The sequence below is a fragment of the Nomascus leucogenys genome, chromosome 13 (genome assembly GCF_006542625.1).
Source record: "Nomascus leucogenys isolate Asia chromosome 13, Asia_NLE_v1, whole genome shotgun sequence".
NCBI classification, from domain to species: Eukaryota; Metazoa; Chordata; class Mammalia; order Primates; family Hylobatidae; genus Nomascus; species Nomascus leucogenys.
The window spans coordinates 18,071,411-18,350,014 of NC_044393.1; the positions used below are offsets into that span (position 1 = coordinate 18,071,411).

A 278,604-nucleotide genomic window follows, 5' to 3' on the forward strand; every position below is an offset into this window, starting at 1 on the left:
AATTAAAAATTAAAGGCCAGGCACGGTGGCTAGCACCTATACTCGCGCCATTGCACTCCATCCTGGGTGACAATAGCAAGACTCTATCTCAAAAAAAAAAAAAAAAAAAAAAAGAAAGAAGGAAAGATCCCTGTTTGATATATATCCTCTTACCTATGCAATGTTCAGGCATGTGACTAGGCACCACACATAATGATACTAGGCACATTTATTAAGCACTTGCACTGTTTTCCACCCACAGATTTTTCTTGCACTTGGCACATTTATTAAGCACTTGCACTGTTTTCCACCCACAGATTTTTAATTTAATCCTCACAGATACCATATGAAATATTAATATCATCCCTAGTTTATAAGAGAGAAACAGAGGAGTAGAGAGTTAAGTAACTCCAAGTGGAGCTGGGGGTTGACTGCAGATGGTCTGATTCCAGAGCCTATGAGCTTAACTGCACTGCCACGCATTCTCTCTTTTACTCCTCAAAGTCCCCGTTTTACAGATAAGGAAACTGAGACTTGTGGGCCCTCAATTTGGTCTGACTCTAGAGTTCCTTGCCCCATGTTATCCTTCCAACAGCTGACTCATTCAACAATCATTTTCTGCTCAGCAGAGAAACAAATCAGACTCAGGACTGGCTTTGGGAGGCTCCGTCCATCAAGGAGCCTGGCAGATAACTAGCAGCATCTCACGGTGGTGTGTGTTCTGTGACAGAGGTAGGCAGAGCCTGCTAGGGGAACGCACTGAAGGGAAATACCAGCTCTGCTGGGAAGAAGGCTTCCTGGAAGAGGTGATGCTTAAGCCAGACATGGAAAGATAAAGAGACTAAAAAGGTCACATGGACTTGGGGGAGGAGCACTGCCTGACAATGCATACACAATGCAATCTTTCCTAGGTATGGGATAATTTGGGCCAGGTAATTTTTCGTTTGTCTCAAATCCATTCTCTGCCCTTTTGCTCTGCTCCGTGCAGCAGAGGCTAATCCCTGCAAACCATGCTTCCTGGACTCCCTTGCCAACTGGCTTTTGGCTAGGATCAGCCAATGGGAAGTCCTGGCGAGAGACTGGAGAGAAAGAAGGCAGAAGCCAGGGTCTTTCTCCTCCATTTCTCTCGTCTTCGGGAAGGATGGCGTGGGGGGATCTTTAGCAGTTGCAATGACTTCTTCATGGTTCAGCTCCTGCTAGACAGACCTGCTGTGATTCCAGCTTCTCTCAGGGTGGCCCCAGTTGCTGGTCTCCAGTAATGCCACCTCCTCACTTGATATGAATACTTCCAGCCCTGGGCGAGGTAGCAGCTTCATGAAGTTGCTAATCTTAGGTTTGCCTCAACTTCCCCTGGTTGCTATTTCTACCCATAAAACAACTTTGTAGCTAATTCTCCACATTAAATTCCCTCTGTGTGTTGTGTTGTGTTTTGTGTGTATGTGTTTAGAGGCAGAGACAGAGTCTTGCTCTGTTGCTCAGGCTGGAGTGCAACAGCATAGTCATAGCTCACTGCAGACTCAAACTCCTGGGCTCAAGCTATCCTCCCACCACAACCTCCCCAATAGCTAGGACTACAGGCACATGCCACCATGCCCAGCTAATTAAAAAAAAAATGTTTTTGTACAGACAAGGGTCTCACTATGTTGCCTAGGCTGGTCTCAAACCCCTGACCTCAAGTGATCCTCTCACCCTGGTCTCCCAAAGCGCTGAGAGTACAGGTGTGAACCACTTCACCTGGCCTAAATTCCCTCTTTGGAATCATCTGGTAGTGGTAGAAGTCTTGCTTTCCTGGCCAGACCCCAGATATTCTGGGTCTTTGTTTCCTTGTCTATAAAATGAGGGTTCATTGGTTCATTCATAGAACAAATAGCTATCTAGTGTCTACCTGTATCTCCAAAATGTGCTCAATGGTGAGGATACCACAGGAAACAAGACAGATTAAAGGAGACGAAAATTCAGGCCCTGCCTACCCTTTATGTCTTTGTAATGATCAGATGAGATGTTTCCATACATGTCGCCTGCTGTCTGGTGTCAGGAATTACCATCACATACGAAGAGTCAAACACTATTTGGACTTCAGCCTATTTTCTTTTTCTTTTCTTTTATTTACTTATTTTCTTTGAGATGGAGTCTTGCTCTGCGGGCCAGGCTGGAGTGCAGTGGCACAATCTTGGCTCGCTGCAACCTCTGTCTCCCCAGTTCAAGCAATTCTCCTGCCTCAGCCTCCCGAGTAGCTGGGATTACAGGCGCCCGCCATTATGCCCAGCTAATTTTTGTATTTTTAGTAGAGACGAGGTTTCACCATGTTGGCCAGGCTGGTCTCAAACTCCTGACCTCAGGTGATCCACCCACCTTGGCTTCCCAAATTGCTGGGGTTACAGGCGTGAGCCACCGCACCCAGCCCCTTCAGCCTATTTTCTAAATCCAAGTGTTCTGGTCCTAGGGCCTTTCCCCACTACCCCATCCCCCTCTAATTCTGAAAGAGAAAGATTTAGGACAAATAGAAGGAAATCTTAATTTACACCATGGGAAGTCAACTTAAGGGACTCATTATCCCAAGTGGTGGTACAGTCTTAAGCTATAAATAGGTTTTTAAAAACAGGTTTAGCTAAGCCCATAGACAGCAGTGACATGAAGAGAGCAGGTAGAGATAAACCCTCGGACCCACCTGCTGGCTGCCTACTCTCAACCCCGCTGCCCTTCTGGGGCATCTGGTGCAACATGAGGAGCACTGGACTGGGAGTCGGTAAGCCAGGGTTTGAATCCTACCTCTGCTGACGATCAAGCACATGACCTCAGACAGTCACTGCTCTTGGGCCTCAGGGTCCTCATCCATAACATGGGAATGCAGAGAGTATCTAATATCTCTGGTTGTTGTGACTGTAGTTTAAAAATGCACATAGGGCCGGGCAAGGTAGCTTACATCTGTAATCCCAGCACTTTGGGAGGCTGAGGTGGGCGGATCACCTGAGATCAGGAGACTAGCATGGCCAACACGGCGAAGTCCCGTCTCTACTAAAAATACAAATTAGCCGGGCATGGTGGTGCGTGCCTGTAATCCCAGCTACTTGAAGGCTGAGGTGGGAGAATCGCCTGAGCCTGAGAGGCGGAGGCTGCAGTGAGCCGAGACTGCACCACTGCACTCCAGCCAAGGCGACAGAATGAGACTTCATCTCAAAAAAGAAAAAGACCAGCCTGGGCAACATGGTGAAACCCCACCTCTACCAAAAAAATATACAAAAATTAGCCAGGTGTGGTGGTGTGTACCTGTAGTCCCAGCTGCTCGGGAGGCTGAAGTAGGAGGATCACTTGAGCTTGGGAGGACTGGTTGCAGTGAGCCAAGATCTGCCACTGCACCCCAGCCTGGGCAACAGAGCCAGATCCTGTTTCAAAATAAAAATAAAAATGCATACAAAACACTGATTGCAGCCCCTGATACTTGTTAAGTGCTCAGTAAACATTCACCCACGGCTGGGCACGGTGGCTCACGCCTGTAATCCCAGCACTTTGGGAGGCCAAGGCGGTGGATCACGAGGTCAGGAGATTGACGCCATCCTGGTTAACACGGTGAAACCCCGTCTGTACTAAAAATACAAAAAATTAGCTGGGCGCGGTGGCGGGCGCCTGTAGTCCCAGCTACTCAGGAGGCTGAGGCAGGAGAATGGCGTGAACCCAGGAGCCGAGATTGCGCCACTGCACTCCAGCCTGGGCGAAAGAGCGAGACTCCTTCTCAAAAAAAAAAAAAAAAAAAAAAAAAAAAACATTCACCCAGCCTGGGTAATATGGGGAAAACCCATCTCTACAAAAAATACAAAACAATTTAGCTGGGTGTAATGGCGCATACCTGTAGTCCCAGCTGCCTGGGAGGCTGAGGTGGGAGGATTGTTTAAACCTGGTAGGCAGTGGTTGCAGCGAACCATGTTTGCACCACTGCATTCCAGCCTGGGTGACAGAGTGAGACCCTGTCTCAAAGAAAAAACAAAAAAGCCAAAAACAAACAAACAATCTGCTAGTGGCCAGGTGCAGTGGCTCACTCCTATAATCCTAGCACTTTGGGAGGCCGAGGTGGGCGGATCACGAGGTCAGGCGTTCGAGACCAGCCTGACCAACATGGTGAAATCCCATCTCTACTAAAAATACAAAAAAATCAGCCAGGCATGGTGGCACGTGCCTGTAATCCCAGCTACTTGGGAGGCTGAGGCAGGAGAATCGCTTGAACCCGGGAGGCAGAGGTTGCAGTGAGCCGAGTTCACACCATTGCACACCAACCTGGGCGACAGAGCGATGCTCCGTCTCAAAAAAAAAAAATAAATAAATAAATAACTGCTAGTGTGATTATTATCTACTGCAGGAGATCTGGCCTGGGCTCACAGCCCATTCCATTACACCAGAAAATTTCTGTGATCTTGAGCAAGTCAATTCCCCTCTCTGGGCTTCAATTTCCTCATCTGTAAAATGGGAAAATAGTAACCACCCGGCCTGACTCAGGAGAAGACAAAGTATCACCTAAGAGTCAGGCATTATGATGAGAAATGGTACAGCAATCTAAAAGTATGGAGTCTAGAGCCAGATATCTTAGTTTTCTTTTTTTTTAAATAAATGAAAAAATTTTTATTGAGTATTACTTTATACATGCAAATTAAAAGTGAATCTATATTAAGTTGACTATTCTACAATAAAAACCTATGCAATGCGAATAATCAAAGCTGTCTACACAATACTAATGTGTTCAATAAATTACCCAGATGTTTTTCCACAAATATTTGAATTACCTGAATTAGCTGATTCTTCCACAAAAGTTAAATTTTAGCTTTAATATGGTAGCAGCAGGATGCTACTTAAGTTTAGAAGAAAAACATAAGAATAAAAACCCTGAATAGCATAGCCAAATTTTCCAAGAAATAAGTCCACCAAAAAAGTAGCATACACACCTATTGGGTATCCAGAAGAGGAAACAAAACAAAATACAGGCACTTAATCAACATCCACCAAGTGATCATCACTAACATTCTATTATTACCAGAGCAACTGTCTATACGTGAACTGTAGATTAGAACAGACTTACATAGCTAAAAACAAACCAGTAATCAATAATATATACAGAAATACTAACTTGAAGTCACATTTAAATACCATCAACAGTTTGATGTATCTGATATAGACTGAATTCATTTCATCACTGCTATAAATTCCTTAAAAGTGTTCTTTTCCTAATGTAACATTATCTTTAAAAAATGGTAAGATATTTCCCAATATGCATCAGTTCTTTCACTCACCCATTCAATAAATGTTGCAGCAAATTAAATAGAACCTATTAACTAGATCTAAAAACGATGGCTGAATAATTAACACAAAGAAGTACTTTTGAGTAAACTATTCAGATTAGACAGGCTAATGCTAACTAAGACTGCATTTTGTGCTACTGACATGTACTATATAGATCGTACACTACTAGATGGAAAGTTGGTCCATGTCCATTTATTTAAAGATTCTGTAACACCTATAATAGTATTTAATACAGCTCCCACATACAATATTCCTCTCACATAGACATAGTTCTTTTTAGTGGGGATAAGGATATGACTGTAACATGCTATGAGATTCTAGCTAAGTAAAATAAAAACAATATGGGCTCAGGTTTTCTTAGGTAATATTAGTTCAAGTTTTTAAACGGGGAAACAACCAACTTCCATATATCCAGGAGAAACTTAGCATGGGGGGAGGTGCCTTAGTTGATGTGCCTGATAAGCAAACTGTTAGTTGTCTATTAGTATTATGTTTTCAGCTTAATGTAACAACAAAAGAAAGGCGTCACACTACTTCTCAGATAATATGGGAATTACAATTACAGATAATATAGGATTACAACTGCAATCCCATGGGATATCCTTTATTTATGAAAGCACAGTTCTGATGCAAAAGTCAAGCTTTAGGGTTACATATTAGGGTAGGTTCAGACCCAATATGACCATGTTTAGCACTAACTTTAACATGTTAAAGTTCTGATTCCTGAATGTTTTTCTCGCTTAATATAGTCTCTCCAATGACAAGCTGGTGTGTTTGGCTTCTTATGCTGAAAATATATGCCTGAATCCTATAACAAGTTATTAATAAAATGATGAATAGTTATTAAATAAGTGCCAGCACTACATGGAACTTACTGGTCACCAACTCAGAACCACGAAACTACACTACACACATATGCATACAAAAAACCCCAAAGAAAGATACCTATCACTGTACCTATGAATACTGTCCAGGATATCAGATCAATTATCAAATCCAAGGTCTCTGCTGTTTTGTCTTACTGTGTTGAATATATGAATGCTTCTCTATTACACTGACTTGTATTATTTTCAAGAAATTATTAAGTGGATTCAAAATCTTACATTTTTATTTATAATTATAAAATCCAGATTAATCCAGAAAACACAAACCACATGTAACTGAGGTAGGTTTTTCACCTTAAGAATACATTGCTTCTACCACAATTTAAAATTTTAAAAACTGAAGAAAAAAAAAACTACATTGCTCCATATACCTGCCTCTGATACTTAATTTTCTACGTTTGAAACTACTTGAACAAGTGTGACAGTGCTAATCTACTATATTTAGTAAATCCCTTAGTACCTGCAAATACACACCCAAAAGCCCTTCCCCCCTTCTCTAATGGTCACTGTTGTATAATAAAATTGCCAACAACTCTAGAAAGATGAAATAAAGATTACTATAGCAATCTTCAATTAATTCATTTCAGAAATCAAGGAAGCAAGTTATGTTCATTTTAAAGATGACAAACTTACTATTTTGAAAATGAGCTCATAAACACATTAGAACTTTGAATGTGCCTTATTATGCCACAAATTCCCAGGAGATTTAAGAAGTAGTATTTCTGAACAGAAATAATAATTTCACAAATACTATCACTTTATTGACAATAGGCAAGTCTTTTAGGGTAGCGCACCTGTACTTACAACTACCCTCTAACAATCTCAACACTTTTTATAAATTTTCAGGGGAAACTGTAGCAGATCCTACTTTATTTTTCAATAGTGTAAAAGTCTGTATGTAAAATAAATACATATTTTAAGGAGATAGAAGAAGGACTGCACATGAAATGCTTTGCCTAAGTTGTAAGGCTCCTGTCTTTACACTATCATTATGTTAAAAAGGCCAAAAAAAAATCACTGCTAGAAACATTCCCCCAAAAATTCTTAAACAGCTCAGTTTTTAAAAGTATTAATAATTTTTTTTTTTTTTTTGAGACAGAGTTTCATTCTTGTTGCCCAGGCTGGGGTGCAATGGTGCGATCTCAGCTTACTGCAACCTCCGCCTCCTGGGTTTTCAAGCAATTCTCCTGCCTCAGCCTCCCGAGTAGCCAGGATTGTAGGCATGAGCCACCATGCCTGGCTAATTTTGTATTTTTAGCAGAGACGGGGTTTCTCTATGTTGGTCAAGCTGGTCTCCAACTCCCGAATTCTGGTGATCCGCCTGCCTCGGCCTCCCAAAGTGCTGGGATTACAGGCGTGAGCCACCGCACCCAGCCTAACAGATTGCTTAGTTTTCAATCCTAGCTCCATCCTTTACTTAGGTAGATTCTTTTATTGTTCTGTGCCTCAAGTTCCTCATATGTAAAATGGAGATAATAATGACAACCACTTCGTAGGTTCATAGGGTGGTTGTAAGGATAAATAAATGAATGTAAATAAACCACTTAGAATGATGACCGGCACAGAGTAATTTAAGGTATTCCTTTTTTTGCTTTTGTTTTTGTTTTTTTGAGATGGAGTCTCCCTCTATCGCCCAGGCGGGAGTGCAGTGGCACTGTCTCAACTCCCTGCAACCTCCACCTCCCAGGTTAAAGCGATTCTCCTGCCTCAGCCTCCCAAGTAGTTGGGATTACAGGCAATGTGCCACCATGCCTGGCTAATTTTTGTATTTTGTGGTAGACACCATGTTGGTCAGACTGGTCTTGAACTCCTGACCTCAAGTGATTCTCCCGCCTTGGCCTCCCAAAGTGTTGGGATTACAGACATGAGCTACCGCACCTGGCCTAAGTGTATGATTACTATGGAATGAGGCAGACCTGGTTCCATATACCAGCTCCATCCTCCTGGCTGCATGACCTTGGAAAAGTCTCTTCCCCTCTCTGAGCCTCAGCTGCCTCCTCTCTACAGTGGAAGATGATTTAACAACTCCTGTTTCCTTAAGATACCATGACTCCTCGGCGGAATCGCGTTTGGCAGTCCCACGGATTTGTGTCTTGCTTCAACAGTGTTTGGACGGAAGAGATCCTGGGACTTCCTCTCTTCCAGCCTGTCACCATCAATCTCCTCTCCACTTGCAACGTCAGTGACCATCTTCTTAGCCACCTTCTGCTTCTGGGTCCAGCCAACACCATTGTTTGTGGTTAGCTCCTTCTTACTAGCCTATGAGCTCCCAGATTCATCAGAATTATTCCACCGAGGTGGAGGCAGCCGTGAACCACCTGGTCAATTTGCACCTGCAGGCCTCCTCATCTGCCTCTCTGGGCTTCTACTTACACTGCGACGATGTGGCTCTGGAGGGCGTGGGTCACTTCTTCCACAAATTGGCTGAGGAGAAGCGCAAGGGTGCCTTAAAGATGCAAAACCAGTATGGCGGCTCCACTCTCTTCCAGGACATCCAGAAACTGGCCCAAATTGAATTAGGTAAGACCCTAGACACGGCTGGACGTGGTGGCTCATGCCTGTAATCCCAGCACTTTGGGAAGCCAAGGCTGGTGGATCAATTGAGGTCAGGAGTTCAAGACCAGTCTGGCCAATGTGGTGAAATCGTATCTCTACTAATAATACAAAAAAAATTAGCCAGGTGTGGTGGTGCACGCCTGTAGTCCCAGCTACTCAGGAGGCTGAGGTGGATTGCTTGAACCTGGGAGGCAGATGTTGCAGTGAGCTGAGATCACACCACTGCACTCCAGCCTGGGTGACAAAAATAAAAATAAATAAATAAATAAATAAACCCTGAATGCCACGGAAGCCGCTATGGCCCTGGAGAAAAATCTGAACCAGCCCCCTTTTGGATCTTCAAGCCCTGGGTTCTGCCCGCGCAGACCTCCATCTCTGTGACTTCCTGGAGAGTCACTTCTTAGATGAGGAAGTGAAACTCATGAAGATGGGCGACCACTTGACCAACCTTCCCAGGGTGGCCGGCCCCCAGGCTGGCCTGGATGAGGTTCTCTTGGAAAGGCTCACCCACCCTCAAGCACGACTGGGAACCTTAAGGGCCCCTCCCAACGTATCAGGGCTTCTGCCTAAGCCTCTCCCTCCAGCCACTAGGCAGCTTTTTAATTACCCTGGAGCCTTCTTCCAAGCCTTGGACCAAATGGAAATAAAGCTCTGTGGAAGCAAAAAAAAAAAAAAAAAAAAAAAAAAAACATGACTCAGAAAGCACACACACTGCTTGGCATCTTCCCTCCTCTTTCCCTCTTGGCTCTTCTACATTTTTCTCAATGGTCCACTTTAATGTCCTCTGACCCAGAGCCCCTTCACTGCCTCCGTAAGTCTCTCTAAGCTGGGGCCATGGAGTTCGAGACCAGCCTGGGCAAAATAGCTAGTCCCCATCTCTATAAACAATTTTTTAAAAGATAAAACAAATTTTAAAGAGAAAACAAAAAAATAAAGCTGAGACCAGAACTAGACTGCGCTCTCTGGAGGAACAAACCCTGGATTCACAGGCAGAATACAAGGATTTGCCTGCTTGTCTTTGTGATGGAAGGGTTCTGATATGTTGTTTCCAAGGAGCCGAGAACTTGGGCTGTTAGCTTTCCCCCTCTGGGCCTTGGGCTCCTCTTCGGTTTCATGATGAGGCTGTTTCATCTGTACCATGACATTCTGCAATCTTGTGACGCTGTGGCAAAGGCTAAGATTAGGATTGAGTCTTTTTTTTTATTTTTAATAGACAGGGTCTCACTCTCTCACCCAAGCCAGAGTGCAGTGGCGCACTCATAGTTCACTGCAGACTCTACCTCCTAGGAGGCTTCAGTCTCAGTGGGGAAGGGAATGAGGGTACTGTGGGGCTACTTCGGAGTACCCCAACCTTGGGAGAGGTGACTTGGTCAGATTAGGATGCACCCTACTACCCTACTGGCATGGGGGGCAGATGCCTCTGTACGGCTGAGGAATGGGGTCCACATGGGAAAACTGCCTGGACATAGTAAAACCAACATGTCATCATGCCAGTGCTGACCTAGCTCTTCAGAGCTGCTCTGGGGCCTGGTCCTACTGGTTGCAAGGGACAGGGGATGAGGGTCCTAACCTATCCAGAGGCCTCCTGTTCCATTCCCTCAACCCAAAAGGGAAACCTAGGAAAGAAAACTTTACCTAAGAAAAGGACCAGATAAATCCCCTCATACACAAGTGCACACAAGTAACAGCTCAAAGCACCCTTTGTCCTTTTTATTTTTATTTATTTATTTATTTTTTGAAACGGAGTTTCTCTCTTGTCGCAATGTCACAATCTCGGCAACCTCCGCCTCTTGGGTTCAAGCGATTCTCCTGCAGCCTCTCGAGTAGCTGGGACTACAGGCACGCGCCACCACGCCCAGTGAAATTTTGTATTTTTAGTAGAGACAGAGTTTCACCATGTTGGCCAGGCTGGTCTCAAACTCCTGACCTCAAGTGATCCACGGCCTCAGCCTCCCAAAGTGCTGGCATTACAGGTGTGACCCGCCGAGCCCGGCCCCTTTCTCCTTTTTAATAGGTCTTCTCCTTAGGAGTTTTTGTTTGTTTGTTTGTTTGTTTGAGACAGAGTTTCTGCTGTTGTTCCCCAGGCTGGAAGGCAATGGCGTGATCTCAGCTCACCGAAACCTCCACCTCCCGGGTTCAAGCGATTGTACTGGCTCAGTCTCCTGAATAGCTGGGATTATGGCATGCGCCACCACGCCCAGCTAATTTTGTATTTTTCGTACAGTTGGGGTTTCTCCATGTTGATCAGGCTGGTCTCAAACTCCCAACCCCAGGTGATCTGCCCGCCTCAGCCTCCCAAAGTGCTGAGATTACAGGTGTGAGCCACCGCGCCCAGCCTGCTTAGGAGTTTTTTTGAGATTTTTTCCCCCAAAATTTGTATCTTTCAATTAAGGAAAATAGCCTATGGAACTACAGAGACTTAGGGACAAAAACCAGAGCGCCTTATTCCCTCTTCCACTGCAAACTGCTAAAAAAGTCTTAAAACAGAAGGTGACATTTCAGGCATTCCGGAGGAAGGACATACCTTAAGGGCAGCTGACTTTTAATTAAAATTTTTTTCTTTCTCCACTTTTAAAGGATAGGTAGTTGACTTGTATTTATTTATTTTTTGAAACAGGGTCTCGCTCTGTCGCCCAGGAAGAAGTGCAGTGGTGTGATCACGGCTCGCTGCAGCCTCAACCTCCCAGATTGAAGTGATCCTCCCACCTCAGCCTCCCGAGCAACTGCGACTATAGGTACGCGCCACCATGCCTGGCTAATTTTTTTTTTTTTTTTGTAGAGATGGGGTCTCGCTTTTTTGCCCAGGCTGGTTTGGAACTCCTGGGATCAAGCGATTCTCCCGCCTTGGCGTCCCAAAGTGTTGGAATTACAGGCGTGAGCCACAGCGCCCGGCCTCAGCTCTATTAATGTTAACAAATATGTATACAAACCTAAGGGACAAGCATTAACTTACTTCCATTTCCCCGACCCCTGCCATCCGTACTTGGCTCCTGAGTCCCCTTATTGGATGTGATTTTGGACCAGCCCTTCCCATACCCAGACCTCAGTTTCCCTATCTGTACAATAATTATACATTCCCTTCCCAACAAAACATATCAAACCTAACGGGCAGAGCTCGATTGGGTTCCAGCAGCGCGCTAAGTAATAAGTAATGAGTCAGGTAAAATGACTGACAACATAAATCCCTCTTTGGCCAAGCCAAAGTCGCCCGCGGCCACACGCTCTTCCGGGCTGTTGTAGGAGGGGCGCGGCCAACGCACCGGGAGCCACGCCCCCCACTGGGAGCCACGCCCCAAGAGAGCGGGGCGGCATTCGCCGCGCCCAACCCTGCGGCCCAGGGAAGGGACCCAGAATGACGTCACAACCACTACCTACGTAACACTCCGCCAAGAGATAAAGTAGTCCCAAACCCATAGAGGGCCCAGTGCCAAATACTGGGCGACGTATAAAATCCCAGAGTCTGCTCAGACCCGATTATGGTTTTGAGGCCTCGGAGCCGCCTTCCGGAACACTGAAAATGTGTCTTTCCCGCGGCCAGCGGGGGAAGTAGTTCCGGCCTACAATAGGCCGATGGGTTCCTCCGCAGCGGAGGAAAGAGGATGGCGACCTCGTCGATGCCGGAGTCAGAGAGGAACGTGGCTACGAAAGCCTCGGGTGAGCTTCGGGTAGAGTCAGGCGGCCCCACCGTACCTTAACGTGGAGTGAGGTCACACTGCGGGGATACCCGGAGGCGAGGTCCCGGGCCGGCGGGGCTGTCCGAACAGGGCCCCGGGGTCCCAGGCCCTTTAGTCGCTCTCGCACTTGCCTGAGCGGAAACCTGGCGCCACCACAAGATGGCGTCGGGCCTGGAGCACAGGCAGCGCCGGGGACAGCCCCAAGTCGCCAGGCCCCGAGACCGTTGCTGTCAGCCCCCTCCGCAGGGGAACCGCGGGGGAGCGAACCACTGACCCAGGGGGCCAGCGGGCTGTACCACCGACCCTGCAACCCGGGGGGACGCGGGGGCCGACGGGCTGAACCACTGAGCCCGGATGGGGCTCACAGAGCGGAACGCTCCACGAGAATCGTGGGGGCGAGGGAAAGGGTCAAGATTACCAGCCATTGACCACCCTCCCGAGAAGGGCCTTAGCCTGGGAAGCACAGCTTCTCCGTCAAGTTTTTCCCGAGCTCCCCTCGCAATACACCAGGAAGCCCCGCCCTGTCGGAGACTCAGTCTTCGCATCAGCAAAATGGGCGCAGGGGTGCAGATGGGTGGGCCGTGGTTGCCGGGGCTGGGGAGATGGCCCACTTGTTCCAGCCACGGTCACCTCTCTTCGCAGAGTAAAGTCCCCAGACCCTACGCGCCGCTGTCAGACAGTCCGCCGATCCGATGGAGGAGAACGAGGTGGAGAGCAGCAGCGACGCGGCCCCTGGGCCTGGCCGGCCCGAGGAGCCCTCTGAGAGCGGCCTGGGTGTGGGCACCTCGGAAGCCGTGTCCGCCGACAGCAGCGACGCTGCGGCCGCCCCGGGGCAGGCAGAGGCCGATGACTCTGGTGTGGGGCAAAGCTCGGATCGCGGCAGCCGCTCTCAGGTATGGACCGGGCTGGACGGCGTGGGTGGAGGCAAGGACCGCGAGCAGCAGTGCCTGACAGCCAAGAGGAAACAGTCAGCAAGGCTTGTTTGTAGCTAATACTTGGTGTTTCTGGTTTACTGTGAACCAGGCACCAAACCAAGCCCCTAAAATGGATTTCCTCATTTAAGCTTCATACCTTCTAAGACACATACCATTTTTTCCCACATCTTATAGAAAAGGATGCCGAGGTACAGAGTGCAGACAGAGCCAGGATTCAAATCTAGGCTGTGGTCTTAGCTACTATACCACCCACAGTCCTCACACTTTGAGAGGCAGATGTCTAGGCCAGGAGTGGTAGCTCATCGCCTGTAATCCCAGCACTTTGGAAGGCTGAGGTGGGAGGATCACTTGAGCCCAGGAGTTGGAGCCCAGCTTGGGCAACATAGCGAGACCTCATCTCTTAAAAAAAAAAAAAAAAAGGCAGGTGTCCTGGGTTAAGACTGGGTCCTGCCTCCAGTTTACTGGGAGGCCTCTTTGAGCCTCAGTATCCCGGCTAAAGTAAAGCAGAAATACTTGCTTTCAAGGGTGCTTGATTGTGAGCTCCCACCAGACATCCTGTTGCAAACATTTTGTAAACCATCTCCTCCTGGCTGTGCCGCTTCCTAGCCGTGTGATCTTGAGCAAGCTCCCCAATATCTAGCTCTGTTTCCTCGTCTGTAAAGTGGGAATGGTAAATATACCTGCCTCATAGAGTTTTTGTGAGGATGAAATGAATTAACATATGCAAAGCTAATAATTAAAATAGTGCTCAGCACATTGCAAGCACTCAATAAGTATTAGCCATTCTTATATGCAAGATAATGATCATATTCAGTATATCATGTGATAGAAGTACACAGCAGTGGTCATCGCTTTGGGGTCCTGGGGTTTCATTAGTTCAGCAGAGATGAGGGCCTACCATGTGCTCAGCATGTGCTGGGCCCTGGAGATATAGCAGGGGAAAAGACAAGTTTGATCCAGGCCCTTGTGGAGGGCACAGTCTGGCATGGAGGCTGTTAAAAGGCACAATGAACCCCACAGTGGTGTGGTGCTGGAAACACAGGCAGCTGCAGCACTGAGGATGAAGAAGTCCTGACCTGGCCTCAAAGTCAGCATTGACTTCCTAGAAGAGGTACCAGCTAAATGGTGGTGAGAAGGCTGGGTAAGATTTAGCCATAGGGTGATGCTGGGAAGAGTTTCAGGCAGAGGGAATGGTTTATGCAAAAGCCCAGTGAAAATAGCTCCCCCTGGCTGTGGCTTAGGAGTCCCTTCCCTTATTTTGGGGTATCCCCTGATGAGATCCAGGGACCCTGTGACTTTTTCCTGGGGGACTCTGTGACTGGAGGGCCTCTCTCACTGGAGGGCTTCTCTCACTGGTCCTCCGTGGGGCTGAGGGCATGAGTGACCTCAGTCACTGACCATGTCCTTGGGCCTGAGAGCTCTGTCTAGCAAGTGGGAGCTGGCAGGCTTCCCTGCCCCATACCCAGCTGCTAAACTTCTTCCCTCCCTGTTTCATGCCCCTCAGGAGGAGGTATCCGAGAGCAGCTCGAGCGCAGACCCCCTGCCTAATGGCTACCTCCCTGATTCATCGTCTGTGTCCCATGGGCCAGTGGCAGGGGTAACAGGCGGTCCTCCAGCACTTGTGCACTCTAGTGCACTCCCAGACCCCAACATGCTGGTGTCCGACTGCACAGCTTCCTCCTCGGACCTGGGCTCAGCCATCGACAAGATCATCGAGTCCACCATCGGGCCCGACCTCATCCAGAGTGAGTCAGGCAGAGGAGCCCCACAGGGGTTTCCCTGCAGTGTCCTGCAGCCAGCTGTGCCCACCCTAGCTGCGTGAACTCAGGCAGATTACTTTCCCATGCGGAATGTGCAGAGTGGGAACAGTCACCCCTGTCTCATGGCGGTAAATGAGGATTTAATGAGACAACACGGTAAAGTTCTCAGCATAGCGCCTGGCATATGACAGACTCTCAATAAATAATATAAACTGTTATTGCTTACCTTGTGCCCGGGACTGTTCTAAACTTTACATACAGTAGCTCATTTAATCCTCCCAATAACCCCAAAAGGTAGAGGATGTTATGTTCACAGTCCAGATGAAAAATATGAGGCACCAAGGACATACATAACTTACCCACTGTCACCAGCAAGCAGTGTGCGGTGTCGGGCCATGAGCTCAGACAGTCTGACTCCGGAGCTGTGTCACCCAGGCTGGAGTGTAGTGGTGCAATCACAGTGCACTGTAACCCCAGATTCTTGGGCTCAAGGGATTCTCTGCCTCAGCCTCCAGGGTAGCTGGGATTACAGGTGCACACCACCTTTTTGCTGGGTTGGCCAGGCTATTCTTGAACTCATGGGTTCAAGCAGTTCTCCTGCCTCATCCTCCCAAAGTATTGGGATTACAGGCATGAGCCGTGACACATGGTGCTGTACCCACTTTTTGTTAATGATATTTATAGAGTCTATAGCACCTCAAAAAGTCCTGGGATAGTCTGGGAAGCCAACCCTAAGAAAGTGGTACAGGAGCTGGTCCTTTACTTTGAGAAGTTTGGAGAGGAAGGAGGACTTTCCAGGTTTGGTGGTCAAAGCCTGGGCAGCTGATGTAGCTGTGGCATCTTGTGTGAGTGTAGGCCAGCTGCTGAGTCAGCATGTCACACTAGACCTCCAGACAGCCCTGCCAAGGGAGTCAACTGAGGCTCAGGGGCGACACAGCTGGTTTGCAGTCACACATGGGAGCCAGAATTAGTGTGGACCAGCCCTGCTCACAGGCCAAAGTGGGGCCCATGGGGGTGGGTCTGTTGCTGGGAACCCCTCCCCAGGAGGTGTGACCCTTCCCCATCTCTGCCCAGGCTGCATCACTGTGACCAGTGCCGAGGATGGTGGGGCCGAGACCACACGGTACCTGATCCTGCAGGGCCCAGATGATGGTAAGACCCCAGGCGCCAGAATCAGGGAGGCCTGCAGTGGGCAGGGGGATAGGTGAGGACAGGCTCTGCCGTGGATTCCCTCTGTGGCCCTGGCAGGGTATCCACTGCTCTGGGTCTCAGTTTTCCTACTGACAAGGTGGCCTCTGGTGGGGAATTTGGTTCTGCACTCCCTGGGCCTGCCTGGGAGAGGTAGGTACAGCTCATGGCCAGTGCTGCCCTCCATTTAACCGCCGTCCAATTGCCTCACCCACCCCTAGGAGCCCCCATGACATCACCAATGTCCAGTTCCACCTTGGCCCACAGCCTAGCAGCCATTGAGGCCCTGGCAGATGGCCCCACATCCACATCCACATGCCTGGAGCCACCTGAGGAGGAGGCACAGGGTGGGCCCAGCTCCCCGGTGCAGCTGCCCCCAGCCTCCGGTGCCGAAGAACCGGACCTGCAGAGCCTGGAGGCCATGATGGAGGTGGTGGTGGTGCAGCAGTTCAAATGCAAGATGTGCCAGTACCGGAGCAGCACCAAGGCCACACTGCTGCGCCACATGCGGGAGCGCCACTTCCGTCCAGGTGCGTCAGTAGCAGCCTACCTGCTTGGACTGCATGGGTAGGAGTTGGGTGCTGGGAGCCAGACATGGCAAACTTGTCTTACCCTCCCCCCACCTCCAGTAGCAGCAGCCGCAGCAGCAGCTGGTAAAAAAGGACGTCTACGGAAGTGGAGCACCTCCACCAAGACCCAAGAGGAAGAGGGACCAGAGGAGGAGGACGATGACGACATTGTAGACGCTGGAGCCATTGATGACCTGGAGGGTAGGCCACCATGGTTTCTAGGCCTGCCATCCCTACGCCCATCTAGACATACTCACTGAGCTTTCACTTGGAGGGCCAGTAAAGAGGAATTGGCACAGACACATCCACAGGTCCCTCCAGTATAAGACACAGGAGGTCGTGCTCTGGGACCAGGACCTTTGTGTGCAGTTGTGCAGGCTGCACACTGGAAAAGAGCACAGGGGGCCCTGTTCACACTTGCCCCACAGAAATAGAATACAAGTAAAGGTGCGAGAGAAGGTCCTCGCCCTGTTGCTCAGACTGGAGTGTAGCTTCATGATCATTGCCCACTGTTACCTTGAATTCCTGAGTTCAAGCTATCTTCCCATCTCAGCCTCCCGAGTAGCTAGGGCTACAGGTGCCTGCCAGCATGCCTGGCTAATTTTTTAATTTTTGTAGAAACGGGGTCTCCCAGCCTCGACAACATGGCGAAACCCCATCTCTATGAAAAATACAAAAATTAGCCTGTTGTGGTATGTGTCTGTAGTCTCAGCTACTTGGGAGGATCGCTTGAGCCCAGAAGGTCAAGGCTGCGGTGAACTGTAATTGTGCCACTGCACTCCAGCCTGGGCGACAGAGTGAGACCCTGTCTCAAAAAAAAAAAAGAAATGCCGAGGGTGGTGGCTCACACCTGTAATCCCAGCACTTTGGGAGGCTGAGGCAGGCGGATCACTTGAGGTCAGGAGTTCAAGACCAGCCTAGCCAACATGGTGAAACCCCGTCTCTACTAAAAATACAAAAAATTAGCTGGGCATGGTAGTGGGCACCTGTAATCCCAGCTACTTGGGAAGCCGAGGCAGGAGAATCGCTTGAACCTGGGAGGTAGAGGTTGCAGTGAGTTGAGAGTGCGCCACTGTACTCCAGCCTGGGTAACAGAGCAAGACTCTGTCTCGGGAAAAAAAAAAAAAAAAAAACAGAAAGAAAGAAAAAGAAACAGAGTCTTGCTGAGTTGCCCAGGCTGGTCTCAAACTCCTGTCCTCAAACAATCCTCCCACCTCAGCCTTCCAAAGCACTGGGATTACAGGTGTCAGCTGCCGTGCCTGGCCCTAAAATATTTCAGTATGCAGTGATTATAACAATTAGTGGTGAGTTTTTTCTGGGCACAGTGGCTCATGCAGGTAATCTCAGCACTTTGGGAGGCCAAGGCGGACGGATCACGAGGTCAGGAGATCGAGAACATCCTGGCTAACATGGTGAAACCCTGTCTCTACTAAAAATACAAAAAAAAAAAAAAAAAAAATTATTGGTGAGTTTTTTGATACCAATTTTTTGAAATTCATTATTTTATACTTAATCATATCTCAGTTTGGACTAGGCATATTTCAAGGGCTCAATAGCTACATATGGCTGGTGGCAGCTGTTTTGGATAGGGCAGCCGTAGAGTTTGTGGACTTCAGTGTTTATTTAAACTTTTTTCTAACTGGCTGTACAGTGTCTGGAGGAAGGGGTGCCTTTTCCCTATTCACATGAAGATGCTTTATGAGCTAGTGGTAGGTGCCAGGAAGGGTAGAGAAAGAACTTCAGGGCTCAGGGCAGGAACGCCAACCAAGTCAGCCAGAGGAGACCAGGAGGGCTTTCTGGAGGAGGCATCGCTGTGGGCTTGGAGGAGGAGTGTGCAGGGATGGGGAAGTGAGCTGGGCAAGGGGTCAGGGCTGAAAGGGCAGGTCCTGCCACTCACTGTTCACCAACTTTACTGTCCCCCACAGAGGATAGCGACTATAATCCAGCTGAGGATGAGCCCCGAGGCCGGCAGCTTCGGCTCCAGCGCCCCACCCCCAGTACCCCAAGGCCTCGAAGGAGACCTGGCCGGCCCCGGAAGCTGCCCCGCCTGGAGATCTCAGACCTCCCAGATGGTGAGGCTCGGTCTTGGGAGGGGCTCGTGTGGGTGGGTCAGGAGTGGCCTCACTCCCTGCTTGTCTCTGTGGAGTTCTGGGGACCGAGTGTGCGCCCTGCAGGGCAGCTGTCTCAAACTGGGTCACCTGCAGGCCTCCTGGGAAAGGGGAAAGCCCTCAAAGACTCAAGCTCAAGAAACCCTGACTCAGGAAACTCTCAGCTTTATGGAAATGCCTTTCACCACAGTTTGTCATAGCAAAAGAGAAATTTGGGTCTTTATCACTGAATGCGTGAGATAAGTTTTAAATATTACTGAAATGAGAAGAGAGGAATAAGTCTGAGGCCTGGGACTATCAGAGGAGCCCTGGTTCAGAGCATTACTGGCTGGGGACAGGAAGGACCCAGCCGTGGTCTGAGCACCAGCTCTACCGCCTGCAGTCTGTGTGACTTGGAGCTTAAATCTCCAGTCCCTTTATTTATGCATGGAGGTTATAGCAGCATGCCTTTTAGGATTGCTTAAGGGTAAAATACACATGAAGAGTACAGTGACAGCTGTTTATGGTTGGAGAATTGTTGTATTATTATTATTATTATTTTGAGACGGAGTTTCACTCTTGCCCAGGCTGGAGTGCAGTGTCATGATCTTGGCTCACTGCAACCCCCGCCTCCCAGGTTCAAGCAATTCTCGTGCCTCAGCCTCCTGACTAGCTGGGATTACAGGCACCCACCACCACACCAGCAAATTTTTTAGTAGAGACCGGTTTCACCATGTTGGCCAGGCTGGTCTCAAACTCATGACCTCAGGTGATCCGCCCACCTCAGCCTCCCAAAGGGCTGGGATTACAGTGTGAACCGCTGCACCTGGCCTATTGTATTCTTTAGCCTCTATTTCATAAAGGCCTTTTTACCGAGGCATATAGTATGGAAAGTTACACATATTCTGCCCAGGTCAATGAGTTTTCACAAGGTGCACACACCTGTGTAAGCAAGCACATGTATAACCCAATCAAGAAACAGAACATTACCTGCGTTGTCTGTATTGTTAATTTTTCTAGTACATATTTAATATTTAAATACTGTCGATGTTTTTGAAGAGGTAACAGATTTAGATCGTCCAAACTTCAAATGGTTTGCAAGCATGGAAGTCACATCTGCCTCCTTCCCTCCCATCAGCTCTCCAGCTGCCTGACCTCCCTAGGGAATGCCAGTGTTAAAGCACTGCTATTGCTTCCCAAGCCTTAGAATGTTCTGTGAAGTCACCAAAGCTGCCATTCTGGCCTCCCTTGGATAAATGGGGCAAATGAGACTCCGGGAGAGGAATGACTTTGTCTGTGGGTGCACAGCATGTCAGTGACAGAGCCGTGCCTGGAACCCAGGTCTCCTGACTGGGAGGTCCCAGCTCTTGCCATTGCTCTAATCTAGGCCAGATCCTACTGTGCTGACAGAATGTCGGCTGTTGGGCTGTAGTATCCACGCTGCCCTCTAACCACAGGCTGTCTGTGTCACGCGACTCGATGCACCCATCAGTGGTCTGTGATGAGTGGGTGGGAGGATATTTTGGCTGGCCTCTGGCCCACTTGTCTACGTCTGTCCTGGTGTGCTTGTGACCTGGCATGTCCATGGCAGGTGTTGAAGGAGAGCCTCTAGTGAGTTCCCAGAGTGGACAGAGCCCTCCAGAGCCACAGGATCCCGAGGCTCCCAGCTCCTCAGGCCCAGGACACCTGGTGGCCATGGGCAAGGTGAGCAGGACCCCTGTGGAAGCTGGTGTGAGCCAGTCAGATGCAGAGAACGCAGCCCCCTCCTGCCCGGATGAGCATGACACTCCGCCCCGGCGCCGAGGTCGACCTTCCAGGCGCTTCCTAGGCAAGAAATACCGCAAGTATGTGGAGCAGAGGTGAGGGCGGGGCAGGCATGTGGTTAAACCACCAACCCCACCAGACCTTTCCCCCACACTCTCATCCTGCAGGTACTATTACAAGTCGCCCAAACCGCTTTTGAGGCCCTTCCTGTGCCGCATCTGTGGTTCTCGCTTTCTGTCCCACGAGGACCTGCGCTTCCACGTCAACTCCCATGAGGCTGGCGATCCCCAGCTCTTCAAGTGCCTGCAGTGCAGCTATCGTTCCCGCCGCTGGTCCTCGCTCAAGGTGTGCGAGCCAAAGAGGCTTGGGGCTCATGGGAGGGTGAAGAAGGCAAGCAGAGGCCAGCTGGTGCCACTGAGGGAGAATGGAGTCACAGAGCATTCTGGGTCACGCTCTCCTGCTGCTCTTCAGGGCACGTGTCTGGCTCACTGGCGGATCGAAGAACGCTCAGCTCCTCAGAGCCTGTGGGAATGTAGGGAGGGGCTGGGAAGGGCTGCCACAGGCGGTTTTGCAGGCGGCACAGTGCACGGCGGCAGCATATCTTCGCCACCACAGATGCCGTAAAACTGTTTTCATCTGATTCCATGTGTTAGAAAGATTTCCAGCAGATGGCAGTCATGTGTCTTAAGAAAAGGGTTCCTTTTAGGCCAGGTGCAGTGGCTCACTCCTGTAATCCCAGCACTTTGGGAGGCTGAGGCAGGTGGATCACCTGAGGTCAGGAGTTTGAGACCAGCCTGGCCAACATGGAGAAACCCCGTCTCTACTAAAAATACAAAATTAGCTGGGCATGGTGGTGCATGCCTGTAATCCCAACTACTCGGGATGCTGAGGCAGGAGAATCGCTTGAACCTGGAAGGCGGAGGTTGCAGTGAGCCGAGATCGCACCACTGCACTCCAGCCTGGGCAACAAGAGCGAAACTCCATCTCAAAAAAAAAAAAAAACGGTTCCTTTTTCTCCTTAACCCAAGCTACCATGTGGCCTGCAGCAGCCCTGAGCCTTTTATGCAGTAACTGGATAATTAAATCCTTATTGCAGCCCAGTGAGGTCGTAGGTGTCCATAGTTCCATTTTACTGACCCCCAGGAAACTGGCTCAGCCTGGCCAATGTGCAAGTTGGCAGCTGTGGGAGAGGGTACTTTCAGGCATGGTGGTCAGAGCAAGCCCCTGTGCTCTGTGCACGCTGTGCTGTGGGCTGTTCTCTGGGTTCTGCAGAGAGGATGTCCTGCGACGCAGTAGGAGAGGTGGAGGCTATGGCGCCATGCTGCCTGGCTTCAGCTCCAAGCTTTGCCATCACAAGGTCCCTCCACCCTGAGACTCAGGTTCCTCCTCTGTCAAGTTGTGAGCCAGCACAGAGCCTGGCACAGAGTGGGTGCTCTTGCTGGGGACAGTCCCCAGGCCTTCCTAGGCTTTGACCCTTGCATCGTGGTGTGTTGTCTACACGCCTGTGTTCTGTGAGCTGCTCCTGCAGCAACGCTAAGGCTGTGGCCACAGGCGTGGTGGGGATGGGGATGGGAGAGGAGGCCAAGCCCCAGCCCACCATCCTTTTGTCTGTCGCCCAGGAGCACATGTTCAACCACGTGGGCAGCAAGCCCTACAAGTGTGACGAGTGCAGCTACACCAGTGTCTACCGGAAGGATGTCATTCGGCACGCTGCTGTGCACAGCCGGGACCGGTCAGTGTGGGAGTGGGAGGGACCCGGGCAAGAGAGGCCAGGTTGGGCAGGGAAGTGGAGGCCTGGGATAAGTGGTTCCCACTTACCGTGCTCCTGCTCTCAGCCAGCCCCATCTGCTGCACACTACAGGCGTGAGCAGAAAGGCAGTTCACCCTAGTTCATTTGGCTTAGAACAGGACAGTACCAGGACCTTGAGGTCCCCAGCTCAGCCTCTTAACCTCTTGTGAGCTTTAGTTTCTCATCAAATGGGGACAATTGTTGAGGGGGGGATTGAAGGAAATTGTGTACCTGAAGGAATTCAGTAAATGTTCCAAGATCTTCCGGACTCCAGATCCTACTCATCTCTCACAGGGCTGAGAGTGCACCTGAGACACAGAAACACAAGTTGTTAGGCGCCTAGTGATTGCTCACAGGATTGTAATTCGATCCTGAGCTTCAGGAAGGAGTTCGCTTCATGAGAGGTGGTGTGTGAGCAGAGGTTGGAGACAGATCCCCTGGGGCAGTAGCTCCAGCTGTGTGTGTGGAAAAGCCAGCCCAAGATGCGTTAAGATTTCTTTTTTTTAAATGAAAAAAAAAAAAAAAAAAAAAAAAAAAGGTTCTGTGGCCAAGTAAGATTAGTGTAGGTTCACCAGCTTGCAGAGCTGTTCAACACCTCTTTCCTGCAGGATTTCTTAGAGCTTTTATTGACTGATTGACAGAGTCTCACTCTGTCACCCAGTCTGGAGTGGAATGGCACAATTACAGCTCACTGCAGCCTCAACCTCCCAGGCTTAAGCGATCTTCCTGCTTCAGCCTTCCGAGTAGCTGGGACTACAGGTGCTAACCACCACACCCGGCTAACTTTTTATTATTTACTAATATTTTTTTGTAGAGACAATGTCTTGCTATGTTGCCCAGGCTGGTCTCAAACTCCTGGCCTCAGCTGATCCTTAGAGCTTTTAACATGCAAATAACATTTTGTGATTGATAGAAAGAATGTACCATTTCACAAATATATTTGAGTGCAGAATATGTTATTTACAGCGTGCCCCTTAGCATTTTCCCCAGCGAACTCCAGCTGGGGAAGTACTGTTCTAAGAGAAAGGGGCCTTGGCAGGGAGTAGGCTCAGAGCTGAGGCTGGGTCTGTTCAGCGTGAGAGGGTCTAGAGTGGGCTTGGGGAAGCTCTGGTCTAACTCCTCGGCCTTTTCCCCCTGTTCCCCCCAGGAAGAAGAGGCCAGATCCGGTGAGTCTGGGGTGCTGGCCTGGGAAGGGAGCCTGCCCGGGGGTTGTTTATGGGGGGGTGGGGACAAGAGGGGAGGTTTTATCCTCTCTCTTCCACTTCTTTCTCCATCTGGCCCCTTCTTATGCCTTCCTAGACTCCAAAGCTGAGCTCTTTCCCCTGCCCTGTGTGTGGCCGTGTGTACCCCATGCAGAAAAGACTCACGCAGCACATGAAGACGCACAGCACTGAGAAGCCCCACATGTGTGACAAGGTGGGTGAGAGCCAGGGCTGGGGCTGAGAGGAGGGCCATCCCTGGGTAATGGAGGGTGATCACCATCTCACTGCTCTCCACCCCTCACAGTGTGGAAAGTCCTTTAAGAAGCGCTACACTTTCAAAATGCACCTGCTCACGCACATCCAGGCTGTTGCCAACCGCAGGTACATCCCCTTGGAGGCCCCTGGGGACGAGAGCAGTCCCCAGCTCATCACTGAGCTTCCCTCCCTCAAACCGCCTCCAGGTTCAAGTGTGAGTTCTGCGAGTTCGTTTGTGAAGACAAGAAGGTACTGCTGAACCACCAATTGTCCCACGTCAGTGACAAGCCCTTCAAATGCAGCTTTTGTCCCTACCGCACCTTCCGAGAGGACTTCCTGCTGTCCCATGTGGCTGTCAAGCACACAGGTCAGGCTGGACACACCCCAGCCCCACTCACCAGCCCTCAGTTCCCTGTACCCCTGATCAGAGGCTTAGCTCCCATCCTCTTCCTTCGCCCTCGGTAGCCCCAGCCACAGAACAGCCCAAGTCCTTCAAGTGTAAAGAGAATTTCCCATGGGCGTATTCACCCTAACCTGAGCCCGGGTTCCTGCTTGACCGGTTGTTCTCTGTGTGGCTCTGGGCCGGTCGCTTGCCCTCTCCGAGCCTTTCATATTTATGAAATGGGGGGATCAGAAGTGCCTGCCATATGGCTATGATGAAAGTAAGTTCCATTTGTTCCTTGAGCCCTGTGTGTGCTGGCCCTGGGGCTGGAGAGGAGGCTCTTCCAGGCCCTGCCTTGGCAGATGAAGCTGCAGAAGCAATGCCATTGGCTTGGCCCACAGAAGCTGCACTGCAAACATTGTTTCTTTGGTGCCTAGCTCCCTGGTCAGCACACTAGGGGCGATTAGAGAAAAGGAGCCAGGGGTTCCCTTAGCCAGAGTCCTGTGATGACCCACAGGAGCTTGTAGTCACATGACTTTGCAAATAGGCACACACAGGAAGGCTCTTGAGTGCAGAGGGCGGCCCTGATTCATTTCTGTCCTGGGCCACCAGAATGGACAGCGGCATGTGTTTGCCTACATATGGGAATGAATCGCTGGAAGTGAGTCAGTTGGAGAGATCCTTAGGGTCAAGAAAGGATTCCTGGAGGGGGTAGGTTAGGGATGGGCAGACTTAAGCATGCCCCAACATGTGCCTCCAGGGGCCAAGCCCTTCGCCTGTGAGTACTGCCACTTCAGCACACGGCACAAGAAGAACCTACGCCTGCACGTACGGTGCCGACACGCAAGCAGCTTCGAGGAATGGGGGAGGCGCCACCCTGAGGAGCCCCCCTCTCGCCGTCGCCCCTTCTTCTCTCTGCAGCAGATTGAGGAGCTGAAGCAGCAGCACAGTGCGGCCCCTGGACCACCTCCCAGCTCCCCAGGACCTCCTGAGGTAAGGTCAGGGCATGGGTCAAGATGACAGAGTGAGGCCGCTTCTCCCAACCCCAGCATCATTTGCACATTGAGGTGCAACAAAATAATCCCTGCCTCTTGAGACTGTGGTAAAGACTCACTGAGTCACACATATGCCAGCTCTAAGCTTAGAGTAAGGGTGGCTTTCTAGTGCTGGTAATAGAGAATGGAAATACCAGTAACTTAACTGTGATCATAGTTTTTATTCTCTCTTACACAAGAATTCCACAGGTCAGCAGTCTAGGGCTGGTGTGGTGATTATACAGTCATAAGGGAATAAGCTCTCAGTATCTTTGCCCAGTCATCTTAGGCATATGACTTTCATCTTTGTAGTTGCCTCATGGTCCAGTATAGCTGCAGGAGCACCAGCCTTCCCAGCCACATCCCAGGCAGGAAGCAGGAGGAAGGGATCGGGGAGAGGCAAAAAGGATACCTACCATCTATCCGTCATTCCTCATGAACTTCACCTGAAGATCATTGCTTAGTCATGTGGCCACACTTTACCTAGCTTCAAGGGAGGCTGAGAAATGTCTTGGAGCTGGGTACATTGCCACCCTGGTGAAAATCAGAGTTCTGTTAGCAAGAAAGAAGAGGAGGATGGACTCAGGATAGGTAGCTAGCAGTCTCTGCCATGTGAGCTGACACAGTATCCCCAGAAAGATGGACCACATGACATGCTGGTAGATCACAGGCCCTGGAATCACACAGTCATGGGTTCAAGCCCTCACCCTACTATGTATTAGGAGTGGGATTCTTGGCCAGCCACTTCACCTCTCTGAGCCTTAGTGGGTTCATCTGTAGCACTGAACTGGTATATTTTGAAAACTGGTTATGGGCTGGGCGTGGTGGCCCATGCCTGTAATCCCAGCACTTTGGGAGACCGAGGTGGGTGGATCACTTGAAGTCAGGAGTTTGAAACCAGCCGACCAACATGGAGAAACCCCGTCTCTACTAAAAATATAAAAATTAGCTGGGTGTGGTGGCGGGCACTTGTAATCCCAGCTATTCAGGCGGCTGAAACACAAGAATCACTTGAACCCAGGGGCAGAGGTTGTAGTGAGCCTAGATTGAGCCATTGTACTCCAGCCTGCATGACAGAGAGACTCCATCTCAAAAAAAAAAAAAAGAAAAGTGGTTATGAAGATGAAACAAGCCAACAGATGTAAAATGTCTGGCAGATCAGAGGCGCTTGGCAAATGGCACTTGAATCTGGGCCGGCCCCTCTCAGGCGTGGCCATATCTCCACCCCATAGATACCCCCAGAGGCGACACCTTTCCATTCATCTGAGGCTCCCTCACTGCTCTGTCCTGACACCCTGGGCGGTGCCACCATCATCTACCAGCAAGGTGAGCTCTGTGGGAGGATAGGAGCTCATGGAGGGTAGGAGCTCTGAGTGGGGCAGGGGCAGGTCGTGCTGGTGGGGGCTGGAAGATGGGGAGGGGGTGGTATTGGGTGCCAGTTTTCTAGCACTTTGTCAGGCTTAGGTCCCACCCCACTCAGGAGCTGAGGAGTCGACAGCGATGGCCACGCAGACAGCCTTGGATCTTCTGCTGAACATGAGTGCTCAGCGGGAACTGGGGGGCACAGCCCTGCAGGTGAGCTGCCTGGGAACCTGCTCCCCTTCCCAGCTATCGCAGGGACCCAGCCCTGCACTGGACAGTGGGACTAGAGGACAACAGTGTATCAGAGCTTTTGCCCTCGGGAGCTCCCAGGTAGTGGAGGAGACACCACTCAGAAGTCTGGTGAGCAAACACAGAGAGGAACAGGCTTTGCCACGGAGGCCGCAGGGTATCCTGTCCATTCTCCAGAATCACTGGTGACCTCTGCCAGGTGGAGCAGTACACACTGCCCCTGTGGCATCTGGGGCCCTGTTCTTGTTTTGTCTTCCTCCCACCTCTGCAGCCACCATGTGCCTGTGTGTGCCCCCACAGGGGTCTGAACTAGCTTTTCCATCCACAAGAGCGCCCTCATTCCGGGATACCTACAACCTGCAGACCGCAGGGCTTCCTCTAGATCAGACCACTCTCTCGAGTTCCAGGGGTCTTGGTTCATGTACCTCCCCGAAGTTCGACACGTTTGCCCCTCCCTGCCCTCCCCCTTCACATCTGGCCTGGTCTCCAAGGCAGAGGGAAGTTTATTAGGCCTTCCTGTTTCCCAGCCTCACGAGAAGATGGAGAGTGTGTTTTTAAGATGATGAATTCCAGAAATCATAATAGTTTAGTTCATGGCAGTTAGGGGTGTATAGAAGTTTTACATTTTTAGATAGGAAAACTTATCAGTCTTTTATAGTTTTCCCTTTGGTATCATCCCTAGAAAGACTTCTCCCAACTTGTATCCCAAGGTTATATAAACATTCATTTATATTTTTTTCTTAGGGTTTTATTTTTTACACTTAAATCTTACTCCACCTGGAATTTATTTCTGGTGTATACAGAAAGGGATCGATTTTTTTTTCCAGAAGTCATCCGATGTGGTATCTTCCCCTGTGGTTTAAAGTGTCCTCCTTCTCATATACTAGATTCCCAAATATGTAGGAGTCTGTTTCTAGACTTGAGTTCTGTTCTATTGATTTGTCTCCTGTTCCCATGCCAGTCTTATGTGGCAGAGTTTCACCTATTTAGGGATAGGGTTTCACCATATTGGCCAGGCTAGTTTAGAACTCCTGACCTCAAGTGATCCACCTGCCTGGGCCTCCCAAAGTGCCAGGATTACAGGCGTGAGCCACCGTGCCTAGCCAACATTTTTGTAGTATTATTAAAAAGCCTCCTACAAGAATAATTAGTGGGTCAGAAGGTATGGTGTGAAGCCTTGTAAAAAGATATGCCAGGATACATGGCCACCAGTAGGGTATATTTTCCTGCATTCATGCCAATACACTTGAGTATTATCAGTCTTTATCAATCTTTTTTTTTGAGACAGAGTCTCGCTGTGTTGCCCAAGCTGGAGTGCAGTGGCGCGATCTTGGCTAACTGCAACCTCCACCTCCCAGGTTCATGCCATTCTCCTGCCTCAGCCTCCCAAGTAGCTGGGACTACAGACACCCACGACCACAACTGGCTTCTTTATTTCTTTATTTATTTTTAGTAGGGATGGGGTTTCACCGTGTTAGGCAGGATGGTCTCGATTTCCTGACCTCATGATCTGCGCGCCTCGGCCTTCCACAGTGCTGGAATTACAGGCGTGAGCCACCACGCCCGGCCTCAGTCGTTACAAATCTTTACCAATCTCACACTTGTAATCCCAGCACTTTGGGAGGCTGAGGCAGGAGAATTGCTTGAGTCCTAGGAATTTGAGACCAGCCTGGACAACATGGTGAAACCCTATCTCTTAAAAAAAAAAAAAATTAGCCGGGTGTGGCAGTGCATGCCTGTAGTACCACCTACTTGAGAGGCTGAGGTGGGAGGATCGCTTGAGCCCAGGAGGTTGAGGCTGCAGTGAGCTGTAATCATACCACTGCACTCCAGCCTGAGAATACCCAGTCTCAAAAAAAAAAAAAAAAGTAATTGTGTGACCGTAAATGAGGTTGAACTTCTCTCTGTATGTTCAGAGACCATTTTATTCCTTTTCTAAAGTACCTGTTTGTGTCCTGTATCTGTTTTTCTATTGTTAGCTTTTAGTTGTTGCTTTGCAGGAGCTCCATATATGAGGGAAGTCCACTTTTTATGACTTGTTAAATATCCCCCAACCCCAATTTCTTTGTTCTTTGGCTTCATTTTATGGTTTTGTTCTAGGTTTTATCTTTCTCTGTCATGATTAGAAAAATCTCCCCGCCCCAATTCTAAAATACTTACCTACATTTTATTTTAGTATATTTAGAGTTTTATTTATTACATTTTAATCTTTAAACCATTTGAAGCCAACTCTGGAATAAGATGTACGCTGGAGCTTGTTTTCTAAGTGATTTGTCAGTTGTCCCCAGTATTTCTTGACTGCAGCACTGTTGGCATGTTGAGGCAGATACTATTGTGTGGTGGGGCGGTCCTGTGCATTATCGGGTGTTCAGCAGCATCCCTGGCCTCTCCCCACTACATGCCAGTACCATCCCCCTCCTGCTGTGGTAAGAAATGTCTCCAGACATGGCCAAATGTTTGTGGGGGGCACAACTGCTCTGCCCTATTCCTGTTGGCCTATTTCCAGTTGCTGAGTGGGATTTGGAAAGCCAAGAGTATATTTTAGAAAGAACTTGGGTTATTCAAATGAGTGGGCAGCACTGGTCTGACTAGAGTGTGTGGGTGCATCTGGGACACTGAGATGGGAGAGGCGTCTTGCATACCCGCTCCTCTGCCACAGATGCCTCCCATCCTGTGCCCTGGTGCCGTTGCAGGTGGCCGTGGTGAAGTCGGAGGACATGGAAGCAGGGTTAGCATCCTCTGGTGGGCAGCCCTCCCCTGAAGGTGCCACTCCACAGGTGGTCACCCTCCACGTGGCAGAGCCGGGGGGCACTGCAGCAGCCGAGAGCCAGCTAGGCCCTCCTGACCTACCACAGATCACCCTGGCACCTGGCCCATTTGGTGGGACTGGCTACAGTGTCATCACAGCACCCCCTATGGAGGAGGGGACATCAGCTCCTGGCACACCTTACAGGTGAGACCTGCTGCCTTCAAGGCCCCTTTCAGCTTTTTGTAGGTGTGGTCGGTCAGTCCGATTTGGGCCCCACCCAAGCCTAGTTGGCAGGAGGCAAAAATTCCAATACACATGAAGTAATTGGTGGTGGAGTCTACCCTTCTCAGGAGGTCAAGAGCTACCATTTTTTAGCCACTTAGATATTCCAAGCACTTGGCACTCATGATGGGACCTAAGCCATTCCCACGAGACCCAGATTTCCCTTGTTTTACAAATGAGGAAATGGGCCAGGGAGGTTAAGTGACCAGCCTGAAACCACACACGCAGTAGGTGAGATTTGAACCCTGGTCTCTTTGGTTCCCATGCCCAAGTGCTCTTCTTGGGTGATCCCAGTGTTCTCCAGTTCTGACATTCCGAGCAAGCTCAGGCCTCTTTACCAACCATTGAAGCCTGGCATCTGCACTTGGCTTCCCTACAATGAATGAGCTTGGGCAGGCATGTTTATGTTTACCAAACTCTTAGGCCATCTGAGGAAGCCCTGAATCCAAGTGCCAAATTGTTCAGCTGGGCTGGGAGTCAGGATCCCTGGGCCCATGCCCTTGGCCAGCACCTGGGCGGCCAGTCTCAGCATTTGCTCTCTGCTCTTAGGCAGCAGGTCCTTGTTAGCCCTGCCTCCTCCACTAGCTCCTGGTGGTGGATTCACTGTTTGCTACTGGCTGGGTTGGACCCCTCTGCCTCCCTGCGTGCCCCCCACCTTGCCATGTTTACCAAGGACAGGGATTACCAGTTTTTGAGAAGGACCTATGCTTGAGTTGTAATCATTTATAAGAGAGATAGTAGAGGGTCATTTGGTAACAGGGCAGAGCCACAGTTGAACCCTGGGCCCTTCTGACTTGAGTCTATGTGGTGACAGTCACTCCTCAGTTGATGCCTGTTGCTTGGGGAAGGGGGCTCCTGTGGCCCTCCATCTTCTCCTAGAACCTTCTCCGTGCCCACAGCGAGGAGCCCCCAGGAGAGGCAGCCCAGGCTGTGGTTGTGAGTGACACCCTAAAAGAAGCTGGCACCCACTACATCATGGCTACTGATGGTACCCAGTTGCACCACATTGAGGTGAGGCTTGGGGATGCCAACCACTCCCCCACCTCCCTCCCCTTCTCAGCACCTCATGCTCCCCGTCTCTCCACAGCTCACTGCAGATGGCTCCATCTCCTTCCCAAGTCCAGATGCTCTGGCCTCTGGTGCCAAATGGCCCCTGCTGCAGTGTGGGGGGCTGCCCAGAGACGGCCCTGAGCCCCCATCTCCAGCCAAGACCCACCGCGTAGGGGACTCCCAGAGCTCTGCCTCTCCACCTCCTGCAACCAGCAAAGCCCTGGGCCTGGCAGTGCCCCCGTCACCACCATCTGCAGCCACTGCTGCCTCAAAGAAGTTTTCCTGCAAGATCTGTGCCGAGGCCTTCCCTGGCCGAGCTGAGATGGAGAGTCACAAGCGGGCCCACGCTGGGCCTGGTGCCTTCAAGTGCCCCGACTGCCCCTTCAGTGCCCGCCAGTGGCCCGAGGTCCGGGTAGGTACTGGCCGCTCCTGTGTCTCTGCTGTCATTCACTGGACCACTCGTTTGTATAACAAACCTTTAATGAGTGCCCTTTCAAGCCAGATCCTCTGCTCCCCTCTGAGTGGATGAGATGGGTCAGAGATGACTCCGCAAGGTCCCAGCTCTCAGGAAGTTGGTCTGGTGGGGAGGCAAACCAGACATAATGTGACTAATGCCAGACAGTGTCCCGAGTGTGAACCAAGGGTGCAGGGCAGAGAGCATGTCATTTGAACTTGAGTGTGCTGGGGAAAATGCCACAGAAGGGATGGCCAAGCTGGCAAGCTGGACCTCCAGGAGCAAAGGCACAGAGGTGTGTGACAGAGGCATGGCTAGGGAGACTCGAACGTCTAGAACAGGGATGCCCAATCCCTGAGCCATAGACCGGTAGCCATCCATGGCTTGTTAGGAACCAGGCCACACAGCAGGTGAGTGGCAGGTGGGCAAGCATTACTGCCTGAGCTCCACTTCCTGTCACAGCAGCTGCATTAGTCTCATAGGAGCACAGCCCCATTGTGAACTGTGCATATGAGTGATCTAGGTCACACACTCCTTATAAGAATCTAACTAGTATCTGATGGTCTGAGGTGCAACAACCTCATCCCAAAACTATCACCCTGCACATGCCGTGAAAAAGTTACCTCCCATAAAACCAGTCCCTGGTGCCAAAAAGGTTGGGGACCACTGGTCTAGAATACTGAGGGCACAGAGGTTCGAGGCGGGTGGGGAGCCACCATGGAGAAGGTGAGTGGGCCAGTTCTGGGGCAGGTTCACAGCCCAACCTGGGGCCTCCCTGTTTGCCTGAGGATTTTGTTTTCAGATCCAGTCATGCACTGCATCCTCTCCAGAAGCTGGAGAGGGAAGCAGGGCCTAGAGCCCCACCCTACAGATGCAGAGGCAAAGGCCCTATCAGGCCTCAGCCCTAGAAAATCAGGGCCCGGGCTGGGTGCGGTGTCTCACACCTGTAATCCCAGCACTTTGGGAGGCCGAGGCGGGCGGATCACCTCAGGTTGGGAGCTTGAGACCAGCCTGACCAACGTGGAGAAAACCCATCTCAACTAAAAATACAAAATTAGCCAGGTGTGGTGGCACGTGCCAGTAATCCCTGCGACTTGGGAGGCTGAGGTAGGAGAATCGCTTGAACCCGGGAGACAGAGGTTGCAGTGAGCCGAGATCATGCCATTGCACTCCAGCCTCTGGGCAACAAGAGCAGAACTCTGTCTCAAAAAGAAAAAAAAAAAAAAATCAGGGCCTGATGGGACCTGCACAGGTCCCCTCATCCAACACCTGTGTTACACATGGGTAAAGTGAGATTTTCCAATTGACCTAATGATGGAATCTATGGCCTTTCACTCTTAGGACACAGCAGCACCAGATGTGGATCCGGCTTGGCCTTTCTACCCAGCTTCTTGTTAGTGCACAGGATTTTGGTTTTCCCAGGTCCACTTTGCCTGGTTCCCTGACCAGCTGTCGGCAGGGACCTGGGGATTTGTTGCCATCTGTCCTGACCCAGCCAATGCCCCCAACTCTGCCCTCTCTGCAGGCGCACATGGCACAGCACTCAAGCCTGCGGCCCCACCAGTGTAGCCAGTGCAGCTTTGCCTCCAAGAACAAGAAGGACCTGCGTCGGCACATGCTGACTCACACCAAGGAGAAGCCTTTTGCATGCCACCTCTGTGGGCAGCGGTAAGGCCAGATACTGGTGGGTGGGGACTGCTGGGCATGTATGGTGGAGCTAACCTGAGCCACCTTTCATCCCCCTCAGTTTCAACCGTAACGGGCACCTCAAGTTCCACATCCAGCGGCTGCACAGTCCTGATGGGAGGAAGTCAGGAACCCCTACAGCCCGGGCTCCTACCCAGACCCCAACCCAGACCATCATCCTGAACAGTGATGACGAAACACTGGCCACCCTGCACAGTGAGCTGCCCCTGGGGCCACAGGGTGGGCACCAGGCTAGATCCAGAGACTTGGGCCACTGCCCCAAAAGGCACCTCTGGGCACAGTAGAGGCTGGGGCATTGCAGGTTTTCCTGGACCCCAGGTGAACATCCTCTCCTCTCTGCCCAGCTGCACTCCAGTCCAGTCACGGGGTCCTGGGCCCAGAGCGGCTACAGCAGGCACTGGGCCAGGAACACATCATTGTTGCCCAGGAACAGACAGTGACCAATCAGGTAAGAGTCAGGACTGGGGGCCCTCTGGCCAGTGACAGGCAGGGGTTGGGGTAGAGAAATGAGGCTAGAGCTGGCTTGGTCCTGGCAGGAGGAAGCCACCTACATCCAAGAGATCACCACGGCAGATGGCCAGACCGTACAGCACCTGGTGACCTCCGACAACCAGGTGAGCTGCTAGCTACTGTTGATCCCCTCAGCTGTGACCTCCTACCCTCCCAACCAAAGACCCACCTCGGGGAGGAATGATACTTTCCAAACCACCCCTCCTGGGGTCCATGCTTGCCAACAACTGCATTGTTGCCGATGGCTGTCCCTAGTTTTTCACTCTGCCTTCTTAGCTAAGTTCCTGGTGAGTGGGGCCTCAGCACCTACCTCCTCATCATGCCCGCCCCCCAACAGGTGCAGTATATCATCTCCCAGGATGGTGTCCAGCACCTGCTCCCCCAGGAGTATGTTGTGGTCCCTGAGGGCCATCACATCCAGGTAGGCCAGACCTGGGATGAGGGTGGGGTGTGGTGAAGGGCTGCATGACCTCTTCCTAGGATCACAGCTTGGCTTCCTCTCTGCAGGTACAGGAGGGCCAGATCACACACATCCAGTATGAACAAGGAGCCCCATTCCTTCAGGAGTCCCAGGTAAGGGCCCTGGGGGGACACGGAGACCTGGGGCACAGGCAGCGTTTCTCCAGGCCAGCATCTCATCAGCTTCTCCCCTCCAGATCCAGTATGTGCCTGTGTCCCCAGGCCAGCAGCTTGTCACACAGGCTCAACTTGAGGCTGCAGCACACTCAGCTGTCACAGGTATGGAGCTGGATCCTGAGGAGCACGGGGCTGGGTTTGGACCCAGCTCCTGAGCCTCCAGCTCACCATACTTTCCCCTCCCCTGGCAGCAGTGGCTGATGCTGCCATGGCCCAAGCCCAGGGCTTGTTTGGCACAGAGGAGGCAGTGCCTGAACACATTCAACAGCTGCAGCACCAGGGCATCGAGTACGACGTCATCACCCTGGCCGATGACTGAGCTCCAAGGGCCCAACACAGATCATGGATTCGAGGCCAGCCCTCCTGGGGGTATGGGGGCCACCAGGACTCACCTCCCTCTTCATTTAGGATCTCCAGATACTGGATAGCCAGCATCCTCTCATTCCTAGGGAGCCAGACCTGTGCTGTTGGGGTTAGGGGCAGCCATGGGCCCCAGCCAGGACGTGCTGGGTGCCCTAGCCTGCAGGCAGGCTTTGGGAGAGAAATTTATTTTTGTTTGGGTGGACCCACTGGCCTGTCAGTCTCAATAAAGGGACTGGAGTCCAGTCCTGAACAGCTTACTTTGTCTGCTTGCTGCTGCAGCCTGAACCAGGCCAGGTCTTGTGAGGTGGAGGCTGTCTGGCTCCACAGCGTGACCTGCCCTGCCCTGCCCTGCCCTGCCCTGCCTCTGTTAAGTCTGGTGATCCACTAGCAGGGCAGACCCTTGCTGCAGAAGCCTGGCAATGAGAGAGGTGGCTGGTTCAGAGATGGCTGAACCAGCAAGAGCCCCAGCAAGCACCTTCAGACCTGCTTCCTCCGTGGGCCCCAGGGAGCATGCGCTCTGTGCCTACAGATCCCCTGAGGCTGCTCTCCTGAGCCTTGACTGTGAGGCACACCCAGCTCTTCGCTCACTGTGGGGATCCAAGGCCAGCAAGAGTCTGGCCTTTGGGTTGAGGACAGGCACAGCTCCCAGTCCCCTGATCCCCAGGGGTATCCATGCAGGCCCTGCTGGGGGAGTTTGGAGCTAGGGGATGCAGGGCCTTGGACTCTTCGGACCTCCTAAGCCCAGGCAGAGGCCACCAGGGACCCAGCTGTGTGGGACCCCAGATGGGGGAGTGAAGGCCCAGGGGCCATGAGAAGGAGCTGCTGGAGGGAGGGGAGTGTGGTCCCAGAAGTAGCTCCAGCTGCCTCAGCCTTCTCTGCCCTCAAGACCCTCACACATTCTTGGGGGGGTTTCTGTATTTCCTTTTACAAATGAAACAAGGTGGCAATAGGGTGAGGGGTGGGGTTGGGAAGGCATCAGGACCTATATACATGGGACTTGGAGGGAGTTTGAGGTGAGGAGTTAGGGACAGGCAGGGAGGGGAGCCCTGGCAGAACCATAATCTTCCTATGTCAGTGGCAGCCGGGGTCCCTCTCAGGCCCCAGGGGCCCGAGTCCCAGCAGTCCAGACCAGCACCCCTGGGGCTCCTCCTCCCCGCAGGATATGTTAAGTGGGGTGAGGCTCGCGGCTAGGACCCTGCTCACGGCCCGAGTCCCGGTCCTTGGCCTCCGAGGAGGACGATGAGGAAGAACCAGAGCTGTGGCTGCGGCCTGACTGCCGGTAGGCAGCACTCAGCTCCTGCAGCCGTTCAGGTGTCGGCGCCCACTTGGCAAAGCCAGGGTCGTTCTGTAGGAAGAGCACGGCCGTGTTGTGGACGGCCTTGTAGTGCATTTCCTCCCTGCGAGCAAAGACAATGGCTCAGGGTGGGGCTGGGCCTGGCCTGGCCCGCCCAGCCTCCTTCCCCTGCCCTCCCTGGCACCCACTTCTTGCAGATGTGCTGGGAGCCACTGCGGTACTCATGCTCAAAGGCAGGCAGGATCAACTGGTGGCGTTTGAAGCGGCTCTGCTCCATGCGGGTGAGCGCTGGTGTTGGGGGTTCCCGCCACTCAGGGATGAACACGATGAAGGACAGGGGCTCCGGTGAGCTCTCAAGCAGTCTCTGTGGAAGGGGACACAGGGTGGACGTCAGGGACTACCTCCCAGGTGGCTGGCAATCCTGCCTGTTGCCCACCCCTCGCCCTGGCAGTGCACCCACCTCAAAGTGAGAGACCATGGCATCCATGAGCTCCTCGCAGAAGGGAGGGTTGGCCTCAAATGAACCACTCAGTGGAGCAAAGTCTAGGCAGGGCCTGGGGACAGGAGTGAGCATTCTAAGTCCCATCAGGACCCAGTCCCTCAACCAGAAACAGGTGCCACCCCCAACCTGAGGCAGCCACACTGAAGAGATGGCCTGTCCAGAAGCCAGCATTCGCCCTAATTCATTGCGGCACAAAGCATGACTGTCTCCACTGAATGAATGAGGACAGTGAGTGAGACTCAGGCTGGGATGCCCATGTTCACCAAACGAATTCAAATCCAGTTCTGAGCCCACCACCACCACAGCAGAAGCTACACCCAGGACCCCAGCTGCTGAGCTCTGGACCTCTGGAGGTCCTGACCATTCTTCCTTCTGGAGACAGCATTACCTTCTCTAATCTGCGCTCACCTCCACCCCTAGTTTGTAAGACCTCTGAGATCTGTGGCCCCATTTCTCACTACTCTCAGGGCCTGGGACCACGTGTTCCTATTCCACCCTGAACTGACTCACTGAGAAACCCACAGGCCAGCTTAGGGGTGTCACATGCCTGTCCACAGAGCCAGAAAAGCTCAGGCTCCCAAAAGTTAAGCAACATGTCCAAGGTCACATAGCTGGTAAGAGGTGGAGGCAGGGACTCCACCCAAGCCTGCCTGACACTACAGCCAGCAGAGGCGGGCCCTGTGCTCTGGAGGACCACTTCCCTGGCCTGGGTAGAGGGCAGCCCTTGGCCCTCACCCGCGGGAGCCAAAGTAGCCGTCTGTGTCGGGGAAGGCAGAACAGTACTGGCGGAAGTAGCAGTTGAGGGGTGAGGCGAAGCACTCGAAGCTGACGCCAAAGAGTCGGTGGAGGGCCTCAAAGACGTGCACAGGCAGCGATCCCTGCAGGCCAGTCCCCTCGTAGAGGCCCACGCCAAACATCATCTGTGGAGTGGCCACAGTCAGCACCTGGGGCTCACCCTCCCTGTTCCCTCCTGGGGAGCCCTCCCTGCTGCCCCAGGCCTGTACCTGGTACCGTCGGAGAAGACACCAGACCCGGGGCAGGAACCTCTCAAAGGCAGAGTCATCAATGCAGCTGTAGCGGTAAAGGAGCCACTGTGGAGCAGGACAGAGAGGAGTGGCCTTCAGCAGTGCTCCCTCATGTCCTCATCACTGGCCTCCTACTGGGGACTCTGCCCAGGAAAGATCCTAGGCCCTGACTCACGCCATCAGCTAGGGCCTTCCTCCCCATAGCTCTTACCAGCTTGCTGAAGTAGTTGCGGCTGACCTTGACCATCTCTCCCTTATACCGGATGCAGACCACGTTGTTCTCCATGTGCATCTCCACGCTGGGCATGGGGGGTGCAGACACAGCCAGCCGGACTGGGTAGCAGTACACTAGGCGGGGCTCCACCTCAGGGGCCTCCACCTCCTCTGTGGGCAGGGAGAGCAGTGAGGGACCACACTCCTCATTCTCACGCTGCAGCCACTGTGGGCCACATGCTTTGTACCAAGAGAGGGAAGTCCCATTCCACAGATCAGTATACCGTGGCCCAGTTCAGTAGAAAGGGAATGAAAAGCCATAAAAAGAAACCAGCCAGGCAACTGGCTGGGGCAGAAACTGGTGGCCTGTGTCAACACACTCAGTACCGAAGCAGGCCCCCATATGCCGTGCCTTGGGCTGGTAGGCAAGAAGGCTCAGGCCTATGGGTCGTGCTGCCAGGCAGAAGAACAAGTACTGCATCACCATCATCGTAATAGCGACGATCCCTTATTTGGGGATCTTTTGGGGCCACATGGTTTACCTGAGTTACCCGTGAGTACTCACAAAATCCTACCACCAGGTGCTACACTTCAGTCTGGGGAAAGTGAGGCTTGCAGAGAATGGATGTAAATTCAGGTACACCTAACTATGACTCCCAGCCTATCTTTCACCGCCACCATCTGGCTCTCCCTTTATCACTTCTCCCTGTTTCCCAGAGAAGTACAGCCAAAGGACACAGCAGGTTCTGCCCCAAACCAGTCCCTGGTCTTGAGGCTCAGTCTCACTTGTCCCTTCCATCAGGGTACAGAGCTGATGGCATCACAGCTGGCTCCTCCTCCACCTTTCCCCTACCTGAGATGTTGTTTTCCTTGAGGATGGCAAGGTGCTTCTCTCGGATCCGTTTGACGTACTCCAGGGAGATGTGGTAGATCTTACTGCAGATGCCTTCCACGGAGTCCTTGGCTGCGGCCGAGACGTGGGGGCCACACTGCCTCCGCAGGTGCTCCAGGCGATCCTAGAGGAGACATTCTGGATCAGGGCGCTAGTGGAGGCCAGAGGGGCTCAGCTGGGCTGGCAGGTAACCGCAGGGCTGTTGGAGTCCAGCAGTCCTTGTTTTGAAACCAGCTCTGCTGCTGACTAGCTGTGTCACTTGGACAAATCCCCTGGCTTCTCTCAATCTTATTCCTCAAGTGTCAAGGGGACACGAGATACCTAACAGGGCAGTTTGAATATTAAATGTGATCATTTCCCTTAAGGGCTTACCAAATGCCTGGCATACAGTAAGTGTACAGTAAATGCCAGTAGCTTTTGTTGGGGTTACACTGCTAGATCCCGTGATAATTACTGGAAACACAGACAAACCAGCATGGTCCCAGCTTACGGTGTTTGCAGCCTATTGGGGAAAGACACAATTACAAAACAGGGTGCTTGGTTGCTGCAGACTTGAGATTTGAGCTTTTAGCTACTTGCAAAGATGACTGTCGGGATTTGTAATTTTGCTGAATCACACGTGTAAAACTGAAGAGTGAGAATGAGTCACTCTGGCTAGTGAGTACACCTACCTTTGTCACTCTCTACGTGTCAAGTACACAGTTACTATCGTGAAGTGCGAAACCTTGTCTCTTGTGAAATATGGTCCTGAAAAGAAAGCCCATTGCTAGTGCTGGTGGAGAGGTTTAAGAAGTGATAGGTTTTGGCCAGAAAACAGAATTGTTTTGGACACATTAAGAGTAGGGAATTGAATCTGATGGTAGCTCTTAACTATGATATGAACACACACACCCAAAAAAGCAGGCTGTCAATCTGTTTCCAAAAATCTACTCGAGGGAGATGCTGAACATTCATTAGGCTGAAAGGCAGCTATCTGTGGTGTGTGGCCAAGCATAAGACTCCATTAAGACTGTTAACGGAAATGTTCTGTGGGAGAAAGCCAGGAGCCTAGAGAAACATCTCCACAGTCATGAGTTTGGGGACTGACGAATGTCGAACGTCTGCCGTATTGCACAAGAATAGGCCACTGGGGGAGGCCTTGCCCAGCCTGGAGAGGCAGAGTAGGCTTCCTGGAGGAAGTGGCCACAGAGCCCTAAAACTGGCCTTCTCACCCGGGGACCCACTCACCATGTAGTCCTCCTTGGAGGCTGAGTGGTCCTTCCGAAGCCAGCTAAAGGTGTCTTCCACATTCCATTTGACCACCTTCCTACTGTCAGGGGATGCACTCCTGCCAGTCAAGGGGAGGGCAGAAGAAAGGAATGGCTCGGCTCCACCCTCCTCGTCCTAATTCCATGGGCTCGCTGGGCATCAACCCCTGGCTTCCATCACAGCCCTTGTTCTGCCTTTGGGAGCTGGCCCCACTTCTGCCACCGAATGCAATGGCAGCCCTGCATGAGACTGGGCAAGATGGCCTATGAACTCCCACTTTAATCACAGACCCATCTTGCCTGGGGCAGGAGACAGGCAAACCTGGACTCGATGAGCCGCCTGGCAGCCTCCGCATATTTAAAGAGCAGGCGCTTGGCTTCCTCCCGGAACTTGATTCGGGATAATCTGCGTTAGAGAGTGGGCAGAGTTAGAGCCCTTCTGTACATGACTGGGCACAGAAACCAAATGGCCCAGGGTCATCCCCAGCTGTGGGGCTGTACCTGATGGGAATGTCGTTCATGATTTCACGAAACATGGAAGGTGACACGACTGGTTCACAGTTGCTGGGCAACAGGGGGTCAGATCCTTTGTCTACCACCTTGCGCTCCAGCATCCAGCGGTTGAAAGACTCCCGTGGAGGCTCGATGCCTGCAGGACAGGAGAGCTGCTGAAGGCCTGGATTTAATCAAGCAGTCCCACTTGGAGCTTGGCACGTACAGGAAGCATCGCATTCAGCAGTAAGCAAGACACAGTCCTACTTCAGAAGCTTCTAGGCTGCATTTCCCAAAATACATTCTAAGAATCACTAGTTTTATAGTGTTAGTAAGTATCTAGCCAGGTGTAGTGGCTCACACCTGTAATCTCAGCACTTTGGAAGGCTAAGGTGGAAGGACAGCTTGAGCCCAGGAGTTCAAGACCAGCCTGGGCAACACAGTAAGAGCCTGTCTCTATAACAAAAAAAAAAAACAACAAAAAAAAGAAATTAGCTGGGTGTCCCAGCTCCTCGGGAGGCTGAGGCAGGAGGATCGCTTGAACCCGGGTGGCTGAAGCTGCAGTGAGCTGTGGTCGCGCCACTGCACTCCAACCTGGGTGACAGAGCGAGACCTTGTTTCAAAAGAATAAAAAGGCCAGGCGCAGTGGCTCACGCCTGTAATCCCAGCACTTCAGGAGGCCGAGATGGGTGGATCACCTGAGGTCAGGAGTTCGAGACCAGCCTTGCCAACATGGAAAAAACCCATCTTTACTAAAAATACAAAAATTAGCCAGGCGTGGTGGCATGTGCCTGTATTCCCAGCTACTTAGGAGGCTGAGGCAGGAGAATCGCTTGAACCTGGGAGGCAGAGGTTGCAGTGAGCCGAGACCGTGCCATTGCACTCCAGCCAGGGCAACAAGAGCAAAACTCCATCTTAGAAAAAGAAAAAAAAAAAAAAAAGTATTACATAATGTAAAAAAAAAAAAAGGGTGAAAGGCCAGAGAATTCTATATTTGAGCAAGGTTAAATAGGTTTCTTACTAATCATAAAAATTAAAAACTAGGCCAGGCATGGTGGCTCACATCTGCAATCCCAGCACTGTGGGAGGCCAAGGCAAGCAGAAAGCTTGAGCCCAGGAGTACAAGACCAGCCTGGGCAACATAGCCAGATCCTGTCTCTTAAAAAAAACTGGCCAGGTGTGGTGGCTCATGCCTGTAATTACAGCACTTTGGGAGGCTGAGGCGGGTGGATCACGAGGTCAGGAGTTCAAGACCAGCCTGGCCAACATCGTGACACCCCCGTCTCTATTAAAAGTACAAAAATGAGCTGGGCATGGTGGTGTGCACCTGTAATCCCACTACTCGGGAGGCTGAGGCAGGAGAATTGCTTGAACCGGGACCCAGGAGGAGGATGATGCAGTGAGCAGAGATGGTGCCACTGCACTCCAGCATGGGCTACAGAGCAAGACTCCATCTCAAAAAAGAGAAAAATTAGAAACTACAGTTTATTTAATACTTATCCATTTTACTTAATGCTTATCATAGAATCCTAAGGTATAGATACTCTTGTTTTTTTGTTTTTTTTGAAATAGGGTCTTGCTCTGTCACTCAGGCTAGAGTGCACTGGTGTGATCATGGCTCACCACTGGGCCCCACTCTGTCATCCCCAAACTGGCCTGGCCAAACATGGCTCTTGCTAAAGGTGGGTGGAAATAAAGGAGGCCGCAGCCCAGAGGCAGGTACCCTCTCGCTGCTGGCACAGCTCCCGGTAGTGCTGCCGAAGCTTCAGGATGAGCTGAGAGCGGAGCAGCTCCACTTCGGGGTGTGGGGGCAGCACCTCTGAAGGCCCCCGGTGCTTGATGACAGCATTGGTCTGGATGTCCAGGTCCCAGTAGACCCTTGGGGCACAGAGAGGAGTGATGAGGATGTCCTGCCCACCCACACCACCCCACAGTCCCAGACAGGCTGACGTTAGCAATGGGTGCCCTCAAGCCAATCAGCAGGGACTCACTCAGTGGGTCGTAGGAGAGCTGCCTGCTGTTTATCTTCAGGGGACGTACCCCACATCTTCAGCACTGGGGTTCCTGGGATACTGGGGGAGCTGGGCACCGACTGGCCTGTGGGTGTCACTGGGATTTCAATCTGTAGTGAAAGTCACAAAGGTGTCAAGTCAGGAGATTCACCAGAGAGGATCCATCCAATACAGTGTACACCTGGTGAACTGTGTCCCGGGCCCCCCTCCTGAGCTGGCTGCTCGGCAGCCGGTTCCTGGCCGCAGACACTCACCTTGGGCTTCTTCACACCATTGCCGCTTGGCTGCTCTTCCGAGAGCTGCCGCTTTCTGGGCTTGTTCTCAGCCGGGGGGGTTTCCACCAAGCTTGAGTCTTGGGGCAGTGGGGTCGCATTCAGCCCCAAAGGGTCCGACTGGTGGAGGGAGACCAGCAGAGTTGCAACCAGGGCCAGCGGCTTAGGAGCCACAGGACTTTGAATCCTCACGCCCTCCCACCCCTGCTCCTACTCCTTAGAGAAGAGCAGAGGGGCTGGGATACAGACAAAGAACACTGGGCTCCAATCCTTCCTGCAACTTGCAACTGTGCGACAGGGTGTGTTACTTCCCTTCCAGTTCTCTCACCTTCAGAATGGCCATGCTAAGCTCTACATCACCACTGAGATTATTAAATGAGTCAGTGAATATGACTTGCTTAACATGGGATCTGGCATGAGATCAGTACTCATCACACATTATTTTCCTCAAGAACAGAATGAATGTGAGGAATAAACGAAAAGCTCAAAAACTGCTTATTGTTGTACAAAGCAAGGCCCTGCAGATGGGAGTCTTGGTAACACCAAGAGAATGCATGGTGGTGAGTAGTGTGGCCCTGAACTCACATCAGGTGTGCATCCTGCCCTGCGTATTACTGTGAGGTCTCACGCCAGTCATTCCCCATCTTTGAACCTCAGTGTCTTCACACGCAAAATGGAGATGCCAACTGTCTCAACTGTGCCCAGTAAAGAAATGCTGCCCCAGCTGAGAAAGACCCAAAAGTCCATGTTCCCGCCAGACAGCCCATGCCTGTACTTCCCGTCGTACTGACATGTCAGATCCTAGAATGTTCTTTTCCTCCCCACACTCACTCGCTCTCTCACCTTAAACACTCATTCTCAGAGCTTTTCCCATCTCCTTGCCTTCCCCAGAGTAGGTCAGGATCTAGATGTATCCTAACACTATTCCTCATACGCAGACCACAACCGTAATCCTACTGTCTCCTGGCAGCCCATGGGTGCTCTGCGACCGTAGGGAGCAAGTCTGCCTTGTTCATTCCTGCCTTGCAGCATAGCACCCACTGTGCAGCAGCTGTGCAATCATCTGTTTGTCAGTCTACCCCATTTGAGTGTAGGTTCCATGAGGGCAGGGGCTGTGTCTGTCTTGCTTGTCATTGTATCTGCAGGTGCCAGCACAGGGCTGGGCACTGAACAGCTGCTCAGGGTACATTTGGGGAAAGCCCAGGTGCCAGAGGCCACTCCGAGACCCCCCACCCTAGGCTGGCACTCACAATCACGTCATGCTGCCCCAGCACGGGCATCTCCCACAGGGACTGGTTGGTGAATCGGTTGAAGTAGTAGGGACGATTCTCCCTCCGGCTCCAGCACTTCTCCCAGCCTGCATGCACCAGCTCCTCTGCAAACAGGCACGGAGCCCAGCCAGGGTCAGGACTGCTCCCGGGGTGCCCTTCCTACCCCACCACCCCACTACTGCTCCCCCTCAGTACCTGGGAGGTCCTGAACCAGGCGGATTGGCTTTGGAGAACAGGGCTGGCTCTGATTGGAGGTACCCGGGGAGTGACTCAGCAGGGACGCTTCCTCCCGGGGGCTGCCGTGATTCTCATTGGCCATCTCCGCACCCACACAGGACCTGCCACACAGAGGACCGAAGAATGTCAAGCTCCACCCCCTCACCCGCCAATTACAATCCACCCAGGGCCCCAGTGACCACCCACAGATGTGGAGAAATCCAATCAGGTCCTATCCTGGAGGGTCAGCATGGTGCCACACAGCAGCCCTGGGACCTAAGCTGCAATTCCAGCTGTTCAATGGGTGCACTCCTGCTGCTTCCTCTGCCTGAAATGCCCCTCCCCCTCTTCTCTGCCTGGCTTGCTACTGGGTTCACATCCTCCAGGAAGCCTTCCTTGACTCTCCCCTCCCCAGGCCAGGTGGTCAGAGCTCCTCCTCAGGGCCGTGAACACCTCTGTCGCAGCATTCAGATGGTATCATCTATCAGCTGGGTTTGTCTCCCCACTAAACTGTCAGAACTTCCAGGAATAGGAACTGCGTCCAATTCAGCTCTCTGCTGGGCTCAGGCGTAGGACCTGGACCCAACAGGAGCACTATTGATTCTGCAAATATTTACAAAGCACCAAGAGCAGCAAACAAGACAGAACAGGGTCTGCCCTTGAGAAGCGATTCCTACAAGAAGGAATAGTAACAACTCTCAGGAGATGGGATTTTACTGCTCCCATCCAGTAAAATCTAAAAGGAACAAAGTACACTAGGGAAGAGCATGGAATCTAATTGGTCACCTTATTTTACACTACATGGCAGGAAGCAGCTATTGCTAAAATAACCAATGCAACCGAGAAGGACTATCTAAGTGACTCCTTCATAATCCCCAGGTGAATATTTACTGTAAGTACCAGCAAGGAGGCCAGTTCCTTCAGATATGATTCCCTACTCCCCCACTCAAAGCACACCCAGCAAGAGCCTCAGGAGCTAAAGTGCTTCTGGCCTGGGGCCGTCAGACAACTGGGAGCTAACTGAGATAGAACTGGTGATGCTAAAGTTGTTTTCAGTAGGTCACACTACCCAAAAGAAATCAAACTTTTACCCACAACAAGACCACAAAGGCAGGCTTAAACATCAGTTATCTTTTCATGCTGAAATTTTATCAACTCATTGTGGTCACACTGATTATCTCATGCTGATCAGAGGCTCTGATTGGTTGTTGACGACATCATAGGAATCATTGGGACACTGATTTTATTGTACACTCCATCACAGACGTCTTCATTAATTTAGGAAGGGAAAAGTGAATGGTTACTCCATTGGTACAGTTTGGCAGATAAAAATGCAGGGGGCAACAGGACATACGTACAACAAAAAGGGCCTTGGTAACAAAAAGGTTGAGAACCACTGACCAAGGTACGAAAAAAACGAAGCTGCCTTGATTCTCTGGGCAGGAAGAATTCCTGGTGCCTTGGGGGCTGAGCCCACAGGTTTCAAGACTCAATGAAGTCCCCCTTTCTCTCACCCTCTGGGGTCTGCAACGCTAGCATGAGAGGCTTTTCTTCTCCAGCCGGATGGACCCCCACAGGGTCCCACAGAGGCAAGGAAAGGCCTGCAGGAAGACTCAGCACAGGCGGATGGGCTGATCAGCAGTGGAGTGGACGGGGGCCCAGGGGATTCCTTGCATCAGCAGCTGGAAAGCAAATAGGAAAATAGTCACAGGGCTGTGGGATGCTGCAGGGCAGAGACAAGAGGTGCAAAAACAAAGATCAAGTTGGGGGCCTCCAGGGCAGGACACACCGCGAGAAGGGATGATGGAATACAGGGGATGAAAATGATACCTCTTAAGCTTTCTCACCAATAGGTTTGCTTTCATGGGCATGTGACCTGCGCGGCTGCACAGGGATCCACATTCAGGAAAGCCCTGAGCTTGGTTTAAGGCTCTGCTGTCACTGTCTTAAAATTTTTAATAACTTTTTAACAAGGAGCTCACCTTTTTATTTTGCACACTGGGCCCCACAAACTCTGTAGCCAGTCCTGCCAACTGAAGTACCCTTAGGCTGGGCACGGCGGCCTTGGCAACTTGGGAGCTGGGGATTTCTTGAGGCCAGGAGTTCAAAACCAGCCTCAGCAACATAGTGAGCCCCCAGCTCTACAACAAATAAAGCTTTTTGTTTGGTTTTGGTTTTCTTTGAGACAGTGTCACTCTGTCACCCAGGCTGGAGTGCATTGCACGATCTCAACTTACTGCAACCTCCAACTCCTGGGTTCCAGCGATTCTCATGTGTCAGCCTCTCAGTAGCTGGGATTACAGGCATGAGCCACAGCTGGCTAATTTTCTGTACTTTTAGTAGAGATGGGGTTTCACCATGTTGGCCAGGCTGGTCTCGAACTCCTGACCTCAAGAGATCCACCCACGTGGGCCTCCGAAAGTGCTGGGATTACAGGTGTGAGCCACTGCGCCCAGCCCAAATAAAAAAATTGCACCTGCAGTCCCAACTACTCAGGAGGCTGAGGTGGAAAGGTCACTTGAGCCCAGAGTTCAAGGCTGCAGTGAAGTATGTTCATGCCACTGTGCTCCAGCCTGGGTGACAGGGCAAGACTTCATCTCTTAAAAAATAAAATAGGCCGGGCACGGTGGCTCACGCCTGTAATCCCAGCACTTTGGGAGGCCCAGGTGGGCGGATCACCAGGTCAGGAGATCGAGACCATCCTGGCTAACACGGTGAAACCCCGTCTCTACTAAAAATACAAAAAAAAAAAAAAAATTAACCCGGCGTGGTGGCGGGAGCCTGTAGTCCCAGCTACCCGGGAGGCTGAGGCAGGAGAATGGCGTGAACCCGGGAGGCAGAGCTTGCAGTGAGCTGAGATCGCGCCACTGCACTCCAGCCCAGGCGACAGAGCAAGACTCCGTCTCAAAATAAATAAATGAAAAGAAAAAATAAAGTACCCTTAGAACAGAGAAAAATCAACAAACATACCTATCACTGATCTGGGGGGGCACAATCCCAAGCCTCCCACAGCAAGTCAAAGACACGCTCTGAATAATGTCTTGCAAAAACAAAAACATGCAAACACATTATGTGACACATCTTGTTCGCCTTTATTGAAAAATACTTTCCCCAAGAAACATTCTGTGATATTGATGCACCGGGTAGATGAACTTTGCAGAATACGCACAAGCGGCACAGCTTAGTGTGAGGCTAAATGGGGACACTGCAGTATTTCCAAAGCCAGCTGTGCATCAGAATCATCTTGGAGTTTGTAAAAAAAAAAAAAAAAAAAATCAGACTCCTGTGCCTCACTGCGCATCTCAGAAGCCAGAAATACGGAGGAGAGGCACACAAGAATTTGTATTTTTAAAACACACCCTAAGAGTGACTGGGAGACAGGATGACTCATTTTTTCACACTGTTTGAAAAAAAATTTACCCATTTTTTGCAATTAAAACCATTTTTAATTTCCTATGTGACTTGAGTGCAGCAGGTCTGTGACCGAAGCACGAGCCCCTGGGTTGGACAGACCCGGATTCCGGGCCCTTCTGCTTTCCGGCTTATAAACCGGAATCACTCGACCGTTATATGTAGAGTCCAGCATTGTACGCTCCCAGTAAGACATAACTGCTCTTAAGATAACGTTTTTATTTATCCTGTGGCTTCCCGACCCCCACGCATACCGCAGTTTGAGAATTACCGCTGCTCAAGAATAAACAACTGTATCTGCGCAACCAGAGGAACCCACCAGAAGCCAGAGTCCGAGTCCGGGATTGGAGGCAGGTGGGGCGGGACCATCTCCGCAATGTACCAATCAGAATTCTCCGACCCAGTAGGGAGGAGTCAAAGAGCGAACAAAGTACGCAGGCGCGACGGCGCGCGAACGCGAGAAGCCCAGCGCGCCCGCGCGCGCGCGCACCTTCCCCTCCCCCTACCCCAGCGAGGGTGGGCTGTTTGGCGCGCGCGCGCGCCGGCCCATCTCCCGGGCTCCGCCCCCCGCCCCGCCGCGCGCTCCCGCCCCCGGGCTGAGGCGACTCAGAGTCGGAGCCCGACACAAAGGCGGTGGCGGCGGCAGCAGCGGAGGGGCCCTAGAGGCCGCTCCGCTCGGGCTCTCCGGGCCCACCTCCCTCACTTCGGCCACCGGCGCGGCTGCCCACCCGCGGGTCTAAGATGGCGGCGGCAATAGAGACGGGGCAAGCGGCAGCCCCGAGCAGAAAGCGCCGGAGAGGCCGCCGCCCCCCAGCTTCGGATCCCCAGACCCTGGCGCGGCTCGCTGCGGGACCATGGCTTCCTGGGACTCTTACCTGCCCGGAGCGGACTCGAGGGGACGCGGCTACACGTTCTGCTCGACCGCCCGTTTTGCCGCCTCCGCCTCGCCCTCCCCAGCGCCGCTGCCGCCATCTTGTGTCCCGGGCCGGGACTCGGCGCTGCGCATGCGCTGGTACCGCCTCTGAGGGACCTCGCCACGGCCGCGCCGCCATCTTGAGTGTGGCAGGGTCGGTTGGCTCCTCGCACCCAGCTTGCTTTAGGCCCCCTCCCCTTCTTTCCATCCGTCCCTGCTGTTCCTTGTGGCGCTGAGGAGGGGTAGACAGCTTTGTAGGCCTGCAGGTGGACTGAGGAAGGAATGAATTCACTGGCACGCCCCCGCCTCAGTTTCTCCCTCGAGCACACACGCAGGAGCCGGATGTTCGCGGTGGGCGGTGGGCGGTGCGCGGCAGGGTTGGACTGAGCGTGCGCACTAGGGGGCGTGGGGCTGTCTTAGAACCTGCTGGGGTCTCGGGCTCTGCCGCCGGCCCAGGGGAGGTGTTCTGGTGACGTATGCTCCGGACGTAGCAGGGACCTGGGTACTGGCACCCGCGCGGCTCTGCCGCTTCCGGCCAGTCTTTTTCCATGTCTGGGCCTGTATGCTGCGTGGTGTTGAAATGTTACGAAGTCCTGCCCCATGCCCGGGCTACATACACATCGAACCCAAGCTGTAAAGGCTCTTGAGTAGAAGCAGCTTAAACTAGCCTTGGGGGGCAAGTAATAGAGATGGCTTTTGGCAAAGTTGGGAAATCAACTAAATGCATTGTAGGGACTTTCCAACATTGACATCTGTGGCCATTAGTTGCAGTTCAAAGCCTCACTGAGCCCTCAAACCAGCTACAGCGGGTAGCCTAGCAGGGAACTGGCAGCTGTGAGGTGCTCCTCATCCGGCTCCCTGCAGGATTCTTTTCGGTAGGGCCCTGCAGGCGTCCGAGTGGTAGCTCCACCCATCTCCGGCCTCCCCAGCAAGCAGCTCTTCCAGTGCTAGCTTGGGAAGAGGACAAGCTTGCCACCTGCTGTCAGACCGGCGCTTGTGTGGAGCCAGGGGCTGTAGGTACCCCGGCTGAGTAGCCTCTCAGATGTCCATGGTCCCGGCTGCACGCCAGCGTGGGGGCAGGCAGGCGGACGCTCGAGAAAAACGGAGGCACTGGTATGAGTAGTAATTGAGAACGAGGGTTCAGATCCTCATCTGATTTCAATCCCTGCTCCTCCACCCAAAATGTGTGGCCTTGAAGGAGTTAACCAATTTAAATTTTAGTTTCCTCAGTGGAAGATAATACATCGCCTACCTCATAAAGGTTTGTTGAGAATTAACTCAGGTGATGCATGTGAAGTCCTCAGCACAATACCTGGCGCTTCCTAAGTGCTGAATCAGTTAGCCGTGATCATCTCACAGTGTTGTTGTGAGCATTGCTCCAAGTAGATTTGAGCCCTCCAGAAAGAAGCCAGCTCTATATAGGCACAGCAGTTCTGCCCTCGCAGAGCTTCCCGTTCAGATAAGAGGCCTGATGGGAAACCAGACTCCTGGGCCGTCTCAGTTCTGGAAGGGTGGAGGGCCAGCTTTGATTTATGTCTGCTGCCCTGGCATAATTACTAATATTGCCTCGTTTTTCAGAAGTGCCCTGCTTTGGGCCGGGCGTGGTGGCTCACCCTGGTAATCCCAGCACTTTGGGAGGCCGAGGCAGGTGGACCACCTGAGGTCAGGAATTCAAGACCAGCCTGGCCAACAGGGCGAAACCCCGTCTCTACTAAAAATACAAAACATGAGCCAGGCCTGGTGGCGCGCGCCTGTAATCCCAGCTACTCGGGAGGCTGAGGCAGGAGAATCACATGAACCCGGGAGGCAGAGGTTGCAGTGAGTCGAGATCGCGCCACTGCACTCCAGCCTGGCAAAGTCCTGCTTTGGACAATAAACTACGTGGTTGCTCTTGACCTACGGAATAACCAGTTTTCCATGCTCATGCCCCCCAGCTAGCCCGTGCTTTCGCTAAAGTTTAAAAGCCATGTAGTGATTGTTGTCCTTTTTTTTTTGAGACGGAGTCTCGCACTGTCGCCCGGGCTGGATTGCAGTGACGCGATCTCGGCCCACTACAACCTCTGCCTCCCGGGTTCAAGCAATTCTCCTGCCTCAGCCTCCCAAGTAGCTGGGATTATAGGCACCCGCCACCACGCCCAGCTAATTTTTTTTTTGTATTTTTAGTAGAGACGGTGTTTCACGATGTTGGCCAGGCTGGTCTCAAACTCCTGACCTCGTGATCCACCCGCCTCGGACCCCCAAAGTGCTGGGATTACAGGCATGAGCCACCGCGCCCGGCCTTTTATCTATTCTTTTATGTTTTCAAAGTATTTTATCATTCATTGTTCAGATTCTCTTAGTTGATAACCAAGGTACCAAACATCCCAAGTGCCTAGTCTTCTGTTTTATCATGGAATCCTGTGAATTATTACCTAAATCTGCACATGAGCAAACAGGTTGGAGCGAGGGGCAGGGGTGAAGTCATTGTCCAGGTTCACACAGCCATCAACAAGTAACAAAACTGGGATTTTAAGCCCAGAGTTCTCAATACCAAAATGCAGGGCTGGTTCCAATAAACCACACTGGCCTCCCTGTTTTGTGAAGAAGGGATCTAGATTCAGGGGTTGTGACTGGTCTGAGTTGACACAGTGGCCCTGGATAGTTGAGTCTTTTTTTTTTTTTTGAGACCGAGTTTCGCTCTTGTTGCCCAGGCTGGAGTGCAATGGTGCAATCTCGGCTCACTGCAACCTCCACCTCTAGGGTTCAGGCGTTCTCCTGCCTCAGCCTCCTGAGTAGCTGGGATTACAGGCATGCGCCACCACGCCCAGCTAATTTTGTATTTTTAGTAGAGACGGGGTATCTCCATGTTGGTCAGGCTGGTCTCGAACTCCAGACTTCAGGTGATCCGCCCACCTTGGCTTACCAAAGTGCTGGGATTACAGACGTGAGCCACCGCGCCCGGCCTGGATAGTATCTTAAAGGTTTCTCTACCTCACAGTGTTCAGCACTGCTTTTCACCTGATACATGCCTCATCTTCTCCCTTTGCTCACTTTCCACATGTCAAAACCAGCCTCTTCTCAGCTGAGTGCGGTGGCTCATGCCTGTAATCCCAGCACTTTGGGAGGCCAAGGCGGGTGGATCACCTGAGGTCAGCAGTTTGAGACCAGCCTGGCCAACAGGGTGAAACCCCATCTGTACTAAAAATACAAAAATTAGCTGGGCATGGTGGCAAGCGCCTGTAATTCCAGCTACTCAGGAGGCTGAGGCAGGAGAATCGCTTAAACCGGTGAGGAAGAGCTTGCAATGAGCCGAAATCACACCACTGCACTCTAGCCTAGGTGACAGGAGCAAAACTCCGTCTCAAAACCAAACCCAACCTCTTCTCACCATTTTGTAATGACTACCTTAGAGCTGACGTTTCCCACCGCTACCCCCCTTTTTTTAGAAGCAGGGTCTTAATCTGTCTCCCAGACTGATGTGCACTCATAGCTCATTGTAACCTTGAACTCCTTGCCTTAAGCAATCCTCCTGCCTCAGCCTTCCAAAGTGCTGGGATTACAGGCATGAGCCACCACACAGCCCAATTTTTGTTTTGTTTTGTTTTGTTTTTTGAAAAGGAGTCTCGCTCTGTCGCCCAGGCTGGAGTGCAGTGGCGCGATCTCAGCTCACTGCAATCTCTGCCTCCCAGGTTCAAGTGATTCTTCTGCTGCAGCCTCCCGAATAGCTGAGATTACAGGTGCCTGCCACCACGCCCAACTAGTTTTTTTTTTTTTTTTTTTTTGTATTTTTAGTAGAGACGGGATTTCACCACATTGACTAGGCTGGTCTCGAACTCCTGACCTCAGGTGATCCACCCACCTCAGCCTCCCAAAGACAAACTTTTAAAACCTTTTTATTAAGAATAGCATATGGACTCGGGAGACTGAGGCAGGAGAGTGGCGTGAACCTAGGAGGCGGGGCTTGCAGTGAGCCAAGATTATGCTACTGCTCTCCAGCCTGGGCAACAGAGTGAGACTCCATCTCAAAAAAAAAAAAAAAAAAAAAAAAAAAAGAATAGCATATGGGGCTGGGTGCGGTGGCTCACACCTGTAATCCCAGCACTTTGGGAGGCCTAAGCGGGGGGGTCACGAGGTCAGGAGATCGAGTCCATCCTGACCAACATGGTGAAACCCCATCTCTACTAAAATACAAAAAATTAGCCGGGCATGGTGGCACGCTCCTGTAGTTCCAGCTACTCTGGAGGCTGAGGCAGGAACACCACTTGAACCTGGGAGGCAGAAGCTGCAGTGAGCCAAGATGGCACCACTGCACTCCAGCCTGGTGACAGAGCAAGACTCCGTCTCAAAAAAAAAAAAAAAAATAGCGTATGATAGATTGGCACAGTGGCTCGTGCCTGTAATCACCAACACTTTGGGAGGCCACAGTGGGAGGATACCTTGAAGTCAGGAGTTAGAGACCAGCCTGGGCAATGTAGCAAGACCCTGTCTCTGAAAAATGTTTTAAATAAAATTAGCTGGGCATGGTGGCATGGGCCTGTAATTCCAGCCACTTGGGAGTCTGAGGTGGAAGGATCGCTTGAGCCCTGGATGTCGAAGCTGCAATGAGCTGCACTCCAAGCCTGGGCGACAGAGACCATGTCTTAAAAATAGCTGGGCGCGGTGGCTCATGTCTGTAATTCTAGCACTTTGGGAGGTGGAGGTGGGTGGATTGCTTGAGTCCAGGAGTTTGAGACCAGCCTGGGCAACATGGTGAAACCTGCATCTCTACAAAAAATACAAAAATTAGCCAGGTGTGGAAGCACACACCTGTAGTCCCAGCTACTTAGGGGGCTGAGGTGGGAGGATCACTTGAGCCCAGGTAGTCAAAACTGCAGAGAGCCATGATCATGCCACTGCACGCCAGCCTGGGCAACAGAGAAAGACCCTGTCTCAAAAAAATATATACAAAATAGGCTGGGCGTGATGGCTCACGCCTGTAATCCCAGCACTTTGGGAGGCCGAGGCGGGTGGATCACGAGGTCAGGAGTTTGAGACCAGCCTGGCCAACATAGTGAAACACTGTCTCTACTAAAAATACAAAAAATTAGCCGAGTGTGGTGGTGCATGCCTATAGTCCCAGCGACTCAGAAGGCTGAGGCAGGAGAATCACTTAAACCTGGGAGGCGGAGGTTCGATGAGCCAAGATCAGACCACTGCACTCCAGCCTGGGCAACAGAGCGAGACTCCGTCACAAGAAAAAAAAAAAAGAATAGCACACATAGAAAAGTGCACAAAACATAAATATAAAACCTAATGATTTATCAAAAAGTGAGCCTGGGTTAGCATCACCCATGCCATGGTACTGAACAGTCAAGCAGAAGGCCCCTGCAGGGTAATTGCTGTTCCAACTACTTTTGTGATAATCGTTTCCTTGCTTTTGGAGTTGTACCACCTGAGAATGTGTCCCTAAACACTATAGTTTAGTTTTGTCTGTTCCTTGAACTGTGTGTAAATTGAATTATACAGTAATTATACAGGCAGTATTATTTTTGTGTCTGCCTTCTTTTGCATAAGAATACACTTGCAAAACTCATTTATGTTGTTTCGTATAGCTATGATGAGTTCATTTTCATTGCTGTTTTTTTGTTTTCCACTGTATATTTATCTACTCTATTGTTAAGGGATATAAGTGAAGCCTCCCACCTGCCATACGTCTCAATTTCTTTTTAAAAAATTTTTTTTATTTTTATTTGTTTTTTTAGACAGAGTCTCGCTCTGTCGCCCAGGCTGGAGTGTAGTAGCGCAATCTCAGCTTGCTGCAACCTCTGCCTCGCGGGTTCAAGTGATTCTTCTGCCTCAGCCTCCCAAGTAGCTGGGATTACAGGCACCCACCACAACATCTGGCTAATTTTTATATTTTCGGTGGAGACTGTTTCTCCATGTTGGCCAGGCTGGTCTCAAACTCCTGACCTCAAGTGATCTTCCCGCCTCGGCCTCCCAAAGTGCTGAGATTACAGGCATGAGCCACCGTGCCTGGATTGATTTATTTGTTTATTGAGTCTGGCTCTGTCACACAGGCTGGAGTGCAGTGGCACAGTATCAGCTCACTGCAGCCTCCGCCTCCCAAGTTCCAGCGATTCTCCTGCCTCAGCCTCCCGGGTAGCTGGGATTACAGGCACATGCCACCACACCTGGCTAATTTTTGTATTTTTAATAGAGACGGGGTTTCACCATATTGGCCAGGCTGATCTTGAACTCGTGACCTCAGGTGATCCATCTGCCTCTGCCTCCCAAAGTGCTAAGATTGTAGGCGTGAGCCACCATGCCCAGTCTCTCTCTCTCTCTCTCTTTTTTTTTAAATAGAGATGGGGTCACAATGTTGCCCAGACTGTCTCTAACTTCTGGGCTCAAGCAATTCTCCCACCTCAGTTTCCTAAAGTGCTAAGATTACAGGCGTGAGCCACTGTGCTTGGCTATACTTGTTAATTTTCAAACTGGCCTTCTGATCCTCCAGCCTTGGTTCTCTTCTAGTTCATAATCCACCAAGAAGCCACAGGGATCTGGCTATATGGCAAATCTCATCAAGTCACTCTGGGCTTAAAGCTCTTGAATGTCTCCCCATTGACTACAGGACAAAATCCCAAACCCTTAATTTGGCCTACAAAACCAAAATTATAATGAGCTACCATGGCAGAATATTTACTATGCACAGCGTCAAGCACTTTACACACATTCATTTTATTCATGATCTGGACCTTCAAACCATCTCTTCTTGATCCAGTCCCAGCTACCATGAACTGCTTCATAATTTCCCTCAATGTGCCAGGTTCTCTCATGACCCTGATCCTTTCTGTTTTTGTTTTTTTTTGTTTGTTTGTTTGTTTGTTTGTTTTGTTCGTTTTTGAGCCAGAGTCTCCCTTTGTATCCAGGCTCACTACAGCCTTGACCTCCTAGGCTCAAGTGATCCTCTTACCTCAGCCCCCTAAGTAGCTGGGACTGCAGGAGCACACCACCACACCTGGCTCATTAATTTTTTTTTTTTTTTTTTTTTGTAGAGACAAGATCTCACTATGTTGCCCAGGCTGGTCTCAAACTCCTGGCCTCAAGGAATATTCCTGCTTCAGCCTCCCAAAGTGTTGGGATTTCAGGCATGAGCCACCGTATCCAGCTCTGAGTCTTTGCATATGCTGTTTGCCATTACTCTTCTTCCCCTCTTGACCTAATTCAGCCTTCAAGTCTTAGCCTAGATGTCGCCTCCACCAGGCAGCCTTCCCTGAACTTCTACCCAGGCTAGGACAGGTTTCCTCTCCTGTACTACCACAATGGTCTAAGCTCACAATGTTTGTCAATTTTCCTCATCCACTAGGCTGTGGGCTGCTTAAGGGTGGGGGCTGGGGCTTATTCACCCTTATAACCCCGTGCCCAGTGCTGTGCCTGACCCTCTGTAAATATTTGATGACCGTGAACAGACCACTCTGGGTTGAAGTCTAGGTGGCTTTTTCAGGTAGCCCATTTATTTATTTATTTATTTGAGACAGGCTCTCACTCTGTCGCACAGGCTGGAATGCAGTGGTGTGATCTTGGCTCACTGTAACCTCCGCCTACCGGGTTCAAGCGATTCTCCTGCCTCAGCCTCCGGAGTGGCTGTGACTAAAGGCACACATCACCACACCCAGCTAATTTTTGTGTTTTTAGTAGAGATGGGGGTTTCACCATGTTGACCAGGCTGGCCTTGAACTCCTGACCACAAGCGATCCACCTGCCTCGGCCTCCCAAAGTGGTGGGATTACAGGCGCGAGGCACTGTGCCTGGCCAGGTATCCCCATTTCTATTCCAGGCTCTGGTTTCTGTGGTGGGAACACCAAGGCAGCACCCTGTGGGATGCCGAGAAAAGCATGGGCTGCCTGCTGCGGCTGAGTCTCTGTCAGTAGCCTGGAGCCTTTTATTCCCAATATAGAGATGAGCAGTTGAGCAAAGATCCTGAGGCTTTCCATTTCTCCGGCTACTTTTCTGAACTAAGAAGCCTGGGTAGACAATAGGTCCGGGCTGAGAGAGGTGGTTGGAATAAGCTGGGCTCCTCTGCCTGGCACCAGGGCTGGCTGCATAGATTTAGAAAGGCCCATGCTTACTGGGTGTGGAGGCTCATGCCTATAATCCCAGCACTTTGGGATGCCAAAGTGGGAGGATTGCTTGTGGCCAAAAGTTCAAGACCAGCATGGGCAACATAGAACCCCATCTCTACATAAAATAATAATAATTAGCTGGGCATAGTAGGTGCTGCTGCAGTCCTAGCTACTTGGGAGGCTGAGGCAGGGGGTGATTGCTTGAGTCCAGGAGTTCAAGGCTGTAGTGAGCCATGATTGCACCACTGCATTCTAGACCCTGTCTCAAAAAATAAAAACAAGATGAAAATAAAAATAATAATAAAAAAGAAAGGTCTGTGTTTGGTTTAATGTTCTACTGTCACCATCTTAAAAATCTTAATAATTTTGGAACAAAAGTCCCACGTTTTCATTTTGCCCTGAGCCCTGAATATTGTTGTTTGAGATAGCGTCTTGCTCTGTTGCCCAGGCTGGAGTGCAGTGGTGCAATTTCAGCTCGCTGCAACCTCCCCCTCCCAGATTCAAGCAATTCTCTTGCCTCAGCCTCCCCAGTAGCTGGGACTACAGGCACGTGCCACTGGGTCCAGGTAATTTTTAGATTTTTAGTAGAGATGGGGTTTCACCATGTTGGCAAGGCTGGTCTCACACTGCCAACCTCAGGTGATCCACCCACCTTGGCACCCCAATGTGGTGGGATTACAGGCGTGAACCATCACGTCCAGCCCTAGCCCTGAAAATTATGTCACCACTTCTGGCTGGTCACTAGCTGCCAGGGCTTCTGAGGACCGCTGCCTCAACTCAGGACCAAGCCAAGCCTCCACACTAAAGCAGAAACATAAACAACCAGCTCAGGTTGCCACATAGCTTAACCCACTTGTTCTCTGCCACTACAGCAAGAAGCTGCTAAGAGGGAACTTTCATCCCCTGAGGTCCTGGCAGTTGGGGAAGGGAGACTCTAGCTGGATCCCACTCCAGGTTGCCCCCGCCTAGGCTGGGCTTGAGCTGGCCATGGACCCTACACTGTGGTTTAAATTATGCGAAGGGAGTTTCCAAGGCAAGTGGATCTGGCCCCCGGAAAGCTGTGGAAAGGAGGCTTCCACCCCAAACTGTGGTTCCCACAGGGAGTGGCTCTTGGGCCATTCTGGGACCAGATGAGAGAAGCAATTCAGGCCAAGAATAGATGAGAGGAATGGGGGTGTCTCCCTTGGTCCTCCTGGCCTTGGAAGTGTCTGATGTGGTGTACTGTTCCCTCCATTTCTTCCCTTGGCCTGTCCTAGAGTCTTGAGAATAAGCGATAAGTAAGAGGGACAGACGGTTTGTCTCAGGGAGCCCATAGAGCAGTGTGAGAGGCAGACATATACATGAACCCCCTGCCACAGGGAGATAAGGGCTCTAGAGGGATGGCAGGGGCCGGGGGGTGGTGGGCACACAAAGGAGAAAGCTTCAGAGCAGATGACAATGAACAGACTCTTGTTGGAAAAATAGATTTTCCAGGTAGGCAAGGAAAAGGGGAGGGCACAGCCTGTGCCAGGGCCTGGAGATATAGAAAGGGAGGGTGTGTTTGGAGAGCTGGTCAACCTGAGCACAGCCAGGGAGCAAGGGAGGTGTAGATCCTACCAGGACCTTGGAGTCCAAATTCAGTCCTTGCTCTGGGTTAGTGCTCAGCATCCCAGGTGGCGTTTAGTCATATCAAGATAGGGGTGGGGCCGCCTGTGGTGGTCCCCTCCACTCTCCCACCCATTCCCTGTGATGTGCTTTTTTTTTTTAAGACAGTCTTGCTCTATCACCAGGCTGGAGTTCAGTGACGTGATCTCGGCTCACTACAACCTCCAACTCCCTGGTTCAAGCGATTCTCCTACCTCAGCCTCCTGAGTAGCTGGAATTACAGGCAAATGCCACCATGCCCAGCTAATTTTTGTATTTTTAGTAGAGATGGGGTTTCATTATGTTGGCAAGGACGGTCTCAATGTCCTGACCTCGTGGTCCGCCTGCCTCGGCCTCCCAAAGTGCTGGGATTACAGGCGTGAGCCACCGCGCCCGGCCGTGATGCTCATTTTTGCACTTCAGTCAGGGTGGCCGAGAGCCAGGATGTTTACTCCCATATGAGCTGAGTCTGCAGAATTCCAGAGTTCTTTAAAAAAGAAACCAGAGCGACAGCTGGTAGCTTCCTGAAAGTCTGAGATCACAGAAAACTGACTATTAAGGAGAGAAAGGAGGACACCCCACCCAGCCTGGGTCCCAGCTGGGTTCCCAGGACACATCTAACCCAGAGATCTCAACCCAGGCTAGGAAAATGTTTTTAACAGCTTTATTAGGGTATAATTTACAGACTACAAGACTCACCTGTTTTCAGTATACAATTCTATCACGCCTGTGATCCCAGCACTTTGGGAAGCCCAGGCAGGCGGACCAGCCTGACCAACATGGCGAAATGTCATCTCTACTAAAAATACAAAATTAGCCGGGCTCAGTGGTGTATGCCTGTAATCCCAGCTACTTGGGAGCCTGAGGCAGGAGAATCCCTTGAACCTGGGAGGTGGATGTTGCAGTGAGCCGACGTTGCACATTGCACTCCAGCCTGGGCAACAACGGCGAAACTCCGTTTCAAAAAAAAAAAAAATACAAAAATTAGCTTGGTGTGGTGGTGGGCGCCTGTAATCCCACATACTCGGGAGGCTGAGGCAGGAGAATCGTTGAACCAGGGAGGTGGAGGTTGCAGTGAGCTAAGATCGTGCTACTGCACTCCAACTTGGGAGAGATTCCGTCTCAAAAATACATACATACATACATACATACATACATACATACATACATACATATACAATTCTGGCCGGGCACAGTGGCTTACACCTATAATCTCAGCACTTTGGGAGGCTGAGGCAAGAGGACTGCTTGAGCCCAGGCGCTAGAGACCAACCTGGACAAGACCTTGTCTCTACTAAAAATAATAATAATAATAATAATAAGTAAATGAATAGGCTGGGCGAGGTAGCTCACGCCTATAATCCCAGCACTTTGGGAGGCTGAGGAGGGTGGAGGTCAGGAGTTCGAGACCAGCCTGGCCAACATGGTGAAACCCTGTCTCTACTAAAAATACAAAAATTAGCCAGGCGGGGTGGCACATGCCTGTAATCCCAGCTACTGGGGAGGCTGAGACAGGAGAATTGCTTGAACTCGGGAGGTGGAGGTTGCAGTGAGCTGAGATTGCACTATTGCACTTCAGCCTGGGGGAAGAAGCGAGACTGTCTCAAAAATGAATGAATAAATAAATAAATAATACAAGGATTTTTTTTTTTTTTTTTAGTAAATGTATAGAGTTATACAATTGTCACCACAGTTCTGTTTCAGAACATTTCCATTACCCTAAAAGATTTCTTGGGCTTGTTTGCAGTCAGTTCCTGTTCCCACCGTCAGCCCCCAGTAACCACTGGCCTGCTTTCTGTCTTTATGGAGCTGCCTTTTCTGGACATTTCATATAAATAGAATCACACAGATGTATAGTCTTTTGCAGCTTGCATCTTTCACTTTGCATTATGTTTTTGAGCTTCATCCATTGTGAAGCATATATCAGTAGTTGATTCTTTTTTTATTGCTGAATAGTGTTGCATTATACAGATATACCACATTTTGTTTGTTTACCAATTGATAACTGGATTGCTTCCACCTTTTGGCTATTATGAATAACACTACTATCAACATTCATGTACAAATGCATTCATTTTCCTTTTCTTTGGGTAGACCCTTAGGAGCGAAATTGCTGTATGGTAAATTTGTGTTCAACTTTTTTTTTTTTTTGAGATGGAGTCCTGCTCTGTCGCCCAGGCTGAAGTGCAGTGGCGCGATCTTGGCTCACTGCAACCTCTGTCTCCTGGGTTCAAGCAATTCTCCTGCCTCAGCCTCCTGAGTAGCTGGAATTACAAGCACCCATCACCACACCTGGCTAATGTTTTTATTTTTAGTAGAGTTGGGGTTTCACCATGTTGGCCATGGTAGTCTCGAACTCCTCCTGACCTCAGGAGTTCGCCCACCATGGCCTCCCAAAGTGTTGGGATTACAGGCGTGAGCCTACTGGAAGGTGAGGTAGAAGGGGCCTGGGTGTGGGTTAGGTCAAGGAGTCCCGATTTCTGCTCAGCCCACTGAGATCCTGTGGGGGCACCTCCCATGACCTTAGGCATCTCTCAGGCCTCTGGGGAGATTAGGAAAGTATGACATTCTTGGCTGCAGACCAGCTCCAGATAACCCCGGCTAAATGCAAGGAAATGGGTGGTACCAGCAGGAAGCATAGAGCTTAGAGGCTCAGCCAGGGATTAGATCAGGGCTACAGAGTGCACCATAAAAGCTGCTCCTTCTGAAGGGTCTAGAGATGATAATAACACCCCATCTTGAATTCAACAAACATCTTTTTTTTTTTTTTTTCCCCCAGACAGAGTTTCGCTCTCTCACCCAGGCTGGAGTGCAGTGGCATGATCTCAGCTCACTGCAACCTCCGCCTCCCAGGTTCAAGTGATTCTTCTGCCTCAGCCTTCCGAGTAGCTGGGACTACAGGTGTGTGCCACCACACCCGGCTAATTTTTGTATTTTTAGTAGAGACGGAGTTTCACCATGTTGGCCAGGCTGGTCTCGAACTCCTGACCTCGTGATCTGTCTGCCTTGACCTCCCAAAGTGCTGAGATTACAGGTGTGAGCCACCACACCCGGCCGTCTTGAATTCAGCAAACATCTATTGAGCACTTTCTGTGTGCCAGACCCTGTGCTGGGCACTGGACATACGGCCATGAATAAGAGTGGCAGGCTCCTGTCCCCGCCCTGGGGAGCTTACAGTCTACTGGAAGAAACAGGCAATAAAGAATTAAACAAACAGAATGACAGGTAATGACACAGAGGGGGCCTCTCCTGTGGGGGTGACATTTGAGTAGGGATCTGAGTAACTCTGCACGGGTATGTGTGTGGGACGATGTGTCTGGTGGAGAAAAGAATTAAGGAAAGCCTGAGGCTGAAGGCACTTGGTGTGCTCCCAACAATGGTAGAAGACTGGCTTGGAGAGGAAGGTAGGCAGGAGCTAGATCACCTGCAGTGTTTCCAGAGGTCGTGGCCAGAGTCTGGGTTTTATTTTGTGTGTGATGGGGAGAATATTGAGCAGGATAGAAAAATTCTATGATTCTCACTTTTAAAAATATCACTTAGATTGATGTAGAGAGACTAGACCTACAGGAGAAATGGTGAGACAGGAAGAGGAGGCAGGTTGTCCCAGTAACCAATGAAAATGGCTTGGAGCAGTGTTGGTGCTGATAGAGAGAATTATATAGATGTGGGGCATCTTTTTTTTTTTTTTCGAGGCAGAGTCTCGCTCTGTTGCCCAGGCAGGAGTGCAGTGGCACAATCACAGCTCACTGCAGCCTTGACATCCTGGGCTCAAGCGATCTTCCCACCTCAGCCTCCCAAGTAGTTGGGACTATTGGCGCGTGCTACCACACCTGGCTAATTATTTTTTGTAGAGACAAAGTCTCACTATGTTGCCCAGGCTGGTCTTGAACCCCTGGGCTCAAGTGGTCTTCCCGCCTCAGCCTCCCAAAGTGCTTTGATTACAGGCGTAATGTGGGGCATGTTTTGGAGTTAGAGACACCGGGATTTGCTGATATGGGGTATAATAAAAAAAGGAAGTCAAGGATGACTCCTATATTTTTTACCTGAACACTGCGTAAAGCTGATGCCATGACCTGTGATGGGGAAGCTTGGAAAAGGAGCAGGATTTGGTACTTGCTAGGGTTGCGGGGGAGCTAAAATATGGATCTAGCTGGGTGGAACAGAGGAAGAAGGCCAGAGGACGGTGACATCCTCATGATTCCTGGCTAGGGGTTGGCAATCCTTGTTAGACCAAAGCCTGGGTTATGTGGGGGACTCCTGCAGTATTAGGGCACCTGGAAAAATTCGAGTTGGATTATGTTGGCCACTTCTTGCAACATTTCAGCAAGCCCTGCAGAAAAGGGACAAGCTTAGGCTGAAGATGGTGGCCTATCCTTATTATCAAAGGAAAAAATCCCTACCTTTGGGGCCCCCTCCCTTCACTTACTTTGAAATGTTGTGACTGGCTTATGAAATCCAAACATCTAGACAGAGCCGCTATGGATCCTCCACCTCTTCCTCAAAACAAGTAGAGGCTGGAAAGCCCACGTGGAGTATAATGAAAGCACAGATGGTTATGAGGCTTAGAGGACCACAGAAAGAGGTCCGCATGAGTCAGAGTCAGCTAGCAGACTGACAGAGGCACAGAAACGAGGAAGAAGGGTGGGATGTGAAGAAGAAAAGGAAAGGGAAGTCAGAGAGAGAGTGAGCTGCCCAAGGTTGACATCCAAGCCCCGATGGAGAGGCACCAGGTGTGGGGATACAATGCCCGAGGACCGAGGACCCTGGGAAAGCAACACCTCGTAAGGAACCTTAGAATCCTTGAGTTTCTAATCTGGAAGTGACTTCAGACACCAAGTGGCCCATTCTTCACGCAGAAAAGGGACTGGTCTTCAAGGAGGAAATGGGAAAGAAAGAAGAAAACAACAGTTCTCCCAGCTTTAGAAATCACAGAAAGTCAGTCCACAGCTTTGCCCTGGCTGAACTCAGCAAGCCCCAGCCCTTTAGATCCCTTTTACCCATTTGGTAAATGTCCAGCCCTCATGCGGACTGTTTTGTCCAGCTGCATTCTGGAAACAGATGACCATTTCGCCTGTCTGGAGAGATGTCATTGGGGTCTTCCTGGCCTGAGATCTGTCCTCCTCAGATAATCCTCCTCTCATTCCAGCTGGGTCTCCTGTCACATGTCCCCAGGTGCACCCATGCTGACCAACACAGGCGCATGAGCTGCAGTGCTCATGAGCTCAGGCAGAGTGAGGAGAAGGGGGCCACTTCCTGAGGGGTAGCTTGGGTGGGCGTTGGGGGTGGGGAATGGGCAGGAGAGGAGATGGGCTGACGCAGCTTCTCCAAGCCATGCAGAGATCCAAAGAAAACACAGCTGGAGGCACAGCGAGGGAGGAGGGAGCCAGGACAGTGCATGTTGACATGTTGGGCAGCAATCCAGCTTGGCCTCCTGTGGTCAGTGGAGCCCATGTTTACTTACTTGGACCAGTTATTTCCTTGTACTGAACCTCAGTTTCCAAATCTGCAAAACAGGGCCAATAATAGCTATCTCAAGGCATTGCTGTGAGAGTTATATGGGATAAAGAAAAAGAGAGAGAGAGAGAGAGAAACCTAGTTAAAAGCATGGGCTCTGGGGCCAGACTGACTTGAGCTTATAACTGCTGGGCCTCAGTTTCCTTATCTGTAAACTGGGGGTGATGATGCCTACCTTGTAGGATGTTATGAAGTATAAGTGAGTTAATATTTGGAAGCACTTTCTGGCCAAGTGTGATGGTTCACATGTGTAATCCCAACACTTAGGGAGGCCGAGGCAGGCAGATCGCTTGAGGCCACGAGTTTGAGATCAGCTTGGTCTACACAGTGAGATTCTATCTCTATGAAAAAATTTTAAAAGTTAGCTGAGCATGGTGGCACATGCCTATAGTTCCAGCTACTCAGGAGGCTGAGATGGGAGGATTACCTGAGCCCAGGGAGGATGAGGCTGCAGTGAGCCATGATCGTGCCACTGCCTTCCAGCCTGGGTAACAGAGTGAGACCCTGTCTCAAAAAAAAAAAAGCACTTTCTGTTTGTTAAGCAACTATTACAACTATTAATACTAATAATCAGTCCAGGCACAATGACTCATGCCTGTAATCCCAGCACTTTGAGAGGCCAAGGCGAGAGGATCGCTCGAGCCCAGGAATTCTAGACCAGCCTGGGCAACAAAGTGAGAGCGCCCCATCCCGCCACTGAGTACTAGGTTCCGCACTTTGTATACTTTATCACTTTAAATCCTCACTGCCACCCAGGGAGGTAGGTAAGTACTGATCATCCCATTTTACAGATATGGAAACTGAGGTTCAAAAAGTGTTTTTTGTTTTTTTTTTAGAGACAGGATCCTGCTCTGTCACCCAGACTGGAGTTCAGTGGCACAATCATAGCTCACTACAGCCTGGAGCTCCTGGGCTTAAGCGATCCTCCTGCCTCAGCCTCCCAAAGTGTTGAGATTATAGGCATGAGCCACCATGCCTAGCCCAGAAAGAGATTTTTCATTTCCTCTGGAACAGGGGTTGGTAAACTATGGCCTGTGTGCTAACTCCAGCTCCCAGCCTGTTCGTTAGATATTGTTTATGGCTGTTTTCATGCTAAAGTGTAGGACTGAGCAGCTGCAATAGAGACCACAGGGTGTGGAAAGCCTAAAATATGTACTCTTTGGCCTTTTCAGGAACAGCTTGCTGACATTTGTTCTAGAAAAAGGCAGAAGCAGGACTTTGCTATCCTGGTTCCTTTGCAGGAACAGCTTGCTGACATTTATTCTAGAAAAAGGCAGAAGCAGGACTTTGCTATCCTGGTTTTTTACCAATATTGGTGTGATGGATACACAACTGAGGCTGGAAAGGCACTTCTTTCCTGTTCCTCTGAGTGCTGCGAAGCCTCTCCTTCACTTTTCAAAGCCAGGGATGAGGCTGGGCACAGTGGCTCATGCCTGTAATCCCAGCACTTTCAGAGGCTGAGGTGGGAGGATTCCTTGAGGCCAGGAGATGGAGACCAGCCTGAGTAACATAGCGAGACCTCATCTCTACAGAAAAAAATTACAAACATTAATCAGCCGTGGTGGTGCATGCCTATAGTCCCAGCTACTCAGGAGGCTGAGGTGGGAGGATTGCTTGAGCCCAGGAGGTCAAGACTGCAGTGAGCCAAGATTGCGCCTCCGCACTCCAGCTTAAGAGGCAGAGCCAGACTCTGCCTCAAAAGACAAACAACAAAACCAGGAGTGAACGTGGGAAGGGATTTGGGGATTTGGCTCTCTCCATGTCTCAAGCCCCGTGATGAGCACTCGAGGAGGCTGCCACAGCCCATCCCACGCTGCACATCTGCTGACATCACTCAGTGTTTGAGGGTTGTGTGCACCATACGTTTTAGAGGAAAAGAGAAATCAATGTATTAAAGAGGGGCAGGCTGAGTGGGGAAGGCCCTGGATTCAAGGCCAGTGACTGCACGTTCTCCTCCGCCAGCCCAGTTAAGGCTGTATTTATTTATTTATTTATTTAGAGACAGTTTCACTCTTGTTGCCCAGGCTGGAGTGCAATGGTGCGATCTCGGCTCACTGCAACCTCTGCCTCCTGGGTTCAAGCGATTCTCCTGCCTCAGCCTCCCAAGTAGCTGGGATTATAGGCACCTGCTTCCACGCCCGGCTAATTTTGTATTTTTAGTAGAGATGGGGTTTCACCATTTTGGTCAGGCTGGTCTGGAACTCCTGACGTCAGGTGATCCACCTGCCTCAGCCTCCCAAAGTGCTGGGATTACAGGCATGAACCACTGTACCCGGCCGGTCAGAGCTGTGTTTAGGGTCAATTGAACTGAGGTTAACATGGTACAGGAGGAGATGAAGGATCTGGGTTGGCATAGGGATCGCCTTCTGCCCAGGGACATTCAAGGACTCCAAACCAGTTCAATCATTCAGTAAATATTTATTCAGTACCTACTGTGTGCCAGGCACAGTTCTAGGCGCTAAGGACACAGTGTTGAACAAATTCCAGCTCTCACGGAGACAGACAACAAACAAGAAAGAAAATATTCAATAGTAATAAAATCTATAAAGAAAATAAACCAGGCTGATATGATTGAGAGCAACTAATAGATAGGCAGGCAGGGAAGGCCTCTCTGAAAAAACGCCATTTCAACTGAGACAAAATGCCGGGCGTGGTGGCTCACACCTGTAATCCCAGCACTTTGGGAGGCTGAGGCGGACAGATCACTTGAGGTCAGGAGTTCAAGACGAGCCTGGCCAACATGTGAAACCCCATCTCTACTAAAAATACAAAATTAGCTGGGCGTGGTGGTGCACACCTGTAATCCCAGCTACTCAGGAGAATGAGGTAGGAGAATTACTTGTACTCTGGAGGTAGAGTTTACAGTGAGCCGAGATCATACCACTACTGCACTCCAGCCTGGGTGACAGAGCAAAGCTCCATCTCAAAAAATAAATAAATAAAATAACCTGAGACAAAATGACAAGGAAGATCAGGTGGAAAAGCATTCCAGATAGAGGGAACAGCAAATGCAAAGGCTCTGAGCAAGAAGAACTTGCACATTCAAGGAAAACCAGTTTGGCTGGAGCTGAATGCAAAGGGCAAGAGAGGTGAGAGGTGAGACAGAGAGAGTAGGCCCTATCACATGCCAGGGAATCAGGGTACTGAGGCAGGAGTCTATTCCAGTATGGTGAAAAGCCACTGATGGCTGATAATGCTAATGATTGTAGCTAACATTTGTTGAGCCCTTAGGAAATGCCAAGTACTTATTAAACCCTTTCAATGCATTAACTCGTTTAATCCTCACAAGCAATCCTAAGAGGGAGGTACTTGGATTATCCTCATCTGTAAGATGAGGAAACTGAGACCCAGAGGGGTTAGGCCACTGGCCAGTGAATTGCATGGGATGAGACCATATAAGAGATAAAAATGATACAAAGATGAAGCCTGGATTCATCTAGGTACACAACTGAGGCTAGAAAAGCATTTCTTTCCCGTCCCTTTGATTGCTGGGAAGCCTCTCCTTCAGTCTTCAAATCCAGGAAGAGTGAGGCCAGGTGCAGTGGCTTACGCCTATAATACCAGTATTTTGGGAAGCCAAGATTGGAGGATCTTTTGAGGCCAAGAGATTGAGACCAGCATGGGCAACATAGCGAGAAATATTTCACCTAAGAAAACGAGAGGAAGGCTGGGCACAGTGGCTCATGCCTGTAATCCAAGCACTTTGGTAGCTCAGGAGTTCGAGACCAGCCTGGGCAACAGGGTGAAACCCCATCTCTACTGAAAATACAAAATTAGCCAGGTGTGGTGGTGTGCACCTGTAATCCTAGCTACTCTGGAGGCTGAGGCGGGAGAATCGCTTAGAACCCGGGAGGTGGAGGTTGCAGTGAGCTGAGACAGCACCACTGCACTCCAGCCTGGGTGACAGAGTGAGACTCTGTCTCAAAAAAAAAGAAAAGAAAAAAAAAGAAAAAGAAAACGAGAGGAAAGGCCAGACGCGGTGTAACACCAGCACTTTGGGAGGCTGAGGTGGGTAGATCTCTTGAGCTCAGGAGTTCAAGACCAGCCTGGGCAACATGGTGAAACCGCATCTCTATGAAAAATACAAAAATTAGCTGGGTATGGTGGCACATACCTGTAGTCTCAGCTACTCAGGAGGCTGAGGTGGGAGGATCACCTGAGCCTGGGGAGGTTGAGGCTGCAGTGAGCCATAACTGCGCCACTGCACAGCAGTCTGGGCAACAGAATGAGACCCTGTCTCAAAAAAGAGGGAAAAAAAGAAAGAAAATGAGAGAAAACAGCCAGGCATGGTGGTGCACACCTGTAGTCCCAGCTACTCGGGGGGCTGAGGTGGGAGGATAGCTTGAGCCCAAGAGTTGGAGATCAGCCTGAGCACATAGTGAGACCCAGTCTTAAATAAATAAAATAATATTTTGTTGTTGTTGTTAAGAAAGAAAAGGGCCAGGTGCACTGGCTCATGCCTGTAATCCCAGCACTTTGGGAGGCCAAGGCGGGCGGATCACCTGAGGTCAGAAGTTCAAGACCAACCTGGCCAACACGGTGAAACCCTGTCTCTAAAAATGCAAAAATTAGCTGGGCATGGTGGCAGGCGCCTCTAGTCCCAGCTACTTGGGAGGCTGAGGCAAGAGAATCACTTGAACCTGGGAGGTGGAGGTTGCAGTGAGCCGAGATCGTGCCACTGCACTCCAGCCTGGGGGACAGAGTGAGACTCCACCCCACAAAAAAAAAAAAAAAAAAAAAGAAAGAAAGGAAAAAGAAAAGAAAGGAAATGAGAGGAAAGAAAACTAACATCCACCAGGTTTTCTGCTTGAGCCAGGCTCTAGGAAGGTTACTAGAGTTCAAAGGAACACAGATACTTCCTCCTCTAGATACTTCCTCTGTTCTCCCTCTACACCTTTTCTGCTTTGTTTGCTTGTGGTATGTGCCCATAATTAAGATAGCTAGCATTTATTTGGCACTAATGATGTGTCATGTACCAGACCCATTTATTCTTGCAATAACCTTAAATTATTGTTTCCATTTTAGGATGAGGAAATTGAAGCTCTGAGTGCTTAAGCAAGGGATCAATGTCATACACCTAAGAACTGACAACCTGGGATATAAACTCTTGTCTGTCAGACACAAGAGTCTAAGTACATAACTGCCGGGCTGTAAAGCCCGCCTTCCACTCTTCCATGAACAGTTTACGGATTCCCTAATAGCAGCCACATAATTGCTTCAACCTCTACTTCCTGTTAAAGAGAGTTCATAATAGTGCCAATCCGATAGGTTGTTAAGGTTAAATAAATTACCTAGAATTTGGATGACCAGCTGTAAGGTTTGCCAAGGACTGAGTGAGTTCCCAGAAATGGTTTCAAAATGGGGATGGCTGGGTGTGTGGCTCACGCCTGTAATCCCAGCACTTTGGGAGCCCAAGGCAAGAGGATCACTTGGGTCCAGGAGTTCAAGATCAGCCTGGGCAACATGGTGAGACCTGTCTCTACAAAAAATACAGAACTTAGCTGGATGTGTTACCACCTGCCTGTAGTCCCAGCTACTCAGGAGGCTGAGGTGGGAAGATCACTTGAGCCCAAGAGGTGGAGGCTTCAGTGAGCCATGATTGCACCACTCCAGCCTGGGCAACAGAGCAAGACCCTGTCTCTAAAAAAATAAATAGGCGGCTGGGCGCGGTGGCTCACGCCTGTAATCCCAGCACTTTGGGAGGCCAAGGCAGGTGGATTGCCTGAGGTCAGGAGTTCGAGACCAGCCTGGCCAACATAGTGAAACCATATCTCTACTAAAAATACAAAAAATTAGCCGGGCGTGGTGATGGGCGCCTGTAATCCCAGCTACTTGGGAGGCTGAGGCAGGAGAATTGCTTGAACCTGGTAGATGGAGGTTGCAGTTAGCCGAGATTGTGCCATTGCACTCCAGCCTAGGCAACAAGAGAGAAACTCTGTCTTAAATAAATAAATAAAAATAAATAAATAGGCTGGGCATGGTGGGTCACACCTGTAATCCCAGCACTTTGGGAGGCTAAGGCAGGCGGATCACTTGAGGGCAGGAGTTCGCGACCAGCCTGGCCAAAATGGCAAAACCCTGTCTCCACTAAAAATACAAAAATTAGCCAGGTGTGGTGGCACATGGCTGTAGTCCCAGCTACTTGGGAGGCTGAGGCAGGAGAATCACTTGAACCCAGGAGGCAGAGGTTGCAGTGAGCCAAGATCACACCACCGCATTACAGCCTGGTGACAGAGCAAGACTCTGTCTCAAAAAAAAATTAATTAATTAATTAAATAAAAAAGGAAATGGAACTATTTTTGTGAATCTGTGGATTATATCAGAAAAAAAAAAAAAAAGACACAATGAGGAAAGTCCTAGGCAAATCAGGATGAGTTAGTCATCCTTCCTAGATGAGTGTTTGGTGCTAAATACGTGCTCAGCAGACATGATTATTGCTTCCCCTTTCTTTCGTCCATTTGGCAACAAAAAGGTGGCAAGCACCCACTCTGTGCCCTGTCCTAGGGTGTGGGAACCCTGTAAGCAGTAGATGGAGGTGGGGGTGGGGGTGGGGGTGGGGATGCTGTTCAGAGCACCTTGCTCCAAGGGTTCATTAAAAAATCCACCAGTGGGCCGGGCGCAGTGGCTCAGGCCTTTAATCCCAGCACTTTGGGAGGCCGAGGCGGGCGGATCACAAGGTCAGGAGATCGAGACCATCCTGGCTAACACGGTGAAACCCCGTCTCTACTAAAAATACAAAAAAAAAAAAAAAAAAAAAATTAGCTGGGCATGGCGGCGTGCGCCTGTAGCCCCAGCTGCTGGGAAGGCTGAGGCAGGAGAATAGCGTGAACCCGGGAGGCGGAGCTTGCAGTGAGCCGAGATCGCGCCACTGCACTCCAGCCTGGGGGACAGAGCAAGACTCCGTCTCAAAAAAAAAAAAAAAAAAAAAAAAAATCCACCAGCCACGAGAAATGGCAGACCTCCTTCTGGGGTGGTTTCAGCCGGTGTGGTATGTTCCTGGGCTGACAGCACTTGTCTAGACTTGCTTCCCCAAGTGGGAAAGGTCTCTGGGATCTTAAGGTCCCCAGGTGGTGACACAGAGACAGGTAGGGGGGCCCATAGCAAAGCCAGGCAAGGAGGTCCCGAGATGATTGTGGGTGGCAGGGAAGGAAAAAATATTCCTTGACTTTGTGCCTGGACCTGGTTGCAATAAACGCCCAAGAGGTAGTTCCTATCATCGTGCACATTTCGCTGAGGGAAGAAACTGAGGGTCAGTGACCCAAGTGAAGTGACTTGCCCAAGATCATGCAGGAAGACATGGGTAATTGTAATTTGAACCAAGGTCCCAGCAAAGCGGGATTGTTGGGGCTGAGTGGGCCGGCTCCTGCACTTCCTTCCCTCTCCCTGGGCTTGGGTACCCCACTTGTCCAGACAGCGGCCGGGCTTGTCACGGGGCTCTGTACAGCCTTTTCTACTCTCCCGGCTGCCAGCGTCCCGCCCCGTCCCCTCCCAGCCCCCAAGGGAGGAGGGGAGAGCCGCAGAGAGGAGGAGGGGTCGGGGAGGCCCGGCTTTATAAAGGCGGCTGGAACAACCCTGCCCGCCAGACCCCGTCGCCCGGATCCCCTGAGCTGCCCGCCACCCCACGTGACCGCGCCGCCCCCCAGCTCCACCGCTGAGTGAGTTGGGGCGCGTCCCCATCCCGTCCCCAGTCCCTCGCCGAGCCGCGTGGTGCACTGAAGCCGGGGTGGGGAGGAGAGCCGATGAAGGAGAACGCTAACATGGGGGGCTCCAGGCAGAATCTCTAATGGGAGAGATTTAGGACCTGAGGGAGCCGGGAGACCCGGGAGCCCACGGTCTGGTCGGCCACCTCCTCTCCTCCCCGCGCGCGAGGCCTAGGAGACCGCAAGCCACCCTCCAGGAATGCGCGTGCAGTCGTTGCCGTGGCAACGTGCAAGCCTGCGCGGGCCCACCGCTAAAGGAAAGGGGAGGTTGTTGGGGGTGTGGGGGCTGGTCCCCTGGAGGTCCAAACTCATCACGCGGCGGTAGCACGAGGGAACTGGGGACGTCCCCTCCCCCGTGTCCCAAATCCTCTGGGAGCCAGAACGCAAGTCGCATCGCCTCTGTGAGCCTCAGTTTCCACATCTGCCAAATGGAGGCAAGAATATTGGTTCCAAGTTCCCCGAAGAGTTATCTGGAGGGTAACGATCCAAGCTAGTCCCCACTTATGGTTAGACGTCCAAGGAATGGGTTTAAGCGGCTCAGATAACTCCTGCGACCCCACCCCACCCCCAGGCCCGCTCGCCATGGCCCTCTTCGGGGCCCTCTTCCTAGCGCTGCTGGCAGGCGCTCACGCAGAGTTCCCAGGCTGCAAGATCCGCGTCACCTCCAAGGCGCTGGAGCTGGGTAAGGCGCAGGGGCAGACAGGGATGGACGGGAGCGGACGGGATTGGGGTCGCCCCAACAGTGGGCACGGGAGCTAAGGGTTTCGTTGCTGCCTCAGTGAAGCAGGAGGGGCTGCGCTTTCTGGAGCAAGAGCTGGAGACCATCACCATTCCGGACCTGCGGGGCAAAGAAGGCCACTTCTACTACAACATCTCCGAGTAAGTGGGGGGCGGGGCCTCGCGGTCCGGGGCGGGGCCTCGGCGGTGGAGGCGGGGCCCGAGAAATCTCAGGGTCTCGGGAGACTGGAGGCTGAGTGGGATGGGGCGTGGCCAAATCGATGAGGCAAGACTTAAGAAACCGGATGGGGCCGAAAAGATAAAGGCCAAGCCAGCCATCATAGGCGGGCCCAGGCAGATGGGCGTGGCCTTGAAAATGTAGAGGGGGCCAAGAAGGAAGCAGTACCAGTGGATGTGAGGCGTGGCCGAAGAGCACCAGAAAGGTGGAGTCAAGGAACTTGCCAATAGGCACGGGGTGAAGCTAATGGGAGGGGTGGGGGAACCGAAGGCTCTAAGTATGGTTTAGGATGAGGGAGGGGGAATAAGGGACTTGAGATATGAGGCGGAGCTTAGATGATGGAGGCAAAGTGAACGGACTCTAAAGACCGGGTGTAGCAACCCCAGGGTGTGGGGGTGGGGGGTGCAAGCAAACAAGACTTTTTTTTTTTTTTTTCTGAGAGGGAGTCTTGCTCTGTTGCCCAGGCTAGAGTGCAGTGGCGCGATCTTGGCTCACTGCAACCTTCGCATCCCGAGTTCAAGCGATTTTCCTGCCTTGGCCTCCCGAGTAGCTAGGACTATAGGCGCGTGCCACCACGCTCTGCTAAGTTTTGTATTTTTAGTAGAGACAGGGGTTTCACTATGTTGGCCAGATTGGTCTCGAACTCCTGACCTCAAGTGATCCGCCAGCCTCGGCATCCTAAAGTGCTGGGATTACAGGCATGAGCCACTGCACCTGGCAAACAAACAAACAAGACTTTTAAGCGATGGGGTGAAGCTCACTTTTAACACCTGGATCAGGAAGACCTCATCTCTCAGCCACCCAAGTTCAACTTTGAGCCACCCAAGTCTAAGTTGGGCACTTGAGGGACAATGGAAGAATTCATTCCACCCACTCCCGCTTCCCCAGGCCTGGACTTGAAAGGGAAGCAGACAAATTTCCTGTTGTTGGGGGGAGTTCCCTCTTCTTGGCCCTGGATCTGACCCTGAGGCCTCCCGTAGGGTGAAGGTCACAGAGCTGCAGCTGACATCTTCCGAGCTCGATTTCCAGCCACAGCAGGAGCTGATGCTACAAATCACCAATGCCTCCTTGGGGCTGCGCTTCCGGAGACAGCTGCTCTACTGGTTCTTGTAAGGACCCAGCACCCTCAGGGGAGTGGAGAGTGGGTCAGGAGGGCTGGAGGTGCTGTGGGGCTGTGGGCAGCCCCCTTAGCCTTCCTGAGTTTCAGTTTCTTCATCTGTGTAATAGGAACAGGCATATGCATTTCTTAAGAGTTGGTAGGATGTGTGGAAAGAAGTGAAATCTTATTAAGAGGTGTGGTGATGCATGGGAGTACTGAAGACTCAATTGAGCTCCTACCTGGAGTGAATATTAACCCCCTTGGCAGCTATGATGGGGGCTACATCAACGCCTCAGCTGAGGGTGTGTCCATCCGCACTGGTCTGGAGCTGTCCCGGGATCCCGCTGGACGGATGAAAGTGTCCAATGTCTCCTGCCAGGCCTCTGTCTCCAGAATGCACGCGGCCTTCGGGGGAACCTTCAAGTAAGCCCCAGCCCCAACCCCAGCTCACCCCTTTCGAGCCCCACAGCTCATCTGCCTAGCGCAATGCAAAGTGCATAGGCCTGGGAATCAGACCAACTGGGTCCAAAGCTCAGCTCTGTCACTTCCTGGCTGTGTGAACTTGGCCGAGTCACTGAAGCTTGATGCCTCAATATCCTCGTTTTATAAGATACTATTTTATAAGATCGTTGCCATGATTATTTGTGTTGGTATATGTAAAAAATATTTATAGCACGGCTGGCTGTGGTGGCTTATGACTGTAATCCCAGCAATTTGGGAGGTCAGGGTGGGCGGATCACAAGGTTAACAGATCAAGACCATCCTGGCCAACATGGTGAAACCCCGTCTCTACTAAAAATACAAAAATTAGCTGGGTGTGGTGGCACGTGCCTGTAGTCCCAGCTACGTGGGAGGCTGAGGCAGGAGAATCGCTTGAATCCGGAAGGCGGAGGTTGCAGTGAACCAAGATCACGCCACTGCACTCCAGCCTGGCGCATCTCAAGAAAAAAAAAAAAAAATTTAGAACAGCACCTGGTATATGATAAATGTATATTTAAGTGCTGGCCACTTGGATAAGAGTAACTGTGAGGACTGATATGCACAGTTGGCCATGTACTGGATTCTCAATAATTGGTATCTCTAAATAATAATAACAAAAATAATAATTTTTTTTTTTTTTTTGAGAGGGAGTCTCACTCTGTCACCCAGGCTGGAGTGCAGTGGTGCCATCTCAGCTCACTGCAACCTCCACCTCCCAGGTTCAAGCGATTCTCCTGCCTCAGCCTCCCAAGTAGCTGTGACTACAGGCATGCGCCACCATGCCCAGCTACTTTTTTTGTATTTTTAGTAGAGACAGGGTTTCGCCATATTGGCCACGCTGGTCTCGAACTCCTGACCTCAGGTGGTCCACCCACCTTGGCCTACCAAAGTGCTGGGATTACAGGCATGAGCCACTGTGCCCAGCCTATTTTTTTATTTTTGCTGCTGAGAAGGGGATATTGTTCTTGTTCTGGAAGAGGGTGGGGGAGAGAAGATGATGGATTATCACCTGGTGTTGGTACACTGTCAGTATTATTTATTCATCAAACAAAGTGTATGCCAGGCCCTGAGGATGCAGGAAGAAGCTCAGAGCCTATCTGGAGTAAGAAAATTTGATATCAGGGCCTGGAGAGAAGGATTAAGAAAGTGCTTTGGGGATTCAGAGGAGGGGAATCTGGGAAGACTGCCTGGAAGAGGAAGCATCTGAGCTCAGATGGGAAAATACAGGGTAGGAACGCAGAGGGTGGAAGGGAGGGCATCAGTAAGCGGATGGATGTGGGGATGCTCAGAGTGGGTTTGAGGCAATGTGGGTGGATTCATTTGGCTGATGGGACCAGCGAGTAGGTCAGGAGGTCTTGAGAATTAGGCTGGAAAGGGAATTTGGGCCTGGTTCTTAGAAAACCTACGTGGAGGAGCTGTTATTTAGGCTGAAGCTGAGGACTCCCACTGCCACTATTTCCCTAGTCACTGATTTCTCCTGGACCTGGACTGGGGTGGAGGCAGGTTCTGGGCTCACCCGGCCTCTCCTCTCCTCGCAGGAAGGTGTATGATTTTCTCTCCACGTTCATCACCTCAGGGATGCGCTTCCTCCTCAACCAGCAGGTGTGGGCAGCGACAGGTCGCAGGGTGGCAAGGGTGGGCATGCTGTCACTTTGAGAAGGCCCTGACTCTGGCTCCCACCTCGCAGATCTGCCCCGTACTCTACCACGCAGGGATGGTCCTGCTCAACTCCCTCCTGGACACCGTGCCTGGTGAGTTGGTGGCGGGTGAGGCCAGGTGTGCAGCTGTCATGCAGCACCTCAGAGCAGGCCCCTTCCGAGCCCTGCTGTTGAACAGTCCTGGGTTCAAATGTGGCCCCTGGAGCTGACTTGCTGTGTGATTTTGGGTAAAGTGCTCATTTCTCTCTGGGCAAAGTGCTTGTTTCCTCACTTGGCTGGCAGTGCCTCCTCCTGGGGTTGCTGTGAGGATTATCTGAGAGAATAGTTGTCAAGGTCCTCAATATGTGCGTGCTGATCACTGGCATCCCATTTGTCTTCATCACCTAGCATCTAATAGGTGCTCAATTAACATGAATTCCCTTTTTCTTTTCTTTCTTGGACGGAGTCTCACTCTGTTGCCAGGCTGGAGTCCAGTGGCGCAATCTCAGCTCACTGCAATCTCCACCTCGCAGGTTCAAGCAATTCTCCTGCCTCAGCATCTCGAGTAGCTGGGACCACAGGCGTGCACCACCATGCCCGACTAATTTTTTGTATTTTAGTAGAGACGGGGTTTCACCATGTTGGCCGGGATGGTCTCGATCTCTTGACCTCGTGATCCGCCCACCTTGGCCTCCCAAAGTGCTGGGATTACAGGCATGAGCCACTGTGCCTGGCCATGAATTCCCTTTTTCTAAGCCATGACCTCTGTCTACTGTGGGGCAAAGGTATTGTCCCATCACACCCAACACACAGGCATGGGAAGGGAAGGAGGAAGTAGGAGAAACCAAGGGAAAGGAACCCCATGTCATCTTTTTTTTTTTCTTTTTTTTTTTTTTTTGAGATGGAGTCTCACTCTGTCACCCAGGCTGGAGTGCAGTGGTGCAATCCCGGCTCCCTGCAACCTCCACCTCCCAGGATCAAGCGGTTCTCCTCCCTCAGCCTCCTGAGTAGCTGGGATTACAGGCGCCCACCACTATGCCCAGCTAATTTTTGTATTTTTAGTAGAGTTGGGGTTTCACCATGGTGGACCAGGCTGGTCTCAAACGCCTGACCTCAGGTGATCTGCCCGCCTTGGCCACCCTAAGTGCTGGGATTACAGGTGTGAGCCACTGTGCGCGGCCCCCCATGCCATCTTGTTTAGTTATTTTTTTGAAACCTCTGTAGTGGTAGTAATAATAATAACTAACATTAATGAGCACTTACTACACACCAGGCCCTAAGTGCTTTCCACATAAAACTAATTTGACCCTCATGACAACCCTGTGAGGGATGTATCCTCATTTTATGGGTGGGACTCTGAGCCTGGAGAGGTTAAGCACCTTGTCCCACATCACACAGCTGTGAGTGACTTGAGCCCCTTCCTGCAGTGCGCAGTTCTGTGGACGAGCTTGTTGGCATTGACTATTCCCTCATGAAGGATCCTGTGGCTTCCACCAGCAACCTGGACATGGACTTCCGGGTGAGCTGCTTGGGCTGGTGTATGACCTCTGACCTCCTAACAAGACCTCTTTCTCCACTAAGTTGCGAGATTTTACTTCTTAAAGCACAGCTCTGATGAGGCCACTCTCATTACTGAGAATGCTATGGCTCCCTATTACTACAGAATTAGGTTCAGCCCCCTGGGTCTGGCATTTGAGCCCTGTTAATCTTACCTGGCCCCACCTTTTATATCTCATCCTGTTTCTATGCAGCTGCTCTTTCCCAAATTGGACCCTCGCTTCCCACCTCAGGACCTTTGCTCATGCACGGCCTTTCCCCAACTGGACCTAATTGTCTAGACATAGATTTCTATACAAATAATCTCATTTCATTCTCTCACAACCCTGTGAATCAGGTACTAACATCATCCTAACTTTAGGAATGTGGAGACTTACTCATAGAGGTGACATCACTTGCCCAAGGCCACATAGCTAGTGTGTAGCCACTACCTTTGGTCTCCCAGAGAAGTATAGCAGTTTCAGAGTGCAGACTCGGGAGCTAGAATCAGTTGGGTGCAGTGGCTCATGCCTGTAATCCCAATACTTTGGGAGGCCCAGGCGAGAGGATCGCTTGAGCCCAGGAGTTTGAGACCAGCTTGGGCATCATAGTGAGACCTCCTCTACAAAGAGAAAAAGAATGCCTGAAGTTCAAATCCTAGCTCTGCCACTGACTAGCTGCATGGCCCTAAGCATAAGTTTTCAGTTGGCCAGTTTCCTAACATGTAAATGGGAATAATCTAGTAAGAAAGCACATGTTGTTATGCAGATTAAAGGAGTTGATCTATGTGAAGAGCTTAGAGTACTTGGCAAAGAAGCATGAGTATGCACAATATATGTAAACAGTAGCTGTTGTTACTGCCTCTAGCTTTCAAGGCCCACTCAGATGTCACCTCTTCCATGAAATCTTTCCTGACCCTCCCTCCTCCAGTCTGACAGGCTTGCCCTCTGGTAGCAGGTGTCCTCCTTCCAATGCCTTTTAAGAGATGTGCTTGTGAGTCCTCCAAGAACAGCAGCTGGGTTCCCGCCATCCCCCCACAGTGCCTAGCATGGGGCCGGGAGACACCTGCTGTCAGTCCAGGTTCCGGGCCAGTCTGCCTTGACCCTGACCGTGAATGCTCCACTCCAGGGGGCCTTCTTCCCCCTGACCGAGAGGAACTGGAGCCTCCCCAACCGGGCGGTGGAGCCCCAGCTGCAGGAGGAGGAGCGGATGGTGTATGTGGCCTTCTCTGAGTTCTTCTTCGACTCTGCCATGGAGAGCTACTTCCGGGCAGGGGCCCTGCAGCTGTCGCTGGTGGGGGACAAGGTATGCCATGGCCTGTTTGTGGGATGGGCAAGAGAGGGTCTGTGACAGAGCTCACTCCCTCACTCCTGATTCTCCCTGTTCAGGTGCCCCACGACTTGGACATGCTGCTGAGGGCCACCTACTTTGGGAGCATTGTCCTGCTGGTGAGTGCTGGTGGGGGGCAGGGATAGGGCCACCTGCACACCAGTGAGACCAGGGAGGGGTGCAAGCAGGGCCCCCAGTGGCAGCCACGCAGACAGGGCCCTGGCCTCTTGTCTGTGGCCAATCCCCCTCGCCTTGTCATGGCTGTTCCCGTCGGTGAATCGGGCTGCTCCTTCCTGCCCCGTCTCCTTCGCAGAGCTGCTGTGAGGATTAGTGAGAACCCAAGCTTTGCAAGTGTGAGGGCTTTAATAATAATTCACATGTACTTTTGTTTATTTGTGTATCGGGGAGGAGAGTGAGAGTTACACATTTTATTTATTTATTTATTTATTTTGAGACAGAGTCTCACTTTGTCACCCAAGTTGGAATGCAGTGGCACAATCTAGGCTCACTGCAACCTCTGCCTCCCAGGGCTCAAGCCGTCCTCCTGCTTCAGCCTCTTGAGTAGCTGGAGTTACAGGCTTGTGCCACCACGCCCCGCTAATTTTTATATTTTGTTCAGACAGGGTTTCATCATGTTGCTCAGGCTGGTCTTGAACTCCTGTGCTCAAGTGATCACCCATTTTGGCCTCCCAAAGTGCTAGGATTACAGGTGTGAGCCACCACACCCAGCAGAATTACAAATTTTAAAAGAAATAATTCAGTTATTATCATCATCCAATTTATGGCTAAGCAGTTAAGGGCAGGGTCTCTATTGTCAGACTGCCTGGGCTTCAAGCCTAGTTCTGAAACTGAATAACTACATAACCTCTACAAGTTACTTAACCTCTCTGTGCCTCAATTTCCCCATCTCAAAAATGGGGATATGGCTGGGCATGATGGCTCACGCCTATACTCTGAGAACTTTGAGAGGTCAAGGTAGGAAAATTGCTTGAGCCCAGGAGTTTGAGACCAGCCTGGGCAACATAGTGAGACACTATCTCTATTGAAAAGTAAATTTTTAGTCAGATCTTTTTTTTGGGTGGGGGGACAAAGTCTCACTCTGCCACCCAGGCTGGAGTGCAGTGGCGCAATCTTGGCTCACTGCAACCTGTGCCTCCCGGGTTCAAGCAATTCTCTGCCATGACACTTAGCCTGAAAAATAAGTTTGTAAAAAATAACAACAATAAAATTGGTAGTAATAATATCTGCCTCACATGGTTATTATGAGGTTTAAAGGGGCCAACATATATACAGTGTTTAGAATCATGTTTGGTGAAGATTAGGCAGTTGCATCTTACAGTATTCCTTCACTGCCTATAGAAGAAAGCATAGCAGTTTAGAGAAAGAAGGTATGGCCAGGCACGGTGGCTCACGCCTGTAATCCCAACACTGGGAGGCTGAAGCCGGCAGATCGCTTGAGCCCAGGAGTTTGAGACCAGCATGGGCAACATGGCCAAACCCCATCTCTACAAAAAAGACAAAAGCAAAAACAAAAACAAAAAACAAATACAAAAATAAGCCAGGCGTGGTGGCATGAACCTGTGGTCTCAGCTGTTCAGGAGGCTGATGTGGCAGGGTCACTTGAGCTGAGGAGGTGGAGGCTGCAGTGAGCCGTGATCATGCCACTGCACTCCAGCCTGGGCGACAGAGACCCTGTCTCAAAAAAAAAGGAGAGAGCAAAAAGATATGGCAAGGGGTCTGGGCGTGGTGGCTCATGCCTGTAATCCCAGCACTTTGGGAGGCCGAGGTGGGCGAATCACCTGAAGTCAGGAGTTCGAGACCAGCCTGGCCAACATGGCGAAACCCCGTCTCTACTAAAAATACAAAACTTAGCCGGGCATGGCGGCAGGCGCCTGTAATCCCAGCTACTTGGGAGGCTGAGGCGGGAGAATCACCTGAACCTGGGAGACAGAGTTGCAGTGAGCCGAGATTGTGCCACTGCACTCCAGCCTGGGCAACAGAGTGAGACTCCATATCAAAAACAGAAGACATGGCAAGGGGCTGAGATACTAATGCAAAAAGGACATCCATGAAGAGTCTGGATTGGAGATGGACCTGAATATTGAGATGTATTTAGGAAGCAGAAAGAGAAGAACACATTCCTGTTTCTTTGTGTGGCAATGGCATGAAGGCTAGATGCAGATTTGAGGGTTTTGGAAGCCAGAGCTGTCTCTGTATTTGCAATATGAGAGTCCCCAGAAGACAGAAGCTGCACCTGCCTTCCTTCCCCTTCTTCCCTGGGGGCTCCACAGGAAATGGCAGGGACTTGACCCACCCCTGCTGCTCATCCCCCAGAGCCCAGCAGTGATTGACTCCCCATTGAAGCTGGAGCTGCGGGTACTGGCTCCACCACGCTGCACCATCAAGCCCTCTGGTACCACCATCTCTGTCACTGCTAGCGTCACCATCGCCCTGGTTCCACCAGACCAGCCTGAGGTCCAGCTGTCCAGCATGACTATGGTACGGGTCCTGGAGTGGGGGCTGCTGGCTGGGGGTCAGGCAAAAAATGGGCTATGGGTTACTGACCTTCTGGGTCAGTAACATCCTCCTCCCCACGTTCCTGCAGGACGCCCGTCTCAGCGCCAAGATGGCTCTCCGGGGGAAGGCCCTGCGCACGCAGCTGGACCTGCGCAGGTAGGCAGGTGCACCTCCCTGCACCTCAGTGTCTTGAGGACAATCACACCTGTCCACAGGGATGTTGAGCTAAAGTTCAGTGATACCTATAAGCCACTGAAAGCTGGGGTCTGTCTTTGTTAATGCATCCCAAAGTGCTTTGGTAAAGTCTAACTCCTCTGCATTCTCGCATGTCCCAGAAGCAGGCAGGGCAGGTATTATGAGAGATGAACAAACGGGTCCAGCAATGTTAAATAACATGCCCACAGTCACACAGCAAAGATCAGAACATGGGTTTTGACAAAAACCTCAGCACAACACAGCTTTGTGACCTTGAGGCCATTTTATCTTTCTTTTTTAAAAATGTTATTATTATTATTATTTTTTTTGAGAAGGAGTTTCGCTGTTGTTGCCCAGGCTGGAGTGCAATAGTGTGGTCTTGACTCACTTGGCAACCTCTGCCTGCCGGGTTTAGGCAATTCTCCTACCTCAGCTTCCTGAGTAGCTGGGATTACAGGTGTGCACCACCATGCCCGGCTAATTTTTGCATTTTTAGTAGAGATGGGGTTTCACCATGTTGGTCAGGCTGGTTTCGAACTCCTGACCTCAGGTGATTCACCTGCCCCGGCCTCCCAAAGTGCTGGGATTATAGGTACGAGCCACTGTGCTTGGCCTTATTTTATTGTATTTATTTATTTTTGAGACAGAGTCCCACTTTGTTGCCCAGGCTGGAGTGCAGTGGTGCAATCATAGCTCACTGCAGCCTTGACCTCCTGGGCTCAAGTGATCATCCAGCCTCAGCCTCCCGAGTAACTAGGACTGCATGCATGCACCACCATGCCTGAGTATTTTATTTTTTGTAGAGACGGGGTCTCACTTTGTTGCCCAGGCTGGTCTCCAATTCTTGGGCTCAAGTGATTGTCCCACCTTAGCCCCCCAAAGTGCTGGGATTACAGGCATGAGCTGCTGCACCCAGCCCATTTTGTCTTTCCAGGCCTCATTTTCTCCATGTGTTTAATACAGGCAAAAGTAGCATCTGCCTTCTAGGGCTGTGCTGTCCAGTATGGTAGATACTAGCCACATGTGACTATTTACATTTAAATTAATTATAATTAAATAGTTTTTCAGCTGTACTAAGCCACATTTCATTAGCCACATGTGGCTAGTGACTACCATAGTAGACGGTGCAGATACAAAACGTTTCATAGAAAATCTGACTGGACAGTGCTGTTCCAAGGTTAAAGGAGATAATGTAGGTTAGGACCCTAGGTTCTAGAGGCAGGTTCTGACACTTCCCAGCTGTGTGACTTCAGGCAAATTACTTAACCTTGCAGGGCCTCATTTTCCTCATCTATAAAGTGCAAATCCTAATAGTGCCCACTCCTTGGGCTTGTTATGAGGACTAAACCAGTTGGTACTGTATTTTAAAACAGTTTACTAATATTAACTTTTTAAACACTTTGGCTGGGTGCAGTGGCTCGCACCTGTAATCTCAACACTTTGGGACACCAAGGCGGGTAGATTGCTTGAGGCCAGGAGTTTGATACCAGCCTGAGCTACAAAGTGAGATCCTGTCTCTACAAAAAAATTTAAAAGTTAGTCGGTCATGGTGATGCACGCCTGTGGTCCCAGCCACTTGGGAGCCTGATGTGGGAGGCTGACTTGAGCCCTGGAGGTCAAAGCCACAGCCAAGTGAAACTGCACCACTGCCCTCCAGCCTGGGCAACACAGTGAGGTGCTGTCTCAAAAATAAATAAAGAAAATAAATATGCTTAGTGTCTGATAGGAACTAAGCAATGTGAAGTTTTGTTACATAAAATAAATAACACCTGCAAAGCTACCAGCAGAAGTCTGGCACATTAGAAGTACTCAATAAAGGCTGGGCGCAGTGGCTCACGCCTGTAATCCCAGCACTTTGGGAGGCCGAGACGGGTGGATCACAAGGTCAGGAGATCGAGACCATCCTGGCTAACATGGTGAAACCCTGTCTCTCCTAAAAATACAAAAAATTAGTTGGGCGTGGTGGCAGGCACCTATGGTCCCAGTTACTCAGGAGGCTGAGGCAGGAGAATGGCATGAACCGGGAGGTGGAGCAGTGAGCCGAGATCATGCCACTGCACTCCAGCCTGCGCGACAGAGCGAGACTCTGTCTCAAAAAAAGAAAAAAAAAAGAAAAAAAGAAGTGCTCAATAAATAAAAAGTAGCAGTCTTGGAGAAAAGGAGACCCGAGTGGCAGCAATGACTGCCCCGAGGATACCTGGAAAGTTGTAGCACCTGGAAAGGTGCCTAGGTGGACATCTGAGCCTGCAACTCAGGCACCTCTGGCAGGTAGGCCTGGGTGGCCTGAGGAAGGGGAGCTTCCAGGCTTCCTGCCCACAGGGCTCCTTTCTCTCCTGCAGGTTCCGAATCTATTCCAACCATTCTGCACTGGAGTCGCTGGCTGTGAGTGGGGAAGAGTGGGTGGGCTGGGCTGGGTTTGTTGAGATCCTGACCCTCACCTTTCCCTCCTCCTCATATAACTGCTCACCTGTGGGCAGCTAAAGGCAAACCCACCCCTGACTCGCTGCCCTATTTCCCCCCTTGCCCCTCCCAGCTGATCCCATTACAGGCCCCTCTGAAGACCATGCTGCAGATTGGGGTGATGCCCATGCTCAACGGTAAGGCTGGGGTGTGAGGACGGAGGAAGAAAGGAGGGGTGAACTGGGTGGGCCCAGACTGAGCGGGGTGCTCCAACCCACAGAGCGGACCTGGCGTGGGGTGCAGATCCCACTACCTGAGGGCATCAACTTTGTGCGTGAGGTGGTGATGAACCATGCGGTGAGTGGGGGCAGGGTGGGGAAGGAGGGAGGGCCTTCCCCCCTCTCTATAGCTCCCCAGTGCCCTCCATTACCTGACCCCAGCTCCCCCATTACCAGTCGCCCCCTACCGTTTTAATCTTAGACTCCCAAAAGCCTTTGCACACACTGTGACTTCTCCCTGGAGCACTCTTCTCCCATCCGAATACATACTAATCGTTCAGGTCTTAGCTCAGAGGTCACCTCCTCCAAGAGGCCCTCCTTGACACCCTAGTCTACACTCCCACAGCCTCATTTTAGCACCTTGACATGGAATTATCCATTAGATTGAATCCCTGAAAGACAAAGACTCTGTCTCTTGATCTCTAAACTCTGGCCTCAGTAACTGAATGAATAAATGAGGCTCCCCTCTCCCCCACACAGGGATTCCTCACCATCGGGGCTGATCTCCACTTTGCCAAAGGGCTGCGAGAGGTGATTGAGAAGAACCGGCCTGCCAATGTCAGGGCGCCCACTGCCCCCCCACCCTCCACAGCAGCTGTCTGAGCCCTCAACCCCCACGCTGGCAGCTGTCATTCAGGACTCCAACCCCTCTCAGCCCCTCTTTTCCCACATTCATAGCCTGTAGTGCCCCCTCTAACCCCCAGTGCCACAGAGAAGATGGGGTTTGAAGCTGTATCCAATTTAATTCCATAATCAGTCAATCTATCAATTACAGTCCATCCACCACCTCCCTGTGGGCTGTCCTGAGCTCTGTTGGGTTCCTGGGATGGGATCAGTGCATCATGAAGGGCATTCTTTAAGCAGAGAGGGGGCCAGGCCACCCCATTCAGGAACTACTTCAGGAATAAAGTGCTAACTTGCCCCCAGGCTGTCTATGGGAGACCCTGGGCCCAGTCTGGGATGTACAGGGCTGTGGGAAGGGGGCAGTCCTGGAGGCAGAACCTGGCCTGCAGGGGCACCTTGCTTAGAAGAGGACTCTCCTAGCGGGAGAGGCTGGGAGGGGCTGCATCAGGCCGTGGAGCTGGTTGCCGTGGTCATCAGTATGGCTGCTTGTTCAGGAAGCGGGAGAACATGGTGAAGGCAGCGAGGGGCTTGTCGGTGGGAACCATGTGGCCAGCGCCCTGAGGAGCAATGTTCGTGAGCTCCTGACCCCCATCATTCCTTCCTCCTCATGTAACTGCTCACTCATGGGGAATTCCTTCATCCCAAGCCCTTTATTCTTCCCAGAACCCTCCCCACCCCTCTCCAAAAAAACTTGCCCATACAGGGGCCAGATGGTGACCCATGACCCAGCCTAAAAGGCAGCCGGAGGGAAAGGACGGGTGGGTCCTGCTCACCTCTGGCCCAGTTATCCCTCCACAGGCCCAGACCCTACCTTGATGGTGAGAAAGGTGATGTGGGAGAACTCCTTCACGAAGCCGGCAATCTGCTCCCCACTGTCACCGTACTTCACTAACCAAGGACGGCGCTGCACCTCCATCTGCCCCACCAGGAAAGACATCAGCCTACAGCAGCTGCATCCTTGCTCACAGCTACCAGCAAGACCTTAGGGCTGGGAATTCCTCCACACTTGCCCTCTGTGGGCCAGAGCCAGGCAGCCAGCCGGCCACTCCCAGGCATACCCGCCCCCAATCCTCCACAGCAGCCCCTATGCCAGGGCCGGGAATCTCTGCCTTACCTTCTGGTTGAGGGAATCCACAAACCACTCATCCCCCATGAAATTGCAGGCCATGTCTACATCTCCATTATATAACAGGATCTGGTATTTCTAAAGCAGGATGGGGTAAAAATGAGGGGTGTGGAACAAGCACAGTCCCCAGCCCTTCCCTAGTTCAAGGCCTACCCCTCAGGGAATTCAAGGGGCTGAGCTAGATAGCACGAACCAGGGAATTCTCATGTTTTCTAATGACTTACTGCATGTCCAGTATTCTACTAAATGTTTTACCTATGAAGGTAGATACCATTATTATCCCCATTTTACAGATGGGGAATCTGAGGCTCATATTTAAGAAATTTGCCCAAGATTATGTGGCCAGTACAGGGACTTGCAAACAGGCAATGTGACTCCAGAGCCCATGCTATTAACCACTGTGCTGGACAGAACCTAGTCCTACCTTGGCCCTGCCAGTGCCTCCTATATCACCTTGTACAAGGTCTCCTCCCACCCTGGACCTCTGCTGGCCCATTTTTGGCATGAATGAAGCTCTTTTCACCCTTAAGGCTCCTTGGCTGATGCAGACCCCTTGGCCTCCTATAGCAGGACAGCATGGGTGGGGACAAACCCAGGTTCAAATTCTGACCCCACCAATCACAGGACCCTGGGCTTTGCCTTTCAGAGTTTCAGCTTCCCTTGTCCTGACAGGAAGTCTAAAGGGCCCCCAGCTTGCTGTGCTACTCTGGGGTCCTAAGGCTGCTGGTGATCCAGCTATGCTGTCCCCACTCACCTGTGAGCTAAGCAGCTTCAGATACTGGGAGTTCATGCTTCGGTAGAGACGGCGGTACTGTAAGTTTACCAGAAAGCTGCCGGGAACATACGACCAGGCCCCAGGAAGACCAGGTAGGGGCGAAAAGTAGTCAACAGATCAGACCTTCTCTCTTATCTCCAAGCTCCAACCCAGAAGGCAGACAGCTGGGTTCCACTCCCCTTTTGGGGGGCCACCTCTCTAGGACTGACTTGGATGATGGGCTGGATGGGCTGGGATTCAGACAGCCTCAACTCACCCACATTTAGAAATGTACAGGGATGCTGGACGCGGTGGCTCACGCCTGTAAATCCCAGCACTTTGGGAGACCGAGGCGAGTGGATCACGAGGTCAGGAGTTCGAGACCAGCCTGACCAACATGGTGAAACCCCATCTCTACTAAAAAAAAAAAAAATACAAAAATTAGCCAGGCGTGGTGGTGCCTGCCTGTAGTCCCAACTACTCAGCAGGCTGAGGCAGGAGAATCACTTGAACCCGGAGGCGGAAGTTGCAGTGAGCCAAGATCACACCACTGCACTCCAGCCTGGGTGACAGAGCAAGACTCCATCTCAAAACAAAAAAAACAAAAAAAACAAAAAAAACGTGCAAGGGACACATTTTGATTGTTATGAGGACTGGAATGCATCTGGCATTTAGTGTCTAGAGGCCAGCAGGTGTGAGAGTAACAACATATAACAGGGTAAAATGTGAGCACTGACCAATCAAAATGGACCTGAGCAGCCCTGCTGGGCCCAGTGTCACCCTTTTACTTGGGAGGGGTGGCGGGGGCGGTCACAGGAGACTGGACATGGAAGTAACAGTTTGTTGTTGTTGTTTGAGATAGAGTTTCACTTTCGTTGCCCAGGCTGGAGTGCAGTAGCACGATCTCAGCTCACTGCAACCTCCGCCTCCTGGGTTCAAGTGATCCTCCTCCCTCAGCCTCCTGAATAGCTGGGATTACAGGTGCCCACCAGCATACCTGGCTAATTGTTGTATTTTTAGTAGAGATGGGGTTTTATCATGTTGGCCAGGCTGGTCTCGAACTCCTGACCTCAGGTGATTCCCCCACCTCAGCCTCCAAAAGTGCTAGGATTACAGGCGTGAACCACTGCGCCCAGTCAGAAATAATAGTTATTAACCAATGTGATGGCCGGGTGTGGGGACCCACGCCTGTAATCCCAGCACTTTGGGAGGCCAAGGAGGGAGGATTGCTTGAGACCAAGAGTTTGAGACCAACCTGGACAACATAGTGAGACCCTGTCTCTACAAAAAATTTTTTTAAAAATTAGCCAGGAATGGTGGCATGTGCCTGTAGACCCAGCTACTCAGGAGACTAAGGTGGGAGGATCGCTTGAGCCTATGAGGTTGAGGCTGTAGTGAACTGTGAAACAACAACCAATGTGGCTATGTAATGAATTGGGGCTGGGCGGGGTGGCTCATGCCTGTAATCCCAGTACTCTGGGAGGCTGAAATGGGCAGATCACTTGAGCCCCAGAGTTCAAAACCAGCCTGGGCAATATGGTAAAACACCATCTGTACAAAAAACACAAAAATTAGTTGGGGGTGGTGGTGTGCGTCTGTAGTCCCAGCTACTGGGGAGGTGGGAGGATTGCTTGAGCCCACGAGTTCGAGGCTGCAGTGAGCTGTGATCACACCACTGCACTCCAGCTTAGGTGACAGAGTGAGACCCTGTCTCAAACAAAAAAATTTTAAATTTAAAAAAGATAAAAGAATGAATTAGCTGACTCTCAATCCACTGAGGGGTCAGGGATGGATGTTAAACATCCTCTACAGCTCATCTCATTGAGAAACTCTACATAGAAGATCCCTGAGAACCTGCTGATGCCTACAAGCCCCAGCAACCCGCCACCCCAAGTCACAGGTGGCCACAGAACCTCACTTGCACATGTCCCATTGCGGCAGCTGCTCCGGGATGTTGAGGGCCTTCCGCACGTACGGGTTGTTGAGGTAGGTGGAAGCAGCTGTTGTGTTGGTGCAGGGGGGGTCCATGCGCACTTTATCCCCTGAGCGCAGCAGTGCCTGGAAGGCACAGACAGAGGGTCACAGCCTCTGCTTCCCTGCCCCTCCCCCTGCCCCCACCTCACCAGGAGGAAGCCCATGCCCTTGCACACCTGATGCCACGTCCGCTTGAGTGGCAGGCGAGTGAAGATGTTGCCCAAATCCTGGACCACAACAGTGTCCTTCTCATACCTGCATGTGAGGTGGGGGGATGGGTGTGGAGCCTCCAGATGGGGCTGGGGTTGGCCCCAGGGGCACCCAACAGCACCTACCTAAAATGGCTGGGCACCCCTCCAGCACAAGGGGCATAGAGGTTGTAGATGTTGAGGCCAGAGTTGCCGACGATGCGGGCCACTTCCTGAAGCTGCAATGATACACCAAGCCACCATGCTTTACAGATCCCCGGCCTCTCCACAACCCCACCAAGTTGTCCCAAGATTTACTGCTCTTGGATTTCACCTCTTCACCCTTCACCCAGTTTTATTCACAGGTAGGGAAACTGAGGCTCAGTGGCAGGAATCTTCCCAGACCTGGGTCCAAATCCTAGCATCACTGCCTCCCAACAGTGTGAGTTCAGACAGTGATTTCAAAATTCATGGCCCTCAGTTACCTTATCTGGAAAATTTGGGTAGTACGATCTCATTTGAGAGGGAATCTTGAAGCTTAAATAATCTACAGAGACGCAGTTCAGCACAGTGCCTGCCACGTTGCAGGTGTTTGATAAATGTGAAGAAGTCATTTCTCCCTCACAGAGGTTATGGGATTTGCCACCATAGGAGGTGGTGGTGGTGGGAATACACACTTAGACACATGTCCCGGAGAACACTAAATTGCTTAAAGGTGCAAGAAAGCAGTGAGGGATGGAGAACAAGGAGTCCCCAAGGAGGGAATGTGGTCCCGTTCTCAGGATTAGGGATGGGAGAGCTGATGCAAAGTGACGGCAGAACCTCACATTGGTCACGCATTCCGGGTCTTTGTTGTCATAGAAGTTACACTTGTTTTGAGAGCAGCAGTGGGTCTGGAGAGAAGACCAAAGCCTGTAGGAGATGAGAGTGAAAAGTGCATCAGCCTCTGGTGGGAAGAGGAAGGCAGAGGAGGCGAGCATACCCCTAACCTCCCACCAACCTCCCTGACCCTAGGAGACTAGGAAAGATATCACAGGGTGTGGTCTGTAGGTCATCTAAGCTAGCTCCCAAAGAGGTGCCCCAGGGTCATACAGACAGGTCTCCTTAGTTCTTTTAAAATTTGATCTCTGGCTGGGCGCTCTAGCTCACGCCTGTAATCCCAGCACTTTGGGAAGATCATTTGAGGCCAGGAGTTCGAGTCTAGCTTGGCCAACACAGCAAAACCCCATCTCTACTAAAAATACAAAAATTTAGGCAGGTGTGGTGGTATGCGCCTGTAGTCCCAGCTGCTTGGGAGGCTGAGGCACGAGAATTGCTTGAACCTGGGAGGTGGAGGTTGCAGTGAGCTAAGATCATGCCACTACACTCCAGCCTGGATGACAAAGTGAGAATCTGTCTCAAAAAAAAAAAAAAAAAGAAAGAAAATCTGATCTCTATTCTTTGGCCTTTCAGCACTAGGTTCTTTCTGCAACCCACCTGCTGCTCATAAACCTGGGCTGGGCCTGTCATATCATGTGCCTAGAGGACAGACCCGAGATCATGTGACCACCCTAGAGATTGCCCAACTGCCCTACCTGTTCCCCAGAAGGCCATGGTAGTAGGCAAAGTAGACCAGGGAGTTGTCATTCTGCTCATAGGAGGAGAGTCCATTGCCCACAGCCAGCCCCTGTGAAACACCCAGGGCACTCAGCTCATGTGGAGGGTGAAGAGGAGGAGCCTCCCTCACCCTAACACCCAGACCTTTGGCAATCTGGAAGCTGAAACCCAGGGTGGTTTATGGGGTGGGTGGGTATGGGAGGCCACTCAATGCAAAACACAGAGCTGGCAGCCTGACAGGTGAGTTTCCCGTGTGGGAGGCACACAGACAGACCTAGGGCAGCTGGTGGTGGGGAGGTTATGCAGGAAGCTGGGTTAGATGGGGACGTTGACCAGTCTGACCTTGCTAACTGCAAGGCCACAGCCTCAAGGTGCCTCCCTTCCCTCCTGCAGCTGCCCTGCACCTGAAGGTTCATGCTGGGATCCTGCATGACCAGCACGGCCAGGGTGGGGATGTAGATGCCAGCATAGCTCTCCCCGGTCAGGAAAAGTTTGTTGTTCTTGTACTCCGGAAAGAGGCGAAAGAAATCTTGAAGGGCCTCAAAATTGCTCTGGGCGACCTGGGGATCGGAGAGCAAGACAGGGAATCAGGAAGCTTTGGTATTTGAACTGGAAAGAACTTCAGAGATAATGACATCAACCCACCCTATTTGTGCAAGAGGAAGTGACTGGCCACCATACCACAATAGCATATGACAGAGCGAAAAGTGGACTCCAAGGCCATGCTCTCTCTCCCAGCATCATGCCATGGATGGAGGACTGGGGAGCCTGGGGCAGATGGGCAGGCACCGGACTCACCTCAGTGTCATTAGTTGCATAAAACTTGTCATCGGAGTAGGAGAAACCCACCCCAGCTGGGGACTCCAGGTATAACACATTGGCAATCTAGAGGGGAGGGAAAAGTTAGCTAACTGCCACCCCATTCAAGTGCCCAGACACCCCCACAGGACCCACAGCTCCAGCTATACCAGATTCCAAGAATAGGGGTTGTACTCCAGGGTGACACCATCTGGCTGGACCTGAGGAGGAAAGAGATGGCTGAGTAAGTCCCAAGGGCCAGCTAGGTGGAGGGAAAGGGCCACCATGAGAGGCACTTTATATGTGGGCAAAATCTCTGAGAGGTACAGGCAGCAAAGCCAATGGCATAGAGGAAAATCCCAAGGCTTAGGAGGAAGGAAACTTTTTGGAAAATCACAAAGTCCCTTTCTCGCTTTCCCCAGCCTTTTGCTTTGGGAACTGTGCTTTCCCCCTGCTGTCCACTCACCAGGAAGGGGCCATGCTCTGTGAGGAGCCCATCTAGGGAGCTGCAGCCGGGACCCCCATTGAGCCAAAGCACCACAGGGCTGTTTTCGGGATCCTTCTGGGACTCCACAAACCTGGGAGGGGTGTCAGGGCAGGGTTGGCGCAGTTGGAGGGGCCCTTTCCAGCCCTCCTGGCTCCCAGGCGTCCTCAGGGGTCTGCAGAACTACCCCCACCCCTCATCTCTCATCTCTTCTCCCAATCCCGCCCAGGAGGCAGGGCGGCAGACCAGTAGTGGAGGTGCTTGGAGCCGGAGCCTTTGAGGTAGCCGGAGTACTGGCGGAAAGACGGCTGCTTGGCCAGCCCGGGGAGGCGCTGGATCTCGTCCTGGTCGGGGGCTGCCTCGCCTCGGGACGCCCAGGACACTAGCAGCAGCAGCAGGAACAGCGGCGGCGGCGCGGCTCGGATCATCTACGGGAGGCAGCAGAGGGGCTGTTGACTCCCTCCTCAGCGCTTCCGTGCAGCAGCCCCCGGGGAGGAGCTGGCGGTGCCTCCGCGAGGGAAGCCCCGACCCCAGCGCCAGCTCCCACCCGCGAGCCTCCTCTGCCGCGCACCGATCCCGGGCTCGGGGAGCCCCTCCAGCCTCCGGTGCCAGCTCACCTCTGCTCGCCCGCGTCCTTGCTCTCCAGGAGGCGCCCGGGGACTGGTAGTCATGTGTACGAGTCACGTGAACTCCGGCGCCACGTGACAGTCTTCCTCCCGCCCCTTCTTTGGTCCCTACGGACCTGGGGGGCGGTGGCGGTCAATGCCGGGTCAAGGTCCGCCGGCCTCGCGGATCGTAGCCCGGGCGCACGCGATCAGATGATCCTGGTGTGGACAGCCAAGTTGTAGGCGGGCTGGCTGAGAAAGCGGCGCTAGGACCCCCGGGCAGAGGCCCGGGGAAGGGAGTCAGGGGGGAAATGCCTTACAAGGTCCCCTTGCGGTCACCATCTGAGCCCGCCGCCCAAAATAGCCCCCGGCGCCCGCTGGCCTGCCTTATGGCTGAGAGATGGCTGCTGCCTCCGAGCCCGTGGATTCGGGTGCACTCTGGGGACCCTCGCGCCCCGAGCCCCCTACCACCCGCTTCCATCGGGTGCACGGTGCCAACATCCGCGTGGACCCCTCTGGGACGCGGGCCACACGCGTGGAGAGCTTCGCCCACGGCGTGTGCTTCAGCCGCGAGCCCCTGGCCCCGGGCCAGATCTTCCTGGTGGAGATCGAGGAGAAAGAGCGGGGCTGGTGCGGACATCTGCGTCTGGGTCTGACGGCGCTGGACCCCGCCAGTCTGGCCCCCGTTCCCGAGTTTTCTCTGCCCGACCTGGTCAACCTGGGCCACACCTGGGTCTTCGCCATCACGCGCCACCACAACCGCGTGCCCCGGGAGGGCCGCCCGGAGGCGGAGGCAGCGGCCCCCAGCCGACCTCCAACCCTCCTGGTGGAACCATATCTGCGCATTGAGCAGTTTCGCATTCCCCGGGACCGCCTGGTGGGCCGCAGCCGGCCAGGGCTCTACAGCCATCTCTTGGACCAGCTCTATGAGCTGAACGTGCTGCCTCCGACCGCGCGCCGTAGCCGCCTGGGCGTCCTCTTTTGCCCGCGCCCCGATGGCACGGCCGACATGCACATCATCATCAACGGCGAGGACATGGGCCCGAGCGCCCGGGGACTGCCAGCTGCGCAGCCCCTCTACGCGGTGGTGGACGTGTTTGCTTCCACCAAGAGCGTGCGCCTTGTCCAGCTCGAGTATGGCTGTAGGTATCCCTGGGCAGCGACCCCTCCTGGCTCAGTGTGGGGACAGGAGTCTACTAGGGCTCCGTAGCCAACTTGCTAGGCCTTGGTCTGTCCGGCACTAGTTTAAGAGCGGGAGAATCTAGCTTCAAACTGCACCTCTGCTTGTGATCTTGCACAAGCCTCTACCTGGTTTTGGGCCTTGGTATCCATCTTGGCTGATTGATTAAGATGCCCTACAAATTCCCTTTCAGTTTTGATAGTGTTTCCTGTATTCACTTAGGGCAGGGATTCTAAACCAATTTTAGATATTAGGGGCCTCTTTGAGAATTGTTTGGGCTGGGCGCGGTGGCTCAAGCCTGTAATCCCAGCACTTTGGGAGGCTGAGACGGGCGGATCACGAGGTCAGGAGATCGAGACCATCCTGGCTAACACGGTGAAACCCCGTCTCTACTAAAAATACAAAAAATTAGCCGGGCGTGTTGGCCGGCACCTGTAGTCCCAGCTACTCGGGAGGCTGAGGCAGGAGAATGGCATGAACCCAGGAGGTGGAGGTTGTGGTGAGCCGAGATCGCGCCACTGCACTCCAGCCTGGGGGACAGAGAAAGACTCCGTCTCAAAAAAAAAAAAAAAAAAAAAAAAAAAAAAAGAATTGTTTGCCTTTTTCTTAGAAACATGCTTGGCCGGGCACGGTGGCTCACACCTGTAATCCCAGCACTTTGGGAGGCCGAGGCAGGCAGATCACTTGAGGCCAGGAGTTCGAGACCAGCCTGGCCAACATGGTGAAAGCCTGTCTCTACTAAAAATACAAAAATTAGCTGGGTGTGGTGGCATGTGCCTATAATCCCAGCTATTCAGAAGGCTGAGGCAGGAGAATAACTTGAACCCGAGAGGTGGAGGTTGCAATGAGCCGAGATCTCACCAGTGCACTCCAGCCTAGGCAACACAGCGAGACTCTGAAAAAAAAAAGAAAGAGAGAGAGAGAGGAAGAGAGAGAAAGCAAGCAAGCAGGCAAGCAAGCTAGCTCAAGCCTGGGCAACGAAGTGAGACCCCATCTGTACAAAAAATTAAATAATTATCTGGGCATGGTGGTGCATGCCTGTAGTCCCAGCTATTTGGGAGGCTAAGGCAGGAGGATCGCTTGAGCCCCAGAATTGAAGGCTGCAGTTCACTGACCACTGCACTTCAGCCTGGGTGACATAGCAAGACCCTCTCTCTTTAAATAAAAGAAAAGAAAGAAACATGCTCATAGACTTGGGCATATTGGCTTTGAGGCATAACAAACCCCAGACTGAGAGCTTCTTAATGCTGAGGTATGATTCATTATAGCCATGGTAAGCATTGTAGTTATACCTCTCATCACATTTCATGACTTCAATGCACCAGAACCCTCTTTGTGCCAGGCCTGTGCTGGAGGCTTCAGTTGCACAGGCAAATCAGACAATACCCCTGCACCCAGAAGCTGCTAAGTGAACGGGGAAGGGATTGTGCTAAGTGTTATGATATAAACAGGGTTGCAGCTTTGTGATAGCTCTCGGGAAGAGGTGCTTCTCTCAGCCCCATGAACAGCCCCATGAAGCAGGCTGGGCCCAGAGAACAGTAAGGACTTGCCCACATTTAATGACAAAGTGGGGACCATGACCTAGATCTTCTGGGTCTTGGCCTCAGACCCACCCTCCAGTTCAGTTTGCCTTTCACAGTCTTCTTCCCACAGTGCCGTCCCTGCAGACTCTGTGCCGCCTAGTGATACAGAGGAGCATGGTGCACCGGCTGGCCATTGATGGACTCCACCTGCCCAGAGAACTTAAGGATTTCTGCAAGTATGAGTGAAGACCCACAGCGCATCAGAGCAGAGCTGCATCCTGGGGCAACAGACCTGTGGCTGGCTGGTCTGAAGTTGGCCACATTGCTGCCAGCCAGGACCAGAAATAAACAGCTGATGCTGACATTTTGATCACTGGAAGGTCTCCTTGCCCCTACAGCCTATGAGAGGCACTTCGTTTAGAATCACTGCAGGTCAGCAGGTCGGAGCAAGAGAGCAGGGGTCCCTAGGCTGGCTGCTTGTTAAGAGTCATCTTAGGATATGTAAAGAGTGCTGGTGTCCCACATCCCATCCCTAGGGATTCGTATTTGATTTGTTGGGAAATTAGGCCTAGACACTGTTTTTTGTAAAAGCTTCTCAAGAGATTCTCATGTACAGCCAGGATTGAGAAGTATGTCCTTAGAATAGAGGTTCCAACTTTGTCATATATTATAATCACTTAAAGAATTTTGAGAAATACCAATACCTGGCCTGTAGTCCCAGCACTTTGGGAGGCCGAGGTGGGCAGATCACTTGAGGTCAGGAGTTTGAGACCAGCCTGGCCAACATGGTGAAACCGTCTCTACTAAAAATACAAAAGTTAGCCAGGCGTGGTGGCAGGTGCCTGTAGTCCCAGCTACTTGGGAGGCTGAGGCAGGAGAATGGCATGAACCCAGGAGGCAGAGGTTGCAGTGAGCTGAGGTCTTGCCCCTGCACACCAGTCTTCCAGTCATGGTGACAAAGTGAGACTCCATCTCAAAAAAAGAAAAAGAAAAATACCAATACTGTGTCTGACCCCAAGTCTTACTCTACAAGGCACGAAGCACTTGGCTCCTGTATTTCCATCTCTGGTCATTTGCTTCCATACAAATGATCTCATTTCATCCTCAAAACTCCTAATGAGGTAGTGGGCAGTCATCAGACGCACTTCACAGATAAGGATATCAAGGAACAAAACTATCTGGGTGACTCGTTCAAGGTTAGGGCAAGAACCTAGAACACCCAGCTCCTGGTCTGGTGCTCTTTTAACCTCAACCTGTTGTCATGTCCAGGTTCTAGAATGAATAGGTCAATGCTGTAAAGTGGATTCCAAGTGTAAAGGGGAGGGTCTATGAGGTGACATTCTAGAAGGGCAAAGAAGGGAGGACAGGAGGCAGATCACTATTCCCTCACAAACTGGGGCTTTGGGGAAGCCATGTCCTACTTCAGGGCTCCACAAACTCATCCAGGTCCTCTGCCTTCTGGCCAAGGTGAGTGGGGGGCACCTACAATTGGAGGGAGTGCTGCAGCTTCCCCTGAGAAGTTCCTTTCTGGCTCTGGGGAGGTGGCGGCTCTGCTGGGCATTTGGGGGCTGGCCCTAGAATCAATTCTTTTAGAAGAAAAGCCATTCCAAACGTCCTTGCCAATCAATAACTACCCGCTTGCTCACTGTTCATTAATTCAAAAACACTTCTCCATCACCTACTCCGTGTTGGGGACTGGGAGTGTGGATATGAGTAACACCTAGTTCCCAACCTCTAGACAGTCCACTGGGGCTGGTCTTAGTTACTCCCCCAAGCTCTGCTCCCATGCCCTGCCCCTCAGGGCCCCCTCCTCAAAGAACCAAGAATAACGTTCCATTTCATTCCTGTCTCTGCAGGTGGGGCTGCTTCTCCAGGCTTGTCCCTTGGCCTCTGTAGTCCTGTAGAGCCAGTGGTGGTGGCCTCTGGTGGAACAGGCCCACTGAGCCAGAAAGCTGAGCAGGTGGCACCTGCTGCCCAGGCCTGGGGCCCAGCCCTGGCAATGCCACAAGCCAGGGGCTGCCCTGGGGGGACTAGCTGGGAGACACTACGGAAGGAATACAGCCGAAACTGCCACAAATTCCCACATGTGAGGCAGCTGGAGAGCTTGGGCTGGGACGATGGCTACTCCAGAAGCAGAGCCCCCGACCTGGGTGGCCCCAGCAGGCCTAGGCCCCTGATGCTGTGTGGGCTGTCACCACGGGTTCTACCGGTACCCTCTGAGGCAGTGGGGAAGGAGGCCAGCTCCCAGCCTGACATCTGCATCCTCACCCTCGCTATGATGATCGCTGGCATCCCCACCGTGCCTGTCCCAGGCGTTCGGGAAGAGGACCTGATTTGGGCCGCTCAAGCTTTCATGATGGCCCATCCGGAGCCAGAAGGTGCTGTGGAGGGGGTGCAGTAGGAGCAGGCACATGCCCACACAGCCTCTGGGAAGATGCCCCTAGTGAGACCTAAGAGGGGCCAGCCTCCTGGTTCCTGCTTGTAGATGGATGAAATAGCACCAGATACGTAGGGTGGCTTCTCCGTATGGTTCTTGGGCAGACAGGGTTGGGAGGAGGGCCTATGGCAGGGATGGGGATACAGCTGGTGGTTGAGCCATTCTGACAAATTCCAGTCCTTCATCAGGGACTTCCAGACCCTAAAGTTTCTCCAGATACCACTAAGACAGGAGATAGGTTTTGTTGGGTAGATACAATGTAAATATCTGAGGTAGGGGCCCCTGCTTGGAGAGTTGAGGCTGCTTTTATGTTGTTTTGAAGACTTGATCAGAATTTTTTTTTTTTTTTTTTTTTTTGAGATAGGGTCTCACTCTGTCACCAATGCTGGAGTGCAGTGGCACGATCACAGCTCACTGCAGCTTCGACCTCCTGGGCTGCAGCTTTGACCTCCTGGGCTCAAGTGATTGTGCTACCTCAGCCTTCCTGAATAGCTGGGACTACAGGCACGTGCTACATCCAGCTAATTTTTGTATTTTTTGTAGAGAAGGGGTTTTGCCATGTTGCCCAGGCTGCTCCAATCTGCCTGTTTTGGCCTCCCAAGGTGTTGGGATTACAGGCGTGAGCCACCATACCTGGCCTACCCAGAATTTCTTTTTTTTTTTTTTTAATTTTTATTTTTTAGACAGAGTTTTGCTCTGTCACCCAGGCTGGAGTGCAATGGCATGATCTCGGCTCACTGCAACCTCTGCCTCCCAGGTTCAAGTGATTCTCCTGCCTCAGCTTCCCGAGTAGCTGGGATTACAGGTGGCTGCCACTACGCCCGGCTAATTTTTGTATTTTTAGTAGAGACACGGTTTCACCATGTTGGTCAGGCTGGTCTCAAACTCCCGACCTCAGGTGATCTGCATGCCCCGGCCTCCCAAAGTGCTGGGATTACAGGTGTGAGCCACCACGCCTGGCCACAATTTCTTATATTAAGTCCTAGGCATTTTAATTCTCCTTTTGCCTTAAATTTCCCAATATGTTGAAGGCAGGTAATAGGACCATAGGCAAGGAAGGAAAATTAATACTTAATTGAGCACCCACTAGGTATGCCTGCTCTGTAAACATACCCTGTGGAGATCCCCATTTTTACAGATAATCAGGTTGAGGTTTAGAGGGGTAACTTATCCTAGTAAGTCTTATAGCTAGTAAAAGGCAGAACCAGGCACAAAAATCAAGCAGGGAAGGAACCAACCAGGATTCACATGTTGTATAACACTCTAAAGTCTATTCTCTCCATGATATACCCTAAACTGCCTTCTATGGAACAAAAAAAAACTAGACAAGTGCTAGAATATGCAACATTCAGTTTTATTGACCCCAGCATGGGACAAGGAAAAAAGTTCAGGGAGCCTGGCTGAGTCAGCTCCCCAGAGGGGCCTCTTCCCCTGTAGGAAGCCTCCCAGCCCAGCTCACTTAAAGGAGATGGGTTAAGTGAGTCATCTCATGACTGGGGCAACTGCTACCAAGCCCCAAACCTCAACCTCACCACCTGATGTTTTATCTCTTATCTTAGACCAGGGGTTGCCGTTATTTTATTTTTTTTCTTAGATGGAGTCTCGCCCTCCCAGGCTGGAGTGCAGTGGCAGCAGGATCTTGGCCTACTGCAACCTCTGCCTCACAGGTTCAAGCGATTCTCCTGCCTCAGCCTCCCAAGTAGCTGGGATTACAGGGCGCCCGCCACCACGCCTGGCCAATTTGTGTATTTTTAGTAGAGACGGGGTTTCACTATGTTGGCCAGGCTGGTCTTGAACTACTGACCTCAAGTGATCTGTCCATCTCAGCCTCCCAAAATGCTGGGATTATAGGTGTGAGCCACCATGGCCAGCTGGACTGCCTGTTTTTGTATGACCTTTGAGCTAAGAATGGTTTCTACCTTATGAAAATGTTAAAACAGGCCAGGTGCGGTGGCTCACACCTGTAATCCCAGCACTTTGGGAGGCCGAGGCGGGTGGATCACGAGGTCAGGAGATCGAGATCAACCTAGCTAACACGGTGAAACCCCATCTCTACTAAAAATACAAAAAATTAGCCGGGCATTGTGGCGGGCGCCTGTAGTCCCAGCTACTCGGGAGGCTGAGGCAGGAGAATGGCGTGAACCCAGGAGGCGGAGCTTGCAGTGAGCAGAGATCGTGCCACAGAACTCCAGCCTGGGCGACACGGCCAGACTCCTTCTCAAAAAAAAAAAAAAAAAAAAAAAAGAAAATGTTAAAACAAAACCAAGAATATACAACAGAGACTGTATGTGGCCACCTGAGTAAACTAAACAGATTAAGATTTGCTGACTCCTGTCTCATTGAGCTAGACACATGCTAGGTAGCAGGCCATGGTAGATGAGAAGACCCTTGAACCTTGTCCTTGTTCTGGAAGGAGGGCCCATGGAAGTACAACAGTGTAAGGGAGTGTGTGTCTGTGTGTGTGTGTGTGTGTGTGTGTGTGTGTGTGTGTGTATGGGTGGATGTGAGTGTGCACACGTGCATGAGCATCTCTGGTCATCAAGAATAATCAGAGTTGGACCTGCTCATAAGGCCCAATCCAGCTGTCGGCCAGTTCCCGCAGGGTGCTGTACCTCCGCTCAAACTCCTCCTTGGTGCAGTGCTGTAACAGCTGACCCACCTCCTCGGTGAGGTGAGTCACTGCCAGGTGCTTATCCAGGGTCTCACTCCACTTGCTGCCCAGGATGCTGTCTAGACTGGTAGCACAGCCTGCCGTCCACTGAGCCGGCAGCATGTCGGGCTGGAGCACCTGGCGGCGGGCACTGAGCATGGCTAGGATGTGGCGGCAGGGCAGGTGGAAGGCCTGGTTAAAGTAGCAGCTGCAGCTGGCAGGGGGCTGGGGCTGCACCTTATGGGTATCTTCCAGGATCTGTATGTTCATCTTTTCTGAGCCACAGCCAATGAGGTGTGTGGATTTCTGGACCACAGCAAGCTCGCCTAGGCAGAGTTGGGCTGCTGGCCCTGTGCAAATGGCATTGAGGGAGTGCTGGATGTGGGATTCTACCAGCTGCTCCACTTTGGGGCTTTCGGGGATGGTGTCTGAGGGAGCATGATTGTTCTGGGCACACAGGCCCTGGTTGAAGTTTGCCTTGTCTGCAGAGTTCTGCTGCATGTAACGGAACAGAGAAGCCATACCTTGTTTCTCAGATGGGGTGGTACCAAAGAACTGGCTGAGGATGCGGGTGGTGACCTCGAGGCTCTGGAAGTAGTGGCTGCTCTCAGCTCGGCTTCTCCAGCGGTGAGCCAGCCAGATGCGGTCGTTGAGCAGCCAGTGTGAGTGAAGCTCAGGCAGCTTGGCTGGAGGGATGCAGTTGCTCAGGAGTGTATACAACTTTCTCAGGTTGCCTGCTGTGGCTGAGCACATTGTGCTCTGCAGGGAGGTCAGAAGCAGCCTTTCCACGGGCCGTTCAAGGGACAGCTGATAGAACTTGGCCTGGAGGAACTTACAAATGTGGAAGGCTGAGAGCAGGACCTCAGCTGTCGGGAACTCCATGGCTAGGGTGGGCAGTGGAAGGAAATGAGGATCCACCAGGATGGTACAGACTTTCTCCCATGCTGGGTTAAACTTCTTGAATACCTGGAACATCTGGGCCAGGCCTTCAGTGTCCTCCTTGGCAGGGATGGCAAAGTAGACTGCTCGGGCAAGATGACCCTCCAGCTGTACCCGAGGTCCATCCACCAGGAAGGTATATAAGACCTTACCCCTTGGGTTATAGGTCCGGTGGATAAATAAGATCTCAGGGAAATGGTCAAAGACACTCTGCATAAAGGAGCTCTGGTAGTTGAAGGTATCTAACTGGGCAGTCTTGTTAACCTGGTGCAGAAGCATAGGTGGGCTTGAGTCCTTAATCAGGAGCCCATTCAGCATTGTCAGGGCCATGGGAGAGATGGGAGCTGTCCAAATGCCAAGGTCAAAATACTTTCTTTGCAGGGCAGCTGACCACGAGGCTTTGAGTCTCTCAAGCATCAAGTAAGTTGAGGCTGGAGGCTAGACAATCATTCCCAGATCTTTTTCCAAAGATGGGCCTATGGAGAGGAACAGAGGTTTAAGGAGACAGCAGGGACCTGGCTCTTCAATTATTCATCCACACAATATTTGTTGAACACTTACTATATGTCAGCACTGTTCTAGAGGAAGACACACAATACACATGTAAACAAATAAGCAAAGATATATCCAATAATGAAGCTTACAAAGACCATAAACCTGAGTAACATGTCAAAGAGTAAGCTGGGGAAGGGAGGGATACTTTAGTTAAAGTGGTAATGGAAGGCCTCTCAGGGGAGAAGGATGACATTGGAGCTGAAATCTAAATGATAAGAAGTTAGCTATGGAAAGATATGGTTCCAGGGGATTTAAATAGGTACGGCCAGAGCTGCACATGGCCTTTTAAAAAAATAGCATTCTAGCCAGGTGCAGTGGCTCACACCTGTAATCCCAGCACTTTGGGAGGCCGAGGTGGGCAGATAACTTGAGGTCGGGAGTTCAAGACCAGCCTGGCCAACATGGTGAAACCTCGTCGCTACTAAAAATACAAAAATAATTAGCTGGGCGTGGTGGCCCATGCCTTTAGTCTCAGCTACTCAGGAGGCTGAGGCAGGAGACTTGCTTGAACCCAGGAGGCTGAGGTTGCAGTGAGCCAAGATTGCGCCACTGCACTCCAGCGCTGGGTGACAGAGTGAAACTCTGTCTCAAAAATAAAATAAAATAAAAATATGATTTTATATTTATAAATAATTGATTGGCATCCATTCTTTCCTTTGGTCCTGGTATGTATAAGAGAACTGCAGGCCGGGCGCGGTGGCTCACGCTTGTAATCCCAGCACTTTGGGAGGCCGAGGCGGGCGGATCACGAGGTCAGGAGATCGAGACCATGGTGAAACCCCGTCTCTACTAAAAATACAAAAAAATTAGCCGGGTGTGGTGGCGGGCGCCTGTAGTCCCAGCTACTCGGAGAGGCTGAGGCAGGAGAATGGCGTGAACCCGGGAGGCAGAGCTTGCAGTGAGCCGAGATCGCGCCACTGCACTCCAGCCTGGGTGACAGAGCGAGACTCCGTCTCAAAAAAAAAAAAAAAAAAAGAGAACTGCAATTGCTCCAAACTTGCTGTGTTATCTTGGGCAAGTCAATGACCCTCTCTGAGCCTCAATCCCTTCCACCATAAAATATGGCTAACAAATATACATAGCTTCTCCTGCCTCTACTATATCCCTCTTTTAGCAGCAATACTCTATTCCATTGTTTCCTCTATTTGGCCCCAGACCGAGTTACTGTCCTCATTTTACAGATGATAAACTAAGGCTCAAAGAAGCTAAGTGACTTGCCCACCATTACTCTGTAAGTAGCTGAAAGTTGAGTCTTTGGTTCGGGATCCTGACCGCTGTCCACAGTACCTGGGGTCCAAAAACCAACAGAGAGGGAATACGGCCTTTGACCTCTCACCTCTAACCTGGGTGGCAGATGTGGATGTCTGACGTTCCCAGAGTCCAGCTGGAGCTGGATGAGAAGAAAACCTCCCTCCTACCCCTTTGGGAGATGTGTGACGGCTGACTGCGGTGATCCGCTGTCTCACACTTCCACCCCTTCAGGAAGCACTCACCCACAGCCAGGCTCCGTCGCCATTTCTCCCTATTTGACCCTGCCTCCGACTCTGACTGACATCCAAACTCACCAACCACAGCGTCAGCATCGCAGTGACTCGGACCAATGTCTGAGGAATTCGCGTTCACGCTTTAGCGCCACGGACCAATCGTAGCGTGACGATTTGCGGGCGGGCCGTGTTGCCAGGGTTACAAGGAGCTGGCTGGAAGTAAAGACACTTGGACCTGGGAGAGCTGAGCCTTGAAGCTGGAGCTCTGGGGCCTCCCTTCAGGCTAGGCGACTGGAAGGACACGTTACTATGGAAACTCCCTCAAAGGCAGAAAATGAAAAGGAAAATAAATAGCAGTTATATATATATATATTTAATATATATATTATATATATTTTATATATATTATATATTTAATATATATTTTATATATATTATATATTTAATATATATTATATATATTTAATACATATTATATATTTAATATATATTATATATTTAATATATATTATATATTTAATATGTATTATATATATTTAATATATATTATATATAATATATATATTTTTATATATATATATTTTTTGAGATGGAGTCTTGCACTATCGCCTGGGATGGAGTGCAGTGGCAAGATCTCGACTCACAGCAACCTCCGCCTCCCGGGTTCAAGCGATGATTCTCCTGCCTCAGCCTCCTGTGTAGCTGGGATTACAAGCACCCGCCACCACGCCCAGTTAATTTTTTGTATTTTTAGTAGAGACAGGGTTTCACCCTGTTGACCAGGCTGGTCTCGAACTCTTAGCCTCGTGATTCGCCCACCTGAGCCTCCCAAAGTGCTGGGTTTACAGGCGTGAGCCACCGCGGGTTTTGTTTTGTGTGTGTGTGTGTGTGTATGTGTATGTGTGTGTGTGTCAAACTCTAAAGCCCCTGGAGTTTAGGAAACGGTGCATATATAGTCGTAACGCATATTCTACCTTATGGGGAAACTGAGTTCCAGGTCTCAAATTCTACTCCTCCTTCGGGGATCGGGAGCCCAACCTTTAGAGCTGAGGAAATCCAGATCCCCTTAAACAAGCCAAAACTTGGCATTCTCTAGCCCGACCCCCTCCAGTATTCTACAGAATGGTGCCATGACTTATTTAGGGTCCTACTACACTAGTGCAAGGGCCTACTGACTGGTCTCTTGTCCTCAGTTCCCTTGAAGATGGCAGACTTAGAAAGCTGGGTGTTTACCAGGCCTTGGAGGATTAAGATTACCAACTAGCAACATCGAATCAGTGTTGGTACTTACGCATCGAAAATGTTATTGGGCCGGGTGTGGTAGGTCACCCCTTTAATCCCAGCACTTTGGGAGGCTGAGGCAGGTGGATTGCCTGAGATCAGGAGTTCAAGACCAGCCCGACCAACATGGTGAAACCCCATCTCTAAATACAAAAAATTAGGCGGGTGTGGTGGCACATGCTTATAATCCCAGCTACTCGGGAGGCTGAGGCAGAATCGCTTGAACCCAGGAGGCAGAGGTTGCAGTGAGCCGAGATTCTGCCATTGCACTCTAGCCTGGGCAACAAGTAACAAGAGCGAAACTCCATCTCAAAAAAAAAAAAAAAAAAAAAAGGTGCTTATGTAAACCTAGAGGGGAAATTTGGGATTAGAACAGGCCAACATGCTAATTTTTAAAGAAGAAACTGAGGTCAAAGAAATTGCCCACAGTTCCCCAGCAAGTTGCTGGCAGTCAAGTCTAAGATTCAGGTTTTTCCCCCACACCCTCCAGTCTATTTGGCCTCTTCCCACTAGAATATAAGGAAACCTGAAATCAACCTTGAAGGCTTGGTTGTAGGAAGGGGGCAAAGTAAGACGCAGATTGCCAAATCCTTGAATGTGAGGCATCAGGTTCTATTTGGCTCCACAACCCCATTAGGTTGCTAATACTCAATTTTTTTTCTTTTTTTTTGTTGTTGTTGTTGTTTTTTGCTTGAGACAGAGTCTCACTCTGTCACCCAGGCTGGAGTGCGGTGGCGTGACCTAGGCTCACTGCAACCTCTGCCTCCCGGGTTCAAGTGATTCTCCTGTCTCAGCCTCCCAAGAAGCTGGGATTACAGGTGTGCCACCATGCCTGGCTAATTTTTGTATTTTTAGTTGAACAGGGTTTCGCCATGTTGGCCAGGCTGGTCTCGAACTCTTGACCTCAGATGATCCACCCGCCTCGACATCCCAAAGTGCTGGGATTACGAGCGTGAGCCACTGCGCCCGGCCTCAATTTTCTTTAAAATTAATAAATCCACCTAGAGCACCCACTTCCTAACTGTAAAGTCAAGTCCTATTGCTATGCAATTCCTCTTCCTTCCCTGATCAAGGAGAACACATTTCCCTTGTTTATTTAATTTTATTAAAAACAACTTTAATATGAATAAAAAGTTACAAATAAGATTCTTCATAAAGAGCAGCAACAGCCAAAGATCATCCTCATTCCCTTTGTCCCCGAAAACAGGCCCTTTTACCAGACCAATTTTGTCTTACCCTATCCTGAGGCAGGGATTCATCTTTGCAGGGCAAATAAGATCTGATCTCAGGGGCTGGGGGAGGAAGAGGGTGACCTTGCAGCACGGAGATAACTTTGGCCTTGAACAACGACTGAGGCTCCCAAGGAATGCCAAAAGTAGGGCTGAAAAGGGGCAGATTGAAAGGACTGTCACACAGTGGAGTTCCTTTCCTCTCTACTGTAACAATATTCCTAGCCCTACCTAGGAAGACATTGGCTAAAATGCTGACCCCTAGTATGTCCTGCTCACTTTAAACTCTCACACTTCCAAGAAGTGTTTGTGGTCCAATGCTTCAGCTAAAGTGCTTCAATAATGCATCACAGCTGTAGCAGGAAGGAATCCCTCCCCTTCTTCTTGCTTTCCCCAGAGGAAAGGGAGGCAGCCCACGTCCTTAAAGTCTCCTGGCTGCTGAAGGAACTCAGATGGCTGGGAGGGGCCGGCCCAGATATCCACAATCTTGCGCAGGGTGGAGTAGCGTTCCTCCAGCTCTGGCCCCTCGGTCTGCATGAGCAGGTTTGCTAACTCTCTGCTTAGGTCCTGAATCATGTCATTCCGTCCTTGCTTCTCAGGCTGGCCTGTGTTTGGGACCACGCCACAATCCTGGAGCTCCCCACTGGGCCCAAGGAGGTGCTGGTACTTCTTCTGCCATCGGCGGCACACCATGGCTTCACCAACCGGCTGCTGGCTGGTGTGCAGCAGAGCCAAAATGTGTCGGCATGGCAGGTGGTACCATTGTTGAAAGGAACAGCTGCAGCTACAGCCATCTTTGCTAACCTGGTGAGAGTCCTCTAGCAGCTGAACATCCACTGAAGAGCCAGCCATGTCCACCAGGTGGGTGGAGTTCTGTACCACCTCCCACTCATTGTGGCACAGCTTGTAGGCTAGTTCAGAGCCACTCTGGTGCAAGGTGTCCAGCATGCCAACCTGCGAGGGCGGCACCTGTGACTGCTGCTGTACCTGTACCTGCTGTGGGTCTGGCTTGGTCTCTTCTACAGGGAGGCTGGTAAGGCTCTCTCCACAGATTTGAAAAGCCTTCTTGGACTTCAGCGGCATGCTTGCCGGCCGAGCTCTCTTTAGCTTGGGAGGAGCTGTGGGCAAGTTCTTCAAGCCTTTGGTGTTAAAGAAGTCTATGTAATCCACAAAGCAGAGGATGCAGTCCAGCAGGGACTGCTGTTCCCGAAAGAGGCTTGACACCTTGCTGGTGACAATGTCTAGGCTGTCCATGTAGGTGTTACACGCAAGCAGGCCCTTCCTAACATGCATGTACCACAGCAGTTCACAGGTGAACCAGTGGGCCTGCAGGAAGTTGAAGAGATCCTCATCCAGTAGGGCCTGGGACATCTTGCAGAGATTTTTCAGGCTGGCTTCGGAAGTGACAAACACAGCCTCCCGCAGGGCTTCCTTCATGAGCCTTTTAAAGGACGGATTTGCTGAACTACGATGCAACTTCTTCTCCAAGAGTCGGGTTGTGTGGTAGATGGAAAGGAGGATGCGGGCAGCAGGAAAGATCTCCTGCAGGATAGCTCGGTGATGGAAGGAAGGGTCCACAAAGACCACCTTGACCTTGGGCCAATCGGAGTTGAACTCTGTGAAGATGCCCAGCATCTTGGCCACAGAGGTGGCTGTCTCCGCCTTGAGCACAGCAAAGTGCACCACTCGACTTTCTCGTTCCTTATTCTCCACCAAGAAAGCATAGAGGATGTGGCCCTGGGTGTTCTCCACCCGGTGTAGCAAGAGATTCTCTGGGAAGCGGATGAACAGGTCGCTCATCTTACTGCTCTGGAAGCTGAGCCGGTCCAGGTGTTGGCTATCACCCACACTGAAGGAAGCCATGGAACCCTCATCTACCTTAAGAAAGTTCTTCATCACTTTTGCTATCTTGGCCAGGTCAGAAGGAGTGATGCCTTCCTGCTCTGGCTTTGAGGACACTTGTACCTTATCTAGGCAAAACAATGGCTCAACCAGGGACTTCTCGGCAGTGTCAAGGTCTTTTTTGGTTGTGGGCTGCACAGGCTGGAGTCTCTGCAGGCACATTGTCTTTTGAGATTTGCCAGTGGTGTCTCCTCCAGGACTAGCCACTTTAGAGTCACCATGTATGTGCTGTGTGTTTAGTTCACTGATAAATAGTCTATCTAGTCTCTCGTTGTACCTTAGGAGCAAGTACGCTGGGCACATGTCTGCCTCTCGCGTTCTCTTCCTGTTTGACTGGGTCCGAATGCAGACAAATTTCACCTGCACGTACCTAGGGAAAGTAGAGGTGACAATGAGAAAGGTGCTGACCACCCCCCACCCCTTATAAAGATAAGACACCCCTTATAAAGATAAGACCCTGAAGGAGGCTGGGTACAGTGGCTCATGCCTATAACCCCAGCACTTTGGGAGGCCGAGGCGGGAGGATCATTTGAGCCCAGGAGTTTGAGACCAGCCTGGGCAACATGGCAAGATTTAAAAATCAGCCAGGTGTGGTGGTGTGTTCCTGTGGTCCCAGCTATTCAGGAGGCAGAGAAGGGAGGATCGCTTGAGCCTGGGAGGTTAAGGCTGCAGTAAGCCATGTTCATGCCACTGCACTCCAGCCTGGGCAACAGAGTGAGACCCTGTCTCAAAAAAACAAACGGCTGGGCGCGGTGGCTCAGGCCTGTAATCCCAGAACTTTGGGAGGCCGAGATGGGCACATCACCAGAGGTCTGGAGTTCAAGACCAGCCTGACCACCAACATGGAGAAACCCCGACTCTACTAAAAATACAAAATTAGCCAGGCATGGTGGTGCATGCCTGTAGTCCCAGATACTCAGGAGGCTGAGGCAGGAGAATCGCTTGAACCCGGGAGATGGAGGTTGCGGTGAGCCAAGATCGCGCCATTGCACTCCAGCCTGGGCAACAAGAGCAAACTTCCGTCTCAAAACGAAAAAACAAAAAACAAACAAACAGAAAAAACCCCGTAGGGTCAAGTGTAGTGGTTCTCAACTGTGGTCTCAACTACTCGGGAGGCTGAAGCTGGAGGATTGCTTGAGCTCAGGAGTTTGAGGCTGCAGTTAGCTCTGATTTGTGCCACTGTACTCTAGCCTAAGCAACAGACCAAGAGTCTATCTCTTTTGTTTTTTTAAAAAAGAAAAGGATTTATATATTAATAGAATTAAGGAAGGCCAGGCATGGTGGCTCACGCCTGTAATCCCCGCACTTTGGGAGGCCAAGGAGGGCAGATCACAAGGTCAGGAGTTTGAGACTAGCCTGGCCAACATAGTGAAACCCTGTCTCTGTTAAAAATACAAAAAATTAGCCAGGTGTGGTGGCAGGCACCTGTAATCCCAGCTACTCGGGAGGCTGTGGCAGGAGAATCGCTTGAACCTGGGAGGCAGAGGTTGCAGGCCGAGATCACACTATTGTACTCCAGCCCGGGCAACAGTGCAAGACCCTGTCTCAAAAACAAACAAACAAACAAACAAACAAATAGAATTAAGGAAAGAAGGAAGGCTGGGCGCTGTAGCTTACACCTGTAATCCCAGTACTTTGGGAGGCCAAGGTGGGAGGACTGCTTGAGATCAGGCTGGGCAACACAGCAAGAGACTGTCTCTAACTAAAAAAAATTTTTGGCCAGGCGTGGTGGCTCACTCCTGTAATCCCACCACTTTGGGAGGCCAAGACGGGCGGATCACGAGGTCAGGAGATTGAGACCATCCTGGCTAACATACTGAAACCCCGTCTCTACTAAAAATACAAAAAATCAGCTGGGCGTGGTGGCAGGTGCCTGTAGTCCCAGCTACTTGGGAGGCTGAGGCAGGACAACGGCGTGAACCCAGGAGGCGGAGCTTGCTTGCAGTGAGCCGAGATCGCGCCACCGCACTCCAGCCTGGGTGACAGTGACACTCTGTCTAAAAAAAAAAAAAAAAAAAAAAAAAAAAAAAGTTAAAATTAAAACTCCCCAAATCAGGGCACGTGTTCTCAGGATCTCCTGAGGGTTGTGTTGTGGGGAAAAAAACAATAACAACAACAACAACAAAATCCCCATGAACCAAGAAGAGATTTACATTAACTCTCCAGTCCCAAAGTACTCAGCTCTTTCTTTAAGAGCCTCTCCAACTCCAGCTCCCTTCATATTGCTCTACTGCACTTCTAAGCCCCCACTCCATTCTCTCTTGGTTGCCATTTGCAGCTGCCAACAATTCACCCTGAGGCAGGACAAGAGGGCAAATAGACAAAGAGCAGCAGCAGAGTGCTTAGCTGGTTACTCTCCTGTTTAAAATGTCCCCATTGTTTGTCTTTTGGGAACTACTGCTGTCTCTTCCTTCTCCGATAGCAAAGATAAAAGTGAGGCTCCAAGGACATTGGACTAGATCAGTGGTTCTCAACTGAACTTTTCAGGGCCTTTTGGGGCTAGGGAATGAATGTTTGGTCCTCCTTTTGAAGAGACAAGATTACTGCTCATCTTGCTTTTTGAGACAGTCTCACTCTGTCACCCAGGCTGGAGTGCAGTAGTGTAATCTCGGCTCACTGTAACCTCCACCTCCAAGGTTCAAGCGATTCTCCTGCCTCAGCCTCTCAGGTAGCTGGGACGACAGGCGTGCAACAGTGCACCTGGCTAATTTTTGTATTTGCAGTAGAGTCAGTGTTTCACCATGTTGGCCAGGCTGGTCTCGAACCCAACCTCAAGTGATGCACCCGCCTCAGCCTCCCAAAGTGCCGAGATTACAGGCGTGAGCCACCACGCTCAGCCTCTTTCTTTTTTGAGACAAGGTCTCACTGTTGCCCAGGTTGGTGTCGAACTTCTGGCTTGAGCAATCCTCCCACCTTACCCTCCCAAGTAGCTGGGATTACAGGCATGAGCCACTGCATCTGGCTTCTGCTCATGTTTCATTTGAAGAAAAATGTCCACATCCTATGAAAATTTGATAACCACGGGGCTAGATGATATTTAGGGTCTCTTCCAGCTTTGTCATTCTAGGCTTAAAGTGATGATTCAAAAGACAGGGCAGTTAAATTGAGTATCTGTTCTTATCTCTATTCAACCAGTTTCAAGGTCCAAATCAGGTGTCACCGTCTTAGAAAGCCTTTGTGGATGCCCCCAAGCCACAGTAATTGCTCCTGCCTCTGAATTAATAGCATTTATCTATAAGGCTTAGCACATTCTCTGGGTAGCACTATATCTAATGGCTAAAGAGAGGGGACACTGGAGGCTGACTGGATTTGAATACTGGCTCTACTACTCATAAGCTGTTCAAACTTAGGCAAGTCAATCACCTCTTTGTATACAGTTTCCTCATCATAAAATGAGATAATCTCATTACGGTTGTTATTAAGATTAAATGAGCCACAGGCAAAATATTTAGTCCAAAGCCTGATTCAGCCTTTTGTTTACGCTAAATACAAGTTAGCTGTTATTATTACAGGTTTTATGCCTTGTGACATTTTCTTAGATGTTTATCCAAGTGCCTTTCTAATTGGATGGGGATGTCCTCAAGTGTCAGGACTATTATTCCTCATGGTAGTCCAAGCCTCTAACACAATGCTGCGCCTTCAGCAGATGCTTGTTTTTGTTGTTTTGTTTTTGTTTTTGTTTTTTTGAGATGGAGTTTCACTCTTGTTGCCCAGGCTGGAATGCAATGGCTCGATCTCGACTCACTGCAACCTTCGCCTCCTGGGTTCAAGTGATTCTCCTGCATCAGCCTCCCGAGTAGCTGGGATTATAGGCGTGCGCCACCATGCCCGGCTAATTTTGTATTTTTAGTAGAGATGGGGTTTCACCATGTTGGCCAGGCTGGTCTTGGAACTCCTGACCTCAGATGATCCGCCCACCTCGGCCTCCCAAAGTGCTGGGATTACAGGCGTGAGCCACTTCACCCGGCCCAGCAGATGCTTATGGATGATGTACTGGACGAATGGATCATGGACCACCAATGGGTGGGACGGGTCACACCCCTCCCTCCTCAGGGAGTGCCCCAGCCCAAAGACCAGGGGAAGGGAAAAAAATTTCACCCCCTGGCCTGACATGGCATAGCCTAGAAGCCCCACCTGCACTTTTCCAAATACTCTAATCCAGCTGGTCCAGTTTGCTCATCCTGTGGGGCAAGCTTGGGAAAACAGGATGTGTGAGTCTCACAGTAACAGGGTGGAGGGGCTTGGGGCTAAGAGTGTCTGTACCTATTGCGTGCACAGTGTGGGGGTGGTGCCATCTCTAGCTCTGGGCCAGGAAGGGCTGGAGCAGTCCAGTAGTATAGCGAGGCCAGTGAGGGGTGACCACTGTGTGGTCTCCGCTTGTCTCTCCAGCCTTGTTTTCATCACCTTGTTTTTTGTGTCCTAGAAAGACAAAATGCCTACAACTTTGTGTGTTCAACATGCTCTGTCTCACCTTTGTGCATGTTTGTCCCTTTGTCTGGAATGCCCTTCCTACCTTCCCTCCTTGCAAAGCTTGCTCATCCTTCAGGACTACATGCACCCATCATCTTTTCTAGGAAGCCTTCCTCAAGCCCTTAGTTGGGTACTACTCTTCTGCTGACTCGACATCTTAGCCTAACTCCAGCTCATCAAGTTATATTGACTTTATGTGTACTTCGTGAACATTGGTTGAGCTATTCCAAAGAAAGGTACTAGTGAGTGCCCACCACAAAGCTCCTTGTACCATTCCTGGCTCCATTTATGTCTGCCCCTCCCAGGGCGGGAACCTGGATATTCTTTTTGATTCTTCTTTCTCACCTACATCCAATATGTTAACAAGTCTTTTAGTTCTCCCCTACCACTGCTACATGTATTGAGGATTTATTACATATCCGGCTACATTAAGCCCCCAATGTGCATCATTTTACAGTAGGAAAAGGATTCTATTATCATCTACATTTTATAGATGGGAGAACAAGCTTAAAGAGGTTCTCAAGGATGAGAATCTGGGATTTAATCCTCCAGCTAAGACCTGGGGACATGGGATTTGTACTGCTTGCTTGTCTGCAGTCTGACTAGTTAACCATTATGCTGCCTGTCTTCCTTCAAAATATTTATCCTTTCTCTGAATTACCACTTTTACCCTCCTCATCTTGACTCCCAACACATTGGATAGGTTCAAAACTTCCTTAAGGATCTCTAAACATACTGCTTTTTTTTTCCTTTTTTTTTTTTTTTTTTTTTTGAGACAGATATTCATTCTGTTGCCCAGGCTAGAGTGCAGTGGTGTGATCTTGACTCACTGCAACCTCCGCCTCCTGGGTTCAAGCAATTCTTCTGCCTCAGCCTCCCAAGAGCTGGGATTACAGGTGCCTGCCACCATGCCTGGCTATTTTTTTCTTTTTTAGTAGAGATGGGGTTTCACTCCTGTGTAATCTCTCCCCTGAGTAGACTTTGAGAGTAGAGACTCTGTAGCCTTTTGAACAACTTGTACAGTATTTGGTACATAGAATTCAGTAAATGTTTGAAATTAAACAAATGACTTGTCCAAAGTTATAGTTAGTAAGAGTAATAGTGCTAGGACTAGGAGCCACGTCTTCTAAGAAAATTCTATCCCAGTGATCTTCCTATTATACTACTTATGTCATAGGAAGAATTTTTTATGCCTCAGTCATTCATTTGACATTCATAGAGCACCTATTATGTGCCAGACACTGGAAACACCATTGGCTCCTTTACCTCTGTAGTTACAGTAGAAAAACACAAACATCTGCAGAGTAGATTGGAAGGAAGCAAGACTGGTTGACCCCCTCCAGATCCTGGTTAAGTGCTGTTAGATATAAGCACTAAAGAAGATTCAGGAAAGTATAAAATCTTGTCCCCATCTTGAAGGGAGTTTACGCCTTTACCAGGGAGACAGTAAGTACAGATGAATATACCTATAGTGCTCAATGAATTCTTGCAAAAGATTTCTGTGCTTCAATACATGTTATATCTCAATAGAAGATTAAGGGAAACAGAAAAAAAATAACTTCGACCTAGCACTCATTAAGTTTGGAATTCATGATGCAAACAACAGCTTGCATCATGACTTCCAGTAGCTGGGCGCCATGGCTCACACCTGTAATCCTAGCATTTTGGGAGGCTGAGGTAGGTGGATCACTTGAGGCCAAGAGTTCGTGACCACCCTGGGCAACATGGAGAAACTCCATCTCTACTAAAAATACAAAAAATTAGCCGGGCATGCTGGTGCACACCTGTAATCCCAGCTACTTGGGTGGCTGGGGCAGAAGAATCACTTGAACCCAGGAGGCAGAGGTTGCAGTGAGTCAAGATCGTGCCACTGCACTCCAGCCTGGGTGACAGAGTGAGACTCTGTCTCAAAAAAGTAAAAAAAAAAAAAAAAAAAAAATTCCACTTAGCTATGTGACCTTGGACAAGTCACTTCACTTCCTCTAGGCCTCCAATTTCTTATCTCTCTATATATGGAAATAATAATATGAATAATCAGTACCACTTAAAGTGAATTAATTTAAAAAGCTATAACAGGAATTGTTGGTTGCCAACTCAACATCCTTTGTCCCTTCTTTTCTATTTTCTTCAGTTGTCATTCCTCCCCCACGTCGCTATGTGCTTCAGGGCTAATCTAAGCCAATTAAGGTAACTGTATTAGGAATGGGCGTGGATATTGGCCCAATTAGGGACAAAGAAACATGATAGGAAATTGGCAGGAAACCAAGGAAGGCTTTTTTTTTTTTTGAGACGGAGTCTCCCTCTGTCACCCAGGTTGGAGTGCACTGGCATGGTCTTGGCTCACTGCAACCTCCGCCTCCCGGGTTCAAGCGATTCTCCTGCCTCAGCCTCCCGAGTAGCTGGGACTACAGGCACGCTACCATGCCCGGCTAATTTTTGTATTTTTAGTAGAGACGGGGTTTTACCATGTTGGTCAGGCTGGTCTCAAACTCCTGACCTCGTGATCTGCCTGCCTCAGCCTCCCAAAGTGCTAGGATTACAGCCACCACGCTCGGCCTTTTTTTTTTTTTTTTTTTTTTTTTTTTTGAGACTGAGTCTTGCTCTGTTGCCCAGGCTGGAGTGCAGTGACAAGATCTCGACTCACTGCAACCTCTGCTTCCTGGGTTCCAGCGATTCTCCTGGCTTAGCCTCTGGAGTAGCTGGGATTACAGGTGCCCTCCACCACGCCTGGCTAATTTTTGTAGTTTTGGTAGAGACGGAGGGGTTTCACCATGGTGGCTAGGCTGGTCTTGAACTCCTGACCTCGTGATCCACCCACCTCGGCCTCCCAAAGCACTGGGATTACAGGTGTGAGCCATCACGCCCGGCAAGGAAGGCTTTTTCTTCTGGATGTGACTCCTGCATTTGTGCCACGTGGGGAACCTTCCTAAGGACAAAGCTGAGACCTGAACATGGCAGAGTGGAAAAATGCAGAGTCCAGGCCGCTGAGACAACGACCTTTGGAGGCCCACCTCTGGGCTTCTAAGTATCTGCAATAAGCCATTTTGAGTCAGGGTTTTCAGCTAATTGCAGCCAAAAACAAACCCAGACACATTTCTTTTTTTTTTTTTTCTTTTGAGACGGAGTTTCGCTCTTATTGCCCAGTCTGGAGTGCAGTGGCATGATCTCACCTCACTGCAACCCCTGCCTCCCAGATTCAAGTGATTCTCTCCTGCCTCAGCCTCCCGAGTAGCTGGGATTACAGGCGCCCACCATCATGCCTGGCTAATGTTTTGTATTTTTAGTAGTAACAGGGTTTCACCATGTGGCCAGGCTAGTTTCGAACTCCGGGCCTCAAGCAATCCACTCGTCTTGGCCTCCCAAAGTGCTAGGATTATAGGCATGAGCCACTGCGCCCGGCCACCCAGAAACATTTCATAGGGAATAGTGATAAACAAGATCTGGGTGGAACTTTACCTTTAAAAATGAGACTAAAATTATAAAGTTAGTATTATATTTAGCAGGGCCAGGCGCAGTGGCTCACGCCTGTAATCCCAGCACTTTGGGAGGCAGAGGCAGGTGGATCACCTGAGGCCAGGAGTTCAAGACCAGCCTGACCAACATGGTGAAACCTTGTCTCTACTAAAAATACAAAAATTAGCTCGGCCTGGTGGCTTGTGCCTGTAATCCTAGCTACTCGAGAAGCTGAGGCAGGAGAATTGCTTGCAGCAGGAGGTGGAGGGTGCAGTGAGCTGAGATCGTGCCACTTCACTCTAGCCTGGGTGACAAAACAAGACCCCGTCTCAAAAAATAATAATAATAATTATTATTATTATATTTAGCAAAAGTAGGTTATAATGGCAGCTATATGTCAATTCTCAGAATAATCAAAGAATGACTTAAAGCAACTATTCTTTTCCTAGTATAGTTTTCCCAAACACTAGGCCAGGTGCAGTGGTTCACGCCTGTAATCCCAACACTTTGGGAGACCGAGGCGGGTGGATCACCTGAGGTCAGGAGTTCAAGACCAGCCTGGCCAAGATGGTGAAACCCCGTCTCTACTAAAAATACAAAAATTAGCCAGGTGCGGTGGTGCATGCCTGTAATCCCAGCTACTCAGGAGGCTGAGGCTGCAGTGAGCCAAGATCGCAACACTGCGCTCCAGCCTGGACAAGAGAGCAAGACTCTATCTCAAAAAAAAAAAAAAAAAAAATCCCAAACACTACAGTTACTTCATTTCCTGTCTCACTTTTGCGACATACAAAAGATGGTTTTCCAGAATATTCCTTAGCTTTACTAAGTTTCCCAAGGGCTTAATTTTTCCTAGGCAAATCCTCTACTTTTCAAGTTTTTATCATCTCATCATCCTTGTTGATGTCCCTTCTTCCTTTGTTAACTGGTGTAAGGCTGAAGGTTTTCTGTCATCACTTTCAGGGATTTCGCCTAGTCCTACAACTTTTGAGAGATGTGCCATTTCAGTCTGCAGTCAGTTTTATTTACATTTGCATTATCTTGATGCTTAATGTATCTCTTCATCAGCCAGAAATTGACTACCAAACATGTTAATGGGACTCGCAGGGATAAGCAGAGGGATGGTTAAGTAGTGACTAATTTTATAAGTAGTTTGTTAGCAAGATTTTTGTGTGATGACTTTTGCTTTTCTATATAGCCTTGTAACTATGGATACATGGATAATGAAAACTCTGATAACAAGGGTCCTGCCAAAGGTGTGGTAGGATTGAGACAATTCTTGTAAAGTTCCTAGCAGAGAAGGAATGAGCTCCAACAAAGCATTTACAAATGGTGGCTGTTAACCTGAACAGCAATGGAGAGGGACAGCCAAGTACTTCATAGTTTAAGAAACATCAATCCCTCAAATGGCATAACAACAAGAAAAACTACCGTCATAAAAATATGAGAGGGGAAACTGGGCATAAAGTCACAGACTCTTCCCAGTTGATAGCGATGCTTCAAGAAAAATGAAAGTGGAGGCCACAGTTTAGATATACTCCAAGGCCAACTGCCCATAGCCACATAGCCAGAATTTAAGATATCCTGATTCCCTGAAATGCTAGCTCCAATCAATCATAAACAGAACACAAAGCTTTACATCCTTGTCAGCATGATTCAGTAAAATTAAAGGAATCAGCTACAGACAAAACAGTTTGAACAGCTCTACTGGCTGTAAACAGAAATGTTAATGTATAACAGCCAATCACAAAAAAGGTCAAAATCCTTCCTTAGGCTTTATTAACACTGCCCTCATTACAGTGACTGGAGCATCTTACCAATCTCCAACTGTTCTTTTGTGTGCATAATAAAAATTTTTCTGGCCGGGCGCGGTGGCTCATGCCTATAATCCCAGAACTTTGGGAGGCTGAGGTGGGTGGATCACTTGAAGTCAGGAGTTCAAGACCAGCCTGGCCAACACGGTGAAACCCTGTCTCTACTAAAACTACAAAAATTAGCTGGCGTGGTGGCAAGCACCTGTAATCCCAGCTACTTAGGAGGCTGAGGCAGGAGAATTGCTTGAACTCGGGAGGCAGAAGTTGCAGTGAGCAGAGATAGCGTCACTGCACTCCAGCCTGGGCGACAAGAGTGAGACTCTGTCTCAAAAAAAAAAAAAAAAAAAAAAAAAATTTCTAACTTGATCTGATTTTATTTTTTTGACATGAACTTTTGGTCATTTAGTGGTAATTCCCAGAGCATGTATCTTTGACTCTCTTTCAAATAACTACCACTTTCTATTACATACTATAGTTACAGCTTCAGCCAACATTTACTGAGCACTGTTTTAGCTGCTACAAGCATTTTCCTTTCCTTTTCTTCTTTCTCTCTTTTTTTGAGACAGGGTCTCTGTTGCTCAGGTAGGAGTGCAGTGGTGCAAACATGGCTCACTGTAGCTTCAAACTCCTGGGCTCAAGTGATCCTCTGGCTTCAGCCTCCTGAGTAGCTGGGACCACAAGAGCATGTCACCATGACCAGTTAATTTATTTTTTGTAGAAACGGGGTCTCGCCATGTTGCCCAGGCTGGTCTTGAACTTCTGGGCTCAAGCAATCCTCCCACCTTGGTCTCCCAAGTGTTGGGATTACAGGCATGAGCCACTGCCCCTAGCCTGAATTTTCTTAATCATCCCCACACCCTTCTCATTTTGTAAAGGATGAAACTGTGCCCAAGGTCAAGGGGGGTCTCTTTTTTTTTTTTTTTTTTTTGAGACGGAGTCTTGCTCTGTCACCCAGGCTGGAGTGCAGTGGCACGATCTCAGCTCACTGCAAGCTCCGCCTCCCAGGTTGACGCCATTCTCCTGCCTCAGCCTCCCGCGTAGCTGGGACTACAGGCGCCCGCCATCACGCTCGGCTAATTTTTTGTATTTTTAGTAGAGATGGGGTTTCACCATGTTAGCCAGGATGGTCTCGATATCCTGACCTTGTGATCCGCCCGCCTCAGCCTCCCAAAGTGCTGGGATTACAGGCTTGAGCCACCGCACCTGGCCAAGGGGGTTCTCTTTTACTCCAGAGCTCTTCCTTTTAACCGTTAGGCCAGCTTTTCTAGAAAAAGGATTCCCAATGACCTTTACATCTGCCATAGCCACCCATATAATATTTGCACTAAATATTTTCAATTTTCTTTTTGAGATGGAGTCTCGCTCTGTCACCCAGACTGGAGTGCAGTGGTGCGATCTCAGCTCACTGCAACCTCTGCCAGGTTCAAGTGATCCTCCTGCCTCAGCCCCCTGAGTAGCTGGGATTATAGGTGCCCACCACCACACCTGGCTAATTTGTGTATTTTTAGTAGAGACGGTTTCACCATGTTGGCCAGGTTGGTCTTGAACTCCTGGGCTCAAGCAATCCTCCCACTTTGGCCTCCCAAGTGCTGGGATTACAGGCATAAGCCACTGCCCCCTAGCCTGAATTTTTTTTTTTTTTGAGACAGAGTCTCACTCTGTCGCCCAGGCTGAAGTGCAATGACGTGATCTTGGCTCACTGCAACCTCCGCCTCCCGGGTTCCAGCGATTCTCCTGCCTCAGCCTCCCGAGTAGCTGGGATTACAGGCGCCTGCCACCACACCCAGCTAATTGTTGTATTTTTAGTAGAGACGGGGTTTTACCGTGTTAGCTAGGATGGTCTCGACCTCCTGACCTCCACCAGCCTTGGCCTCCCGAAGTGCTGGGATTACAAGCATGAGCCACCACACCCGGCCCTGAATTTTCTTAATCATTGCCACACCCTTCTCATTTTGTAAACGATGAAACTATGTCAAGAGGTTAAGTTTTACCCAAGGTCAAGGGCAAAGGCAGTCTCTTTCACTCCAGACCTCTTCCTTTTAACCGTTAGGCCAGCTTTTCCAGAAAAAGAATTGCTTTTCCAGAAAAAGAATTGCCAATCACCTTTACATCTGCCATAGCCACCCATATAATATTTGCACTATTATTTTCTTCTTATTTTTTGAAATGCAGTCTCACTCTGTCACCCAGGCTGGAGTACAGTGGCACGATCTTGGCTCACTGCAAGCTCCACCTCCCGGGTTCACGCCATTCTCCTGCCTCAGCCTCGAGTAGCTGGGACTACAGGTGCCTGCCACCAGGCCTGGATAATTTTTTTTTTTTTTGAGACAGAGTTTTGCTCTTGTTGCCTAGGCTGGAGTGCAACAGCATGATCTTGGCTCACTGCAACCTCTAGCTCCCAGGTTCAAGCAATTCTCCTGCCTCAGCCTCCCAAGTAGCTGGGATTGCAGGTGTGAGCCACCACACCCGGCTATTCTTTGCATTTTTAGTAGAGATGGGGTTTCGCCATGTTGGCCAGGCTGGTCTTGAACTCCTGACCTCAAGTGATCCGCCCGCCTCGGCCTCCCAAATTGCTGGGATTACAGGGGTAAGCCACTGCGCCCGGCTACATGCCTGGATAATTTTTTTGTATTTTTAGTAGAGACGGGGTTTCTCTGTGTTAGCCAGGATGGTCTTGATCTCCTGACCTCATGATCCACCCGCCTCAGCCTCCCAAAGTGCTGGGATTACAGGTGTGAGCCACCGCGCCCAGCCCTGCACTATTATTTTCAAAACTTTTTTTGAGATGGAGTCTCACTCTGTCACCCAGGCTGGAGTGCAGTGGCGTGATCTCAGCTCACTGCAGCCTCCACCTCTCGGGTTCAAGGGATCCTTCTGCCTCAGCCCCCGAGTAGCTGGGATTATAGATGCCCATCACCGCGCCTGGCTAATTTATGTATTTTTAGTAGAGTTGGTTTCACCATGTCGGGCAGGCTGGTCTCAAACTCCCGACTTCAAGTGATCCGCCCGCCTCGGCCTCCCCAAGTGTTGGGATTATAGGCGTGAGCAACATCCAGCTGTAAATGGTTTTCTTTAAATTAGTTCACTTGCTTTGCTTTGCTTATCAAGGAACTTCATGTCTACATATTCACATAAGTATTAATATCATCTCACCTGACCACCCAGTAATATGTGTATTTGGCTGCAGAAACATGTACTAAATTACCTCCTAAAAACATTTCCCCCACCAACCCTCCAGTCCCCCAAGACACCCACGTATCACTCAAAAAGCCCAAGACAGTGAGCTCTGCACAGAGCCAGTGTGCAATAAATGATCCAAGAATGTCCTTTATAACATCACAACCAGCAGTCAACTTGTTTCTGCTAAAGACCTGTGCTGCTCATGAATTCACCGCCTCCTAAGCTATCTCAGTCCGCTATTGTCCTCAGGTGTGGAGCCTACAATTTCCTCATCTTTGTACTCTAGCTCATCTTTGTACTCCTGGCCCACAGTAAACACTTAGCCTCTTACTACAAGTTTGTTGAGGGAAAAATGGACAAGTGACATTAGAAGACTATTAGAGCCCAGTGGCTAAGTACAACAATTAAGAGCTCTGTCAGTAAATAGGCTGGGTCTAATCTTGTTATTTTTGTTGTTGTTCTGAGACAGAGTCTCGCTCTGCTGCTCAGGCTGCAGTGCAGTGGTGCCATCTCAGCTCACTGCAGCCTCCTCTTCCTGGGTTAAAGTGATTCTCCTGCCTCAGCCTCCTGAGTAGCTGGGATTACAGGCACATAACACCACGCCTGGCTAATTTTTTTATTTTTAGTAGAGAAAGGCACTGTTGTAAGCACTTTACATGTATTAACTAATTTAATGGGAACAGCAAAATGTGCCTCTGACAAGGTTATTCAGAGAACCAGGTCAGGTAATAAAGGTGAATGTGCTTTGTAAAGTATCTGCAAAATCTCAGGGCTGATAGTTTTTTCTGAGCAAGAGCCTGCATTGGTTTAAGGTGTCAACCAGCACTCCTACCCTGTTCCTGACAACCAGAATAAGTGTCACCACACCCCTCCACAGGGCACCCTGGGTTTTTCCTTTGGAGCTCTACTACCACTTTAAGGAAATTATTGTTTCTGTGATTATAGATTAGTATTTGTCTCCACAAGAGCAGAGATTCAATTTATATTTTTCAACAACGTATCTCCAGACACCAGCATGGAGTAACTTTTTAGTCAACAATTGCCAAAAAAAAAAAAAAAAAAAAAAAACAAGGAAATCGACAAAAGTCAAATCAAACTGCCCATACAGTGGCATAATTTCCAAGATATATTGGTAAGTGAGAAGAGCCAGGTACAGCAGGTACAGAAGGCTATGTCTAAATAGCATGCTGCCACTTGTGTTAAAACAACAAAAAGATGGCCGGGCGCGGTGGCTCACGCCTGTAATCCCAGCACTTTGGGAGGCAGAGGCAGGCGGATCACGAGGTCAGGAGATCGAGACCATCCTGGCTAACACAGTGAAACCCCGTCTCTACTAAAAATACAAAAAATTAGCCGGGCGTGGTGGCGGGCGCCTGTAGTCCCAGCTACTCCAGAGGCTGAGGCAGGAGAATGGTGTGAACCTGGGAGGCGGAGCTTGCAGTGAGCCGAGATTGCGCCACTGCACTCCAGCCTGGGCGACAGAGCGAGACTCTGTCTCCAAAAGAAGAAAAAAAAAAAAAAAAAAAGTTTGTTCAGCCTCAGTATCTCTCAGGAAGGTAACGCTGATTGCCTCTACATAATAATGCAGTGGGCCAGGCACAGTGGTTCATGCCTGTAATCCTAGCACTTTGCAGGCCGAGGAGGGAGGATCACTTAAGCCTAGGAGTTCAATATCAGTTTAGGCAACATAGTGAGACCTTGCCTCTACAAAAATAAAAATAAATAAATACATAGGCTGGGCGTGGCAGCTCACAGCTGTAATTGCAGCCCTTTTGAAGGCTGAGATGGGTGTACAACTTGAGGTCAGGAGTTCAACACCAGCTTAGCCAACATGGCAAAACCCCGTCTCTACTAAAAACACAACAATTAGCCAGGCGTGGTGGTGCATGCCTGTAGTCTCAGCTCCTTGGGAGGCTGAGACAGGAGAATCACTTGAACCCGGGAGGCAGAGGTTGCAGTGAGCCAAGATCGCACCACTGTACTCCAGCCTGGGTGACAGAGCAAGACTCCATCTCAAAATAAGTAAGTAAATAAATAAAAATGAAATAAATAAATAGATAAAAAAGATAATGCAGACTGGGCACGGTGGCTCACACCTGTAATCCCAGCAGGGGAGGCTGAGGCGGGCAGATCATGGGGTCAGGAGATCGAGACCATCCTGGCAAACATGGTGAAACCCCATCTCTACTAAAAATACAAAAATTAGCTGGGTGGGGTGGTGCGTGCCTGTAATCTCAGCTACTTGGGAGGCTGAGGCAGGAGAATCGCTTGAACCAGGGAGTCAAAGGTTGCGGGGAGCCAAGATCATGCCACTGCACTCCAGCCTGGCGACAGAAACTCCATCTCTCAAAAAAAAAAAAAAAAAAAAAACCCCAAAAAAACACAAAAGCTAATGCAGTGGAGGTGACCCTTTTAGTCCCTTCTGTACTGTTTGAAAAAATTTTTAATTATGTTAACCACTCAAAAACACTTTTTATTTATTTATTTAGAGACAGAGTCTCGCTGTGTCGCCCAGGCTGGAGTGTAGTGGCATGATCTCAACTCACTGCAACCTCCGCCTCCTGGGTTCAAGTGATTGAATTGTGCCTGGCCCAAAAACACTTTTAAAATTGTTCACCTTCAAAAACAAAAACAGGTCCAGCATGGTGGTTCACATCTGTAATCCCAACACTTTGGGAGGCTGAGGCAGGAGGACAGCTTGAGGCTAGGAGTTCAAGACCAGCCTGGGCAACATGGCAAGACCCTGTCTCCACACAAAAAATTAAAAAAAAAAAATTAGCCTGGCATGGGGGTACATGCCTGTAGTCCTAGCTACTTAGGAGGCTGAGGTAGTAAGATTACTTGAGGCCAGGATTTCAAGGTTACAGTGAACTATGATCCTCCCACTGTACTCTAGCCTGGGCAACAGAGCGAGACCTTGTCTCCTAAAACAAACAAAACAAACCCCAACCCACCAACCTGCTTATCAACCCTCCAATTTCCTTTCCTGTTGCTCCATCATAAATCCTTCCTTCTAGCTAAGCAGGTCTCCTCATGGCTTTTGTGTGTGCGTGCAAACATACATACATTCATCACTGCTTGCTTTTTTTTTTTTTTTTTTTTTTAGAGACAGGATCTTACTCTGTTGTTGCCCAGGCTAAAATGTAGTGTGCAGTGGTGTGATCATAGCTCACTGCAACCTCCGACTCCTGAGGTCAAGCAATCCTCCTGCCGCAGCCTCCAGAGTAGCTGGTACTACAGGTACACACCACTATGCCTGGCTACTTTTTGTATTTTTTGTAGAGACGAGGTTTGGCATGTTGCCCAGGCTGGTCTAGAACACCTGGCCTCAAGCCATCTGCCTGCCTCAGCCTACCAAAGTGCTGGAATTATAGGTGTGAGCTGCCACGCCTGGCCCCTAATTTTAAATTTTGTTTTGTGGAGACAGGGATCTCATTTTGTTGCCCAGGCTGGTCTCGAACTCTTGATTTCAAGCAATCTCCCTGTCTCAGCCTCCCAAAGTATTAGGATTACAAGTGTGAGCCACTGTGCCCAGCCCATCACTGTTTTCTAATAGAAGCACATCATGTTTATGTCTGTACTGACTCACACCATTTTTCCCTCCAGGATATTAATCTTCTTGTGGCAGGCAGAATGGTCCCTTGAAGATGTCCTTGTCCTAATCCTAGAATCTGTGAATATGTTAGGTTACATGGCAAAGGAGAATTAAGGTTGCAGATAGAATTAAGGTTGCTATCAGCTGACTTGAAAATAGGGAAATTATCTGGGATTATCTGGGTGGGCCCAATATAATCACAAGGATCCTTAAAAGTAGAAGAGGGAGGCAGAAGAGGGAGTCAGAGACGTGATGACAGAAGCAAGGTCAGAGTGATGTGATGACTCAACCTGCTACTGCCGTCTTTGAAGATGGAGGAAGGGGGCCATGACCCAAGGTGTGTTGGGCAGCCTCTAGGAGGTGGAAAAGGAAAGGAAATGGATTCTTTTTTTTTTTTTTTTTTTTTGAGACGGAGTCTCGCTCTGTCGCCGAGGCTGGAGTGCAATGGCGCGATCTTGGCTCGCTGCAACCTCCACCTCCTGGGTGCAAGCAATTCTCCTGCCTCAGCCTCCCGAGTAGCTGGGATTACAGGCATGTGCCACCTCGCCTAGCTAATTTTTGTATTTTTAGTAGAGACGGGGTTTCACCATGTTGGCCAGGCTGGTCTTGAACTGCTGACCTCAAGTGATCTGCCCACCTTGGCCTCCCAAAGTGCTGGGATTACAGGCATCAGCCGCCGTACCCGGCAGGAAATGGATTCTTCCCCAGGGACTCCAGAAAGAAATACAGCCCTGCAGACATCTTGATTTAGCCTGGTAAGACCTGTGCCTGACTTCTAACCTAAATAACTCTAAGATAATAAATCTGTGTTGCTTTGCACCACTAAACTTGTGGTAATTCGCTAGAGGGGCAAAGGGAAAACCAATACACCGTCTGACAGCTCTCCATCTTTGGGGGCCCAGCTCAAGCCTCCCTTTCACTCTTACGTCTCTAGCTCGCAGTGATTTTTCTCTTCTGAGTTCCTGCAGCACCTATTTCCCTGAATCACATGGTTAGTACTTGATAACTCACTCATTCAATAATTACTTAATGCCTGCTATGGGCCACACCTTGCGATAGACACCGGAGATGGTCTTCCTGAAGGGTGTTTAGGGGCAACTGTATTTTTTTTTTTTTTTTTTTTGTATTCCTCTCATTGCTTAGCAAAGTCCTACCCACAAAGGACAAGGTCCAAACACCTCACAATGGTCCCTAAAGACCCTTAGACTGCAAATGACTTCATCTCCTGCCAAACATGGTATCCCTCACTGTTACTCTAACATGCCAACCTTCTTTCATGTATCTTTGTCTTTGCTCCTGCAGGTCCTTCTGCACAGCAACTTCTGGTCAAATGCCTCCATGGTACTCAGTAATTAACCACAGATCTACTCTAGCACTCTACATTCATTCACAGCCCAGGGAAACCATCAATTCCAGTGTGAAGACTTTCCCCACCTCCCAGGCATTTGTTATTTCTTTCTCTGTACATTTCTTCTTCTTTTTTTTTTTTCCCCACATTCCTTTTAAAGCATTTATCACATACCAGTTTGCTTGAGTTCAAGTTTATCCTAGTTTTCTGGGGATAGTTTGAACACATTCATCTTTATGTCATCTATACCCAGCATAGCACTAGACTTCAGAACAGTGGAAAGAATATAGCCTGGCTCTCTAATTGAGGAGCTTTGGTTGAGCATCTCAATCCAAGTCTCAAACTCGGATATGGTTTAACTCTGAGTTGGCTCGCATGCTCTGAGTTAAAATTCGAACTGATATTCAATTTTTTTAAATGGGAAAATCCACGTAAAGTGTGGATTTCTGACAACTCTTGCCCAAAATTCTGGCAGCACTAGATCTTTATTTTCATATGGCGGCCATCAGCTGGAGCTGATTAGATGGCATCTACTCTCCATTTTGCCCATTTCACACTTCTGTTGTCCCTAGCACAAAGACCTGGTGTTGGTTGCTATTTCATCATTCTTTTTCTTAAAGTAAAATTCAAAGTTAAAACTTTCTCACACTGGGCTGTTTCACCTAATCCCTAAAGGCATCTGAGTTTTCAACTCCTGTCTTAACCTCTAAGCCTGACTTCTCACCTGTCAAATCTTCTCATCTGTCAAACGGAAAAAAATAACATTTATCTGTAATTCTGAAAAAAAGCCCTGCAGGGTAAAGCATGCATAGAGAACACTGCCTGGCACATGGAAAGTGTTTGAAAACGGTTAATATAAGGAGCTCAAAAACCATTTACAAAATGAACGAATAGACCAGGCACAATGGCTCATGCCTGTAATCCTAACACTTTGAGACGCCGAAAGATCGCTTAGTCCAGGAGTCTGGGAACAGCCTGGCCAACATAACAAGACCTAGTCAGTACAAAATCAACAATAATTAGCCAGGCATGGTGGCGTGCACCTCTAGTTCCAACTACTTGAGAGGCTGAGGTGGGAGGATCGCTTGATCCCAGCAGTTGAAGGCTCAGTGAGCTGATTGTGCCACTGCACTCCAGCCTAAGGGACAGAGTGAGACCCTGTTTCAACAAACATATAAGAACTAAAAACTTAATGAATGAACGAACGAACATTCAAATGACCATGTGACTGTTTTGTAAAGAGGAGACTGATGAAGGAAATTATCGCCAAGGTGTTTTTATCCGTTTATGAAAGCCATACTTTGTATTTGGGTTGCTGCAGCTGCTCAAAACAATGGGAGAAACTGCAGTTATAAATTCCAGAAAAGCCTGTGAATGGAGCGAAAGTGAAGTGGGTGGTCAAAAACCGATGGCCGTGGAGGCTTAGCTCTCTTCACAAGGCACACAGCAGGTGCTCAATGAGTGCCTGTTGAATGAATGGCCACGCAGCCCAATGCGTGCCTATGCACCCCTCCTCCTCCACGCAGCCCTCCGGAGGTCCAGCCTCCTCCCCACCCTCTTGCCCCGCCCCTCCCCACCCCACCCCACCCCACCCCGCCCCGCTCCACCCCACCCCGCCCCGCTCCACCCCACCCCGCCCGCCCTTACAGGATGTCCTCGCGGATGGAGGTGCCATGGTTGAGGTTGTGGAAGCGGACGGAGACGCAGTCCCTGAGAATGAAGGAGCACCTGTTCTCCCTTTTGTAGGCGCTGAAGCACTCCTTGAAGTCCTCATAGGTCTTGAAGCAGCTGCCCAGCTCCATGGCCGCCCCCAAAGCCCACACTAGGGGCTGGTCCCAGCCCGGGCCCAATATCACACCAGGGGTCAAAGGTCACACTATGAGGGTTTATAGGCAGGCGTGGGCCCAGAATGCCTTAAGGGTCCGCCCCAACTGGGTGGCCTATTCTGGAACTCAGGGAGGAGCCCTAGGCCTCACCGGGATACAAGAGGAAGGGGCTGTATTTGCTATCTGACAGGGGAAATGACACTCAGTCCATATTATCCAGTCCCGAGGTTCCGCCCCCTCAGCGACATATCCAGTCACACACAGGATTCGCAGATTGGCATTCATTTTCTCCAATTGCTGGAGAAAGAGGGCCACAGCCACCAGTGGACTGACAGGAGTCCTGACCAATCATAACCTAGACTCCGCCTTCCCGGGGTCTGCAGGAGACTTCCGGTTACTAGGGCAATCTGCCGGAAGAGTCAGGTTCTGTGTGTGTCTCCGCGTCTTTCGCGGAGCGGGTGTGCAGAGCCTGCAGCATTGAACTAGATGTCGTCCCCGCAGGCCCCAGAAGATGGGCAGGGCTGTGGCGACCGCGGCGATCCCCCTAGGGACCTCCGTAGCGTCTTGGTCACGACCGTGCTCAACCTCGAGCCGCTGGACGAGGATCTTTTCAGGTAGCCGGAAGCTCCTGCCCAGCATCCCCTCCTTTAGGGCAGAAACTTGGTCTTGACTGCCGTCGCCCGGGGCCCCTGGCTCCTCATAGGTCTTGAATGAGGCTCTGCGTGGGATGCACCCTCTGCCACGATTAGGAGAGAACTCGCCCCCAGCAGAGCTGTCCTCTCTGCTCTGGCTTCCTCCCTTCCTCTCCTCGCCGCGAGGTCTGCGCAGCCCCATCTCTAGGTAGTCCTGGAGATCTGAGCAAATATAGTGGTGACCTGAGAGACCCTGCTCGGCAGCCTGCCCTAAGCCTTAGCTAGCCCAGAGAGGGCAGTGATTTGCCCAAGAGCACACAGCTGATTGATCAGCCTTAAAACAGACGCCGCAGCTCCTTGCGTCTTCAGTATCCTTTTCTTCTCACAATATCCCGTCCCCAGTACCATTTGGCGGGTCTGGTATCTCATTACTTATTCTGAGGCCTAAGCATGTTTTTTTCTTTCCCAGCATCCCTGGGACTTGACTGCAGCAAGGGTTTCTTCTTTCTTTGAGGCGGAGTCTTGCTCTGTTGCCCAGGCTGGAGTGCAGTGGTGCGATCTCGGCTCAGTGCAACCTCCGCCTCCCGGGTTCAAGCATTTCTCCTGCCTCAGCCTCCTGATTAGCTGGGATATACAGGCGCGCCATGGCCCAGCTAATTTTAATTTTTTAACTTCTTTTAGTAGAGACGGGGTTTCACTGTGTTGGCCAGGCTGGTCTCGAACGCCTGACCTTGTGATCTGCCCACCTCTGCCAAAGTGCTGGGATTACAGGCATGAGCCACGGTGGCCAGACCTCTGCAACAAGGCTTCTAACAGCTTTGACCTCCAAGGCTTCTCCTGGCTTTACTGGAAGTTATCCTACTTTGAGCTCCCTTCCTTCCACTTAAGGAATTATAAATAACTTCTTGGAGGGCTATTTGATTTTTGTTTTTGAAGACAAGATCTGGCCCTGTTGTCCAGGCTGGAGTGCAGTGGCACGAACATGGCTCACTGCAACCTCCACCTCCTGGGCCCAAGTGACCCTTCTGCCTCAGTCTCCCATTTAGCTGGGACCACAAGCGCTTGCCACCACGTCCAGCTAACTTTTTTTATTTTTAGTAGACATGAGGCCCCACTTTGGAGCCCAGGCTGGTTTTGAACTTGTGGGCTCAGGCGATCCTCCCACCTCGGCTTCCCAAAGTGCTGGGATTGATTACAGGCGAGAGCCACCTGCCAGGTCACGGAGGGCTGTTCGTAACTCATTGTTACAGAAAATGCCAAACAGGTGGGACGTGGGAGGCTCGAGACATAATTATTCAGCTTCCAATGGGCCTACATTCTGGGCAAGGATTTTCATCTCTGGGGCCAAGCTGCAGTTTTCTCTTCTGTACACTGAAGGAGTTAGACTTGATGTCTGAGGACTCTTGTTATTTATTCATTTATATATTTATTTAATTTAATTTTTTGAGATGGAGTCTTGCTCTGTCGCCCAGGCTGGAGTGCAGTGGTGCGATCTTGGCTCACGTCAACCTCTGCCTCTTGGGTTCAAGTGATTCTCCTGCCTCAGCCTCCTGAGTAGCTGGGATTACAGGTGCATGCCACCACATCCAGCTAATTTTTGTATTTTTAGTAGAAATGGAGTTTTACCATGTTGGCCAGGCTGCTCTTGAACTCCTGATCTCAAATGATCCACCTGCCTCGGCCTCCCAAAGTGCTGGGATTACAGGTGTAAGCCACTGCGCCCGGCCCAGAGGATTTTTATGCATAAGGATATTTGCCTGGGGAAAGGACCTATGGCTTTTACCATATTCTCAAAAGGATCTTAAACCCCAATATGGTGAAGAGATCATGCACTAGTCTTAGCGAGGGTAGTAGAATTTGGCCCAGTTCCCAAGTCTTTCCCTCTTTCCCCCTCTCCCTACAGAGGAAGGCATTACTGGGTACCGGCCAAGAGGCTGTTTGGTGGTCAGATCGTGGGCCAGGCCCTGGTGGCTGCAGCCAAGTCTGTGAGTGAAGACGTCCATGTGCACTCCCTGCACTGCTACTTTGTTCGGGCAGGTAAACCCCCCACTTCCTGCCCCAACCCAACCCTGGTGGCCCAGCAGCCATTTCCGGCCTTGGGGGCTGAGGCCAAAAGGGAAGAGAGGGAGACTGGAAGACAAGGGGAGGGGTGGCGGACACTACCACCCTAAGAGGTGTCTAGGGTGGAACAAGGTCTGGGGCTAACAATGAGCCTTGGACCTCACACCTGCTGGGACTCACTGGGTACCTGATGTCTGGCTGATAATGACACAAGACTTTGTTGCTTAACTGCTCCTTGTGGGCTTTTGTTCTTCCATTCTTTTTTTTTTTTTTTTTTGAGACGCAGTCTCGCTCTGTCACCCAGGCTGGAGTGCAGTGGCGCGATCTCGGCTCACTGCAAGCTCCGCCTCCCGGGTTCACGCCATTCTCCTGCCTCAGCCTCTCCGAGTAGCTGGGACTACAGGCGCCCGCCACCACGCCCGGCTAATTTTTTGTGTTTTTAGTAGAGACGGGGTTTCACCGTGGTCTCGAGCTCCTGACCTTGTGATCCGCCCGCCTCGGCCTTCCAAAGTGCTGGGATTACAAGCGTGAGCCACCGCGCCCGGCCTGTTCTTCCATTCTTAACATAGCTCCTGGTGCCGAGTGCTGTGCTAGGTTCTCAGCGTGTTGTAACCTCTGCTAGAGGTGCGGAGGTGGGGCAGCTTGGGTTGGAGAAGAGAGCACCAGCCTGAGAGTCAAGGGATCTAAGGCTTCTTTTGTCAACTGAGCATAGGGTCAATAAAAACAAACCAAAGATGTAGGGCCTAGCTTCAGCTTTGTCCATAATTTACCATGCAGCCTTGTGAGGTTAGCTCCCCACCCTACAGCTTGGTTTACTTCACCTGTAAAATGGAGAAGGGCAGCCGGGCGCGGTGGCTCACGCTTGTAATCCCAGCACTTTGGGAGGCCGAGGCGGGCGGATCACGAGGTCAGGAGATCGAGACCACGGTGAAACCCCGTCTCTACTAAAAATACAAAAAAAAAATTAGCCAGGCGTGGTGGCGGGCGCCTGTAGTCCCAGCTACTCGGAGAGGCTGAGGCAGGAGAATGGCGTGAACCCGGGAGGCGGAGCTTGCAGTGAGCCAAGATCGCGCCACTGCACTCCAGCCTGGGTGACAGGGCGAGACTCCATCTCAAAAAAAAAAAAAAAAAAAAAAAAAAAAATGGAGAAGGGTGGGACCAGGGGTATTTTAGTGGGATGATCTCTACAGCTTATTACAGCTCTGGGGTCAGATAATGTAACTTAAAACCTATGTGTGAGGCCGGGCGCGGTGGCTAACCCCTGTAATCTCAGCACTTTTGGGAGGCTGACGCGGGCGGATCACGAGGTCAGGAGATCGAGACCATCCTAGCTAACACGGTGAAACCCTGTCTCTACTAAAAATATAAAAAAATTGGCCGGGTGTGGTGGTGGGTGCCTGTAGTCCCAGCTACTCGGGAGGCTGAGGCAGGAAAATGGCGTGAACCTGGGAGGCGGAGCTTGCAGTGAGCCAAGATGGTGCCACTGCACTCCAGCCTGGGCGACAGAGCGAGACTCCATCTCAAAAACAAAAAACCTATGTGTGGTGGCTCATGCCTATAATCCCTGCACATTGGGAGGCCAATGCGGAGGATTGTTGGAAGCCAGGAGTTCAAGACCAGCCAGGGCAACAAATCCAGACATTGTCTCTACAAAAAAAAAAAAAGGAAAATAAAAGCAAAACCTATGCTAAAAAACAAAAACAAAAAAACCCTCACTGTTTTCTTTCCTTCCCTGTTACCCCCAGAGCAGATGCCCCCATGTGTTCTGCATAGATCCCCAGCTGAGAAGAGTTTGTGGACCTTTACAGTGTGTGATTTGTATTAAGAAAACCATGGGGTTTCCCTCTTCATTTTGTAAATATGAAAGTTATCCCTGTAATGGTAAATACACTTTTCATACTGTCCCCTGTCCCTTACTCCTCATCCCTGAGGAGTATTGATTGGCCCCCCTCTTCTCGGCCCCCAGTCACTGCTATTAAGTATTTGAATACTTACCTTGGGCTCAGCCAGGTTCTTATCTTTATGCTAGTTGGGAGTAAATATGTGCTTTGTTTCTTTAATTTGTTTGTAAGTACCAGCCTTTTGATATTGTAATTCTTCCAGCCTAGTGAAATACCTGGCTGTTTTGTTTTGTGTGGGTGGGGGCATTACTTGAACTCTGAATCTCTTCATCCTGTGATGGAAGAATTCTATGAGTCTTTACCAGTGTATCTAGTGCAGGGCTTGGCATAATCTAGTTTTCCATAAATATTATTAGTTTTTGATGATTAACTTATGGGAATAATTAAAATTTGCATGATACAGAGCATAGTTGTGTGCATTATCTTATTTAGTCTTCATAAGTAAACATGGGTGGCAGGCATTCCTGCCATCATTCTTACCTAAGGAAACTGGGAACCGAAGAGGTTTGGAACCAGCTCCCACAGTGCCCAAGGAGGCAGAGCCAGGATTTGAACCTGGTTTATGTGTCTTCGAGTGCCAAACTCTTTCCTGCTTCTTTGCTTCGCTCTTGGGCGATAATTCTAAACAATGAGAGAGCTACCAGGGTACCCATCCCAGGTTCTGGGGAAAAGATCCTCTTTCTTGGAAATTCTCCATCCAGGAGCAGCGTGAAATGAGCTGTGTCCAAGCCACCATTTCAAAATAAATAATTATTTGGCCAGGTGTGGTGGCTCACGCCTGTAATCCTAGCACTTTGGGAAGCCGAGGCGGGCGGATCACCTGAGCTCAGGAGTTCGAGACTAGCCTGGGCAACAAAGTTCGAGACTAGCCTGGGCAACCCAGTCTCTACTAAAATACTAAAAATTAGCCAGGTGTGGTGGCATGTGCCTGTAGTCCCAGCTACTCAGGAGGCTGATGTAGGAGAATTGCTTGAATTCAGGAGGCAGAGGTTGCAGTGAGCTGAGATCATGCTACTGTACTCCAGCCTGGGCGTCAGCGCGAGACTCGTCTCTATCAAAAAAATAAAAATAAAAATAAAAATAATTATTTGTGCCCTTGCTTGTGTCTTGAAAGGCTGCAAGATACTAAAATAATTGGTAGTTATTATGGGAATATTGAAAGTCAAAGGACATTAGGCCAGTAGTAACGGGATTTGGGAGAAGCGATCATGTCAAAAAATTTGGCTAAGCCATATTGTTGCAGTTTCATACAATGTTTAGTTCTGAGCTTCCTGGCTGCAAGGCAAAAAGGGGAGAGCTCTTATCTGTTTGTGGTGTGACTCTGCCAGCTATATCAGATATTAAAACCAATGCTGTTTTTTGGCTGGGCATGTGGCTTACGCCTGTAATCCTAGGACTTTGGGAGGCCGAGGCGGGCAGATCACCTGAGGTCAAGAGTTCGAGACCAGCCTGGCCAATGTGGCGAAACTGCATCTCTACTAAAAAAAACACACACACAAAAATTAGCTGGGCGTGGTGGCGCACACCTGTAATCCCAGCTACTAGGGAGGCTGAGTCAGGAGAATCGCTTGAACCCTGGAGGTGGAGGTTGCAGTGAGCTGAGATTGTGCCACTGTACTCTAGCCTGGGTGACAGAGCAAGACTCCATCTAAAAAAAAAAAAATTAGCCGGGCATGGTGGCCTGAGCCTGTGATCCCAGCTACTCGGGAGGCTGAGGCTGAGGCAAGGAGAATCGCTTGAACCCAGCGGGTGGAGGTCGCAGTGAGCCAAGACTGCGTCACTGCACTCCCACCTGGGCGACAGATTGAGACTCCATCTCAAAAAAAAAAAAAAAAAAAAAGATGTTTCAATTACATTTTTATTTATTATTTATTTATTTATTTATTTTTTTGAGACGGAGTCTCGCTGTGTCGCCCAGGCTGGAGTGCAGTGGCGCAATCTCGGCTCACTGCAAGCTCCGCCTCCCGGGTTCACGCCATTCTCCTGTCTCAGCCTCGAGTAGCTGGGACTACAGGCACCCGCCACCACGCCCGGCTAATTTTTTTTTTTTTTGAGACAGAGTCTCGCTGTCGCCCAGGCTGGAGTGCAGTGGCGCGATCTCGGCTCACTGCAGGCTCCGCCCCCCGGGGTTCACGCCATTCTCCTGCCTCAGCCTCCCGAGTAGCTGGGACTACAGGCGCCCACCACCTCGCCCGCTAATTTTTTGTATTTTTAGTAGAGACGGGGTTTCACTGTGTTAGCCAGGATGGTCTCGATCTCCTGACCTCGTGATCCGCCCTCCTCGGCCTCCCAAAGTGCTGGGATTACAAGCCTGAGCCACCGCGCCCGGCCTTCAATTACATTTTTAAATAAAAGATGTTATGGGGGAGGGGGAGGGTTGGTCCTTGGCCATTTATCAAATCAGTTCTTTTTCTAAAAGCCCAGGAAAGAATGTGAATTAGTTGGGTTTTTGTTTTGTTTTTAGTTTTTCTCTACAGAGGTAAATTTAGAGCTTGAAGAATTCAGAACAAGGTCAGCAAATATTCTAGAAAGGGCCAGATAGTAAACATTTTAGGTTTTGCCAGTGAAAGCAACTATTGACAATATGTAAACAAATGAGCATGACTTTATTACAAAAAAATTGTGTTTTAAGGCAACAGTTTCCTCATCTGTACAATGGGGGTAAGAGTGGCTCTACATAGTTATTGTGAGACCAACATGAGAAAACATACCCTCCTGTCCAATGCTGTCTGGCACCCTGCATCACTCCATAATCGTTAACTCCCTTCAATATGCCTCAGGGCCTACCTGCTCTGTTCCAATAACAATTTTCAAGAATAGGGCTGGAACTCATTCACACTGAAAAGTAGACCAGAGTACTGAAGTGATCCTCCTCAGGAATCTGCACTTTAGCTTACCTGCAGACCAAGGATTGGATTAGAGGGTTTTTTGTTTTTGTTTTTTCCCCCCAAGTTTGGTGGTAGGGAGGGAGACTTCCTTCCCAGTGTCTGAAAGCAGACTGCACAAGTAGCTCCGTCTAGTGTCTGGACTCTTGGTAAGCCCTCCTCAAATGCCTTTAACCTTGAGGAGCTCCCACTCTGATAGAAGCGCTGCTGGCGGCAGTGCCTGATAACAGAGAGCTGAGCAAGCCAGTTGACCTCAGACAGTGATGTTTATTGCCGTTGCTTGAGCCCTGGTACCTGGTTGACTCCCCATTTGAATCAGAGTGAAGGAAGCAACACTTCTCTAGACCTGCTTCTTTCATCTGAAGGTTGAAAGTCATCCCCAAGATGTCTCATGGCCCAGATGTCAGGGTTCCCCAAGGTCAGCCTGACTCAGACAAAGTGAGAACTTCAGGGAAACCAGGGAAGTTCTCTTCCTCTCCAAATCTTCCCTCACCTGCTTGTTGTTGGCTGCCTTATCCCTGGCCAGTGCCTTCTACTCTGGTTGTGGTGTTCTTGTGGTTTTTGAGACAAGGTCTTGCTCTGTCACCCAGGCTGGAGCACAGTGACGCAGTCATGGCTCACTGCAGCCTTGATCTCCTGGCCTCAAGTGATCCTTCCGCCTCAGCCTCTTGATTAGCTGGGACCACAGGCACATGCCACCATGTCCAGCTAATTTTTATTTTTTATTTTTTGTAGAAACAGAGTCTCCCTGTGTTGCCCAGGCTCTTCCACTCTGCTTTGGAGCAGAGACACCTGACAGTGAAGGACCAAATGGCTTCCATATACATCAGGGGTGAAGTGACTGACAACGGCCCTTGCCTGGGAGAGTCTGAATATACAAACAGACAATGGGCCGGGCGCGGTGGCTCAAGCCTGTAATCCCAGCACTTTGGGAGGCCGAGGCAGGCGGATCACGAGGTCAGGAATCGAGACCATCCTGGCTAACACGGTGAAACCCCGTCTCTACTAAAAATACAAAAAATTAGCCGGGTGTGTTGGCGGGCGCCTGTAGTCCCAGCTACTCGGAGAGGCTGAGGCAGGAGAATGGCGTGAACCCGGGAGGCGGAGCTTGCAGTGAGCCGAGATCGCGCCACTACACTCCAGCCTGGGTGACAGAGCAAGACTCCGTCTCAAAAAAAAAAAACAAAAACAAAAAACAAACAAACAAAACAAACAGACAATGGCTAGACCATGTAGAAAAACAGAACTCTGATGCACAATAGCAGCAACCAGCACAGGAAGCCAGCCTACTATCCACAAGTCAGACTTGTAGGAAGTCAGACCACTATCTTTACCAACCAGTCCAGCAAGCCAAATAATGACCACTGTAACAATTGGGCCTCCAAAGCCAGGACTTGATTAATAACTGATAGCTGCCCTAATTTTTGCCCCTGCTTCCAACTTAGGACCAACTAGAGAAAGCCAAATATGTACCCCTAACCAATCACATAGGATGTCCCACTTTTTTCTAAGATAGAGTTTCACTCTTGTTGCCCTGGCTGGAGTGCAATGGCGCAATTTCGGCTCACTATAGCCTCCACCTCCGAGGTTCAAGCAGTTCTCCTGCCACAGCCTCCACCTCCCAGCTTCAAGCAATTCTCCTGCTGCAGCCCCCCGAGTAGCTGGGATTACAGGTGTGTGCCACCAGGCCTGGCTAATTTTTTGTATTTTTAGTAGAGACAGCGTTTTGTCACGTTGGCCAGGCTAGTCTTGAACTCCAGGTCTCAGAAGATCTGCCCGCCTCAGCCTCCCAAAGTGTTGGGATTACAGGTGTGAGCCACCATGCCCAGCCAGGTGTCGTGCTTTTAGTTAGCCCACCAACAGCTTCCCCATGCCAACAGCCTGCAATCGGAGCATCCCTGAAGCCTTTTTTTCCACTACAGAACATTCCCATTCCTTTGCCTGCCTCTAAGTCTCTGCCAAAATCAAGTGATGGTGGTTGACTTCCTGCTATGACAAGCTCTGATTGGCTGGGCGCAGTGGCTCATGCCTGTAATCCCAGCACTTTGGGAGGCCAAGGTGGGTGGATCAGTTGAGGTCAGGAGTTTGAGACCAGCCTGGGCAACATAGTGAAACCCCATCTCTACAAAAAAATACAAAAATTAGTTGGGTGTGGCAGCGCACGCCTGTAGTCCCAGCTACTTAGGAGTCTGAGGCATGAGCATGGCTTGAACCTGGGAGGCAGAGGTTGCAGTGAGCCCAGATAGTGCCACTGCACTTCAGCCTGGGTGACCCAGCGAAACTCTCTCAAAAAAAAAAAAAAAAAAAAAATTAGCTGGGTGTAGTTGTGCACCCCTGTAGTCCCAGCCACTCAGGAGGCTGAGTCACAGGAATCGCTTGAACCTGAGAGGTGGAGGTTGCAGTGAGCTGAGATCACGCCACTGTACTCCAGCCTGGGTGACAGAGCAAGACTCCATCTCAAAAAAAAAAAAAAAAGAAGAAGCTCTGAATAAATAGCCTTTGTTTGTTCTCAAAAAAGAAAACAACAGCAGAATAAATAGTAAACAGGCTGCAGGCTAGATTTACTGCTCCCTGATCTAGAATAATGGTTTTGGACTGATGACAAGATCCCAGGCATAGATGGAGCAAGATAGAAGCAAGGAGTATTAATTTTATTTAACAAACACATACAGAGCCCTCGCTATGTGCCAGATATTATTCTAAACACTTTACAACTATGGACTCATTTCATTATCATTAAAATCCTGTAAGTGATGAGCACCATGATGATCCCCAGTTTGCAAAAGAGCACACTGCTCAGAGAAGTGAAGGGTCACACAGCTGGTGAGTGGTGGAGCCAGGATTTGAATGCAAGGAATCTGTCAATGTCTCTGCTATTTGTGCTGTTAGAGAAAAGCTCCACCTGCACAGGGAGAAGCCTGATGACAGGGCCTGGTGGTCTCTCTCTATCCCTGGGCCTGGACCTTAGCAGACCTCAGTTAGTAGTCACTGAGATGAAATGGAATGGAAGATGAGTAGTAGAGTGCCTGTCAGGCGTTGTGATGATGACCTGTGGACCCACTGTGTCCTTGTGCCCACTGCAGGGGACCCGAAGGTGCCAGTACTGTACCAAGTGGAGCGGACACGAACAGGGTCGAGCTTCTCGGTGCGCTCTGTGAAGGCCGTGCAACATGGGAAGCCCATCTTCATCTGCCAGGCCTCCTTCCAACAGGCCCAGCCCAGCCCCATGCAGCACCAGTTCTCCATGCCCACTGTGCCACCACCAGAAGAGCTGCTTGACTGTGAGACCCTCATTGACCAGTATTTAAGGTGAGAGACCTGGAGGCTCCATGGCAGACTTTTCAAAATGCAGCTGATACCTGTTTGTGGGTCATAGAATCCTTTAGTGGGTCTTGACCAGCATTTTAAAAATACAGATTAGAAAAGAAGATGCTGGAGTGAATAATATGTATGTATTAAGGGCAAGAATCCTTTTGTGAAACTTGAGGTTTAGTCGTGTGTGTTTCTGGTGTGTGTCTGTACTGGGTCATGGTATAAAATGAAGGGCTTGGCCGGGTGCAGTGGTGCATACCTATAATCCCAAGGGAAGCCAAGGCAGGAGGATTGCTTGAGATCAGGAGTTGGATACTAGCCTCGCCAACATAGCAAGACTCCATCTCTAATTTAAAAATAAGGCTGGGCCTGGGTGTGGGGGCTCATACCTATAATAACACTTTGGGAAGCCCAAGGGGGAGGATCACTTGAGCCCAGGAGTTCAAGACCAGCCTGGGCAACATGGTGAAACCCTGTCTCTAAAAAAAATACAAAAATTAGCCGGGCGTGGGGGCATGCGTCTGTAGTCCCAGCTACTTGGGAGGCTGAGGCGGGAGGATCACTTGAGCCTGGGAGGCAGAGGCTGCAGTGAGCTGAGATCGTGTTACTGCACTCCAGCCTGGGCAACAAGAGCAAGACTCTGTCTGAAAAAAGAAAAAAAAAAAAAAAAAAAAAAAAAAAAATATATATATATATATATATATATATATTTTGTTTGTTTATATATATATGTTTGTTTGTTTTTGAGACAGAGTCTTGCTCTTGTTGCCCAGGCTGGAGTGCAGTGACACCATCTCGGCTCACGCAGCCTCTGACTCCCAGACTCAAGTGATCCTCCCGCCTCAGCCTCCCAAGTAGCTGGGATTACAGGCACCCGCTACCATGCCCGGCTAATTTTGTATTTTTAGTAGAGATGGCGTTTCACCATGCTGTCCAGGCTGGTCTCAAACTCTTAATCTCAGGTGATCCACCCACCTCGGCCTCCCAAAGTGCTGGGATTATAGGCATGAGCCACCATACCCAGGAAAAAAATATATATATATATAACGTTTTATATATATATATATATAACGTTTTATATATATATATATATAACGTTTTATATATATATATATAACGTTATATATATATATATATATATATATATATATATATATAAATACTTCCGTAACCACTTGTTAAGTATCACCTCCCCAGTGCCCTAAGTGATTCCCTCTCTTCCCTCAGGCCCCTGGTCCAGCAACTTAGGACTTAATGTGCACCAGGAGTGAGTGTCCTCTGGAGAGCTGCAGCGCAATGGCCTGTGTTTGGTCACTGCCTTTGCCTTAGTGCATGTTTTTGTTTGTTTGTTTGTTTGTTTTGAGACAGAGTCTCACTCTGTTGCCTAGGCTGGAGTGCAGTGGTGTGATCTCGGCTCACTGCAACCTCTGCCTCCCAGGTTCAAACAATTCTCATGCCTCAGCCTCCCAAGCAGCTGCGATTACAGGCACACGCCACCATGCCTGGCTAATGTTTGTATTTTTTTTAGTAGAGACCAGGTTTCGCTGTGTTGACCAGGCTAGTCTTGAACTCCTGACCTCAAGTGATCCACCTGCCTTGGTCTCCCAAAGTGCTGGGATTACAGGCGTGAGCCACCGTGCCCGGCCGCATGTTTTATGTATATAAAACATATGTACAAAAATACAAATATGTGTTTTCCCCTAACCATTAGATCACCAGGGAGCATGTTAGATATTTTGAATACCTGTTAAAATATATTTATTTGGATCACACCTAATAAAGTTTGAAAAATGATGGTGCAGTGGAAAGAGCTCTGGGTCCAGACAAAGGACAGACACATGGATTCTAGCCAGGGCCGTGCCTCTGTTAACGCTCACCTGCTGTGGGACAGTGCCCAACTCCCTAAGGCCCTAGTTTCTTCTTCTAAAAAATGGGAATGCTCATTTCTGCCCTGCCTACTTCTTAGCTGTGTCATAAGGAGAGAGTGTCTCTATCTCGTGCTAGATACTGGGGAGGCAGCAGAGTATGATGGGATGGATGGGGGTTTGGGAACCTGAAAGGCCTGGATTCAATTCTAGATTTTGTCCCTACTAGCTGTGTGAGTTTGGGCAAGTTGCTTTCCCACTCTGAGCCAGTACTCTCAATTATAAAATGGTGCTAATCATATTCCTACCTCATAAGGCTGCTGTGAGGATTAAATGAGATAAGAGAGATAAGGCACTTAGCGTGCTAGTACTAACTAGCAAAATGGCAGTGAATTGTAGTTATATCATCATTAACAGAAAAAACACAGGGCCTGGTGTGTGGTTGCAGTTCGACAAATGTTTGCTGAAATGAAAGGAAGACATTGTTAAAGGACCTTGAATTTAGATCTGTGCTGTTCAATAAGGTAGTCTGTAGCCACTTGTGGCTATATTACATTAATTAAAATTAAATAGGGCCGGGCACAGTGGTTCATGCCTGTAATCCCAGCACTTTCGGAGGCCAAGGCGGGTGGATCACCCAAGGTCAGGAGTTTGAGACCAGCCTGGCCAACATGGTGAAACCTCATCTCTATTAAAAATACACATACACAAAAATTAGCCAGGCGTGGTGGCGCATGCCTGTAATCCCAGCTACTCAGGAGGCTGAGGCAGGAGAGTCGCTTGGACCCAGGAGGCAGAGGTTGCAGTAAGCAAGATCAAGTCACTGCACTCCTGACTGGGCAACAGAGCGAGACTCCGTCTCAAAAAAAAAAATAAAAATAAAAATAAAAAAATAAAAATAAAAAACCAAAGTCAGTAGAATGAACAATTCTGTTCCTCAGTTGCATTAGCCACATTTCAGGTGCTCCATAGTCACATGTGGCTAGTGGCTATCATAGTGTGCTGTGCAGACAGGCATTCCATCATCATAGGAGGTTCTGTCCGACAGCACTCCAGAGTATGGGGTGAAAATGGCAGGACCTGTGCAGAGCACTATGGGTGGCTGTCACTCTATTGAAGGGAGTTCCTTGGAATGGGCTCCTCCCCCTGGGGGGATGCAATGTTCCCTACTGTGTAGGGTTTGGTAACTCAGGCCAAGTCAGGCAGCCTGTTTCTTGAGTGTTTAAAATAATGAAGTGGCTGGGCACAACAGCTCACTCCTGTAATCCCAGCACTTTGGGAGGCTGAAGCAGGAGGATCACTTAAGGCCAGGATTTTGAGACCAGCCTGGGCAACATAAAGAGACCCCATCTCTACAAAAAAAAGTAAAAATAATCCCAGCACTTTGGGAGGCTGAGGCGGGCGGATCATGAGGTCAGGAATTCGAGACCACCCTCACCAACACAGTGAAACCCCATCTCTACTAAAAATACAAAAATTAGCTGGGCATGGTGGCAGGCGCCTGTAATCCCAGCTACTCGGGAGGCTGAGGCAGGAGAATCACTTGAACCTGGGAGGTGGAGGTTGCAGTCAGCTAAAATTGCACCACTGCACTCAAGCCTGGGCGACAGAGCTAGACTCCATCTCAAAAAAAAGAAAAAATAAAAATATTAGCCAGGCACAGTGGCGTACACCTCTAGTCCCAGCTACTCTGGAGGCCAAGGCAAGAGGATGGCTTGAGCCTGGGAGTTGGAGACTGCACTGAGCTGATTGCGCCACTGTACTCCAGCCTGGGTGAGAAGACGACCCTGTCTCTAAAAAAATAGAAAATAATCATACTGTGGACCCAGATTGCCTGAGTCCAAATCCTGTCTCTCCAATTTTTAAGCAAGCTACCTGGACTCTGTGCTTATTTCACTGATGAAATGGGGGTGATAATAGTACCTATCTCACAGGGTTGTTGTGAGGAATACTATCGTATGTACAATGCTTAGAACAGTGCATATTATAGGGTATGCCTTATTACTATGATGTGTTGGTTAGATATTCATGATCTTGTCTTCATAGTGTTGGTTATGAGGTAGGTTACTATCATTATCCACATTTTGCAGATGGGAAAATAGACTCAGAGAGATTACTAATTAGCACGAGACCACATGGTTCGTAAGTGGCCAAGAAGGGATTCAAACGCTGCACTATCCTGCCTGCCACGAGGGGAGGGGAGCTTTGGGGATATCAGGGGTCCCTGTGGAAGAATGAGGGGAGTCAGAAGAGGCAATGCAGATGTGACTCCCTCTCTTCCTGGGTCTCACCCCTACCCTCTTCCCTTTACTTTCAGGGACCCTAACCTCCAAAAGAGGTACCCATTGGCGCTCAACCGAATTGCTGCTCAGGAGGTCCCCATTGAGATCAAGCCAGTAAACCCATCCCCCCTGAGCCAGCTGCAGAGAATGGAGCCCAAACAGATGTTCTGGGTGCGAGCCCGGGGCTATATTGGTAAGAGGACCCCATGGATGGGAGGAAACCACTCTCCAAGGGGTCTACCACTCATTTGCTGTGTGGCCTTGGGCACATGAGTTCCCTTCTCTGGGCCTGTTTCCTTATCTGCATGATGGGGAAGTTGGCTTAGCTTCTCACCTGGGCCCTCTCAGCCCTTTGCATGGGGAGAATGTGGAGGTGACTATAATCCCAACACAAGGCCTTTCTGAGGAAGGCAAAAGGCACCTCGCTGGGGTTGTTGTCCAGCTTTGCTGCTAACTATAAAGTGTCTTTGTGCAAATTGGAAGAAGACACCCCTTTTGGGGCCTAGCATGGGAGACTTGGGTGGTGAAGACTGAATTTCAGTCCCTGCTCACCCTTGTCCTCCCCAAGTCACCATCTCACTTATCCCCCGTCACACACACACACTGTAGGCCAGGTGCTCTTGTGCAGCAACCAGTCTGCACACCTATGCACGGGAGTCCCTTTTTCCCCTACCTCCCTGCAGGTCCTGAGCTGGAAAGCCCAGGAGCCCAGGGCTGATGGGGACCTGTTGCAGGCGACGGCGACATGAAGATGCACTGCTGCGTGGCCGCCTATATCTCCGACTATGCCTTCTTGGGCACTGCACTGCTGCCTCACCAGTGGCAGCACAAGGTGCACTTCATGGTCTCACTGGACCATTCCATGTGGTTCCACGCCCCCTTCCGAGCTGACCACTGGATGCTCTATGAATGCGAGAGCCCCTGGGCCGGTGAGTGTGGGGCCGTGTGGGACAAGGGCACTGACCTTGGGTGGCAGGAGCCTGCTTTCTTAGGTGATGCTGATTTCCTGACTTCCTGTGTGGCACTGCACAGGTCACTTCCTTTCCTTCCCTCCCAGCCTTTGGCATCTTCATCTTCAAAATGAGAGGGTGAGGCTGGGACACCCGCTCTGCTCTAAATTTCTAGAATGTGCTGGAAATGTGATTCACCTTCTCCCAGGGACCCAGTTCTAGTCCCAGAACCAGTTCAGATTCTTTGTATTACAATAGGCAAATCATATCTTCTGTCTGAGCCTCAGTTTCCTCATCTAAACAAAGAGGGTTACATTACAGCAGTGGTATCCAAACTCGCAGCCCATCAGACTGCCATTTGGGGATGCCTTTTCAAAATAGATTCTGATTCCACCCTCAAGATTCTGACTCAATAGGTCTTGGATAAGGTCCAGGAAACTGTATTTTTAAGTTCTCTAAGTGATTCTGATTAACCTGATTGGGATCAGGGCATTCAGTGGTCCCTAAGGGCCTGCTTGGACCTTCCTTGCAGGGGAGAGAAACAAGACTCATTCATCAATATCTAGCTTCAGAACCCTGACCTCCTTTCCAAGGGAGTACATTTCAAATGAAGAAAAGCTTTGCTTGATAAACCAAGGACAAAACTTAAGGACTCTTTATACTCAGATAAGGGGTATTCTCAAGTACCAATAGCATCACAATCCAAGATTGATAACCTTGAATTGAGGACATGGGTTCAGATTTGGCCTCATCATGGGGCCAAATTCCTGACCCTCTCTGGATTTCAGTCCTGGTCTGGAAAACTGGGCAATGCATAACTGATTCATTTGGCTGCTGTGAGAACTGAGTGAGCTCTGCTCTATGTAAGGGAAACCAGCAGTCATCCTCATAAACATCAAACTTGGGCCCAAAGCCAGCAAGGGAAAGAGAGTCTCCAGGTGGGGAGGGAAGAGGCCAGATCTCATGGCCTCAGGTCCTCTCTGCTGAGTCCCTTCTTCCCCTTGGTGGTGGTAGTGGGAATATTTTTCATGAATTACCACTTGGAGGACCTGGCTTGATTTATTATACAGGGAGCTGATAGTTTTCCTAACACAAGTGGCCAGAGGTACAGCAGTTCTGCTTGGCCGAGCTGTTGAAGGAGACTGTTCTCAGAGCTCCTCCCTCTGTGATCTTTTTGAGGAAGCGAGCAGAGGTGTGAAAGTGCTTTTAAATTGTCAAGTGGGGTTCCTGTGGGAGGAGTTACCCCTCAATGACGGTCCATAATAAGCTCATGAAGGGGCATTTGGAGCAGCCACGACGCTCAGTGCACCCTTGTGTGGGGCACCCCTGCCCTGGGCCAGACCCTTTGCAAGAAGTCCACTTGGAGGTCGGGCTTGGTGATGTGCACCTGTAATCCCAGCTACTCAGGAGGCTGAGGCAGGAGGATCCCTTGAACCCAGGAGCTTGAAACCAGCCTGGGCAACACAGTGAGACTCTGTTTCAGGAAAAATAAAAAGTGTATTTGGCTGTTCTGAAGCAGGCCATCGTCACCCTTCACCTCACCCACAGGTGGCTCTCGGGGGCTGGTCCATGGGCGGCTGTGGCGTCAGGATGGAGTCCTAGCTGTGACCTGTGCCCAGGAGGGCGTGATCCGAGTGAAGCCCCGGGTCTCAGAGAGCAAGCTGTAGCCAGAGGTACCAGCTTCACCTGGGGCTTCAAGAACCTCCCATCTATCCCCATTTCTGAGACAGGAGTTACAGTCCCTTTTGGCCCTCACATCCAATAAAGAGACTGATACCACTGGAGTGGCTGGCTTTTAATTCCCCTGGGCCAGATCTGCAGCCTTGCCTTCATCCCTTAACTCCAGGACTCCAGGGGCAGAGTCCCTGGCCTTCAGCCAAGAGGCCTTGCCAGCTTGGGGGCCTACCAACAAGGGAACATTGCCCTGACCTGTGCCACAGCCCCCCAGCTGTTTATAAGCTGGAGAGGCTGTGTCAGATTTCCCTGTACTACACAAGGGCAGCCCCAGCCAAAGCTCATCCTGAGCCCAGCTCAGCAGAAGTTTGCTTGATCTGCTTCACATTCTCTTTTGGAACTTCTAGGGGCTCCCAGCACCCTCTGCAGCCTCCCAGCTGTTCTGTCCTCATCATGTCCTTCCCTTGCATTCTGGGGCAGCCCCTCTCCTCACAGTGGCCTTAAATCTAGGCAAGGGTTAGTCCAGCACCTCCTTGATAAGCAATTCTTTGAGACTGGGGGGTGGTGTGGGGGTAAGGCCTGCCTCCTGCAGGGCTTGGAGCCGAGCCTCTGATTGACGTTTGTCCAGGCCCAGGCGCCAGGAGAGCCGGACATGGGCCTCCAGAAAGGGTGCCAGCAAAGGGTGGAGGCTCTTGTCCCCAAGCAGCTGCAGGGCCTTCTCACAGCATGCCCTGGCCTCGCCAGGGTCTTCCAGCTCCTGGTGGCACACGGCCAGCCCAGCCAGGGTCAGCAGGGGGCGGTCTGGGCCAGAGGGGGTGCCCAGCTGGGCTTGCAGCTGCCAGGCATTGGCCCAGAGTGCCAGAGCCTCACGATAGAGGCCAGTACAGGTGAGGCTCTGTGCCCGCCGCAGCTCCGGCAGCACGAAGAAGTCCTGCAGGTCTGGGGCATGGCGCAGCTCAGGCACTGCCTGCAGGTGACCCAAAAACTGCTCAAAGGCCCGACTACGGCGGGCAATGGTCTCTGCAGTAAAATTCCGGCGCAGCCGCTTACGGGGGAAGGAGATGGCAGCCATTGGGCCCCGGAATTGCCGCTGCAGGTTTCGGTGCAGCCGCTCAAAGTCCGAGTAACGGCGAGAGATCTGGGCTGGCTGGCAATCTGGCGGCCCTGGGCCTATCACGGCGAGGGTGTAGAGCTGCAGGGAGGGTGGGTGTCAGGGCAAATGCAAGTTGTCCACGGGCCCTTTCCCTCCCCATCCTTCCCCATCCCCCACACTCCCAGCTGTACCTCCCCACCTCTTCCTTTCACCCCTGGGACAGCATCCAGGAGGGCGGGAGCTGCTGCCGCAGTGGCGGGGAAGCCCAGTCTCATCTTACCTGAGGTTTGTCTGAAATGACCCAGGCCCAAGGCAGCAAGAAGAGAGAAAGACAGAGATGAGCTTCCGTGCCCGGGGCTGCTGCCCCTTTTTTTGTACTCCCTTCCCATAGAGCAGTTAGTTCTTCTGACAGCCCCCGCTGGAAAACCAGACATAAGCTGAAACCCTGGCCAATCTCTTGGGTCTCCTTTAGGACCAGCTTGGAGCTTGTTCCACTTTGGACACCTGGCCTCCACATCCCTGGTCAGGCTTTTCCAAACTAGACCCAGCGGACAGGTCTGTAGATAGCCACAATTGCCATAACTGTGAAAAGGATACTGGCCTAGGACTCAAGTTCTAACCCCAGGTCAGCTACTCCCTCTCTGTGTGACGTCAGGCAAGGCAGTCCCCCTCTGGGTCCACTTCTGTTTCTAGTGAAGGAAGTGCTCGGTCAAGTCAGTGTTTGTCCAAAAATGAGACATGTACAAATATTGGTACCTGAGGTTTTTAGGTGGTGTGCACTAGAGTAAATATCACTGCATCAGGAGGTGGTTCCCCTTTTAATTATTATTTTTTGAGACAGGGTCTCACTGTTGGCCAGGTTGGAGTGCACTGGTACAATCATAGCTTACTGCAGCTTCAACCTCCTGGGCTGAAACATTCCTCCTGCCTCAGCCTCCCAAGTAGCTAGGACTATAGGCATGCACCATCACACTCAGCTATTTAAAAAAAAATTTTTTTTTTTTTATAGAGATGGGTCTCACTATGTTGCTAGGGCTGGCCTTGCACTCCTGGCCTTGAGCAATCTTCCTACCTAGGCTTCCCGAAGTGCTGAGATCACAGGCATGAGCACCACACCCAGCCTAATTGTTTTTTAATCTTTCTGACTACAAATTGAGAAGCTCTCAGTTTGGTTTTGTTGGGGTTTTTTTGTTTTTGTTTTTTGAGGAGTCTCGCTCTGTTGCCCAGGCTGGAGTGCTGGAGTACAGTGGCATGATCTCGGCTCACTGCAAGCTCCGCCTCCCAGGTTCACTCCATTCTCCTGCCTCAGCCTCCCGAGTAGCTGGGACTACAGGCGCCCGCCACTACGCCTGGCTAATTTTTGTATTTTTTAGTAGAGATGGGGTTTCACTGTGTTAGCCAGGATGGTCTCAATCTCCTGACCTTGTGATCCACCCGCCTTGGCCTCCCAGAGTGCTGGGATTATAGGCGTGAGCCACCGCGCCCAGCCAGCTCTCAGTTTGGTTTTAAAAAAAGGACTTCTTGGGCTGGTTGCAGTGGCTCACACACACACCTCTAATCTCAGCACTTTGGGAGGCCGAGGCAGGTGGATCACCTGAGGTTGAGAGTTCAAGACCAGCCTGACCAACATGGAGAAACCCTGTCTCTACTAAAAATGCAAAATTAGCCAGGCGTGGTGGCACATGCCTGTAATCCCAGCTACTTGGGAGGCTGAGGCAGGAGAATCGCTTGAACCTGGGAGGTGGAGGTTGCAGTGAGCCGAGATCACCCATTGCACTCCAGCCTGGGCAACAAGAGTGAAACTCTCTCAAAAAAAAAAAAAAAAAAAGGTACTTCTCTAACACTTCTCATCTCCATTTTTAGAAAAGAGCCAGAAAGTGGATCTCAGGTCAGGGCCTCCTTCAGGCAATGACATCTAGGCAAGATTTAATGATGTTTCATTTTCACTACTTACTTACTTACTTTATTTATTTATTTATTTAGTCTCGCCCTGTCGCCCAGGCTGACGTGCAGTGGCACAATCTCCACTTACTGCAACCTCTGCCTCCTGGGTTCAAGCAATTCTCCTGCCTCAGTCTCCCGAGTAGCTGCCTACCACCATGCCCGGCTAATTTTTATATTTTTAGTAGAGTTGGGGTTTCACCATGTTGGCCAGGCTGGTCTCGAACTCCTGACCTCAGGTGATCTGCCCACCTCAGCCTCCCAAAGTGCTGGGATTACAGGCGTGAGCCACTGTGCCTGGCCCACTACTTTTATTTTTATGGCTAGCTTCTCTCTGTGACAAGTGAGACTTTCCACATACAGTAGTGCTATGAAGTTGTCTTTTAAAATTACTTAAAGGATGGGCACAGTGGCTCATACCTGTAATCCCAGTACTTTGGGAGGCTGAGGCAGGAGAACTGCTTAAGGCCAGGAGTTCGAGACCAGCCTGGGCAACATGGCAAGACCCTGTCTCTAAAAAAAAAAAAAAAGAAAAAGAATTAGTTGGGCACTTGTGGTCCCAGCTACTCAGGAGGCTGAGGCAGAGAATCATGTGAGCCCAGGAGTTCAAGGCTGCAGTGAGCTATGATCGCGCCACTGCACTCCAGCCTAGGTGACAGAGCAAGACTCCATCTCAATAAACTTATTTAAGAAAAAAAATAGGTTCGGCTGGACGCAGTGGCTCACACCTGTAATCCCAACACTTTGGGAGGCTGAGGCGGGCAGATCCCTTGAGGTCAGGAGTTCAAGACCAGCCTGTCCAACAGTGAAACCCCATCTCTACTGAAAATGCAAAAGTTAGCCAGGCATGGTGGTGGGCACCAGTAATCCTAGCTACTCAGGAGGCTGAGGTGGGAGGATTGCCTGAACCTAGGAGGCGGAGGTTTAAGTGAACTGAGATTGTGCCACTGTACTCCAGCCTGGGCAACAGAGCAAGACTCTGTCTCAAAAAAAAAAAAAAAGACAAAAAAAAAATAGGTTCATTTAAAGAAAAATGTTAAGAAGAAAAGGGTACAAGTGGCACTTTTAGATAGGACAAGAATCAGGGAGGTACTGGAATGACTGAGGTTTGGAAAACACTGAGCAAGATGATCACGAAGCTTCCCGCCTCCCAGGTCTGAGAACCTGAATATGGATTAACCTCTAATGCCAAGCCAACAGGTTTAAAACGAGAGTTAACCAGTGTTAGATGTTAAAGGCACCCTCACCCCATATCCAGATCTTTCTCTCACATTTGTTCTGTGGAACTGACAATACTCTAGCCACTCCTGGTCAGTTAGGTTTGCCTACTCTGTCCTCTTGAAGATTCACAGTGTACATTACTATTAGGGATTAAATACTTTAACAGTAAAGAAACTTAATGTATTCTCATTTAACTCTGCATTCTCAAAACATATTGCCTGCAAAACCTTTATTTAGAAACAGCTATTAACATTCAAGGGAACCAGTTTTCTGCAGCACACACTTTAGGACACCAGTTTTCTTCAGGACACACTGGTCTGTATAATAAGCCTTTATGTTCATCTCGTTTACATTTTGTATCCATTATCTCATTGATCCTTGTAGCATGCAGCCAGATGGGTGATAATGACAGTAGTTCCATTACCCAAGCATTTACCCTGTGCCTCCTGTTGTACCAAGCACTCTTTACATCTATGATTTCATTTAATCATCACAACAGTACTGCAAGGAAGGTGTCCTTATCTCTGACAGCTGAGGAAGCAGGCTCAAAGAGAGGGAAAAGGGCTTATAAGACTTGCCGTAAGTCACACAGCTGGAAAACAGCCCAGCTGGGATTTAAACTCAGGTTGATCTGATTCCAAAGCCTGTGCTCTTCACCCCCACAAGTTAAATGGGGAATTAGGGTCCCCATTGTACACAGGAGGTGCCTTGCTTCTCCAGACACAGGCCGGGGCATACTTGGCCATCCTGCTGTATCTTGTCATCCCTTCCCATCCAGGTACCCACAGTCACCCCCGTTCCTCTCAGCCTCTGAACTATTCCTTGGTGTCCCCTTCCAGTGTATGAACCCTTGTCCACCCCAGAGTTCTGAGACCTTTGCCACTTCAGACTTCATCACTGGCCACACGTGGTGGTGCACACCTGTAGTCCTAGCTACTTTGGAGGCTGAGGTGGGAGGATAGCTTGAGCCCAGTTGGAGGTTGTAGTGAGTTATGACTGCACCACCGCACCACTGCACTCCAGCCTGAGTGACAGAACGAGACCCTGTCTCAAAAATTTTTTTAAAAGACTCAATAATCGGAGTCGGTCCCTGCTGAAATTGGAGTAGTCACCGCATGGGTGTGGCCCTTGCTTACTAACAGCAACAGAAAAGGGTGGAGAGGCCCAGATGTGGGACTAGGCTCCAGGCCCCCTCCTGCTGAGTCAGAGGTGGAGAAGGGTGGTGAAGAGGAGGGGAGTGAGAGATGGAGAGCTGCCACTGACAGGAGTGGCCAGCTCAGCCGGCTTTCAGGCCTGGCCTGAAAAGGGACTGGAGCAGGAGTTGCTGTGGGCATTAAAGGAGCAGACCTCATTCTCCAAGTCAGTCTCTCAACAGCAAGGAAAACAGCAAGGGACTCCAAGGTCCTCCCCAACATTGCTCTTCATCCTAACCTCCACCAACCCCCTAAGTCTAGCCCTTAGGACAAGGTTGGGTGCTTGAGAACTGATTGACCTGTGCGTTATAAGGACACAGCAGGCCCTAGATGACAAACATTTTCAACCCAAAGTTAAATAATGATGACATAGCTACCATTTCATTGACCACTTCATAATGCCAGGCACACTGCTAAGGGCTTTTTGTCCATTGTCTCATTTAACTCCTGCTATAATCCTCTGCATTTTCCCCATTGCTATAATGAGGAAACGGAAGATAACCAAGGTTAAACAACTCACCCAGAGTCAAACAACTGGAAATAAGTGGGAGTCAAGGTTGGTCTGGATGGAAAGCCTATTTCCTTAACCACCAGCCCATGCAACTTGGATCTCAAGTTTGACCCAGATAACATCTGTCTCTCTGTATCTCATATCTTGCTACAATTTGCAGAAACCTTGTGGGCTGGGTGGGGAAGTGCACACACCAGTTCTCTTAGTCTCAAAACCAGGTTAAGAGGAAAGTCCTTAATCCGCACTTCACTCGGTCTCAAGGAAACTAAGTCTTGTGTGAGGATTTGCTCAAGTTACATCCCCTTTCTGACCTCAGTTTCCCCATTTGTAAACAAGGTCACCATTTATAACTACACAGACCCCTCAGGAAGTTGGGGTCTTCCCTACTTGCTCCTAGCCATACTTCTAGACTCACAGCCCAGGGGTTCTGGACCCTCACTCACCACGTACTTGGAGGGCGGGTCCTTGACAACATTAGCGCTGGTCACTTCGAAGAGCAGCCGCTGGGGTGCCAAGGTGTTCCGGGACTTCTTCCAGAAATCCTGCAGCTGCCGCGCCAGGAGCTGACTGCCCCGCTGCCCATCAGGTGGGGGGCTCCGTTCTGCAGACACATGACCAGTCATATCAATGGGCCTAGGGCCAGGGTCGACATCAACCACCGACGTGGCGTCACTCATCCTCCCAGTGAGGCAGGACTTACCCCCGTTTTACAGAAATGGAAACTGAGGGACAGAGAGGCACCGAGTAGCCAAACACCGTGCCTGGCAGACAGTAGGGGCTAAATTAATAGCTCCACCCTCAAAATATCGTTAATACATCATTTCCATTCGGATCCCAAGCCCTGTACATTTAATGCCCGCAGCAATTCTGAGATGAGAGTGAGTTCTCCCACTTGACACAAGGGAAAACTTGGCTCAGAGGGGGGTTAAGACTCTCTCAAGGTCACACAGCCAAGAGGTGGCCCAGGCGCTTTAAAAAGTGTGGGAGTTTCAGCTGGATCAACTTAGCGCCCTGGATGCTCTGGGAACGCGGCTGGGATGGAGGCCTAATCGAGCCCCAGGGTTCCCGCCTCCGTCCTCCTGCACTCGCCTGCGTCTTCTCCTGACGTCCCGTCCCCGAGGGGCAGCGGGTCAGGGCCAGCCTCCTCGTCGTTCTCGTCCTCGTCGTCCTCGTCGTCCTCGGCGCTGGTGAAGCTGAGGGTGCCGCTGAGTCGGGAGGACAGGCCCTCGGCGTCGTCGTCCTCCAGCTCTGAGCTCTCCGGAAACTGCTCAGCCTCTGGACTGGCCGCCGCCTCCCCGGGGCCGTCGCCGGCCAAGGCGTGCCGCAGCCGGTACAGGAGCCGGGAGGCCATGGCACCCTGGGGTGAGCGCGCGTCGCTGTGTCCCGGATCCCGGAGGAGGGGGACCCCAGCCCGGCGCAGGAGGAGGAGGGGCGGGGCCCGGACTGGAGAGGGAGGGGCGCGGTGAGGCCCCACCCCCTGGCAGTCCGAGGTCCTGCGAACTCGGGGACCCAGCCCGCGTCGCTTTCCCCCCAACCCACTCAGCCTAGGACCGCGTTCCTCCCCGGAGGGTCTCGGGACCCTCCCGACGTCTCTTGCGCCGCCTCGTGCGCCTCTACCTCCTGCGCCTCTACCTCCTGCGTCCCACGGTGCATTCAGGGGCGCGCTGCGCCCCAAGGGTCCGGGTGCAGCACCCCGCAGCCCATGGAGGTCGGCCGGGCTCTGCAGGGCTCCGCCGGGCTCAGGCCGCTCAGAGCGCCGCTCGGGCTGCTTCCTGCCGCCGCCCCGCCTCCTGCCCCGCCCGCTCGCCCGAGCCGCCCGAGAATCCCGGGCCCTTGGCTCCAGGAGGGACTTGGGAAGCCTGGGTCGGCCTGAGGGAGTCCCAGGCCTGCCGCAGAATCATCCCAGTCCGGCCAGGCGCGTACCCTCCTTGAATCCTCCCACCCCACCCACGTCATCTCCAATCTGTCCCACTCATTTCCACCCAACGCTCTTTAACTTCACAAAATAATTATGCAATATTAGGGAGGCCATGTCCCGAGAGAAAACTAAGGGCCAGGAGAAGACGCGTGATTTGCGTTGGAATCTGACCTCGCTGAGCCTAGGTTTTCCCATATGTAAAACAGGAACAATACTGCTAAAACTGATTTTGCAGCTGTTGTAAAGAACCCTCGTCCAGTGCCTGGCATAGAGCAAAGGCTGACGAAATGATCACTTACATAATGATTATTGTTTCTACAGTGTTCACAGGATTGCACAATTTGAACCTCACACATGGGAAGTAGGCAAACAGGGAAACTGAGGACCGGAGAGGGTGAATTACTTGGCTTAACCACACAGCTTGCCAGAGGTTTCTTTCTTTCTCTTTCTTTCTTTTTCTTTCTTTCTTTCTTTCTCTTTCTTTCTTTCTCTTTCTCTTTCTTTCTTTCTTTCTCTTTCTCTCTTTCTTTTTCTTTCTTTCTTTCTCTTTCTTTCTTTTTTTTTCTTTTTCTTTCTTTCTTTCTTCTTTTCTTTCTTTCTTTTTCTTTTGAGATGGAGTCTCACTGTGTCACCTAGGCTGGAGTGCAGTGGCACCATCTCGGCTTACTGCAACCTCCGCCTCCAGGGGCTCAGGTCATCCCTCCCACCTCAGCCTCCCCAGTGGCTAGAACTACAGGCGTTTGCCACCACACCCAGCTAATTTTTGTATTTTTTGTAGAGATGGGATTTGGGCACGTTGCCCAGGCTGGTCTCGAATTCCTGGGCTCAAGTGATCCACCTGTCTCTGCCTCCCTCAGAGGTCTCTGAGTATGGGGCCTGGAGCTCAGGTCCCCTGCTGCATACTGCCCTTTTCCTGTGCAGCAGGCCTGATAATCTCAGCGGCTCCCCAGCTTTGTTTTATCTTTTATCCTCAGGGCAACTGCAGGTCAAGAGAAAGTTATTGTGGCTTCCTGTCACAAAGCCTAGATATCAGTTGTTAGGGCAGATTTTGATAATTATACAATATAATAAATAAAATCAAAATCTCTCCAAAGTAGCTCCTACCCTTTCTGAGTGGCACAGGAGAGAGGGGTGGGGGAAAATACCTTAGAATAAGCAGAAGGTATTTCAGCTCCCTGCCCTCCCATGTGAGCAGAAAGGCTGGGGTTCTTATTTTCTGAGGGTCCACTTTCTACATCCCGCTCTAGGCACTTTACTGTCACATCTCTCCCTCACAGCGTCCTGGGGAAGTGGCTGTAACTGGACATTAATGGTCCATTTTCAAGATGAAGAAACTGAGGCAAAGTGACTTACCCAAGATCCACATCTGGGAAATAGAGGGGCTGGGATTTTAAGCCTAAGTTTGTGCAATTTTATTTATTTATGTATTTATTTTTAGAAAGGGAGACAGAGTCTTGCTCTGTCGCCCAGGCTGGAGTACAGTGATGCAATCTTGGCTCACTGTAACCTCTGCCTCCCAGGTTCAAGCAATTCTCCTGCCTCAGCCTCCTGAGTAGCTGGGACTACAGGCATGTGCCACCATGCCTGGCTAATTTTTGTATTTTTAGTAGAGATGGAGTTTCACCATATTGGCCAAGCTGGTCTCGCACACCTGACCTCAAGTGATCCACCCACCTCTACCTCCCAAAGTGCTGGGATTACAGGCGTGAGCCACCGTGTCTGGCCAGTTTGCACAATTTCAAATCTCGAATTACTCTTCATTTGGCTTATGGGCAAGATATTGGGACAAAAAAGGCATACTTCATTCATTAATTCAACACTCATTCACCAACCATTGGTTAGAAAATAACTTGTCCTTCAGTATATGCCTTACATGTCTGCGCACAAAGCTGGTCTTCATGAAACCATGGGTTGTTAGAGCAGGAGGGCCCCTCAGAAATCTGGCCTATCACCTCCATTTTACAGATAGGTAGTCTGAGGCTTAGTGAGGGGAAGGGCTTATGCTGGGTCATACAAACAGTCAGAACTAGGAGATCTGAAGGTTGCGCATTCTCCACTATTATTATTTCTTCTTCTTTTTGCTTCCTTCTTCCTCCTCCTGCTTCTTCTTCCTTTTTTATTTCTTTTTATTTATTTATTTATTTATTTGAGACAGAGTCTTACTCCATCACCCAGGCTGGAGTCCAATGGCACACTCTTGGCTCACTACAACCTCCGTCTCCTGTGTTCAAGCGATTTTCCTACCTCAGCCTCCCAAGTAGCTGGAATTACAGGCATGTGCCACCACACCTGGCTAATTTTTGTATTTTTAGTAGAGATGGAGTTTCACCATGTTGGCCAGGCTGGTCTCGAACTCCTGACCTCAAGTGATCCACCTGCCTCAGCCTCCCAAAGTGCTGGGATTAGAGACATGAGCCAGTGCGCCCAGCTTCTTCTTTCAGAGACAGAGTCTCACTCTGTTGTGAGGCTGGAGTGCAGGGGTGTGATCATAGCTCAATGCAGCCTCAAACTCCTGGGCTCAAGTGATTCTCCCACCTCAGCCTCCCAAGTATCTGGGACTACAGATATGTGCCCACCATGCCTGGCTAGTATTTTATTTTTGTAAAGGTGGGGTTGCCTGTTGCCCAGGCTGATCTTGAACTCCTGGCCTGAAGAGATCCTCCTACCTCTGCCTCCCAATGTGCTGGGATTACAAGCATGAGCTACCACCCACCATTCTTTGTTTTATTTTAATTTTTTAATTGGAGACAGGGTCTCGCCATGTTGCCCAGGCTGGTATTGAACTCCTGGGCTCAAGAGATATACCTGCCTCAGCTTCCCAATGTGCTAGGATTAAAAGTGTGAGTCACTGTCCCCATTCTTAAACTCTGTATGGATATCTCCCTACAGCCTCCCTGAGAAATGGATATCTATCTCCTGCTTGGGTATACTCAGTGACAGGGAGCTCATTACCTCCTGAGGCCGCCTGTTCCCATTATTGTTCAACTATGACTATTAGGAAGTTCCCCCTTATATTGAACTAAATACCATCCAGTTCAGTTATTCTTATGTAGAAAATAATATCTGTTGAACACCTGCTACATAACAAGTGCTGAGCACTGGGAAATGTGATGATCTGTAGAACATAGAATGGGTTGTGAGCATAAGGTGTGCTCAGTGCTATGATTGAGGAAACTACTGGAGACCACCTTGGACTCCCTGGTCTGGACACAGGGGAGGAAGGATCCCCGAGGAAGTGATGTTAGAGCTGAGAAAGACGATAGGGAAGTAGACAGATGAAGAGAGGAAAGATGGGAGTTTCTGGCAGAAAAACACAGCATGTGCAAAGGCCTGAAGGTTCATAAAAGTTGGTGTTTAGAGTAGTCTTTTTTTTTTTGAGATGCAGTCTCCCTTTGTCGCCCAGGCTGGAGAGCAGTGGCATGATCTTGGCTCAGTGCAACCTTCGCCTGCCAGGTTCAAGTGATTCTTCTGCCTCAGCTTCCCAAGTAGCTGGGACTACAGGCGCCTGCCACCACACCCAGCAGCAATTTTTTGTATTTTTAGTAGAGACAGGGTTTCACTATGCTGGCCAGGATGGTCTCGAACTCCTGACCTTGTGATCCGCCAGCCTGCACCTCCCAAAATGCTGGGATTACAGACATGAGCCACCGTGTCCAGCCTAGAGCAGTATTTTAAAGTCTGATCAGAGCACACAGCAACAGGATGTGGAGGGGAGGAGGAGGGAGATTAGAAGGGCCAGTGGGACCTTGCTTGGCTACATTAAGCAATTTGGGCCTTATTCCCTTGAATAAACCAAAGAACAAAGGCCGGGCTCAGTGGCTCATGCCTGTAATCCTAGCACTTTAGGAGACTGAGGCAGGCGGATCACTTGAGGTCAGGAGTTTGAGACCAGCCTGGCCAACATGATGAAACTTTTTTTTTTTTTTTGAGATGGGGTCTCGCTCTGTCGCCCAGGCTGGAGTGCAGTGGCGCGATCTTGGCTCACTGCAAGCTCCGCCTCCTGGGTTCACACCATTCTCCTGCCTCAGCCTCCTGAGTAGCTGGGACTACAGGCGTCCACCACCATGCCTGTCTAATTTTTTGTATTTTTAGTAGAGACGGGATTTCACCGTGTTAGCCAGGATGGTCTCGATCTCCTGACCTCGTGATCCGCCCATCTCAGCCTCCCAAAGTGGTGGGATTACAGGCGTGAGCCACCATGCCCGGCCGATGAAACCTTGTCTCTACAAAAAATAAAAAATTTGCTGGGTGCGGTGGCTCACACCTGTAATCCCAGTGCTTTGGGAGGCTGAGATGGGCGGATCACCTGAGGTTGGGAGTTTGAGACCAGCTTGACCAACATGGAGAAACCCTGTCTCTACTAAAAATACAAAATTAGCTGGGCATGGTGGCTCATGCCTATAATTCCGGCTACTCGGGAGGCTGAGGCAGGAGAGTCGCTTGAACCCAAGAGGCGGAGGTTGTGGTGAGCCGAGATTGCACCATTGCACTCCAGCCTGGGCAACAAGAGCAAAACTCTGTCTCAAAAAAAAAAAAAAACAAAAACAAAAATTAGCTGGGCGTAGTGGTATGTGCCTGTAATCCTAGCTACTCAGAAGGCTGAGGCATGAGAATCACTTGAACCTAGGAGGCGGAGGTTGCAGTGAGCTGAGATTGTGCCACTGCATTCCAGCCTGGGTGACAGAGTGAGAGTCTGTCTCAAGAAAAAAAAAACCCCAAAAAAACAAAAAACAATAAAAACTAAATTGGAATCCCATGGGTCTCACCCTTTGGCACTCTGCCTGCCTGGAGGAGGCCTTATTTAGCTTGGCCCAGCCCTGCTGAGCTTTCCTTGGGAATGTCTATATATAGGGGAAGGGGGCAGCCCAGTTGCCACTGTCCATCTGCATTCCTTGGTGTCCAGCCCCCCTTTCCTGGCCCCAGAGCCTGCTATCGGTTGTCTTGATGTTCTTTCTGTGGACGAAGCCACTGTCCACAAGCCTTGCCTACTCCCCAGTGCTCAGCCTGCACCTTGTGGATTCTCAGGGTAGGCTCCCTCTGGACTTGGTCTGCCCACCCATTTACTCCCCAGATGACCAGATTTCTTCACTGAGCTCTAGGAAGGGGCCAGCTGCCATTTTACCACTTAAAGAACCTTCCCCTGCCTACTCCTTACCCCGAAAAAGTGAATCCAAACACCCTTTCCCTGGAGAAGGTAACTTTGAGAGAAGGATCTTTGCTTTCAATGATTATTTCTCCTCCAAATGCACATCCTCCTCTCCTCCATCCCTCCATACATTTTTCCATCTGGACAGGTGCCCCAAGGACTGTCTGTCCCAACTTCCTTCCAGTTGGGATTAATAATAAGAATCATCAATATGGGTGGGCATGGTGCCTCATGACTGTAATTCTAGCACTTTGGGAAGCCAAGGTGGAAGGATCCCTTGAGCCTAGGAGTTCGAGACCAGCCTGGGCAACATGGTGAAACCCCATCTCTATAAAAATACAAAAAAAAAAAAAATAAACAAACCAGGGGTGGTGGTGCACCTCTAGTCCCAGCTACTCGGGAGGCTGAGGTGGGAGGATCACTTGAGCCCAGGAGATCGAGGCTGCAGTGAGCTATAATAGCACCACTGCACATCAGCCTTGGTGACAGAGTGAGTATAGACCTTTATAATTGACAAAGCTCTGCAGTCAAATGGGGATAATAATAGTTGCTATCTCATAGGAGGAGCACTAGATGAGATCATGTTAAAATGCTTAGCACAGTGTGTGGCACATCGTGGAGGTTCAGTAAACAGTGGCCTACCTGTCACTTTCTCCTCCTTCTAGCCCCTGCCCCTTACCATGGTTCAAAGACGGGACATTCCTCTTGCCGAGTACCAACCTGTGTAGCTGGCACAAGCTAGGTGACTTATACCCGGGTTCCCATTTACCATGGTCTCTCTGTGAGGGAGACCCCACAGAGAGGTCCAATCCCACAGATGAAGAAATGGCTCAGAGAGGCACTGCTACCTGCCCAAGGTCACACAACTCACAGAGGCTGGCCTTGGATCTTGGGTTTTGGACTTCAAGGCTTGTACTCTCCCCATTTTACCATGCTGCCTCACTCTTTACTACTCTGATCATCCTTACCATCTTGGAGCCAGTGTGCTTCCTCGGTTGGGGGGGACTCCAAGGCGGTGGAACACGGCAGGCCTTCCTCACAAGAATCTAGGACGTCAAGGCCTGCCACCTGCTTGGAGGCTTAAATTTCTCTGCAAGGGCCCTTGGCTAAATTAGGTAATGGGTTCAGACTATGGGAGGGGTGGGGCTCGCTGACCCCAGGATCTGATTGGGCAGGGTCTCCAGTGCTGGGGAGCAGGGAGGTGGGAGGGGAGGGGTGCTCCTACAAATCCCGGGGGCTAGAGCAGGCCAGGTCATCTTTGGGTGGTGGAGTGCAAAGGAGGCGACCTGCAACAGAGGAGTCCCGGTCACCAGCAACCATGGTAAGGACAAGAGGGGACTTTGTGCGTTTACTCACGGGAGCACTCTGGACCTCTTTCAGGCAAGGCCTGGGTGCTCTGTGGGGCAGTAACTTGGATGTTTGAGGTTGGAGCATGGAGGTTCCTGGAATCCAGGTGTCTTGGAGGAAGGCCTTTGACTTTTCTTGAAAGGGGAGGGCTGGGATATTCCAGAGATTGATCCTCAAGGCTTGCTGACTGCCTACTCACTTTTGGAAACTTCCAGCAGTGTAATTCATAGACCTGTGAAGAGCTCTTAGCTTGTTTCCTTCACACAGTGGGGACTCTGAGGGATCAGAGTGGGTCACCCAGCAGGCCAGTGGCAGGGGCGAGCCAGAAGCCTGGCCAAACCCTCCTGTCATCATGGAGAGAAGAAAGGCTCCTCCAGAAGACGAGAGGCCAGCAGGGCATGAGGCCTGCTCAGATGCACGGCTCCGGGAGCCCTGAGAATGATGGGAAGGGGCAGAAGATGACAGACCAGAGTTAGAGAGACTCTGCTCTCCTAGAGAGGGCTTCTGATTTGGAGCTGTTGTTTTCGTCTGAGATCCCCCTCCCCACTTACTTAAGGAGTAACTAGATCCCGGAGGCCAGCTGCTGTTGCCCATGACTGACTAAAAATAGCCTGCCCTCCTGGCACAGGGAAAAAGGAGGAGAGGAAGGAGGGGGAGAAGGAGGAGCGCCGGTGGCCAGCCGGCTGAAGAGCTCCTTGGAAGCCTCACCCCGTCCTCACTGCCAGTCTCAATCCAAAGCCTCTGACCCAGATGGCCTGGCTTGGATATGACCTGGAAACCCCCGCAGAAATCTCACTTTCATGTCAAGGCCTCCATCACATTCGGCCCCACATGAGGGGCCTTTTCTCCAATGACTGAATCCTAAGAAGGAAGCTGACAGCCTCCGACTCTGCCAGTTCTCTGAGGGGCAGGATGATGTGTCCTCTGTCTCTTCTTGGTGGTCCCAGTGCCTGATCTGTGGCCTGACATGCAGCAAGTACTCAATAACTTTGTGTTGCATAATTATTTATTTGAGAACAAACATTTTATTGAGCAACTATTAAAGTACCGGGCACCATTAGGAGCTACAGAAAACTAGAAAATAGTGCTGAAATGGTGCTAGCCCTTTACAAAGCCCTTTCACACCCCTGATATCTCATCCCTGAAAAGCTACAGAGAAAAGATGAAGGCACACTAAGTTACTTGCCTAAGGTCACTGGGGGGGTTCCCAACTTGGCTTTCAATTGACAAGTGAGAAGGCCTTGGGCTTAATTTGTTGTCTCCTCTCTTTTTCTCAAAACTGGGGTCACAGGCTGTGCGCGGTGGCTCACGCCTGTAATCCCATCACTTTGGGAAGCCGAGGCAGGCGGATCACTTGAGGTGAGGAGTTCGAGACCAGCCTGATCAACATGGAGAAACCTCACCTCTACTAAAAATACAAAATTATCCAGGCGTTGTGGTGCATGCCTGTAATTCCAGCTACTCAGGAGGCTGAGGGAGAAGAATCGCTTGAACCCTGGAGGCAGGGGTTGCGGTTGCGGCCAGCTGAGATCGTGCCATTACACTGCAGCCTGGGCAACAAGAGCAAAACTCCATCTCAAAACAAAACAAACAAACAAAAAACTGGGGTCAGGCCAGGCATGGTGGCTCACGCCTGTAATCCCAGCACTTTGGGATGCTGAGATGGGCCGATCACCTGAGGTCAGGAGTTCAAGACCAGCCTGGCCAACATGGTGAAACCCTGTCTCTACTAAAAATACAAAAATTAGCTGGGCGTGTTGGCGCATGCCTGTAATCCCAGCTACTTGGGAGGCTAAGGGAGGAGAATCGCTTGAACCCAGGAGGTGGAGGTTGCAGTGAGCTGAGATCATGCCATTGCACTCCAGCCTGGGCGACAGGGTGAGACTCCGTCACAAAAACAAAAAACAAAAACAAAAACTGGGGTCAGAAGCTGGGCACAGTGGCTCAAGCCTGTAATCCTAGCAATTTGGGAGGCCGAGGTGGGAGGATCACTTGAGCCCAGGAGTTCAAAACCAGCCTCGGTAATATAGTGGGACCCCGTCTCTACAAAAAATTTTAAAAATTAGGTGTGGTGTATGCTATAGTCCCAGCTACTCAGGAGGCTGAAGTGGGACGATTGCTTGAGCCCAGGAGGTTGAGGCTGCAGTGAGCTATGATCACACGACTGCACTCCAGCCTGTGTGACAGAGCGAGACAAAACAAAACTGTGATTTGGTGCTGTGCGGGCACACAATTATGTGGCAAGTTTGAAGCTGTTCTTCTGGAGAACCAAGGGGCGCTGACAGAGTGAGGGTTGGGAAAAATGGGTTTGAGGTGAGGAACTGCTCTGGGGCTGCCTCTTCAGCTCAGACTTTCTCTGTGTCTCCTGCAGACGGACCAGCAGGCTGAGGCCAGGTCCTACCTCAGCGAGGAGATGATTGCTGGTGAGTAAGGCTCCGCAGGCTGGGGGCTGGGTGGATGTTGTGCTGGGGACATGTTGGCCTCTAGGCAGGGTAGGGGGGTAGGTGTGAGGCTGAGAGTCCAGCCGGCCTCACCTCTGCCCTCTGCCCTCCCGCGCAGAGTTCAAGGCTGCCTTTGACATGTTTGATGCTGATGGTGGTGGGGACATCAGCGTCAAGGAGTTGGGCACGGTGATGAGGATGCTGGGCCAGACACCCACCAAGGAGGAGCTGGACGCCATCATCGAGGAGGTGGATGAGGACGGTGAGTGGGTGTTCCTCGGGGGCAGGGGATGGTGGGGAGAGGCAGCAGCCGCTGGGCTCAGGCTCAGTCCACCACCTGCTCCCCGCAGGCAGCGGCACCATCGACTTCGAGGAGTTCTTGGTCATGATGGTGCGCCAGATGAAAGAGGACGCGAAGGGGAAGAGCGAGGAGGAGCTGGCCGAGTGCTTCCGCATCTTCGACAGGTGCACTGGGGGCCTGGGAGCCGAGGGCGGGGCTTAGCAGTCAGAACCTGGCCGGCAGCGCTGGAAGCTTCCCCGGGTTGGGGGTGTGGAAGCGGCGCGTCGAGTGTGGTGGCCAGGGCAGCTCGCCCCGGCCCTGAGCCCTGCCCTGTCCCTCGGACCTGAAGGAATGCAGACGGCTACATCGACCCGGAGGAGCTGGCTGAGATTTTCAGGGCCTCCGGGGAGCACGTTACTGACGAGGAGATCGAATCTCTGATGAAAGACGGCGACAAGAACAACGACGGCCGCATTGACTTCGACGGTGAGGGCCACGGGAGCTTGGGAAGAGAGGGTGGGAGCCACAGAGGACGGCGGGCACTGGTGCCTGGCTCCGGTGCAGTGTCCTTGGCCGTGTGGGCTGGGCTGGGCGTAACCTCACCAAGTTCCCCATAGTCTCCTGGGGGCAGGTATAGAAGCGCTCCACGACTCTGTGCAGTTTATCAGTTAATGATGAGGCAGGGGGGCGTGGTGGCTCAGGACTGTAAAATTCTAGAACTTTGGGAGGATGAGGTGGGAGGATTGCTTGAGGCCAAGAGTTCGAGACCAGCCTGGGCAACATAGTGAGACCCTGTGTTTACAATAAAATAAAATAAAATAAAAAGGCGGGCGTGGTGGCACACCTGTGGTCCCAGCCCAGTTGCTCTGGGGGCTGAAGTGAGAGGATCGCTTGAGCCCAGGAGATCAAGGCTGCAATGAGCTATGATTGTGCCACTGCACTCTAGCCTGGGCGACAGACCTTGGCCACCTTGGCAACAGAGCGAGACTCTGTCACAACAAAAACAAAAAGTCATCCCCTCTGTGTGGCTGGAGCCCTGGCCTGGCCTCTGCTCCCCAGTGGGACCCGACCCTCTCCCTCTCCTTTCCCGCAGAGTTCCTGAAGATGATGGAGGGCGTGCAGTAAGGAGTGGACAGTTGCCTCCACCAAGATCGCGTGTCCCTAGGATGTGGGAGACTCTGTCCTGCTGAGTCCCCACCAGGGAGGCGCGGCGCCTTGTGGGTCTTTGTCTGGAAGGAATAAAAGCAAATGTTCCAAAACTCGTGGCCTGAATAAAGGGAGAGCTGAGGACAGCAGGTCTCAAGGGCTGTGGTCCAGGGCGCCATCCCGGCTGGCACCACCCGGAGCACCCTTGGGGATCCCCGGGAGAGGCTGTCGGAGCGGCGGGATGCGGAAGGGAGCTGGGCCCCGGAGCCCCAGTGGGCGGCCGCGAGTGCTCGAGTCGGGACGGGATGGCGCTGACTCGCTCTGCAGGTTTGCAGCCGGCTCCCGACAGCTGGCGCTGGGCGTGCGCAGCTTGGCGGACGGGCAGTGGAGGCTCCAGGAGGCCGCAGGGGCTTGGAGTTGAGTCAGGGTGAGCCGGCAGACTGCAGAGGGGTCCCGGGACTGCAGGTAGAGTGAGGGAGTGGGAGAGGCTAGAACCCTGGGGAGCCGGGAAGCTCCCTCACTTCTCCACCATCCTTCTTTTCTGGAACGTTTGCATCTTAGATGTCGTAGCTGCCACCTTCTGCAGGCTCCCTAGCTGGAGAGAGGGGAAGTAGGTGCCCATCCATGCCAGGCAGCATTGTTTCTGCTCAACCTTTTACTTCCTCTGTTCTTCCAAGTGCTTACTCCTCGCTTTGTACTGGTGGTGGTAGGGGAGGGTGGAGGCACCCACTAAGGAGATTCTGATCTCATCATTTGACCCCAGATCCCTGCCTCCACCCTGTCTCTGCCAGTGCACTCTACAGAGGGCCATCAGCACCAGCGAGCTAAAATATCTGACTTGGCCACTGCCCTGTTGAAAGTAGTTCAAGGCTCCTCACTGCTTCTACAATGAGATCCAAATTCCTTCCCTCCCTTCCTCCCTCCCTCTCTTTCTTCCCATAGTCCTCACAGGGCTGCAGCCACACCGGGCAATGTATTCCTGATATGGACCTGGGGTGCATTTTCAAGCCCTTGATACTTTGCACATGCTGTTTGCCCTCCCTGGAATGCCCTTGTCCTTCTTATAAGCTGGCAGATTCTTCAACATACAAGACCCAGCTCGGATACCATCTCCTCCCTTGAACCTTGCCCTCACTGGCTATTTGCTGCCATAGCGATTTGTATACAACAGGTATCAGATCACAGCTAATTAAGTGTAGGGGTAGTTTAGCTTTAGACGCAGAATGCCTGTGTGTGAGTGCTCACTGCCTGTGACAAACTAAACCACTCTGTGCCGCAGTTTCCTCATCTGTAAAATGGGGATAATGATAGTACACACAGGGTTGTGAGAAGAAGTTAGTGTGTGCAAAGTGCTTACAGCAGTGCCTGGCACATAGCAAGCATTTTTTTTTAACAGAGTTTCACTCTTGTCACCCAGACTGGAGTGCAATGGCGCGATCTCGGCTCACTGCAACCTCCGCCTCCTGGGTTCAAGCAATTCTCCTGCCTCAGCCTCCTGAGTAACTGGGATTACAGGTGTCCACCACCATGAGTGGCTAATTTTTGTATTTTTAGTAGAGACCAGGTTTTGCCATGTTGGCCAGGCTGGTCTTGAACTCCTGACCTCAGGTGATCCGCCTGCCTCAGCCTCCCAAAGTGCTGGGATTACAGGCATGAGCCACCGCATCCGGCCTTCTGTTTTGTTTTTTAAATGAGACAGGGTCTCGCTCTGTTGCCCAGGCTGGAGTGCAGTAGGTGATCACAGCTCACTGCAGCCTTGACCTCCTGGGCTTAAGCGATCCTCCTATCTCAGCCTCCCGAGTAGCTGGGACTATAAACGAGTGACCCCTCCCCACTAGTTTTTGTTATTTTTAGCAGAGATGGGGCCTCACTATATTGCCCAGGCTGGTCTCAAACTCTTGAGCTCAAAGAATCCTCTCACCTTGGCCTCCCAAAGTGTTGGGATTATAGGCATGAGCCACCATGCCCAGCCTCTATTGTCACCTTACTCATTGCTTTAGTTTTTCCTCTCCATCTGTCTTTTTCTCTTCCTCTTTTGTCCTATTCATGTTTTTCTGTTTTTATTTCCAGCCAGGATCAGTGCTGGGGTTTGGTAATCATTACTGTAGTGCCTACTGTATACTGTGCCTTACAGACATTGTCTCATTCACTCACATAACATCCCTAGAGGCAGATGTTGCTATCTCCATTTTACAGTTGGAAAACTAAGGCCTAGGGAGGTGAAGTACACAGGCACCCAGATAATAACCTAGGTAGTATCGCCATGTGCTATGTGGTGTGCACGGGAGCAAGGCTCTTAACTCTGATGCCATATAACTGTTATTGGTTCTACCTGGATATCTTTTTTTTTTTTTTTGAAATATATACATATTTTAAAATAGAGACGGAGGCCGGGTGCTGTGGCTCACGGCTGTAATCTCAGCACTTTGGGAGGCCGAGGCAGGTGGATCACTTGAGGCCAGGAGTTTGAGACCAGCCTGGCCAACATGGAAAAATCCCCTCTGTACTAAAAATATAAAAATTAGCCAGACACATGCCTGTAATCTTAGCTACTTGGGAGGCTGAGACAGGAGAATCGCTGGAACCCAAGAGGCAGAGGTTGCAGTGAGCCAAGATCGTGCCACTGCACTCCAGCCTGGGTGACAGAGTGAGACTCTCTCTTAAAAAATAACATAGGCCAGGCATGGTGGCTCATGCCTGTAATCCTAGCACTTTGGGAGGCCAAAGCGGGTGGATCACCTGAGGTCGGGAGTTCGAGACCAGCCTGACCAACATGGAGAAACCCTGTCTCTACCAAAAATACAAAATTAGCCAGGTGTGGTGGCACATGCCTGTAATTCCAGCTACTCGGGAGGCTGAGGCAGGAGAATCGCTTGAACCCGGGAGCCGGAGGTTGCGGTGAGCAGAGATCGTACCATTACACTCTAGCCTGGGCAACAAGAGTGAAACTCCGTCTCAAGAAATAAATAAATAAATAAATAAATAAATAAATAAATAAATAAAAACAAATCCGATCATGTCACTGCCCTGCTCAAGGCTTCATTAGCTGGCTGTTGCCTCAAGATAAAGTCCAAGTTTTTTTTTTTTGTTTTTTTTTTTTTAAGAGACTGAATCTCCCTATCACACAGGCTGAAGTGCAGTGGCACAATTATAGCTCACTGCAGCCTCGAACTCCTAGGCGCAAGTGATCCTCCCTTCTCAGCCCCTAGTTATTTTATTTTTTGTAGAGATGGAGTCTCACTTTGTTACCCAGGCTAGCCCAAATACCTTAATATGGCCTTCCAGCCTATCATGACCTGACATCTATGCGACTTCCCCATCCTGTGTTCTTTTTTTTTTTTTTTTTGAGACAGAGTTTTGCGCTTGTCAGCCAGGCTGGAGAGCAGTGGCATGATCTTGGCTCACTGCAACCCCCGCCTCCCGAGTTCAAGTGATTCTCCTACCTCAGCCTCCTGAGTAGTTGAGACTACAGGCACCTGCCACCATGCCCGGCTAATTTTTATATTTTTAGTAGAGATAGGGTTTCACCATGTTGGCCAGGGTGGTCTTGAATTCCTGAGCTCAGGTAATCCGCCCTCCTCGGCCTTGCAAAGTGCTGGGATTATAAGTGTGAGCCACCACGCCCAGCTCTGTATTCCTCTCCTTACATACTCCTGAACTTCTTGCTATCCAAGGAATGTGCATCTCCCTCAGGGCTCAATTCCCTTCTCCAGAAACCTTTCCCTGACCCTCCTATTCTATTGGGCGCTCCACCTGTGAACTTTCATTGCAATATGTGAGTTCAGCACCCAACATTTATTGAGTGCTTACTATGTACCAGGCATTGTTCTAAGGTCCTTCCACTGTCTTATGAGGTAGGTACCAGTATTTTCATTTTACAGAGAGGTTAAATGTAACTGCCTACATGTTTATGGGCAACATGGAGGTGGAGCCAGGATCCTGAAACAGTTCTGCTTACCTGGTCTGAGCTTTTTCTTCTTTTTTCTTTTTTTTTTTTTTTGAGTTGGAGTCTTGCTCTTGTTGCCCAGACTGGAGTGCAATGGGCAATCTCGGCTCACTGCAATCTCCACTTCCCAGGTTCAAGCGATTCTTCTGCCTCAGCCTCCCGAGTAGCTGGGATTACAGGCACTCGCCACCATGCCTGGCCAATTTTTTGTATTTTTAGTAGAAACGGGGTTTCACTATGTTGGTCAGGCTGGTCTCAAACTCCTGACCTCAGGTGATCCGCCTGCTTTGGCTTCCCCAAGTGCTGGGATTACAGGCATGAGCCACCGCGCCCAGACTGGTCTGAGCTTAATCACTGGGCTGTATGGCACTTATTCCCCAGTCCCCGCTGTTGATAGGCCTGTCTATCCCTTAAACTCCAGCCTCTTTAAAGGCAGAGCTGTGTTATTTTCCCTGTTTTGTCCCCAGCCCCAAGCAAAGGGCCTTTATCTTGTAGGAATTCAATAACATGGGAATCATAATAATCAGAAATTCAAATACTTCCTGACCAGGCTTCTTTTTGTTGCAAGTGCCAGAAATCTAAATCAAACGGACTTAAACCAAAAAGGGATTTGTTAGTTCATCGAACCGGGATGGCAAAGCATGAACCGGAGGCCAGAGTCTCAGTTAATGTCATCTCTCCAACTCCCAGCTGTTTGTCTCTACTTGGCTTTCTTCCGTCTGCAGTGGGCTCCCCCAGCAGCTGAGACTGGACTCCCTTCTCTTTTAGCAACCCCATTAGTAAAATAACTTTACTCTCTCCCAGTGATTAATTCCAGAGAACACCAGTTGAATCTGAACTACAGTTTAGACCTGTGACTGGCCCAAGGCAGGCCATGTGGCCATCTAGGGTACCAAACACCATGACCAAGGACCACATGGCAGACAAAAACACATCCACCACAGTTAGCATTTGAAACATTTCTTTTAGAGATAAGGTCTTACTCTGCTGCCTAGGCTGGAGTGATAACTTACTATAACCTTGAATTTCTGGCCCCAAGTGATCCTCCCACCTTGGCCTCCCAAGATGTTGAGATTGCTGATGTGAACCACCAGGCCCGGCCAGGATTTATTTATTTTTCTTTTAAAATTTATTATTTGAGACGGGGGTCTCACTGTGTTGCCCAGACTGGTCTTGAATTCTTAAGTTCAAGCAATCAATCTTCCTGCCTCTGCCTCCCAAAGTGCTAGGATTACAGGCAGTGAGCCACCACACCCGGCCCTGGCCAGCATTTATTGACTAATTTCGTGCCAGGTTCTGAGCTCTGGTTTTCTCCAGTATCCGCTAACCTAGTGATTTTCAACCTTGGGAGACCTTCAGAACCTGGAGGGCAGTTTGGGGTCAAGGATTTGCCTGACAAGTTCCGGGTGATGCTGCTGCTGCTGGAAGGACCACATTCTAAGAACATCGCTCTAAATTTTGTTCTTAACCAGACCGCAGCAATGACATCACTTGGAAACTATTTAGAAACCAAAATAAATATAAATAAACAGACTGGATCTTAGGCTCCACTTCACACCTACCAAAAAGATTTTAATTTTACAAGATCCCAAGTGTATTTGTATGCATGTTAGATTAAGAAAAAACCTGGCCGGGCGCGGTGGCTCATGCCTGTAATCCCAGCATTTTGGGAGGCTGAGGCGGGCGGATCATGAGGTCAGGAGATCGAGACCATCCTGGCTAACACGGTGAAACCCCATCATTACTTAAAAAATACAAAAAGAAATAGCTGGACATGGTGGCGGGCGCCTGTAGTCCCAGCTACTTGGGAGGCTGAGGCAGGAGAATGGTGTGAACTCGGGAGGCAGTGGAGCTTGCAGTGAGCCGAGATCACACCACTGCACTCCAGCCTGCGTGACAGAGCGAGACTCTGTCTCAAAAAAAAAAAGAAAAAACCCAAGAGGAGAGACCTAAGAGCACAATTATAGACATGAGGGGACCCAACTTCGAATCCCAACCCCTCCCGCTTCAGGCTTGCACAACCAACCAGCTGCTAACAGACCTGAAGGAGTTGGGTGCAAGGTTGGAGCACATCTGGATGCTGCTTATCTACCTTGGAGATCTTCCTGAAGGGCTTTGTGGGGGCCCTATCACTTCAACCTACTCTTCCACCTGCCGATCCTTGTGGGGACCCAGCTGGTCAGCAGGGGTGTTTCCTCCTAGGGGCTCAAAGGCTGGAGTCTTCATCAGGCCAGGGGAAAGAGGCAGCCCAAGGGGCTGGGGGCTCGCTGGGGGATATGCAGCAGGAGGTGACTGTGCCCCCTTGGAGGTGGAGCTCCACAGGGACCTGGGCTAGAGCCTGGAGACCAGAGCTCAGACCTGAGTCCTGCCAGGGAAGGGGCATTTTTCCTGGCTGTCTCCCCAGGCCCTGGACCTGCTTAGGGTGACCTGAGCATTCTTCTTCAGGACAGAACATGGGTGGCTGCGTGTTGGGATCCCCCCACAACACACACGCTTGTTCTTTCTACAGCTATAGGAGTAGGTTTCAGCCTAAGGTCCGGCTTAGCCTCATCTGCAACACAGCTGAGGGAGCTCCAACATTCACTAACATTGCTGGTACACATCACCGACTCCATAGACAGGAGGCATTATTGTGACACTCATTTTATAGATGAACAGATGCAGAGTCATAAAATAAAGTACAAGGGAATAAATCTTTGTCACCCCACTGCTTGGCCCCACATCCTTAAGTTTCACCTCTGCCTACCCTGAGTACCTCCAACCCTAGTGAAATTACAACGCAACAACTTGTCTAAAAAAGGACAAAAATGCATTTATTTAATATACATCACAAGGGCTCAACCGAGGCTTAATTTAAAAGACAAAAACAAAACAAAAATACCACAGCTCAAGATACAGAGTCCTATACAGAAATCACAAAAAGGACAGACCATCTAAGGAAAAATTAAAAAGACAACACAAGGACAGGCTGGGCAGCCTGGGTCAGGGCTCCTGGCTGGTGACCTGCTTTGAGTAGGTTTCTTGCAGGTACTTCTTAAAAGCTGGAAGAGAACAGGCAGGTCTCAGTGAGTGATGGAGACAGGATGAGTTAATCTTTACTATTTGTTATTTTTGAGATGGAGTCTCACTCTGTTGACCAAGCTGGACTGCAATAGCACGATGTCTGCTCACTGCAACCTCTGCTTCCTAGATTCAAGTGATTCTCTTGCCTCAGCCTCCCGAGTAGCTGGGACTACAGGTGCCTACCACCATACCTGGTTAATTTTTTTTGTATTTATTAGAGACGGGGTTTCACCATGTTGGCCAGGCTGGTCTCAAACTCCTGACCTCATGTGATCCACCCACCTCGGCCTCCTCAAGTGCTGGGATTACAGGCATGAGCCACTGTGCCTGGCCCAGGATGAATTAATTAAGGTGGGCAAGAGGCAGCTGGACCAGGGATGCAAAGGTCAGAAGAGGTGCAGGAGGGGCTGGTTTCCCAGCCCGGCATTCTCCCTGCACTGCCCATCCAGGTAGCTCTCCTGGAAGGGCTTGCTTCCAGTGAGACTGGAGGGCACAGGCAAGGCACTCTACTAAGCAACCTCTTAACCTGCATTAATACGGAAGGGGTTGATCCCACCTTCCCCCTTTCTGAGACAGGGTCTCACTCTGTTGTCGAGGGTGGAGAGCAGTGCTGTGATCATAGTCCGCTGTAACCTCGAATTCCTGGCCTCAAGCTATCCTCCTGCCTTGGTCTCCCCAGTAATTTCCCAAAATTATTTATAGCCAAAAATTTTTATTCTGCTATAAAACAATTGCTATTTTATAGCAAATAGGAGCACTGGGGCAGAAGCAGAAGTGGGTTGCTGCCAACAATCCACCCTGTCCCAACCAACCCGGTCCCAAGTCACTGGGCTCCTTTTGTTTGAGGGAGCCTTTGAAGGTTGGGGGAGGGATCACCCTGGGCTCAAGGACTGAGGACTCACCTGTGGGGTTTTTCCAGAGCTCGGCAGCATGCGTGTTCAAGGGACTATCAATGTTGGGTTCTGTGGGTGGAGAGAAAGAGAAGGTCAAGGGGGTAGAAGAGGCTGACCCCAGGGAGTCCTGACAGGTTCCCAAGTTGCATGGAGGGGAGGGGTGGTCTCTAAAGTCACCTCCTAGAAGGCTCTGGATGGACAGCAGAATGGTCCTGACGTCATACAGGGCAGACCACTTTTCCTTCAGGATGTCCAGGCATATGTTACCCTGGGTGTCCACGTTGGGGTGATAGCAGGGCGTGAGAAACTTCACCGTGGGCGCATTGTAAGGGTAGCCACTGGGGAACTCTAGCGAGAGCTTATACCTCAGGTCTTCATATACCTGGCATTTGGAGAAACAGATGCAGAGTAAGCTCCAGCAGCAGCCTCATATCCCAACCCAAGCCCCATGCAAGGGGCTTGCTAGAATCTTGAGTTTCTCTGGGAGTGGACAGTAGACAAACTGTTGAGCTGGTTCTGATGCTCTCCACTGCCTTTTTAAAAAGCTTTTTTAGTTTAGCTTTTATTTCAGAGATAGGGTTTCACCATGTTGCCCAGGCCAGTCTCGAACTCCTGGACTCATGTGATCTGCCTGCCTCAGCCTCCCAAAGTGCTGGAATTACAGGTGTGAGCCACCGTGCCTAGCCTGATGCTTTCCTCTTACCTGGTGGAGACATCAGTGATTCTTTGGTCTAAGGATTGTCAATTGGCATCCTGTGCTTAGTTCAATTAGAATATTAGTTGCTAATATGTAAAAATTAGGAGATTTGGCACAGATTTGGACTTCTGACTCATCTTAAACCTGATCTGCAGCAATGGGAAGCTGCCTTCTTGAGATCTGTGCCCTCCTATTGGCCAAAGTCCTCACTTCATCCATTTCCTTGCTGTCTGTCCCTCTGTAAACATCAAAGATAGACAGCCCTGCTTTAAACCCACCCTCTTATTGCACAGATGGAAAGAACAAGGCCACATGGCTCAGAGAATGTGAACAGTCAAAGGAGGAGTGTCTTGCTCCGCCAAAGGCTTGAAGCAGAGCTCGCACTTGGATCTCACCTCCCACCTTTCCCCAGACTCACTCACCCATCCCAGCCCTACACTTACTGTTCCAGCTGCTCCATGGATGGTCCCTACCCATTTGAAAAGGTTGTCTGATTCAGGGAAGGCAGAAATCCCTTTATCGCCAGACATCTGGGGAGAAAACACATTTGCTGGAATGTGGAGTACACTTTTGGGCATAGCAAAGGTCAGCGGGTGAGCTTTCCCCTTAATCATATATATACACATACATATATATGTGTGTGTATATATATGTATGTATATATGTATGTATATGTATATATGTATGTATGTATATATATATATATGAGATATAGATGGGGTTATCCCATCTCTACTAAAAAAATATATATTCACACACACACACATATATATATATATATATATAGAGAGAGAGAGAGAGAGAGAGAGAGATAGAGAGACAGAGACAGACACACACACTCTCTCTGTCGCCCAGGCTGGAGTACAATGGTGCGCTCGGCTCACCGCCTCTGTCTTGGAGAGAGAGAGAGAGAGAGAGAGAGAGAGAGAGAGAGAGAGACAGAGACAGACACACACACACACTCTCTCTGTCGCCCAGGCTGGAGTGCAGTGGTGCGCTCGGCTCACCGCAACCTCTGTCTTGGGGAGAGAGGGAGAGAGAGAGAGAGAGAGAGAGAGACAGACAGACAGACAGACACACACACTCTGTCGCCCAGGCTGGAGTGCAGTGGTGCGCTTGCCACCGCAACCTCTGTCTCCACGGTTCAAATGATTCTCGTGCCTCAGCCTCCCGAGTAGCTGAAATTACAGGCATGCACCACCATGCCTGGATAATTTTTATATTTTTAGTAGAGACGGGGTTTTGCAATGTTGGCCAGGCTGGTCTCGAACTCCTGACCTCAAGTGATCCGCCCACCTTAGCCCCCCAAAGTGTTGGGATTATAAGGTGTGAGCTACCTCGCCCAGCCTCCCCTTAATCTCATCACTCTGATCCAAAATAAGGCAACCAAATTCATAGGCTAGAAATACCAAGAAGGGTGTGGAGTTGGGTGTGGGTAAAGCTTGGTTGGGGCTAGGAAGTAGGGACACACTGGACAGGGAGGGTCTTGTATGACTTCAGGGAAGTGTTTTAGAGATAACTTCGTGTTGGGGGATGGAATTGTGAGGAGGGACTGCTGGAAGAAATGGTGTAGGTGGGGTGTATGAACTTCTTCCCAGGAGGGAGCAAATTACATTTATATTTTACCCCTATGTCTAGCAAAAAAGCTGACGGAAGAAAGGAGGCTACTGAAAATTGGATGGAAGGCTGGGGTTCTGGGCACTTAGTCACTCACCATGAGGGTCATCAGCTCCTGCTGTAGCCTGCAAAAAGAGTATTCGGGGTTATCTGGGAGTCTGGATGGGCCAGGCCTCCATGGTGCATCTTCTCCCACCTGAATCTCAAGGGGAGCCGTCATGGAGGCGCCCTACATCACCAAGGTCAGGCTCAGCTCAGGGTACACTCACCAGATCCACAGGACGATCCTAGCGAGTCCTCACCCTCCCTAATTTCAGACTCTCTCGGGATGATTCTGGCATGTTCTTAATTCCCCAGGCTTTGGCGTCTCTTCCTTGCCCGACTCAACTTCTCCCTTACCTTGTCACTGCCAAGTCACGAGGGTCCTTGCGCGTCTTCATCTAGGCCCACCCGGGAAGGAGCCTGGCAGCGCCCCTACCCTCCCATTCTCCTTCGGGAAAGTCTCAAAGAGCGGTCTGAGCTCCTGGCGTGTCCCCCATCTCTCAAATCTCACCCGCGCAAGGAGGTGGGAGTCCCGGAAGTCTCCGCCCTCGGCACCCATGCCCAGGGGAATGCCAGGCCCCGAGCTCCTGGCGTGTTCTCCTGCACCCGCAGATCTCCTGCTCCAGGAGGTGGCGGCGGGGGGCGGGGGGGGGTCCTAGAAATCTTTGCTCTGGGTACCAATGCCTAGGGCATAGCAGGCCCGGCGAGTGGTACGCCGCATCACTCACCTTTTGCCCACGGGACCCCGGGCGGCGCCCCCGCTCGGCTCAGCTCCTTTACGGGCGGCGGCGACGCTAGTGGCGGCTGGGTCGCGGTTTTGGGAAGCCATCCGGGCGGCGTTGGCAGAGAGACAGGAACTCGGAGAACACGACTGCAACTGCAGGGCTGCGGGCCCGCCCGCCCGCGTTTGAATTGTAACCCTCTGGGAGCGTCGACCAATCAGCGGTTCGCTTGGGTTTGATCCAGCCAATGGGACGCTCCGGAGCGCTGTGTTGCTGCGCTACTGCTAGACCTACCCACTGGCGCACCGCTATTGGGCGGCAGGATCCCGCTTCTGACAGCCGACTGGTAGACGAGGCTGCCATTAACTAACGAATCCGTAGCGGATTGGTGGCCTTTGGAAAACGCTAACCATTAAAGGGCCAAGAAAACGTCTACATGGGATGAACCCCCTCCTTAAGGCTACACGCGTTACTCCGCGTGGGAACACCCGGTACGCCCAGCCTTGATTCGATTTTCCTCGGGCAGGGAGTACCTCCAATCCTGCAGCACTGGTACTCTCCCCCCATTATAATCGTCTGGGCACCTTTGCTGCGTCCTAAGTATCTGAAAATTCCAGCGAGGGGAAAAACTAAAGGCTGATGGCTAGAGCAGCAGACTCCCTATTAGAAAACATAGGTTCATACATCTCCGCAGAGATAACAGAAAAAAAAAAAAAAGACAACATTGGTTCAGGCCGGGCGCAGTGGCTCACGTCTGTAACCCCAAACACTTTGGAAGGCCCAGGCAGGAGAATTGCTTGAACCCAGGAGTTCGAGACCAGCTTGAGCAACAAGATAGGGAGCCCTGTCTCTACTTAAAAAAGAAAAAAAAAAAAAAAAAAAAAAGGCTGGTGAGGTGGCACGAGCCTGTAGTCCTAGCTACTGGCGAGGCTGAGGCTGGAGAATCGCTTGAGCCAGAGGCTGCACTCTAGCCTGGGCAACAGAGCAAGACTGTCTTCAAACAAACAAAAACCCCAATAACACAGGTTCATATCCTGTATATCCTACCTCCCCAGTGGGTAGTGTGTGACCTTGGGGCGGGTCCTTTAGTATCTTAACCTGTAAAATGGGAGCAATAAAAGCCAACTCTATTTTTCCTATGACCTGTCATCAAACTCCATTGCATTCTGCCATGTCCTTACATTAGCTGGGTAAGGAAACTACAAAAAGGCAAAGGGAAGACGGGCAAGGTACATGGTGCTCCCAGGTTGGTCTCATCAAGCCTGGCTCTATACTGTTATGGGTGAGGGTTATCTCGTCCTTTTTTCCTACACCCACTTCTAGAGCCCTTGATGTTCTGTCAACTCCCGCAAGGTAGAGGGCACAGCAGGTTCACCATCTGTGTTTATTACAAACTGTTTAATTGTTTCTTATCCCAATAACTTTACAAATATAGAATCACATGCTAGTCTGGGGGTGCTGTGCAGTAAGTCACTACAAACTCGCTCAGGCACAGCTTAATGCCGCTGAGATCCATCTAGGAGCAGTCCCAGCGGTGGCCTCAGCCATGTGAGGAAGAGGGCTTTGGGGGAGGGCTGCCAAGTGTGGCCAGGGGACCCGGCCTCAGGTCTGTGGAGGTGCTTCAACAGCACGATGCTCATTCTCTGTCCGTAGTGTCTCCATATACTTTCTCATCTTCTCCACCATCCAGGAGGGTAGGACAAAGGATTTCAATTCCTCTAGCTTCAGATCCAGGCATCCTCTGGAACAGACATTGAAGAGAGAAGTTGGGGGAAGTGAGTATGTAGGCCCTGCCTCATTCTAGGGGCTACTTTGAGGAAGGGAGAGGAGAAGGGGCAGGAGACCCACTGGTTTTACCTGTAGTCATCACTGGCCGCAAGGTCCCGGATGTCCTCCTCGATGAGGAGGTAGGCCTGAGGCAGGAGCAAGGGAGAGTGGTCATTGCCTGATTCATTTCACTCCAACTCAGTAACACTTGATTAAACATCTGCTTAATGTAAGGCCTGCTACTAGGTGGAAGCGGGGTATGCGGTTTACAATTTAGTACGGAAGAGTAAGTGGGGAGGGATGGGAATGGTTCCTTGAGATAATCTTTTACTAAAGTAGATGCTTCATGGATGGGAGAGTAGGGACTGGTGACTTATTTATAGCCTTCTCTTTTAAAAAAGGACCCATTTCTCTCTTGAATGGTGTGGTGAAAATTAAAAATAAATAAATAAATAAATAAAAGGGATCCACCATTGCTCCTACGCCTTTTGGTTAAGATCAAGTGTACGAAAGGACCCAAGGTGGGTTATAACAAAATGGCAAGAAAGCCAGCAAAATATACATGGAAACAGGAAATCAGGAAGAGGAAACCATGTGCTCCCTCTGAGGACAAAGATAACTTGGTTTTGAACTTTGTGGCAAAATGGAAAACATGATAAACTGCTCTGCTGTCTAGTAATTGGCCTGTATTGTACTGGGGCCTGTAGAAATGCTTTGTCACAATGCCTCGGTCTACAGTGGGTGAGGGCCCTTTTGTGAACTTAACACATAGGTCTTCTGTGGGAGACTTTCTAATGTTAGGGTCAGGAATAATTGTGTATTCCTTGAGTAATTTGTCTACATCTTATGGGCACTATGAACCATAACAGATCAGGTGTCCATGAGTGGGGCCTACAGCTGAATTTGCCAACATCTGTAGAAGTGCACAGGTCTCCCAGGTCAGCAATATAAAAAACACTTTTTTTTTGTTTTCAAGAACTAGTTTTACTGGTGGCTTAATTTTAGGTCCTGCCCCCATCCCCTACCATCTATTTCTTATTTATGTAATGTTGCATTTTATGTACATGGAGCTTACCTGAAATCTTTTTTGAAGTAAAGCATAGGCATAAATAGAGTAGTAAAATAAAATACTATACTCCTTTCTCCAGAAAGGAGATGGCATATCAGTTTGTAAGGCACTTAGATTCTAAAAGGAGCAGTACCTGTGGTGGGAGTGAGTGAGTCCTCAGGTGGGGGACATTGTGTGTGATGGACAAAGCCCTCAGCAATAGTTTTTGAACACATGCAATGATGATTTTCCTAAGGTTGCTGTTTCATATGATCTGAGAACTCTTTAAGTAGAGGTAAATCTGGAAGGGGCTGCCAGGTATGCAAACACATTTCATTGCTAACTCCTACTGACAAGGGTTGCTGCCTCGAGTACCGTGTTGAGAAAAGATTCTATAGCTGTGTCTGGTGGAAGAGTGATCAATGAGTGAAATCTATCAGTGGGTGCAGCAGTGGGGAAAAGTAGTACTGTGTGTCTTATAACTGCTATTCCCATGGACAGCTAATAATATCCAAATATGTGATCTTGGAGGCATGAGGTGAAAGTGTGAGGGGGCGGAAGGGAGACCTAGGGATAGGGAAGGGAACCTGAAGATTACAATTTGCTTTTGGGCATGAAGAAATAGGCCTTATAAGTCTCTCTTCTCACACATTGGTCAGGCTTTGGGAGTCAGATTTGGAGGTAGGCTGTCACCCACAGCCAAAATCCTGGTTCCCAGGTGGGGTGGGTCACTGGTAGTGGCACAAATGAATAGTGCTTACCATCTTGCCCCCTGTTGCCCGCATGTGATGCTGCTCAGCCAGCCAGTGCTTGTCCTGGGGGTCAGCTGCATACTGTAAGGGATGAAGTTGTAAGAGAATTAGCCTCGGGTAAGGGGCTATTCTCATTTGGTCCCAAAGCATACTCTTGGCCAGTTGAGCAGTTCTTACCAAAAGTCCTTGTCTCCTAGCGTGGTGGATTTAGAGGGCTCGCTAATCTCTTCAGAGAAAGCTGAGCCAAGCCCAAAGGGCAGACCATGGGACCCAATTCCCAGAGACTTAGTATACTCCCAATCTCCACCCCCTTCTCAAAACAAAGCACCCCGGGCAACTGGTGGGACTGATAACTATTATTTTAGAGCTTCCTCTTTTAAAAAATGATCGGAGGTGACTTATAACGTCTGTAATTATTATGATGACCATAATAAAACAAAAATCAGGACACCTCATGTACTGTCGGACGCATAATAGCATCATGGTTAAGAACTCGGTTTTGGAGTTACAAATAAGGTTGGTTGGTTTATTGATTGATTGAGACGGAGTTTCACTCTTGTTGCCCAGACTGGAGTGCAATGGCATGATCTTGGTTCATCGCAACCTCCACCTCCTGGGTTCAAGTGATTCTCCTGCTTCAGCCTCCCAAGTAGCTGGCACTACAGGCATGCGCCACCACGCCCGGCTAATTTTGTATTTTTAGTAGAGACGGGGTTTCTCCATGTTGTTCAGGCTGGCCTTGAACTCCCGACCTCAGGTGATCTGCCCACCTTGGGCTCCCAAAGTGCTGGGATTATAGGCGTGAACCCCTGCGCCTGGCTGTTTATTTATTTATTGAGATGAAGTCTCACTCTGTTGTTCAGGCTAGAGTGCAGTGGCATGATCTTGGCTCACTGCAACCTCTGCCTCCTGGGTTCAAGCTATTCTTCTGCTTCAGCCTTGAGTATCTGGGATTACAGGCATGTGCCAACACACTTAGCTGATTTTTGTATTTTTAGTAGAGATGGGGTTTTGCCATGTTGGTCAGGCTGGTTTTGAACTCCTGGCCTCAACTGATCCACCCACTCAGTCTCCCAAAGTGTTGGGATTACAGGTATGAGCCACTGTGCTCAGCCCAAATAAGGCTTAAATTCTGGTTTCTAGGTTGGGCGCCTAGAAACCAGAATTTAAGCACCTTAAAAAAAAAAAAAATCGAGGAGTGAAGAGAAACTGATATATATTTTTTTGAGACGGAGTATCGCTCTGTCGCCCAGGTTGGAGTGCAGTGGTGTGATCTCGGCTCACTGCAACCTCTGCCTCCTGGGTTTAGGCAATTCTCCTGCCTCAGCCTCCCGAGTAGAGTAGCTAGGACTACAGGAGTGCACCACCATGCCTGGCTAAATTTTGTACTTTTAGTAGCCCCGCCTTGGGCTCCCAAAGTGCTGGGATTACAGGCATGAGTCACTGCACCTGGCTGAGAAACTGTTTTGCTCTCTACTACCTCCTGTGTATCGTCTGAATCTTTTTACAACGGGAATAGGTTTATGTATTATTTCTATAATCAAAACGTTTAAAAAAGGAAAAGAATTTGAATAATGCCTTCTGAAGGACAGAAAAATGGGCAAAAGATATAACAGGCAGCTTACAGAAGAAATACAAATAGATCCTAAATGACTGAAAAGATACTTATAATCACTAATAGAGAATTGTAAAGTTGGGCCAGGTGCAGTGGCTCATGTCTATAATCCCAGCACTTTGGGAGGCTGAGGCTGTGGATCATCTGAGGTCAGGAGTTCGAGACCAGCCTGGCCAACATGGTGAAAACTCATCTCTACTAAAAATATAAAAATTAGCTGGGCGTGGTGGTGGGTGCCTGTAATCCCAGCTACTCGGGAGGCTGAATCAGAAGAATTGCTTGAACCTGGGAGATGGAGGTTGCAGTGTGCCGAGATCGTGCTACAGCACTGCAGCCTGGGTGACAGAGGGACACTCTGTCCCATTTAAAGAAAAAAAAAAAAAGAATTGTAAAGTGAAACAACAAAAGAATTTTCCTTCCAGTTATTGGACTGGAAAGATTACAATGAGAAGTAATAACCACTGGTAATGAGAGTGTGGGTTGGGAGTTTATTACAAATGGTGGATTTTAGAATTGGGAAACTATGCTAATAATGATTAACACTTATTGAGCCCTTACTATGTGCCAGGCCTTATGCTGAGTGCTTTACTATAGTCTCTGTTAGTTAACCTTAAAAGGTTGATCTAGGGCTGGGCGCCGTGGCTCACGTCGGTAATCCCAGCACTTTGGGAGGCCAAGGAGGGTGGATCACGAGGTCAGGAGTTTTGAGACCAGCCTGGCCAAGATGGTGAAACCCCATCTCTACTAAAAATACAAAAATTAGCCGGGTGTGGTGGTGGGCACCTGTAATCCCAGCTACTCAGGAGGCTGAGGCAGAGAATTGCTTGAACCTGGGAGGTGGAGGTTGCGGTGAGCTGAGATTGCGCCACTGCACTCCAGCCTGGGTGACAGAGCAAGACTCCGTCTCAGAAAAAAAAAAATGGTTGGTCTATCACTATTCTCATTTTATACAGGACAAAAACAGACTCAGAAATGTGGATCAATTCCCAGACTTGAGCTAGTTAAAAAAAAGAAAAAAGAAAAAGAAATGTGGAGCCATTTGTTCAAGTTCATGCAGCTAGTAAACTAATGGAACCAGGCCTGAAGCCATACTTTAAACCACACTGAAGTGGGAATTCAAAGTAGGTCCAAGGGCATATTGATTTTGAGGGTGATACAAACAAAGCTCTTGGAGGAGGTGGATCTTAAAGAACAGTCAGGCAGATAAGGGTGGGAGAGAAAGGCCACCCGGGTAATGGGAATAGCAAGAGTGACGACACTAAGAGCGGAAAACGAAGGAGCCACTGGGCAAACTGTTTAAGTGTTGGGACTCGAGGATATCAGACTGGAGAAGAAGCGTGAGCAGGTATGCCTTTCAAAGAACTTGAAAACTTGCACAGAATGTGGTAGAGAAAGCCCGTGATTCTGGGATCCCACAGGGCTGTGCAGTTCTAGTAAGAGGTGCCAAGCCTTACGTATAAGTGCAAAAAACCATGCGTGGAACACATATGCACTGCTATTCTTCTAATCTACTTCGATGCTCTCGTAACTGATAAAATACAAAATCATCTAAGAGGGTGAGTGAGTTTATGATTTCCTCCATTATTCCTTCAAACAGTGGGGACCAAAACATAGCTGCTCTCAGGAAAGGAGTACCCTCTTTGAAAAGGCACAGGACCCTGCCTTGCTCCAAACTCTATTTTTTTTTTTTTGAGATGGAGTTTTGCTCTGTCGCCCAGGCTGGAGTGCAATGGTGCGATCTTGGCTCACTGCAACCTCCGCCTCCTGGGTTTAAGCAATTCTCCAGCCTCAGCCTCCCTAATAGCTGAGATAACAGGCACGCACCATCATGCCCAGATAATTTTTGTATTTTTAGTAGAGACAGGGTTTCTCCATGTTGGTCAGGCTGGTCTCGAACTCCCGACTTCAGGTGATCCGCCCGCCTCGGCCTCCCAAAGTGCTGGGATTACAGGCGTGAGCCACTGTGCCCGGCCCCAGAGTTATTTTAAAATGCAAATGTGAGGGCAGTGTGATCTCGGCTCACCACAACCTCCGCCTCCTGGGTTCAAGCGATTCTCCTGCCTCAGCCTCCCGAGTAGCTGGAATTATAGGCATGAGCCACCATGCCTAGCTAATTTTGTATTTTTAGTAGAGACAGGGTTTCTCCATGTTGGTCAGGCTGGTCTCGAACTCCCGACTTCAGGCGATCCGCCTGCCTTGGCCTCCCAAAGTGCTAGGATTACAAGCGTGAGCTCACACGTCTGGCCCAAACTCTAATTTACAGACAACCAAATATGGTAGTGGTTAAGAGCTCAGGCTTTGGTGAGGACAGACCTGGGTTTGAATCCTGACTCACCACTTCTAGCTGAATAACTGTGGGCAAGTCACTCAGCCTTTCTCAACCTCTGATTGTTTCAAATTTGTGAAATAAGGATGGCAAAACTTATTTTTTAAGATAATATAAGTATGGTATTTAAAACTGTGTTTGGCGCCCAATCAACATGCAGGCAAAGTAGCTGTTATTACTGAGGCACAGAGGTGTTGAGTAAATCATGAAAGGTAAAGGTGAATGGCAGAGGCGCAACTAGAACCCAGATGTCCCAACTCCAAGATCAGTGTTTGTTCTAAGCTTCTCTGTGCTGAGTGGAGTTCCCAGTCTACTCCCAATGCAATGGCCTGCTTTCCTCCCAGCAGTCACCTACCTTAAAGAGGTGTGGGTGCTTGATGTAGATTCTTCCTCTGGTGCCCCCCATCCCCAGGGCTCTGAAAAGTAAAAGCCAAGTGGTCAAGATTCCAGAAAGTGTAGTCCTACTAGTGAACTCCTGAGCTGTTTCCTCAATCAGTGCCAAAGCTCTTAAGCTTACTTGTTGGCTCGAGATCCCAACACAAAGGTAGTAGATTCATTCAGGCGAGCTGGGTCCCACTGTGCAAAAAATAGAGAAGCTGGTGAGGGTGAAATTTAATCTGATGGGTAGGACAGAAACACTCCTCCCCCTGCCCTTTTCTAACCCTTCCCTTGTCTATTGTTTAATCGACAGTTTACCCAAGACACTGAGTACTCACAATATGCTAGGCCCTGTCTGTGCTAGATACTGGGGATAAAGAGATGAATAAGATACAGTCTCTGTTTTCTAGGATGCCACCAACATATGTACAGATAATTACACCATTATGCGATGAGGCAATGACACAAGTGAGTGCCGGGTCTAAGGGCTGCCGAGGGGAGGGTACAGCCAGGAAGGCTTCCTTAGAGAGGCATTTCCCAAGTTAATTCTGAAAGGAGCACAAGTTGGGGTAAAGGGGGTCAGGAACAAGGGCATTCCAGACAGGGGGCAGCATGAGCAAAGACAGGTGAGAGGCAGCTTGGCCTGCTGGAGAAACTACTAGTAATTCTGTGCTGCTAACAGAGAGAGTATAAATTAGGGAGTGGCAACTGATGGGGCTAGAGAGAGAAACACAGAGGACTTGGAGGTCTTAGGAGGTTATGTTCAGGGGACTGTATTTTATTTCTTCTGTAGGCAATGGAGAATCGCTGAAGGCCTCTAAACAAGGAGTGAGAGTCAGATTTACTTTAAAGATAGCTGAGTTTTCTAACAATGTAGATAATGGATTTGAAGGGGCAAGACTATAGGCAGGGAGAGCAGTTTAGAGGCTGCTGTGATAAAGCATTGGAAAGCTGCTAAGGGCCTGAGCTAGGGCAGCAGTAAGGATGAAGAGAAGGAAGTAGGAACTGCAATATATTTAAGAGGAAGAATTGTCCAGGACTTGACTGGATGTAGGGAGGTGAGGAAGAGGAGGAGGAGGCAAAGATGATTAAGATAAAGAATGTAAAGAAGGGCTGTGAGGAAAGATTCTAATTTCATGTTTGGATATACTGAGTCTGAAATGCCTATGAAACATCCAGCAGAGTGGTCAAGCAGATAGTAAGATACACAAGTTTTAAAGTAGAAAGAGAGGCATGGGATGGACAAACAGGTATGGGAGTTTTAGAACATGGTGGTCCCTGAAACCAGAAGAGTATATGATTTAGATTATCCAGAGAGTTACTTTAGATGGAGAAGTGGGCCAAGGAGAGAATTCTGGGGAACATCCATTTATATAAGTCACTGCTGAGGAAGAACTCAGGAGAGAGAGGGAGGCAACAGAGGCTAATGGTTGAGAGCACAGACTCTGGTGTCAGCGGATCTTGGGTTTGAGACTCAGCTTGATTACTTACGAGTTATGTGACTTTGGGCAAGTCTTAAGTGCATTAAGTGTATAAGACAACTGAATAAAATAATTTATGACCACAGGGAAGCTGGCAGAAAAGGAAATGCCTCATTTATAGAATGGTTCACAGAATTGATCTCATAAGTTTGTTATAAAGATTAAATGAGATAGTCTACACAAAAGATTTAGGGCACTGCCCATTACATACTAAGTATTGAATCAGTATTAGTGACCACTAGCTCCTATAAGGAGAAGGCTTCAGCAAAGACTCGAGCCCTCTCTGTTTTGCCTCTAACTCCAATTCCTACACAGGATCCTCTCTGAGGCCAGTGTGGCTGGAGGTGGAGAGGGGGCGATGGCTCTGGAATGGTGTGCATGCACCCTTCGCCCCCTGCCCCTTTCCCTCATGGTGGGTCCTAGAGATAGTGGGACTATCTCCTGGGATCGTGATCTCTGCCATGCTCACATAATCATACCTTAGGGCCTTCTCGGCGAATTGGTTCACAGGATTTTGGTTTCCATCTGCTTGGAAGGAAAGAATAAAGGTGAATTCTCCAAGGTGAGACCTAGGACTAAATGCTGGCTTGCTGGTGGTGGTAGGAGTTCCTCACACACTCTCACTTTAGCCCCGGACATCCTCCTTTGTGGTGACACATTAGAGGAGGAACAAAGGGAAAAAAGCACTAGACTAGAAGCCATTCTAGCCTAGCTCTGCTCTTACATAGTGGCATGAGCAACTCCAAGAACCTCTGAGTGGCAGTTTTCTCATCTGTCAAGAGACAAAAACAGCAACTGCTCTACCTGTCTTGTGTTTGTGAGGAATAAAACTGTTTTGTGTAGGAGACACATCTAAGGTATGACAGTTAATACTATCCCATCTGCTAAGCCAGCTGTTCCAAACTAACCCCACGCCCCTGAACCAGACCAGTGTGGCTTTATTTGATTTAAATACTGGGCTCCTATGTAAAGTTTTGTTTGAAAGAGATTCTGCTGCTTCAGAATTTTTTTAAAAAGTGGGGCTGGGGGTGGGTTGAGGGGGAAGGAGGGATGAACAAGCAGAACACAGAGGATTTTTAGGGCACTGGAAGCACTCGGTGTGATACTAGAATGGTGGATGCCTGTCACTATGCATTTGTCTAAGTTTATGTACAACACCAAGAGTGAACCCTCATGGAAACTTGCACTCTGAGGATCAAGACGAGTCAAAGTAGGCTCATCAAATGTAACAAATGTACCACTCTGGTGCCTGATGTTGATAATGGGGGAGGCTGTGCATGTGTAGGGTCAGGGAGTATATGGGATATATCTGTACCTTCCTCTCAATTTTGCTGTGAACCTAAAACTGCTCTAAAAAAAAAGTTAAGTCTTAAAAAATATATATATTTGAAAATGACCATCTTGGAGGCAATGTTAACTATATGACATTAGGCAAGTAATTCTGAGTCTGTTCTTTATCTGAAAAATTAATGATATCTTCTTTAGAGGGTGGCTATAAAGATTAAAAGGTAAAGTATGTAACGTATTTAGACCAGTCATAAGCATCCAATATATACTAACAATGACAAACTTTTGGAGTTTAATCAAGCTGGGCCAAACTGTTCAGGGGGTAAAACAATTTCCTCCTCACTACCCTCCTTCCTCACCCCTCAAACCAGGGTAATCCCCCTCCACGATGACTTAAGCTGATGGATCTGATTTTGACAGGCACAGAACCTGGCCTCTTTTCCTTCAGGGCCCCTCTCTCTGTCTGCTCCCCTATGCTCTCACCACACTGTTGGTCCCTACTCACACCATGCCGGCGGCTGCCCGGTCGCTTGACAGGATGTGTCCAGGAGGCCGTCCTTTCCTCTGCCACAAAAAACAGCTGTCAGAGGTCTGACCCTGTGGTTACTCCCCATACCCCACTGGCAGGTCCAGGGTCACTTGGCAGAGATGGTTTTCCAAAGAGATCAAATTATGTCTGACAGGGACAGGGAGAAAAATTGCCTCGCATGCCTAGGAAGGCTCAAAAGGGCTTTGAGGAAGCCCAGTACCTTGTGGAGTGAAAAGCCTTTTTTGAGAGACAGGGTCTGACTCTGTTACTCAGCCTGGAGTGCAGTGGCATGATCATGGCTCACTACAGCCTTGAACTCCTGGGCTCAAGTGATCCTCCCACTGCAGCCTCTCATGTAGCTAGGATGACAGAAATGTGCCAGCATGCCTGCCTAATTTTTTTTTTTATTTTAGAGACAGGGTCTCACTATGTTACCCAGACTGGTCTCAAAACTCCTGAGCTCAAGTGATCCTTCCCGCTTGACCTCCCAAAGTGTTGGGATTACAGGTGTGAGCCACCACACTTGGCCTGACAAGCCTTTTTTCAGCCAGAAAACAAAACAAGGAAATGGTTTACCTTTTTAGGAAGGGGGCTTCCTCGATGGGCACATTCTTCTTCTGCCTGACGGCCACGCTAAAAGAAAAGGGAAGGGAATCAGTGGAAGGCCAGTGCCTGGGAGCTACAGGTCCTCTGGAGTTGCAGAAGACAGAGCCCTGGACTACAGCTCTCCAGCCCCACTCTGACCCAGGCCAAAGAAGCCCATCCAGCATGATGCTCTGTGGACCTGGTCCTACAAATGGAAGTACATGAAACCTCCCTGGGCCCACATATTTCACTTGCCTCCCAGCCTGAAGGACCTCCTGCTCCAATACCCCAGAACACAGTGACTCTGACCTTTATTCCTGGAAGCTCATGGGTCAATCTGGGTATTACTTTTTCTCCATCTGAAAATAGCAGTTTAGCCTGAAGGGAAAAAGACCAAGTGTTACCAGTCACTATTTTGGTGGGTAAGCACACCCTACCTACTTCCTTTTTTTTTTTGAGACAGAGTCTCGCTCTGTTGCTCAGGCTGAGTGCAGCAGCACCATCTTGGCTCACTGCAACCTCCGTCTCCTGGGTTCAAGTGATTCTCATGCCTCAGCCTCCAAAGTAGCTGGGACTACAGGGGTGCGCCACCATACCCATCTAATTTTTGTATTTTTAGAAGAGATAGGATTTCACCATGTTGGACAGGCTGGTCTCGAACTCCTGACCTCAAGTGATCTGCCCACTTCCAAAAAAAATATATATATATATATATTTTTTTTCTGGAGATGGAGTTTCACTCTCGTCGCCCAGGCTGGAGTGCAATGGTGCTATCTCAGCTCACTGCAACCTCCGCCTCCTGGGTTCAAGCAATTCTCCTGCCTCAGCCTCCCGAGTAGCTGGGAATACAGGTATGTGCCACCACGCCCGGCTAATTTTTGTATTTTTATTGGAAACGGGGTTTCACCATGTTGGCCAGGCTGGTCTTGAACTCTTAACCTCAGGTGATCCACCTGCCTTGGCCTCCCAAAGTGCTGCGATTACAGGCATGAGCCACCACGCCCAGCCACATATATATATATATTTATATGCATAGAAACAGATATCTATTTTTAAAAAAACTTGAATGATCATAGCTGAAAAAATTTAAAAATGTAAAAAAGCAAAATAAGAAAAACCTGGAATCTCATTAAACTACTGTTAATGTTTCAATGTAAATTCTTCCTTGCTTTTCCCATGTAAATACATACTATATGTTTTTTCAAACTAAATACATTAGTATAACACATATTCCTCAGTAAGCTGCTGTTTTTCTTTCTTTTTTTTTTTTTGAGATGGAATCTCGCTCTGTTGCCCAGACTGGAGTACAGTGGTGCGATCTTGGCTGACTGCAATCTCTGCCTCCCAGGTTCAAGCAGTTCTCCTGCCTCTGCCTCCTGAGTAGCTGGGATTACAGGCATGCCACCATACCCAGCTAATTTTTTTTTTTTTTTGTATTTTTAGTAGAGATGGAGTTTTATCATGTTGGCCAGGCTAGTCTCAAACTTCTGACCTCGTGATCTGCCCACCTCAGCCTTCCAAAGTGTTGGGATTACCGGCGTGAGCCAGTGCGCCTGGCCTGCTGTTTTTCTTTTAATAAATATTGAGTACCTAGGACTTAAGTGCTGTGGACACAGCAGTAACTAGGACAAGCTCTTGTGGAGCTTATAGTTTGTGGGTGATCTGGATAATACGCACAGAAACAAACAAGGTAACTGTGGATCATGATAGATGCTGTGAGAAAAAAAGAAAAAACCCAGGCAGATGTGACAGAGAACCACCAGAGGGGGAGGGCTACTTTGAGGGAATGGCCAGGGAAGACCTTGGTGAGAAGGTGGCCTCTGAGGTTGAGATGTGAAGGAGGCTGTAAAAAAAGCTGGGCAGAAGTGTTTCAGCAGCAGGGAGGAGTGCAGAAGCTCAAAGGTGGGAATACCTGGCTCATTTGAGGAAGAAAAGGATGGAATGGGCAGACGGGAGATGGTGCATGAGCAGGAACCTTGCAGCAGGTGGAGAATTGGGTTCACCTGACCTCTGCCGGCGGCATTTGACAGTGCTGAGGGCTCCCCCTTCTGGAAACACTCTTTTCTACAGGCTCCTGTGGCCACACTTGCCCTTCTACTTCTCTGGCCATTCTTTCTTAGCCTTCTTTGCTGGCTTTTCCTCCTCAATCTGGTTCTTTTCCCTCTATCCTCTCTCATTACATATTCTATCTGCTCTCACCTCACAGCTTCAATTAATATCTATAACCCGTAACTCCATAATTCAGCTGTAGACAAAAGGTTATCCTCTTAGCTCTAGACTTATATACCATATAGTCTGCCCCATGTCTATGCTTGGATGGCTCAAAGCTGCTAATCCATAATTGGATTCATGTTCTTCTCCTCCAAACTTTGTCCGTTTTCACTGAAGGGTGATCAAGTCTCAATGTGTAATTATGCATACATTTGTTGGTAATCTAATTCATACCTGTCTGCTTAAGTAGGCTGTTAAGTTCTATTAGAGCAGGAAGCTTGTTTGTTCATTTATCATTTGTTTGTTCCTTCCTTTACTCAATAATTCAGCAAACTCTGTACACATACTAAGAGTCATATTCCAGGGCTGGGAATACAGTGGTGAACAAGATTTGGCCTCAACTCTTGTAAAGCTCAAGATTTTAGCAGAGGTAGGAGTGTGAGGGGAAGACCTCTCTGATATTTAAACTAAGATCTGAAGAAAAGAAGGAGCCGGCTTTATAGGGTTAAGGGGAGAGTACTTCAGGTACTAAGAACAGCAAGTGAAATGGCCTAAGCTTGTGCTGGAGGAGCAGAAAGGAGTTCAGAATGGCCAGAGTATAGTCATTAAAAAAGAGGTGAGATGAAATGAAGTTAAAGAAGCAGGCAGAAGCCAGTCGAGGGTGGGCTCCGTGGGTCATGGTAAGGCATTTTTTTATTACACTTTAAGCTTTAGGGTACATGTGCACAACGTGCAGGTTTGTTACATATGTATACATGTGCATGTTGGTGTGCTGCACCCAGTAACTCGTCATTTAACATTAGGTATATCTCCTAATGCTATCCCTCCCCCCTTCCCCCACCCCACAACAGGCCCCGGTGTCTGATATTCCCCTTCCTGTGTCCATGTATTCTCACTGTTGAATTCCCACCTATGAGTGAGAACATGCAATGTTTGGTTTTCTGTTCTTGTGTTAGTTTGCTGAAAATGATGGTTTCCAGCTTCATCCATGTCCCTACAAAGGACATGAACTCATCCTTTTTTATGGCTGCATAGTATTCCATGGTGTATATGTGCCACATTTTCTTAATCCGGTCTATCGTTGTTGGACATTTGGCTTGGTTCCAAGTCTTTGCCGCAATAAACATACACGTGCATGTGTCTTTATAGCAGCATGATTTATATACCTTTGGGTATATACCCAGTAATGGGATGGCTGGGTCAAATGGTATTTCTAGTTCTAGATCCCTGAGGAATCGCCACACTGACTTCCACAATGGTTGAACTAGTTTACAGTCCCACCAACAGTGTAAAAGTGTTCCTATTTCTCCACATCCTCTCCAGCACCTGTTGTTTCCTGACTTTTTAATGATCACCATTCTAACTGGTGTAAGATGGTATCTCATTGTGGTTTTGATTTGCATTTCTCTGGTGGCCAGTGATGATGAGCATTTTTTCATGTGTCTTTTGGCTGCATAAATGTCTTCTTTTGAGGAGTGTCTGTTCATGTCCTTTGCCCACTTGTTGATGGGGTTGTTTTTTTCTTGTAAATTTGTTTGAGTTCATTGTATATTCTGGGTATTAGCCCTTTGTCAGATGAATAGATTCAAAATTTTTCTCCCATTCTGTAGGTTGCCTGTTTACTCTGATGGTAGTTTCTTTTGCTGTGCAGAAGCTCTTTAGTTTAATTAGATCCCATTTGTCAATTTTGGCTTTTGTTGCCATTGCTTTTGGTGTTTTAGACATGAAGTCCTTGCCCATGCCTATGTCCTGAATGGTATTGCCTAGGTTTTCTTCTAGGGTTTTTATGGTTTTAGGTCTAACATTTAAGTCTTTAATCCATCTTGAATTAATTTTTGTATAAGGTGTAAGGAAGGGATCCAGTTTTGGCTTTCTACATATGGCTAGCCAGTTTTCCCAGCAGGATCATGGTAAGGCATTAAGACTTTATTCTCCCTGCAACAAGAAAGTCACTGAAGGGTTTTTAAAATGGGGAGCGACATGATCTAATTCATCTTTAAGAGATCAGTCTGGCTGCTGTGAGAAGCTGGCTGCTATGGAACTGGGTAATGGTGAATGTAACTCTGGACTGAGATATAAATGTGTGAATTATGAGCAGCTGAATTGGCTTCCAAGCCTCAGGACTAGATGAAAACACCTAAGAAAACAGTGAGCCATGAAAGAGAAGGGGTTTGAGGACTGAACTTGGGAAGGCACCAAGTTAGAGGCAGGGGGTGAGGGAGAAGAGTAGGCAATGAGGTTGGAGCAAAGTCAAGGCACTTGAGCCAACAGAGGAGCATTCCAAGAAACACGAAATGATCCACTGTGACAGATGTCACTGAGAAGCTGAGTAGGTTGAGGAGAGTTAGGGACCAGAGGGTTTGACAACACGGAAGTTACTAGTGACCCCGACAAGAGGGGTTCCAGTGAAGTAGTGGGAACTGAAGCGAAAACAAAGTGAACAGAATGAATGGGAGGTGAGAAAGTGAGCCAGCGACTATTGGCGACCTTTCCTGATGTCTCCCTATAAAATGGTGATGGCAACAATTCCTCCTACTAACAGCAGCTGACACATGTAAACAGGTTCTCTACTATCTTGGGAACAGTCATTTATAGACCTGATGTCACGCCTCCTGACCACACCAGAGAGGCAGGGAGGCAGCAGGATGCTCATCCCCATGACACCAAATGGGGCCGTGATAACTTGATCCACCAAGTACCCACAGGGGTAAGACAGATCTTAGCTATTCTAATTATTGTGTGTCTTAAGCCATTTCTTTCTTTTTTTTTTTTTTTGCTTTGCTTTTAAAAATTTTTTTCTAGCTCTATTGATGTACAATAGATAAACACAAATGGTATATATTCAAGGTGTACAATGTGATTAATTGACATACATATACATAGTGAAATGATCACCACAATGAAATCAATCAACACATACACCACTACCATTTTGTGTGTGTGGACACTTAAGATCTACGGTCTTAGCAAATTTCAAGTAAACAATAGAGATAAACTATAGTCACCATGCTGTACATCAGATTGCCCAGAACTTGTTCGTCGTATAACTGAAAGTTTGTACCCTTTGATTAACATCCCCCCACTTCTCCCCTCCAGCTACTGCGATTCTACTCTCTGCTTCTATGAGTTTGCTAAGCCACAATTTCTTCATCTGTAAAATAGTAATTAAAAGATATCTTCTGTACATGGTTTCTTCTGAGACATAAAAAAAAAATGCATTTACCCTGGTACCTGACATATAGTAGCTACTTCCCTTCCCTTCCCTGTCAGCAACAGCCTCAAGCCTATCTCGATATGTGGCTTGCTGGGCATTCCCCAAAATACCACTGATGACAAGATCACATTTCTTTTTTTTGTTTGTTTTTGAGACAGTCTTGCCCTTTCACCCAGGCTGGAGTGTAGTGGTGCCATCTCGGCTCACTGTAACCTCCGTCTCCCGGGTTCAAGAGATTCTTGTGCCTATGGCTCCCAAGCAGCTAGGATTATAGGCGTGCGCCATCATGCCCAGCTAATTTTTGTATTGTTTGTAGAGATGGGGTTTAGCCATGTTGCCCAAGCTGGTCTCAAACTCCTGGCCTTGAGTGATCTGCCCACCTTGGCCTCCCACAGTCCTGGGATTACATGTGTGAGCCACCACATCCGGCTTAAGATTACATTTCTTATCAGAGGCTCGAGAGCTAAACCTTGTGCCTGCATCTCTTGTCCCCTTTGGTCTCACCTGCTCCAGGCAGCTCCGACAGGCTTCCTGGATCAGCTGCTCTGCGTCCACCTCTTCCCCAACATTGTCTCGCACGTTCAGTGCTGCCTTCTGGAAGAACTAGGGGAGCACAACAGAGGACAAGGTCAGAGTCCTGTTAATGTGCATCAACCTGAAGGAAACTGAATATAAAATAAGTTTTTATCCTAGCCTCATACAGAAGGGAAAAGTGATTATGAGCAAGGCTTTGGGATCAGCCAGATTTAGATTCACATTTCAGGCTCAACCTCCTCCCTTTATTCCCCCTCTTAAGGATATAATCGTGGAGGTGCCCTACAGATTGAGGTGTAAACAGTGCCAAAAATCAGGCCGGGTGCGGTGGCTCACGCCTGTAATCCCAGCACTTTGGGAGGCGAGGTGGGCGAGTTCGAGACCATCCTGGCTAACACGGTGAAACCCCGTCTCTACTAAAAATACAAAAAATTAGCCGGGTGTAGGCCGGGCGCGGTGGCTCATGCCTGTAATCCCAGCACTTTGGGAGGCCGAGGTGGGCGGATCACGAGGTCAGGAGATCAAGACCATCCTGGCTAACACAGTGAAACCCCGTCTCTACTAAAAATACAAAAAAATTAGCCGGGCGAGGTGGCGGGCACCGGTAGTCCCAGCTACTCAGGAGGCTGAGGCAGGAGAATGGCGTGAACCCCAGGGGGCGGAGCCTGCAGTGAGCCGAGATGGCGCCATTGCACTCCAGCCTGGGCGACAGCGAGACTCTGTCTCAAAAAAAAAAAAAAAAAAAAAAATTAGCCAGGTGTGGTGGCGGATGCCTGTAATCCCAGCTACTTGGGAGGCTGGGGCAGAGAATTGCTTGAACCCAGGAGGGGGAGGTTGCAGTGAGCCAAGACCGTGCCACTGCACTCCAGCCTGGTGACAGAGTGAGACTCTGTCTCAAAAAAAAAAAAAAAAAAAAAATTTTTTTTTTTTTAGTACAGATGAGGTCCCACTATGTTGCCCAGGCTGGTCTCAAACTCCTGGCCTCAAGTGATCCTGCCTCAGCCTCCCAAAGTGCTTGGGTTGCAGGTGTGAGCCACTGTGCATGGCCCCAATAATGGTGATACTATTAAACAACTAATAAAAATACTTACTGGACACTTTTTTTTTTTTTGAGACGGAGTCTCGCTCTGTCGCCCAGGCTGGAGTGCAGTGGCGCAATCTCGGCTCACTGCAAGCTCCGCCTCCCGGGTTCATGCCATTCTCCTGCCTCAGCCTCTCCGAGTAGCTGGGACTACAGGCACCCGCCACCATGCCCGGCTAATTTTTTTTTGTATTTTTAGTAGAGACGGGGTTTCACTGTGTTAGCCAGGATGGTCTCGATCTCCTGACCTCGTGATCCGCCCGCCTCGGCCTCCCAAAGTGCTGGGATTACAAGTGTGAGCCACTGCACCCAGCCTATTGGACACTCGTTATGTCCTAAGCACAGTGCTCAGCACAGTACATTTAAGTCACTTCATCCTTACAAGAGGTCAACAAAAAAAAAAATACGTGAGTGACAAGGGCAGATTAAAAAAAAAAAGATATTTGAATTACCCTCAAGGAGGGAATAAAATTCTTGGGGGATTAAAAATTCGAAAACTGGCCAGGTGCCCTGGCTCACACCTATAATCCCAGCACTTTGGGAGGCCAAGGCAGGCAAATCATTTGAGGTCAGGAGTTCGAGACCAGCCTGGCCAACAGTGAAACCCCATCTCTACTAAAAATACAAAAATTAGCCACGCAAGGTGGTGGGCACCTGTAATCCCAGCTGCTAGGGAGGCTGAGGCACAAGAATCGCTGGAACCCAGGAAGCGGAGGTTGTGGTGAATCGATATTGTGCCACTACACTCCAGCCTGGGTGACAGAGTGAGACCCTGTCTCAAAAACACAAAACAAAACAAAAAAAACAACAACAAAAAAGGAAAGCTTTAGATATCTGTGTGTAGGAAAGAGACAGACTGGTGATGCAGGGAAAGACTGGGCTCCTTATGAGTCTCTCCCCTGTTATTTTTTATCCTGTGTCCCTCTCACCTTCATGTACTTGTTGAAGACAGTCTGGATCTCCTCGTTGATGCTAGGCTGCAGGACAGCTCGGAGGAGATCCATGGAGATGGCAGGATCTGTGAAACTGCATTCAGGAGGGAGACAGGGTGAGGGGGCATGTCCCAAATATATTCTTTCCCAGCCTCCCCAGTCAATTATGGACATAGAATTCTTCAACAATACTAGACAGCTTTTATTGAAAACTAGCTATGTGCTCAGATTTTGTGCAAATCACAGAGGCATGACTTTCTCATAATAACTCTATGAAATGCGTATTATTTTCAAAGTTTTTTTTGTTTTTTTTTTTTTTTGAGACGGAGTCTCACTATGTTGCCCGGGCTGGAGTGCAGTGGCGTGGTTTTGGCTCACTGCAACCTCCGCCTCCTGGGTTCAAGCAATTCTCCTGCCTCAGCCTCCTGAGTAGCTGGGATTACAGGTATGCACCACCACGCCCAGCTAATTTTTGTATTTTTAGTAGAGACCAGGTTTCTCCATTTTGGTCAGGCTGGTCTCGAACTCCCAACCTCAGGTGATCTGCCCGCCTCAGACTCCCAAAGTGCTAGGATTACAGGCGTGAGCCACTGCGCCCGGCCAATTTTTTGTATTTTTGGTAGAGACGGGGTTTCTCCATGTTGGTCAGGCTGTTCTTGAAGTCCGACCTCAGGTGATCCGCCCACCTCAGCCTCCCAAAGTGCTGGGATTACAGGCGTGAGCCACCGCGCCCGGCCCAAAGTGTTTTTATGAAATATAATACTTATACAGAAAAGTCTATACACTTTAATGAGTAATTATAGTGAACATCCATTTCACCACTACCAGCATCCCAAAGGCCCACCTTGTGCTCTCTCCCTTCCCTGACATGCATACTATTAATCCCTCTTTATAGCTGAGAAAACAGGGGCTCATCATAGTCTGCATGAGAACACAGTTGTCTGACTCCAGAGCCTGTTCTCTTAAACTCCATGCTAATTGACCTCTTTAGAGCCCTCAACCACAGAGCCAGTGAATGTGAGGGATCTTAGGTATTGTTTATTCCACAACCCATCTCCTGTGCCCTTCCCCATTTTGTACGTGAGTTCAGAGAAGGAAGTGACTTGACTAGCTCAAGATCACACAGAGTTACAGAATCGGAGTCTCCTCTTTCTCAGTCCTGTGCTCTTTCTACCGGCTGTAGATCTCCATAGCCTTGTGCACTGGGGATCCCAAAGCTGCCATGCAAGCCAGTGGCTGGGATATAAGTCCCATGCAGGGCCAGCCTTACCTTGTTGTCATCTGTGAGCGGCGGCCCCTCCGCTGCACCTGCCGGTGCTTTATCATTATGTTCCAAGGGTTCTGTGGGGACCAAGGGAACAAATGTCACTGCGGCCTGTGACACTGGAGGTGGAGGGTGGGTATGAAGTTAAACCTGGACATCCCTGCTTCTCAGATCCGTCACCATCTCTCATCATCTTGGGGTATCGGGGGACGACAATAGTTGTAAGGCCTCCTCCACCAAAGATGAACTGAGGAAGTTTCCTGCCTTAAAAGTCCCGACCCTGCCTTCTGGCACCGCAGGAGGAAGGGAAGCAGTGTTTACCGAGGGTCAACTCTGTGTCAGGTGATGTCCTGGGCACTGTACCCGCCTTTATCTTCCCATCCCACAACAACTTTTATGAGACAGGTACTAATCATTTCCATTTTATAGAAGAGGATCCTGGGACTCAGGGGGTTGACAGGGATGGCCCACGTCACCTAGCTAGGAGGGCGGCACCAGAATTTAAATCCAGGTCGTCGGGCTGCGAAAACGCCAACCCCCTCTGCAGCTCCAGCCGCCGCGTTCTCTCGCCCGCGGGCCAGGGTCCCAGGAGCCCGGAGGCCGTGCCCGGCCCAAGCCCAGACCTCACCGGGGGCGCCCTCACCGTAAGAACCAGCTGCCCCGCTGCGCCCGCATCCCCCAGCTCCAAGCCGCCCCGCTCGGCCCCGCTGGGTCCCCGCGGCTGCTCGGCGTCGCCAGTGGCTCCCATGGCGCCCCCGGCCCCCACAACTCCGCTGGACTCTGTCACCGGCCGGAAAGTGGCGCCGTGACGTCACTGGAGCGCGCTGCTCGTCCGCCCGGAAGCACGACGCTGGAGCTGCGGGATTACCATGGGAACCGAACCGCCGCGCCTAGCCCAGGACAGTCACACTTAGAGACCTTGTAGGTGGAGGTTGTTGGGGCTTCCTCTCGGGAGGGCTGCGCCTCGATTGTGGAGTGTGGGTGTTCAGTGGCGGTTCAGTCAAGGGATGTTTCCCGCTGGGCCAAGGCCTGGGGATGACTGCAGGGTAGGAGGAGGGGACCAGGTTTCTGTAGGCTGGGGTTGGGGAGCAGAGGGAAGCGTTTGGAACAGCGGCGCCTGCAGTTCAGTTTTTGAAAGCTAGATTTTAATATGCTCGGCCAGGGGCGGTGGCTCACGCCTGTAATCCCAGCACTCTGGGAGGCCGAGGCGGGAGGATCACTTGCCATTAGGGGTTCGAGACCAGCCTGGCCAACATGGCGAAACCCCGTCTCTACTAAAAATATAAAAATTAGCCGGGCGTGGTGGTGGGCGCCTCGCCCAGCTACTCGGGAGGCTGAGGCAGGAGAATCTCTTGAACCCAGGAGGCAGAGGTTGCAGTGAGCCAAGATCACGCCACTGCACTCCAGCCTGGGCGACAGAGGGAGACTGTCTCAAAAAAAAAAAAAAAAAAAAGCATATTAGGCGCATGGTAGGTCATCATCAAATGTTAATTATGCCGAGATCGCGCCACTGCATTCCAGCCTGGGGGACAGAGGGAGACTCTGTCAAAAAAAAAAAAAAAAAAAAAAAAAAAAAAGCATATTAGGCACATATGAGGTCATCATCAAATGTTAATTATCTCCATGAGCCAATGTCAGCCTTCTAACAATAAGGGCAACTTCCTGGCTCCAAACTTTTTGGTCCTATTAAGGAGGTTTTACCTTGTACCTGCCCATAGGACTAAGCAGTGCCAGTGGACACCATTAGGTATCACAGCTAACCAAAGACATGACCAGGACAGATAAAGAAAAAAAGAAATGGAGAAAAAAGAAATAAAGTAGGTATATGTGGGCAGACTATTTTGAGTCATACATAGCAACTTCTCTTGGGTTCTGCCAGCTAGCCTTCATACAGTCCAAGAATGGCCTGTGTGGGTTAGAGGGACAAAGATGTAGGTGTTTGGTGCTTTTCATTAGTTCTTAACAAACTCAACTGCTGCTTTTCTGTAGGTTTTTGCTAGTTTATTTTCTCTCTTTTTTTTTTTTTTTTGAGACAGAGTCTCACTCTGTTACCTAAGCTGGAGTGCAGTGGCACGATCTCCACTCACTGCAACCTCTGCCTGCTGGATTCAAGCTATTCTCCTGCCTCAGCCTCCCAAGTAGCTGGGATTACAGGCATGCACCAGCGTGCCCAGCTGATTTTTGTATTTTTAGTAGAGACAGGGTTTCACCATGTTGGCCAGGCTGGTCTTGAACTCCTGACCTCAGGTGATCTGCCCGCCTTGGCCTATTTGATAGTTTCTGAGTGGTCTGCTCCATTCTGTCTTTTCTAGGTTGCTAGGATGAACAGGAGCCACAATTTTATTATGCTTGGTTATGTTATTAGCTTTGGCTATTAAGTAGTGTCGTGAATCCCTCCCTCTATTATTTGGGCTAAAGCCATGTCCTTCCAATGCCCTTTAGGGCTCTCTTTGATTCTTTTTCCAATGGCCATCCCTCCATTTTTCCAGCCACCCACTAGGTTTCTCATCATCCAGGAATATTGTGTATATTGCTTACAGAGTTTGATCCTCCCATCACATGTCCCCTTTGGTAGTGCCAGGAATTTTCCCACATTCCAGCAGCCAATCCCTCTTCTTCTTGTCAGGAGAAGATATTATTGGGGAGTATTGTGAAAGGGAAGGTTTTGGGACTCGGTTTGGGGCCATCCCTAGTCCTGCCCATACCTCAGCTGATACTCTGGGCAAGGTGTACACCTCTAGCCTGAACTGAGCTCTCGTCCCAACTCTCAGCATCATCATGATGTTAAGCTGCCTCTTTCTTCTGAAGGCACTTCTTGCTCTTGGGTCCCTGGAATCCTGGATAACTGCAGGAGAACATGGTGAGCTATCATTTGGGATCCCTGGCCAACAGTAACAGAAAGTGACTAGAGGACAGGAGAAGTCATCCCCTGCTTTCTCCCAGAGCAAGGTTGCTTATAAGTGGAGATGATCATCTCTATAGGATAGGACTGGATGAATAGATTCTCAGGATGGCCTGGGTCGTTCTTCCTGGCTTTCTTTACACTCTCTGGACAAGGAGATAGGACTTCCAGTTGGGCTTACTAGAGGTTCTAGCTTTTCCCTAGAACTCATTAAATGAGAATAGGATCATCCCAACCTTTCTCTCTCGTTACCTGAAGTATGGCTGCTCCTTTAGTAGTGGTGGATGTATGTTAGTATTTGTGTATTAGGAGGGGAAGGTGGTTGCAGAATTTTTTTTTTTTTTGAGATGGAGTCTCGCTCTGTCACCCAGGCTGGGGTGCAGTGGCGTGATCTCAGCTCACTGCAAGCTCCGCCTCCCAGGTTCACGCCATTCTCCCACCTCAGCCTCCGGAGTAGCTGAGACTACAGGTGCCCGCCGCCACGCCCGGCTAATGTTTTGTATTTTTAGTAAAGACTGGGTTTCACTGTGCTAGCCAGGATGATCTCGATCTCCTGACCTCGTGATCCACCCACCTCGGCCTCCCAAAGTGCTGGGATTACAGGCGAGAGCCATCGTGCCCAGTCAGAATTTTTTTTTGTTTTTAAGAGACAGGGTCTCATTCTGTCACCCAGGCTAGAGTGCAGTTGTGCAGAAATATTTTGGATAGAGATGCCTGGAGGGGCTGAAGGTCCATTCCCCATTTCTGAGGCCTGGCTAGTTACCCCAAACTCACATGGTATCTTTTGCAGCAAAAGAGGGAGAATGCTCTCCTGATAAGAACCCATGCAAAGAGCTGTGCCAGGGCGATGAATTGTGTCCGGCTGGGCAGAAGTGCTGCACCACAGGCTGTGGTCGGATCTGCCGAGACATTCCTAAGGGTATGTCAGCATGAGGGGCAAAATTTGGGCATACTTTCTGACATTGCCTCTGGGATAGATGGAAGTAGAGAGCTTCCCACCTTCTAGGTTGCCTCTTGAAGTCTCCCTTGCCTAGAGTACTTCTTCTTTACTCTTTTAGGGTCCCTCCTCCTTTAATTATTCAGTGTCCCCAGTTGTTTGCCTTCCATCAGGAAAGAACACACCATTGATTATCTGTGTCTTTTACTTTGGACTCAAAGTTCCTGTGAAGGCTGGAGGAAGAGTTGTAAAGGGAAGCCTGTGTAAGATAATGATTAAGAGAGTAGACCCTAGAGCCAAGCAGACCTTTTTAAGCCTTAAGCCTTAGCTCTTTATAAATCTTAAGCTTTTAGCCTCAGTTTCCTCATCTATAAAATGGGGATAATTGTGAGGATCAAATGAGATGTTCATGGCACAAGGTAAACATCAGTAAATGTTACAGTAAATATTTGCTATTACTATTGTTGTTATTATTGTCTCTTTGTCTTAGCACCAGGGTCGAGAAGCTTAAATGAATCTCAGGGCTTCCTTTTTCTGTTTTTCCCTTCTGCTGTGCCCATGGGTGTTACCAGGCACTATTTTCTCTCTCTCTCTCTTTTTTTTTTTTTTTTGAGACGGTGTATCGCTCTTGTTGCTCAGACTGGAGTGCAGTGGCGTGATCTTGGCTCACCGCAACCTCTGCCTCCCAGGTTCAAGTGATTCTCCTGCCTCAGCCTCCCAAGTAGCTGGGATTTACAGGCATGTGCCGCCACCCCCGACTAATTTTGTATTTTTAGTAGAGACGGGGTTTCTCCATGTTGGCCAGGCTGTTCTCGAACTCCCGACCTCAGGTGATCCACCCGCCTTGGCCTCCCGAAGTGCTGGGATTACAGGTGTGAGCCATGGCGCTCAGCCTATTTTCTCTTTTCTTTGGCTGTCTCCCTTTTTGCTATAGGGAGGAAAAGAGATTGCCCTAGTGTTATTCGGAAACAATTCTGTTTGAAAAGGTGCATCACTGATGAGACATGTCCAGGTGTAAAGAAATGCTGCACGCTTGGCTGCAACAAGAGCTGTGTAGTCCCAATCTCTAAACAGAAGCTGGGTAAGAAACGCTGTCCCCACACCTCATGGTCTGTTTGGTCTGCTTATTTCTCAGATATGCACACATCAGCTTGTTGGTTTTACTTTGCTGCTATATTCTGATAACTTAAAAAAAAAAGATATACAAAGGGTGCACAAACCATAATCATTTGTGGTATGTGGCCTGGGCAGGCAGAGGGAGGGTGCCAGAAGGGCAGCCTCGACTTACCCTCATTTGCAGACTGCTTTGAAAACGGTTGAGTAGCCTGGCGTGGTGGCTCATGCCTGGAATCCCAGCACTTTGGGAGGCCAAGGCGGGCGGATCACGAGGTTAGGAGATAGAGACCATCCTGGCTAACACGGCGAAACGGCGAAACTCCGTCTCCCTATACAAAAAGATTAGCTGGGTGTGGTGGCGGGTTCCTGTAGTCCCAGCTACTTGGGAGGCTGATGCAGGAGAATGGTGTGAACCCAGAAGGCGGAGCCTGCAGTGGGCCAAGATCGTGCCACTGCACTCCAGCCTGGGTGACAGAGCGAGACTCTGTCTCAAAAAAAAAAAAAAAGGAAAACCATTGGGTAGTTCCCAGTTCCCATAATCAGTTGCGATATTCTCTGTTAAAAATCTTATCCTGAGAATCTGCAGAGATAGAAAAAAAAAAAAAGAATCTTGATGCCTATGGAAGGCGGCACACACATTTCCCCACTCATTTGCTCCTGAGATTCTTTTTTTTTTTTTTTTTTTTTTTTTTTTGAGATGGAGTCTTGCTCTATCTCCCAGGCTAGAGTGCAGTGGTGTGATCTTGGCTCACTGCAACCTCTGCCTCCCAGGTTCAAGCGATTCTCCTGCCTCAGCCTCCCTAGTAGCTGGGACTACAGGCATGTGCGACCACACCTGGCTAATTTTTTGTATTTTTAGTAGAGACGGGTTTTCGTCATGTTAGCCAGGATGGTCTCGATCTTCTGACCTCGTGATCCACCCATCTCAGCCTCCCAAAGTGCTGGGATTACAGGCGTGAGCCACCACACCCGGCCTGCTCCTGAGATTCTTATGTTCCCTGTGTACACACACGGCGGGGCCGTCTCCTGTGGAAAACAGATTCTTTTTCATTCTGGTCGTGGTAGAGAGGTATTTGAAAGAGATTCATTCTCCCTTTTGCAGAGTCCCAGTGACCTAATTATCAATTTATACATTCATTTCTTCAACAAGTATTTATCGAATGTGTACTGTGCGACATCCAGTGACGGGCTCTCGGTATATTGTGGAAAATACGGTAGATCCCATGCCTGCCTTCATGGAGCTCATAGTCTCGTGGGAGAGAAAGAGGTTTAACAAACAAGCATGTAAATAAATATATAATTTCAAACTCTGATAAGGACAGGGAAAGAAAATTGAAGGGTGCTGAGAGACAGAGTAAAGTGGAGAACTCACTGTTATTTTTATTTTTATTTTTATTTTTTTGACAGAGTCTTGCTCTGTTGCCCAGGCTGGAGTGCAGTGGCACGATCTTGATTCACTGCAACCTCCACCTACCTTCTGGGCTCAAGCAATTCTCCTGCCTCAGCTTCCCAAGTATCTGGGATTATAGGCACATGCCACCCCACCCGGCTAATTTTTGTATTTTTAGGAGAGACGGGGTCTCACCATGTTGGCTGGGTTGGTCTCACACTCCTGGCCTCAAGTGATCCACCTGCCTCGGCCTCCCAAAGGCTGGCGTGAGCCACTGTGCCTGGCCGAGAACTCACATTGGATTGGGTGGTTGAGGATGGCATGTCTGGAGTGACATTTAAGCTGCAACTTGGAGGAGGAGTTGAAGTTAGCCAGGTGAAGGGTGCGATGGACATTCCAGGAAGAGAGAGAAGCACATGCAGAGGTCTTAAGATGACTAGGAGCTTGCCACATTTGAGAAATGGAAAGAAAGCTAGTATGGTTAGAGTAGAAATGGGAGGGAGAGAATGAAGGCAGATGAGGATGTAGACCGGTGAGACTAGGGAGGTAGCAGCGGGGATGGAGAAAGGTGACGTAATTGAGAAAATTTGGAGGTAGAAGTGACAGGGGTCTCTGCTCTATTCCTTCTCCATTCCCTTGAGAGGCCCCTAAAACATATTAGAAATTGATGGCATGTCTTCTGTGTCTAACCCCTTCATATTTTCCTCTTGTTTCACGATTTTCATGGCTACTTTTGCTTATTTGTGCTTCCTAATATATTTTATTATAATATTATCTATTTTTCTTCCATCATTCCCAAATACCAAGACTATGTTCACTGGAGTGATGTTAGATATATAAATTAAATTAGCTTAGGGAGAACTGCTGTTATTATAATGTTGAATCTTTTTTTTTCTTACCCTGTTTTATGGTTCTGAAATGTTCTTTTTTTTTTTTTTTTTTTTTTTTTGAGACAGGCTGTTGCCCAGTCTGGAGTTCAGTGGCGTGATCTTGGCTCACTGCAACCTCCGCTCCCACATTCAAGTGATTCTTGTGCGTCAGCCTCCTGAGTAGCTGGGATTACAGGCGTGTGCCACCATGCTCAGCTAATTTTTATATTTTTAGAAAAGATGGGGTTTTGCCATGTTGGCCAGGCTGATCTTGAACTCCTGACCTCAGGTGATCTGCCCACCTTGGCTCCCAAAATGCTGGGATTACAGGCATGAGCCTGGCCTATGTTGAATCCTATGTCTTCCCGGTTGATCAAGTGTATTTTGCATATTTCAGGGTGTTTTATAGTGTTAAAATATTTCTCCATAAATTTATGCCTAGGTATTTTATTTTCTTCTCTGCTGTTTTGAATGTCTCTCATTATGTTTTCTAAAGGAACTGGAACTATTCTCTCATCTGAGTGCATGTGGTGGCATGTTAGAGTGGAAAATCCTAGGTTTGGGTTGTCGGAGTCCTGGGTTCAAGCCTGAGGTTTGCCAGTTACTGGCCAGCAGGTCCCTGGGCAAGTATTTTTGAGCCTTAGTTCCTTTCTCTGTAAGGTGGGAAGAATAAACCTTGAAGGCTTGTTGTAATTATTCAAATTGTGTAAAGTGTTTTACCCTCAGTATATATTAACTTCCTCTTGCTTCCTAAGTGGGTTGGGTCAGAAGTACAATTTCTTTTTTTTTGAGACTGAGTTTCACTATTGTTGCCCAGGCTGGAGTGCAATGGTGCAATCTCGCTCACTGCAATCTCCACCTCCCAGGTTCAAGCGATTCTCCTGCCTTAGCCTCCCAAGTAGCTGGGATTATAGGCATATGCCACCATACTCAGCTAATTTTTTGTATTTAATAGAGACGGTGTTTCAGCATGTTGGTCAGGCTGGTCTCAAACTCCTGACTTCAGGTGATCCACTGGCCTCGGCCTCCCAAAGTGCTGGGATTACAGGTGTGAGCCACCGCGCCCGGCAGGAGTACAATTTCTCACCAGCCCCTTTATTCAAAACCAGGATGGTTTTCTTCTTCCCTGATCACTTCCTCTCAGACCCTGAAGCCCTGTAACATGTGACAACCTTTTTCCTTCCAGTCAAACCTCCCCAGGTAGGAGGCCCCTTGCTGGTACCCGTTGGGTCTGTCTGTGCCCGGCTTAGGCACCTATCTTGGGCAGCCTGCCCATTAAAGAGAATGGAAGGTTGTTCTCCTTGCCAGGACTCTTGAGGCCCAGCTCTGGAACCAGCCTGGGAATCTGTCTTAGGCAGGTCACTGACTGCTGGCATGTAGGGCTTGGTACAATCTTCCCAGTGTTTGAAGCTGAGGGCTGAATTGTACGGGCTAAGGGCGAGGCTGGCACCCAGGCACAGTACCTTTGTGAGCTGCTCTGGCCCCTGGCCAGCCCAGATAGGGCTTCCTTTTCCACTGGAGCTTGGCAGGCAGGCTAGAATAGTGATCTCCTGCAGATGTCCCAGAGCCGCTGGGCTGAGTGGGGTTCCTAGCCTGGTGGGAGGTGATACTGGCTACTGCATTGGCAGTTAACTACTTTTCTACAGCTCCAGCCCTAGGGGAGGGCTAGGCTACTCACCCAACAGGACTGGTTGCTATACCCAACTCTACAGGAAGCTCTCCTTCCAGGGCTATGAAAAATTTCGCTTTCCTTAAGCTCTGACATTGCCAGAGGTTTACCATAGCCAGTGCTGGTCTGTTTGGCAAAGTGGAGGGCCAGTCAGGTTGCCTGAGGGCAAGGGCAGACATTGGGTTCTGCTCTCATGACGCCGTTCTAGTCTGAACATGGGTCTGAATCCTGGCTCTTTTGCTTGCTTGCTGTGTGGCCTTGGGCAAGTCCCTTCATATCTCTGAATCTCACTTTTATTATCTGTAAAATGGGGATAAGGATATTTAGCTCCCAGAGTGATAATGCAGTTGAGAAGAAATGCATTTTATTTATTTATTTATTTATTTGCGACAAGGTCTCACTCTATTACCCAGGCTGGAGTGCAGTGGTGTGATCTCAGCCCACTGCAGCCTCAACCTCCTGGGCTCAGGTGATACTTCTGCCTTAGTCCTCTGAGAAACTGGGACTACAGGCACAAACCACTGTGTCCGGCTAGAAATGCATTTTAAAAAGTCTGCAGTAAACCTGCCAGATAATGCTCAAGAGCTCATATGGTCATGCCAAGTACCTCTGTGTTCTGGTCCACCCATTCTCCACCTCCCCACCTATCTGATGCCTGACTTATCCGTTTACTCACCCACTTATTCATGTATTCACTGTATATTGAGTGTGGCTACCCTACCTGGCATGTGGGTCTGCAGTGGTGAGGAAGGCTGCCGTGGTCCTTGCCACCCTGGGGCTTGCTCATAGTGTGACAGACAGGAAATAATCAAGAAAATAAATACATAATAACCGCAAGATGATGATGAGTCATGAGTGCTTTGAAGGTAATGGAAGAAGAGAGAAGGAGGCTGCTTTCATTTGAGGTTGGAGAGGTAGGCAGGGCCCAGACTTTGGGGGGTTTTCAGGGCTTCTCTCTTAGGTTTTATTCTAAGTGCAATAGAAAGCCTTTGAGGGGGTTTAAAAGCAGGAGAGGCCTTGTCCAGTTTTCATTTTAAAAAGACCACTCTGTCGGTATATGAAGAATGGATGGGGGCAAGTGCAGAAGATGGAAGACCAGTTAGGAGGCTAGTGTGGCAGGCAGAGAGAGATGATTGGGGCTTAGACTGGGGCGGAGATATTGCAGACATAGAAAAATGGAAGGCGGCCGAGTGCAGTGGCTCACGCCTGTAATCCCAACACTTTGGGAGGCCAAGGCGAGCAGATCACAAGTTCAGGAGTTTGAGACCAGCCTGGCCAACATGGTGAAACCCAATTTCTACTAAAAATACAAAAATTAGCCAGGCATGATGGTGGGCATCTGTAATCCCAGCTACTTGGGAGGCTGAGGCAGGAGAATCGCTTGAACCTAGGAGGTGGACGTTGCAGTGAGCTGAGATCGCGCCACTGCACTCCAGCCTGGGCAACAAGAGCAAAACTCCATCTCAAAGAAAAAAAAAAATCCAAAACAAAAAAACTCCCAAAAAACCAACAACAAAAAAGAAAAATGGAAGGCTTACATGTTTGTGAAGGTAGAATTGATGGGACTGGGTGAAGGAATTGAGGGAGATGGGGTATCAAGAAGGGTGGTAGATATTCAGCTTGAGCAGTTGGGTGATGGCGGTGCTCTTTACTGAGACGGGACAACCTGGGGGAAGAGGTTTTGGAGTGAAGATTCTGATTCTGGCCTGAGAGTTGTCTTCTTGGGCCCCCTCATGGCTCACCTCCCCACTGTATGAAACCTGACCACTCCAGATCCCCTGTGACCCTCTGTTTTGCTTATTATCACATATGTATTATCTTTTACGTGGGTTGATGGCATGGCCTCCCTGTGTTTCTGGCTGACCCTTTTCTAAAACCTCACTTCAGGTTGTACAGAAAAGAGTTAACATAACAAGCCCGAGACTGCTCTTCTTAAAAAGGCTTGCTGGCAAGGCTGGGCCTTGGCTGGCTTCTGGGAACTTGGATTTTGTGGGTATTTGTACTACTGTAACTGATGAGAGTGGTTCACTGTGCCTAAACTGTTTGTGTAAACATTGTGGTTTAGGCTGAACATCTGCTTTCCTTCTGAGAGTCTGGAATCTTGGTACGTGCTAGGCAGAGGGTGCCTAAGTGACCAGCCCCCAGTAGAGAACTTTCACAGTGAGTGTCTAATGAGTTTCCCTGGTAGAAAACACTTCACACATGTCACAATTCCATGCTGGAAGAATTAAGTGCATCCTGTGACTCTACTGGGAGGACTCTTGAAAATTGGCACCTGATTTCCTCTGGACTTTTCCCTTTGATGATTTTTCTTTGTATCCTTTTGCTGTAATAAATCATAGCCATGGGTATGACTATACACTGAGTCCTGCTAATGAATCACTGAACCTGGAAGTAAGTGGTCTTGAGGACTGCCTACACACTGGTAGATAAGTTTTCCTAACCCCTAAAACTATCTACCACTTTTCTCTTTTGGCGGAACTGAGCGGAGTGAGTCCCAATGCTTCTTGGTTTTTGCGTGATCCTTGCTGCAGTGTAGGGGATCATTATGATGTGTGTGTGTGTGTGTGTGTGTGTGTGTGTATGTGTGTGTTTGAGACAGAGTCTCACTCTGTCACCCAGGATGGAGTGCAGTGGTGCGATCTTGGCTCAGTGCAACCTCTGCCTCCTGGGCTCAAGCAATTTTCCTGCCTCAGCCACCCCAGTAGCTGGGATTACAGGCACCCACCACCATAGCGGGCTATTTTTTTTTTTTTGATTTTTTTTTTTTTTTTTTTGAGACGGAGTTTCGCTCGGTCGCCCAGGCTGGAGTGCAGTGGCGCAATCTCGGCTCACTGCAAGCTCCGCCTCCCGGGTTCACGCCGTTCTCCTGCCTCAGCCTCCCGAGTAGCTGGGATTACAGGCGCCCACCACCGTGCCCGGCTAATTTTTTGTATTTTTAGTAGAGACGGGGTTTCACCGTGTTGGCCAGATTGATTTTGAACTCCTGACCTCAAGTGCTTCATCCACCTCGGCCTCCCAAAGTGCTGGGATTACAGGCATGAGCCACTGAGCCGGGCCCATGATGTGGTTTAAAGGGCATGAGACCTTATGCCAGAGCTGGGGATTTGTGACTCAGTTCTGCTACCATTGACCTCAGGCCAATCCCTCTCTCTCTGGTTGTCTGTCTCTCTATTTACAAGAGAAGGGGAGTAAGTTTGTTAGCTCAGAGGGCCCTTCTTGGGTTAAGAAGTGCTGAAATTTTACTTTTCCAACAGCAACTGGCATTTTTCTCTCAGACATAGTGGCAGGTTGGAGCTGAAGCAGCAGGACAGACTGTGAGTGAGTATTTCCTGGGCTTCAGCTTCATTCCTCTTTTGGTGATAGCTTAGAGTCTTGGGATGGGTGCAGATAGAGGGTGGGGAACTGTCATCCCCATTCTGGCTACCATTCGTATTTCTCTTCCTGATTCCTGGTAAGCTAATTGCGAGGTGATTGGGGAGCATGTCTTATGAGGAACTGAGCTTACCTAGCATGGCAAAGCCAGGACAGTGAAAGACAGAGGATCCTGCCTGAAAGAATGGCATCCGCCAGGTTTTTGTAAGGTCTCTGGGGATAGGAAAAGGACCAACCAGATTTCAGGTGAGTATAAAGAGATACAAAGGGCCAGGCGTGGTAACTCAGGCCTGTGACCTCAGCACTTTGGGAGGCTGAGGTGGGAGGATTGCTTGAGGCTAGAAGGTCAAAACAAGCCTAGTCAACATAGTGAGACCCTGTCTGTACAAAAAATAAAAATAATTAGCCTGGCCTGATAGCATGTGCCTATAGTTCAGCTACTTAGGAGGCTGAGGTGGGAGGATTGCTTGAGCCCAGGAGTTTGAGAGTTTGAGGCTGCAGTAAGCCACGATTGCATCACTGCACCCCAGCCTGGGTGACAAAGTGAGACTCCGTCTCAAAAAAAAAAAAAAAAAAAAAAGAGGTATAAAGGCTGTCTAGCTTAAGTAGGATAGCATAATCTGGCTTGGAGGTAGTGAGGCCCCATTAATTCCACGTGTTAGAGCTGAGAGAAAGGGATCATGTGGCAGGGATTCATATATAAGGCAGGGTGTCAGACTGGGTGACATTGCTGGGCACTGGTCAAAAGTGAGGTGCTGTGACTCTCTGGGCCTCCAGGAAGCCTGGCCTGGAAAAGGGTAGAGGTAAGCACTCCATGCCTGGTCTTGAGGACAAGGGCAGAGAGTAGCAGAGAGCTCCCGGCATTGGTCATCTCAGGGTCAAGCTTAGCAAAGTGGTGAAATCTGGGACGTATGGCAGTCCCAGTTTCTAGGGCACATGGCATAATTTTATGAGAAGTTTATGTCACTGGGTTTTTCCACCAGGGAGATTTTTACTCCCAGGCTTCTCAATTGTGAGATAGAAGGCTTTTGTTCCTTGGTAAATGGATTTCAATGTTTGTCAAGCAGGTGGGGAGGTGCAGGGAGATGCATTTGGTGGTTACAGTGACCACATTTTCTGAGTCAAAAATCAGGACACATAGTTTTGATGTGATCTCCCAATAGCACAGGATATTTGAAATAGGGGCTGTTCAGGAAAATCCCAGGATACAGGGTTACTAAGCCTGGGTTGTTTAGCTGCATGTATTCTCCTTGGATTCCAATACTTGCTTTTTCCATCATGGCAGACTTCCCGGAGCCAGCTGTATGCAATCATACTTACCTGTTCCTATTCAGAGGCACTGGGCCAATCTTGCTTTGGTTTTCTGCGAAATCTTTAATTGCCTGTCACCTTTCTCTTTATTTTAAGAAACTTGAAATAAACACTAAGACGAATGAGTCACAGTGAATTGGTTTGGTTTGGATGTGGCCTTCTTTGGGTGTGCCTGCGCCTGGGGCCCTGGCCAGTTGCCTGCATGTTTTAAGGATAGTGTAGTAGAAAAAGTACTTTACCGCAAATCAAGAGGCTGAGTGTTGTCCTGCCTTGCTGCTGACTCACTCTGTAGTTCTGGGCAAGATCCTTCTCTGAGTTTATTTTCATAGGGAATGTGTTTGGCTGCACACAACAGAAAATTAATCATATAGGGGTTTGTTTTTCTCATATAACAAGAAGTCCTGAGGCTGGGATGGTGGCTCCATGATTCTAACAAGGATGAAACTATTTCCCTCTTTCTCCTTTGCAATTCCTTTTTTTTACATTTAAATTTTATTATTATTTTAAAAGACGATGGTTAGATGCCACAAAGTAGGTGGCAATGCTTGAACCATATGCGTGTTGTCAGGCCAAAGGGCCTCTTCCATCCTTGTCGAGGGGAGTGCTAACCTTCTCTCCTTTCATACAACACCGTTTCGCAATTCTTGACCATTTCGTTATGCTCAGTTGCCTCCTCATTGAAAGAAGGCTACTCTGCCTCTCCGTGTAATGTCTGTCTTTGGACTGGAAGAAGAAAGAAGTGAGGGAGCAGTTTGAAAGGGGCATTCCCTGTGTCAGGAATACAAAAGTTTCCCAGTTTATGTCCTAGTTTGTGGTCACCCCTAGTTGCAAGAGAATATGGGGAAACAAATCATTTTAGCTGGACCTCTTGCCTCTCAGAATAAACTTGGTATCCAGTATCTACTGCTGCATAAAAAACCATCTCCAAATTTCATGACTTAAAGCAACATAGTTACTCTTTCTCACAGTTGTGTAGGTTGCCTGAGCTTGGCTGGGAAGTTCATATACCACATGATGTAGCTGTGGTCATTCATTTAGCTGCATTCAGCTGGGAGCTCAGCAGGGAGCTCAACTGGAGCCACAACGTCCAGGATGACCTCTCTTCTAGGTTCTGTCTCCATGGGGCATCTCATCATCCTATAGCATAGTTCAAGCTGCTTTATAGCATGGCGGCTGGTTTCCAAGAGGAAGTATTCTGAGTGGACAAGCCCCAGTATGCAAGTGCTTATCAAGCCTCTGCTTACATTACATTTGCTAATGTCCCATTGGTCAAAGCAAGTCAGATGGTCAAACCCAGAGTAGGCACGGAAGGGGACTACACAAGGGCCTGAATCCCAGGAGATAAAGTTCACTGGAGGCCACCATTGTAAATGTCTGCCACAGGGAGAATTCAGGGAGAGTGTTGGCCACAGTGAGTTAGACCCGAACAGTGTTTTTCAAACTGTGAGTCCTGAAAGCAATTTAGTAATTAGGAGAAAGAAGAACTAGAATATAAAATATCAGGGTGGGCTGGGTGGGGTGGCTCACGCCTGTAATCCTGGCACTTTGGGAGGCTCAGGCGGGAGGATCACTTGAGCCAGGAGTTTGATATCAGCCCAGGGAACATAGTGAGACTCTGTCTCTACGAAATAAATAAACAAAATTACCCAGGCCTGGTGGCTTGTGCCTGTAGTCCTAGGTACTCAGGAGGCTGTGGTGGGAGGATCCCTTGAGCGCAGTAGTTTCAGGCTACAATGAGCTATGATTGTGCCACTGTACATTAGCCTGTGTGATACAGTGAGACCCTGTCTCTACAAAATAAATAAATAAATAAATAAGCCAGGCATGGTGGCATGTGCCTGTAGTTCTAGCCACTCAAGAGGCTGAGGTGGGAGGATCCCTTGAATGCCGGAGTTTGAGGCTGCAATGAGCTATGATTATGCCACTGCACTTTGGCCTGGGCAACATAGTGAGACCCTGTCTTAAAAAAATCAGATGTATTGCAGATACATGATACACATAAATATGTACACTATATATGTATATAATATATGTATATAAATATATAACTCTATATAAACATACACATGGGACACAATGAAAAATGTGTTTCATACTGTGGGCCTGAGCATCTCTGGGCTCCAATGCTTTGATTCTGTAGCAGAGTTTGGTGGTGAATGTCCTGCTGACCCCCTTCCGTGTGAGGAGCTGTGTGATGGGGATGCATCCTGTCCCCAGGGGCATAAATGCTGCAGCACCGGCTGTGGCCGCACCTGCCTCGGAGACATTGAGGGAGGTATGTTGGCTCTTTTGGGGAGAAATCCTTGAGTGTTTCCTGAGAAGAGTGCTTCTCTTTCCCTTCCTGGGAGGAGCTAGGATTCTCATCCTTCCTGTTCCTCTAGTTCGCCAACCCAAAGCAACCCCTTTTTCTAGGGCCGAGGGGCCGTGTCAACATTAAAAGAACTGGGGGAAGGCACTGTGGGGCAGTAGGAACTACTTGGGCTGGAAGACAGACAGTGTGGCTTTTGGTCTTGATTCTGCTGAGGTTTTGCTCTGTGACCTTGGGTAAGCAAACCCTTCTTTTTCAGCCCAAGTTTCTTTATCTGTAAAATGAAGGAGTTGCCCAAGATCCTGATTTTCAGATCTAATTTTTAACAAAAGCTTCTCCCCTGCCCCAAATGAAATCTTAGTTGGAAACATATATATATGTTTACACACACATGTATATGTGTATATATATATATGTACACACACACACATATATATACACACATACATATATATATATATATATATATATATTTTTTTTTTTTTTTTTTTTTTTTTTGAGACAGAGTCTTGGTCTGTAGCCCAGGCTGGAGTGTAGTGGCGTGATCTTGGCTCACTGAAACCTCTGCCTCTGGGGTCCCGGTTCAAGCAATTCTTCTGCCTCAGCCTCCTGGGTAGCTGGCATTACAGGCACACGCCACCATGCCTAGCTAATTTTTGTATTTTTAGTAGAGATGGGGTTTCATCATGTTGACCAGGCTGGTCTTGAACTTCTGACCTTGTGATCCACCTGTCTCGGCCTCCCAAAGTGCTGGAATTACAGGCATGAGCCACCACGCCCAGCCGGAAACATATATATATATACAGATAAAAGCATTCCTGTTCCAATGCCTTTTTTTCTTTCTTTCTTTTTTTTTTTTGAGACAGAGTCTCGCTGTGTCACCCAGGCTGGAGTGCAGTGGTGCGATTTCGGCTCACTGCAAGCTCTGCCTCCCAGGTTCATGCCATTCTCCTGCCTCAGCCTTCTGAGTAGCTGGGACTACAGCCACCTCGCCTGGCTAATTTTTTGTATTTTTAGTAGAGACGGGGTTTCACCGTAGTCTCGACCTCCTGACCTCATGATCCACCCACCTCGGCCTCCCAAAGTGCTGGGATTACAGGTGTGAGCCACCGCGCCCGGCCTCCAATGCCTTTTTTTCTTCAACATTTTTAAAAAACAAATATTTTTGAGTGCCAGGCACTCCATTAAAGAATCATTGACTCTGGTGCTATCTTAGTCCCTTTAGATTCCCAGGCAATGCTCAAGGCTGAGGACAGAAGGCTGAGGACAGACTCTTGTCCTTGTGTAGCTTATAGCCCAGCAGGGAAGATAGACATATTCCTTTTAAATAAGGGATTATCATAAAGTTTGATGAGAGGAAGCATACAGGGTGCTACAGGAGCACAAAGCAGGGACATCAAACCTTGTCTAGCGTGGCAGAGGAGGCCACTGTGAGGAAGTGACACTATGAATCCAGAGCATAGGGGGAGAAGGGGGTGGTCTGGGAGGCTTGCCCCTGCCACACTTCACCCACTCCCACCCCAAACCTGCAGAGGTTCCAATCTCTGAGTTGCCTTTTGGGAACTCCCTTTGGGGCACCATTTGAAAACTCTGGGCTCAGAGGTCTCTTGGGTTCTTAAAGATTCTCAGATCCTCCAGCTCCATGGTTTCCCAGCCAGTTTAATTGGGTCTAGTGAGGGTCAGGGGTTGATTGACCTAGAGCCTCTGTGTGTAAGTTCAAGATGGGAACATGGAGATGGCAGAGCTGATGCCCTATCCCTTTTCCTGTGCCTGTTGTTCCCACAGGGTGGGGCGGTGATTGTCCAAAAGTTCTGGTGGGCCTGTGCATTGTTGGCTGTGTGATGGATGAGAATTGTCAAGCTGGAGAAAAATGTTGCAAGTCAGGCTGTGGCCGCTTCTGTGTCCCGCCAGTCCTGCCCCCAAAACTGACCATGAACCCCAACTGGACTGTGAGGTCTGATTCCGAATTAGGTGAGTACAGTCCATTGTCATCAACAGTAACAGACAACTGCTATGTGCAAAGCACTGGCTTAGGTGCTGGGAAGGGGACTTCAGAAGGTCAGGAAAAGTCTAGTTGGAGAGAAAGAACCTATGTCCCAGATGAAAACCCTCATACAAACAGTACAGGCTTACACCTGTTCCCAGGTGTGGCGAACCTGTGTCCCAGATGAGAACCCTCATATAAACAGTACAGGCTTACACCTGTTCCCAGGTGTGGCTCCCTGGGAAGGTCTCTGTGGGAGAGGTGGGATTTGATCGAGGCCCTTAAGGCTAGGCAGATGCGACAAAGGGAGGATAGCACAGGGACATGCCAGACAGGCAATCTGGTGATTGCTGGCAAAGGAACACAGGGTGGGAATGTGTGGGATATGTTTGGGAGGTGAGAAGTAGGGGCAGGGTGGGTAAAGGAACAGATGTATCTCCAGTTTTTTGTTATTTTTTTTTTTTTGAGATGGAGTTTCACTCTTGTCACCCAGGCTGGAGTGCAATGGCACAGTCTCGACTCACTGCAACCTTTGTCTCCTGGGTTCAAGCAATTCTCCTGCCTCAGCCTCCCAAGGCTGGGATTACAGGCGCCTGCCATCATACCTAGCTGATTTTTGTATTTTTAGTAGAGACAGTGTTTCACCATGTTGGCCAGGCTGATCTTGAACTCCTGATCTCAGGTGATCCGCCCGCCTCGGCCTCCCAAAGTGCTGGGATTACAGGCATGAGCCACTGTGCCCGACCATATCTCCAGTTTTTTTATAACAGGAGATATAAAGTTGACATCTGAATAATAAGAGCCTTCAGTGCCAGTTTGGATTGGATTGCTGGGAAGCAAGGAGCCATTTAAGACTTTTGAGAGCAATATAGGCCAAGCTTTCCTAGGGTGGAGGGAAAACATTTCAGGTAGCTGAAGCCAGGAGGGCATAGCTGTGACTTGATGTTTCTTCTACTTGCAGAGATCCCGGTGCCCTAGCTGTGCTGATTTGTCTGGAGCTTCTTTGGTAACTCTGGAAGCTTTTCCTGGCAGTCAAGAGAGGGTGACATCCTGGGGCTTGTGATGTTTCCAGGGGCACTCATGGCCCTCTCTGCTCTGCTTCTCCTCCTGCTGCTGACCAGAGCATGGGAAATAGCCCTGGATTGGGCAGTGGGTGTGTGGTGCTTCTCTTTCCCAATAAAGGCTGGTGCTGACCTCTTGTTTGTGCTATTTGAGGGCTCAGATGATATGGGAGAGCTAGAGGGTATGCCTAGCTCTGGGCATGTGGGATTGTACGATTTACATATTTAGGACAGATGGGTAATCCATTCTTTGTGAGGACACTGAAAATGGCTTTTGGTTGGGTGTGGCTAGGGAAGAGATGGGTGGAAACTAAACTGAGAGTGACTTGCCATAGATGTCTTTCTTAAGCCCTGGTGGGGGTGGAGGACAGTCTCTTTTAGACCTGCTGACCTTCTTTCTTTTATTGGAGAATGTGGGTTGAGGGTGAAACAGGGGTGAGTGGCTAGTTTTTTTTTGAGATGTAGTCTCGCTCTGTTGCCCAGGCTGGAGTGCAGTGGCGCAATCTCGGCTCACTGCAACCTCTGCCTCTCGGGTTCAAGCGATTCTCCTGCCTCAGTCTCCCGAGTAGCTGGGACTACAGGCGCGCTACCATGCCTGACTAATTTTTGTATTTTTAGTAGAGATGGGGTTTCACCATGATGGCCAGGCTTGTCTAGAACTCCTGACCTCAGGTGATCCGCCTGCCTTGGCCTCCCAAAGTGCTGGGATCACAGGCGTGAGCCATTGTGCCCAGTCGAGTGGGTAGTTTCTTATAGTTGTTGGAATGTTCCCACCTTGGACCTCCTTCCTTGAGGGCCAGCCCTTGGCTCCAAGACAAGCAGTTTGTCCCCTCCAGGTAGCTTTATTTTAGGGAGGGGACGTCCCTAGGTTCTTGGGACCAAGATAATTTTTTAAAGTTATGTTTTTTATTTATATGAAATGGATTATATTGTGTAGCTTGGAGATCTTTCATGTCATCACGTATATTCTTTTAATAGAACTCTATGAAATGGGTAATTTATTTAACTAGTTATCTTTTTTTTTTTTTGAGACGAAGTCTCGCTCTGTTGCCTAGGCTGGAGTGCAGTGGTGTGATCTCCGCTCACTGCAACCTCCGCCTCCTGGGTTCAAGCAATTCTCATACCTCAGCCTTCTGAGTAGCTGTGCCTTTGACTGTTTTAGTAGAAACCCTGTCTCTACTAAAAGTACAAAAATTAGCCAGGTGTGGTGGTGTGATGATATAATGATTTTTAAAAATCTATGTGCATGTATTCGAGTTTTTAAATAAACAACAAAATGATAAAACAGTGGAAGAGGGATCTGCCAAAATGTTCAGCAGCCCATCACACAGACACTGGCCCTTCCCAGTTCCCTGCAACATGATCCTGGAGTCATGGATGTTCCTGGGTTGGCCACTGCGAGGTTCATGCCAGCCACTCTTTTTCAGATCAGGCAACATTGACATGTCTACTCTACTCAAAAGAGATAGATGTTCTGAACCAGGTAGAAACCAGAATTTCACATGCCAGGATGAAAACAAGGGGGAGAAGGCACAAACACTCAGCAGTGGCCAGATGTGGTGGCTCATGCCTGTAATCCCAACATTTTCGGAGGCCAAGGCAGGCAGATCACTTGAGGTCAGGAGTTCGAGACCAGACTGGCCAACATGGTGAAACCCCGTCTCTACTAAAAATACAAAAATTAGGCATGGTGGTGCGTGCCTGTAATCTCAGCTACTTGGGAGGCTGAAGCAGGAGAATTGCTTGAACCCGGGAGGTGGAAGTTCCAAGTGAGCTGAGATCCTGCCATTGCACTCCAGCCCAGGTGACAAGAGCGAAACTCCGTCTCAAAACAAACAAACAAACAAACAAACAAAAAACAAAATCATCAGTATGGTAGAACTTTCAATGAAAAACAACAGTCTGGGAATCCTCTAATATTGCAGAATGATGTTCTGTCAGGGTGGAGAGTGGGACTGGAGAGACAGGTGTGAGCCCCAGGCACAGCTCAGGCTGAGCAATAGGACAGCTGCTCCTTGCAGACCTTTCCTCCTCGTCTGGAGGCTCACCCTTTCCAGAGGGAGCTGCTGACCTGCTTACAGGTAGCAACGTCGAGAGAGATAGAGATAGAGATAGATAGATAGATGTATAGAGAGATGGAGATGAGAGAGAGAGAGATAGAGATGAGAGAGAGTGCTGAAGGGTAAAATTTGAAGACAGAGAGAGAGAGTGCTGAAGGGTTAAATTTGGAGAGAGAGAGAGTGCTGAAGGGTTAAATTTGAAGACAGAGAGAGAGAGTGCTGAAGGGTTAAATTTGAAGAGAGAGTGAGAGTGCTGAAGGGTTAAATTTGAAGAGAAGAGAGAGAGAGAGAGTGCTGAAGGGTTAAATTTGAAAGCTGGAGGTCAAAGGCTGAGCTGGGGCCAAATTCCCACCCCCAGGTCTTTCTGGGCAGCTTTCTCTACTGTTGGACCCTGAACTAAAGAAGCCGTTAGAACCTTTCCTTCCTCAGGGTTTAAGTCCATTTCAGCCTTGGTCCTGGGGTGGAAATGACCTGGGAGCAGGTCTCAGTGGACCGTGATCCTACTCTCTCACCTTGCACCCCGAAATTAGCCTCTGACCAAGTTGAAAAGCCACCCTCCTCCCCCGCCCTGCTCCTCAGCTTCCTCATCGTGGGCATGAATGTCTGGGGCTCCCGTGTAGGCTGAGAAAGACTTGTTCTTTGACCAGAACCACGCAGCTCCTTCCTTCTCCACCCCGCTTCTTGACCATCTGGTTGTAGAAATCTCAGACTCCATATGTGCCCTTGGCCCCAGCAATACCATGGGCGCCTGCAGCCTCCACTGCTCCCGCGGGGGCATGATGTTGTTGGTAAGGCGTGTAAGTGGGGTGAGGAAGGCAGGAGGCCCAGAGCCTATCCTGGCAGTGGGTTGCTTTTGAGTTGGGAGAGGTGTCTTTCCTTTCATATACAAGTTAAGCCTTCTCAAGGGATTGTGTGGAGAAGCCCAGCTTCCTACAGATTCAGCAATACAAACAAAGAAGAGGCCATGTGACTGGAAAGAATTCTTTGCTGGGTGCTTCATGCTCTGCCCGCCAGAGGGCAGCAGAAGTCTGTCATAGACCATTTCCAGGCAAGAGACTCAAAAGGGCATTCTAAAAGATAAAGTGAAAGCTTGCTATCAGCTGTCTGAGCTCCTGGATCCCGACTGAACTGCACTTAATAAATTAAGACCTAACAGTATGCCCTCCGTTTTCATATGATGTGGCATGCTGCTTCATTTCTGGTAACATTGATTTGGGGGACATTACCCACTATGTCGTATTAGTGTTTCTTGTACAAAGCCACAGGGTCAAATTCCTTGTGGAGCTCAAGATCAAGAAAAAGTTTCTGAGTTAGTGTGAGAATGGGCAGGGAAGTAACTTACTGGGCATCGTCTGTCTTGCCAGCCTCTGTGGTAGGGGCTTTCTAGAGCTGATGTTTCCATCTTCGCATTGGCTACCAGGGTGCCAAGAGCTCAGGTTTTGGAATAAGGCCTGGGTCTGAATCTATACTCTTCTGCTGCGTATTAGCTTTATGCGTATAATAACATTACCACACCGCCTACCTCATAGAATTGGTATGAAGAGTCAATTATAAAGAACGCACTGGCCAGGTACAGTGGTTCACACCTGTAATCCCAGCACTTTGGGAGGCCGACGTGGGTCGCCACCTGAGGCCAGGAGTTCGAGACCATCCTGGCCAACATGGTGAAACCTCTTCTCTACTAAAAATACAAAAATTAGCTGGGCATGGTGGTGGACGCCTGTAGTCCCAGCTACTCGGGAGGCTGAGGCAGGAGACTTGCCTGAACCCAGGATTTGGAGGCTGCAGTGAACTGAGATTGTGCCACCGCACTCCAGCCTAGGCCACAGAGGGAGACTCCGTCTAAAAAAAAAGATTATAAAGAAAGCACTTAGCAGAGCCTGGCACAAAGCACACACTCAATAAATGTTAGCTGTTGTTATTCAGTTTTTCTGACAAAATTGATCCTTCTTGCCACCCTCTTTTATTACTTGTCCTCCCCTACCTTTTTTTTCTTTTGAGACAGAGCCTGGCTCTGTCGCCAGGCTGGAGTACAGCGGTGCGATCTCGGCTCACTGTAACCTCCACCTTCCAGGTTCAAGCGATTCTCCTGCCTCAGCCTCCTGAGTAGGTGAGACTACAGGCGCGTGCCATCACTCCCAGCTAATTTTTGTAGTTTTAGTAGAAATGGGGTTTCACCATGTTGGCCAGGATGGTCCTGATCTCTTGACCTCATGATCTGCACGCCTTGACCTCCCAAAGTGTTGGGATTATAGGCATGAGCCACTGCGCCTGGACCCCCTACCTTTTTTGACTCTTGGTTTAAAGACTTTCATTTTCATGTAACTTGTTTTGTAGTATTTTATTTTCTGTTGTTGTTTTTTGTGACAGGGTCTCATTCTGTCTCCCAAGCTGGAGTGCAGTGGTGCAATCATGCTTACTGCAGCCTCGACCTCCCAGGTTCAAGTGATCCTCCTGCCTCAGCTCCCTAAGTAGCTGGGACTACAGGTGTGCACCACCACGCCCAGCTAATTTTTGTATTTTTTGTAGAGACAGAGTTTCACCAAGTTGGCCAGGCTGGTCTCGAACTCCTGGCCTCAAATGATGCACCTGCCTTGGCCTCTCAAAGTGCTGGGATTACAGGCATGAGCCACTGCACCCGGCTGTTTTATAGTATTAAGTTCCTCCTTGAGTCTTGTTTGGAAGCAGGTGAGGGCAAGTGTAAATGAGAGGTAAGTTCCAGTAGAATACTTGGGCAGAAGGAAGCATGCAGAGCAATACTCTTTCATAGAAACATAATGCAAGCCATGTATGTAATTTCAAGTTTTTTAGTAGCCACGTTAAAAAACTAAACAGTGGTCTGGGCACAGTGGCTCATGCCTGTAATCTCAGCACTTTGGGAGACTGAGGTGGGAGGACTGCTTGAGCTCAGGAGTTCAAGACCAGCCTGAGCAACATAGCAAAATCTTGTCTCTACTTAAAAAAAAAAAAAAAGTCAGTCAGGTGTAGTGACATGTGCTTATAGTCCCAGCTACTTGGGAGGCTGAGGTGGGAGGGTCACTGGAGCTCAGGAGATTGAGGCTGCAGTGGGCTATGATTGTGCCACTGCACTCTGGCCTGGGCAACAGAGCAAGACCCCGTCTCAAAAAAAAAAAAACAAAACCCTAAAAAGTTTGATGGTTCCTTGATAAGTTAAATGTGGAATTACCATATGACCCAGCAATTTCACTCTTAGGTATATACCCAAAAGAACTAAAAACAGGTGTCCAATGGCCAGGTGTGATGGCTCACACCTGTAATCCCAGTATTTTGGGAAGCTGGGGTGGAAGGATCGCTTGAGAACATGAGTTTAACACCAGCCTGGGCAACATAGTGAGACCCTTGTCTCTACAGAAAAACTAAAAATATAACCAGGGTGCGGTGGCATCATAACTGTAGTTCTAGCTACTAAAGAGGCTGAGGTGGGAGGATTAGTTGAGTCCAGGAATATAAGGCTGCAGTGAGCTAAGAAGGTGCTACTGTACTCCTGCCTGGGTGACAGAGAGAGCCTATCTCTGAAAAAAAATCCCCCAAACCAAAACCAAACAAACGAAACCCCTAGATGTTCAAGCGAAAACTTGTGAACAAATGTTCATAGAAATAGAAACAGGTGGACAATAGCCAACAGGTGGAAGCAACTCAAATATCTATCAACTGGTGAATGGAGAGAAAAAATGTGGTATATCAATACAATGAAATATTAATTCAGCCATAAAAAGGAATGAAGTACCAATACATTCTATAATATGAATGGATCTTGAAAACATGCTAAGTGACAGAAGCCAGTCACAAAATGCTATATAATTCCATTTATATGGAACATCAAGAATAGGCAAATCTGTAGAGACAGAAAGTACATTAGTGGTTGCCAGGGGCTGGTTTTAGATCCTTGTGCAGGCTGGTCAATGTGCAGATTCCCCAATCCCATCCCAGATATTTTGATTCAGTAGGTCAAAGATGGGTTGGGCTGAGGGAACTGCTTATGTGTTTATTCAGAGCAATATTTAAAAAAAGCCCTCAGGGAATTCTAATGTGTGGTCTGGTTTGGGGATCTCTGAATTAGAAGTTCATGAAAGTCCCACCAGCTCTAAGAATCTGTAGTCCAATTCCGTAATCTTTTTTTTTTTTTTTTTTTTTTTTTTCTGAGACAGTGGCTTGTCGCCCAGGCTGGAGTGCAATGGCACGATCTCGGCTCATTGCAACCTCTGCCCCCTGGGTTCAAGGGATTCTCCAGCCTCAGCCTCGCGAGTAGCTGGGATTACACCCACCATTAGCCACCACGCCCAGCTAATTTTTGTATTTTTAGTAGAGACAGGGTTTCACCATGTTGGCCAGGCTGGTCTCGAACTCCTGACCTTAAATGATCTACCTGCCTCGGCCTCCCAAAGTGCTGGGATTACAGGCGTGAGCCACTGTGCCTGGCCCAATTTAGTAATATTATTAATGATCATTCTTCCTTTACCTTTCTCTTGTTTTTCTTTTTCAGCTTTTCTGCAATTTCTGAGCTGTCTATATGCTTAGGATCACGTCTTTTTTGTTATTCTTTTTCTCCTCCTCACCTTCCTCCTTCTCCTTTTTATTTTTTAATTTGTTGTTGTTTTTAAAATAGGATGCATAAACATTATTGAGATATTTAAACAGTACAGAAAAGTTCAAAGAAGTGTGAATGATGTAAAAGAATATTTGTGTACATTGAAGAAGCAATGAAAAAAATTGCTATCTGAAAGATGGCGAAGAGGTTTTATTTTTTCCCTTTCAACTTGTATTTTACTTTAAAGGGATTCATATGCAGGTTTGTTACACGCACTAATTGTGTGTCTTGGGGGTTTGGTGTACAGAAAATTTTGTCACCCAGGTAATCAGCATAATATCAGATAGGTAGTTTTTCAATCTTCACTCTCCTATTGCCCTTCACCCTAAGTAGGCCCCAGCATCTATCATTCCCTGGTGATGACATTTGAAACCATCAAGGTCGCTAATGCACCAAAAAAAAAAAAAAAGAAAAATTCAAAGAAGATCTCCCTGCCCATAGGTGACCATTGTTAACATGCTTGTGAAGGTCCTTCCAGACTTGCTTTATGCATATATGCAAATGTTGATATGGGTAGAATCATCCTGTAATAGGCTTTTGTCATTCAACAATATAATAGATATGATTTTTAATTGTTAAGGTATTCAATTTTTAAATATTTACTTGTTATATTTAACACGGCTCTGGAACTCTGTAGCTATTGCTTGCCCTGTTTTCCATGATCTTTGCCAAATGGCTTCAAAGCCTTTTACTTCTTTTTTTTTTTTTTTGAGACAGGGTCTTACTCTGTCACCCACGCTGGAGTGCAGTGGCTCAAACATGGCCCATTGTTGCCTTGACTTCCTGGGCTCAAGCAGTCCTTTTACCTCAGCCTCTGAAGTAGCTGGGACCACAGGCATGCACCACCACACCTGGCTAATTTTTCAGTTTTTGTAGAGATGGGGTCTCGCTATGTTTCCCAGGCTAAGGCTTTTACTTTCAATCTTAGCTTGGTTAAACCAACAGGTGTATTCGATGACAAAGCCTCCATTCCTTCTGCAACACTTTTCGGCTTGCAGATAGATTGCTATTTCTTGATATACAGTATTCTTGGTTTTAATTTTTAGGTTCTTCCATTGTGCTGTACTTCATTGTATAGGTTACATCTTTCCATGTTGAATACTGTCCCAGTTTTAATATTTTTTTCCTGTAAACGTAGGTTTCTCATTCCAGTACTCTCTCACCTGAAGCCAGATAATATAAACAACTCGATCCCTTCTCTCTCTTGTTTTCCTCTTCCTTCTTAGCACTGAAACTCAAAACCAGAGCAAGCCTGCCCCACCTGATGGCCCAGAACATCAGGGTCCCAGGTAATGAACTGTTTAAGTCACTTGATGCAAAATTAAACATTTATACTGAAATTAAAATAGTTTCTTTCTAGTTTTCTTGATTGCAAATTCTGGTTAAGTTCATTTAAGCTGAACTTGTCAGTTACTTGCTGATGTTTGAAGTGTGTGCTTAGCCTTGCAGCTGGGTAAGCCTGCCCTGCCCTGGAATGGAGCCCTCCTCTAACTGGATGGTTGGGCATAAGGGTTCTTGGTTACCATCAACAGAAAGATACTGGCTAAGTTGGGCAAATGACAGTGAGCTGGAAGGAAATTGGGGCTTGTATGATTTATGCAAAGCTAGGGCTCCATGGTATGGAATTGACAGCACTCTGGAGGGTCAAGAGGGAGGAAGCAGGTCATCTAGGCGGGAAGAGTTGGGTCACAGTGATGCTGCTGTGACAGCGACGTTCTATTTCTCTTTCCCCCTTCTGTCAAGATTGAGACTTCCTGAAAGAGGGAGAATATATGTAATTACTCATTCAGGGTTTCGCAGCCTTGGTCCTATTAATATTTTGGGCTGGATAATTATTTGCTGTGAGGGGCCGTCCTGGGTACTATATGATGTTTAGCAGCAGCCCTGGCGCTTTTCACTAGATACCAGTATCTCTCCCTGTCATTTGTCACAAACAAATATGTTTCCAGATGATGCCAAAATGTCCCCTGGGGGGCAAAATCACCCCTGGTTGAGAACCTAGAGAAAAAAATTTCTTCTCTGGCTTGTTTGGGTTAGCAGGCACCTGAAATTAACCCTCACAACAAGACATATAACAGGGGAAGAGAATTCCTTGAAAGGAAATAGGCTGCTATTAGGAAGGAGAAAGGGATACTTAACATCTCACTATGAGCCTTCAGAGCTGTATAGATTCCTGATGAGGGTATTTCACATTTTATGGGCAGCAGTCATAGATGCAGAAGAAACCTTGATTCATAGTAGCCAGGGACGTAGAACTCCTTTCCTGATAGCTCCTGATTTTTCACAGACTACAACTTGTGAAATGAGAAAACAAATCACCAGAGTTGTTAAAATGCAAATTCCAATGCAGTAGGTTTCAGGTGAGTCTGAGAGTCTGTATAAATAACAAGCTTCCAGGTGGTGCTGATGCTGCCTTTTTTTTTTTTTTTAAGTATTCTTCTTTTCATGCGCGTCCGTGTGAAGAGACCACCAAACAGGCTTTGTGTGAGCAACATGGCTGTTTCTGGGTGCAGGCGGGCTGAGTCCGAAAAGAGAGTCAGTGAAGGGAGATAAGGGTGGGGCCGTTTTATAGGATTTGGGTAGGTAAAGGAAAATTACAGTCAAAGGGGGGTTGTTCTCTGGCGGGCAGAGTGGGGGTCACAAGGTGCTCAGTAGGGGAGCTTTTTGAGACAGGATGAGCCAGGAAAAGGAATTTCACAAGACAATGTCATCAGTTAAGGCAGGAACAGGCCATTTTCACTTCTTTTGTGGTAGAATGTCATCAGTTAAGGCAGGAACCAGCCATCTGGATGTGTATGTGTGCAGGTCACAGGGGATATGATGGCTTAGCTTGGGCTCAGAGGCCTGACATTCCTGTCTTCTTATATTAATAAGAAAAATAAAATGAAATAGTGGTAAAGTGTTGGGACGGTGAAAATTTTGGGGGGTGGTATGGAGAGATAATGGGCGATGTTTCTCAGGGCTGCTTCCAGTGGCATTATGGGCGGCATGGGAGCCTAGAGTGGGAGAGATTAAGCTGAAGGAAGATTTTGTGGTAAGGGGTGATACTGTGGGGTTGTTAGAAGAAACATTTGTCATTTAGAATTATTGGTGATGGCCTGGATACAGTTTTGTATAAATTGAAAAACTAAACGGAATAAGAGAAGGAGAAAAACAGGTATTAAAGGACTAAGAATTGGGAGGACATAGGACATCTAATTAGAGAGTGCCTAAGGAGGTTCAGCATAGCCTTGCCAGTAAAGATTATTTATTTACTTTAAGAGTGAAGAGTGGCAGTTTGGGGATAGCACCAGGAGATATCAGCTGTGCTGGCTTGGAGAAACAGTGTAAACTGGCAGTGTAAACAAGAGCAGGGCATGTATGAGTAGTTGAGAATGGTGAATAGGAGTATAACTAGACAGAAGATAGTAGGGATGACAAGTTTTTTGGGACACAGTCTAAGTTGGTCTGGTATCTGGAATGAGAGAGGGGCCTAATAAAAAGCAGTATCTATACAGGAGCTTAAATGGGCTGTACCTTGTAGCATTCCGAGGACAGGCCTGAATTCTGAGAAGTGAAAGTGGTAAAAGTATTGTCCAGTCCTTTTTAAGTTGGTGGCTGAGCTTGGTGAGGTGTGTTTTTAATAGACCATTAGCCTGTCACTGAATACTAAGAGCCTGAAATAATGCTTGGCTGATTTGACTAATAAAGGCTGGTCTGTTATCAGACTGTATAGAGGTGGGAAGGCTAAACTGAGGAATTATGTCTGACAGAAGGGAAGAAATGACTGTGGTGGCCTTCTCAGACCCTGTAGGAAAGGCCTCTACCTATCCAGTGAAAGTGTCTATCTAGACTAAGAGGTATTTTAGTTATCTGACTCGGGGCATGTTGAGTAAAGCTAATTTGCCAGTCCTGGGTGGGGGCAAATCCTTGAGCTTGATGTGTAGGGAAGGGAGGGGGCCTGAATAATCCCTGAGGAGTAGTAGAATAGCAGACGGAATACTGAGAAGTTATTTCCTTGAGGATAGATTTCCACGATGGAAAGGAAATGAGAGCTTCTAAGAGGCGGGCTAGTGGCTTGTACTATAGCATAGCCTGCCTTTGCTGGTGTGTGGCGATTAGGCCTGGTGGAACGGCCATCAATAAATCAAGCGTGATCAGGGTGAGGAACAGGAAAGAAGGAAATACGGGGAAATGGGGTGAATGTCAGGTGGATCAGAGAGATACAGTCATGGAGGTCAGATGTGGTATCAGGAATAATGTGGGAGGCTGGATTGAAGTCCGGGCCAGGAACAATGGTAATTTTGTGAGACTTAACAAAGAGTGAGTACAGCTGAAGGAGCCGGGGAGCAGAAAGTATATGCGTCAGGTATGAGGAAGAAAATAGATTTTGGAAGTTATGAGAAATGTAGGGAGTGAGTTGAGCATAGTTTGTGATTTTTAGGGCCTCTAAAAGTATTAAAGCAGCAGCAGCTGCTGCACGCAGACATGAGGGCTAGGCTAAAACAGTAAGGTCAAATTGTTTGCACAGAAAGGCTACAGGGTGCGGTCCTGGCTCTTGTGTAAGAATTCTGACCGCACTAACCATGCCTAGGAAGGAAAGGAGTTGTTTTGTAAGGGATTGAGGTTTGGGAGATTAATTGGACACGATCAGCAGGGAAAACACGTGTGTTTTTATGAGAATTATGCCGAGATAGGTAACAGATGAGGATGAAATTTGGGCTTGACTGAAGTATTGGGGGCTGTCTGTGAAGCGTTGTGGCAGTACAGCCCAGGTAATTTGCTGAGCCTAATGGGTGTCAGGGTCAGTCTAAGTGAAAGCAAAGAGAGGCTGGGACGAGGGGTGCAGGGGAATAGTGAACTAATCTCTAAGACTTGTCCGGTTTTTGGACAGGTAAAATGGGGGAATTGTAAGGAGAGTTTATAGGTTTTAGAAGCCCATGCTGTAGCAGGTGAGTGATAACAGGCTTTAATCCCTTTAAAGCGTGCTGTGGGATGGGATATTGGCATTGAGCAGGGTAAGGGTGATTAGCCTTTAATGGGATGGTAATGGGCATGTGATCGGTTGCCAGGGAAGGAGTAGAGATGTCCTATACTTGTGGGTTAAGGTAGGGGGATACGAGAGGAAGACGTGAAGGAGGCTTTGGGTTGGGGAGAAGGGCGGCAATGAGATGTGGCTGTAGTCCAGGAATAGTCAGGGAAGCAGATAATTTGGTTAAAATATCCCAGCCTAATAAGGGAACTGGGCAGGTGGGTGATAACTAAAAAAGAGTGCATAAGAGTGTTGTCCAAGTTAGCACCAGAGTGGGGGAGTTTTAAGGGGTTTTGAAGCTTGGCCGTCAATACCCGCAACAGTTATCGGGGCGAGGGAAACAGGCCCTTGAAAAGAAGGCAACATGGAGGGGGTAGCCCCCTTATCGATTAAACAGGGGATGGACTTACCCTCCACTGTGAGAGTTACCCGAAGCTCGGCATCCGTGATGGTCCAGGGGGCTTCCGAGGTGATCGGGCAGCGTCAATCTTCAGTCGCTAAGCTGAGCAGATCTGGGAAGGAGTCAGTCAGAGAGCCTTGGGCTAGAGCTTTAGGGGCTCTAGGAGTGGCTGCCGGGTGAGCTGGGCAGTCTGCCTTCCAGTGGGTCCCTGTACAGATGGGACATGGCTTGGGAGGAATCCCCGGCTGTGGGCGTTCCTTGGCCCAGTGGCCAGATTTCTGGCACTTGAAGCAAGATCCTGATGGAGGAAGTCTTGTAGGAATGCTTGACTGCTGCAGCTTAGGCATGTGTGGCTTAGGCATTTTGAAGTTCTCGTATGCTGGAGGTGTGGCTGGGTTTTGTCTCACAGCAGAGGCAAGTAATTGCTGCTTCCTCTCTATTATTGTACACCTTGAAGGTGAGGTTGATTAATTCCTGTTGTGGGGTTTGAGGGCCAGATTCTAATTTTTGAAGTTTTTTCCTAATGTCAGGAGTGGATTGGGTGATAAAATGCATATTAAGAATAAGCAGGCTTTCTGGCCCTTCTGGGTCTAGGGCAGTATAGCGTCTAAGGGTTGCTGCTAAGCAGGCCATGAACTGGGCTGGGTTCTTGTCTTTACCTTGGGTAGTTTCTTTAAGGTTGTCATAATTAACAGCTTTGTAAGCTGCCTTTTTAAGCCTTTCAACTAGGCAGGAAATCATGTAATCTCACCTAGCTATACCTGGGGAATTTGCCTGGTAGTTCCACTGGGGATCCTTTCAGGGAACTGCTCTAATGCCTTCCTGGAGGTCTGGCTCATGAAGCCGGCAGTTATCAGTGTGAGATTGGGCTAGAGAAAAAACTCTTTCCCGTTCATCTGGGGAGAGGATAGAAGTCAGGATGACATTTAAGTCACTCCAGGTTAAATTGTAGGACAGAGTTAGATATTGGAATTCCTGTATATATTTAGTGGGGTCTGATGAGAAAGAGCCTAAACGCTGACTGATCTGAGAGAGGTCTGACAGAGAAAAAGGTACATGTACCCTGACTATGCCTTCAGCTCCAGCCACTTCTCTAAGAGGAAATTGTTGGGCGGGTGGGGAAGAACTAATCACAGAACTAAACTGCAAGCCAGACTGGGTGTGAGGAGGGGAGGTGGTAGAGGGATTATAGGGTGGAGGAGCAGAGGCTGAGGATGAATTGGGACTTAGCTTGGCCTGGCGACAAGCAGCCTGGGGAGGGGGGGAAAGGTCAGATGGGTCTGTAGAAAAGGAAGACTGAAAGACTCAGTGATGCTTGGGGCTTGGACTGAGGGGACAGGCGGGAGGGAAAGGAGGAGGATTTGGGAGGAATCACATTGGGAACAGAGACTAGGGAGGGAACGAAGTGTGAAAAATGCCTGGACGTAAGGCACCTCAGACCATTTGCCCATTTTTCCACAAAAATTATTTAGGTCTTGTAGGATGCAGAAATCAAAAGTGCTGTTTTCTGGCCATTTAGAGCCATTGTCAAGTTTGTATTGGGGCCAAGCAGTGTTGCAGAAGAAAATAAGGCACTTAGATTTTAGGTCAGGTGAGAGTTGAAGAGGTTTTAAGTTCTTTTTTTTTTTTTTTTTTTTTTTTTTTTTTGAGATGGAGTTTCACTCTGTTGCCTAGGCTGGAGTGCAGTGGCACGATCTCGGCTCACTGCAACCTCCGCCTCCTGGGTTCAAGCAATTCTCCTGCCTCAGCCTCCCTAGTAGCTGGGACTACAGTCACCTGCCACCACGCCCGGCTAATTTTTGTATTTTTAGTAGAGACGGGGTTTCACCATGTTAGCCAGCATGGTCTTGATCTCTTGACCTTGTGATCTGCCCACCTCAGCCTCCCAAAGTGCTGGGATTACAAGCGTGAGCCGATGCGCCTGGCCGAGGTTTTAAGTTCTTAAGAACACAGGCTAAGGGAGAAGAAGGAGGAATGGAGGGTGGAAGGTTGCCCATAGTGAAGGAGGCAAGCCCAGAGAAAAGAGAGAGTAGAGACATGGAGGGAAGGGGTTCAGGGGTTCTTACCTTCCAGAAAAGCAGGAAAGGGGTCGGGGCACAGAAATTAGGAGTTGGGGCGCAGAGATGAGAGGTTGGGGCACAGAAATAAGGGATGGCGCACAGAGATATAAGAGGTTGGAGCACGGAAATAAGGGATCTGGGCGCAGAGATATAAGAGGTTGGGGCGTGGAAATAAGGGATCGGGGTGCAGAGATATAAGGGATTGCGGTACTTGCCCCTCCCCTAGAAAAGTGGGACGTGCCGCTAAGGGTGAAGGAGAAGGGGTTGGTTTCTTGCCCCCCAGAAAGGCGAAGAAGGGGTAGAGACACGGAGAGAAGGGGTTGGGGTACTACCCCCTTCCCCAGAAAAGCAGGACTTGCTGCTAAGGGTGAAGGACTAAGGCAGGCGTCCCTGCGTGGTCTGACACCTCTGAAACCTGGGTGAATAATCAGAGAGGCATCCCTGCAATGATTAAACACCAAGGGAATGCTGCCTTCCCTAGTCTGTGACCGGTGCCGGAGTTTTGGGTCCACGGATAAAACGTGTCTCCTTTGTCTCTACCAGAAAATGAAAGGAATTGAAATTAAGAGAAGGGAGAGATTGAAGTGTGGTGCCAAGATTGAAAGGAGAAAGAGGTTGAGGGATAGTGAGGGAGGTTGGAGAAGAGAGTAAAAAGAGGCCGCTTACCCGATTTAAAATTGGTGACATGTTTCTTGGACTGGTCAGTCTGAGGACCTGAGGTCGTAGGTGGATCTTTCTCATGGAGCAAAGAGCAGGAGGACAGGGGATTGATCTCCCAAGGAGGTCCCCTGATCTGAGTCATGGCACCAAATTTCATGCGCGTCCGTGTGAAGAGACCACCAAACAGGCTTTGTGTGAGCAACATGGCTGTTTATTTCACCTGAGTGCAGGCGGGCTGAGTCCGAAAAGAGAGTCAGTGAAGGGAGATAAGGGTGGGGCCATTTTATAGGATTTAGGTAGATAAAGGAAAATTATAGTCAAAGGGGAGTTGTTCTCTGGCGGGCAGAGTGGGGGGTCACAAGGTGCTCAGTAGGGGAGCTTTTTGAGACAGGATGAGCCAGGAAAAGGAATTTCACAAGACAATGTCATCAGTTAAGGCAGGAACAGGCCATTTTCACTTCTTTTGTGGTAGAATGTCATCAGTTAAGGCAGGAACCAGCCATCTGGATGTGTATGTGCAGGTCACAGGGGATATGATGGCTTAGCTTGGGCTCAGAGGTCTGACGCTTCTTATGTTACGTTTTCCATTTTTTCATCCAATCAGTTTTAAAAGATCACAAAAGTAATACTTGCTTGTTTTAAAAAAAATCAAAATATTTTTTCACCAACCTAATGCTTAAAAAAAAATGCAGGCCGGGTGCAGTGGCTCATGTCTGTAATCCCAGCACTTTGGGAGGCCAAGGCGGGTGGATCACCTGATGTCAGGAGTTTGAGACTAGCCTGGCCAACATGGTGAAACCCCGTCTCTACTAAAAATACAAAAATTGGCTGGGTGCGGTGGCTCAAGCCTGTAATCCCAGCACTTTGGGAGGCTGAGGTGGGCGGATCATGAGGTCAGGAGATCGAGACTATCCTGGCTAACAAGGTGAAACCCTGTCTCTACAAAAAAATACAAAAAAAAATTAGCCAGGTGTGGTGGCGGGCACCTGTAGTCCTAGCTACTCAGGAGGCTGAGGCAGGAGAGTGGCCTGAAGCCAGGAGGTGGAGCTTGCAGTGAGCCGAGATCACGCCACTGCACCCCAGCCTGGGCGAGAGAACCAGACTCTGTCTCAAAAACAAAAACAAAAAAACCCCAAAAAAAACCCCACAAAAATTAGCTGGGCTTGGTGGTGGGCGCCTGTAATCCCAGCTACTCTGGAGGCTGAGGCAGGAGAATTGCTTGAACCTGGGAGGCAAAGGTTGCAGTGAGCCGAGATCACGCTACTGCACTCCAGCCTGGGCAACAGAGTGAGACTGTCTCAAAAAAAAAAAAAAAGACAACATCTGTAGAGTAACTTCGTATCTCAACCATGCCTGGCTGTGGGCTGCCAGGCAGGGCCTGAGAGTTCTCACCTAGGCTGGGCCCTGGTGCTAATGGCTGCCTGTTTCACAAGGGACTGCTTCATTTAAGCCTTTCTTTTTCAGGAAGAGGACACCCACCCTGGTACCTGGTCTCTGGCGAGAGGTGAGTGACAGAGTGGGAGGCACCCCTTCCTTCTTTTATTATAGAAAGGAAGCATGTAGCAGGGCAATTGGAACTGGGGGTAGGAGGGCCCCTGCAAGACCTTGAGGACTGCAGTGCCAGACCATATCTCAGCTACATGGAAGCCTGGGCTCTGGTGCCCGTGAGCTCCAAGGCCTTCTGTGTCCTGCAGTGCCTCCTGGACTGGGGGGCGCCAAGGAGCCCAGAAATACTTCTGCAATGGCCAGGGGTCTGCAATGACATTCCTTAAGAATGTCATCTTAAGTTTGTCCTCTTTTGAAACCTCTTCTCTCACAGCCCACCTGGCAGAGGCCTAGGGTCTTTGTTCATCTTCCTTTTTTTTTTTTTCTTGTAGACTTTCTGCTCACCTGTCTCTGGCTCCTATCCTCTTAATTTCTGGCACCCAGCCTGATCTCCCTAAGCAGTCTGGGCCTCACTTTTGTGTTTCAGACCACTAGGATGATTCTGGCTATATCCAAAAATGTTAAAATGATTTGTGGCACTGTCAAGACCATTGGGACAAATTCCCTTTGCCCAAGAATGTCTTTCTTTCTCTCTCTCTTTATATATATATGTATGTATATATATATATATATATACATATATATATATATATATGTGTGTGTGTATATATATGTGTATATATATGTGTATATATATATGTGTATATATATGTGTATATATATACACACACACACACACATATATACACATATATAATATATATACACATATATAATATATATACACACATATATAATATATATATACACATATATATAATATATATATATATTTTTGAGACAGACTCTTGCTCTGTTGCCCAGACTGGAGTGCAGTGGCCCAGTCTCGGCTCACTGCAAACTCTGCCCTCTGCCTCCTGGGTTCAAGTGATTCTCCTGCCTCAGCCTCCCAAGTAGCAGGGATTACAGACATGCACCACCACATCTGGCTAATTTTTGTATTTTTAGTACAGACTGGGTTTCGCCATGTTGGCCAGGCTGGTCTCAACCTCCTGGCCTCAAGTGATCCACCTGCCTTGGCCTTGTGCTGGGATTATAGGCGAGAACTACTGTGCCAGCCAGATTTTTTTTTTTTTTTGGTATTGAGTTGTTTGAGTTTCTTACATATTTTTAATTCCTGTTGTTGGCTTTTTTTGTAGAGACAGGGTCTTGCTATGATGCCCGGGCTGGTCTCAAATTCCTGGCCTCAAGTGATCCTCCTGCCTCTGTCTCCCAAAGTGCTGGGATTATAGGCGTGAGCCACTGTGCATAGCCTAGTCCCTTGTTGATGAGTAGTTTGGAAAAATTTTCTTCCGTCCTGTAGCTTGTCTTTTTTTTTTTTTGAGACAGAGTCTGTCTCCCATGCTGGAATGCAGTGCTGCAATCACAGCTCACTGAAACCTCCACCTCCTGGGTTCAAGTGATTCTTGTGCCTCAGCCTCCCGAGTAGCTGGGATTACAGGTGTGCACCACCACATCTGGCTGATTTTTATATTTTTAGTGGAGACAGGTTTCACCATGTTGGCCAGATTGGTCTCAAACTCTCCAGGTTCAGATGATCTGCCTGCCTTGGCCTCCAAAGTGTGGGGATTACAGGGGATTAAAGGCAACTGGCCTTTGCCATGCAGAAACTTTTTTTTTTTTGAGACAAAGTCTTGCTTTTGTCCCCCAGTCTGGAGTGCAATGTCATGATCTCAGCTCACTGCAACCTCCACCTCCCGGGTTCAAGCGACTGTCCTGCCTCAGCCTCCCGAGTAGCTGGGATTATAATTGCGTACCACCACACCCAGCTAATTTTTTGTATTTTAAGTGGAGATGGGGTTTCACCATGTTGGCCAGGCTGGTCTCGAACTCCTGACCTCAGGTGATCCACCCGCCTCAGCCTCCCAAAGTGCTGAGATTACAGGCGTGAGCCACCTTGCCTGGCTGTAGAAACTTTTTAATGACGTAATCCCATTTGTTTTTGCTTCTGTTGCTTGTGCTTTTGAGGTCTCACCCAGAAAATCTTTCCCAAGATCAATGTCCTGACTAATGTTTTCCTCTAGTAGTTTTGTAGTTTCAGGCATTAGATTTCAGTATTTAATCAATTTTTATTTGATTTTTGCATATGGCAAAAGATTGCAATCTAGTTTCATTCTTCTGCATGTAGATATCCCGCTTTCTCAGCACCATTTATTAACAAGATTGTCCTTTCCCCAATATATGTTCCTGGCACCTTTGTCAAAAATGAGTTGTCTCAAAAAAATTAGCTGGGTATAGCGGCGTGTGCCTGTAGTCCCAGCTGCTGGGGAGGCTGAGGCAGGAAAATTGCATGAACCCAGGAGGCAGAGCTTGCAGTGAGCTGAGTTCACGCCACTGCACTCCAGCCAGGGTGACAGAGCAAGACTCCGTCTCAAAAAAAAAAAAAAAAAAAAAAAAAAAAAAAGTTGTCTGTATGTGCATGAGTTAATTTCCGGGTTTTCTATTCTGTTCCATTGGTCTATGTGTCTGTTTTTGTGCCAATACCATGCTGTTTTTGTTACTATAGCTTTGTTTTGGTTACTATAGCTTTGTTGTATAATTTGAATTCAGGTAGTGTGATACCTCCAGCTTTGTTGTTTTTGCTCAGGATTGCTTTAGCTATTCAGGGTCTTTTGTCATTCCATACAAATTTTAGAATTTTTTTTCCTGTTTAAGTGAAGAATGCCATTGATATTTTAATAGAGATTGTATTGAATCTGAAGGTCACTTTGGATATTATGGGCATTTTGACAATATTAATTGTTCTGACCTATGAGCATGGGATATCTTTCCAGTTTTTGGTGTCCTCTTCAGTTTCTTTCATTAGTATTTTATAGTTTTCCTTGTGGAGATCTTCTTCTAGTTAGTTTAGGCCCAGGTTTTTTTTTTGTAGCTATTGCAAGGGAGATTGCTTTCTTGGTTTCTTTTTCAGATTGATTATTGTTAGCATATAGAAATACTACTGATTTTTGTATGTTGATTTTGTATCCTGCAATTTTACTAAATTTGTTGATTAGTTCTAAGAATTTTTTGGTGGGGTAGGTTTTTCTAAATATAAGATCATGTCATGTGTGTACAAGGCTAATTTGACTTCTTCCTTTCCAATTTGGATGCCCTTCATTTCTTTCTCTTGCCTAATTGCTCTGGCTAGGATTTCCAGTACTATGTTGAATAACAGCGGTGAAAGTGGCATCATTATCTTGTTTCAGACCTTAGTGGAAAGGCTTTCAGTTTTCCCCCATTCTGTATGATATTAGCTATGTGCTTGTCACTTATGGCCTTTATTGCATTGAGGTATGTTCTTTCTATATCCAATTTCTTGAGAATTTTATCATGAAGGAATGTTGAATTTTATCAAATGCTCTTTCACCATCTACTGAAATGATCATATGGCTATATTGATTCTGTTGATGGGGTGTATTACACTTATTGATTTGTATATGTTGAACTATCCTTGCATCTGGGGATGAATCCCATTTGATCATGGTGAATGATTTTTTTTTGAGACAGAGTCTCGCCCTGTTGCCCAGGCTGGAGTGCAGTGACACAATCTTGGCTCATTGCAGCCTCCACCTCCTGGGTTCAAGTGATCCTTATGCCTTGGCCTCCTGAGTAGCTAGGATTACAGGCATGCGCCACCACCCTGGCTAATTTTTGTATTTTTAGTAGAGACAGGGTTTCACCATGTTGGCCAGGCTGGTCTTGAACTCCTGGCCTCAAGTCATCCACCTGCCTTGGTCTCTTAGTCTCCCAAAGTGCTGGGATTACAGGCGTGAGCCACTGTGCCTGTCCACAGGGTACTTCTTGCCTTGTAGAATGAGTTTGAAAGTATTGCCTCTTCAATTTTTTAGAATAATTTGAGTAGAATTTGTATTAATTCTTCTTTAAATATTTGGTAGAATTCAGCAGTAAAACTATCAGGTCCTATACTTTTCTTTAAAGAGATACGTTTAATTTCTGCTTTCATCTCATTACTCATAGTTGGCCTGTTTAAGTTTTCTGTTTCTTTATGATTCAATTTTGGTAAGTTGTATGTGTCAAATAATTTATCTTTTTAGTCTTCCAATTTGTTGGTGTGTAGTTTTCCATAATAGCCTCTAATGATCCAGGCCGGATGCGGTGGCTCACGCCTGTAATCCTAGCACTTTGGAAGGCTGAGGCGGGTGGATCACCTGAGGTTGGGAGTTCAAGACCAGCCTGACCAACATGGAGATACCCCATCTCTACCAAAAATACAAAATTAGCTAGGTGTGTTGGCACATGCCTGTAATCCCAGCTACTTGGGAGGCTGAGGCAGGAGAATCGCTTGAATCCGGGAGGTGGAGGTTGCAGTGAGCTGAGATCATGCCATTGCGCTCCAGTCTGGGCAACAAGAGCAAAACTCCGTCTCAGGGGAAAAAAAAAAGTCTCTAATGATTCTTTGTATTTCTGCGGTATCATTTGTAATGTGTCCTTTTTCATCCCTGATTTTATTTATTTGTCTTTGTTTTTTTCTTGGTTAGTCTAGCTAAAGGTTTGCCAGTTTTGTTATCTTTTCAAAAAACAACTTTTTGTTTAGTTTATGTTTTGTATTACAATTTTTTTCTCCCCTCCACCACTTTTTTCTTTTTTGAGACAAGATCTGGCTCTATATCCCAGGCTGGAGTGCAGTGGTGCCATCTCGGCTCATGCAACCTCTGTCTCCTGGCTGAGGCCGTCATCCTACCTTAGCCTCCCAAGTAGCTGGGACTACAGGCGTGTACCACCATGCCTTACCAATTTTGTATTTTAAGTAGAGATGGAGTTTTGCCATGTTTTCCAGGCTGGTCTTGAACTTGTGAACTCAAGCAATCCGCCTGTTTTGGCCTCCCAAAGTGTTGGGATGACGGGCGTGAGCCACTGGACCTGGCCTTTTGTATTATTATTATTATTATTATTTTTTTTTGAGGTGGAGTTTTGCTCTTGTTGCCCAGGCTGCAGTGCAATGACATGATCTCTGCTCACTGCAACTTCTACCTCCTGGGTTCAAGTGATTCTCCTGCCTCAGCCTCCCAAGTAGCTGGGATTACAGGCATGCACCACCACATCTGGCTAATTTTGTATTTTTAGTAGAGATGGGGTTTTACCACGCTGGCCACGCTGGTCTTGAATTCCTGACTTCAGGTGATTCACCCACCTTGGCCTCCCAAAATGCTGGGATTACAGGTGTGAGCCATCGGGCCCAGCCATCTTTTGTATTTTTTTAATAGACAAGTTCTGCTATGTTGCCCAGGCTGGTCTCAAACTCCTGGCCTCAAGTGATCCTCCTGCCTTGACCCCCTAAAGTTCTGGGATTATAGGCGTGAGTCACTACGCCTACTCTTTGGGGCTTTTTAAACCAGAAATCAGAATCTTCTTAAACCACTTTTAATTTCCGTCTCATATGTAATGGCATCTTTTCCTTTCAGTTTCTCCAGTGGTCAGATAGGACTCGGGAAGAGGCTAGAGTCAGAACCAAAATCTTTTCATTCTGTCTTTGGTTTGTACTCTGTGATCTTGGTTTATATTTTTATCTTTGTTACTCTTCTATCTGTGACTTTCTCCTCAAAATATCTCACTTGAATTTAATGTGAAACCCACTTGGGTTTCTTGTGGCTTTGTGTCCTGTATTAGTCCTTGGGTATGTGGTTTTCTATGAAGGTCTGCAATGCACATATATCTTTGTGCCTTTTTACTAATCTTGGTGGGTACTTGTAAAATATTCCTTCAGCACTACAGACAGTACACACATACCTTTTTCTTAGATGCAAATATAGGATTGATTGAGAAGGAAACTTGGGCAATTACTCAAGTGCCCAGAAGAAATCTGAAAACTTGAGGCTAGAATGAACTTTGGGTCATCATTGTCAGTAATTCTTTGTCTCCAGAGAATATTTTACTTATATTAATTCTTTGGACTAGAATATAGTTTTGAAAGACTTAAAAAATTGCACTTGAATCTTGTTTATGTAACAGTTTTTTACAGTAATCAGAGGAAGGAAAATCTTCAGAATCCGTGAATAGGCACCATGACATTCAGGCCCAAGAACAAAGTTTTATCTGGAACAGCATGATCTGAGATACTAGACTTTGCCTCAATACCTAGAAGCTACCAGAACATTTTTGTTTCCTTTGTCCCTTTTTTTGCACAGGAGTAGTTCCTGGAAGCAAAACTAGGTGACATCTTTAACACATATTTTTTGCTAATTCCCATGATTTCTCCTAGGATATACCCATAATTCAGGATTAGGGGTTGCCAGTGTTGAGATCGAGCTAGAATACCCACAAGTGGCTTCACTCTGAGCTTCAGTTTATTCTACTGTTTATGGCCCTTAGAACACTGGCATAAGCTATTCATATCAATAGATTCATCTGTGAGGCTTAGTCCTTGACAAGAATATGAATAAGATAGAGAAGAGGGGAGTGGCCCTTCATGCTCTGAGAGTAGAGGTTCACTTTGGTTCAAGACTTGTAGCTCTCAGCTGTAAAGTCACAATTTCCATATGGCTAGTACCTGGGGAACTGAAAATATTTCCCTAGAATATGATCACTTTTGTGGGTTGAATGCCCTTTGATTTGGAGCAGGTGAAATAATTTAATAATGATTATCTTGGTGCCACCTACATGCAAATCCCACTGAGGTCAGTGACAAAATACAGAAAGAAACTCAGTTTTGGCATGTCATGCCGAGGAGATATCAATAATGATTGCCTTTACACACACTGATGCATTACATGGATAGGTTGGCCCCTGCAGAGAGGTCATTTGCAGTATATGTTGGAAGACTCTAGAATGGGAGAGATGAATAAATTCAGATCAGACCTGACATACAGAAAATTTTCAGTTAAAGTTTTATATATCTAATTAGTTTGAAAGGTAAAGCTGGGCAAGGAAATTAGAAAGAATTCAGAATTCAAAAATCTTTTAGAAATAATCCAATTTATTTTCTCAGAATAACTTTGGCATGATTTTTCATAGAACATACTCCTTTTTCCTTGTTTCCTCCTTCTGTCATATTAAGGCCCTATTGACTTCGGTCCCTGTTAATAAATAAATTTAGAGACTATTATGGCCATTGGTATCAATAAGGACCCAAACAATGGGTCCTTAACATCTCAGCAGAACTTCACAGCTCTCTTTAATACTAATATTCCGCCTGACCCACGCATCTATCCATAAAATATTAATGAGCAAACATAGTACTAGACTTTGAGAATATACAGATGAATAAAGTGATATCTCTGCTCTTGCGTGTAAGACCATTGTTTAGCTATTCTTTATAGTAGATACCAAACCATGATCCTTATCTTCTCCTACTCTTCTGACATTCTCATAGCTTTTCATTTAACTGTGAAACAATAAGATGTTGAACACAATCTCAAAGAGCTGATGCCATCATGGTAGTACTGAGATACTGGTGGCGAGCTAGGAGCTCTGGATTCATGTCCTTCTTCTGAGTGAATTTGGGCAAGTCAGTAGCCTCTCTGAGCTTTATTTTTATTTTTATTTTTTTGAGACAGAGTCTCGCTCTTGTCGCCCAGGCTGGAGTGCAGTGGCATGATCTTGGCTCACTGCAACCTCCGCCTCCTGGGTTCAAGTGATTCTCTTGCCTCAGCCTCCTGAGTAGCTGGAATTACAGGTGTGTGCCACCATGCCCGGCTAATTTTTTGTATGTTTAGTATAGATGGGGTTTCACCATGTTAGCCAGGATAGTCTTGATCTCCTGACCTCGTGATCCGCCTGCCTCAGCCTCCCAAAGTGCTGGGATTACAGGCATAAGCCACCGTGCCTGGTTATATCTATCTATCTATCTATCTATCTATCTATCTATCTATCTATCTATCTATCTATCTATCTATCATCTATGTATCTATCTAGAAGTCTTGCTGTATTGCCCAGGCTGGTCTTGAATGCTGGGCTCAAGTAATCTTCCTGCCTCAGCTTGCCAAGTAGCTGGGACTACAGGTGCACACCACTGTGCTTGGCTGAACTTCAATTTTCACAATTTCAAGAGTGTTATTAAACTAAGTTACCTGAGAAACTTATGCCTATGACTGATTATAGTGACATTTAAGTGACCTGAGAAATTAATGCCTATGACAGGCTATCCCCAATTTAGGTATAATTTCTTGCCTCCCTGCTCATTGCCCTAGCCTTTCATTTGCTTTTTCCTTAAAAAAGCTTTGATCCCTAGTGTTTGGTGTCATTGAGGGTTGATATCTAGAGACTTACTTTTCAGTAATACACATTTTTTCACAGATATATTTCTGTTTAAAGTTGTTTCTGTTGCCTCCACAGCCACTGAAGACAAAGGGCTCACATAAAAATGTCAAAGTGTTGTAGTAGAATCTGGTCAAATATGAATTACAGGTGCCCTTCATTGGAGGGTAGTTGCAGTATTCTGTGAATGAGATTTCCAGAGTCAGGTTTTCTTTGCTACTCTTTTGGCATTCTTGTTCTCACAGGCTCAGACTACTAAAACTTTCAACCCACATAAATCTAATTTTACCCCTAGGGAACAAGACAGAGTTCCCTAAGCATATGGGGAAATTGTTCCAGACTACAGACTGCGTCCATGACACAGAGAGAAATAGAGAAGGACAATGAGGTACTTATACTACTTTAAAGCTGAAAACAAGAAAGACCTGAGGTTTCCTTCATCCTTCCCAGTAAACATATCCCATTTCCTGACTCCACATGCTTCCCATGTCACTGGAAATGAACAACTCATCAGCTTCCTCAAGGACACAGTTCAGAGCCCTTACTTTTGCTCTCTCCTCCCCACCCGCCAGAGTCTGTGCAAATACACAAGCTAAAAAGACCTCTCACCCACTACACCTACTCTGAAGGCCAGGTTTAAAATGTCCACTCTGGCAGATCTTCCTTTCCTGCATCAGTCTGTTTCCTCTCCTATCCAGCCCCACTTTTGCCTACCCATCCAGACTCACCTGGTTTTACTGAGACCATGGAGATTAAGTGGTTAGAGCAGAAGCCATGATGACCGAGTTGGAGGCAGAGAAAGAGTTAATGTTAGTCTTCTTGAAGCCCGACTACAATTCTTTTTTTAATTTTTTTAAATTGAGATGGAGCCTCGCTCTGTCGCCCAGGAGGGAGTGTAGTGGTGCTATCACGGCTCTCACTGCAACCTCTGCTGCCTGGGTTCAAGTGATTCTTGTGCCTCAGCCTCCCGAGTAGCTGGGACTACAGGCGTGCGCCACCACGCTTGGCTAATTTTTGTATTTTTAGTACAGACAGGGTTTCGCCATGTTGGACAGGCTGTTCTCGAACTCCTGACCTCGGGTGATCCGCCTGCCTTGGCCTCCCAAAATGCTGGGATTGCAAGAGTGAGCCACTATGCCTGGCCGCCCAGCTGCAATTCTTATCCATGATTGGGAACTTGCCCCTTTTGCCTTGAGTGTTTCATAGATGCTCATGTTAATTTGAATGAAGAACAAATTAATTTAAATAAGTAGGATGGGAGTGCTCTATACATATATGGGGGAATGATGGCCTCGGCATATCTGTATCAGTGGAATATAACATAGTGGTTCTACACATATGTGTTGAATAGACTTAAAACTCATCTAAGTATAGACACACACCCCAACAAAGGAATTTCTTGGACACCTCTGAAATCAATCCCATTTTCATAACCCCCACTCTTATACTGAAATCTCATGGTTAAAACTTAAGTTGATTCTACTTTCTGTCTTCCTCCTTCTCCACTCCATAGAGGAAACTCAATGTAATTCTCTGAATCAGATGTCCTAGAGCCATATGGTTTGAGATAAAAAGGGGACTTGATTCTAATTACTGGCAGCAACATCACCCAGGCTGCCCACACCTCCCTCTCCTTCACAGTGTCACATTGGTTTGCCCTGTTTTTCTTTACCTCCAAGATGTCCACTTTCACATAACTGTTTTCTGAGTTGTGGAGGAAATATGCCCCCTGAAGGTGTGTGGAGAAGCGTGGACAAGATGAGGAGCCATAGAGAAAAGTGAGCCCATTCAGGCTTCATGATGCTGCAGACAGCAGATAGAAGAATCCTGGACTTGGCTGAAATATCTGAAGGGTTGGCTCTCCTCATGTGAGGAGTTGAATTCATATCTCTGATTTTTATCTTCCCAGGGCTTAAGCCTGGGCAGGGTTCTGGTGCATCCAGAATCAGCCTTGTGAGCAGGACAGTAAGTTCTTGGGTACCCAGCCATGTAGCTTGAAAGACCATGCTTTGTCAGAACCCTACTGATTAACCTTAGCCTTCCCCCCTTCTTTCCTCCACATCTGGGGATCATGACCACTTATCGCTCAGGATATTAACATCTCTATAATGAACAGTTGTAAATAAATTCTTACCAATGCTTTAATATATACATTTGAATACTTGAAAGCAAATTAACTAAGGCTTGAACCTAAGAAACTGGAACAAAACAGCAAAGTAAGTAAAGAGAAAGTAGACAGGATAATTGAAGAATGTAGTTGAAATTAGAATTAGAAAAAAAGAAACACTAAAATTGCCAAATAAAACTAAAAGTTAGTATTTTAAAAATACCATTAAAATAGACAAAACTGCCAATAATGGCTGGAAAAAACATAGAAGAAATAAACACGTTCAGTAACAGAAATGTGAAATGGATAGAACTCAAACACGGAGAAGAGGAAAAATTTACCAGGAAATAGCCTTGCTCCTGATCTTAAAGGAAAACTTTTTAATTTCTCCCATTAAGTATGATGTTATCTCAGGATTTTTCATAAATGTGCTTTTTTAGGTTGAGGAAGTTCTTTTCTTAATTTGAGGAGTGTTTTTATCATAAAAGGCTGACAGATTTTTGTTAATTTTTTTTTTCTGTGTGTATTGAGTTGATTATGTTGGTTATGCCCTTTGCTCTGTTAAAGTGGTATATTACGTTGATTTCTGCATGCTTGAATAATCTTGCATTCTTGGGACAAATTCCATTAGATTTGATTATGGTGTATAATCTTTTTTTATATGTGGCTGAATCTTTTTACTAATATTTTTTGAGAATTTTTGTGCCTATATTCATAGGGACTATTGGTCTGTAGTTTTCTTTTTTATGATATCTTTGTTTGTAGTACTGGCCTCATAGAATTTTTTGGAAAGTATTCCATCCTCTTCTATATTTTGGAAGAGTTTGTAAATGATTAATTAATTCTGTAAAATTTGGTAGAGTTCTCCATTGAAATCATTTGAGCTTGGGATTTCCTTTGTGGAATATTTTTTGATTAGTGATTTGGTGTCTACCCTTTATAGATCTATTCAGATTTCCCATTTATTTTAAGTCAATTTTGGTAGTTGTTATCTTTTTAAGAATTTGTTCATTTCATCTAAGTTATCTAATTTTTTAGCATACAGATATTCCCAGGATTCCTTTATAATCATTTTTATTTCTGTATGGGGTGGTGGACGTGTTTGCTTCCACCAAGAGCGTGCGCCTTGTCCAGCTCGAGTATGGCTGTAGGTATCCCTGGGCAGCGACCCCTCCTGGCTCAGTGTGGGGACAGGAATCTACTAGGGCTCCGTAGCCAACTTGCTAGGCCTCAGTCTGTCCAGCACTAGTTTAAGAGTGGGAGAATCTAGCTTCAAACTGTACCTCTGCTTGTGATCTTGCACAAGCCTCAACCTGGCTTTGGGCCTTGGTACCCATCTTGGCTGATTGATTAAGATGCCCTGCAAGTTTCCTTTTAGTTTTGACAGTGTTTCCTATATTCACCTAGGGCAGGGATTCTAAACTGATTTTAGATATTAGGGGCCTCTTTGAGAATTGTTTGCCCTTTTCTTAGAAGCATGCTTGACTGGGTGCAGTGGCTCACACCTGTAATCCCAGCACTTTGGGAAGGGGAGGCAGGCAGATCACTTGAGGCCAGGAGTTCAAGACCAACCTGGCCAACATGGTGAAACCCCGTCTCTACTAAAAATACAAAAATTAGCTGGGCATGGTGGTGTGTGCCTGTAATCCTGGCTACTTGGGAGGCTGAGGCAGTAGAATCGCTGGAACCTGGGAGACAGAGGCTGCAGTGAGCAGAGATCATGCCACTGAACTCCAGCCTAGGTGACAGAGTGAGACTCCATCTCAAAAAAAAAAAAAAAAAAAAAAAAAATTACAATACTGTGAATAGCCCAACTTAGAAGTTAGGAAAGCCCAGTTGAAGCAAGAGATGGGTAGTGCTTCATCTAGCCAAAGAGTTCGAAGTGGTTCTGGAAATTTTGGTGGTGGTCTTGGAGGTGGCTTCAGTGGGAATGACAACTTTGGTCGTGGAGGAAACTTCAGTGGTTGTGGTGGCTTTGGTGGCAGCCGTGGTGGTGGTGGATATGGTGACAGTGGGGATGGCTATAATGGATTTGGTAATGATGGAAGCAATTTTGGAGGTAGTGGAAGCTACAATGATTTTGGCAATTACAACAATCGGTCTTCAAATTTTGGACTCACGAAGGGAGGCAACTTTGGAGGCAGAAGCTCTGACCCCTATGGTGGTGGAGGCCAATACTTGGCCAAACCACAAAACCAAGGTGGCCATGGAGGTTCCAGTAGCAGTAGTAGCTATGGCAGTGGCAGAAGATTTTAATTACTGCCAGGAAACAAAGCTTAGCAGGAGAGGAGAGCCAGAGAAGTGACAGGGAAGCTACAGGTTACAACAGATTTGTGAATGCAGCCAAGCACAGTGGTGGCAGGGCCTAGCTCCTACAAAGAAGACATACTTTAGACAAATATTCATGTGTATAGGCAAAAAAACTCAAGGACTGTATTTGTGACTAATTGAATAACACATTTTAGTTTCTGTTCTGTGGAAAGTATAAAGCATTCCAACAAAGTGTTTTAAAGTAGATTTTTTTTTTGCACCCTTGCTGTTGATTGCTAAATGTCATAGTCTGATAATGATGCTGAGTAAATCTGTCTTTTCTTTTTTAAAAATGTACTTCTAGTTATAATTTTTGTCTTAAAGTCTATGTATTAGGGTACTCCAGAGGAACAGAACCAATGAAACAAAACCAATGCTAGGGAATTGGCTTGTGTGATTGTAGGGATGGACAAATCTGAAATTTGCAGGGCATGCTGGCAGGCTGGAGATTCAGGAAAGAGTTGATGTTGCAGTTTTGAGTTCAAAGGCAGTCTGGAGTCAGAATACCTCCTTCCTCTGTGGGACCTCAGTCTATTTCCTCTTAAGGCTTTCAACTGATTGGATGAAGCCCACCTGCATCATGAAGGGTAATCTCTTTTACTCAAAGTCCACTAATTTAAATATCAATTTTTTATATATATATATATATATATATTTTTTTTTTGGTTTGTTTGTTTGTTTTGTTTTGGTTTTTTTTGTTTTTTGAGATGGAGTCTCACTCTATTGCCAAGGCTGGAGTGCAATGGTGCTATCTCGGCTCACTACAACCTCTGCTGCCCATGTTCAAGCAATTCTCCTGCCTCAGCCTCCCAAGTAGCTAGGACTACAGGCACCCACCACCACACCTGGCTAATTGTTTGTATTTTTAGTAGAGATGAGGTTTCACTATGTTGGCCAGGCTGGTTTCGAACTCCTGACCTCAGGTGATCCAACCACTTTGGCCTCCCAAAGTGCTGGGATTACAGGCATGAGACACCATGGCCAGCCAGCATCCTAATTTTGTTTTGTAGAACTGCCCCTTCATGTAATGGACTCTCAGTCATAATGTCCATTATTTCTCATGAGTGTGTAGACAGGAACAACTCATGAATGGGAGGATTGGGAGCTGTGAGTATTTGGGTAAGAGTGAGGGAGGCCGGGCGCGTGGCTTATGCCTGTAATGCCAGCACTTTGGGAGGCCGAGGTGGGCAGATGACAAGGTCAGGAGATCGAGACCATCCTGGCTAACACGGTGAAACCCCGTCTCTACTAAAAACACAAAAAATCAGCCAGGCATGATGGCGGGTGCCTGTAGTCCCAGCTACTGGGGAGGCTGAGGCAGGAGAATGACGTGAACCTGGGAGGTGGAGCTTGCAGTGAGCCGAGGTGGTGCCACTGCACTCCAGCCTGGGCGACAGAGTGAGACTCTGTCTCAAAAAAAAAAAAAAAAAAGAGTGAGAGAATCCAGGGTTTTAATGTTCAAGGATATTGGTTCATACTGGGCAAATCTTAATTCCATTCTCTTATTAGTGCGAAGATTTGCCTTGCTAAGGAAATAAATTATTATTTTCCATTTGGGCATTATAAATGAGAAGGTATTTAAAAGGTCCAGCTGGTATAAATAAACTATCAATTCTGTTATATATCATGACACTATAGCTCCATAAGATTAAGAACATAAATTCTATGTAGCACCAAATGTAGGGAACCTCAAGAGAGATATAGCCAGGACATGATCTTTGAAGAAATGTTAAACTTGCATTTTTACCTTTCCAATAACTCTGAATGATTTTGCATATTTGAATTCTATTGTGTTAGTTTTGATCCTGCCCTGCATGTTAGCATAATCAATATACAGATATTTAGTTTCTCTGTTGCATAATATATTGTTAAAGGGAGCCAAATAAGATATGATTCTTTTTTCAAGGTTTTCATAAAGAAGTTGTATAAAAGTTGAAATGTGATTTTATAGTCAATGGGTAGAGGCTAAGTGTCTGGTGTTGGCAAGACTACATTCCCCACAGTGTGGAAAAAGGTTAGGGCCAGAGCTTTGAGTAGAAGGAATCTGAAGGTGCTGGTTCCATGTTTCCAATAAAGTTAATGTCTTTGCTCCTCCATATCACCAGCTTCATTGTTCCAATTAAGATAAGGCTGGGTGGTGGCAGGGTTGAGTGGTAAAGACCCTAGGCTACAATGGCGGGATAAATATGTTCCCAAGTGCCAGATGCCTTGTGTTCTGCCTGTGTGTGTTGAGAGGGAGGGCTTCCTAATGACAGTTTTATTTAAGTACTGGGTTCCTGAAGTGCCAGTATGATAATGTGTGAGTGTGGGAGTGAATATTTTGAGCTGCATGTCCCCAGGGAGAGATGATATGTTCCATTCCAGAGTGTGGGCCTTAAGACATTGAGTGAAAACGTTATGGGGTGGAAAACAGTGAGGATCATTAACTTCCTGTTTGTTTGGTAATGGCCTGTGAAGGAAAGATGCTTGAGAAAATCTTGGAGTACCCAGTGAACCCATAAGCAGTTCATTTAAAAAAAAAAAAAAAAGAATCTACATTGTACCAAGTATACGATGGCCCTAAAGGTACAAGTGAGTTTTATGAGCAGGTAGATTATACTCCCAGCCCATGAAATATCTTGTTTTTGTTGTGTTGTCACAGAATTTGAAATCCACACTTATGGCTTCTTTGAGAATTCCTGAAGACCAGATGTCTAATATTGGAAAAATTATTGCCTGGTTTGCGCAAGTTCTCCAGTGAAACATGTTTTAGGACTAATTTTAAACAAGCTGCTTTAACTCATTTGCCCTGAAGGACAGTGGGGAATGAAAATTTTCCCATTAGGCAGAACTTGAGGAAAATTGTCTATTTTACCTGCAAGCAAAGATAGCCTAATTCATGGATTTGGGAGTGGTTGGAATGACCTTCTTGTATTGCAAGGGTAGTGGAATAAGTAAGACTAGAAAGTTGGCGAGAACAAGTTTTAGAGAAGGACAACGTGAATGGAAATTCTATTATGACATATTAATTTGCCAAGAATAATTTATTGACAGCTGGGTGCAATGGCTCATGCTTATAATACCAGCACTTTGGGAGGCTGAAGCAGGAGGATGGCTTAAGCCCAGGGGTAGGAGACCAACCTGGGCAACATAGTGAAACCCCATCTCTACACACACACACACACACACACACACACACACACACACACACACACACACACACACAGAATAATTTGTTGGGCCGGGCGCGGTGACTCACACCTGTAATCCCAGCACTTTAGGAGGCCGAGGTGGGTGGATCACGAGGTCAGGGGATCGAGACCATCCTGGCCAACATGGTGAAACCCTGTCTTTACTAAAAATACAAAAATTAGCTGGATGTGGTGGCATGTGCCTGTAATCCCAGCTACTTGAGAGGCTGAGGCAAGAGAATCACTTGAACCAGGGAGTCAGCGGTTGCAGTGAGCTGAGATCGCACCACTGTACTCCAGCCTGGCAACAGAGGAAGACTCTGTCTAAAAAAAAAAAAAAAAAAAAAAGTGTTGAATAAATGGATACATAATGTGAGATTATTCATGTTTCATGTAACTGTTTATCAGGGGTCCTCAGTATAGAAGATATCCTTAATAATCAGTTGGACCAGATCTGTCACTCTGTAAATTCCATCTATCTTCTTGCTCAGGCAGTCCATTAACCAAGTAATGGGCTTGATATAGCCATAGTCTTAGACACAGAAACTATGCATAAATTTAACCATAGTGACTTTTGACTTTTAAGTGTCCTGGTTGCTATAAGACTAATTTAGTCCCATGTTACAAAAGAACCGAATAGATCATTTGGGACATTTTTCCTCATTACTATGCTGTTATAATGAACTTAGACTCGGTTTTTTATTGTAGTAAAATATACATCACATAAAGTTTACCTATTTATTTATTTATTTATTTATTTAGACAGGGTCTCATTCTGTTACCCAGGCTGGAGTGCATTGGTGCCATCTCGGCTCACTGCAACCTTTGCCTCCCAGGCTCAAGTGATTCTCCTGCCTCAGCCTCCCAAGTAGCTGGGATTACAGGCGTGTGCCATGACACCCACCCAATTTTTAGCAGAGATGGGGTTTCACCATGTAGGCCAGGTTGGTCTTGAACTCTGGACCTCAGGTGATCACCTTCTTCACCCTCCCAAAGTGCTAGGATTACAGGCGTGAGCCACCACACCCGGCCAAATTTACCATTTTAACCATTTTAAAGTGTACATTTCAGTGACATTAAGTATGTTCACATTGTTGTGGATTCCTTACCACTATTCATCTTCAGAACTTGAAAAAAAATTACGTGGTCTAAAATGTCATGTTTTTCAGGTTTTTTTTTTTTGAGACAGGGTCTTGCTCGGTTGCCTAGGCTAGACTGCAGTGGTGCAGTCATGACTCACTGCAGCTTTGACCTCCTAAGCTCAAGTGATCCTCCTGTCTCAGCCTCCCAGAGTGCTGGGATTTATGGGTGTGAGCCACTATGTCCAGCCTAGAATCTTTTTTTTTTTTTTTTTTTTTTTTTTTTTTTTTTGACAGGATCTCACTCTGGTTGCCCAGGCTGGAATGCAGTGGTGTGATCTCAGCTTACTGCAGGCTTGATCTTCCTGGCTCAGGTGATTCTCCCACCTCAGCCTTCTGAGTAGCTGGGATTATAAGTTTGTGCCACCATGCCTGGATAAGTTTGTATTTTTAGTAGAGATGGGTTTCACTATGTTGCTCAGGCTGGTCTCACTCCTGGACTCAAGCAATCCGCTCGCCTCAGCCTCCCAGAGTGCTGGGATTACAGGCGTAAGCCACCGTGCCCGACCTAGAATTTTGTAATCATCCCATTAGACTTGCTTTTTTCATCCACCATGTCTTTTTTTTTTTTTTTTTTTTTTTTTTTTGAGACGGAGTCTCGCTCTGTTGCCCAGGCTGGGGTTCAGTGGCGCGATCTCGGCTCACTGCAGGCTCCGCTCCCCCCCGGGGCTCATGCCATTCTCCTGCCTCAGCCTCCCGCATAGCTGGGACTACAGGCGCCCGCCATCTCGCCTGGCTAATTTTTTGTATTTTTAGTAGAGACGGGGTTTCACCGTGTTAGCCAGGATGGCCTCGATCTCCTGACCTCGTGATCCGCCCGCCTTGGCCTCCCAAAGTGCTGGGATTACAGGCTTGAGCCACGGCAACCGGCCCATCCACCATGTCTTGTTAATATCAGCTTTGATGGACTTGTCGAATATCTTATGGTCATCTTAGCAAAGAATACTATATTCTTCCTGCCTGTTTTAGGAACTTACTTCCCACTACAAGAAGTAAGAAAATATATTAATGCCTATGTATCTACTTACCTCTTGTATTACCATCTCTAGAGGCATCTTGTCTTATAAAGTTGAAGATGCAACTACGTTTCAAGGCTGGGGATTTCCCTTGCTGTATGCAGTATAAGCCCTGAGCTTATGTTCTTTGCAGCATTGTCAAAACACACAGGTTTGGGGACCAAGTTGGTGTAGGTGGTATTTAAGATTCTACTGTGTAACAGTTTTGCTTCCCGTTCTTATCATTATGCACTCCACTGGTTTGTTTTTGTGTTTAAATGGGGGAATACTTTCATCAAGCAATTAAAAAATGGACCTGTTCAATTGAGAGTTGAGATTTGTATCTGGTCACCTCAGTCTCTTCATAAGACTAAAAAAATTGATGAAAGATGGGTATTAGTTTGCCTGCAATTTTTGAAACTGTCTGTGAAGATAAAATAGGGTTAATTTTCACTTTAGCTACCTTGAAAATATATACATATAATTGTACCCCATCTCAGTTGTAAAATATAATGGGAGCCATTACAGTCCAAAAGATGGGAAAATGTAAAGGCTGCCCAGGCAGTTCTCTCAAAAGCTAATATCACACAGAAATGAAGTTTTACATAAAGAACATAGCTTATTTGTGGTATTGGCTAAACACAAAAGTATGAAATGCATAATAGAGGAGGATTGTTAACGCAAGACAGCTATTACACAGGCTTATAATGAACAGCACAAATAATGCTATCTGTATTTGCCTAATCATTGTGTTGTAGCATTAATATTTTTCAAGCACTTATTTTTTATTTCTTTCATTGTTTTATATAGGGTATGTTGGCTTATGATATAATTAACCACTTTGTTCACAGTATTTATTGGTAATATACAGATAGAGCTCACTTAGAGATTTTATACTTGTAGCCAGTTGGAGTCAGAGCTGACTTTCAATTGTCTCCTTTTAAGGAGTAGGTAAGTACTTTTTGTAATGTTAGACCAAGGCATTAAACATATTTATGCACAGAAAGGAGAGAGTACATGCATGAAATAGTCAAGGGTTGGGAGGTAGTGAACAGCAGTTGTTTAGCTCTGCTCATCAGTATATTTCACATCTAATAATAGCATTCCAACTTTTCCGTGTAGAATTGTCCTTCCCATTCATAGTGCCCTAAGTTGCCTAAACATATAAACATGAGAAAATTAAGGATGGGACAGTTGGGGGCTGTGATCATTACTGTAAATCTTGGGGAACTGAGGCATTTTGTGCACTGGGATTTGGTTTATATTGAGCCATTTTTTGGGTTATTTTTTTAAAAAAATTCATTTTCAACAAGTTATAGTTGTGTATCTATGTATGCACAACTATAACTTGTATATATGTTACATATATATAGTTATGTAAACTATATATATAACTATATATAGTTATGTAAACTATATATATAACTATATATAGTTATGTAAACTATATATAACTATATAATTACGTAAACGATATATAAAGTTACGTAAACTATATACATAACCATCCACACAGTTACGCAAACTGTATACATAACCATCCACACACTTACGCAAACTGTATACATAACCATCCACACACTTACGCAAACTGTATACATAACCATCCACACACTTACGCAAACTGTATACATAACCATCCACACACTTACGCAAACTGTATACATGACCATCCACACAGTTACGCAAACTGTATACATGACCATCCACACAGTTACGCAAACTGTATACATAACCATCCACACACTTACGCAAACTGTATACATAACCATCCACACAGTTACGCAAACTGTATACATAACCATCCACACAGTTACGCAAACTGTATACATAACCATCCACACAGTTACGCAAACTGTATACATAACCATCCACACAGTTACGCAAACTGTATACATAACCATCCACACAGTTACGCAAACTGTATACATAAACAAAAAAAACATAACCATCCACACAGTTACGCAAACTGTATACATAACCATCCACACAGTTACGCAAACTGTATACATAACCATCCACACACTTACGCAAACTGTATACATAACCATCCACACAGTTACGCAAACTGTATACATAACCATCCACACAGTTACGCAAACTGTATACATAACCATCCACACACTTACGCAAACTGTATACATAACCATCCACACAGTTACGCAAACTGTATACATAACCATCCACACACTTACGCAAACTGTATACATAACCATACACACACTTACGCAAACTATACATAACCACGTACAGTTACGCAAACTGTATATATATAACTATGTACAGTTATGCAAACTATATATATAACTATATACAGCTATGCAAACTATATAACTATATAGTTATGTAAGCTATATATAACTGTATATACAGTTATGTAAACTATGTATATATAACTGTATATAGTTATGTAAACTATACACATAACTGTATATACAGTTATGTAAACTATACACATAACTGTATATACAGTTATGTAAACTATACACATAACTGTATATACAGTTATGTAAACTATACACATAACTGTATATACAGTTATGTAAACTATATACATAACTATAGTTATGTAAACTATATAAAAAACTATATATAGTTATGTAAACTATATATATCACTGTATATACAGTTATGTAAACTATATATATCACTGTATATACAGTTATGTAAACTACATATATATAACTATATGGATATATATATATATAGTTTTGTAAACTATATATATAGGTTTTTTTTTTGACTTGGTGTCTTGCTCTGTCACCCAGGCTGGAGTGCAGTGGCATGATCTTGGCTCACAGTAGCCTCGATCTCCTGGGCTCAAGCAATGTTCCCACCTCAGCCTCCTGAGTAGCTGGAATTACAGGTGGGCACCACCACACTCGACTAATTTTTTTATTTTTATTTTTATTTTTTTTTTGTAGAGACGATGTCTCACTATGTTGCCCAGGCTGGTCTTGAACTCCTGGGCTCAAGCAATCCTCCTGCCTCAGTCTTCCAAAGTGCTGGGGTTACGGGCAGGAGCCACCGTGTCCAGCTTGTTGTATATATTTATGGGGTACAAAGTGATGTTATAATTTATGATTTGATTGTAATAATCAAATCAACCAAATTAACAAATTCATAATCTCAAATACTTATTTTTTGTGGTGAGAACATTTGAAATCTACTCTCAGTGATTTTGAAGTGCACAATATACTATTATTAACTATATTCACCACATTGTGTTAATAGATCTTGAAAAAACCTTATTCTTCTAGTCTGAGGCTCTGTACCCTTTACAATCATCTCCCCATTTCCCCCAACACCCCAGCCTCTGGTAACCACCATTCTACTATCTGCTTCTATGAGTTTGATTGTTTTAGAGTCTACATATAAGTGAGAACATGTGGTATTTGTCTTTCTGTGTAGACTTATTTTAATTTAGGATAATGTTCTTCAGTTTCACCCACGTTGTCACAACTGACTGAATTTCTTTCTTTTTAATTTTTTCTCTGGAGTGTCTGGTTTATTGAAAGTCCTGATCATGCAGCAGGAACCGAATTGTTGGGAACTGTAGGGCTGAACAGGAGAGGGATGTCTAGGTATCAGAAGTTAAAAGGAGGTCAGCTGAGCAGCCAGAGCAGCATTAGGACCAGGTTGAGCAGGATGAATTTCTTTCTTTTTAAGGGCTGAATAGTATTCCATTGTACATAACTAAACACACATTTTCTTTATCCATTCATTTGTTGATGGACAGTTAGATTGATTCCACAACTTGGCTATTGTGAATAGTTGATGCAATGAACATAGGAGTGCAGACATCTCTTCAACATACTGATTTCAATTGTTTGAGTAAATACCCAGAAGTGGGATTGCTGGGTCATATGTTAATTCTATTCTAATTTTTTGAGGCATCTCTATAATGTTGTCCATAATGTCTGTACTAATTTACCTTCCTGCTAACAGTGTACAAGGGTTTCCTTTTCTCCACATCCTTGCCAACACTTGTTATCTTTCATTTTTTTGACAATGGCCATTCCGACAGGTGTGAGATTGTGTCTGGAATTGGTGAGTTCTTGGTCTCACTGACTTCAAGAATGAAGCTGCAGACCCTCGTGGTGACTGTTACAGTTCTTTTTTTTTTTTTTTTTTTTTTTTTGAGACAGTCTCGCTCTGTCACCCAGGATGGAGTGCAGTGGTGTGATCTTGGCTCACTGCCACCTCTGCCTCCTGGGTTCAAGCAATTCTCCTGTCTCAGCCTCCTGAGTAGCTGGGACTACAGGTGCATGCCACCATGCCCGGCTAATTTTTTTGTATTTTTAGTAGAGATGGGGTTTCACTATGTTAGCCAGTATGGTCTTGATCTCCTGACCTCTTGATCCGCCCACCTCGGCCTCCCAAAGTGCTGAGATTACAGGCGTGAGCCACCACACCCGGCCTGACTGTTATAGTTTTTAAAGGCGGCGTGTCTGGAGTTTGTTCCTTCTGATGTTCGGATGTGTTCAGAGTTTCTTCCTTCTGGTGGGTTCGTGGTCTCGCTGGTTCACGGGTGAAGCTACAGACCTTTGTGGTGAGCGTTACAGCTCATAAAGGCAGTGTGGACCCAAAGAGTTAGCAGTAGCAAGATTTATTGCAAAGAGCAAAAGAACAAAGCTTCCACAACGTGGAAGGGGACCCAAGCAGGTTGCCACTGCTGGCTGGGGCAGCCTGCTTTTATTCTTTTATCTGGCCCCACCCACATTCTGCTGATTGGTCCATTTTACAGAGAGCCGATTGGTCTGTTTTACGAAGAGCTGATTGGTCTATTTTGACAGGGTGCTGATTGGTGCGTTTACAATCCCTGACCTAGACACAAAAGTTCTCCACCTCCCCACTAGGTTAGCTAGATACAGAGTGCTGATTGGTGTATTTACAAACCCTGAGCTAGACACACAGTGCTGATTGGTGCATTTACAAACCTTGAGCTAGATACAGAGTGCCAATTGGTGTATTCACAATCCCTTAGCTAGACGTAAAGGTTCTCCAAGTCCCCACCAGATTAACTAGATACAGAGTGGCGATTGGTGCATCCACAAACCCTGAGCTCGACACAGAGTGCTGATTAGTGTGTTTACAATCCCCTAGCTAGACATAAAGGTTCTCCAAGTCCCCACTAGACTCAGGAGCCCAGCTGGCTTCACCCAGGGGATCCCGCACTGGGGCCACAGGTGGAGCTGCCTGCCAGTCCTGTGCTGTGCGCCCGCACTCCTCAGCTCTTGCGCGGTCGACGGGACCGGGCGCCGTGGAGCAGGGGGCGGCACCCATCGGGGAGGCTCTGGCTGTGTGGGAGCCCACTGTGGGGTGGCTCAGGCATGGCAGGCTGCAGGTCCCGAGCCCTGCCCCGTGGGGAGGCAGCTGAGGCCCAGTGAGAATTTGAGTGAGGCCCAGTGAGAATTTGAGTGTGGCCCAGGCGGGTTGGCAGTGTTGGGGGACCCAGCACACCTTCTGCAGCTGCTGGCCCGGGTGCTAAGCCCCTCACTGGCTGGGGCCAGTGGCACCGGCCGGCCACTGTGAGCACAGGGCCTGCCGAGCCCACGCCCACCCAGAACTCACACTGGCCCACAAGCGCCACGTGCAGCCCTGGTTCCTGCCCACGCCTCTCCCTCCACACCACCCTGCAAGCAGAGGGAGCTAGCCCCAGCCTTGGCCAGCCCAGAGAGGGGCTCCCACAGTGCAGTGGCAGGCTGAAGGGCTCCTCAAGCATAGCCAGGGCAGACACTGAAGCCAAGGAGGCACTGAGAGCGAGCGAGGGCCGCCAGCATGTTGTCACCTCTCAAGATGATACTCATTGTGGTTTTAATTTGCATTTTTCTAATGGTTAGTAACATTGAGCTTTTTTTTTGTATACCTGTTGGCCATGTGTGTGTCTTGAGAAACATTCAGGTCCTTGTCCGTTTTTTAAATAGGGTTATTTGTTTTCTTGCTAAAGAGTTGTTTGAATTCCTTATGTATTTTGAATATTAGCCCCCTATGAGATACATGGCTTGTAGGTATTTTCTGCCAAACTGTAGAGCATCTGTTCACTCTGTTAGTTGTTTCCTTTATTGTGCAGAAGCTTCTTAGTTTAATGTAATCCCATTTGTCTATTTTTGCTTTTGTTGCCTGTGCTTTTGAGGTCAAATCTGAAAAATCATTGCCTAGACCAATGTCCTGTAGTTTTTTTCCCCTCTGTTTTCTTCTAGTAGTTTTACAGTTTCATGTCTTATGTGTCTTTTTTTTTTTGGAGACAGAGTTTTGCTCTTGTTGCCCAGGCCAGAGAGCAGTGGCATGATCTCAGCTCACTGCAGCCTCTGCCTCCCATTATGTGTGTAAGTCTTTAACCCATTTTAGTTCATTTTTGTATATGGTATGAGATAAGGGTCCAATTTCATTCTTCTACATTTGGGTATCCAATTTTCCCAACACCATTTATTGGAGAGACTTTCCTTTTCCTATTGTGTATTTTTGGCACCTTTGTTGAATGTCAAATGACTGTATATGTATGAGTTCATTTCTGGGCTCTTTATTCTATTGGTCAATGTGTCTATTTTTATGTCAGTGCCATGCTGTTTAATTACTATCACTTTGTAGTATAGTTTGAAATTAGTAGTATGATGTCTCTACCTTTGTTTTTTTTTTTTTCCCTCATGATTGCCTTGGCTATTTTTTCTGTGGTTCCATATGAATTTTGGGATTTTTTCTTATTTATGTGAAGAATGACACTGGGATTTTGATAGAGATGGCAATGACACTGTAAATTGCTTTGGGTAGATGAATATTTCCACAATATTAATTCTTCCATCCCATAAACATGGGATATCTTTCCATTTATTTGTGTCTTCTTTAATTTCTTTCATTAATGTTTTATAGGGTTCCATGTACACGTCTTTTATCTCCTTGGTTATTTCTGATTATTTTATTCTTTAGTAGCTATTATAAATGGGATTGTTCTTTTGCTTTCTCTTTTGGATAGTTCATTATTAGTGTGTAGAAATGCTAATGATCTTTTTGTGTTGATTTTGTATCCTACAACTTTACCATATTCATTTATTAGTTCTAACAGTTTTTTGGTGGAATCTTTAGGATTTCTATATATGAGATTGTGTCATCAGCAAATACCAACAATTTTACTTGTTCCTTTCTTATTTGATGTCCTTTTTTCCCTCTTGACTAATTGCTCTGACTGGGACTTTCAGTAATATGTTGAATAGAAGTGGGAAGAATGGACATCCTTGTCTTGTTCTGGATTTCAGAGGAAAGGCTTTCAATTTTTCACTGTTTAGTATAATGTTACCTGAGGACTTGTCATATATGGCCTTTATTGTTTTGAGATATATTCCTTTTATACCCAATTTGTTGAGAGTTTCTTTTTTTTTTTTTTTTTTATCATGAAAGGGTGTTGAGCCATTTTAAAATTGTTGTTTATGACTGGTACCTGGAACCTTTTGTATTCTACTCATGGTTTTGTATTAAGTAGATAAATTCTTTTTTTCTCTTGAAACTTTATTTTTTAGGCCAGGCGCGGTGGCTCACGCCTGTAATCCCAGCACTTTGGGAGGCCAAGGCAGGTAGATCACGAGGTCAGGAGATCGAGACCATCCTGGCTAACACAGTGAAACCCCATCTCTACTAAAAATACAAAAAATTAGCCAGGTGAGGTGGCAGGTGCCTGTAGTCCCAGCTACTCGGGAGACTGAGGCAGGAGAATGGCGTGAATCCCAGGGGGTGGAGCCTGCAGTGAGCCAAGATCGTGCCACTGCACTCCAGCCTGGGCAACAGCGAGACTCTGTCTCAAAAAAAAAAAAAAAAAAAAGAAACTTTATTTTTTAATTCCCCCCAACTTTATTGAGGTATAATTGACAAATAAAAATTGTATATATTTGAGGTGTACAATGTAATGTTTTAATATATGTGTATATAAATATATATATACTATATACACACATGCATACATATACACATTGCAAAGTGATTACCATGATTAAAATAATTAACATATCTATCACCTCATGTAGTTTTTTTGTGGTGAGAACATTTAAATTTTATACTCTTAGTTTGATGCTCTGAATGTTCGTATACCCTCAAATACATATGTTGAAATCCTAACTCCAAGGTGATAGTATTAGGAGATGGGACTTTTTGGGAGGTGATTATGTCATGAGGTCAGAGCCCTAAGTAATGGGATTAGTGCCTTTCTAAAATGAGCCTAAGTGAGCTTGTTTACCCCTTCTACCGTGTGAGAGCACAGGGAGAAGTTACCATTTATGAACTAAGAAATAGTTCTGGTCTTACCAGATCTCAAATCTGCTGGCACCTTGATTTTAGGCTTAGATCTTAGATCTTAGACTTCTCAGTCTTCAGAACTGTGAGAAATTTCTATTGCCTATAAGCCATCCAATCTACTGTATTTTGTTATAACAGCCCAAACAAGCCCAAATGAACTTGTCCTCCTTCATTTCATGTGGTGGGGGCAACAGATTTTTGGGCAGTGGATAAGGGTCTGCCCATGTCATAAAGTACTTTGAAGAAGAAAGATTGGAAAATTTATTTCAAGGAATTTTAGGCTGGAAATTTTGTATAAGTTTAACAAGAGGAACTTCCACCTTCTGACTATCTAGTTTGCTAAGACACTGATTTGTTACCATGCTTGAAGGGAATCACTCCATAGGTCAGCTAGGTGATTTGTTCTTTTAGTAAAGACTCCTTTACAAGCAGCTGTACACCCATATCCTGGGCTTGAGAAACAGCCCTGTGGGTTGTTCCTGGCAGACACATGTCCAGATTGGCTGAGCAACTGCATGCCAGTGCTCCCAGCCAGAATAACAGCTCTGTGGCCCCAACCCCAAGTTGGCTGACCCACCTGAGAAACACACATGCACTCCCCACCTGATAAACAGCCTAGAAAGCCCATTTCTGGCAAAGTTCACTATTATCACAAACTCTCTCAGTCTAGGCCACTGAGAAACTCACAAACACTATTAGTGTGGATTGAGCTAGAAGGAACTAAATGGATACTATACTACTGCATCCACCTAGAACCAAGGCGAATGAACTCCATTGAGCCAATACCTATGAAAATGAATAAGTCTTTCCTTGCAAAACCTACTCTATAAAATTGTAAGAGGCAACTTTTCTACCAGATATATAGAAATCAATGTAGGGACACATCAACCATGAAAAAGCAAGGAAACATGTTACCTCAAAAGGAAAACAATAATTCTTCCATAACAGACTCTAATCATAAGGAAATATATGACATGCTAAAAAAGAATTCAAAATAATAATCTTAAGGAAACTCAGTGAGATATAAGAGAATGCAGATAGATGAGTCAACAAAATTAGGAACAGAATTCATTATTTGAATGAGAAATTCAATGAAGAGATAGATATCATAAAGAGAGCCAAACAGAAACCTTAGAGCTGAAGAATTCAATGAATGAAATAAAAAACACAACTGAGAGCTTCAACAACAGACTAGCCCAAGCAGAAGAAAAGAATTTCTGAACTTGAAGACAGGACTTTTGAAATAACATAGGCAGATTAAAAAAGAAAAGAGAAAAAAAGGAATGAAGAAAGCCTACAGAATTTGTGGAATTCCATTTTCCATTAAGTGCACAATATACATATTATGGGTGTTCTGGAAAGAGAAGAAAGGGAAAAGGTAAGGAAAACATATTTAATAAAATAATGTCAGAAAACTTCCCAAGTCTTGGGAGAGATGGACATTCAGGTCCAGGAAGCTCAAAGAACTCCAGATTGATTCAGCCCAAACAGGTCCTCTCTGAGGCACATTATAGTCAACTTGTCAAAAGTCAAAGACAAAGAATTTTAAAAGCAGCAAGAGAAAAGCATTAAGTCACATATAAGGGAATTGCCATTAGCTATGAATCTCCATTAGACTATCATCTTTCTCAGCATAAACCTTACAGGTCAGGAGAGAATGGTATGACATATTTAAAGTACTGAAATAAAAATAAAACTCTGCCAATTAAGAATATCATACCCAGCAATATTATCCTTCAGAAATGAAGGAGAGGCTGAATGTCATGGCTAATGCCTGTAACCCCAGTACTTTGGGAGGCTGAGGTGGGAGGATCGCTTGAGCCCAGGAGTTCAAGACTAGCCTAGGCAACATAGTGAGACCCTGTCTCTACCAAAATATAAAAAATTATCTGGGCATGGTGGCGTGTGCCTGTAGCCCCAGCTAGCCAAAAGACTGGGTGAGAGAATTGGTTGAGTCTGGGAAGTCGAGGCTATAGTGAGCCATGATTGTGCCAGTGCACTCCAGACTAGGTAACAGAATGAGAGCCTGTCAAAAAAAAAAATGAAGAAGAAATAAGATCTTCAAGACCATCCTGGCTAACACGGTGAAACCCCGTCTCTACTAAAAATACGAAAAATTAGGTGGGCATGGTGGCAGGCACCTGTAGTCCCAGCTACTCGGGAGGCTGAGGCAGGAGAATGGTGTGAACCCAGGAGGCAGAGCTTGCAGTGAGCTGACATCATCACACTGCACTCAAGCCTGGGAGACAGAGCAAGACTCTGTCTCAAAAAAAAAAAAAAAAAAAAAAAAAAAAAAAAAAAAAAGATTTTACACAGACAAACAAAAACTAAGAATTTATTACTACTAGACTGGCCTTACATGAACTGCTCAAGGGAGTCTTATGTCTGGAAGTGAAAAGACAATAACCACCATCATGAAAACATAAAATGATAAAACTCACTAGAAGAGCCAATACACAAAGGAGAAAGAGAATAAAATCTTATCACTACAGAAAACCACCTACCTGCAAAAATAATAAGACAGAAAGTAAGGAACAAAGGAACTATAAAAGAACCAGAAAGGCCAGGCGTGGTGGCTCATGCCTGTAATCCCAGCACTTTGGGAGGCTGAGGAGGGTGGATCACGAGGTCATGAGATCGAGACCAGCCTGACCAACATGGTGAAACCCAGTCCCCACTAAAAATAGAAAAATTAGCTGGGCATGGTGGCAGGCACCTGTAATCCCAGCTACTCAGGAGGCTGAGGCAGGAGAATTGCTTGCACCTGGGAAGTGGAGGTTGCAGTGAGCCGAGATTGCGCCACTGCACTCCAGCCTGGTGATGGAGCGAGACTCCATCTCAAAAAAAAAAAAAAAAAAGAAAACCAGAAAACAATAAAAAAAATGACAAGAGTAAGTCCTCACCTATCAATAATAACCTTCAGTGTAAATTAATTTCCCCATTTAAAAGGTTTAGACTAGTTGAATGGATAAAAAACAAAACCCAACTATATGATGCCCACAATAAACTCACCTCAGCTGTAAAGACACACATAGACTGAAGTGAAGGAATGGAAAAAGATAATACATGCCAAGGGAAACAAAAGCAAGGAATAGCTCTACTTAGATAAAACAGACTTCAAGTAAAAAGCTATAGACAAAGAAGGACATTATATAATAATAAAGGAATCAATTTAGTAAGATAATATAACAATTGTAAATGTATATGTACCCAATACCACAACACTCATATTTATAAAGCAAATATTATTAGATCTAAGGTGATAGACCCCAATACAATAATCACTGGGGATTTCAACACCCCACTTTCAGCACTGGACAGATATCTAAACAGAGAATCAACAAAAAAACTTTGGTTTAAAACTGTACCATAGACCAAATGAACCTAACAGACATTTACACAGCATTTCATCCTGTAGCTGAATGGTACACATTCTTTTCTTTGGCATGTGGGACATTCTTCAGGACTGATCATATGTTAGGACATGAAACAAGTCTCAAAAAGTACTCATCTGACAAAGGGCTAATATCCAGAATCTACAAAGAACTCAAACAAATTTACAAGAAAAAAAACCCATCAAAAAGTGGGCAAAGGATATGAACAGACACTTCTCAAAAGAAGACATTTATGCAGCCAAAAGACACATGAAAAAATGCTCATCATCACTGGCCATCAGAGAAATGCAAATCAAAACCACAATGAGATACCATCTCACACCAGTTAGAATGGTGATCATTAAAAAGTCAGGAAACAACAGGTGCTGGAGAGGATGTGGAGAAATAGGAACACTTTTACACTGTTGGTGGGACTGTAAACTAGTTCAACCATTGTGGAAGACAGTGTGGAGATTCCTCAGGGATATAGAACTAGGAATAGCATTTGACACAGACATCCCATTACTGGGTATATACCCAAAGGATTACAAATCATGCTGCTATAAAGACACATGCACACGTATGTTTATTGAGGCACTACTCACAATAGCAAAGACTTGGAACCAAGCCAAATGTCCAACAATGATAGAATGGATTAAGAAAGTGTGGCACATATACACCATGGAATACTATTCAGCCATAAAAAATGATGAGTTCATGTCCTTTGTAGGGACATGGATAAAGCTGGAAACCATCATTCTCAGCAGACTATCACAAGGACGAAAAACCAAACGCTGCATGTTCTCACTCATAGGTGGGAATTGAAAAATGAGAACACTTGGACACAGGAAGGGGAACATCACACACTGGGGCTTGATGTGGGGTGCGGGAGGGGGGACGGATAGCATTAGGAGATATACCTAATGTAAATGACGAGTTAATGGGTGCAGCACACCAATATGGCACATGTATACATATATAACAAACCTGCACGTTGTGCACATGTACCCTAGAACTTTAATAAAATTGAAATCATATCATGTATCTTATATGACCCAAATGAATAAAACTAGACATCAATAACAAGAGGAACATTTGAAACTATGCAAACTCGTGGAAATTAAACAACATGCTCCTGAAAGTGTGAAGGAAGAAATTAAGAATGAAATTAAATAATTCCTTGAAACAGTGCTGCAGTGAACATTTGCATGCATGGATCTTTATAATAGAATGATTTATATTCCTTTGGCTATATACCCAGTAATGGGATTACTGGGTCAAATGGTACTTCTGCCTCTAGGTCTGAGAAATTACCACACTGTCTTCCATAACAGTTGAGCTAACTGAATTCCCACCAACAGTGTAAAAGCTTTCTTATTTCTCTGCAACCTCTCCAGCATCACCATTCCAACTAGTGTGAGATGGTATCTCACTGTGGTTTTGATTTTCATTTCTCTAATGATCAGTGATGTTGAGCTTTTTTACATATGTTTGTTGGCTGCATATTATATCTTCTTTTGAGAAGTGTCTGTTCATGTCCTTTGCCCACTTTTTAATGGGATTGTTTGTTTTTTTCTTGTAAGTTTAAGTTCTTTGTAGATTCTTGATATTAGGACTTTGTCAGATGGATAGATTGCAAAAATTTACTCTATTTCTGTAAGTTGCCTGTTCAGTCTGATGATAGTTTCTTTTGCTGTGCAGAAGCTCTCTAGTTTAGATCTCATTTGTCAATTTTTGCTTTTGTTGCAATTGCTTTTTTAAAAAAATTTTGCTATTTATTTATTTTTGTTGCAATTGCTTTTGGCAATTTCACCATGAGATCTTTGCCCATGCCTAAGTCCTGAATGGTATTGCGTAGATTTTCTTCTAGGGTTTTTATAGTTTTGGGTTTTACATTTAAATCTTTAATACAACTTGAGTTAATTCTTGTATGAGGTGTAGGGAAAGAGTCCAGTGTCAATTTTCTGCACATGGCTAGCCAATTCTCCCAGCACCATTTACTAAATAGGGAATCCTTTTCTCATTGCTTTGTCAGGTTTGTCAAAGATCAGATGGTTGTAGTTGTGTGGTCTTATTCTGAGTTCTCTATTCTGTTCCACTGTTCTATGTGTCTGTTCTTGTACCAGTGCCATGCTGTTTTGGTTATTGTAGCCTTGTAGTATAGTTTGAAGTCTGGTAACATAATGCCTCCAGCTTTGTTCTTTTTGCATAGGATTTCCTTGGCTATTCGGACTCTTGTTTTGTTCCATATGAATTTTAAAATATTTTCTAATTTTATGAAGAATATCAATGGTAGTTTAATGGGAACAGCATTGAATCTATAAATTACTCTGGGCAGTATGGCCATTTTCACAATATTGATTTTTTTCTATCCATGAGCATGGAATGTTTGTCCATTTTTTGTGTCCTGTCTGATTTCTTTGAGCAGTGGTTTCTGCTAGGAATCCAGGCTAGAACCACTGAGCCCAGCCTCCTTCTTATGTCTTTGCACTTTAATAGCTTAGCTCCCCAAAGCCCAGCTCTTTTAACTTGTGCTGCTCTTGGTGGATTCAACGGTGGTTGTGGTGGTAGTAGATGATTCCAGAGAAGAGACTTTACGGTGTTACAACCTGGGCTTCCTTACTCCATTTGCTTCTTCCTAAATAACATTATTTCTCTATCTTCCTCCCCCCACCTCCATCTACACTTCTGTCCTAGATATATTTTCTAGGAACCTTTCTTCCTCTTAGTTTTAGTCACATAAACCTTAGTGTATATAGGAGGAAGAGAAAGCAGTAAACTCTGTGTCTGGCTAGCTCAGTTGCACCTGTTTTTATACTTCTCACTTCTTTTATGCTTTTATACTTCTCTAGCTGGACTCTGGAACGACCATTATGTTATCTGGTATTTTGTGGCTGTTAATGATTTGGCAAGAGAGCAGGCAATGACTGATCCAGATCTTTGTGGTGGGGAGAATAACACAACTCAAAAGCCTCAAAAGCTCTTACTCAACTCATTATCTCAATTTTGATGCTCAGCAATCTGTACTGGGCATCTATTTCCTTTTATCACCAGGATACAATTGCCTTCTTTCCTGAGAGGATTCTTAGTCTTGACTTTATTCATATCTGTACACCCCTTTTTTACTTCTCCAACTTTTCAAGGAGTTGGCTGAAGTAGGAAGCAAACAGGCTCCTGAAATATGCTATCTTGTCCCTGAAAGACTGTCTGCTTCTGGGACACCCAGTTTCATGATTCGTAACAGGAAAATCTCAGAACTTCTATGTATATGGACTAATTAGATTAGTCTCATCTCTATTATTTTAGGGTCTTGCCGCTGGCTGGGCTCAAGAATGATCTATAATTTTAGGATCTTCATTGAAGTTGAAATATGCCAGAATCAACTGGGTTATTAGCACTTTACCTGCTCAGAATAAACCCTGTCTGGTTGAGGGTATGATCTTGTAGTTACCAAATTTTTTGCAGAAAAGAATCTTAACTTAGGGCATTGATCTTCCTAGTCTTAAGATGGAGCAGAGATCAGGCTTGTGTGTCTAGTTATGGTCTCACTGGTTGGCCCTAGCTACCACTGTTCCAGGTTGTGATTCACAGGTGGGGGATTGGCTTTGTCTATAAGATGGACATGGTAGGTATGCAGAGGGTAATAACAGGTGCCAGGATAGGTTTTCCTACTTCAGTGCAGGTTTAGTTTGGATGCCTGAAAAAATTCAGAGGTGAAGTGGTCAACCTGTAAATCTTACAGCTAAGCTGATCATGGCCATGCCAAACCTTGTAGCATTATATGCAGAAGATTTGGGAACCTGTGTTTGGATAATCATTTTTTGGTAGCTGAAACACAGTCACTGGACTGAAGTTGAGGATTCTTTTCCAGAAGGACTGATTATAATCAAGTCAAATAGCAATGACAGCGGTCCATATAATTACTCCTAAACAGGGACCAGGTTGGGAGGTAATTAAACTAATTGAGGGACTTGAATCAGGAAACACAACAAAGAAAAATTTGTTATGAGTGCAGGGACATTTCACATAAGTGTGCAGTTTTCTCCTAGGTTTGATTTCAAGATCAAAAGGGAGTATAGGTTTGGTACTTTGGTCCCACTAACCAGTTCAATTTGACAGGGTAGGTGATGCAAACCTGTGCAGACTTGTCAAATCTGAAACAGTTTAGCAGTTTAGGATAAATGAAGCTAAGTGTGCATATGTAAGGGATGGCTCAGGAGTGAGGGGGAAATCAATGGATGGGACCAGCTGACATTTCAGTTGTGCAAATCTAGATAAGACAAGTGGAGAGAAATTAAGAGAGCCAGGGCTGACAGAAAGACTCTTTCATTCTAATGATCATACAGTTAATTTCTAGGAAAGATAAAACTAGGGTCAGGAAAATAGCAAACAGATGGAAGCTTAAAGTATTATGGAAATATTACAAAGATTTCAAAATCAGTCTGAATTTTCTTGTATCTTTATTTCGGATGGTGCAGCAGACAACTTCATGAGTTCACTCCTCTCACCTCCTGTTTAAGCAAAGGAAAGAAAAACCCAAATCGGTGTTACAGGTTTCGGAAGGTCTCCCTGGGTTAATGTAGGTCATTTTTTATCCTAGGGAAAGCACAGAGGAGGCCTTCTATCTCAATGTTTCCCTTATTTTGTTGATTAATCTTTCACTTTTTCATTCACTTAACACTTAATCATTGCTTAGTATGTGCCAGGCACTGCAAAGATCCACTAGGAATATAAAATAAACAAAACAACATTTCTGCTTTCTAGTTACTTCCAAGGCCACTCTCCAGCCAGTTCTCCTGGAAATCAGCCAAACCACAGCCCTGTTAGGCACCATTGACCTTCTATTTCCAATGATGAGGAAATAGTCAAGCATGGGCTGGGAGCTTAGTTGTATAAAGCAGCAAGTTGCTATGGAGAGTTCAAAGGTATAAGAGTGCAAGATTTGTTTTGGGTGACCTTGTCCGTGTAAGATGGTCAAGACCATTGTGACTGTCAGCTCTGGTTAGAAACCTTGCTATACCATTTAATAATGTGACCTCGAGATGCTTGGTTACTTGTACTGTACTTGGTTTCTTCATCTGTCACATAAAAATAATGATATACATCTACCTTGATACTTTTTTTTTTTTTTTTTTTTGAGATGGAGTCTCGCTCTGTCTCCCAGGCTGGAGTGCAGTGGCATGATCTTGGCTCACTGCAAGCTCCACCTCCCGGGTTCACATTATTCTCCTGCCTCAGCCTCCTGAGTAGCTGGGACTACAGGCGCCCGCCACCACGCCTGGCAAATTTTTTTGTATTTTTGGTAGAGACGGGGTTTCACTGTGTTAGCCAGGATGGTCTCGATCTTCTGACCTTGTGATCTGCTGGCCTCAGCCTCCCAAAGTACTGGGATTACAGGCGTGAGCCACCATGCCCAGCCCTACCTTGATATAATTTTAAATTATATCAATATATGTTAATTGCTTAGTGCAGTGCCTGACACACAGTAATTGTCCAATAGATGGTGGCTATTATTTTCTCTCTGGACATTTGATTTCCTAACTGCAAAATGAGCAAATGATCCTGACAGCCCACCCAAATGTGTTTTTTTTTTTTTTAGATGGAGTTTTGCTCTTATTGCCCAGGCTGGAGTGGAGTGCAATGGACGGCACGATCTTGGCTCACTGCAACCTCTACCTCCCAGGTTCAAGCGATTATCCTGCCTCAGCTTCCCAAGTAGTTGGGATTACAGGCATGTGCCACCATGCTTGGCTAATTTTGTATTTTCAGTAAAGATGGGGTTTCTCCATGTTGGTCAGGCTGGTCTCAAACTCCTGACCTCAGGTGATCCGCCCACCTCGGCCTCCCAAAGCGCTGGGATTACAGGCATGAGCCACTGCACCCGGCCAACCCAACTGTTAAAACTTTTTATTAGAGCAATCCTCCCTCTTCCCACTCCAAGCAAGGTTAGCCCCTGATCAATTTTCTCTGCCTTAGGATGTCAAAACCTCTTCTTTTACTACCCCCAAGGACCAAGGACAGGATTAGATTCCTTACGGTGGTTTGTATTTTGCAACACAGGCTACTTCACATTCTATTTTAAGCTTGAAGTTGTTAAGGTTGCCATTACAGCCGGAGAAGACAAAAGTTTCACATCTTTTGGAGGTTCTGTTGTAGAAATATCTAAAGTGAACTTCATAGCAGCTTCCAAAATTCATGTCCAATTTGCAGGGATCTGCATGAGAGGTTCCCATTGAGTTAGTGGGAATTGGTTAGGACTCAGCAGGAGAACTTGTCTTTATGGGCCCTTAAAAATTCCTACGTTTAGCCTGGAACTATTCTCATATTCAAGGACTCTGAAAGACATGTGGTTTTCTCTTGGAGTTAGAGTTACTTGGAAAAGTTGCCCTTGCACAATGCAAATTGGTTACAATTCCAGGTTGTTGTCATGAGCAGTGTATTGGAAAAGGAGAAGTAGTGATTAGTGAAAAAGGAGGTTCCACCACTAGCTTGTGCAGGGCGATGAGGTTCCCTACATTTCATATCTTAACAGTTTATTAAAGTACAGTATCCTCCTGCTTCCCTACATCATCTTCCTTTCCTTTTAATTGCCCACATAGGACATGCAATTCAGAGTGCCTCCTCCCCAGTTTTCATACATTCACTATACTACCTATACTTCAAAATTTAGGTAACCGTGACTGCTGCTATCCTCAAAGCACGATGCATACTAAAATGCTAAAATGCATAACCTTGGGGTGATGCTCTTTCATCCTCATACCCCGTCATCTTCTCCTTTCTTGCCTTCTCAGAGGCAAACCCTCTGGTTTTTATTGTTAAGAGTTGGGTAGTAAGTGGTTGGAACAGCCACAATCATGGTTGTATTGACAATCCACCTTACTCAAGCAGCCAGCCTGGAATTTACTTTCTGGTAAAGTTATATGCATAATCTTATTTCATACTCACAAATACCCTCTGCAGCAGGCACTTTTCTGATCTTCATTTTACACACGGGGAAACTGAGACTAAGAGAATAATAAGTGGTTGAGTGACTTGTCCAAGGGCATGCATCTGCTAAGTGAACAGGTCCAGAACTTGGAGTGTCTGACTTATGGTATAAACTGTGCTACTTTCTCGTCCCCCAGAAGTGCTGAGACTTCACACACTATCTATGGAAGAAAGTCTCATTGCCTCTCACATTTACATTGTGAGCTCCTCTAAACAGGAATCATCTGTCCGAGAGTTCTGTATATGTCCATAGCCCAGATACTGAAAATGTCTTAATTTGCTCTGTCTCCAACCCCCTTTCTCTCTCATCCCAATACATACTCTTCAATGGTCTGGGATCTTTGAAATTTGTCACAAAACCTCTGATTCAAAATACTTCCAGTCCTTTGGACCTCCTATAAAAGAGGTCTCCATCTGGAAAGGACTTTGTGTCATTTCTGTTTTTTCTCATCAAACATCCAAAGGACCCCTAGTGTAAGTAATGCCTGAGTCAAGAGACTAAGTGTCTATGGGTATTGCCATGAAAGGAAGACCTTCCTGGACTACCTAGATAACACGCTTTTCTCCCAGTACCTTCTCCCTCATTCATAATTGACCTTTGGATTTATTTTCTGCCTTAGCTTCATACCTTTGAGGTCTCCACATATCTTCTCAGCAATTTTATTAACACCACCCAATAATAGGGTATTCAATGAGCAGAAGATGAAGAATCGTAGAAGAAATCCCAGCTTGGCAGACTTCATGGTGCAGCAAGCAGCAGGCAGGATAGTTGTGGTATCACCTGATGTTTTATTTTGGGCTTGATACTTGAGACGGTTGAGCCCACCTACCCCAAGGGCCAGGACTGGACATTACTAGGTGTTGAGTTGAACAGTGAGTGCTTGGGTACCCAGCCATGAAGCTGAAGGCCCCAAACTGATTAGACCCTTGATAGTGAGTCCCATGTTCATCTAGAAGCAGTAGAAACTTAAGGATCAGAGCTTCTGCATATATTTAGTCATGAAGGGTAGAATCATCAGAGCAAGGAATTAAAAAAGGATTTCTTCCTTTCTCTTCTTGACCTTTTATGCACAGAAGAAACTAATCATGGCACAAGAGAAAGAGTGCAATAGCACTATAATAATAGTAACAGGGTTAGTTATAACCTAGAGTACTACTTAATTCCAGGTGCTATTTTTAAGTAATTTGTATATACTTTATCATCATATACACTCTATGAAGTCGGTACAGTTATTACCTTCATTTATAGATGAAATGGAGACAGAGATTAGGTTACATGTACAAGGTCACTCATTTATTATGTGGTAGAGACAAGATTTGAACTTGGCTTCAGAGTTTTTGTTCTTAGTCACACTACACTATGTTATCTAGGAACACGAGGACATCTTGGATCTGTTTTCTCCTAAGAGTTTTGAAATTTTGGCTTACATTTACACCCTAAAACCACCTGATATTGATTTTTTGGTAAGGTATAACATAAGGATCCTTTTTCATTTTTCAGTGGTCCCAGACCCATTTATTAATGAGTTCCTCTTCTATTTAACTACAAAATAATTTTGCTTAATTACGTGGGATTGCTTCTGAGCTCTTTATTTCACTCCACTATACACCCCAACTCCAAAGCCACACTTAATCTCTTGAACTTTGTTTAACTTAGGATTTTGTATTTTCATATAAATTTTAGTCAGTTTATCAAGTTATTCAAAAGACCTGTTTCGGGCCAGGCATGGTGGCTCATGCCTGTAATCCCAGCACTTTGGGAGGCTGAGGTCAGGAATTGGAGACCAGCCTGGTCAACATGGCAAAACCCCGTCTCTACTAAAAATACAAAAATTAGCTGGTTATGGTGGTGAGTTCCTGTAATCCCAGCTATTTGGGAGGCCGCAGCATGAGAATTGATTGAACTGGGAGGCAGAGGTTGTAGTGAGCTGGACTGTGCCATTGCACTCCAGCCTGGGTGGCAGAGCAAGACTCTGACCCAAAAAAACAAAAACAAAAAAGACCTATTTTGGATATTCATTTGAATTGCAATGGATCTACAGATCAATTGGAAAAGAATGATATCCTTAAAATATTGTCTTTGATATATATATTTCCATCTATTTTGACCTTCATTAATATTTTAAAGAAAGGTTTATGACATTTCTCATGCAGGTATGACAATCTTATTTATATTTTTAATATTGTAAATGCTGTCTTTTAAAAAAATCTTCAACTTTTATTTTAAGTTCAGCGGTACATGTGCAGGATGTGCAGGTTTGTTACATACATAAACGTGTGCCATGGTGATTTGCTGCACAGATCATCCCTACACCTAGGTATTAAGCCCAGCATTCACCAGGTATTCTTGATGTTCTCCCTCTCCCTACCACCCGCATGATGTGCTCCAAGGTGTGTTGTTCCCCTTACGTGTCCACGTGTTCTCATCATTCAGCTACCACTTGTAAGTGAGAGCATGCAGTGTTTGGTTTTCTGCCTGTGTTAGTTTGCTGAGGAGAACTGCTTCGAGCTCCATCCATATCCCTGCAAAGGACATGATCTCATTTCTTTTTATGGCTGCATAGAATTCCATGGTGTGTGTGTGTGTGTGTGTGTGTATATATCTATATCTATATCTATATCTATATCTATATCTATATCTATATATCTATATATCTATATCTCAATATCACATTTTCTTTATCCAGTCTATCATTGATGGGCATTTGGATTGATTCCATGTCTTTGCTATTGTGAATAGTGCTGCAATGAATATATGCATGCATATGTCTTTATAATAGAATGATTTATGTTCCTTTGGGTATATATGCAGTAATGGGATTATTGGGTCAGATGGTATTTCTGCCTCTAGATCTTTGAGGAATCTCCACACTGTTTTCCACAATGGTTGAACTAATGTACACTCCCACCAACAGTGTAAAAGTGTTCCTTTTTCTCTGCAACCTCTCCAGCATCTGTGTTTTTTTTTGTTTTGTTTTGTTTACTTTTTAATAATCACCATTCTGACTGGTATGAGATGGTATCTCATTGTGGTTTTGATTTTCATTTCTCTAATGATCAGTGATGTTGAGCCTTGTTTCATATGTTTGTTGGCCACATATATGTCTTCTTTTGAGAAGTGCCTGTTCATGTCCTTCGCCCACTTTTTAATGGGATTGTTTGTTTTTTCTTATAAATTTGTTTAAGTTCCTTGTAGACTCTGGACACTAGACCTTTGTCAGATGGATAGATTGCAAAAATATACTCCATTTCTGTAGGTTGTCTGTTCACTCTGATGATAGTTTCTTTTGCTGTGCAGAAGCTCTTTTAATTAGATCCCGTTTGTTTTATTAGATCCCATTTGTCAATTTTTGACAAGTTTAATTAGATCCCATTTGTCAATTTTTGCTTTTGTTGCAATTGCTTTGGTGTTTTCATCATGAAATCTTTGCCCATGCCTATGTCTTGAATGGTATTGCCTAGATTTTCTTCTAGGGGTTTTATAGTTTTGGGTTTTACATTTAAGTCTTTAATCCATCTTGAGTTAATTCTTGTATGTGGTATAAGGAAGGGGTCCAGTTTCAATTTTCTGCATATGGCTAGCCAGTTTTTTCAGCACCATTTGTTAAATAGGGAATCCTTTTCTCATTGCTTGTTTTTGTCAGGTTTGCTGAAGATCAGATGGTTGTAGATGTGCAGTCTTATTTCTGAGTTCCCTCTATTTGGTTCCATTTTTCTATGTGTCTGTTCTTGTACCAGTATCAGCTGCTTTGGTTATTGTAGCCTTGTAGTATACTTTGAAGTTGGGTAGCATGATACCTCTGGCTTTGTTCTTTTTGCTTAGGATTGTCTTGGCTGTTCAGGCCCTTTTTTTGGTTCCATATGAATTTTAAAATAGATTTTTCTAATTCTGTCAAGAATGTCAATGGTAGTTTAATGGGAATAGCATTGAATCTATAAATTACTTTGGGTAGTATGGCCATTTTCACAGCATTGATTCTTCCTATCCATGAGCGTGGAATGTTTTTCCATTTTTTTTGTGTCCTCTGTGATTTCCTTGAGCAGTGGTTTGTGGTTCTCCTTGAAGAAGCCCTTCACTTGTTAGCTGTATTCCTAAGTATTTTATTCTTTTTGTGGCAATTGTGAATGGGAGTTCATTTATGATTTGGCTGTCTGCTTGCCTGTTTTTGGTATATAGGAATGCTAGCAATTTTTGCACTCAGATTTTGTATCCTGAGAGTTTGCTAAAGTTGCTTATCAGGTTAAGATGCTTTTGGGCTAAGACAATGGGGTTTTCTACATCTAGGATTATGTCATCTGCAAATAAAGATAATTTGACTTCCTCTCTTCCTGTTCGAATATACTTTATTTCTTTCTCTTGCCTGATTGTCTTGGCCAGAACTTCCAATACTATATTGAATAAAGAGTGATGAGAGAGGGTATCCTTTCCTTGTGCTGGTTTTCAAGGGGGAATGCTTCCAGCTTTTGTCCATTCAGTATGATATTGGCTGTGGGTTTGTCATATGTGGCTCTTATTATTTTGAGGTATTTTCCTTCAATATCTAGTTCATTGAGCATTTTTAACATGAAGGGATGTTGAATTTTATTGAAGGCCTTTTCTGTGTTTATTGAGATAATCATGTGGTTTTTGTCTTTAGCTGTGTTTATGTGATGAATCACATTTATTGATTTGCATATGTTGAACTAATGTTGCATCCTGGGGATGAAGCCAACTTGATCATGGTGGATAAGCTTTTTGATGTGCTGCTGGATTTGGTTTGCCAGTGTTTTATTGAGGACTTTTGCATCGATGTTCATCAGGGATATTGGTCTGAAGTTTTCTTTTTTTGTTGTATCTCTGCCAGGTTTTGGTATCAGGATGATGCTGGCCTCATAAAATGAGTTAGGGAGGAGTCCCTCCTTTTCAGTTTTTTGGAATAGTTTCAGTAGAAATGGCACCAGCTTTTCTTTTTTCCTTTTCCTTTTTCTTTTTTCTTTTTTTTTTTTTGAGATGGAGTCTCACTCTGTCACCCAGGCTGGAATGCAGTGGTGTGATTTTGGCTCACTGCAACCTCCGCCTCCCAGGTTGAAGCGATTCTCCTTTCTCAGCCCCCACCCCTCCCCGAGTAACTGGGATTACAGGTTTGCGTCACCATGCATGGCTAGTTTTTGTATTTTTAGTAGAGACCTGCCTCAGCCTCTGATTACAGATTACAGATGTGAGCCACCAAGCCTGGCTGGTATTACAGATATGTAATTGTTGGGATTACATATGTGAGCCACCGTGCCTGGCTGGTATCAGCTTTTCTTTGTGCCCTGGTAGAATTCAGCTGTGAATCCATCTGGTCCTGGGCTTTTTTTGTTGTTGTTGTTGATAGGTTGTTTATTACTGTCTCAGTTTCAGAACTCGTTATTGGTCTATTCAGTGTTTTGATTTCTTCCTGGTTCAGTCTTGGGAGGATGTATGTGTCCAGGAATTTATCAATTTCTTCTGGATTTTCTATTTTATGTGCATAGAGATTTTTATAGTATTCTCAAATGGTAGTTGGTATTTCTGTGGGATCAGTGGTGATGTCTCCCTTATCATTTCTAATTGTGTTTATATGATTCTTCTCTCTTTTCTTCTTTATTAGTCTATCTTGCAGTCTATCAATTTTATTGATTTTTTTTCAAAAATCAGCTCCTGGACTTGTTCATTTTTTGAAGGGGTTTTTTGTGTCTCTATCTCCTTCAGTTCAGCTCTGATTTTGGTTATTTCTTGTTTTCTTCTAGTTTGGGGTTTGTTTGCTCTTGGTTCTCTGCTTCTTTTAGTTGTAATGTTAGATTGTTAACTTGAGATCTTTCTAGGTTTTTGAGGTGGGCATTTAGTGCTATAAATTTCCCTCTCAACACTGCTTTAGCTGGATCCTAGAGATTCTGGTATGTTGTCTCTCGGTTCTCATTAGTTTCGAAGAACTTCTTGATTGCTGCCTTAATCTTATCATTGACCTAAGAGTCATTCAGGAGCAGGTTGTTCAATTTCCATGTAGTTGTGTTGTTTTGAGTGAATTTCTTAATCTTGAATCCTAATTTGATTGTGCAGTGGTCTGAGAGACTGTTTGTTATGATTTCAGTTCTTTTGCATTTGTTGAGGATTGTTTTACTTTTGATTATGTAATCAATTTTTGAGTGCCATGTGGTGATGAGAAGAATGCATATTCTGTTGTTTTTGGGTGGAATGTTCTGTAGATATCTATCAGGTCTGCTTGATTCAGAGCTGAGTTCAAGTCTTGAATATCTTTATTAATTTTCTGTCTCAATAATCTCTCTAATATTGTCAGTGGGGGGGTTAAAGTCTCCCACTATTATTGTGTGGGAGTCTAATTCTCTTCATAGGTCTCTAAGAACTTGCTTTAGGAATCTGGGTGGTCCTGTATTGGGTGCATATATATTTAGGATAGTTAGCTCTTCTTGTTGGATTGAACCCTTTACCATTATATAGTGCCCTTTTTTGTCTTTTTAAAGTCTTTGTTGGTTTAAAGTCTGTTTTCTCAGAAACTAGGATTGCAACCCCTGCTTTTTTCTATTTTCCAATTGTTTGGTAAATTTTCCTCCCTCCCTTTATTTTGAACCCATGTGTGTCTTTGCATGTGAGACAGCATACTGATGGGTCTTCGCTCTTTATCCAGCTTGCCACTCAGTGTCTTTTAATTGGGGGCATTTAGCCATTCACATTTAAGGTTAGTATTATGTTTGAATTTGATCCTGTCATCATGATGCTAGCTGGTTATTTTGCAGACTTGTTTATATGGTTGCTTCATAGTGTTGGTGGTCTGTGTACTTCAGTGTGTTTTTGTAGTGGCTGGTAATGGTTTTTCCTTTCTGTATTTAGTGCTTCCTTCCTTCCTTGCAAGGTGCTCTTGCAAGACAGGACCAGTGGTGATGAATTCTCTCAGCATTTGCTTGTCTGAAAAGAATCTTATTTCTCCTTTGCTTATGAAGATTAGTTTGGCAAGATATGAAATTCTGGGTTGGTGGAAATTTTTTTCTTTAAGAATGTTGAATATTGGCCCCCAATATCTCTGGCTTGTAGGGTTTCTGCTGAAAGGTTCACTGTTAGTCTGATGGACTTCCCTTTGAAGGTTACCTGGCCTTTCTCTCTGGCTGCCCTTAACATTTTTCTTTCATTTTGACCTTGGAGAATCTGATAATTATGTTTCTTGGGGTTGATCTTCTCATGGGGTATCTTAGTGGGGCTCTCTGCATTTCCTGAATTTGAATGTTGGTGTGTCTTGCTAGGTTGGGGAAGTTGTCCTGGATGATATCCTGAAGTATGTTTTCCAACTTGATTCCATTCTCTCCATCTCTTTCAGGTACCCCAATCAGTTGTAGGTTCAGTTTTTTTTTTTCCAAGATGGAGTTTCATTCTTACACCCAGGCTGGAGTGAAGTGGTGCAATCTCAGCTCACTGCAATCTCTGCCCCCTGGGTTCAAGCGATTCTCCTGCCTCTGCCTCCTGAGTAGCTAGGATTACAAGCACCTGCCACCATGCCCATCTTATTTTTGCATTTTTAGTAGAGATGGGGTTTCACCACGTTGGCCAGGCTGGTCTCGAACTCCTGACCTCAGGCGATCCGCCCACCTCAGTCTCTCAAAGTCTTATGATTACAGGTGTGAGCCACCGTGCCCGGCCGGTTCAGTCTTTTTATATAATCCCATCTTTCTCAGAGTTTTTATTTATTGCTTTTCATTCTTTTTTCTCTATTGTCTGCTTCTATTATTTCAGATAGATAGTCTTCAGACTCTGAGATCCTTTCCTCTGCTTGGTCTATTCTGCTGTTGATACTTGTGATTGCATTGTGAAGCTCTCGTGTTGTATTTTATAGCTCCTTCAGGTCAGTTATGTTCCTCTCTAAACTGGCTTCTCTGGTTGTCAGCTCCTGTGTTGTTTTGTCATGATTCCTAACTTCTTCGCATTGGGTTACAACATGCTCCTTTAGCTCAGCAAAGTTCACTATTACCCACCTTCTGAAGCCTTATCTCATCTGTCATCTCAGCCTCAGCCCAGTTCTGTGCCCTTGCTAGAAACGTGTGGTCATTTGGAGGAGAAGAGGCATTCTTGCTTTTTGAGTTTTCAGCGTTTTTGCATTGATTTTTTTCTCTTATTTGTGGGCTTATCTACCTTAGATTTTCTGTGGTTGCTGATCTTTGAGTGGGGTTTTTTGGTGGGGTTTTTGTTGTTGTTGTTTTCTGTTTGTTTGTTTTTCTTTTAACAGGCCACTGACTGTTAGCACCTGTAGGGCTGCTGTGGCTTTCTAGGGGTCCACTCCAGACCTTAGTTGCCTTGGCTTTTCCTGTAAGTCTAGGTATCACCAGTGAAGGCTGCAAAACAGCAAAGCCTGCTTCTGTTCTGGAAGCTCCATCCCAGGGGGATACTGACCTGTTGCTGGCCTGAATGCTCCTGTAGGAGGTGTCTGGAGACCCCTGTTGGGAGGTCTCACCCAGTCAGGAGGAATGGGATCAGGGACCTGCATACAGAAGCAGTCTGGCTGCTTTTTGGTAGAGCAGGTGTGCTGTGTTGGTGGGGACCCTTCCTTGTCTGGACCACCTAGACTCTCCAGAGCTTGCAGGCTGGAACAGCTGAGTCAACTCAACTGCAGAGATGGTGGCCACCCCTCCCCCTACGAGCTCCATCCCAGGGAGAGATGGGAATTCTGTCCATATAAGCCTGGCTGGGGTGACTGAGGGCTCCCAGCAGGGAGAACCCACCCAGTGAGGAATGGATCAGGGTCCTGCTTAAAGAAGCAGTCTGTCATGATCTGGCAAAGCAGGTGTGCTGCAGAGAAGGGGACTAGTCCAGACTGCCTGGACTGTCCACAGCTGGCAGGCTGAAATACTAGTTGACTAAACTGCAGAAATGGCAGCCACCCCTCCCCCCGGGTCCTGGAAACTCCCCCAGTCAGGCAGACTCCGCCTACTGCCACTGTGGCTGGAACTCCAAGCCAGCATGTCCCAACTTGTGAGGTGCTGTGGAAGTGGGGCCTGCAGAATGATGCTGCTTGGCTCCCTGGATTCAGCCACCTTCCTAGGGGAATATACAGATGGATCTGCCCCCTTATTGGGGATCCCAGGGCCAGAGTATGTAAAACTCCTGGGTATCTGTGTGCGCTGGAGTGCTGCTTTGCTGAGACTCCACACAGCTCTGTGTGTGTATTGAATCCAAGGTGCTGGTCGTGTAGGCTCATGAGGGGATCTCATCATCTGCAGGTTGCAAAGATCTGTGGGAGAAGTGTGGTTTCCCACACAGGGTCGTACAATCACTCACTGCCTCCCTTGTTTGGGGATGGGGATTCCTTTGGCTCCATGTTGCTCCAGGTGGGCCATCACCCCACCCTGCTTTTCTTCGCTCTCCATGGGTTGAGCTGATTGCTTAGTCAGCCCCAATGTGAGAACCTGGATACTTCAGTTGAAGGTGGTGAATTCACTTGCTGCTCTCCTTCCTCAGCAGTGCTGTGACCGCGGCTGCCTCTAATTGGCCATCTTAAATGGTATCTTTAAACATTAAATTTCTTCCTATTTTTTTCTGGTGTACAAAAATGCAATTCATTTTATATATTAATCTTATATCTAGTCGCCTTCCTATATTCTGTTGTTATTTCTTTTTTTTCCTTTTTTTTTTGAGACAGAGTCTTGCTCTGTCGCCCAGGCTGGAGTGCAGTGGCGCAATCTCAGCTCACTGCAAGCTCTGCCTCCCAGGTTCATGCCATTCTCCTGCCTCAGCCTCTCCAAGTAGCTGGGACTACAGGTGCCCGCCACCACGCCCGGCTAATTTTTTGTACAGTAGAGACGAGGTTTCACCGTGGTCTCGATCTCCTGACCTCATGATCTGCCTGCCTTGGCCTCCCAAAGTGCTGGGATTACAAGCGTGAGCCACCGCGCCCAGCCATTCTGTTGTTATTTCTAAATAATTTGTATGTGGTTCTCTTTGCCTTCTACAAAAATAGGCATTTATCATCTGTGACTAATGATGGTTTTGTGTCTTCTATTCCAATTATGAATGCTTTAAATTTCTATTTTTTAACATTGCTCTGGCTAGAATCTTTAGTACGTTGTGGAATAGAAGCAGTGTAGTGGTCATCCCTGTCTGTTTTGCAGATTTTAAGGGACTGCTTCTAATAGTTTCACCTTTAAGAATGATGTATACTGTAGGTTTTATTTAAAAAAGAAATACCTACACTTTATCTTGTTAAGGATATTCCCTTATATTCCCAGTGTGTTAAAAATGTAATCTGTCAAAATTTGAATTTTATAAAACTATTTTTTGCATCTGTTGGGATAATCACATGGCTTTTAAATTGTTATACAGTGAATTGTATTCATAGGTTTTTCTCATTTTTACTCTTGCATTTCTGGGATAAAGTTGCTTATGCTAAATAATCTTTTTATACACTACTGAATTTAGTTTGCTAATATGCTGTATAAGATTTTTCTATCTACGTTTGTGAGTTAGATTGGCCAGTAATTTTCATTTCTCATGCTCTCCTTATTTGGTTTGAGCACTAAGACTATATTGGCCTCAAAGACTGAATTCAGGAATAGTCATTTCTAGTCTCTGGATGATTTCATATAAGATTGAAATGGTTTATTCCTTGAAGATTTGATTGAACTTTTCTGAAAATCATGTGGACTTGGTGTTTTCTGTTTTAGGAGATTGTTTCTACTTAGTAAACTTGTTTAATGGCTTCCTATTCCTTCTTCTTTTTTTTTTGTTTTTTGAAAGGGACTCTCGCTCTGTCATCCAGGCTGGAGTGCAGTGGCGTGATCTTGGCTCACTGCAAATTCTGCCCCCTGGATTCAAGCAATTCTCCTTCCTCGGCCTCCTGAGTAGCTGGGATTACAGGCGTGCACCACTACGCCTGGCTAATTTTTGTATTTTTAGTAGAGACAGTGTTTCACCATGTTGGCCAGGCTGGTCTCAAACTCCTGACCTCATGATCTGCCTGCCTGGGCTCCCAAAGTGCTGGGATTACAGGCGTGAGCCACTGTGCCCAGCCCCTATTCTTTCTTTTTTCAAATTTTATTTTATTGTGGTAAAAGCACTTAATATGAAGTCTACTGTTTTAACATATTTTTAAGTGTATGATACGTTTTTGTTGACTATAGGTACAGTGTTGTATACTACATCCCTAGAGCTTATTTCTTTTGCTTGACTGAAACTTTATGCCTGTTAATTACTAATTACCCATTTCACCTCCATCCAGGCCCTGGCAACCACTGTTCCACTATTGATTCTATAAATCTGACTATTTTAGATACTTCATATAAGTGGAGTGGTGAAGTATTTATCTTCCTGTGACTGGCTTTTTTCACTTAGCATAATGTCCTCAAAGTTCATCTATGTTGTAACATATTGCAGAATTTCCTTTTTTTTTAAAAGGCTGAATAGTATTCCATTGCATGCACATACTACATTTCAGAAAAATGCCTTCATCTGTCAACGTACATAAGATTGTTTTCACATCTTGGCTGTTGTGACTAGTGCTGCAATGAACATAGAAGTGCTAAGTGTTAATATCTCTTTGAGATCCTGATTTCAATAATTTTGAATAAATATTCAAAAGTGGGATTAGTGGATCATATGGTAGTTCTATTTTTAATTTTAAAAGGAACATTCACACTGTTTTCCATAGTGGCTGCACCATTTTGAATTCCCACTAACGGTGTGCAAGGGTTTTCTTTTCTCCATATCCTTGCCAACACTTATCTTTTGTTTTGATAATAGGCACCTGGCAGGCGTGATGTGGTAGCTCATGTGGTTTTGATTTGCATTTTCCTAATGATTAATGATGTCGAACATCTTTTCATAGCCTTGTTGGCCATTTGTATGTCTTTGAAAAAATGTCTATTTGGGGTCTTTTACTATTTTTTATTTTTATTTTTTTTGTTATTGAGTTGTAGGAGTTCCTTATATATTTTGCATATTAACTGTTATCAAATGTATTTTTTACAAAGATTTTCTCCATTCCATAGGTTGCATTTTCATTTTGTTGATTTTTTCCTTTGCTGTGCAGAAAATGTAGTCTCCCTTGTTTATTTGTGTTTTTGTTTCTTGTGCTTTTGGTTTCAAATAAAAAAAAAATCGTTGTTCAGACCAATGGAACTTTGTCCCTGTGTTTTCTTCTAAGAGTTTTACAGTTTCAGGTCTTATGTTTA

At 48.0% G+C, this 278,604-nt stretch overlaps 15 protein-coding genes, 1 non-coding gene and 1 pseudogene across 39 annotated transcripts; 8 read left to right on the plus strand and 9 right to left on the minus strand.

Annotated features, from left to right (window-relative positions):
• Positions 1–8,410: 8,410 nt before the first annotated feature.
• Positions 8,411–12,719, plus strand: LOC100597916 (annotated as a pseudogene).
• Positions 12,273–34,963, plus strand: ZNF335 (zinc finger protein 335). 8 transcript variants are annotated; one of them, XM_030825613.1, is made up of 28 exons: positions 12,273–12,359; positions 13,022–13,272; positions 14,819–15,059; positions 16,149–16,226; positions 16,484–16,792; positions 16,892–17,032; positions 18,757–18,903; positions 20,510–20,762; positions 20,850–21,027; positions 22,302–22,414; positions 23,619–23,637; positions 23,771–23,887; positions 23,978–24,054; positions 24,135–24,295; positions 25,071–25,303; positions 26,577–26,670; positions 26,825–26,919; positions 29,649–29,908; positions 30,886–30,997; positions 31,074–31,448; positions 33,016–33,158; positions 33,238–33,392; positions 33,542–33,645; positions 33,734–33,811; positions 34,045–34,128; positions 34,215–34,280; positions 34,364–34,445; positions 34,535–34,963. In XM_030825613.1, exons 2-28 carry the CDS (start codon positions 13,072–13,074, stop codon positions 34,660–34,662), a joined length of 4,044 nt encoding a protein of 1,347 aa, XP_030681473.1. In that variant the 5' UTR covers positions 12,273–12,359; positions 13,022–13,071; the 3' UTR covers positions 34,663–34,963. The 8 variants fall into 8 exon arrangements, with proteins under 8 accessions (XP_030681473.1, XP_030681474.1, XP_030681476.1 ...); XM_030825614.1 differs by lacking the exon at positions 12,273–12,359 and having other exon boundaries at positions 12,609–13,272; XM_030825616.1 differs by lacking the exon at positions 12,273–12,359 and having other exon boundaries at positions 12,609–13,272; positions 34,538–34,963.
• A 643-nt stretch (positions 34,964–35,606) lies between these two features.
• PCIF1 (PDX1 C-terminal inhibiting factor 1) lies at positions 35,607–50,059 on the minus strand. Its single transcript, XM_003253670.4, has 17 exons — positions 48,429–50,059; positions 45,657–45,824; positions 44,122–44,264; positions 43,906–44,030; positions 42,638–42,775; positions 42,363–42,493; positions 42,095–42,249; positions 40,381–40,528; positions 40,202–40,285; positions 39,860–39,959; positions 38,594–38,756; positions 37,739–37,911; positions 37,507–37,593; positions 37,238–37,422; positions 36,461–36,554; positions 36,189–36,364; positions 35,607–36,103 (listed from the first exon to the last, which is right to left on the minus strand). Exons 3-17 carry the CDS (start codon positions 44,243–44,245, stop codon positions 35,872–35,874), a joined length of 2,115 nt encoding a protein of 704 aa, XP_003253718.1. The 5' UTR covers positions 44,246–44,264; positions 45,657–45,824; positions 48,429–50,059; the 3' UTR covers positions 35,607–35,871.
• A 21,121-nt stretch (positions 50,060–71,180) lies between these two features.
• PLTP (phospholipid transfer protein) lies at positions 71,181–84,602 on the plus strand. 3 transcript variants are annotated; one of them, XM_003253657.3, is made up of 16 exons: positions 71,181–71,339; positions 71,956–72,066; positions 72,164–72,263; positions 73,320–73,448; positions 73,706–73,861; positions 75,457–75,520; positions 75,606–75,669; positions 76,983–77,074; positions 78,220–78,396; positions 78,480–78,539; positions 80,755–80,919; positions 81,026–81,093; positions 83,472–83,514; positions 83,666–83,729; positions 83,813–83,889; positions 84,291–84,601. In XM_003253657.3, the coding sequence occupies exons 2-16, from the start codon at positions 71,967–71,969 to the stop codon at positions 84,411–84,413; spliced, it is 1,482 nt and encodes a 493-aa protein (XP_003253705.1). In that variant the 5' UTR covers positions 71,181–71,339; positions 71,956–71,966; the 3' UTR covers positions 84,414–84,601. The 3 variants fall into 3 exon arrangements, with proteins under 3 accessions (XP_003253705.1, XP_012367253.1, XP_012367259.1); XM_012511799.2 differs by lacking the exon at positions 71,181–71,339 and having other exon boundaries at positions 71,376–72,066; positions 84,291–84,602; XM_012511805.2 differs by lacking the exons at positions 71,181–71,339; positions 71,956–72,066; positions 72,164–72,263 and adding an exon at positions 72,427–72,544 and having other exon boundaries at positions 84,291–84,600.
• CTSA (cathepsin A) lies at positions 84,534–93,101 on the minus strand. Its single transcript, XM_003253661.4, has 15 exons — positions 91,972–93,101; positions 91,601–91,782; positions 91,337–91,448; positions 91,041–91,091; positions 90,871–90,957; positions 90,477–90,632; positions 90,051–90,142; positions 89,304–89,388; positions 88,624–88,715; positions 88,465–88,543; positions 88,233–88,372; positions 86,315–86,390; positions 85,549–85,638; positions 85,246–85,350; positions 84,534–84,991 (listed from the first exon to the last, which is right to left on the minus strand). Exons 1-15 carry the CDS (start codon positions 92,023–92,025, stop codon positions 84,908–84,910), a joined length of 1,485 nt encoding a protein of 494 aa, XP_003253709.2. The 5' UTR covers positions 92,026–93,101; the 3' UTR covers positions 84,534–84,907.
• NEURL2 (neuralized E3 ubiquitin protein ligase 2) lies at positions 91,988–95,038 on the plus strand. The gene is made up of 2 exons (XM_003253660.4): positions 91,988–93,101; positions 94,793–95,038. Exons 1-2 carry the CDS (start codon positions 92,360–92,362, stop codon positions 94,906–94,908), a joined length of 858 nt encoding a protein of 285 aa, XP_003253708.1. The 5' UTR covers positions 91,988–92,359; the 3' UTR covers positions 94,909–95,038.
• Positions 95,009–97,488, plus strand: SPATA25 (spermatogenesis associated 25). Its single transcript, XM_030826552.1, has 2 exons — positions 95,009–95,094; positions 96,519–97,488. Exons 1-2 carry the CDS (start codon positions 95,064–95,066, stop codon positions 97,061–97,063), a joined length of 576 nt encoding a protein of 191 aa, XP_030682412.1. The 5' UTR covers positions 95,009–95,063; the 3' UTR covers positions 97,064–97,488.
• A 944-nt stretch (positions 97,489–98,432) lies between these two features.
• Positions 98,433–102,789, minus strand: ZSWIM1 (zinc finger SWIM-type containing 1). Of its 3 annotated transcripts, none has more exons than XM_003253666.4 (2): positions 102,737–102,789; positions 98,433–101,164 (listed from the first exon to the last, which is right to left on the minus strand). In XM_003253666.4, exon 2 carries the CDS (start codon positions 101,103–101,105, stop codon positions 99,648–99,650), a length of 1,458 nt encoding a protein of 485 aa, XP_003253714.1. In that variant the 5' UTR covers positions 101,106–101,164; positions 102,737–102,789; the 3' UTR covers positions 98,433–99,647. The 3 variants fall into 3 exon arrangements, with proteins under 3 accessions (XP_003253714.1, XP_003253715.1, XP_030682413.1); XM_003253667.4 differs by having other exon boundaries at positions 99,581–101,164; positions 102,580–102,771; XM_030826553.1 differs by having other exon boundaries at positions 99,581–101,164; positions 102,587–102,750.
• A 2,301-nt stretch (positions 102,790–105,090) lies between these two features.
• ZSWIM3 (zinc finger SWIM-type containing 3) lies at positions 105,091–127,043 on the minus strand. Its single transcript, XM_003253658.2, has 2 exons — positions 126,644–127,043; positions 105,091–107,509 (listed from the first exon to the last, which is right to left on the minus strand). Exons 1-2 carry the CDS (start codon positions 126,796–126,798, stop codon positions 105,574–105,576), a joined length of 2,091 nt encoding a protein of 696 aa, XP_003253706.1. The 5' UTR covers positions 126,799–127,043; the 3' UTR covers positions 105,091–105,573.
• Positions 127,044–127,214: 171 nt separating this feature from the next.
• ACOT8 (acyl-CoA thioesterase 8) lies at positions 127,215–144,494 on the plus strand. 3 transcript variants are annotated; one of them, XM_003253659.2, is made up of 6 exons: positions 127,215–127,436; positions 129,358–129,491; positions 137,385–137,610; positions 141,796–141,953; positions 142,495–142,689; positions 144,259–144,494. In XM_003253659.2, the coding sequence occupies exons 1-6, from the start codon at positions 127,309–127,311 to the stop codon at positions 144,375–144,377; spliced, it is 960 nt and encodes a 319-aa protein (XP_003253707.1). In that variant the 5' UTR covers positions 127,215–127,308; the 3' UTR covers positions 144,378–144,494. The 3 variants fall into 3 exon arrangements, with proteins under 3 accessions (XP_003253707.1, XP_030681299.1, XP_030681300.1); XM_030825439.1 differs by having other exon boundaries at positions 142,495–144,489; XM_030825440.1 differs by lacking the exon at positions 129,358–129,491 and having other exon boundaries at positions 127,219–127,436; positions 142,495–144,489.
• SNX21 (sorting nexin family member 21) lies at positions 143,350–152,313 on the minus strand. Of its 5 annotated transcripts, XM_004090088.3 has the most exons (5): positions 151,976–152,312; positions 151,433–151,700; positions 150,787–150,944; positions 145,758–145,768; positions 143,350–145,576 (listed from the first exon to the last, which is right to left on the minus strand). In XM_004090088.3, the coding sequence occupies exons 1-5, from the start codon at positions 151,994–151,996 to the stop codon at positions 145,558–145,560; spliced, it is 477 nt and encodes a 158-aa protein (XP_004090136.1). In that variant the 5' UTR covers positions 151,997–152,312; the 3' UTR covers positions 143,350–145,557. The 5 variants fall into 5 exon arrangements, with proteins under 5 accessions (XP_004090136.1, XP_012367338.1, XP_003253711.1 ...); XM_012511884.2 differs by lacking the exon at positions 145,758–145,768 and having other exon boundaries at positions 150,794–150,944; positions 151,976–152,313; XM_003253663.4 differs by lacking the exon at positions 145,758–145,768 and having other exon boundaries at positions 151,976–152,306.
• On the plus strand, positions 151,617–162,734 carry TNNC2 (troponin C2, fast skeletal type). Of its 2 annotated transcripts, XM_030825441.1 has the most exons (7): positions 151,617–151,705; positions 152,583–152,655; positions 161,126–161,177; positions 161,314–161,457; positions 161,546–161,660; positions 161,825–161,961; positions 162,569–162,734. In XM_030825441.1, the coding sequence occupies exons 3-7, from the start codon at positions 161,168–161,170 to the stop codon at positions 162,598–162,600; spliced, it is 438 nt and encodes a 145-aa protein (XP_030681301.1). In that variant the 5' UTR covers positions 151,617–151,705; positions 152,583–152,655; positions 161,126–161,167; the 3' UTR covers positions 162,601–162,734. The 2 variants fall into 2 exon arrangements, with proteins under 2 accessions (XP_030681301.1, XP_003253703.1); XM_003253655.3 differs by lacking the exons at positions 151,617–151,705; positions 152,583–152,655 and adding an exon at positions 158,596–158,728.
• A 6,620-nt stretch (positions 162,735–169,354) lies between these two features.
• UBE2C (ubiquitin conjugating enzyme E2 C) lies at positions 169,355–173,822 on the minus strand. Of its 6 annotated transcripts, none has more exons than XM_030825544.1 (6): positions 173,608–173,789; positions 172,935–172,962; positions 171,664–171,750; positions 170,701–170,905; positions 170,533–170,592; positions 169,355–169,608 (listed from the first exon to the last, which is right to left on the minus strand). In XM_030825544.1, exons 1-6 carry the CDS (start codon positions 173,706–173,708, stop codon positions 169,550–169,552), a joined length of 540 nt encoding a protein of 179 aa, XP_030681404.1. In that variant the 5' UTR covers positions 173,709–173,789; the 3' UTR covers positions 169,355–169,549. The 6 variants fall into 6 exon arrangements, with proteins under 6 accessions (XP_030681404.1, XP_030681407.1, XP_030681408.1 ...); XM_030825545.1 differs by lacking the exon at positions 170,701–170,905 and adding an exon at positions 170,906–171,056 and having other exon boundaries at positions 169,360–169,608; positions 173,608–173,754; XM_003253656.3 differs by lacking the exon at positions 173,608–173,789 and adding an exon at positions 173,107–173,402 and having other exon boundaries at positions 169,360–169,608.
• A 1,149-nt stretch (positions 173,823–174,971) lies between these two features.
• On the minus strand, positions 174,972–195,415 carry DNTTIP1 (deoxynucleotidyltransferase terminal interacting protein 1). Its single transcript, XM_030826286.1, has 13 exons — positions 195,249–195,415; positions 194,612–194,682; positions 193,339–193,435; positions 191,299–191,397; positions 185,679–185,747; positions 185,361–185,417; positions 184,761–184,819; positions 183,448–183,493; positions 181,627–181,685; positions 181,465–181,525; positions 177,178–177,249; positions 175,459–175,514; positions 174,972–175,342 (listed from the first exon to the last, which is right to left on the minus strand). Exons 1-13 carry the CDS (start codon positions 195,351–195,353, stop codon positions 175,204–175,206), a joined length of 990 nt encoding a protein of 329 aa, XP_030682146.1. The 5' UTR covers positions 195,354–195,415; the 3' UTR covers positions 174,972–175,203.
• A 41-nt stretch (positions 195,416–195,456) lies between these two features.
• Positions 195,457–213,659, plus strand: WFDC3 (WAP four-disulfide core domain 3). Its single transcript, XM_003253654.3, has 7 exons — positions 195,457–195,526; positions 197,377–197,465; positions 198,298–198,426; positions 199,379–199,525; positions 210,315–210,449; positions 212,268–212,453; positions 213,428–213,659. The coding sequence occupies exons 2-7, from the start codon at positions 197,384–197,386 to the stop codon at positions 213,442–213,444; spliced, it is 696 nt and encodes a 231-aa protein (XP_003253702.2). The 5' UTR covers positions 195,457–195,526; positions 197,377–197,383; the 3' UTR covers positions 213,445–213,659.
• Positions 208,680–208,805, minus strand: LOC115838144. The gene has a single exon (XR_004033187.1). It is a non-coding gene; the product is annotated as a U6atac minor spliceosomal RNA (small nuclear RNA).
• Positions 213,660–263,888: 50,229 nt separating the features above from the next.
• On the minus strand, positions 263,889–267,203 carry SPINT4 (serine peptidase inhibitor, Kunitz type 4). Its single transcript, XM_003253653.3, has 3 exons — positions 267,062–267,203; positions 265,483–265,660; positions 263,889–263,957 (listed from the first exon to the last, which is right to left on the minus strand). Exons 1-3 carry the CDS (start codon positions 267,174–267,176, stop codon positions 263,951–263,953), a joined length of 300 nt encoding a protein of 99 aa, XP_003253701.1. The 5' UTR covers positions 267,177–267,203; the 3' UTR covers positions 263,889–263,950.
• Positions 267,204–278,604: the final 11,401 nt, after the last annotated feature.

Coding starts and splice junctions, on each gene's coding strand:
- WFDC3 (XM_003253654.3), top strand. CDS start 197,384: ATGATGTTAAGCTGCCTCTTTCTTCTGAAGGCACTTCTTGCTCTTGGG. Junction 198,427..199,378: donor CTGCCGAGACATTCCTAAGG/GTATGTCAGCAT, acceptor TTTTTGCTATAG/GGAGGAAAAGAGATTGCCCT. Junction 210,450..212,267: donor CCTCGGAGACATTGAGGGAG/GTATGTTGGCTC, acceptor TTGTTCCCACAG/GGTGGGGCGGTGATTGTCCA.
- UBE2C (XM_030825544.1), bottom strand. CDS start 173,708: ATGGCTTCCCAAAACCGCGACCCAGCCGCCACTAGCGTCGCCGCCGCC. Junction 170,593..170,700: donor CATCCAGAGCCTTCTAGGAG/GTGACTTTAGAG, acceptor CTCCACCCACAG/AACCCAACATTGATAGTCCC. Junction 169,609..170,532: donor GCTCTGGAAAAACCCCACAG/GTGAGTCCTCAG, acceptor GTTCTCTTCCAG/CTTTTAAGAAGTACCTGCAA.
- ZSWIM3 (XM_003253658.2), bottom strand. CDS start 126,798: ATGGAGCTGGGCAGCTGCTTCAAGACCTATGAGGACTTCAAGGAGTGC. Junction 107,510..126,643: donor TCCATCCGCGAGGACATCCT/GTAAGGGCGGGC, acceptor TACTTTCCCTAG/GTACGTGCAGGTGAAATTTG.
- NEURL2 (XM_003253660.4), top strand. CDS start 92,360: ATGGCTGCTGCCTCCGAGCCCGTGGATTCGGGTGCACTCTGGGGACCC. Junction 93,102..94,792: donor TGTCCAGCTCGAGTATGGCT/GTAGGTATCCCT, acceptor TTCTTCCCACAG/TGCCGTCCCTGCAGACTCTG.
- ZSWIM1 (XM_003253666.4), bottom strand. CDS start 101,105: ATGCTTGAGAGACTCAAAGCCTCGTGGTCAGCTGCCCTGCAAAGAAAG.
- PLTP (XM_012511799.2), top strand. CDS start 71,907: ATGGGTTTAAGCGGCTCAGATAACTCCTGCGACCCCACCCCACCCCCA. Junction 83,515..83,665: donor CTGCACTGGAGTCGCTGGCT/GTGAGTGGGGAA, acceptor TGCCCCTCCCAG/CTGATCCCATTACAGGCCCC. Junction 83,730..83,812: donor GGTGATGCCCATGCTCAACG/GTAAGGCTGGGG, acceptor TCCAACCCACAG/AGCGGACCTGGCGTGGGGTG.
- SPINT4 (XM_003253653.3), bottom strand. CDS start 267,176: ATGAAGTCTGCCAAGCTGGGATTTCTTCTACGATTCTTCATCTTCTGC. Junction 265,661..267,061: donor GATATGTGGAGACCTCAAAG/GTATGAAGCTAA, acceptor CCTCTCATGCAG/ATCCCTGCAAATTGGACATG.
- SPATA25 (XM_030826552.1), top strand. CDS start 95,064: ATGAGAGGCACTTCGTTTAGAATCACTGCAG. Junction 95,095..96,518: donor TTCGTTTAGAATCACTGCAG/GTCAGCAGGTCG, acceptor CTGTCTCTGCAG/GTGGGGCTGCTTCTCCAGGC.
- DNTTIP1 (XM_030826286.1), bottom strand. CDS start 195,353: ATGGGAGCCACTGGCGACGCCGAGCAGCCGCGGGGACCCAGCGGGGCC. Junction 193,436..194,611: donor CGCTCACAGATGACAACAAG/GTAAGGCTGGCC, acceptor TCCTGAATGCAG/TTTCACAGATCCTGCCATCT. Junction 191,398..193,338: donor TCTTCAACAAGTACATGAAG/GTGAGAGGGACA, acceptor GTGCTCCCCTAG/TTCTTCCAGAAGGCAGCACT.
- CTSA (XM_003253661.4), bottom strand. CDS start 92,025: ATGACTACCAGTCCCCGGGCGCCTCCTGGAGAGCAAGGACGCGGGCGA. Junction 90,958..91,040: donor ACCCCTATTCTTGGAATCTG/GTATAGCTGGAG, acceptor CCTCCCCTCTAG/ATTGCCAATGTGTTATACCT. Junction 85,351..85,548: donor TGGATTCCCTCAACCAGAAG/GTAAGGCAGAGA, acceptor CTGGTGGGGCAG/ATGGAGGTGCAGCGCCGTCC.
- PCIF1 (XM_003253670.4), bottom strand. CDS start 44,245: ATGGCCAATGAGAATCACGGCAGCCCCCGGGAGGAAGCGTCCCTGCTG. Junction 42,494..42,637: donor ATGGTGTGAAGAAGCCCAAG/GTGAGTGTCTGC, acceptor CTTTCACTACAG/ATTGAAATCCCAGTGACACC. Junction 37,912..38,593: donor CAAGGAAAACAACATCTCAG/GTAGGGGAAAGG, acceptor CCCTGCCCACAG/AGGAGGTGGAGGCCCCTGAG.
- ZNF335 (XM_030825613.1), top strand. CDS start 13,072: ATGGAGGAGAACGAGGTGGAGAGCAGCAGCGACGCGGCCCCTGGGCCT. Junction 26,920..29,648: donor TGGGGGGCACAGCCCTGCAG/GTGAGCTGCCTG, acceptor GTGCCGTTGCAG/GTGGCCGTGGTGAAGTCGGA. Junction 34,446..34,534: donor AGCACACTCAGCTGTCACAG/GTATGGAGCTGG, acceptor CTCCCCTGGCAG/CAGTGGCTGATGCTGCCATG.
- SNX21 (XM_030825437.1), bottom strand. CDS start 151,996: ATGCACCGTGGGACGCAGGAGGTAGAGGCGCAGGAG. Junction 151,701..151,960: donor AGGAGGTAGAGGCGCAGGAG/GTAGAGGCGCAC, acceptor CGCTCACCCCAG/GGTGCCATGGCCTCCCGGCT. Junction 150,945..151,432: donor GACGTCAGGAGAAGACGCAG/GCGAGTGCAGGA, acceptor ATGTGTCTGCAG/AACGGAGCCCCCCACCTGAT.
- ACOT8 (XM_030825439.1), top strand. CDS start 127,309: ATGTCGTCCCCGCAGGCCCCAGAAGATGGGCAGGGCTGTGGCGACCGC. Junction 137,611..141,795: donor CTCATTGACCAGTATTTAAG/GTGAGAGACCTG, acceptor CTTTACTTTCAG/GGACCCTAACCTCCAAAAGA. Junction 141,954..142,494: donor GCGAGCCCGGGGCTATATTG/GTAAGAGGACCC, acceptor GACCTGTTGCAG/GCGACGGCGACATGAAGATG.
- TNNC2 (XM_003253655.3), top strand. Junction 161,178..161,313: donor CAGCGAGGAGATGATTGCTG/GTGAGTAAGGCT, acceptor CCTCCCGCGCAG/AGTTCAAGGCTGCCTTTGAC. Junction 161,962..162,568: donor CGGCCGCATTGACTTCGACG/GTGAGGGCCACG, acceptor CCTTTCCCGCAG/AGTTCCTGAAGATGATGGAG.